Source organism: Sminthopsis crassicaudata, chromosome 2, assembly GCF_048593235.1.
Source record: "Sminthopsis crassicaudata isolate SCR6 chromosome 2, ASM4859323v1, whole genome shotgun sequence".
In the NCBI taxonomy this organism is placed as follows: Eukaryota; Metazoa; Chordata; class Mammalia; order Dasyuromorphia; family Dasyuridae; genus Sminthopsis; species Sminthopsis crassicaudata.
In genome coordinates this window covers 208,664,004-208,907,796 of record NC_133618.1, presented here as the reverse complement: position 1 = coordinate 208,907,796, position 243,793 = coordinate 208,664,004, and the positions used below count along the sequence as shown (strand labels likewise).

The 243,793-nt window shown below is 33.9% G+C and overlaps 2 protein-coding genes across 3 annotated transcripts; both read left to right on the top strand.

Moving 5' to 3' along the window:
• Positions 1-2,346: 2,346 nt before the first annotated feature.
• Positions 2,347-23,581, top strand: DPY30 (dpy-30 histone methyltransferase complex regulatory subunit). 2 transcript variants are annotated; one of them, XM_074288135.1, is made up of 5 exons: positions 2,347-2,465; positions 2,712-2,785; positions 2,868-2,915; positions 16,441-16,583; positions 22,276-23,581. In XM_074288135.1, exons 2-5 carry the CDS (start codon positions 2,750-2,752, stop codon positions 22,346-22,348), a joined length of 300 nt encoding a protein of 99 aa, XP_074144236.1. In that variant the 5' UTR covers positions 2,347-2,465; positions 2,712-2,749; the 3' UTR covers positions 22,349-23,581. The 2 variants fall into 2 exon arrangements, with proteins under 2 accessions (XP_074144236.1, XP_074144235.1); XM_074288134.1 differs by lacking the exon at positions 2,347-2,465 and adding an exon at positions 2,529-2,547.
• A 4,117-nt stretch (positions 23,582-27,698) lies between these two features.
• MEMO1 (mediator of cell motility 1) lies at positions 27,699-145,860 on the top strand. The gene is made up of 9 exons (XM_074288133.1): positions 27,699-28,087; positions 75,245-75,326; positions 100,646-100,714; positions 105,771-105,883; positions 107,911-108,022; positions 120,770-120,912; positions 129,406-129,482; positions 143,071-143,175; positions 145,186-145,860. The coding sequence occupies exons 1-9, from the start codon at positions 28,027-28,029 to the stop codon at positions 145,315-145,317; spliced, it is 894 nt and encodes a 297-aa protein (XP_074144234.1). The 5' UTR covers positions 27,699-28,026; the 3' UTR covers positions 145,318-145,860.
• The last annotated feature ends 97,933 nt before the right edge of the window (positions 145,861-243,793 follow it).

Sequence of the window (243,793 nt, the reverse complement as noted above, 5' to 3'; positions counted from 1 at the left end):
GTGGGGTGCATTGCCCCAGGCTTTAGGAGTTTTGTACAGCTGTTTTCATATATCCTTCTAGGAATCTGACCACAAACAGTTTTTTCTGTCCTGGAAATACTTGTTAGGTATTTCCCCGCCCCATTGTAGGCTTTAAGATCTAGTGTATTGACCAGGGCTGCATTGGGACTACACATCAGACTTTCATCTTGTTGCCACAGACCCTCTTCACTGACCTTCCTCCTTGTCCTCCCTGTTGTCAGAGAGGCCGAGAAGCTTCCAGCACTGCTACTGATTCAGAAGTCCCACCCTGCTGGGTCTGGGTCTGGAGCTAGTCTGGGGCTGCACTGCATGCTAGACTCCCCCTCTGGTCAATGGACTTTTTCTGCTGAGCTTTTAAGTTGCTTTTGGCTGGAAAATATTCTACTCTGTCTTTTTGGGTGTTCTGATGCTCTAAAATTTGTTTAGAGTCATTATTTAAGGGAATTTACAGCAGTTTGGGAGAGGTTGGGCAAATTCCTGCCTTTACTCTGCCATCTTGGTCCTGATCTTTTCTTTTCTTTTTTTTTTCTTTCTTTCTTTCTTTCTTTCTTTCTTTCTTTCTTTCTTTCTTTCTTTCTTTCTTTCTTTCTTTCTTTCTTTCTTTCTTTCTTTCTTTCTTTCTTTCTTTCTTTCTTTCTTTCTTTCTTTCTTTCTTTCTTTCTTTCTTTCTTTCTTTCTTTCTTTCTTTCTTTCTTTCTTTCTTTCAGAAAATTGAGACATTTGCCCTTTTGCAAACTTTCTCCTGCTTTCCATGATTTTTTCAAATACATGAAAAGTGACTGAGGAATTGTATTTCCCAGTTTTTCATGACCCAAGGACATAGTTCATCTGGGTTAGGTTATTTCCACTTATCAGCTAGTTTTGGCTCTGGAGTCAGGAAGACCAGAGTTTAAATCAAACTCAAATATTTACTAGTGACCCTGGAAAACTCTTATTACAGTTTTTGAGCATACATAATCTTTCCTGGACTGGACTGACTTGCTCTCTAGCATAGGATCCTACTAATTTATTTATTTGCATTGGGGTTAAGTGACTTGCCCAGAGTCACACAGCTAGGCAGTGTGAAGTGTCTGAGGTCACATTTGAACTCAGGTCCTCCTGACTTCAGGGCTGGTGCTCTCTCCACTGCGCCACCTAGCTGCTGGGATCCTACTCATTTTTACACTGAAAGTTTAGAAATCTAATTTCCCCAGATTTGGGGAACACATTAGACCATGCTCTAATTTTCTCTCCTGTACCAAACTTTGTGATGTTTCTTCTATGATTTCTAAATTTTTTCTCAATTTCAAATTAATTCAGATAGTTCACTGGAAGGCCAAATACTGAAGATGAGCCTTAAATACTTTGGTCATATTATGAGAAGAAATGACATTGGAAAAGTGCTTGATGTTGGGAAAGGCTGAGGGCAAAAATGGAATGGCAGAAGATGAGACAGATAGACTTCAAGAAGTACTGGAGAACAGCGTGCCTGCTGTAGTCCATGGGGTCCGAAGTTTGACACCACAAACATCAGTTTATTTTGAACATAGCTTACTTGTATATATTTATTTGCATGTCATCCCCACTAACTTATAAGCTCCTTAGAGGGAGGGATTGTCATTTGCCTCTTTTTGTACCATCAGGGCTTAGCACAGTGCCTGGCACATAGGTGGCGATAACACATATTGACTAATTTACTCCACCACTTCCTCTCTTTTACTGAAAACCAGATGCAGAACATCTTTGTTAGTCTCTCCACTTTTTGATTAGTCGAGAACTTATTAGCTGATTTTTTTTTTTTTTTTTTTTTTTTTTTTGGCAAGGAGAGAGTTCCAGAAGAAAACGGAATAATTTTCCTCGGAGAGTATTTTTCTCCATTAGTAACAATTCAGTTTAATTTCAATTGGACAGACATAGTAAGTGGGTACTAGGCACTGGATTACACAAAAGGTAATAAAAAAAAAAATTCCTTCTGGTGCATCCATGCGTGTGCATACGTACAGAGACGTCAATATATATTATACTTATGTATATATAATGTATGTATGTATGTGTTTTGGGGCTCGAGAGAGCACTAACTCTTGAGGTGGGGGTGGCTAATCAAAGCGCAGCGTGAGAGGAAACGAGGAGGCTTAGTACAGAATGATGCCTCCCGGGGAAACGCGGGGCTCCTGGTCCGTTTCTTGGGCGGCTGCATGGACCAGCCCGCCTAGCCTGGGACCCAGGATAACCTCTTCTTCGTCCTGCTCCCTGGGCGACCCCCCGCGGCGGGAAGAGTAACGGGGACCCCGGGACAAGCAGTTTCCTTAACCGCCCTCCTTTCTGCATCCAGCTCTGTGGGAATTGGGATCTGCGCAGGCGCGGCACTCGTGCGACGTCCTTGCTTTACGGCCGGCCCGAGCGGTTTGCCGTAGGGAGACGGAGGTGCGGTGCAAGGCTTTTGGGCGCGGTTCGACTTGAACGCGGTAACGAGCGTCTTTCCCTCCGAGCTCCTTTCTGTAGCCGGGGCCCGGGGCGGTGCGCCGCCTCCCGCGCCGCTCCGGGCAGGTGGGCTGGCGGCCTCGCGTTCCGGTGGCCAGCTCCGCGGGCCGTCCTGGGGCTCCGGCTGGGACCTCTCCCCGGTCCCGTCCCTTCCCTTCCCTTCAGTCCCAGCCCCTTCTTCTCCCCCGTTCTCCGGTGGTAACTGACGCGGGGTCTCCTTGTTTCTCCAGACTCGCGTCCCGTGCCGGCCACTTGCAGGGCCCGCGTCATGGAGTCAGAGCAGCTGCTGGAGGGACAGACGCCGGTACCTGGGGGCCTGCAGGGAAAGGGGGTGCGGGTCGCCGCGGGCCGAGGGGCCGTGCCCTGATCCTTGTCTTGTCTTGTAGGTTTCAGAAAATCCTCACTCCGAGTATGGGCTCACAGAAAACGTCGAGGTAACAAACTTTACTTCTTTTCCCGACTAGGGACTGCTTGTAATCGGGAAAGCTGTTGTTTGTTTTCGTATTGTTCCTGTTAGAGTTGCAGAGAGGGACTCCTGAGTGCTGGCGATGGTCCATACTTGATGGTTAATCTCACTGACACTTTGCTTTGATTGCATTGGGATTCTCTGTTATGTAGTGGATAGTGTAGCTAACTTCTTTTGCATCTCTAAAATACGTTTATTAAAACCGGACTGAAGAAAATATTCCCCAAGTTGTCCAGTTTACTTTGGTCGGCAGTGGCGGTGAGTTTTTACTGTCAGTTCTTGTGCTATTGCCAACATAAAGTCTTTTCTAATCCTTTTAGTTACTCGAGCTCCCTGAAAATTACTTTGTATTTACCTTGCTTATACTTTGTATTTACTTTTATTTATCCCTCTCGTTTCAAACCCTGATGAAACGTAAGCCCTTTAAGGGTACAGAGTGTCTTTTTTTTTTTTTTTTCCCATGTCTACAGCACCAAGCATAATGCTTAGCATTTAGTGTGTAATAAATGCTTGTTGATTGAGTGAACTTTGCATTTCTTTTTAATATAAGTAATCAAAAGGTTGTCTCTGTTGATTCACGTAGTTGCTAGTCAATATTTATTAATTAGATAACAAACACAGAATGGTATAGGAGCTGCTCTTGGGATACATTTAATTCAATTTAACAGACATTCACAAAGCGGCTACTATGTGCCAAGCATTATTCTAGTTGGGGATATGTAACAGAGAAAACAGAAACTGTTCCAGGCATTAGAGAATACAATGTGGGGGATGGGGGGAGGTAAATTCACTATGGAGATATATATGCTTAACTCATAGAAAAGAAAAGGAGGCGTATATGTAATATGTGACAGTAATGCGTATGCCTCCTTTTATTTTCCAGTATATAATATACATATTTTATGTGTTTGCATATATACATATATATGTGCATTATTACATGTTATGTATACATGTCTGTATAAATATGCATTGTGTGTTTACATACAAAATTTATATGTAATAAACAAAGGAACATCCTTTTTGCATTAATATGCAATTTGTGTATGTTATATGTAAATTATTATATACTTTAAAATTTTATTTTTGTTGTGCAAAATTATTATGTATTACAGAAATTTTATGTTAATGATAAGGGGATTTTGGTAGGTGCTTAAATTTTTTTTTAAGTAGAATGACCAGAGGAGGGTAGTTAAAAAAAATTTGTGGAAAATAAGAGATTAATTATTATTTAAAAATTAAATAAGTGAAAGAAGAAAGGGACATTTCTTGGAAATAAGGAGAAATGCATTTCAGGTCTTGTGGATGTAATTCCAGTGGGATTTAAACGAAGATTGAAAAAAGTGCTCTCCAAATTGCCCAACTGTCAGAGTTGGCTTTGATGAGATATCTAGTACATTGTCTAGAGCTATTAGTAGGATAGAAGATTTAGAGCCAGAAGGAATTTTAGAAAATAACCAGTTAACATTCTTCACTACCCAAAGCACTCTTCTTTGACCACCATTCCTCTATATTTATTGCCTTTTCCTTTTAGAATGTTAACCTTTGTGGAAAGACTTGTTTGTTTTTCTTTTATTTCTGTCTCTAGCACTTAACATGTTATTTGGCACTTAGTGTTTGTTCTTTGATTTCAGATGAGGGAACTGAGGCTTGAAAGGTGAAATGACTTACCTAAGTCACACAGGTAGTTAATAACAGAGCTCCTGGATCCTCTGACTCCTTAAATTTTGTGATCAATACTGAAAGTTACTTGGCACAGTGGATAGAATATTGGACTTGGGAATCAAGAAATCCTGAGTTCAAATCTACCTTGAGACACTTAACTAGCATTGTGACTTTGGGCAAGTTACTTAAAAGCTTTCTGCCTCAGTTTATTCATCTACAAAATAGGGAAGATTAGCACTAATGTCCCAGGATTGCCATAAAGATAACAATCAGATATTTGTAAGGTGCTTTGCAAAAAATGAAAAGGCATATAAATACTAGTTATGGTTTTACATAGGTTGTGCTGAATTTTTGGTATTGATTAAGAATTAGATCAACCACTTTTAGCATATAGAATATAGTTTTTAATGCACTATTGGGTTATATCCGGTGTAGAGGCAACATAATTTGCTTATATTTTGTACCATGAGACATTTTCCCAGGTACCAGTACTCAGCTCTTTGACAAATGATTTGAGCTGAAGGCACAACCTCATATCCTTTATTTATTGAGCCCAAATTTGTGAGATATTGAAATAGATGAACTTAAGGTTATAACTAAAATATAGTTAGTGATAAGAATTTCTTAAAATTTAATATATATCTTTTTTTAGGCTACCTGGCAGTTGTTATATTTCCTATTTGAAGTTTTAGTTTCAAAAGTTTTATTAAAATATATAATGCATTATACTTTTGGCATAAATAAATGATATGTTCTTTCTTGGCTTTTTCACTTCTTCAGGGTTTAGATAGTACATAGTGATATAATTAATGTAATGCTTAGAAAGATGATAGTTTTTGTCATAGGGCAGAGAGATCCAACTACAATGACTTAACCATTTTCAGAATATAGATGTATAAAATATAGTCCAGAAATTTTGTGTAGAATTAGAGGTGAATTTATAAAAGAAAGGAGAGGCATTTTCAAAAAATTACAACTTTTTAATGACAGTACATATGCATGGGTAATTTTTTACATTATCCTTTGCACTCACTTCTGTTCCGATTTTTCCTTTCCCTCCCTCTACCCCCTTCCCTAAATAGCAGACAGTCTTATACATGTTAAGTATGTTATAATATATCCTAGATACAATATATGTGTGCAGAACTATAAAGTTCTTTTGTTGCACAGGAAGAATTGGATTCAGAAGGTAAAAATGACGTGGGAAGAAAAACAAAAATGCAAACAGTTTACTCTCATTTCCCAGTGTTCCTTCTCTGTCCATCATTGATCAATTGGAACTGAATTATATCTTCTCTTTGTCAAAGATTTCCACTTCCATCAAAATACATCCTCATACAATATTGTTGTTGAAGTATATAATGATCTTCTGGTGTTGCTCATTTCACTCAGCATCAGTTCATGTAAGTCTTTCCAAGCCTAGGAGAGGTATTTTTTAATAGTTAAATTACATATATAATGATCAGCAGTATCTTTGTTACAAAGTGATCCCAAATACAGTTTTTATGAAATGTAGTTTGTATTTGTTACACTGTTATTAGATATTTTCTCACTAGTGCACACTGCAACCCTTCCATACATGCTCATCTCAAATGGTTCTTTTCTACTTGTTGATATAAATTTTTCATACAGACTACCCTAGATGCCTTTTTTCTACCTCTTATAATATTCCTAGGATACCACTGTAGCAACTAGGTCTTTTGCCTCACATTTTTACTACATGACCAGCACATCTCTTTTTCTGGCCTCTTGTGTCCTAGAGATGTTTTAGGTGATAACCTGTAGGTGATGATTATTGTTGGTAATAAGTATGAATATACTTTTTATTGCCACTTGAGGTTCTTATAATTTTGATTCACATGAGATCAAGTTCTATAATTCATTGTTAAATAGCGGTACTAAGAGGATATTAATATGGCAGAGATGGGACCTTTGTATTAACTTAGTCAATTAAAAGTACTTTGTAATTTCTCATATATGCTTCAGCCATGTATTTCTTACTCAATTCCTGGCTCATTTGATTGTTCATTTGTGTGTATGTGTATATTATATTCACACACATACATACATACCAGTAAGGAGTTTTTTTATTTAGAATATGAAATTATAGTACTTTTATTATTTATCTCCCAGGGTGATTATGAGGAAACCATTTTGCAAATCTTAAAGTACTTACTAAATGTCAGCTATATTATTATTTTCATTGTAATTTCTGCAGGACATCTTTCAGGACACTGGTGTGCACTTTGGTTGGGCACAAATCTTTTATAGTTACCTTGTTATCACTGGATCATTAAACAAGGGTATCTCTGTATTTGTATCTATAGTTTTGTATATTTTTAAGATATCTTTTTTTGAGAAGAGCCTTTGTGACAATTTTTTCTTGTCTCAAATATTTAAATAATAAACAGTCTTGTATTTTTTATTGCAAAATTGATCCATGATAGAAAATATCTATAACAACAATCCTCTTCTATCTAGAATTATCTAGAATATTCTTGATGTGTATATATGTGTGTATATGTATATTATACATACACACATACATATATATACATATATATACACATGTATATATATACATACACATACATATATATTACTATTGTAGTAAATACAGTAAGATTAAAAATCACACATGATGATGACTGGTTGGTTGGTGATGAATTCTTCGTTGTCTTTTTTGGGGGGTGGATTGTCAAAGCATTTAAATAATTTCCATTCCTTTGAGATATTCCCTTTTTTGAGACATCTTAAAAATACCTTTTTGAAATCAAGTTACTTCTAGAGTGGATTTTATTTGTATGCATTTGATCAGATATAACAAATGCTTAGTGAATGAGTAAATTAATTCAGCTGCTTTTTGAATCAAAGGATTATAATAATATAGACTTTAGAACTGGAAGGAACTTTACGGATTACTTAGTATAGCCCTCTGTTTTATTGCATATTGGGAAACAAAGGACCAAGTTTAACCCAGAGACTTCATTTTCTTAGCAGTTATTGATGCTTTCTCATGCAGCTAATTTTGTCCTTAGTTGGATAGGTTCAAATATAATAGGACATGATAAAAACTTAAATGCATCAGTTCCATTTTGTTGGCTTGATAATGTTTTTCATCTACAAATGATGGCATTGATCTGGAACCAAGTTCTCTGTGGACTCATTTTCTCTGTATAGACAGTTCTCAATTTGCATAAATTATCATTCAGCAGACCTTTATGGAAAAGGATTTTTACATAATGCAAATTTACCCATACCTATTGCCTTCACTTACTCTATATAATAAAGGAATGCACAAAATAATACCTTTATGTAAATCATAAAATGTACTAAAATATAGAATTAAATTATATATAATTATGAAGTTATAAGTAAAGTTTATGAAAAAATATGTATAATACTATATAATAAAGTTAACACGTATATAGTATGTGGCCTTTTCCCCATTCACTTTATCTATATTATCTCTAATGGTTGCAAATGCATCTTTTTTTTTTCAATCCCAATTTTTTAAACATTTTTATTTAAAGTTTTGAATTGCACTTTCTATAACTCCCCTCATCTTTCTCTTCCTTCTTCTCTTGCCCCTCCCTGAGATAGCAATCAGATATGTTATACTTGTGCAATTCTTTGTTTTTTAAGTTGATGGTTTTTAATTTTTTGTCCCCCCCCCTTAACAGTATTTAATTTTTTTCTAATTATATGTAAAAATAGTTTTCATCACTTCTATAAGATTTTTATTTCCATTTTTTACTCTTTCCCTTCTCACCCTAAAACAGCAAGCAATTTGATATGGATTCTACATGTACAGTCATATAAAACATTTTACATTAGTCACATTCTGAAAGAAGAATTAGAACAAGAAGGAAAAACCACGAGAAAGAGAAAACAAAAAAAAAAAGTGAAAATAGTATGCTTCAATCTACATTCAGACTCCATAGTTCTTTCTCTGGGTATGGATAGCATTTTCCATCATGAATCTTTTGAAATTGTCTTAATTTATTGTATTACTGAGAAGAGCAAAGTCTTATCAAAATTGGTCATTGCACAATGTTCCTGATACTGTGTACTGATGTTTGCCTGACTCTGCTCACATCACTTGGCATCAATATATGTGCAGTTGTGTAAAACATTTCTATATTAATCATTTTCAGGTCTTTTTGAAATCATCCTGTTTGTCATTTTTTACAGAAAATAATATTGCATTACGTTCATATTACCATAACTTACTCAGTCATTCCTGAACTGCTGGGCATCCATTCAATATTCCATTACAATTATATTCTAGAGTGTTTAGCCATTTCCTTAATTGATAGTCGTCACTTGATTCCAATTATTTTCCACCACAAAAAGAATTGTTATAAATATTTTTATATAAATAGGTGCTTCTCTCTCCCTCTCCCTCCCTCCCTCCCTCCCTCCCTCCCTCTCTCTCTCTCCCTCTCTCCCTCTCTCCCTCTCTCTCTCTCTCTCTCTCTCTCTCTCTCTCTCTCTCTCTCTCTCTCTCTCTCTCTCTCTCTCTCTCTCTCTCCTCTCTCTCTCTCTCTCTCTCCTCTCTCCTCTCTCCTCTCTCTCTCTCCCCCTCCCTCCCTCTCTCCTTTTTTTTTTTTTGGTGTCTTTGGGATATAAACTTAGCAGTGATATCGCTGGATTAAAGATTATGCACAATTTTTAGTTCTTTCTATAGTTCTCCAAGATGATTAGATTAGTTCATAAGTCTACCAAAACAGTAAGTTGTGTCCTAGTTTCCCTTCCAACATTTATCATTATCTTTTCTTGTTATCTTAGCCAATCTAATATGTTTGAGGTGTATTTCTCTGATCAGTAGTGATTTAGAGCATTTTTAAAAATATGACTAGCGATAGCTTTGATTTGTCTGAAAACTTCATTTATATATTTAACTACTTATTAATTGGGGAATGACTTCCATTTTATAAATTCAACTCAGTTCTCTCTCTATATTATATATCTGATAAATGAGTCCTTTATCAGAGATAATTGTTACAATTTTCTATTTTCCTTATAATTTTGGTTGTATTCATTTTGTTTGCACAAAAACTTCAATTTTTCTAATGAAAATTATCTCTTTTACATTTTTTAATGCTCTCTATATCTTCTTTGGTCCTAAATTCTTCTCTTATCTATAAACCTGACAGATAAACTATTCCATGCTTTCTTATTTTGTTTATGGTATCACTTTTTCTGTGTAAATCCTGTACTTGTTTTGATCTTATCTTGGTAAATGGTATAAGATGTTGATCTATTCCTATTTTCTGCCACATTGCTTTTCAGTTTTCCCAGCAGGTTTTATTCCAAAAACTTGGATCTTTGAATTTGGTATATATTGGATTATCGTAATTGTTTAATTTGTAATATAATTTACTTTGTAATTTGTACTTAATCTGTTCCATTAATTCATTATGCTATTTTTTTCCTTCTTTCTTTCCTTCCTTATGTCCATCCTTTTTAATTGGAAGAATTTTTATTGTAGGTGAAATGGGAGAGCTGAACACAGTTTAGATGATTCCAGTTTTGTGCAACATCCAGTACATTGTAGTCTATAGCTCAAGGCCTACATAGACCTTTTTTCTTTCAGTCAGTCTGGGTTTGGGAATTGGCCTTGGCCATGCCGATGTCATACATCTTCTTTACTGCCTGCTTGATCTAATGCTTGTTCGTCTTGACATCCATAATGAAGAAATGAAGACAATCTTCTTCATAGCAGTCTTAGTAGTCAAGAGAAACTTAATGATGGCATAATGATCAAGCTTGTTTCTCCGAGGGGCACTTTTCTGAGGTGTTTGAACTGCTTTTGAAGTCTTGGGTCACTGGAAGGTAGAGGATGTTTGGATTATTTTTTTTTGTGGCTATGGATACCATCTTCAACACTCTTCTCAGTCTTCAAGGCCTTAGCCTTGGCTACTGTCTTGGGTGTGGAGGAGTGAAATGGCTTTGGTGCCTTCTTGGGGGAAAGATCATCATGCTGTTTCTTGACTTCCTGAAAGGTGGCTTTGATTTTCAGGAAATCCAATAATTCTTAGAGTCTCTCCTAGATCTGTTTTCCAGGTCAATTGTTTTTCCAATGAGTATTTTGCATTTTCTTCTATTTTTTATTTTATTTTATTTTATTTGACTGATTTTTGATTTCTCATTGAGTCATTCACTTCCATTTGTTCAATTTGATTTTTGGTGAATTATTTTCTTCAGTTAGCTTATTATTTCCATTTGCATTTTGCCAATTGAACTTTTAAATGAGTTGTTTTTGTTCATTAGCTTTTCCCCCCCATTTCACAAATTTTATTTTTCAGTGAGTTGATTTCTTTTTCCATTTTGTTAAATCTATTATCTAAGGAATTATGTGTTTTTTCCATTTCTCTATATCTATTTTTTCCCCTTGAGGCAGTTGGGGTAAAGTGACCTGCTCAAGGTCACACAGCTAGGAAGTGTTAAGAATCTGTGGCCAGATTTCAACTCAGGTCCTCCTGACTTCAGGGCTAGTGGCTCATCCACTGTGTCACCTAGCTGCCCCCTTTATATCTATTTTTAAAAGAGTTTTCTTTAGATAATTCTGTTTTTCAAAGATATGTTTTCTTTTTCCATTTCACTAAATCTATTTTGTAAGGAGTTTTCTTCAGATAATTTCTGTTTTCTAAACTCTCCTGCAAAGTTATCATTTCCTTTCCTCATTTTTCTTCTAATTCTCTTTTAAGATCCTTTTTGAATTCTTTCAAGAGAGCCTTGTGAGAAGGAGACTAACTCATATCACCCTTTGGGGCTTCACTAGGAGGGAGACATTTTGCCTTTAGTGTCCTCAAAGTTTGATCTCTGTTCTCTGTCTCCATAAAAGCTATCTATGGTCAGAGATCTTTTTGTTATTTTTTTTTTTTTTTTGCTCATTTTTAAAGATTGACGTCTGCTCTTAGGGAAAAGGAGAGATTGTCCCAAGCTTTCTCTCCTGTTAACAAGAGCTTCACAATGCCCTCGAGCGAGTGCTGCTGGCTTCCTTCTTGTGCTTGATGGGCTTGGCCAAGTCTTGAGTTATTTTGGGGTTCAGGGGCTCACTATTTCCCTTTTGTAGTTGCGTTGGATGTCTCTCACCTATTTTGCTGACCCACTGGCTTTTGATTCAGGATAGAGTAGCTAATGCTGGTGTATTTTGGCTAAGACCCTTTCTGTAGATTCCCCAGTGGGCATGCCTGGGTCCCTGCAGGGTGCCTGTGCTCAGCCGCCTCCTCCATGCCCTATTGAAACATACCTTTTCTGAAGTTCTTCCAAAATATCTGCCAAAAATTTTGTTATACTCCAAATATTTGTGGGTTCTTTCACTCAAAACCAATTCAGAGGCTTGATCTAGTTTTGATCTGAGGAAAGCTAGGAAGAGCTCAAAAAGCTATCTACTCTCCACCATCTTGGTTCTGCCCTCCTCTTTACCCCCCCCCCCCCATCATGCTATTTCTTTGGTAATACCATTGTTTTGAGAATTATCACTTTAGAATATAGTTAGACCACCTTCTTAACCATTTTTTCGCCATAGAGTCTTCTTGATATCCTTGAACTTTTGTTCTTCCAGATGAATTTTGTTAATTTTTCAAGTTCTAAAAATAAATTTTTGATATTTCGATTGGCATGGCACTGAATAAATAGGTTAGGTACTATTGTTACTTTTATTATATTGGCTCAGCCTATAAGCACAATTCTTCCAAATGTTTAGATCTGACTTCATTTGTGTGAAAAGTGTTTCATAATTTTGTTCATATAGTTCTTGGCTTTGTCTTGCAAATAGACTCCCAAATATTTTATATTGTATGTGGTTATTTTTTATTATTATTGTGAAAGCTTTTTATTTTCAAAACATATGCATAGGTAATTTTCAACATTCACACTTGCAAAACCTTGTGTCCAAAATTTTTTTCCTGCCTTCACCCCACCCCCCTCTCCTCAATGACAAATAATTCTAAATATGTTAAAAGCAAATGAAAGAGGAAAAAATTGAGAAAGAAAACAAAATGCAAATAACCAACAGCAAAAAAAGTGAAAATGCTATGTTGTAATTCATATTCAGTTTTTCCATTCCTCCTTCTGAATGCAGTTTTTCCATCACAAATCTATTGGAATTGGCCTGAATCACTTCATTGTTGAAAAGAGCCACATCCATCACAGTTGATTATCACATAATCTTATTGTAGCCATATACAATGTTCTCTTGGTTCTACTTGCTTCACTTAGCATCAATGCATATAAGTCTCTCCAGGCCTTTCTGAAATCATCCTGCTAATCATTTCTTATAGAACAATAATATTCCATAACATGCATATGCCATAACTTATTCAGCCTTTCCCCAACTGTTGGGCATCCTCTCAGTTTCCAGTTCCTTGTCACTACAAAAAAGAGTTGCTTTAAACATTTTTGAACATGTGGGTCCTTTTACTTAAGTATTTTGTTTCTACTGTTGATCTGGTAATTTATATTTTTGTAGATATTCATTTCATTTAGATTTTCAAGTTTATTAGCACATAATTGAGCAAAGTAATTCCTAACAATTGGTGTTTCCTCTTCATTGGCGATGAATTCACCTCTTTTATTTTTGATACTAGCAATTTGATTTTCTTCTTTCCTCTTTTAAAGCAAATTAACCAACTTTTAAAAATTGTTCCTCCTCCCACCCCCCATAAAATCAGTTTTTAGTTTTATTTATTAATTCAATGATTTTCTCCTTTTCAACTTTATTAATCTTTCCTTTAATTTTTAGGATTTCCAAGTTGCTTTTTAATTGGGGATTTTTGATTTGTTATTTTTCTAGGTTTTTTTAGTTGCATGTCGGATACGTTAATCTGCTTTTTCTCTATTTTATTGATGTAAGTAATGTAGAGTAATTTCCCCCTAAGTGTGGTTTTGGCTGTGTCCCATAAATTTTGGCATGTCATCTTATTGTCATTTTCTTTAATGAAATTATCTATTGTTTCTTTGATTTATTCTTTGACCCAATTTGTGTGACTTTTTAAAAAAACGAAACTATTGAGAGATATTTTGACAGTGGCTTTCTTTTTCCCCCTCATATCTTACTATAGGAAGGAATATAATCCTCAACTAATGTTTGAAGTATTTGTATTTTCAATACAAGAAAAAAAATAAATTCAAATAATGAAATTATTCTGTCAACTGTTTTACTGTGAATGACTGAAACTCCACTAAAATTGGGAACAAACTTTTTTTTGAACTCCATACATATTTGTGTTATATTGCATGGCAAATATTATAGGACTTCCAGAAATGTATCAGTGTTAAGTCCTTATGTGCATCCAAGACTACAATTGCCAGAGCATGTGTAGTACATAAATAATATTCCTAGCTTGAAGTGTGCAATCACTCCTTAATCCATAAGTTGTAATAGTGCGGTTTTGTTAAGGGGAAGGTAGAGCATGTCCATTTTCCATAAAATCATCCAGATGGGGAGGGAATGAAGTAGTGCATAAACTATTGTTCAAAGTTGATAAGTGTTATCCATGTCTTAGGATTAATGGAAATAATTGTTTTACTTGGGTGATTTATTATTATTATTATTTTTTTTTCTTCAGTATTTTGGGATTTTCTGAGTGGTGTATAAGAACAGGTTTTAATTTGCAAGTCCCAGAAATGTGCCCTCCAAGAAAATGAGCTATTCTAGTTTTTGAAGCTTTATGTCCTGGCATAGCTTTTTCCTTCACAAAGATATAAGTTTAAGATAAAATTCATTAATAAAATAGACTGTTTCATCTAAGGATTGCCTTTGGTTAGCAAGGATTTTCATCTATTACTGTTTTTTGTAGGAATTCTGGAAACTTCTTTGCTGCTTCATTATCTGCACTAGCAATCTCTTCTGATCCTTACTCCTGACATCATGCACAATTTTGAAATCATGAAAACCAACCACTGCTTGCTATATTTTATAAATGCCTGTGTTCCTTCAGGATACTTTGTCTTTATCTTCAAATTATCTTTGACCCTTGGCTTGAATTGTTATCAAGATTAAAGGAATACTCTTCTGAATCTAGTTTTCTGTCTAGATAGTTAATAGTTTCTCTATCAATATAATGGTACCTATTCTTTTTTTCACAGATAAGTCACCTTTATGCAAGCACTGCCTTTTATGTACTACTTTATGTGGATAGCAACCTTTTACTATGATGTTCATATTAATATTGCAAGACTAAGTTCACATATTATTGATGACAGTTTTTATCCTTTTTTGTATTTTCTAATTATTTGACTTAGGCTTATGAGACGTTCACTTTTCCCCTCGAGCATTTTTGCTGCCAGCCATGCTGAATAAATAAGGATCAATATTGAACATAGGAAGTAGACACAGAATTACTCATTGTCTGTGAATATGTGGGAACTAACTTAGAGATACTTTTCTGCTTTCCTACTACTGCCTGAATCATACAGCATCTTATTGTACCTCTACTTTATATAAGGAATTTTTCCACTTGGTTTTGGAATGCAAATTTCTTTCAGCATTCTTTGCATAAAGTCCAATTTATAGTAAGAACTGTGTAACTATTTTTCATTAAGGAGGCAATACTGTTCAGGTTTTTATTACCATCTTTAAGTCTTTTGTCATCTTTTCATAATATTTTATAGATGAACTTTAAACCAGTATTTTCTTTGGCTACCATTTTTCTTGACAAGGATACTGTTAACTGGAATATGATTTCTGCTTTCTTTATTTGAGGACCTGTTTTTCATTGCTTGAACTTCCCTAAGACATGGAGATATAGTCCATGTTTTTACCTTCTCCATTTATCATTTAAAAAAAAAAAGATAACTTTTTAATGGAACACTGGGTTGGAGATGTTATAATCTCAAGTTGTGCCTTCCCTTTATCCTTTTGTAATACTAGTTAGTCAAGGAGCATTTTAATATTTGGTTGAAAGTTCTAAAACCCAAGTGAAAAAAAAAAAGGCTGATAATATACTGTCGGTACCTGATCTTTATAATAAATTCCCTTTTTTTTTTTTTTTTACATATACAATTAGTATAAAATTGTCTCATTTGTCCTTTATATACAGTTTGACTATAACTTGGGAAAAAAGTAATTTAACTAGAAAAGTATTTACATATATTTTGTGTGTGTGTGTGTGTGTGTGTGTGTGTGTGTGTGTATGTGTATATATATATATGTGTGTGTGTGTGTATATATAAAACATAATTTTTAATAGATAGTATATTTCAAACATTGGCTTTTATGACTCTTCCAATTTCTAAATTATTTAGTTACAAATACAACAAATTGAGAATTTCAATAATAATAATTATATTTTTTTATATATACATATATATATATATTTTTTTATATATATATATATATATATATATATATATATATATATATATATATATATGTATATATAAAAACCACATTATCCCAGTGTTTAAAAAGTTGATTAAAAATGTATTTGGGTTTGAGAGATGTTGCAAGGTAGAGAGGTTGAGTAAAAGTTATAAGAATATATTTTAATGGAAAAAAAGAAGGAATATTTGTTTGAGATATAGAGGGAATTAAAATTTTATTTTTAAAGTCTGATAATATTAGGAAGAAAAATGATTAGTTGTTATGGGGCATAAGGGCATAAGTAACCTGAATGAAATTTGGTGAGAGAAATTTGAGCATGTCCTCTGTAAAGAGATATTTGGGGATTGAAGTGTTATAATTGAAAAAGTTTATTTCTTGATTGATACTGCTTTGAAATACTTGTTTCTTAGTGGGTGTTTTTTTTTTTGTTTTTGTTTTTGTAATGCAAGATAATTTAATGTGTCAGATTGATACATTATTTTTTATTTATTAGCGAATAGTGGAAAATGAGAAGATTAATGCAGAAAAGTCATCAAAACAGAAGGTGGACCTTCAATCATTGCCAACTCGTGCCTACTTGGATCAGACTGTTGTACCTATTTTATTACAAGGACTTGCTGTACTTGCAAAAGAAAGGTGAGATAACATGCATTCTGATTTTCAGTCGTTTTGCGAATGATTTTATATTTTTCTTTAAAGTACTTTATATATGCTTACATAAGTTTTTCATATTTCAAAAACATTTTTATACATTGTAAGTAATTTTAAGCCTGAAGTTGAGTCCAGTTAAATGATACATTTTGAGTCTTATTCTTGGAACTGCCCTTTTCTAGGTATTCAAATCAATCTAGAACTAATTTAGATGTGATAGGAATGATTTTCCATGCCTTTTTTTTTTAACCTTTCCTGTTCCTGGATACTTTATAGGTCTGTAAGAAAGAGATTGGAAGGGAAATTGTGAGTTTTGGTATTTAGAGAAGTGCCATTGTTACCATTGGAGTTATCTTTGTCCTGGTTATTCTCTGGGAAAGTGATAGGAAGAGGATTTAAGGAGTAGCACGGATGAAAATCCACTTATGCTATTACTTTTCTCTCAAATCACCTGAGGGCCTAAAGTGACTACTAAATTTACTCTAGTATTTGTTACTTTGACTATGGTTTACATTTCATTTTGTAGTAAATATATATATGTGCATATTACTCTTGCCTGTAAAGAAAGCAGAGTAAATTAGAGTAAAATTGGAAACCATCTTCATTTGCAAAACCATTGGCTTTACACTTATTTCTGCTTTTACTGCCTTTTTATTTTCCTGTAACTTACAACTAATTGATTTATTTTTAGGTAAGTAGATGCATTGGAAAACATATTTTTAATAGTTTTTATTTACTAGATATATGCATGGGTAATTTTACAACATTGACTATTGCCAAATCTTTTGTTCTAATTTTTCCCCTCCTTCCCTCCCCTCCTAGATTGCAGGTTGACCAATACATGTTAAATATGTTAGAGTATAAATTAAATACAATATATGTATACATGTCCAAACAGTTGTTTTGCTGTACAAAAAGAATCGGACTGGAAAACATATTTTTGCTGATAAAGTTAGTTATCACTTTAGTGTCCTTTATGTTTTAGTTTAAAATTTGCCAGAAATAAATTTGAAAGGTTTCCATAGCACAACTTAGGAATTTATTTCAATTTTGAAGAGGTGAGTATTATGTAGTATTTAGTATAGATTTGCAAGTTAATTACTTCTGTCAAGTATACTTCTAATGTAATAAATGCATAGATAGTTTTTTTGATTTTTATATGCATACTTTTAATATAGGTTAAAATTTTGAAGAATGTTTCTGAATGATAAATACCAAAATTTTAAAGTTAAAAATAACTTCAGCAAATTGATGTTAAGTAAAATAAAGTCTGGGTTGTTTACAATGTGAAACTTTTTTCAGTTAGAGCAAATAGCTATTTCAAGTCATAATGTCTTAGGGCCAATGTAGATCAATATCAGTATTATAGGCCGTGTTTTCACATAAATGAAATGTGCCATTATTGGACTTAAGAGCCAGATATTTAGACTTCTGAAATATAATAAATTGTGATACAATAATGATAAAATGATGAGATATTAATAGTAAACTTTTTGTGTCCTAATAGTAAATTTTGGGTTGCAATATTTAAAATTTTCCCAGTATAAAACAATGATATAAGAAATGACTGTAAAGTAATGAGACTAATTTATACATCCAAATGGATATGATCTTCTTTAATGTGGTCACCTTTTTTGAAGCTTTAAACTTATTTCAGAATGTTGTCTTTATTTTATCATCTTCCCTTTCATTTTAACCCTTGCATCACACTTGAATGACATTAATTTACATATTAATAAAGGCTCAAATACCCTGGTTTTCTAGTTCATTAGTCCCCTCTGCTTCTCTGACCAACCTTATCTATACAGAGAAGCTTGACTGTACCCTTGATTAAATTATCATCTGTAATTATTCACTTCCCTGAAGATCTTTGAAATGCATCTCTTCAACCACAGCCTCTTCAGTTTCTCTTGCTTCACCTAAAGCTATTCTGAGCAATATGCCTTTAAGACTTTCAGGTCTTTGCATCTGCCTTGTAATTGAATTATCTCTTATAATTCTTTTATTAGAATTTGAACTTATTGGGAGCAGCAGGCACTTTTTCACTTTTTCTATTTATATCAACAGTGCTTAGTATAAGCAGTACTTAATAGTATTTAATAATAATAGGAGCAGGTAGGTGGCACAGTGGATAGAGTACCAGCCCTGAAGTCAGGAGGACCTGAGTTCAAAGCTTATCTCAGACACTTAACACTTCACAGTTGTGTGACCCTTAGCAAAGTCATTTAATGCTAATTGCTTCAGCAAAAAACAAAAATAATAATAATAGTACTTAAAAAATACTTTTTCCTTGATTCATATTGTTCATTTTACTTTGTCTCAGTTCATTTCTTTAAATCTTATATTTATCATTTCTTAGGGTGCCATAATATTTCATTACATTCATGTATTTGTAGTTTTTTGCTACAACAAAAATGCTGCTCATAAACATTCTTGTACATTGCCTTCATATCTTTGGTATTGTCAACAGAAATGATTGTTTGGAAAAGGATGAATTTAATGGAAAATATATTGAGTTTTGTGTTGCACATGCCAAATATGATGTGCTTGTTTCTGTGATAATGTACTTCACGGCAATATAGTTGGATCAAAGAATATAATTTCTAATTGTTTTCCCAAATGGTTGAACTAATTCAGTTCTTCCACATCTCTTCTAACAATTGTTATTTTTCCTTTCTGGTATTTGCCAGTCTGAGGAGTATGAAGTAGAATCTTCTGAGTCCTGTAATCCACTTTTTTTTTTTTTTTTTAAATAATAGCTTTTTATTTTTATTTTAAAAATATATACAAAAATAGTTTTCAAACCTTGTGTTCCAAATTTCTCTCTCCCTTCCCTCTACATGCTTCCCTCGGCAGCAAGTAATCCAATATATGTTAAATGTGCATTTTTAATATATATTTCCACATCTGTCATGCTGCAGAAGAAAAATTAGATCCAAAAGATTTAAAAAAAAAAAAAGAGGAAAAAAAAAAGCAAGGAAACAACAACAAAAAACAGAAAATACTATGTTGAAATCCACCTTCAATCCCCACAATCCTCTCACTGGTGCAGATGGCTCTCTCCACAAGTCTATTAGAATTGGCCTGTATCACCTCATTGTTGAAAAGAGCCATATCCAAAAACACTTGCTTATCACATCATCTTGTTGCTATGTACAATATTCTCTTGGTTCTACTCACTTCACTGACCATCAGTTCATTTAAGTTTCTCCAGGCCTCTCTGAAATTATCCTGCTGATCATTTCTTATAGAATAATAATATCCATAACATTCATATATCATAACTTATCCAGCCATTTTCCAACTGATGGGATCTACTCAAGTTTCCAGTTCCTTGTCAATAAAGGGGCTGCCACAAACATTTTTGCATGTGTGGGTTCTTTTCCCTTTTTTATGATCTAATAGAGACATTACTGGATCAATGCACAGTTTGATAGCCCTTTTGGACTAATTCCAGTTGCTCTCAAGAATGGTTGAATCAGTTCATAACTCCACCAACAATGTATGAGTGTCCCAGTTTTCCCACATTCCCTCCAACATTTATATTATCTTTTCCTGTCATCTTTGCCAATCTGATAGATGTGAGTTATTTTAATTTGCATTTTTCTAATCAATCTTATAATCTAATCTTCACAATGACTTTTCTAGTTCTTACACATTCTTGATGTGAGTTAAACCTTTCAGCCATTCTCAGTTGCATATCCTTTGTTCTTTGAGCCTGTAGATACTTTGACAGAATCAAAGTCTGGTAAATCCCACCATCCATCTTCTCCTGGTGGAGCACTCTTGGAGAAAATCACAAATTGCTGGCTGGCTTCATTATAAATATGTTATATCAGCTGTACCCTCACTGCTTATGTAGCAGTTTTTTTCTTGAGTAATTTTATCATAGTCTCCCCAGTGACTATTCTAACCTTTTCCCTCTTATCAAACTATTGTCACTACTCTTCACCTAATTATCCCAGCAGAGGACCTACTCTTTTGTTCTACTGTGAAAAAAGAGGCTATCCATCATGAACTTCCACATTTTGTATTTAAAAACTTCAAAACGCCATTTGCTCCTCTCCTCAAGTTCTTGATAAGAAGGTAGGCCACCTCTTTTTCAATCCTAATTCTTCCAATTATGTTCTTGAGTCCATCCCTTCTCTTTTCCTCTGAGAGCTGGCCCCTTTGATCAATTCCTCTCTTTATTGGATTCTAGTCTTTTCCTTCTAATAACTTTCAAATTGTTACTCATAAAACACAGATAAGATTATGTCACACCAACCTTCCCTCTCAAAGATTATTAGTGGTTCTGTATTGCCATAGGATTAAATACAAATTCTAAAGCTTGGTGTTTAAAGCCCTCCACAATCTGGCTTTCCCATCTTAGTTTACAGTTGTACATCATATTACTCCTTGTCACATACTTTCCATTCCATCCACATTAGCTTTCCAGGATTTTCTGAAGATGTTATTGCCTCAATGCCTTCACACAATCCTTCCTCACTTTCATCTTGTGGAATTCCTGGCTTCTTTCGAAGTACAGCTCAGATACTAGCACTTTCAAGAGGTCTTTCTTAAGTCTCCAACAGAAAGTAAGGTTTTTGACCTTACTTTTTGCCTTTTGGATCTCCCCTTAATAAGTATTTTTGAATTCATTTATTTAAATCATTTTTGGATCTTGGCTTTTGCTTTCAGAATTATTTTCCAGCTTAAATACTCATTTACTCATGAGACTTCTATCTGAATAAGTTTTGGCTTGTTTCTTTTTTTCCTGAGGCTGGGGTTAAGTGACTTGCCCAGGGTCACACAGCTAGGAATTATTAAGTGTCTGAGACCAAATTTGAACTCGGGTCCTCCTGAATTCAAGGCTGGTGCTCTATCCACTGCACCACCTAGCTGTCCCCTTGGCTTGTTTCTAAAATCAAAAACACTTTTACAGGGTAAAGACTTGCTTCTACTTAGTATATGTAGAAAAGGCTTTGGAAATTAACTATAAAAGAAGTTTCCAGATATATTTTTGTCAATGGTACTGTCATTGGAATTGTATATAGCCAATCCAATGATTACTTTGAAGGGATTAATGTGCATTAGGATGTATGACTTATGATACATTTATTTGAAAAACCCATCTTACTACTTAATAGTCATGAAGCTTTCCCATGGTATTTGTGGGATAGGGATACTGAATGGACTGGAATTTCTTTCCTTTAAGGAAGTCTCAGTGAAGAAACTCCCTCTAATAATGCATCTTATAGTTTTAGGGGAGTTGTCTAGAAAACTTCAGAGGTTTAAGGATTGCTTAGGTCACAAGTAAACATGTATTAGAGGTGAGATGAAAGCCCAAGTTTTTTGGTTCTTAACAGTTTTTTTAATAGTACACATGATGCCTTCTCATGTGTAAGTTGAAATATAAAATATTATATTTTAATTAGCAGTGAAATTGAAAACCTAAATAGATCAGTTTAAATTTAGAGAAATTGATATTTCCCAAAGAAATGAATGATTTTCTTGTGTTACAATGAAGTAAAATAAAGACATCCTTTTGCTTGAATTTTGGTAAGAAATTATTTCTGAAATGGTGTTAAATTGGTTATTACAAGTCAATAAAACAATGTTGTTTTTATAATAATCTCCTTGAATAGATACATCTAGAATTGATTCTAAATCTTGGATCTCTTTTTTTTCTTTTCAGACCTCCAAATCCCATTGAATTTCTAGCATCGTATCTTTTAAAAAACAAGTCACAATTTGAGGATCGAAACTAATTTCGGGAAAAGAATAAAATAATTTGGTTGTTACTGTAGATATATATATGATTAAGAGGCAATTTATATTGCCATGATTCCTTTTTTTTTTCTTTTGAAAGTATATGAATCTTCAGGACCACAAATCTTGTTTCAGTAACTCCAGAAGGGAACATACTTCCCTTATTCTTTATTTAATGAACATACTTATTTAATGAGCATATTCTTTGTTTTTATTTTTTCACATTGTCTTAAAATCAACCTTCAGAATAAATTGCTAAAAATTTGATTATTGGAAAGCAGTTTTTATTGAGGATATTTGTGGTATTCTTTGGGTTATTACTTCATAGATAGTACTGATCCTATTTTTGATCATTTTTGCATCATAGTTTCCTTTTGGATTCATTTTAGAATGTTGTATTGAAATACAACACAATAAAAATATAGCACAGAGAAAGGATACTATACAAGCCTGAGAATTTTAAGTGGTATGCATTTTGTCATTCCTACCTGTCACTATATTGCCTTAACCTGGCTATCTCCAAATAGTTACTTCATAGCCAGTTCAAAAGTAGCATTATTCTTCAGTTGTTTCCTTAAGTAATTGCATGGCACCCAAGGCTCTGATGTATTAGTTTATTCGGTTTTTGGTGGATATCCTGAACCTACCAACCAGGGAGAGAGAGTTTAATGGATATTCTTTGGAGAAAAAGGTTTTAAGATAGAAAAGGGAAAAAATTATAATAAATTCCTTTTTTAAAGAAAATTCCTGAGTTTCATATCTCTCAACTAAACAATTGAAAAGATTTTGCAAAATTAAAAAAAAAGCAGAAAACGGCTTAACAAAACTAGATCTACCAAAGGATAGTAGTACTGATATACATAATGCCAAATTTGTGTTTATATGAGTAGCAGAAATTTTGAAATACTGGTTTTTGTAATTTCCACAGTTGTATCATGATGTAATAGGAAATACACTGGATTTGGAGTCAGAATACTTGGGTTTTCTGCTTATGAGGTCTAGGCTTTCAATTACTTTATCTCTTAAAATGGAGATAATACTTAGCACCTGACAAGGTTATTAATACAAATGTAAGAATATATGTAACACTTTTGGAGACTGAAAGTGCTTTACTACCTTAAGGTGCTATTATTTTCAAATGGGTAAGATTGTGAATCCTTGATTAACTTTGCATATACAATGCCCTGTGTATAGGTACTTAATAAAATGTTTGAAGGAATCGGATACACCAATTTTTTCATTCTGTCTGGTTTATTCAATTTTCATGAATATGCTTTGGCATTTTTTATTTAAAATCTAATTCTCAAAAATAATTAAACAATCATACAATAACATGCATTTTCAATTACCAATTTATCCTTTTACCAAAGTCAAAACAAGTAAATTAACAGAGAAAAAGGGAAAAATATATTCTGTCCCTATGCTTCCAAGTCTGTCCATTACTTTTTGACTTCAGTATTATTTGAAAAAAGTTAATATGTACATGGAACTGGGTTCCGCCAATTTTATTTTGTAAATCAATTCATTTGGTCTTTCCATATTTTCTTCTATCCTTTAAATTTATAAAATTCTATGGCATTAATATGTGATTCAGTCACTTTCTAATAATTAAAGTATAGGTTGTATCTAATTTATACTATTATAAATAATGCAGTTGTGAATAATTTTGTAAAGATAGCCTTCCTTTCCCCTTTTTTATGATAATTAGCATAAATTACTAGCAGTAGAACTGCTGGTTCAAAAGATATAATGGAATCAGTTTTGTGAATTTTATTGTATATTACCACTGACTCCCAAAATTGTACAGATCTGTAGTAGTTATTAACATTGCATTAGACTGCTATTTTTTCTTGATGTGTTAAAACTGAATTTAATAATTTCTTGTTTTTATTTTAGCATATAAGATGCTATCTTAAAAATGCTTTGATTTTCATCTTTCTGATTATTGGGGAATTGGAGCGACTCTCCCTGTGGTTATTAAAAGGGTCAATTCCCCTGAAAATTGCCTTGTTAAGCTACAATTATTTTGGTTGACAACTAAAATGTTTACCATAGACTTAAAAAAATACAGCTCTGAACTGGGAACTCAGAGGAAAATAATGTAATTGGACATGATCCTTTAAAATCTAAATGAGACTAAATGCATATTTTTATGTTAAATATGTTAAATTGTACAATGAAATTATAAGTGGATTTCTGCTCTCTGAAAATAATTAGCTAGTTCTCTTGTATTTATTATATATGTAAATGCTGTCTCCCTAATGATTTTCTCTGGGTGCTCCTTGTGTAAGTTCTTTGAAGGCAGGGACTATTTGAAAGATAAATATTTTTGTATTCCCAGTACTAAACACAATGTCGAGGATGTAGTAGTCTCTTAAGACTATTTAAAGAAGGAATTGATTTATTTCTTCCCTCAAATTCACTTTTCAAGGAATGTAATCATTTTATTTATTGTTAAGATTTTAGGTATTATTGTTTGGAGAATGAAAGATGTAGATAATCAAACATTTATATTTAATCTGGGTTGCTGCCATTTATTTCAAACCCATCCTTCCTAAGTGATACCTAAAAGAGTTCCTTAAGTAAGCAGGTTGGGGCAAGTCATAGGGGAGCAGCAACCCATATGCCTTGTTTACAAGTCAGCTTTGACTGGAAAAAATTTTTTTAACCTTTTAGGATTTGATACTTAATTTGCTACTGTAATCAAGAAGTTTATATTTCTAAATTCTAGTTGGTATCAGGAATGTAATGCTAATTCTAACACTAATTATGAAGCTATGAGTTGCCTCTTTGCTTGATTTTTCTTACTTCCTATTTAAATTAATTAAATGCTTTGATATTGTTGTATTTTTTTCTTCTCAGAGCCAGATAAAATACACATTCAAAAATTTGAGAGTCACTCTTGTAATCATCAGTGAATAAACTGAACTACAGATTTGTAAACTAAATAGTGCTCTGATATTTTTGGCCTGGATCTCACTACTAAAAACTTCTGTCTATACAAATTAGAAACTTTCTTGTAACTTAGCTATTTGGGACCTACAACTGATATTTATCAGAAGTATGATTTAAACCTAGATCTTCTAAATCCAAGGCTGGCTCCTTATCTACTTTGTCTTGTTGCTTCTCAGTATTACTATATGGAATCTAAAGTAGTATGACTATGTATTGTCATTTTAGGACTTAGTTTCCTTAAATTTTATCTTAACAAAAGTTTTTCCCAAAGTACAAAAGCAGGACCAAAAAAATTTTGGGTGTCCAGAAAGTAGTGATTACTTTCATACAATGTATTGACATTTTATAATGCTTTTCATTTGTAAAGGGCTTTACATAGATTCTCATTTGAGTCTTGGAACAGTGCTGTGAAGTTAGTATTAGAGGCATTATCACTTGAAAGTAGAAGAAACAGCTTCATATAAGTTTGTTATGGAAGCTCACAAAGTAAATATGGGAGACAATATTTGAAATCAATTTTTTCTGATTCTAAGTTGTTCAGTCTTAATCTATTCTACCACACTGCCTCCCCAAATAATACATTTTTTCTTTTTTTTTTTTTTTTCCCCTTAGGAGAATAGAACAAATTATAATATAGAAATCCTTGGAAGCTGAAAAATTAACCTTTATGAAGGAAATATGCACTTTTAGATTGACAATTAGAATAGTCTGTCATTGCTCTAGCTGACATAGTTTGGAGATTGGCAGTGGTGGATCAGACGGCTTAGTTTTTGTTCCCCTCACCAAGTTGCATTACCAGGGGAGACCTGGCTGATCTGTTCATGCTGACTAGTGAGAACTTTTTGAGATTTTGGGCTTTTAAGTTTTTTAAACATAACCCTAAATTATGTATGTTGTTAGATGTTACATTTAGGGTTGTTGCTAGAATAGATACTATGTTTTTCATAATAGAGCCTTTAAGATAGGATGCCATTTTTGCTTTGCTGTAATTCTCCATTTCACCACAGAGACACAATTACTAATCATTTCGAGGTAGAGGTGGCACTATTCATTCTTAGGAATATAGGACTTAAATTTGGTATCATCAGACTTAAATAAACGTCTTAAATAAACGTCTGCTCCTTTCTTGAATTTTTGAGAGGTGCCTAAAAGGATTAATGTAATTTTACTGTGAGCATGTCCGGTTAGGCTGCCACATAAAAAAGTGAGTATTGAGTATGAAGAATTGGGTTTTTTCTTCTTCAGAATTTAGGGGTTGAGAGGGGAAAGACTGAAGAGGAAAAGTGATAAATACTTGATCCATTGAGAATTTCATTCCATCAAAGAGGCAGAAAATCAGACCGATTTGTGTGCTAGACTTTCATCTTGGTGAAATCTCATATAAAAAGAGAAGTAACAACATATATTCAAGAAAACATTAGGCAGAGAGCCGAGAATAGGAATTAATTTGTAATATCTACAGATAAATTTCATGCATTATTTTCTCTGCTAAAGAGGCCTGCCCAGCATGGAAGTGGGTTACTCTGGTATCCTGGTTTAACCTGTGTGAGTGATTTCAAAAGATTAGTTTCTCCACTTGTGAACCCCAGAGCACCTCCACCAAAGCGCAGACTCCACACCTTCGTACTTTGGGCCTGCTTTTGGAAACCTTGCATTGTTATAACTATTTTAAGAAACACCGAAGGGGACATACCTCCAGGACAGGATCAACCACGTTTGTCTCTATAAACTTTCACTTCGTGGTCACAGGCTAAAGTTGCCCATTAAAAAATCTTTGCTATGTTGATCCACTAATTCTCCCTCCCTTTTTGCTAAGTATGCGACTAGTGGGAGGTCGGTCACAGTCGGGGTGAGGGGCCCCAGTAGGTCCGGAGTCTCTGGTCCCTTGCCTTCGGTCCCCCTCCCGCCAAGCGGAGCGCAAAGTCGCACGTTCAGCCGGCCGGCCGCTGAGCATGCTCAGTGGGCAGCTCTCGTTGTGGGGCGGGGGTGGGGTGGGAAGGTTGGCGAGAGAGGAAGTCTAGGCTCTTCACGAGCTCGACCTCTTCATTTGAGGCCCAGTTCCCGGCCCTGGTCTCAGCCATTTTTGTTCGCGCGGCCGCCTCCCAGGTCCAGGCAGGTCTCCGATGCAGCCCTAAGTGGCCGTAGCTCGGCATCTCCCAGGCCCCGGCGCGGGCGGCAGGGCAAGCGCAGGCAGGGGCGGAGCGCGGAGGGGCGGGGCGCGCCGGCCCGGCCCGGGGCGCTCTGGGGGAGGGGAGCCGCGAAGGGGCAGGGGCCGGGGGCGGGAGCGGAGTAAGGGGGGTGGGGTCACCGGCGGCGGCACCCGCCCGAGGGCGGGGGCGTGGGGGCAGAGTGGTGTCGGGGCGGCTCGGCGGCTGGCCCTGCCCCCGAGGGGGAGAAGTGGCGACTCCGGGGGCCGGCGCCTGGGCTCTGCCGCGGTCTGGGAGGCCGCCGCGGGCCCCTTCTTCTGGCGGCCGTCAGCGTGCATGGTGATCCGGGACGGGGCCACTGCCGCCGCCATCTCCTCCTCTTCCTCCTCCTCCGCTACCGCCTCCTCCTCTTCCTCCTCCTCCTCCTCCTCCTGGGTCGGGCCGATCCCCTCCCCGCGGCCGCCTCCTCCTGGGCTGGGCCCTCGGTGCCTCGTCCCCTCCCCGAGCCGTTCTTGCAGCCGCCGCCGCCGCCTCCTCATTCATCCTCGTGCACCATAGGCGGCACAGGTTCCAAGATGTCCAACCGAGTGGTCTGCCGGGAAGCCAGTCACGCCGGGAGCTGGTACACAGCCTCAGGTAGGAGGGTAGGAGGGCCGGGGCCGGGCCGAGTCTAGCTGAGCCTGGCGGCCGCCGCCGCCGCCGCCGCCTCCACTACTCCCCCTGCGGCCCGGGGCGCGGCGCGGCGCGGCGGGGAGGAGCGGAGCGAGCGAGCGGGCCGGGCCGTCCCCGAGCGGAGGCGCTCTCCCGCACGCCGGGCTGTGGCGGGCGGCCCGAGCGGCAGAGGAAGCGGGTCTCGCCCCGTTTCCCCCCCTTTCCCCCAAGTCTTCTGCGGGAGTATTCCTTCTGGCCCCTTTCCGACCTTCGGGTCGAGTTGGCCGCTCCCACCCCGGAAGCCGGGGCCGGAGCCGGAGCTGTCGGTACCCCGAACCTGGCCCTGGCCTCCCAGTCACCCTGCGAGTGGGGCAGGAGAGATGCGGGCAGCCCTCCCCATGCCGGGTGTAGGATATTTCCTGCTCTTATTTTGAGAATAGAAAAGGAACAGATCCTTTCCCACCACCCATGGGTGGTGGTCTTTCATTCCTTTGGAGTCGTGGGTAGGATCCTCCCTCTCTCTTTTCCCTACTCCTGAGGGAGGGGACTCCTCTGGTCGCCTGCTTTCCAGAAGAGACACGCTTCCCTTTATCCTCTCCCTTCTTCCTTGTGTTCCAGAGCTCAACACTCGAGGGAGTTCTCTTCCTCCGGTGGCTCTCCCCTGCCCCCCTTTCAAGCCTTCTGCGGCTCCTCTCAATTACCCCTCGTAGTTGAGAAAGAGAGGCAGCTTCCTTACTCCTTTGCAGTCTCCCCACTCCTCGAAGACTTAGAGTGAAGGGTGTAGATAGAGCAGATGTGTCGAAAGCCGCGTTCTCTCCCATCCTCTTTCCTCTGCTTATTATTAGTGTGCCCTTCTTTGGCGGTGTGGGAATGGATTTGCAGGAGGCCCTTTTTTTTTCTTCTGGAGAGTGTAGCTTTGTGTGTTGGGGGTGGGGCAGAATTATCGTTAAGCCGAGGCCTGGGGTAGCCTGTTGGTTCTTTTGTCAGTGTTTTGTTGTTACTGTCATTTACCCAAGGGGCAGCTAGAGGTGGCATCAGCACTTTTCCACGGCGACCTTACCAATCTCCTCCATAGTCCCTGAGCACCCTGCAGTTGCTAAGGCTGGCTCCATAACAAACTAGTCCAGCTTTAAAGTGAATAAAAGCTGTCTTGGCTTTGAAGCTAATAAGCTGTCTGTGGTCGGTCTCTTTAGCAAATGTGTTCGTGTGCTCTTTATAAGAGGAAAAGGCCATTCCTCCTATGCCATTGTTAAAACTATTATTTCTCGAATGACTTTTTAAAAAGTTATTTGTCTCAGATGCTCTGGTTTTAATTACCTGTAATTTCTTACTGAGTACTAGACTTTTACTCTTCTGTGTAATTGGGTTAGATAGTGACATGCTTTGTGGGAAAACAAAGACATTGAGAAAAGTTAGGGATTTAGGGTTTGCTAAATTGGTTAAAAAATACATTTCAAACGATTCATTTCAGAATTTGATGTTATGAAAAAGAAACCAAGGATTGATGAGATTTGCCAAAAAATGGTTCATTGTTAAACAAAGATGAAATTTTGTAGTTATACCGCCTTTCCTCTGTGAACCTTAAAGTACTTCATAAACACTTAATTGATTTTCATAACCTGAGAATGTCACTTGTGCTATATTCCTGTTCAACAGATGGGGAAACAGAAGTTGTGATACCCCCAGCATCATGCAGTAAGCTAGTGAGTTGCATGGGCAGAACAGAACTTAGAAACTTAAATGTTTCAGACTTCAGAACCCTTGCTCAGACTTTTAGACTAGCAATTCTTATAGTGGGGTCCCCTTCCTAAAATGTTCTGTGAGACTCCTTAGACCTTCCCTGTCAGGGAGTCTCTGCGGTCAAAATTATTTTCAAGGTCATATAAAGATATCTTAATAACTAATATGGTAAATATTGATTAAATATAATCATATAAACAAAAGATCTTTTTCAGTACTTTTTAAAGTATAAATGGAGTCTTAAGGGCAAAAAGTTATAGAATTGATATTCTGGACTGTACTACCACTTTGGAAAAATAAAAGTAGTCACTTGTAATTTTTTTTTGGGGGGGGATAGAGGCAATTTACCCAGGCTTTCTCTGTTTACATTTTTAAAAAGGCCAGCTTCTCATTACTAACTTTATGGATATGATTTTTTTGGCTTTTTTTTTTTTTGTCAAGGTTTACACATTTATATTTTTTTTTGGGATTTGGACCAGACCTGTGATTTTACTGGCATAATGAGGAAATTTCCTTTACCAGTTCAGATAGGCACCTGCTTAGCAATATAGTCTTAAGAGTCTTGGGTTTTTTTTGAGTTTAAATAACTTGCCCTGACTCCAGAGCCATTGCCAAAGGCAAGTCTTGAATCCAGTTTTTCTGATTCTTGAGACCAACTCTCTATTCAGAATTTGATTCTGCCTCTCACAGTTTCCTAAGTGATAAAAAATTTATTTTTGGTAGTTTTACATAAACTGCACATGATTTCCGAATTTTTTTGGGGGGGGGGTAGAATGCAGGAGTGGAGTTTGGGAAATCTGGGTTCATATGCTGGCTTAGTAATTATGTGGCTGTGGACCAATCACAAAAGTTATAGATTATGAATTAGATTATGGATTGTAGATTTAAAGAACTGGAAGGGACTTAAGTAGCCATCTAATTCAAGCCCTTTAGTCCCCCTTGAGATCTGATGCCCTAAGGTCACACAATTTTTAAGTGACCGAACTGGGGTTGGATTTAAGCCCTTTGATTCCAAATGCAGAGCTCTATCTAGAACCCTATTCTGCTGTAAATTGATGAACTCTGAGTCACAGTTTTTTTGTTTGTTTTTTTTTAACCTGCTAATTGGAAATCCTATGTATTACCTGTAGGAGTTGATTTCATTGAGATTTGTGAGGTCCAAATGAGATATAATGTGTTTTAAATACTCTATGTAAAAATTCCATTTAATGTTGTCTTATTATAGATTTCTGAAGAAATCCCTCTGTTGATGACTTCCAACTTATTATGTGTATGTTCTCGTGCGCGCGCGCGCGCACACACACACACACACACACACACACACACACATCTGTATATCTTGTTTGTATATTGTTGTTTGGATGTTTTCCTGCCCATTAAACCAAGAGCTTCAGAGTAGATATATTTTTTGTCTTAACTAGAACAGAGCCTGGCACATAATAGATTCTTCTTTTTTTTTTGCCTTCTTCTCCCCCTGAGGCAATTAGGGTGAAGTGACTTGCCCAGGGTCACACAGCTAGGAAGTGTTAAGTGTCTGAGGCCAGATTTGAACTCAGGTCCTCCTGACTTCAGGGCTGGTGCTATATCCACTGTGCCACCCCACATAACAGATTCTTAATAAATGATCATTGACTTAATGATTGGAGGTTCATTCTTAATAAGTATATAACATCAACTTAAAATTTGGACCTGAAATATCCATTTCTTCAGTCTAAATCTTTAAATATTATAAGAGTTCCTGAAGATCCTCTAACTTAAGAAATCTAGATTTACTAACAATGAACTATTATAATTTAATTAAATGATTTAAGGTAAATATTTGTTTTTCTTGATACCATGAGAAATGGCCCTAGGAATTCTGTAGAGGAAAAAAAGTTGAGCTTTTTTTGTATTTAAAAAAAATAGGTGATTCACATAGACTAGTAGATGATAGATTAGCATGGAATCTATAAAATTAACTTCCCTCTAATAATTTATATTTATTTATCTGAGATCATAGGATCAGTGTTAAGAATTTGTGGTACTTATATTGTTTTAAAATGTTGTTATTTGTTACTGTTTCTATAGAGAATGTGCTTAAAAAACCAAACAAATCAAAAAGAGACAATTGTAATAATTGATTTTCTCTTCAAATTAATAGCTCAATATACTACGTACTAAGAAAAATTATAGCATTTTAATGTCTACAGGGTTGTTTCCTTAGATCAAGCATTTGAGATAAATGGTATAACTATTTTTTTTGATGTTTTATAGATGATAATATGGTCTTAGAAAAGTGATGACTTAGGCTGTGAAATACTGGACTTGAATCCAGGTTTCCTGATTCAATCAGTATTTTATTATATGGGGCTGTAAATTCAAATAACTATCAAATACAAATTCACATTTTTTGTTTAAAAAAAATGCTTCATTTTTTGCTTGAATTTTCAAGGTAGAAAGAAGTAGATTTAGTGTTATTTCAAATTGTATGTTTGTTACCACTGGTGTAAATTTGGGAAATTTATTTAATCTTGATGTTCCTCATTTTCCCAAATATGAAATTAGGGGCTTGATTAGATAATCTTTGTTCTTCTAATTTTAAGCCCTGTGAGTTTATAAGTCAAAGTGATAGAAATAATTGTTATCTATCATAGAAAATTGTAAAATATAAAAACTTTTAAAAGATAAATAGGTGAGGTGGAAGAGTTTGAGATAGAGAGAAAAAGGCTTTATAGAGGAGAATGGGTGTATTTTTTTAGATTTTTTTTTTATTAAAGCTTTTTTCAAAATATATGCATGAATAATTTTTCAATATTAACCTTTGTAAAACTTTGTGTTCCAATTTCCTACAATTATCATTCTGCACAAGAAAAATTAAAAAGGAAAACAAATGAGAAAGAAAATAAAATGCAAGCAAACAATAAAAAGAGTGAAAATGCTGTGTTGTGATCTACTTAGTCAGTTCCCACAGTCCTCTCTCAGGGTATAGATGGCTCTCTTCATCAGATGAATTTTTAAGGACAGAATTTGGATACTCAGAATAGAATATTGTTAATATATTTTATATTATAATATATATGTATTAATTGCTTCCAGAAATAAATATGAGATATTGTGGAGGTCCTTGAATGTCAGGCTTAACTGTCTAGATCTTATTTTGTAATCAGTGGAGAGACATTGAAATTTTTTGAATAGAAGAATAACTTGTTCAAAGTGGTACTTCAAGAAGATTAATCTGGCAACAATGTACAATATGAACTGGAGGAAGTAGAGGCTTGGAAACATGGAGATCATATGGATAAGATGATCATAGCTTGAACTAGATGGCTGTAATGAGAATGGAAAAAGAAAGGAAGAAATTGATAGAAGAAAATACTGTGATGAGGATTTGGTTATTAATAGGATATAAGGCCAAGGTAATGGATGGAGACATTAAAATGACTTGGGAATGAAGAATTATAAGACATTGATTATATTTGTTGAAAAATAATAGCAGTAAAAATTTCTCAAGTACTTAAAAGGAAGAAAATGATTGAAAAGACAACATAGCAAAACATTTGAAAGTGTGGCTTAATGGAAAGTGTTGGAGTTGGAGTCAGAAGACTTGGATTGAAGTAGTTAGCTTTTTTTAAACTCCTAACTTTACTTTGTATAAAATGAGGATAATCATAGTTATACATTCTATCTTATAGGGTAGTTAGTAGCGAGAAAAGTGCTTTGGGAAATTTAATATTATATCAATATTGGCTTTTAAACAATTGTTAATTTTGTTAAAATTTGAAATTTTTGCCTTTTGTGAAATGTTGTCAACAAGCACTTTTTAACTGACTACAGTCACTTTGCTAAGCATTGGGGAATACAAAGAAAGGCAAAATTAGTTATAAACTCAAGGGGCTCATAATTAAAGGGGAGAAAAACTATTTTCAGACAAGGTTTAGGTAGGATAAAAAAGGAAGACGTTGGCATTAAAGTTGATGAGGATTTCAGCTGACACTTGAAGGAAAGCTGGGGGGTAGAGTTGAAGAGAGAACATTTCAATATGAAGGATAGACTGTGAAAATAGTTAGAGTAAGGAAATGAACAATAAGGAGACCACAGTTACTAGATTATAGATTGAGGAGGGTAAACTATGTGAAGACTTGAAAGATAGGAAAAGTCTTATTTATTAAGGTCTTTAAAAGCTAAATAGAGAATCTTTTTTTTTTAATCATGGAGGTGATTGGGTGCTATTGGAATTTATTGAACAGCCTGGTGATGTAGTGAGACCTGCACTTTAAGGAAGAATACTTTGAGAGCTGAGTGGAAGATGGATTGAAATATGGAGAGACTTGAGGTAGGAAGACCAAAAAAGCCTTTTACTTGTCCATGATTTCCTGAAAAATGATGTGTAGCTCTTTTTTTTTTTTTTCTTCATTGTTTTCAGGAAGTCCAAAGATTCTTTGATTGTCTCTTCTAAATTATTTTCCAGGTCAGTTGTTTTTCCAATGAGATATTTTATATTTTCTTCTATTTTTTCATTTTTTTGGTTTTTGTTTGACATTCATGAAGTCTCATTAAGTCATTCACTTTCATCTTTCAATTCTAATTTTTAGTGAATTATTTTCATCAATTGGCTTTTTAAAATCTCCTTTTGCATTTGGCCAATTGAACTTTCTAATGAGATGTTTTGTTCCTTGGATTTTTTTTTTTAATTTCACAAATTTTATTTTTTAATGAATTGGTTTCTTTTTCAAATGTATTATGTAAGGAGTTATATAATTTTTCCATTTCACTACATGTATTTTTAATGGAGTTTTCTTCAGATAATTTCTAGGTTTCCTATTTCAATCTCTCTTCCAAAATTCTTATTTCCTTTCCCCATTTTTCTTCCAACTGCCTTTTAAGATCCTTTTTGAATTTTTCCAAGAGAGCCTTGTGAGATGGGGACCAACTCTTTTCACCCTTTGGGATTTCATCTGGAGGCTATTTGCCTTTGGGATCCTCAGAGTTTGAGATCTGTTCTCTTTCTCCATAAAAGCTATCCATGGTCAGAGTTCTTTTTGCCTTTTTTTTTTTCTTTTTTTTTTTTTTTTTTCCCCCTCAAGGTTGAGGTTTGTTCTTAGGGAAAAGAGGAGATTGCCCCAAGCTTTCTTTACAGAGTGGCTGGTGCTGATGACTTCCAGGGCTGATTGGGCATGGCCAAGTTCCCCATTATTCTGGGGTTCAGAGGCTCACTGTTTGCCTTTTGTATTTGTGTTCAATGTTTTACAGCTAATCTACTGATCCACTTACTTCTAAGCAGGACAGAGTAGCCAATGCTGTTGTATTTTGACTAAGAGCCTCAGGTAGATTGCCTGGTACAGATGCCACACTACTCTAGGTTCCTGCACTTGGCCGATTGCTCTCCGCTCGATTGAAACAGACTTTTCCTGAAGTTCTTCCAAAATATATTATAGAAATTTGTTACATTCCAAATATTTGTGGGTTCTATTACTCTAAAATCAATTCAGCGGTTTGTCTGATGTTAATCCTAGGGATACCAGGAATATCTGTGATAAAGACCTGTCTACTTTTTTGTCATTTTGGTTCTGCTGTCTTGAAATGCCTTAATAGATGGTTGGAAAGACTATACTGGAAGTTCTGAAGGAGTCTTGATTAGGTTAGTTAATTAGATCTGAGAATCATCAACATAGAAATGATTCCATCTATGGGATCTGTTGAGATCACCAAATGAAATAATATAAAGACCAGGAGGATTCAGAGGAGAGCCTTGGGGATGGATACTTATTTATTTATTTATTTATTTTTACTTTTATAATTATAAATTTTTTTTTGACAGTATGTATGCATGAGTAATTTTTTTAAATAACATTATCCCTTGTAATCATTTTTCCAAATTATTCCCTTCCTCCCTCTACTCCCTCCCTTAGATGACAGGCAATCCCATATATTTTACATGTGTTACAGTATAACCTAGATACAGTATATGTGTGTAAATCCAATTTTCTTGTTGCACGTTAAGTATTAGATGGGGATGGATACTTATTGATAGTGGTTGTGACCTGGAAAAAGATCCAGGATAAGGATAAAGATCCTTAAGAGACTGAGTAGTAAATAAGGGTATGTGTATGTGTGATTTAATAAATAGGCAAATTGGGAAGAGTTATTAGTTGGGTCAAATGTTTCTCTTATATGCTCTGTAATTACCATTATACCTATTTCTGCTTATTATGATTCTTTATAGGGACAATATAAGTATGACAATCTTAAAATCATATGAGTTATGTTTACCTTTCTTAGAATGAATATGAATCTCAAGCTAGGGACAGTTACATTAAGCATAACATTTGCACATTTAGGCAAATGGAAGAAGCCATGGAATCAACAAAAATAAGTTATTTGTTTGAAATAGAGTTTGGAGGGATTGCTAATCTTTTTCGTGAGAAAGGAGCTACTTTTTTTGAGAAGGGGGGGCAAGTCTTCTGTTATATTACCATAGTTAAGGGGAAAGTGGGAATTGTTTCTAAATACCTGAGCTTGATTTGAAATGGTGATAACTGCCTTGAAGCTTATGAGCTTATGACTGGGAACCAATATATTGGTTAGAGATCTCTGAAATAAGATATATAATCCAGTCTGATGGTATATGGTGCTTTCAAATTGATAATTCATTTTCAAAAAGCCCCAAACACTAAAAGCCACAATAACATAGCATTCATTTTTCCCCTTAGCTAATTTTTCTTTTCTTTCTTTCTTTTTCTTTTTTTTGGTTATCTTATGAAGCTTTAAAATATAAGTGGGCAGCAAGAATAAAGTACTAACTCTAGTGTCAGGAAGACCTGAATTCAAATTCAATTTCAGATGCTTACTAGCTGTGTGACTCTGGGCTAGTCACATAATTCTTTTTGCCTCAGTTTCCTCAACTGTAAAATGAGCTAGAGAAAGGAAATGTCAAACCACTTCAGTACTTTTGCCAAGAAAACCCACAAAAGCAGACAGGAACAATAGAAAACAACTGAACAATGAACAGAATTTAAATGAATTTGTACTCTGAATTCCTGTGGCTCTTAGCTTTCATGTCTAACCTGTTGGCAGAGATTTTTACTGATTGAGGTAGATTCTGAACTTGTATGATTTTTTTTTTTAATGGCAGTTACTTTGTATTAGTTAAACTTTTTAAAGCCATGTTAGTGATCACAGTTAATATCTTTATTTTTATCCTTTTTCAGATTTTTAAAGATTCATTAGCTTGTTTAAGAGATTAGAGTTGGTATAATTGTCTGTAGTGTTGACTCATCTTTATTAATTTTTTATAATTTGGAATTGGTTTTGGCTTTATGTAGTCATTAGAAGGAAGGTTTTTCCAGACATTCTTTTTTTGTGGATGACTTTGTAGTAGTGATTATGTTAAGCCCTAGAACACTACAAGACTGTATCAGTAAGATCCATAGTCCTTTAGAAGAGTAATACAAACAGGAAAAATCAAGTGGATTGTTAGCTAGAGTAAGACATATAAGAAGAATTAGAGTAATGGAAACATGTCTGGTGGGTAGAAATGGATTGCAAAACATTTTCATTGATGATTGGTAAGTAGAATAAAAGACATCATCAAAGATGTGCATAACTGGAAATGGAGGTGAGTTGATCATGTAGCATAGGGAGTTTATAGCCTTAGTTACTACATTGATATTCATGAAATGCTTTAGGAATCAAAGGAAGATCTCATCTCAGACATTTTCTGGAAGTATACAGGGAAAAAATGCACAGAATGAGAGCACAAGGATAGGTTGTGATCTGTTTTACTTGAGGGGAGATCATGAGTTAATGAAAGCATTGAGCCAGTGTAGCATAGCAAAGATGTTTTTATTTTTTTAATTGTTTTTATTTATTTTACTTTATTAGTTTTTAAAGAGTCATTTAATTGGATGATGCTAAAGTTCTTGAGCTTAAAAACCCCATTAATCTTTTGTATTTTTAGCCATTTGGTCTTGTCTTTTGTTCTAGAGTCAAAAAAATTTCTAAAGAGTTCCTTAGTTTTTAATTAATGGGAACATCAATATCTAGTAAAGTATATTATTGCATTGCTGAACAACTTTGCCAAAACAACAAACACTATTATAGCATTTAGTGACTTAGAAAATTCAGAAGTTTATTTCTAACCAAAACATTTTATAATGTGCTACTCTTTCCTTTTTTATTACATATTTATTTACTTTTTGCCCTGAAGACAAAGTTGTATAGAAGGAAATTCATGGGATCCAAGATTAAGCTTCATCAAACTAGCAATATGTTTTCTAGTACCTTTGTTATTGGTTTTTCAAATTTAGAACCCTAACTTTAAACCCCATTTCTGATGAAGCAGTTTGATTTATAGTATAAAAATTTGTGAGCAGAATCAAAAAATTTAGGTTCTGATTGTACTATTTACCCTTTTAATGAGTCTCGGTTTCTTGTATCTATGAAATGTTTATGCCAATGCCTGCCTTGTTTGCTTCTTAAGGCTGTTTTGAAGATAGTTTGTGTAAAGGTGATTTGAAGACTGCTAAGTTCTGTACAAATAAAAATTAGTAATTGAGAGACAAATATATTGGAAAGCATGCTGGATTTGGATTGAGCAGAGACCCAAGTTTCAGTTTTATTTCTGACACTTAGTTGGGGGACTAAGGACAAATTATTTAAGTCCTGGAAGCAGTATTTTCTTCAAGTTTTAAGATCAAATGAGATAATAGAGGTTAAACAATTTGAAAACCTTAAAGTATTTTGTAAATGGGAACAATTATATCTTCCTTTTTCTCCTCTCTTTTCTTGACTGAAGTTTTAGACATATTCTTTTAAAAGAATAAGATCTTTTACTTTAGGGGGATCTGCAAGTCTCATTGATAAGGGTATTCTCTGTGTTTTCTCTGTCTTTTTGTCTTTCTGTGTCTGTTTCTTTCTCTACCTCTAGTCTCTTTCTGCTCCCAAGAAACTATTTTCTGACCTAGAAAAAATAACAACAAAATTCATCTGGAAGAACAAAAGGTCAAGAATTTCAAAGGAACTAATGAAAAAAAAAAATCAAATGAAGGTGGTCTAGTTGTATCAGATCTAAAACTATATTATAAATCAGTGGTCATTTGGTACTGGCTAAGAAAAAGAATAGTTGATCATGTTCACAGGACAAAATAGTCAATAACTATAGCAGTCTAGAGTTTGACAACTCCAAAGACCCCAGCTTTTGGGATAAGAATTCACTATTTGACAAAAACTGCTGGGAAAATTGGAAACTAGTAGGGCAGAAACTAGGCAATGACCCACACTTAACACTGTATGCCAAGATAAGGTCAAAATGGATTCATGATCTAGACATAAAGAATGATGATATAAATAAATTAGAAGAACATAGGATAGTTCACCTCTCAGACCTGTGGAGGAGGGAGGAATTTGTGACCAAAAAAGAACTAGAGATCATTATTATCATGAAATAGATAATTTTGATTATATTAAGTTTAAAAGTTTTTGTACAAATAAAACTAATGCACATAAGATTAGAAAGGAAATAGACAAAATATTCCCAATATATATTGGGAAAACATGTTTACATTCAAAGGTTCTGATAAAGGCCTCGTTTCTAAAATGTATAGAGAATTGACTTAAATTTATAATAGTTCAAGCCATTCTCCAATTGATAAATGGTCAAAGGATATGAAGACAATTTTCACTATTGATCAGAGAAATTCAAATTAAAAAGCTCTGAAATACCACTACACACTGGTCAGATTGGCTAAGATGACAAGAAAAGATAACAAATGTTGGAGGAGATGTGGGAAAACTGGGTGTGAATAAATCCAACCATTCTGGAGAGCAGTTTGGAACTATGCGCAAAAAGTTATCAAAATGTGCATACCTCTTTGATCCAGCAGTGTTACTGCTCGGCTTATATCCCAACGAGATCTTAAATGAGGGAAAGGGGCTCCAAAGCATGCAAAAATGTTTGTGGTAGCCTTCTTTGTAGTGGTTAGAAACTGAAAACTTGAGTAGATGCTCATCAGTTGGAGAATGGCTGAATAAATTATGGTATATGAATGCTATGGAATATTATTGTTCTGTAAGAAATGATCAGCAGGATGATTTCAAACAGTCCTGGAGAGACCTACATTAATTGATACTGAGTGAAATGAGCAAAACCAGGAGATCATTATACACAGCAATAAGACTATACGACAATCAAATCTGATGGACATGGCTCTCTTCAACAATGAGATGATTTAAACCAATTCCAATTGTTCAGTTTGAAAAGAGTCATCTACACCCAGAGAGAGGACTATGGGAAATGAGTGTGGACCACAACATAGCATTTTCACTCTTTCTGTTATTATTTGCTTGCATTTTCTGTTTTCCTTCTCAGGTTTTTTTTTTTTTTTTTTTCTTTCTAGATCCGGTTTTCCTTGTGCAGCAAGATAACTGTATAAATATGTATACATATATTGGATTTAATATATATTTTAACATATTTAACATGTATTGAACTACCTGTCATCTAGGGGAGGGGAAATTATTTTTTATATATAGCTTTTATTGACAAAACATATGCATGGGTAATTTTTCAACATTGACCCTTGCAATCACTTCTGTTCCAACCTTTCCTTTCCTTCCCTCCATCCCCTTCCCTAGATGTCAGGCAGTCTCATACATGTTAAACTTGTTAAAGCATATCTTAAATACTATATATGTATATATATTTACACAGTTCTCTTGTTGCACAAGAAAAATTGGGTTTAGAAAGGTAAAAATAACCTGTGAAGAAGAAAAAAATGCAAGCAGTCTACGCTCCTTTCCCAGTGTTCAATACATACATTCAATACAATAATATTCTGTTAAGTTCTTACTAAGTGCTAAGTTGGTACTTAACAATTCTCTAGCTCAGAATTCACACCTTTAGTTCAAACCTTTAAAAGGAGTTTACACCTTTAAAGAAGCAAGTTCATTGGTTGCAGGAGTTCCCATAAGCCCCTGGGAGTACCCACAAGTCTATTCTCTAAGAGGATAAAAAGAGGAACATTGAGCCTAGAGAGTCAGTCTAGATTAGGATAAGAACAAGACTTTCCGGGAGAACTCAAGAGTCAAGATTCAGGAAGAAGAGGATTCAAGATTCTACCTTCGCTCTGGCTGGAGGCTCCAGAAGCCTCCCAAGAAACTTGCTGACAGAGAAAAGGATTAAAAGAAAAGAAACCTTCTCCCAGAGAAGGATTATTATTGAGAGACAATCAGAACATTACAATATTCCATAACATTCATATATCATAATTCTTCATTTGATGGGCATCTACTCAGTTTCCAGTTTCTAGCCACTATGAAAAGGACTGCCACATTTTTTTTTTTAAGTTTTCAGTTTTTTAAACTTTCATTTATTTATTTTTTAAAATTAATTTTATATTTATAAATTTTTTTTGACAGTATATATGCATGTGTAATTTTTTACAACATTATTCCTTGCACTCACTTCTGTTCTGAATTTTCCCCTCCTTCCCTCTACCTCCTCCCCTAGATGGCAGGCAGTCCCATACATGTTAAATATGTTATAGTATATCCTAGATACAATATATGTGTGCAGAACTGAATTTCTTGTTGCACAGGAAGAATTGGATTCAGAAAGTAAAGATAATCTGGGAAGAAAAACAAAAATGCAAACAGTTTACACTCATTTCCCAGTGTTCCTTCTCTGGGTGTAGCTGATTCTGTCCATCATTGATCACTTGGAACTGAATTAGATCTTCTCTTTGAAGATATCCACTTCCATCAGAATACATCCTCATATTGTTGAATTGTATAATGATCTCCTGGTTCTGCTCATTTCACTCAGCATCAGTTCACGTCTCTGTATTCATCCTGCTGGTCATTTCTTACAGAACAATAATATTCCATAACATTCATATACCATAATTTACCCAACCATTCTCCAATTGATGGACATCCATTCATTTTCCAGTTTCTAGCCACTACAAAAAGGGCTGCCACAAACATTTTGGCACATACAGGTCCCTTTCCCTTCTTTAGTATTTCCTTGGGATATAAGCCCAGTAGTAGCACTGCTGGGTCAATGGGTATACACATTTTGATAACTTTTTGGGCATAATTCCAGATTGCTCTCCAGAATAGTTGGATTCTTTCACAACTCCACCAACAATGCATCAGTGTCCCAGTTTTCCCATAGCCCCTCCAACATTCATCATTATTTGTTCCTGTCATTTTAGCCAATCTGACAGGTGTGTAGTGGTATCTCAGAGTTGTCTTAATTTGCATTAATCTGATCAGTAGTGATTTGGAACACTTCCATATGAGTGGAAATAGTTTTAATTTCATCATCTGAAAACTGTCTGTTCATATCCTTTGATCATTTATCAATTGGAGAATGGCTTGATTTCTTAAAATTAAAGTCAGTTCTCTATATATTTTGGAGATGAGGCCTTTATCAGAACCTTTAACTGTAAAAATGTTTTCCCAATTTGTTACTTCCCTTCTAATCTTGTTTGCATTACTTTTGTTTGTGCAAAAACTTTTTAATTTGATGTAATCAAAATTTTCTATTTTGTGATCAATAATGATCTCTAGTTCTCCTTTGGACACAAATTCCTTCCTCCTCCACAAGTCTGAGAGGTAAACTATCCTATGTTTCTCTAATTTATTTATGATCTCGTTCTTTATGCCTAAATCTTGGACCCATTTTGATCTTATCTTAGTATGTGGTGTTAAATGTGGGTCCATGCCTAGTTTCTGCCATACTAATTTCCAGTTTTCCCAGCAGTTTTTGTCAAATAATGAATTCTTATCCCAAAAGTTGGGATCTTTGGGTTTGTCAAACACTAGATTGCCATTTTTATTCACTGTCTTGCCCTGTGAACCTAACCTATTCCACTGATCAACTAGTCTAGGAAATAGTTTCAATTTCATCTTTTGAAAATTGTCTGTTCATATCCTTTGATGCCAAAAACATTTTTCCATATACAGCTTCTCTTTAATATCTCTTTGGGATATAATCCCAGTAGTGACACTGCTGGATCAAAGGGTATGCACAGTTTGATAACTTTTTGAGCATAGTTCCAGATGCTCTCCAGAAGGGTTGATTCTATTCACAACTTTATCAACAATGCATCAGTGTGCCAGTTTTCCTGCATTGGAGGGGAGAATTTGTAACAGAAGGTTTTGCAAGGGTCAGTGTTGAAAAATTACCCATGCATATGTTTTGTAAATAAAAAAGCTAGAATGATTTAATTCTCTTTGTCTGTCTGTCTCTCTGTGTCTCTCTGTCTCTGTCTCTGTCTCTCTAGGGGTTCAGTGTCTTGCCCAGGGTCTCACAGCTAATAAGTATCTGAGATATCAAATCTGAGCATCAGATTTGAATTCAGGTCTTCTGATTCCAGGATGATAAGGGTATTCTCTTTATTGGTCATTACTCATTCATGCCTAACCGGTTTGTGAGAACCTATCCATATCTTAACATAAATCTGTTTCAGGGCCCTTTCAACATGCTTGTTTTTACACAAACTAGAAAATACCTTTATCTCACTTCAGGCTTTTCAATTTCTTGAGTTATATGTAAAAAGGAAATCTATTTTTTTTTGTCAGCAAAATGGTAGGTCTTTATAAATATTATTATTTTAAATAACACTTTAGTTTGCAGAACATAATGGAAAGGAAAATAGTAATATTCAGGGAAGCATTATTTTCAACATTTAGTAGATAGAAGTGAAGGGGACCTTAGGAATTTCTATCCTTGTTGCCATCCTTTTGGGGCTTTGAATGTAAAAGTGATCATTGGTAAAACATTGACGGTTTTGCATTAAAAAAGACCTTTAAAATTATCTAATCTCTAATTAGTGGCAAAGTAGGAACAGAACCTGGATCATCTTATTTGTAGCTCAGTATTACCCTCAATTCTTATTCATTTTAACAATTATTTTAACAGTTATTCCATTTACTTTGGGCTTTAGAAATGAGGGTACATTATGGCAACATAGTTTGGTAGCTAACCTGCTATATCTGGAATCAGACCCTGGCTTCTACTGCTTCAGACATTCATTTAGTTGTTAGGTGATTACACAGTTTCTTAATTATTGAAATTGGAATACTACTACCACATTGTTTTGTAAAACCTAGAGCACATTGTAAAAGTAATGCTAATAATTCTAATAACACAGTTGAGTTAGGGCGAAACAATAAAATTAAAGCATATTGTAAAGATTTGTTTTAGAAGTAGAAAAATTTGGACCATTTTGGAGAAACTGATTTTAAAATAGCTTCTAAATTCTATTATAAAGTTTTTTTTGGGGGAGAGGGCATCATTTTTTAAAAACAGTAATTGAACATTATACCAGCTATCTCACAGAAGACACTTTTTAATATATATCAATTATTTTTGTAGTTGTTGATTTGTACTGGTCTTTGAATGAAAAAAGCAAAAACTTTGGTAAAGATATTGATGTTATTTTCATTAATTGTAAAAAGTTTTTCAGAATGTGGTATTTTAAGAATTAGAAATGACAAAAATTTTGTACTAAAAATAAAATCACATATAGGATAAAAGACAGTAACTAAAGAAAGATAAGATAAAGAAATTAACTAAAATGTTTTCTTATCTCTGGGATTATTTATTGCCAATTTAATCATTATTTAGGGACAGATTTAGTTTTGCAAGCATATCCATAAATGCTGATTCTAGATTTTGGCCATATATATGTATACTATATATACACACTATATGTAGTATAGGAAAATTGTTATTAATTGAATTTTCTAAATGCTGAGGAAGAATAGGAATTATTTACTTAAAATATTTGCATTGCTATCTTTTATTTTTTATCATCTGCATTTCCCAGTATAGTTTCTCCCTTCCTTTTTTACTTCCCCAGCGCCTATCCTTTTTAAGAAAGAACAAAAAAGAATCAGCAAATTCACCAATTCAGCAAAACTAATCCACTGAATCAGACGTTGCATATATTGTTCCATATGTATTCTCAAAAAGGAAAGAGGAATTGATAATTTCCCCACTTGTGTAAAGGAGGGGATGGCAGTGCCTTCTTATATCTCTCAATTTGGGTCATTATGGTTCTTTTTTTGTTGTTATTCTTTCCAGTTACATTGTTAAAGTCGTGTGTGTTTTCCTGATTCTGCTATACTTCATTTTGCAGAATGGTTTTCTATGTTTCTCTATGCCTTGTGTCTGGAATACTCTGTTTTCTCATCTCCACTTCCTGACTTTGTTTAGTAGAGCTCACTTCATAATTTTTTTCCAAGCAGTCTTTTTCTCAGGTCCTTCACTTGTTTCTTTCCCTCTAAGATTGTCTCCAATTTAACTTGGTATGTATCTTGCAGATATTGAAGGCGGTTACTGAACTGGAAGATACTGTTTTTTGTATCCCCAGAACAATGATTGCACATAGAAAGCGCTTAATGAATTGTTTTGACCTTTTGTCTTGGTTAAACTTCATTGTTTCATATGGTGTATATTCCTGTTATACAGTTTAACAATTTCTCATTCTTTGGACATTTGCTTTGTTTAATTCTTTGTGATTACAAAAAATATTGATAAAAATATTTTAAAAACTTTTTATTTTTTTTGCTGAGGCATTTGGGGTTAAGTGACTTGCCCAGGGTCACACAGATAGGTAGTGTCTGAGACCAGATTTGAACTCAGGTTCACTTGACTTCAAGGCTGGTGCTCTATTCACTGTGCCACCTAGTTGCCCCAACTTTTTTTATTTTATTCTTATTTATTTTATTTTTTATCTTTAACTTCCTTAATATGCCTAGTAGTGAGATCTCTGGGTGAAAGGATATGGACATTTTAGCTATTTAACATAGTTCCAGATTACTTTCCTGAATGGTTGGATAAAGTATAACTTATTTTTAACTTTCCAGATGAATCATGGTCTTGTTAACAGAAAAAAAAATTCATCTTTTCATCATTCTTGTCATGTTCTTTAGTGTTTATAGTTATACATAAAAATTACTAGTGTAAGTCATAGGATTTTAGAACTGGTAGGGATTGATTTGCTTTCCTTAGACCCCTCTTCACTCCTATATGAAGCATATTTTGTCATTTTGCTCATTATTTGTACATTTTGACTGTTCCTGTTTCTTCAAAACCCACCTCTTTTCCTAATATTCCTGAGAATAACACTGTCTTTTTGGTCATCTAAGTTCAAAACCTTGGAATCATTTACATTCCCTATTCTCTTTATTTTTGGTTCTCTTCATCTCCATCTAAACCCTTGCTAAGTCTTGTCAGTTGTATCCCTGCAAGCATCTCTCTCATGCATCCACCCCCACTTATTTCCATTCTCACCAAAACCAGGCCAGTCACTTCTTGTATGAACCTCTTAATTGGTTTCTCCTATTTCTCCCTCTCCCAGTACAACTTGTCTTCCATATAGCTGCCATTTAAAAAACAAAACAAAATGAAACTTGTTAAATATGGAATGTAAAATTGTAGGTTTTCTTCTTTTTCTTTACTTGAGATTGTTTTTAGAAAAATAGTATTTCTTCTTATGAAATAACTATTTTCTTATTCTCTACCTTTTAGGCAGATATACATTATTTATTCTTGTTCTTACCTTTTTACTTCCTGAATTTTACTTTATCTTTATTATACTGTTCTTTTGTGTGAAGGGCAGAACTCTGGAGAAGTATACTTGAAACAAGGTGTTAACACACCCAGAGGAGTTGATAAGGCAATGGTTATCTAGTGTAGCCTGTGAGTTCTCTAGTTCGGTATGATTGAGGTGTTAATTCAGTGGAATAATGATTCTCTAGTTTACATGTATTTAGTACTTAATATAGTTCTACAAGATTGACACCTTCGATGATGTAATTATAATAGAGTATATAAGAGCCAACAAGAACTGGAAGGGGGACATTCCATCTTTGATCAGGCTCCTGGTTGCTCTCTTTCATTTCTCAACTAAAACCAAGTCCCATCTGAAGGCCCTCCAGAAAGCTAGCCAGGCCCCAAATGAAAGAGACAGACTGTGAAGGAGATAATAAAGAATTTGGACTTTATCTTTAGCTATTCTCGTGGTGATTACTCTGCTGAAATGAAGGCTGGTCCCAAGACCTACAGAAAGCTAACCAGAACATTACACTTTTGTTTAATTTTCCCCTCTTAGTTTAATGTAATAATAGGACTAAATTCTGATCTTTTTTTCTGGGGAATTCACAGCTCATGGCATTTTTTTGTGTTTACTCTGTAAGATCTTTGTTGTTATTACTGCTTTATACCATTCTGTTTTGACTTTTTTTTTCTCTACTTGGAGTAGGGAGAAAGTTGAGAGAATGTTATCATTGCCACACAGAAAAGTGGGTGAAAGAGAGCTGTCTCTATTAGACATCCATTGCTGGGAGTCTTCAGTTCACTTGAACCTTTTTTTTTTTTTTTTTTAATTTTTAATTTTGAGGGAAGGAAGAATGTATAAATATATGTTTTAAATTAAAAATCATTTCTATTGAACACTGTTGAGATATTGGGGATTCTTGAAAGCGATGTCAGCAGAGTAACAGTTGAGGCAGTTCTTACCAAAATTGGGAGATAGAGCTTTCACTGGACTCTGACTCATGAGTTATAGAGAACTTAGTTTAGCTAAATTCATAGAGGCTTATGAGCTAATCATACAAATGATTTAACATGAGGAATTTTTTGTAGTTATGGCATCTCTAAATCACATCAGCTTACTTACAGGGAGAGGCAGTTTGGGAGAGTGGAAACTTGGGAGTCAGAGGACCTATGTTCTAATTGTGCTTCCTTTTAAAGAGATTTCTTTTCAGGTTCATTTTAAATTTCAGTCCTTATTATATGTTTTCTATTTCTTAGTGATTTTTATGGATATATTTTCCTTCTTAAAAACAAATGTCTCTGTTGATCAGTGATTATTTTTCCTAAATAAAGTATCATTTGTCTGCAAGAACTTTTCTACCCAAGAACATATTGAAAAAAGTTTTCTGTATGTAATGGATGCATAGAAAAAAGTTTTCTGTATGTAATGGCTGCATAGCAACAAATTGGAAATTGAAATTTCAGTTGCCTTATTATGGTCAACTAATTAAATTACAAATTCTTTTTGTTTTTAATATTTAAAGTTTTAGATTTATTAGATTTTTTTAATCTAATAAAAATTATTAGTTGTATCCCTGAAGCATCTCTCAATTAATACATATTATTGATTTGAAACTCTGGGAAGATAAAGAATCTAATCTTTAATTTTTTTGTTTGCATGTGTGAAAAAGCTCTATAAAATAAGGTATGCTTGTAATAATGATGAATTTAATATCCTATAGGACAGTTCAAAGTTATACAACTAAACAGAATCTTATTTTAGATCTTTAAGATAACTTTTTTTCTAAGTGAATCATAGTTAAGTTGACAGAAAACATGAGGAATCTTCCAGATACTATTGATTTTTTAAGAACCTAAATTTAGGTATAATAATCTGATGTAGGTATCTTAGATGATCTCTGTCATCTAATCCTATCCTTTCATTTTACAGATGAAGAAATTAAGGCCCAGAGTTTAATTATTTACTTAAAGTAGGTATAAGTGGCAGAATTGTCATCTAGACAAAACACATCCAGATTGTGTTTTCCAGTGTACTATGAATTGTGTGCAGGTTTTAATAAAGACATACACTTACCACTGCTTTATGTATTACACAGTATTTTCCAAGCAGCTGTCTTTTAAAAATGTTTTCTCCATTTTGAATGATGAAGAAACTGAAGTTCAGAGAGGTTAGGTGTTTTTCTGACTCCCACCCCCAGCAGAGTTATCTTTTCTATTACATTTGCTTTTCATTAAGTTAAATTTAAGTCAATAAGTTATCTGCCAGTTACTCAAATGGCAGGCCATGTGCTTTACTTTTATCCCTGAAATGTGAGAAGGTGAGGATGACTTTCAGTGATGGATTCCTTGTGGCAAACTTAGGGAAGAAATGAAAAAGTTATTATAGGATGGTAGGATCACTTGTAATCTCATCATTGGAATATCATTGGAAGAAATATCTATGAACAGGATCACAGAACCAATTCTGCCACTTATGCTTGTAGTTAATTTTTTGGCCAACATTTATTTGGAAAGAAAAAAAAATAAAAGCATTCCTAAGATATATTTGGCATTCTGGCCCAATCTGTATATGTTTTTGTTTGTAACTTAAAGACTTTAACTATAGAGTTAATGTGCAGAATTATAGTTCTTTGTACAACTGCTATATTTGCTATTTTCAAGTACTAGCTATGATACAATTTAAAAATTAGATTAGAAAAAAATTTTCATTCAAGTATCAATTAATGATTATAATTATTAAATATCTGTGGTGTGCCAGCCATTGTGCTTAATTGCTGGGGATATAATCTTCATTCTAGTAACATTAACACCTTTGCTCAAGGTACTTTGTTAGTAGATCTTGAGGTTATAAGAGGTAAAATGATGTCTTGAAGCACTTTACATTCAGTTTATTAGCAAGAGTTTATTAATTTCTTTCTATGTGCCAAATTCTATTGTTAGTGGTATAAAGCCAAGAATGAAATAGTCTTTGTCTTCAAGAAGTTTATTTTTATTTATTTATTTTTTTATTATAGCTTTTTATTTACCAGATATATATGCATGGGTAATTTTATAGCATTGACAATTGCCAAACCTTTTATTCCAATTTTTCCCCTCCTCCCCATCTCCTCCCTCAGATGGCAGGTTGACCAATACATGTTAAATATGTTAAAGTATAAATTAAATACAATATATGTATACATGTCCAAACAGTTATTTTGCTGTACAAAAAGAATTGGACTTTGAAATAGTGTACAATTAGCCTGGGAAGGAAATCAAAAATGCAGGCGGACAAAAATATTCTGTGTAGTGGTTCATAGTCATCTCACAGAGTTAAGTTTATTTTCTTGAGGAAAAGGATGGTGGTGGCACAAATAGAATGAGAGTAATTTTAGAGTGATGTAGTCTAACTGCTAAGAGAAAATTTTAGGAGAAGGATTGCTTTGTGATGGGTGTGATGTTATGATAGACTTAATGGAGTAATTGCATCTCATTTGAACCTTGAAGAAATCAGACTTTAAACAGAAGAGAGACATGGAAGACATTTGGCATTGTGGACCAATGAAAAGTGTGTTGGATTTGGATTCACTAACAGAATCACACCTGTCTCTGTTTTGGTGATTACTTAATGGATTAAAAGTTGTTCATCTGAAAAATGAGGGGAATTGGACTCTAAAGTTCCTTCTGGCTTTAAATGTGTAACCCTGATCTTTGTGATTTAGCAGAAAGAAACCAGCACAGCTGTCATCCTTTTTCCGGAGAGAGCACTTGACAAGATGACAAAGACTTTTGTTCATATAGCCTCCTCCCAGATTTAACTCTTCCCTTCCCTTCCCTTCCTAGTCAGACATCAACAAACTTGAATGTTTGCATATATAAAGAAGAATGATGAAGATTTTACTTGACAAAAATGAATCTTTTTTTTACATACAGTTTTGTGGTGGAGTTGGGAGGTAAATTTAATACCTTTGTATTATCACTCCTTTTCTAGTCTTTCTTCTTTTTTCAGCTTCCTTCTGTTCTTTTCTATATATTAAAAAATGTGTTATTGATATTTTTTCCTTTCTTTTATCCTGCCATCTTTATCACCATCCTCCTTATAAAGTCCCTCCCAAAACAACTTTATTTATAAGTATAGTCAAATAAAACAAATTCAGACATTGACTTATGTCTGAAAATTCCTCAGTGTTCACCTGTAAGGGACAGTTTTTAAATGACTACTCAATTATTTGTTAGGGTGTAGGGAGGATATGCTAATATTGTAATATACTCTCAAATATTTGTTTGTAAATTATGATAAAAATGTGTAACCTTTGGTACATAAGGGAAGAGGCAGGTAGAAAGAGGCTCGTCAAGTCAAATGACTTTGACCCCAAGGTCAGACATTAAAACACTTAAGTTTCTGATCCTGAGAAAATGATTAACCTCTTTAATCCTCAGTTTTCTCATCTGTAAAATGGAGAAATTAGTAGCACCTTTCTCACTGATCATTGTGAGGATCAAGTAAGATAAAATGTAAAGCTCTTTGCATTGGGGATGTTCTGAGACCACTCTAAATCCCCATTTATACAGGTAGGCAGAGCCCAAGATTGTGGATAACTATTTCTCCTTTTAGGGTTCTAAGGATAATCTTGAGGGTTTTTGTTTGTTTGTTTGTTTGTTTGTTTTGTTTTTGTTTTTGTTAGTATTACAAGCCCTTACTACTCTCTAATTGAATAGTAGTTGATATCAATTAGCTAGCTAGACTGATTTAGCTTTTAGAAATAGATGTTTACTAATGCAGTATAGTAAGAAGAGTCGGTACAAAAAACTCTACATGAGAGGACACATTCTCTCCCACAAGTGTGTGTATGTGTATATATATATAAAATCCCAGGGAAAATGTAACAAAGAGGTAATTCACAGCTCTTGGTTGTGAAACATCTTTCCAGTTCATGGGATCCTTCTTTTTAGGCATGGTATAACTTTCTGTGAGGTTCCTTTTAAAATTCTAAAGCTACATTTTTTTTCATTTGTGTATAGTTCTTCTGTTTCCAATGCAGATGCTGCTACCAGTCATTAATGTGCTATGGGAATGTCTGTGGGAAGTCTAAAATGTTCTGACATTTTAAAGCTCACATGGTCATCCTCAGATCAGGTGGGATCTGGTAGACAGAGGCTTCCCCACTGGGATTCCCTCTCAGTTTCTTGGCTGTGAAGCTGTTTTCATCACTGTCCTGACCTGACACTGGGATTCTGGGTTCCAAATTGACTTGTTATTTTATCCAAAGCCTCAGGACATTACGGAGTCTTCAGTCAATTTTAATGTACTTCTCTATAGCATGATTTCATTTCATTCAGTAGCTGGAAGCATCTTTGCTCCTTCCAAATTAAGAACTTTTTGTGTCTAAAGTAAAAAGTGAGGATAGCTAATGCCTCTGACTAGATTAAGCAGAAATAGTCCGATCTGATAAATATGGCAGTCAGTAAACTTTCTCCTTAATTACATTTTTTTGGATTGAGGTAGTTAACAGCTTCACTTTTCCACCCCCTCTTCTAATTTAATATTTGCTTTTCTCTACCTATTTCCTAAAGTGTGATTAGCAAAAACTATTAGTTCCAAATCTTATATAGCTTTTTGGTGACTTCATACTTTATACTAAAAATCTTTGGAAAAAATCTTTGTGGTTCAGTTCCTAATCAAATTTGATAATTAACATTCTTCCATATAAATAAATACAAAATGATTCAGTTGAACAAGTAATCATTTTGCAGTCTTTGTAGGTTATCTGCGTTGGTGCTTGCAAAACAGTCTTTGTCAATCCAAAAGCAGTAAAGATCAGAGGAAAAAAGGATAAAACCCCTTCTCAAAAGGAAAGCCTGGCCCTCATAGAACTCAAAAAACAAGTTTTTCCTCCAGGAAAGAACTAACCCTTTGCGTTAGAAACTAATTTAGCTTGGTTCTTGTACAGTAGTACTGATCTATTGACTATAGAGAAACTGGAATTTGGGCCCTTTCCTTGTCCCTTAAGGGGCCCTTCTCACTCTGTACCTGGACATATACACTATTCTTCGTTATAATTGTAATTGTAAGCTTATTTAAAAGGAACAGAAAAGAAGCACAGCAATTAGCACACTAGCCCCTGAGTCAGGAGGGCTCGAGTTCTAATAGGATCTTAGACATTAATAGCTGTTTAACCCTAGGCAAATCACTTAATTTTGCCTATGCCTCCAAAAAAAGAAAAAAGGAAAATAAAATAAAACCTTTTGGGAGGAAAGCCATGTTTCTTTAGTGATCCCAGAGCTTTTGGGGTTTATCCAGTAGGGAGTTGACTGGAAGTCCCTCTCATCATTTTTTTTTTTAATAGTTTTTATTTACCAGATATTTGCTTGGGTAATTTTACAACATTGACAATTGCCAAACCATTTGTTCCAATTTTCCCCCTCCTTCCCTCCACCCCTTCCCCCAGATGGCAGGTTGACCAATACATGTTAAATATGTTAGAGTATAAATTAAATACAATATATGTATACATGCCCAAAAAGTTATTTTGCTTTACAAAAAGAATTGGACTTTGAAATATCGTACATTTAGCCTGTGAAGGAAATCCAAAATGCAGGCAGACAAAATTAGAAGGATTGGAAATTCTATGTAGTGGTTCATAGTCATCTCCCAGAGTTCTTTCACTGAGTGTAGCTGGTTCAGTTCATTACTATTCTATTGGAACTGATTTGGTTCATCTCATAGTTGGTGATGGCCACGTCCATCAGAATCGATCATTATACAGTATTGTTGTTGAAGTGTATAATGATCTCCTGGTCCTGCTCGTTTCACTCAGCATCAGTTCATGTAAGTCTCTCCAGGCCTTTCTGAAATCATGCTGTTGGTCATTTCTTACAGAACAATAATATTCCATAATATTCATATACCACAATTTATTCAGCCAATCTCCAATTGATGGGCATCCATGTAGTTTCCAGTTTTTGGCCACCACAAAGAGGGCTGCCACAAACATTCTTGCACAGGTCCCTTTCCCTTCTTTAAGATCTCTTTGGGATACAAACCCAATAGCAACGCTGCTAGGTCAAAGGGTATGCACAGTTTGATAACTTTTTGAGCATAGTTTCAAACTGCTCTCCAGAACGGTTAGATCCGTTCACAGTTCCACCAGCAATGTGTCAATGTCCCTATTTTCCCACATCCCCTCCAACATTCTGCATTACCTTTCCCTGCCGTTCTAGCCAATCTGACAGGTGTGTAGTGGTATCTCCCTCTCATCATTTTTAGTTGATAAACCAAATACTCCTATGGGTTAAAACTCTACCAAGATTCCCTCATTGAATAAGATCATCTTTCTGAGCTCTGGGCTTAAAACTCTTTAGATGCTCCTTTCCAAGCAAGGAGTACCAAAATTTCTCATAAATAATGCAGTTTCTTTGGAGGTTTGGGTAAATTTCTTCTGAATCCCTTAATAATTTCCCACCTCCTTGGTCTGGGTGTTCTTAGAGTTCTGGCCTGAGTTCTTTCTCTACATGCTGTCTTGATTTCATCAGTTACTGTGGGATAAAATATTTTTACTTAAGTGACTGATAGATCTGGCCTCTTCTCTCACTTCCTCACAGAAAATATTTTGTTTTCCCTTTTGTTGCTTTTCCATCAGCTGTTGTCCCACATTCATAGAATGTGATGCACCCAGTTTACCATTCTCTCCCTTGATTCTCTGTCTTTTAACATGAATCTCCTGTATCATCTTCCACATGAAGCATTTTCTGATTTCTCTATCTGCTGCTGCCCTCCTTCACAAGTCATCTTGTATTTAATTTCGTCCATATTTCTACTTCTTAATTTCATATTTATTCTGTATGTATTTTCAAATATACTCATTATCTTCCCTCATTAGAATATAAGCTCCTTGCAAGTAGGAATTGTTTACTTCTATATACTTGTATTATAGTGCTTTGCCTAGTACTTGGAACATAATAAATGGCTATAATTTACATAGCTCATTAAGATTTGGAAGTATTTGAAATACTTTACAGATATTATTGTATCCTCATAACTGGTGAGTGTAGGTGATATTTCCCTGTTTTAATGAGAAAACTGAGGCACACTTTTCCTAAGTGTGAGAGCAGAATTTGAACTCAGGTCTTCTTAACTCCACATACTACCCATATTGTTCTTTAGTTACTTCCCTAGTAGTCATTTAATTTTCATTTGCTTAATCGATTCTATTCATGTGGATCTAATTTTTCTCTTGGCTTCTCTTGAATTCCCATCCTGCATTGTCACCGTCCTGCTGGATAGTTTCCCCTAGGATAGACATGGGCCTTTCAAACTCATTCAGTTTAAAATAGAATTTATTATCTTCTCTAAATCTGTCTCTCTTCAAAATCCCCCCCCCCCTTTTTTTTTTCTGTTGAGGGCATCACCATCTGTCCAATTACTCAAATTTTCAGCTCTTTTTTTTTTTTTTCCCCTATCCTCTCCCCCATGTCCATTCACTTGCCAAGTCTTGTCAATTCCATTTCCACGACATTTCCAGAATCCATCTCATTTTATCCATTCATGTAGTCAGAACGCTAGTACAAGCTCTCATCTACTCTCAACTTGGATTACTGTAATAGCCTCCTAATTGGTCTCTTTGACTGTAGTTTTTCCTTGGTCAAATCTTTGCTCTACATAGCTGCCAGAATAGTCTTCCTTAAGGTGTAAATGAGCATTTCACTTCCCTTCTCAATTTTCTATTCCTTTTAAGATAAAATACAAGCTCTTAAGCTCTTCACAACCAGTATCTAGCCTATATTTCCAGTTTTATTATATATAATTTACCTTCATATATTTTTTAGGTCCCTCAAACTGGCTGCCTTACTGTTTCTCACATACTGCATTCCAGTTTCCTTCTCCATACTTTTGTAAAGGCTGTCCCTCATATGTGGAATGTCTCATTTCTTGCTGTTTGAATCCCTGGCTTTCTTTTCAGATGCCTGAGATGATCTCATACTTTTTTTATCAGGCCTTTCTTGATTATCTTAGTCATTGATGTCTCCTTCCCTAAATTACCTTTTATTTATTTTGTATATAGTTTTATTTACACTGACATGTGTACTTGTTTCTCCTCCAGAATATAAGTTCTTTGAGGGTAGGGGTTCTTTTTTTTTCCCCTTTGTATTTTTAGTGCTTTAGGTGTGGTAAATGGTTGATAAATAAATATACTTTCATTAAACTTTCAATTGTCTTATATTATATGTAGGCTAAAATATCTGATTGCTGCTTTTATTTCAGTGTACTAATCAAAAACTAGGTTACTAGTTCTTCCTTGAATCTTTTACCTCTTTGTATTTGAATGACCTGTTCCTCATGCCTAATATGTTCCCCTTCTCTGCAGGTCAAAAGCCTTCTTTTTAATGTTCATCTTTGATGTTCCTTCTGTGGGGCCTTTCCTGATTCCTGAAGTTTTTCCTATTTTTACCTTCTTTCATTTTCCTTTAATATATTTAATTGTGTACATAGTATATTCTCTCAGAGTATTAAGTTCCATGATGTTATGTATTCTTTTTATTTTGTCCCCAGAGATTGTTGCCATGCTTTGCATATAGCAAGTAGATGATTAATAAATGGTGAAAGAAATTGTGGACTGTCCAAACTAAATCAGAAATCTATACATATGTATCTTCATATGCATGTGTGTGTATGATATACATATCATACACATATGTATGCATGCATTACATGTAATACATAAACACATGGTAATATAAAATGTGTTAAAATCATACACATATACATATATTATCCATGTGATTGAAAATCACCAAATAAGAGAACTTGATTTCAGACTTAAAAGGCTCTGAATAAAAAAGAAAAAGAAAGTAATGTAAGGTGAAGTAAATCAAAAGGATTTTTGAAAAAAGAAATTAATAACTATTCTTGCTCATATAACTCAGTGGAAATATAATCTGGCTTTTTTATTGAATATTAATGTATTTTTCAGATCACTTTTAAAAATAGCTTTTTATTTTTAAAAACATATTAAGAGTTTTCAACACTCACCATTACAAAATCTTGTATTCTATATTTTTCTCCTTCCTTTCCCAACTATCCCCTTCCCTAGACAACAAGTAATCCAATATATCTTTAAACATGTGTAATTCTTCTAAACATATTTCCACATTTATCATGATACACAAGAAAAATCAGATCAAAAGGAAAAAAAAAACAAGTAAGCAAACAACAACAAAAAGTGAAAATACCATGTTGTGGTCCACATTCAGTCTCTGCAGTCCTCTGTCAGGAGGCAGATCGTTTTCTTCATCACAAATCTATTGGACTTTCAGATAATTTTTTTAAAAGTTCAGTAATATTTAAGTGAAAAAGGTTTTATTAAATTACCAAATCTATCTCTTCTTAGAACTTGGTTAAATCCCATTAGTTCATTTGCAAATGCAATGGATATTTACAAGTATGCTGGGTTCTGTATTACAATCAATTATTTATTAATTCAATCAAAAAGTATATATGTATATATGTGTGTATGCACCAGTACTGTGCTAAGCATTGCAAAAATAAACAAAAGCAAAACGTTTGCTGCTCCGAGGAGCATTATAATTGATCAAGACCTACCACTACCAGTTAATTAATAACCACTATCACCTAGTACTTTCCTTATCCCTGTATTACTTAGTCTCCTAAACAACAGTGCATTCCTGTCCATCCTGCCACTGACAGACACTTCTTGACTTAATGGTCTTGAGGGGAAATCAGAATACTTCTTGGTTATTACTGTCATTTTCAAATTCAGTTTTTGCCTTTATCACTTTTCTTCTTTAAAACATATCACACTTATCAAAAATTTCCACTTTATTTAAATCATAATGGATGTTTTGTACTGGCACCCATGGAAGGTCAAGAAGCATTTATTAAGTGCTTACAATATGTCAAATAGAGTGCTAAGCACTGGGAATGCAAAGAAATGCGAAAAGCCCAGTCCCTGCTCTCAAGGGGCTCACTGTCTAATGGGGAAGACAATATGCAAACAACTATTTCAAAACAAGTTCAGACAGGGTAAATTGGAATTAATCCACAAAGGAAGGCACTAAGCATTAAAAAGGGAATGAAGAAAGGCTTCATGTAAGAATGAGATTTTAGCTATGATTTTTATAGACAAAAAACAAACCAGAAGTCAGGAGAATTCCAGGATAGGAGAATAGCCAATAAAATTGCCCTAGATTTGGAGATAAGAGTATCCTGAACAAAGAACAGTAAGAACAACAGTGTCACCTGGACTGCAGATTAAGTAGAGGGAGAGAAAGGTGCAAAAAAGACTTGAGAGTTGGGAACCAGATTACTACAGTCTTTGAATGCTAAAAAAAAGATTTTATATTTGATCCTGGAAGTAATGCCACCTATGGTGGCAGAGTATTGAAGGCGGCTATGCTAATATATACAAAGATAGAATTATCAGAATTTTTATAGTCATTTTTCCTTTTTCAAGGAATTCAGAACCATGTTAACTCTTCTCCCCAAATCATGCCCTTCTGTGGGGAACTTTAGTATACATGTTGATACTCCTTCAAACTTCCTAGCTTCCTAATACTTCTTTTTCCTTAAATCATAAGACTTATTCTGTCTACCTTAGTTACACACAAAAATGGCTACACCCATCCTGAATCCCATCATTACCTGTAAGTATTTTATTGCCTTAGTCAAAAACATTGACAGTCTGATACCTGAACCATAATCTTATTCCCCATCAATCTCTTATGCCTCAGATCTCCTGATGTCATTCTTTTCATTTTCTTCAACCCATTACCCCTGATATGACTTCAATTTTTTTTTTTTTAACTTTCTTTAGTTTGGTCCTGTAGTTTACCAGTTCAGTTCCACAATATTCTATATCTTCCTTTGCTTCTACATTTTATTGCCACACCCCAGCTCTTAATTATTGTGCTCCCAAATGTTATAGAAATGGGGCTGAAGGAAGTCATACGTTCTGATTACATTATAAATTCTTGTTATCCAATTTTAACTGTGCTTTGACAGCAGCAAAGCAAATCTTTTCTTCTTTCATAATTGATTTCTTATTTTACTCCTTATATCTTTTCCAGACCTGCTCTAAATCATATTCATTCCCTCATACTTTTTTCTTTCTTAGCTAACCTCATTCTCTCTTATTTCTCTGCCAAATTCTTAGGAAAAATTACTTTTCTTTTTGGTCTTTCCCCATTTTGTTTTCTTATTATCCTCAACTTAAACAACAAATAAAATGAGAATTGTATATACAATGTGAAATAGAAAATTATATGTGAAATGGAATTTCTTAACATATAGTTTTTTGTTTTTTTGCTGAGGCAATTGGGATAAAGTGACTTGCCCAGGGTCACACATCTAGGAAGTGTTAAATATCTGAGGCCAGATTTGGAGTCAGGTCCTCCTGACTTTGGGGCTGGTGCTCTATCTACTGTGCCACCTAGCTGTGCCCATATAGTTTATTTTTCAAAAATATAGTAAGTTTTTCATGTGATTTTGAGTTGTTCAGCTTGTCTTTTTTTTTTTTTTCTGACTTGCTGTTATTTTATCTTATTTTTTGGGAGTGTGTGTAGAAATCCTATTTCTGGCCCTACACTTTCCCTTCTTTTTGTGCCCACTAGAAAATAAAAGAAAAAGAAATGTTTTTGTAACATATGCATAGTCAAATGGAATAAATTTCTGTGTACACTATGTCCAATAAAAATATTTCTTATTTTGCCTTCTGACAGGTCTGGCACCTGTCAGGAGGTGGATAGCATATTTCCTTGGTGGTACTCTGAAATTGTGATTAGCCATTTCATTGATAAGAGTTCTTAAATCTTTCAAGGTTATTTGCCTTTACGGGACTGTTGTTATTGTATCGTTTTTTCACATTCTGCTTACCTCATTATAACTTGACAATTTCAAGTGCTATATAAATGCTAGTTACTATTATTAGTCTTTCCAGGTTTCTTTGAAATTTTCCTTACTTTTTCATGGTATGGTAATTGTCACATGCAATAATTTGAACAGCCATTTCCTAATTGATGGGTACTTCCTTAATTTCTACTTCTTTATTACTTCAAAAGAGCTGTTATAAATATTTTTATACATATGAGTCCTTTCCTTCTTTGCTATTTTTGAAATATGGACATCAAAATGATCTTAACTCTTCAGCCATTTGCATTATGGCTTTTTGGCATATTATTCATAATTCAAGTGAATTGCTCTCTTTAAAGTTATGATGATTTCTTTATTGACAAATTTAATAATCTTTTCTTAGATTATATTCTTCTTAACTTTTTTGCTTTCCTGGATACTTTCTTTTCTCTGGGTTTTCATGACACTGCTCTCTTGGGGGAAGGCAAAAAGGAATAAGCACTTATATAGGAAACTGTGCATTAACTAGATAGTCACTGTGCTCTAAGTCCTTTATAAACATTATTTTGTTTGATCCTCACAACCACCTTAAGAAGGTAGGTACTATTGTCCCTATTTTACAGTTGAAAAAACTGAAGCAAGCAGAAGTAAGGTGATTTGCTCAAGGTCATGTAGCTTATTAAATATCTGAAGGATCATCCACAGTCAAGTCCCTTAACTGAGGTTTTTCCCAGCATTCTTTCCTTGAGGCCTCTTCACTCTCTTAACATTCTTTCGCTTGAAGATATCTTCATCTCCCATAGATTTAATTATTTTCATGCAGATGAAGTAGAGATCTATTCTTTCAGCTCCACTCCATTCCAGAGCTTTAGTGCCTTACCTGTAGGTCTTTTCAGAGTGAATGCTCTGGAGACATTCTAAACTTCCCATGTCTGAAACAATTCATTATCTTTCCTCCCCCACCACTGCTATGCATTTTCCTATTTCTAAATTAAGATAAAATTTAGAGGATTAAAATATAAATGGTAAGGTATTTATAGTGATATGTCAATAAATATTGCTTAAAGTAGAATGCATGGGTATATGTATATACATTTATATGTGTATACATGTAATATTTTTTGATCAAATGGTGACACTTTTTTACATAATAGCATTCAGTTTTTTAAAAAAAATTGAGTTTCATATTCTCTCCTTGAGAAGTCAAGCAACTGGATATAGATTATACATATGCAGTTGTATGAAACATTTCCATATTAGTTATGTTGTACAAGAAAATGCAGGAAAACAAACAAAATACAAGAATAATTAAGAAAGTAAAAAACTACATTGCATTCATACTACATCAATTTATTCTCTGAAGCTAGATAGCATTTTTCATGATAAGCCCTTTGGAATTGCCTTCACTCACTGTAAAACTGTAAAACTTTCAATGGATCCTAATTGTCTATAGAGTATTCTGAGCCCTGGTATAAATTCTTAAACAGTCTGATTTGTACTTGTCTTCTACCATTTCTCTTCTTGAATTCTGTGCTTTATTTTCAGTTGGTCTATTTGATGACCAATTGTCAGGATTAGAATATTCTTACTTCGACATATCCTGAGAGGAAATAGCTTATAAAAAAGATACAGCTTTCACTCACTGTTATTCATCACTGTAAAGCCATAGGAATTGTAGATTTGGGGGCTGGAAAGAACCTAAGAGGATCATTTTGTTGATTCCCTCGTGTTGTATTTGAGAGAAATTATTCCCCCTGGAGATAAGATGACTTTCACAAGGTCAAATGTGGGTAGGTGCCTGAGCTGTAATGTTAACCTTGTACTTTACTTATACTTTATATAAAGCATTACCAAATACATTATTGTATTTAGTATCTTAGACTGCTAGCAGCCTGACATAACACCTAGCACTTTCCCAGAGACATATTATATTAGGCAACATAGATATTTAGGAAAGCTACCCAGGAAAATCAAAGTCTATGAATCCTTCCCCCTTCCTGCTCTCCCCTCCCCCATTGTCTTTTTCCTTTAAAGATAATTCTTTACTAACAATGTAATTTGGTCTACATTTGAACATCTGAAGGGAATCTAACTGTCTCCCTTCTTTTATGTGCTTCCTGCTCATAATAATCATTGGATTAAAGCAGTAGATTTGGAAGAATGTTTAGAGACCCTCTAGTTTGACTTCCTCACTTTACAGAAAAGGAAATTGAGGCCCAGAGCAGTTATGTGATTTTCCCACGTGTACAGCAGTAAGTGGCAGAGTCAGGATTTGAACTTCATGTATAAAGGAAAATAATCAGTAACTCCCAAGTATAACATTTTGCAGATTTCAGTAAATAAACATTTTTTTCTTTTCCCACTTTTTTTTTATAATTATTATAGCTTTTTATTTACAAAACATGCATGGGTAATTTTTCAACAATGACCCTTGCAAAATCTTTTGTTCCAACTTTTCCCCTCCTTCCCCCCACTCCCTCCCCTAGATGGCAGGTAGTCCAATAAATGTTAGATATGTTAAAGTTTATGTTAAAACCAATATATGTATACATATTTATATTGCTGCACAAGAAAAATAGGATATAGAAAGAAAGTAAAAAACCTGAGAAGGAAAACAAAAATGAAAGCAAACAATAACAGAGTGGAAATGCTTTGTTGTGGTCCATACTAATTTACCATAGTTCTCTCTTTGGGTGTAGTCAATTCTCTTCTTTACTGAACAATTGGAACTGATTTGAATTATTTCCTTGTTGAAGAGAGCCTTCCTTGTCCATCAGAATTGATCGTCTGTATAGTCTTATTATTGCTATGTACAATGATCTCCTGGTTCTGCTTAAGTACATAAGCATTTTAACAAAGATTACTTGGCTCTGCTTGTTAGGGCGCTGCCCCGACTTCCCCCGGCTTTCCTCGAGGAGCAAACGCCTTTAACTTTGGCGGCTGCTGTCTCTGTGGGGGGGGATCCGCCATCCCAAGGAAGTCACTGCTGACAGGGCCTCCGGGCTTCCCCCCCCCTTTACTTGTTACTACTTCCTTACTTTGGTATGTAAGTGGCCACAAACAGAAAAAAATTGTGTTTGTCTCAGATAGAAATCTGGTCCACACTGCGCTTTCCAAACCATGTGGAGCTTTCCCCACAAGTACTTAGGACCTGAGGTCAACTTGGTATCATTCTCTTTCTCAAATGAAAAAATTGTCCTGAGTGAAAACTCTTCTATGATTCCCTCAGTGCATAAGATCATTTTTATTCAAGTGTCCCCTTTCTAACAAGGCACACTAAAATTCTCTTTACCCCATACATAGACTTTTTCCTTAGAGGTTCAGAAATCCTTATTCTACTGGGCACTTGAAATTTTGCCCAGTGCCTCCCTCATACTGCAAAGAATAATCCATATGGAATTGAAGATTCATTCAGAAGAACAGGAAAATAAATATTTTCAGAGAACTGTAAAGAGTCAACTTGTGGATCTAGGGATAGGTAGTCCTTACCCTAAAATATAAAGTTTATTGCAAGTAATTTCGGTCTCTTTAAATGCAAAAAGAATATTATGAACAGTCTATGAGACAACAGCATATTAGTGATGTAGTCTTTGTATTTCTCATGTTAGACTTAATGGCAATATTTACAAGATTCAGTAATACAAAAAATTAATATTTAATGTTTTGCATGACTACACACGTATAAAAATTATTTGCCTTCTCTGAGAGAGGGAGGGAAAAAATAATTGAGAATTTGGAACTCAAAGTTTAGAAAAATTTAATATTAAATATTTTTTTTCATGTAATTGAAAACAATTTGAAAAAATTTAAAAACAAGACATTGATATTTAAAAACTCAAGGAATCAACAAAGACAGAATTTACAAAATTACACTAGTAGAACTTATTGGTGAAAGTAACATATACCAGAAAAAAATAATCATCTCTCTACCATTTCTTCCCCCTAGATTCTCTATTTAGAGTTTCTCATACTAGAATATACAAAATTTAAAGGCCTGGGCAAGCAATCTCCCCACTGAAGCCAAGGGTCCAATTTTATTCAAAGAAGGATCACAATGCAAGTCATTCTCTGCCCTCTCCATTCCCTTACCTTTTTATTTCTCTCCCAGGGTACAACAATGCAGAGGTGTCTGATAAACCACTCAAAGGCCATACATACATACATACATAGGGCTAATAACATTCCCGAGAATGGATAAACCAGGATTAAAAATGTAATTGGGAAATATTTAACAAAGTAAATAAGAACACAACAAAAAGCAGATAATATTATTAATATATGGTTGTCTGAGTCAGCATATGTGGCCTATAGGGATCCATACCTTATGTGTGGTTTAGTGATTCCCATTTTATTTTGAATTAATACCACATTGCTCTAGTACCTTTATAAGGGATGGGAGTAGAGAGTGTCTTCTCTACCATTGACTACAGTCTCTGATGATTTAATTCCCTCAGTTTTAGTTATTCTAGTATTCTAGTTCCATTTAACTACTTAACAAATTAGCTTTTACAAAGAACAATTTCTTCAAAGATGTAGCAATGAATTTAAAACATTTTCCCTCAACCCTGGAATTGGAGGTTGGAGTGGGAGAGATGATTTCCCCTTCGAGATCAACCATCTTGGTTTTACCATTTAGCCCAATTCCTGCATAGTATTAGCTCCATCAGATTTTAAGTCCACAGTTCCTCAGGATTAAGTTTCAGGGACTCTCACTAATTACAGGTTCCCTGCTGGGCTGGTGGCAGCATTTGACCATGGACCCTGGACTCCATGACCCTTATGGTTTGGGAATCTGAAAAAAAAGGTCTTCACTTTTTGCCACCTACACCTGAAAAGGATAAAAACTAAACAGGCCAAAACCCCAGATTTGTTTGTGGTGTCACCTCTTAAAGTGAAGCCCTTTATCTTTGGTTAGGTTTGGAAAAGGCCAAGATTATCTCAGTTCTGTCTTTTTAATGTTTGGCTATTAGCCAATAGGAAAAGGCTTCTGCTAACCATGAGACATTTGGTGCTGACATATGTCTATTTAAAGATCCTGATGTTGGTAAAGATTGAGAGCAAAAGGAAATGGGGATGGCAGAGGATGAAATGGGTAGGTGATATCTCAGAACAACAAACATGAACTTGGATAGACTTTGAGAGACTGTGGAGCTGGTAATCCTTGGGGGTTTCAAAGAGTTGGACATAATTGAATAACAATAAATACCCAATGTATACCTTCTACCCATCAGGTCCTCAATGAATTAAAGATTGTTGATAAAATCCACATATAGAGTCGGGTTTACTGTTGCTACAGAAATCTTTAATTTTTATTTCCTGAGCAACAGGCCTACTTAATAATCTAAGCATTTGTATTTTTGTAGGAAAATGTGAGCATTTGTATCTCTGTAGGAAATTTTGATATATAATTAAACAATGTGGCCAGCTCAACAGAGTTGTGCTCTCTGCAGTAGAATTGTAATGCTTGGCAGTTGAGTTCAAGAAAAGATCTCAGAGTCTGGTATTTTATCCTGCCAGGTAATCTTCAGAATTTTCCCAAGACAGTCAAATGGAAAGATTCAGTTTGCTGGCATGATATACTGCCCAGGTTTCACAGGCATACAACAATGAGGTCAGCACAATGACTTGGTAGATTTTAAGTTTGGTGGTCAGTGTAATATCACTCTTCTCCCACACCTTTCTTTGGAGCCTCCTAAACATTATGCTAGTTCTGGCAACACATATGTCAATCTCATTATCAATGTGGGCATCCCTGGAAAGTATACCATCAAGGTAAGAAAAAAAAAAAACCTCACTATTTACTGTAACTGATGGTTCCACATGGTGGTGCTGCCTGATGGAGAGACCTCTGTTTTCTTGGTGTTAATTGATAGGCCAAAATTAGCACAAGCAACAGAGAATCAATCTGTATTTTGTATCTCAGCTTCAGAGGCTGTACTGAGTGCACAATTATCTGCAAACAAAAAATCATGCATCAACACTCCCACCGCTTTAGTTTTGGCTTGTAGTCTTTTCAAGTTGAAGAATTAATCATCAATGTAGTAGCTGACTTTGATTCCATGTTGGTCTTCATTGAAAGTGTTGTTGACATAATGGCTGAAAACATCATGCTAAAAAGCATAGGAGCAAGCACACAGCCTTAATTCACTTTATTGGTGACTGGGAAAGCTTGAGAGCAGTGTCTATAGTCCAAAATCTGGGCAAAGGATGTCATCACAAAATTGCCATACTATATTGACTTTCTCTGGGCAACTGAATTTTGACATAATTTTCCATAACCTCTCACAAGTGACAGTATCAAAGGCCTTGGTCAGATCTACAAATGTAGATTCTTGACAGCAATGTCTGAGAAAAAGACACACTTCTCTCCCCCATTATCCCACTCCCTGTGATTGTCACAGACCGATCTGTTTCCTTTACCTTTATAACGATGGATAATGGAGGTATCACATCTTCGAATTCCTGGCTCATAACTTCTTGCCATATAATCTGGAAAATGTCAGTCAGTCAGTCGTATAAAGAATGGAAAAAATAGAACAGAATGTGAAACTTCTTATAAGAAAAACAACAGATCTGGAAAAGGGATCAAGAAGAGAAAATATGAAAATAGTTATGCTACCTGAAATGTGACCAAAAAAACCCCCAACCTTGACATAATGTGAAAAATTTTAAAAATTGTCTTGGAGTGATAGAACACTGGGGGAAAATAAAAATAGAAAAAAAATCTACTGATTAGTACCTCAAAGAGATCACACATGGAATACACTTAGGAATATTATTGCTGAATTTTGTATCCCCAGATCTAAGAGAAAATCAATATGTTGGAGCTACAATTTTAGAATTGTATAGAATTTATCATTAGTTATAATAAGAGACCACAGGTCCTGTAATAATATATATATAGACAATCAAAAGAACTAGCCTGTGGCCAAAAACATTATATTCAGCAAAACTAATCATGATATTGAATGACAAACAATGGACACATTCAATAAACTTACAGATTTTCAGGACTAGTATCTTCACCATTGGGAATGGGATAAAGAAGGAGGGAAAAAGTAGGGGGAGGAGAGAAGATAAAAGAGAGATCCATGGATGAGAAGAGGTTAAATAGTAGCAAGGAAAGTTAAGAAGTAGAATTAAAGTAGAAGAATTAGGAGGAATAGGAAATAAGAGATATACAGAACACTATAACAAAGGTCAGAAGTAGAATTTATTAGGAAAAAAAAGTTGTCCTAGAAATCATTGCTCTAATTTGGAACTATGCTCACAAAGAGTTATCAAAATGTGTATACCCTTTGATCCAGTAGCATTACTACTGGGCTTATATTCCAAAGAGATTTTAAAGAAGGGAAAGAGACCTGTATGTGCAAGAATGTTTGTGGCAGCCCTCTTTGTAATGGCCAGAAACTGGAAACTGAATGAATGCCCATCAATTGGAGAATAGCTGAATAAATTGTAGCATATGAATATGATGGAATATTATTGTTCTGTAAAAAATGACCAACAGGATGATTTCAGAAAGACCTGGAGAGACTTACATGAACTGATGCTAAGTGAAATGAGCAGGATCAGGAGATCATTATATACTTCAACAGCAATACTTATATGATGATCAATTCTGATGGACGAGACCCTCTCCAACAATGAGGTGAACCAAATCATGTATATTCCTTTTAAACATTTCCATATTTGCCATGTTGAAGACATGAAAAATAGGACCAAAAGGGGAAAAGAAAAAGCAAGCATACAAAAAAGTGAAAATACTATGCTTCTACCTATATTTAGTCTCCACACTTCTTTCTCTGGATGTGGGTAGCATTTTCCATCTCAAATCTATTGGAATTGTCTTGAATCAACACTTTGCTGAGGAAAGCCAAGTGCATCCCTGTTGAACATCACATAGTATCAATGTTACTCTATACAATGATTCTTTGATTCTCACTTTACTCAAGATCAGTTCATCTACGTTTTTCCAGGCTCTTCTGAAATCAGCCTGTTCTTCATTTTTATAGAACAATAATGTTTCATTATATTCATAGACCATCCCTTTTCCACTCATTCCCCAACTGAGAGCCATGTACTCAATTTCAAATTTCTTGCCACTGCAGAAAGGGCTGCTACAGACATTTTTGCACATGTAGCCTTTTCTCTTCTTTTATGATCTCTTTGAGATCACAGAGTTAGTTGTGAGACTGCTGGATCAAAGGGTATGCATAGTTTTATAACCCTTTATAGAATTAGCATAATTCTAATTTGCTCTCCAGAATGGTTGGATCATTTACTTTATTATTATTATTATTATTATTTTAGCTTTTTATTTTCAAAATATATACTTAGTTTTCATTATTCACCTTGTAAAACCTTGTATTCCAATTTTTTTTTCCCTGTCCTTCCTCTACCCCCCTCCCTTAGATAGCAAGTAAATATGTTAAACATGTGCAGATAATATTTGGATCATTTGCAACTCTAACAGCAATACATTAATGTCCCAGTTTTTCCACATCCCTTCTCAACATTTATCTTTATTTTTTCCTGTCAACTTAGGCAACCTGAGAGGTGTGAAGTGGTGGCTCAGAGTTGTCTTAATTTGTGTTTCTCTATTCAATAGTGATTAATATTATTTTAGATGCTTGTCTACATATGTGTAAATGCATAGGTGTGTGTGTGTATATATATATATATATATATATGTATGTGTTTGTATATAGATATGTGTGGATATATATACATATGTATGTTTTTATATATAGACATGTGTATATATGTATGTAAGTATGTATGTATAAATATACTTGTGCTTAATTTAAGCCTTCTTGGAGAAGGTGAGGAGAGCAATAAAAGGAGGAAAATGCATAAATCAGAAAGTGCACTGCAAAGAACAAAAGAATAACCATCACAGAAGCAAAGAAAAGATGGCTAGTCATGGATATAAATATATATATCTGCTTTCTTGAGATGGAAATTTATTGTTACATGTTTTGAATCCTTCCTGATGTTTTTTCCTGGGCACATGGCAATTTAAAAAAATTACTTTTGTGTCTTTCTATTTTGGTTTTTTCCTAATTTTATATCTACTATTAAATAAATAAAAAAAGAAAGAAAGAAAGAAAGAAAGAAAAAATAAGGGACAGTTAAGTCACTTTACTCAGGATCTTTTTTATATCCTGTATGTGGTAGGAGTTATGTGTCTCTTACATGTTGAATCAAAGACATCTTTATTGTTAGCTTGGTTGTCTGTTCATTAATACATTCTTTGTTAATAATAACACCACAGTCACTGACAACCACCAAAACAATTATTTTGGACTAGACTTATGATTTCATTGGTGTAGGGAATTCTTGATTAGGAAATTCATCCTCCTAATACAGATTGACCCTAACTGTATTATGTTTAGTATTGTTTGTGTTATTGAAAGGTTAAATGATTTCCCTAGATCACACAGCCTAAATGAGATTTAGGACCTTTTGTCTTGAGTGGGCTCTCTATAGACACAAAGCCTTGCTGGCTTCTCTCTGACATTTATTATGTATATAATTGTAAAACCACGGACAATTGTCATCCTTTTGTAGTGGCAGAGGCCTGCCTATAAGATGGTACAGTGAGAAGAGCTTTGAATTTGGAATTCAGGGTCCTCAGTTCAAAACCTTATTCTGTCAGTATTCTTATAACATTGAAAATTATTGTGAACTTCCTTATCTGTCACATCTCTAAAATGAGAGGATTTCTGGACTCTGAGTTCCTTTTATTTTTACATCTAAGATGATGTAGCCTATTTTAATAAAAGTGAATTATTTGTAATTAGTACATTAAGATGTTATTAAAATATATTTTTATTTATATCATTAAATAGGGAATTATAAAGAGTCTTAGGTAACCATTTACTTCAGCCTCTTTTTAACTTGGATAAACTGAAGACCTTCTTAGGATTAAATGACTTGTTTAAAGACATATAACTAGTAAGTTTTGAATGAGCTTCTTTAGGTTTCTTGGTTTACGTTCTAGGTTTTCTCCATTATAACCTGGAGTAAACTTTCTTATATATAGCTTCTGAAATAATTGAAAAGTTTGTTATTTTATTCAGGGAAATCTCATTTTAGTCTTAATGTTTATAATATTTGAATAATATACTTCTTACTCATAAATAATGAATAATTCACAATAATGAAGATTTAACTTGATGCATTTCTCAGTTGTTACAAACTTTTATTTCTCATTTCTTTAATGCTTTTAGTCATTCTCAGTTTTCCTTTTATGTTCCAAGCCCTGATGGTAAAATAAATAACATTTATTTATAAAACAGCAATTTTCAGTTGCCTCACTGTGAAGTTGAGGTTATGTCTGTGCTTGTTCTTCGCCACAATGAAACATATTCTTTAGAATGTTTCTAGTTAATAGGTGTTTAATGTTGCTTTGATGTTCACAGCTGACAGCTAGGTAGTCTATAAAGTTCACATGTAATTAATTTTTACATACATTAGTGGCTTCTTAAGACAAAGTTACAAAATTATCTGGATTTAATTTACTGATATATGACAAAAATCTTAAAGCATACATAACATTTAAAGTAGAGGTTATTAATTTTTTATTAATTATATTAGTTTTAAAAATGATTTTATCAATGTCCTATAAGCATGTTATTAAAAGTCTAAAAATAGTCTTTGCCATGACTTAACTTGCTTGCCTTTGTCACTTGCTTCCCCTCCCCCCAAAATTGATGGTTTCCATTTAAGATTATATTTTAAGAAGAATTTGATGAAATAATATGAGATTTTGGCAACTTAAAACTCTGAGAATTGTAGATTATGAAGTAGGAAATGCCCCTGATCATTAGTGATTTCATAATCACCAGATTTAGTGGCTTTTTCCTCAATCAGTATTCTTTGATCTTTGTGTCTTTGAACATTGCTGATCACTCTTGAATTTTTAGCAAGTTAAATTGGAGATTGAACATTGGCAATGTACAAGAGGTAGGCGGTATGGTGGTTCCTTGTAGATATTTTTGATGTTCTTTTTGGTTGTGGAAAGAGGAAATGGAATAGAACTTTGGTGGTATAATGGATGAGAATGGTGTTGCTGTGCATTTGCTGTGAAGTAAATTAAATCAGAAAACAGCCACATGTAGTTCAATAAGGAAGAATAATTGAAGCAATAGAAAAACAGGAATAAGATTCAAAAGCCAGATGTACTAGACTATACTGTACTATATGTACCTTCTTTATAACTGTTTCTATACCTTGACTCATATTTTTTCTTTCCTTTTACACTCATATGCTATATTTTCCTCCCATGTACCTTTTCTCCTAAAAGTAAATGAGTAGAAAAAGCTTATTACTCTTTTAAGGGGCCCCTGGTAGTAACAGATTTTCTCTCTCAAGTGACTTCTTCTAGTGGAGAATAAAGGAAAATGCAAGTAAGTGGGAAAGGGTACCTTATAGAGTAATTGGTCCACTGATCTTCCTGGGTCATCCTGGAAAGTATAGATGATTAGAAGACTAAAGTGATTGTGAAGAAATTTCTGTATAAGTTGAGTTAATTAACCCCCTCAAGTCCCTTCTAACTCTATAGAGTTGGGACCTTAATTTTATGGTTCTTATATGTTGTTTACTTCTAGCTAGTTAACTTACTCTACAGAAGTAGCTGATTATGAAATGATTGCTCCATCTGGTACTGTTTTTTTCCTTCCTTTTAAAATGTCATTTATTTAATTTAAAAATTGGTTGTATCGAAAACCAAACCAAGGTAACACAATAATATAACACATGGAAAAGTTAAGTATGGTGAAGGAAGAATTTTAGCAATGTTTTGAAGGGATACATACTTTAAAAAGGTGGTCCCAATTTAAAAACTGGCCCCAATCATGGTAGTATTGCCTTAGAAGCTACCTTTTGAGATGTATACATTCTCTCTTACATGGGAATGGAAATTTGTTTAGAGAAGTAATAATTTTGAGAGAGCAAAGAGACAAAAGAAAGAGCAAAGAGAGAGCAGGAGACTTCTGAAGATTAAGAAACCCTAATGAGTGTCTTGCTAGATTGACATTTATTCAATTAATTTGATATTTAAACTGAATTTAACTACTCATAAAGAATTTTTAAAAAATCCTTGAAAGAGGCAATGTAGGCTTATGATTTTAAGATATATCATGAAGTAAGGTTTACTACAATATGTGCTTTCCATGCATTATTTCATTTTGTTTTGATAATTGCATAATAGATGGAATAGATATTATCTCAGAGGAAACTGAACCTCAGAGAAGTTTACTTATTCAGAATCACACATGAAGAGGTAAATCAGGGACTTGAGCCTAGTTCTTTGACCCTCACATCCAGGGCTTTATTACATTTGGATCATGTTGGCTCACTTTTAGGATGATGATCACTCTTGTTATTTTCTTATTAATAATAGTAGGAAGCTCCAGCTGTTTTGAATATGTTCCAAATAGACTTTTGTATCTTTCTGTGTATTTGTTTCTCATAAATAACTTAAGGGTAGATATGCACACAAAATTTAGGAAAATGGAAAATAAGATAGCTTGCTTTATCTTTTTTTTTAATAGCTTTTATTTTTCAAAATACATGCAAAGATGGTTTTCAGCATTCACCCTTGCAAAACCTTGTGTTCCAAATTTTTCTCCTCTCTCCTTCTAGACATCAAGTAATCCCATATAGGCATTTATAGTTCTTCTGTACATATTTCCACATTTGTCATGCTGCACAAGTTGCTTTATTTTTTACTGTTATAAATTGTGTTAATAGTAAAGAATTGAAATAGAATATTTAGAGTTAACCTATTGAGTTTGACCCTATAGGATAAAGATATTATTGCTGATGGTTGAAAATAAATTAACATGTGAACAGAAACATAAGAAGTTAGTATATAGTGGATTATTTTGGAAAGGTTGTAGAACTACCATTTTGTTTGCACTTTAGTCTACTCATATATTTGACTGGACTGATAGAAGATTATGAAATTTTTAGTAATAAATCTGTGTAGTTTTTAGTTAATTCTACTTTAACACACTTAGAACATAGTCTTTAGTGGGTTTCTACACATTTCAGTTCTTTTTCCAGAATTACAGAATGTTATCTTGTGAAATGCATATTATAGTTTGCAGAGAAGACTAAATAAATGTACGAACAGAATACTAAAATTTCATTAGTATGACTGACAAAAACTATGTTTATAGTAAAATGAACCAGTATGTATAGTAAGTACCTTGATAAAAATATTTTTATTTCTTCAGTTTATAAATATTGTAACTTAGTTTAAATAATATGTGTATCATATATGTATGCATATATATATTCACTGATATGTGAAATATTAAATTGACAAATATTTTTATTTGTTTATAATTTTTCAATCATGTTTAACTTTTTGTGACCCATTTAGGTTTATCTTGGCAAAGGTACTGGTATGGTTTGCCAATTTCCTTCTCCACCTCATTTTACATATAAAGAAGTTGAGGCAAATAAGATTAAGTGATTTGCTCAGGCTCAAATACCTAGTAAGTATCTGAACTCAGATTTGAACTCAGAAAGAGTCTTTCTGGTTCTAGGCCCAGCAAGTTGCATCTAGCCACTCAACAATATTTATAGTCTTATTTAAAAATAACTGAGCCTTCAGTCACTGTCATAACATAGTGATCACTTTTCACTACTGTGATATTTTCAGATTGGCAGAAAGAATACACACATGTATAGAATAGGGCTTTAAAAAAAGGTTTATTATTATTGTATCACCAATTAAACTGGGCTAAGTTCCATGAGAGGAAGATATAGAACAAGTAAATTTATAGGGATTTGAGAATTACAAAACAAAGAACAGAGATAAATGACATTATGGAGGTGGAGTTCACATGATTGGTGTGAAATTTGGTAATGGGGGCTAACAACAATTCCCTTTCTCAAACTAAAAAGTGCTCATTGTTTGGGTCCAAGTGCAAGATAGCAGCCCAGATTTTTGGATGACAAACCAGATATGCATGAAGGATTAAAGAAATAAAGATATCAGGCCTAACTCCCTTTCTTTTACATGCAATCCTCAAGATTATGCCATATTATTTCTAAAAGCTATATTATTAAGGTGATTATATCTGGGGTTTCTTGAAAAGTATTGGGGTCTCTACTACTTTTAGCGTTTCTACTTACTATATTATTTCCAAGGCTAGATACCTGGGGATTATTAATACATCACTCTTAATGCAGCATCTTATCAGTAGCACAATATTTTAGATTAAGTGCATGAAGAAATTTAAAGCCATATCTGAGAAGTCCTGTGAAAAATACTACTGATAATATAATTTAAAACTGTTACTGAACTGTTAGTTGAGTGGCATGCTGTCAAATGGCAAACTGTTCTAAATTAAAAATGAAATTTTATTTCATAATTCAAAATTACTTAGTATTCCAGGTTTTTAAAAATTCAATTTTGAGTTGACTTTTAGCTATCTTATTGTAACTGATAATTTCTTTTTCAACAAGACTTTATATTTCCCTCAAGCATCTTGTTTTATAGAGAGCATTTAAAGTAAAATTAAAATGTTTTGAATAGAAATGGAAACATGTTAGAATAGGAGTTTTTAAGTTTGGGTCCCTATTCTTTATTAATACATGTGTATTTTGAGACCTACATTTCCATAAAATTGGTTTCTTTTGTACTTTGTAATCCCATGTATTTCATTTTATGCTTTTAAAACATTTTGAGAAGGGTCTTAATGGGCTTTTCCAGACTCCATGACCCAAACCCTTGAGGTAGAAAGATTTAATTGGTCTTTTTGATATATAATTGAATGGAATTTTTTTTGTTGTTGTTTTGATCAAGCAAGGTAGGTTTCTGTTTTCTAGAAATTTGGATTATCTTTCCCCGATGTTTCATTTCTTCTTCTTGCTTTGCCTAGAATCTTTGGATTGCCTTTTTTTTTTTTTTTATTTATTATTATTATTTTTTTTTTTTTGCTTAAGTATAAATATCTTATTCACTAATTTTTTTCAGAGCTTTTCAGAAACTTTGTAAGTTCTAAGTCATTAGCAATGCAATATGTGATTGAGTTGTCTACTATTATATGTTTATTAAATATTTGTAAGGGGGCAGCTAGGTGGTGCAGTGGATAGAGCACCAGCCTTGAATTCAGGAGGACCCGAGTTCAAATATGATCTCAGACATTTCCAAGCTGTGTGACCCTGAGCAAGTCACTTAACCCCAGCCTCAGGGGGTGCGGGGGGGGGAAATATTTGTATGAGGTATATGATTAATTAGCTTAAAGTATGACATAGTTATTCATATAATTTTTCTCTTACTTTCATCATGATAACAATTATTAATGTTAAAATAGGATTTTTGTTGTCAACAATTCATATTAAGAGAGAACTATCATTACTGTCTTTGCATTTTTGACTTGTTTGTGGCACAATCATAGTAATAGATGGAACATTGTTTCTGATTGTTAAGAGTTTTTGAATACTTAATTCCTCAAATATTTCTCAAAGTCATTATTCTATTGTAGATTTCTGTATTTTCACACAGACCTCTCTTCCATACTTGAAATGTATTTCTTCATCAATCTCACATCTTTCTTTAAGGTTTTACTCAGATACCTTCTCTTTTTTTAAGTTTTCCTTTTCTAGTCCTACTTGTTAGCAATTATAGAATCATATTAATCACAGGATGAGGTCATAGATTTAGAGCTGTAAGTGATCAGAGGCCAAATCCCTTATTTTATAGATGTTTGAATTGAGACTCAGAGGATATAGTGATGGTTTGCCCAGGGTTGGACAGATAATAAACGACAAAGACAGAACTTGAACTTAGTTCTTCTGATTCTAAATCCAATTAAAAAAAAAATATGCCTCTTCTCTGTTTCATTACTTTGTATTTACTTGTCTTGTTTCCTTCATGTAAATAACTTGAGAGCAGGGATTTTTTGGGGGGCAAGTCTTTGTAAATATAACTTACAGCATAATATACAGAGTTAGCATTTTTATCTTTTTTTTTTTTTTTTTTTTTCAGGTCCTCAACTGAATGCACAATTAGAAGGTTGGCTTTCACAAGTACAGTCCACAAAAAGACCTGCTAGAGCCATTATTGCCCCGTAAGTTTTAATTGCACTGTAAATTTGAAATATGTGTATATGGTCCCTTTAACATATCTCTTTCTGATAAAGTAAAACTATTTAGAAGAATTATTTTTTTAAAGAACTTACTATGGAAAATATGCCAAAGGAAAGCACAATCTATAATTTCCATGCTATCACATAGTTTTGTGTGGGATGGGTACTAGACCCCCTTTTCCAAATTAACTAATTGGAGACATCTTCAGGTACAAAGAGAAAGCATTTATTTAGTCCCTGCAGGGAGAGGCCCAGATGCAGCCATCCCAACTCCTGCCATGTGTTTATGGAACCTGACCAGCAGGAAGTAGAACACCTGGTTAAATAGCAAAATACTCAAGACTTTTCATTGGATAGAGTAAAAGGAAGTAACCATCATTGACCAATGGTCACCATTGTTGTCTGCTTCCTGTTGGTCCCATCACTTCCGGTGACTTCCTGTCACTGACTTGCTTCTGACTTTTAGAGACCCAGGCCTAGAGATCATGGGACTTCCTGCAACCTGAGGCCCAAGACCTCATCTTCTAGCTCTGGGAATAGGGATCATGTGACTTAAGCCTAGTCTCATAAACTGAGAAATCTTCACCCAATTAGTCCCATTCAGTTTGAAAGACACTAGTTTGTTTCATTAGTTGTTTGTAATGTTTTAAAAACTTAAATGATTTCCATTTAAAAAAATAATAAAGAATTAGGGGAAGCTAAGTGGTGCAGCAGATAGACTGCTGGGGTTGGAGTCAAAAAGACTCCTTTTGCTGAGTTTAAATTTGAGCTCAGATACTTTCTAACTTTCTAACCCTAGGCTTGTCACTTAACTTTGTTTGCCTCAGTTTTCTCATTTGTAAAATGAATTAGAGAAGGAAGTGGCAAACCACTCTAGCATCTTTGCCAAGAAAACCTCAAATGGGATCACAAAGAATTGGGCTTGACTGAAAAAATTGAATAACAATAATAAAGTTTTAAGTTAAGTTTTACTAAATGGATGGTATCTGAATTAAAAGGGAATAAATACTATTACATTTTTAAATATCCTTTTGCCTTAAGAAAATAAACTTTAATATGATACTGAGAAGATAAGACATGTTTTACATTCTGCAAATGTGGAAATTGAGCCAAGTCAACATGAAATTATACTATGGTTAACTTAACACTCCATTTTTTGAGAAGTGTAATTTTGAGTACATTATACATACATATCCCTTTATCTATATATACATGTAAACATAAATAAAGCACATCTATGTATCATTATGTTTAGGAATCTTTAACTTTACCTTGTTTTTTTAAATATAATGGTATTGTGCTAGGATTTTAATTTTTTATTTATTTTTAAATTTAATTTTATTAATTTTTATAAAAATTTTATGCATAGGTAGTTTTCCAGCATTGACAATTACAAAACCTTTTGTTTCAACTTTTTCCCTCCTTCCCTCAACCCCTTCCCCCAGATGGTAGGCATACATGTTAAATATGTTAAAGTATAAGTTAAATACAATATATGTATACATATACAAACAGTTATTTTGCTGTACAAAAAGAATCAGACTTTGAAACGGTGTACAATTAGCTTGTGAAGGAAATAAAAAAATGTAGGCAGACAAAAATATGGGGATTGGGAATTCTATGTAGTGGTTCATAGTCATCTCCCAGAGTTCTTTTGCTGGGTGTAGCTAGTTCAGTTCATTACTGCTCTATTTGAACTGATTTAGTTCATCTCATTGTTGAAGAGGGTCACGTTCATCAGAATTGATTATCACGTAGTATTGTTATTGAAGTATGCAACAATTTCCTGGTCCTGCTCATTTCACTCAGCATCAGTTCATGTAAGTCTCTCCAAGCCTCTCTGAAATCATCCTGTTGGTCATTTCTTACAAAACAATAATATTCCATAATATTCATATACCACAATTTATTCAGCCAGTCTCCAATTGATAGGCATCCATTTAGTTTCTAGTTTCTGGCCACTACAAAGAGGACTGCCACAAACATTCTTGCACATGTGGGCCCCTTTCCCTTCTTTAAAATCTCTTTGAGATATAAGCCCAGTAGTAACACTGCTGGATCAAAGGATATGCACAGTTTGATAACTCTTTGGGCATAGTTAGGATTTCAGTTCTTTTGAGGACAGTGACTATTTTATCTGACTCACGTATCTTCCCCAGTGTACCTGTCATAGTGCCTTGAACATAGTAAGCAACAGGGAACAGATTCTTGTGAGAGGTAGGATTTTTTTCCTAAGACTTGAAGGATACCAGGAAAGCTGAGAGGAAGAGGAAGAGAATATTAGGTGCGGTAGCCTACCATTTTGAAATCATTAGATAGAATAAGTAGTATTGTGTTTGACGAATATCAAAGAGGCATGTGTCACATGATTTTGGAGTACATGTAGTAAATAAGATGTAAAGGGACTGGAAAAATAGGATGGATCAGGTTATAAAAGTCTTTGAAAATGTCAAACAGAGTCTTAATATTTGATCCACTAGAGTTGCTGAATAAGGCTCTGAGAGAGAAGGCTCACTCATCCAAACCCAGTTTATTTATTTATTCTTTAAGGAAAACTTCATCCATCCTCTTTTAATTATTTATTTTAAGCATTCTTTTCTTAAAAAATTTTCAGTTCCAAATTCTCGACCTCCTTACCATCTCCTCCACATCCATGAGAAGGCAAGCAGTATGGTATCAGTTACATATGTGAAATCATGTAAAATGTATTTTCCTAACAGCCTTATCTCCAAAAAAAAATCAAGAAAAATAAAGAAAAGTGAGAAAATTATTCTTCATTTTGCTCTCAGAATTCATCACTTCTCTCGCTGGAAGTGGATAGCATTTTTTCATCATGATTCCTTTGGAATTATCTTGCATCCTACTATTGATCAGGGCAGCCAAATCTTTCACAGTTAATCATCATTACAACCATGTTATTACTATGCATAAAGACTTCCCAGTTCTTCTCACTTTATTTTGCATGAGTTCATATAGGTTTTGTCATGTTTTTCAGAAACTTGTCCCCATTGTCATTTCTTACAGCACAATAGTACTCCATCACAACCACACTCTTTAGCTATTCCCCAATTGTTGAGCATCCTCTTGATTTCCAATTTTTTGCTACCACAAGGACCTTTTCCCTTTGATTTCTTTGGGATACAATCCTAATAGTGCAGTTGGTGGGTCAAAGGGCATACACAGCTTTATAGCCCTTTGGGTATAGTTTGAAATTGTTCTGCAGAATGATTGGACTAGCATATCTATTCCATCAGTAGTTCATTGTTATACTTTTTTTCCCCTCAATCTCTCCAGTATTTGTCATTTCTGATAAGTGTGAAGTGGCACTTCAGTATTGTTTTAATTTGCATTTATTTATCCAATCAGTAGTGATTTAGAACTTTTTTTTTTTTTCATTTAACTGTAGATAGCTTTGATTTCTTCTGAAAACTGCCTATTTATATATCTTTTCAATACTTATCAATTGGGGTGCTCAGTTTATTTTATCGCTGAGTGGAAGATGGACTGAAAGAGGGGAGAGACTTAGGGGCCTGCATCAGAGTGGTAGATTTCTGACTGGAAAGAGCAGGAATGATTGTGTAAGAGATCATATTTGAATTAAATCTTAAAGGATTGGACAATTTGAGAGACAATTTAATGTAACAGACAGAGTGAAGGACATTATCAAATAAAGGAATAGATAACCATGGGTTATTCCATTTAATAAATCAAAGTTAGGACATTATGACTGGAGCATAGAATGTGCAAAAGGCATTTACAGTAAAATTTTGGAGGACTTTGAATATCAGGTAAAAAAATTAGTGGAAAACAAGGTGACATTGAAAATTTTCAGTAAAGGGGTAATAAGTATGATACTGAATGGAGATATACTTTAGAAAAATTAATCCAACTACTAAAATATTTTGTAAGGATAAAACAGATTCTTTCATAGGTTAAAACAGGAAATGGTGTAAAGGAAGTCATCAGAGATATGTATAACAGGAGAAGAAGGTGACCTAGTTACTTGTATTATGAAAGTATTAATAACCTTTGTGCCTCATTGGTTTCCATGAAGTGTGAGGTTCCTTGAGGAAAGGAACTATTTTATTTTTGGCTTGGTATCTTTAGTGCTTTATGTTAACAGTAGGTGCTTAATAATGATTGTTGAAGGAATTAATAAAAACACCCTAGAAGCACATTTGTTGGACTCTATATAGAAGAGTCCTTAGAGCATATGGGATCTCACAGGATGAGGTCTAGATTACTATCTGTACCTTTGGAGAGAAAACTCCTTAATTGAAGGTTGTTGGGCAAAATGCCTAGCTTTAATTCTTGAAGTCTTGAGATCACAAGCTTGTAATGATGGAGCTACTTTGGATGGAGATCAGAGGGTGGTTGTTAGGAGTTGTGGGAAGTAATTATGACAGAATTGATGTGTATATAGTACTTTAAGGTTTATCCAATAATTGATATGAATTATCTCATTTGAGCCTCTGGTAACCCTGTAAAATGAGTAATCTACATTTTACATTTGAATAATTTGAGACTTAGAAAGCTTAAGTGGACCTTCTAGTTTTGGAGCTGATATTTAAACACATTGTCTTTGGTAGAGATTGTAAATAGAGACCAAAAAAAGTAATTTTTTAAAAATTAAATTTAAAAAACTAATTTTTTATTTTGAACTAGTTACCTAAATAATTCAAGATACAATTCTAAATTCTAAAAATACAAACCTGTTCTTGGTGCATGTCTGCATAAAAATACATTTATCTTTCTATTGGCTTTAAGAATGGTACTTCTCCTTTATGCCATCTTTTTACTATAATTATTGACCATACATCTATAGATGAGTGTTATTATGAATCTAAATTGTATTATACCAAATCTTCAAATGTATCTTTTTTCTGTTTATATTAAAACATGATAAATTTTAGGATGTTCTTCTTGAGAATGGGAAAAAAACTAAAAGCCAAAGGAAGTGACTTTTTTTGTGTGTAGTATGTTTCTAATAAGAGGTTTTTAGATTGCTGATCTTGAAGGTTAAATTTAAATACATCATTTCATGAGCTTTTTATTGTGTTATATGGATAGGTCACATAACTTCTCTTGTTCTCAGTTTTCTTATCTTTAAAATAAGGATACTGCTGATATCTCTGGGATATTGTATAGGAAAGGACTTTGTAAACATTAAATCACCTTAAAAGTATTATATTTTTTGGAATTTCTGTTAATTAGTTACTTTTTTTTTTTAGGTCATTTAAAATAAGATTTGATTCACAGAAAATTTTATATATATTTTTCTGTAACAGCTCTTATTTAATGGGAATGTCCATTTAAATTATTCCTTTACTGTCAGATTACACAGAAACACATACACCCACCCCACACACAAACACCCCTTCTAACTTCTGTATCTCTCTCTAGAATAATGATTAAATATTTATTAGACATAGTGTATATGTACACACATATACACACAGACACCCCAAGTCTTTGGGAAGGAGAGGAAAACTATATGAAAGTTGGATGTCTTTGTTCATTTTTCTGAAATTAGCTATTTTTTACAATTACAATTTTACAATTAGTTTTTTACAATGCTATATAAACTTTAATATTAATAATACTTTGATTTACTTTGATTGATTTTCCAGTTCTAAAAGAGCATATCTATACAGGATACCCGCTTGGAACATAATTATCTGATAGGGAGAAAATTGGAAGATGCCCGAGTGCCCAGATAGAGTACACACAAAAAGAATTCCCGCTAAAATCTGCTTGACAAGTAGGTAGTAGGTTTTGTTCAAAGACTTACTAAAGGGGGAGCACCCATCTCTCAGAACAGCAAAGCAGCTCATTCACTTTTAGACAGCTTTGATTGTTAGGAATTTCCCTTTGATATCAAGCTTAAATTTGCCTCTTTGCAACTTCCCTTGGTTCCAGTGCTCTTGGTTCTTGAGGGCCAAACAGAGGAAGTCTTATCTCCTCAATGACCTAGTTTTTCAAATACTTGAAGGAGCACTAGTATATATTTCTTTTGGGTCTTCTTTTTTCCAGGCTAAGTATATCTAGTGAGTGCCTTCCATTAGTTATATAGATCCTTTAATGGACCTATGATCTCATTGATGTGATCTCTGTGCACATCAAACCTATCCATAAGTTTTCATCCTGTACAACCCTTGTGTGTGTTTTCTCTTACTTCACTCACAGGAAGTCCTTTCAGTACACTGAAAAGCATATAGAGGGACCTTCTTCTGTATCCTTTATTTTTGTATGGCTAACAGTGAAGCGTGTAACTTGTTTGTGGATTTTATCTAATTCTCAGAACATAATATTTGTTAATGCTTTTTCTTCAGTTCAGGTCTTTGTATCAAGTTTCAGCCTGCTTTTGAACACCATATACTTTTCCATTGCATTTTGGATACCTGTAACTTGGAATAAATCATAATCACTGAAGAATTGATGACATACCTAGACAATATGTCAGAAGGAATATTGTCGCATTGTATTCTTTTTTTTTTTTTAACCCCCCCTCCTTTTTTTTTTTTTTTTTTTTTTTTTTAATAAAAATCTTGGAATTATTAAATACTCCCTACAATTTCTGAAATGTAGTCCAGTCTTCTGTTATTTAGGTTTGGACTTAGGCACTATCACCCTCTTCATTCTTTCCCTTAGAATCCAGGGTAGATTTGAGTGAGTTTTGATCTGTTCTTTCTTCAGTGTTGGAACCTTCCTTTGTGGATAGGTGTCAATATAGATCCCATAACTCGAAAGTAAGTTATTATCTTAAAGAGTTGCTCAGCTTATTTTTTCATTGGCAGATTATTGAAGATATATTATTGATGTATAATTTCAATATATTATGTGCCCATCTAAATATCATAGTTACCTTAAAGACATTTAAAGATGAAGGTGGTAGGTTGATAGTTTTTTATTTGTTTTTTTCTCTTTTGGATAGTTAGGCTGAATAATTGTAGATCTCAGACTTTGTAATGTTATGGGGGTTTTGATGCAATTGGCACAATGTCATGTTAACATGAGCCTTTGGAGACTCTCAACAATTATAGGGAAATTTTTTTTGTTTGAACTCTTCATTTTACATCTGCCACAATGGTACCGAGCACATGTTTTATGTTTTATGCTTCACGATATTAAAAATCAGATAATTATTTTAAAAGAGTTATCTCATATCTTTCAAGGAATTTTGTATATTTTTGACATATAGTTGGATGACACATTATTGAAGAGCCTTTAGCATTTTGTTACAGTGAATCAAGTTTAAGTAAAAAAAAAGCATAGTGGAGTCTTGTATTTTAATTTCCTTTTATTCTGTTGCGTGATTATAAGAATGTGGTTTACTGCAGAATATTGTTTTAAAGGACTTGCCTATTCCTGGCTTATACTTTTATCAAGAAAATATGTGATAATTTGTGTAAATTATTCTTATAAAGATGGGAAAATAGGCATATAGACACTAGATGTTTTCTGTCACCTTTTTTCTTTTCCTTTTTTCTTATATTTTCCCCTGATTTCTTTTCTCTTTCAGATACATTAAGAATCACTTCTTCATTACCTTTAAAATGGTGTCATCTCCAGCAATGACTTCTTTCATGTATACTCAGTCTAATTTATTTGCCTTTCTCATCTTTGCTTTCTTTAACTGCTATTTCGGTTTTTTCACATGTCATTGAGGACTGTGAGTTTATAGTAGACACTCCATTGTGGCTCTGCTGTCATTGATAGAAAAAAGAAATTTTATAGAAATTCTCTTTTTCTTCTGTTTTTCATCTATCTACCTTCCGGTTTCAACTTGAAGTGCCTTTGAAATGATTCATCTTAATTGTGGCTCATCACAGTTTCCATAAACTTGGTTCTCCCTTCATTCCTTTTTGCTGTGTTTTATGAGGTGAAACTTTTCATAATTTTATATAATTCTTCTCTGTAAGATTTTATAGACTAGTTTATCCACTCCCTTGTTGCCTTTGATTGTCTTCTGTTTGGTAAAGAGATCAAAGCTTCATTGGCTAAGGTTATTAACTTTTTTTTGGAGGGAGGTCCCTTTTTATATTTATTTTTATAAATTACTATGTGACTGAAATTACAATAATAAGGGCAAAACTATGTGTATTAGATATAAATTGCAAAGTAGAAAATTTAAGCTTTTAGTCAGGATTTCTAACAATTAAATCTATTCAAAAGAGTCCCGGACTGGCTTTGGAGGTGGTGAATTTTCTCTTAGTAGAGGTCTTCATAGCAAGGCTGGATTAGACTTAAACAGACATTTTATAGTGGAGATTTTTTTTTTTTTGGAGTGTATGGCAGAACTACGTGATCATTGAGATCTTATTTCATTCTTCAACTTTCTTTGATACTGGGAAATTCTATTTAGTTATCAGCCCAGGAATCACCTCTGTAGGGGTGACGAGGGGGATGTCATCAATACAAGATATTTTTTATTCAGCTGTTTATTGTAAAACTGCTTTTTTTTTTTTATATATTTTGGGGCTAAGGGAGTGTAAATTATATGAGATTTTATGTGTGTATGGATGCATAGAAAGAAAAATAAGCCAGGTGGTCAGTGAATAGAGTGCCAGACCTGGAGTCTGAAAACTAATTCCTGAATTCAAATCTGGCCCTAGATACTTAATAGTTCTATAACCCTGGATAAGTCACTTAACCCTTTTTGCCTCATTTTTCATCTATAAAATGAACAAGAGAAGAAAATGGCAACCTATTTTAGTATCTTTGCTAAGAAAATCCCAGATGGGGTCATGAAGCTTTGGACAGTGTATAAAACATATTATAATTAATTCTATGAGTCCCAAGTCAGGTAATTTTATAGATATATAACTTATTTTCTTTAACTTGAAATTTGGTTTAATACACAAGTTCCCCTATAATTGAACATAGCAATTCCATCCTGTTTGCCCTTGAGACTTCAGACTATCTCTTAATTCTGGTTCTTAGAGGAATTCAGTTTTAGACAAGTGGTATAATTTTATATCTTCTATACACATATATTACCACAGATACTATACAACTATTTGCTTCCTTCTCTATTAAGAAGAATATGGAAAGGCTAGAATATTTTTTAAAATTAGATTTTTTTTTTCCCCAAGTGTTAAGCATTTTTTCTTCTCCTATTCAAGTCGGGGAGGAGGAAGGAAGAGAAGGAAAAGCAAAACTTATGTAACATATATTTGTAGTTAAGCAAAAATAAAAAATGGCCATGTTAGCCATGTTCCAAATTGTCTCATTCTTTATATTATCCATCAGGAGGTAAGTAACACTCTTCAATTTTTCATGGATATTTGAGAATCCATGGTTAATCACTGAACTGATTAGACTCAGAATAAATATTGTTAAGAGGGAATTGATACAGTAGGTAGATGAGGAGGTAGTAACAGAGAATTTGATTTTCTGAGTTCAAATTCCTTGCATCATGAATTCTATCTAACTCAGAATAATATAAGAACTTAAAAATTGGTATTCCTGAAACACTATTGAAGATATAGAAAAAGGGGAAAGTTCCTGAAGACTAGAGATAAATTAATCTTTTCTTTTCACTCTACAAGTTATAGATCAGTGGGTTTCATCTTGATTCCTGGAAAAAAATTTAGAATGAGTTATCAACTTGGGTGGTTGGTGAGTACTTAGTAAAGAATTAAGAGATTATTGAAAGTTGCCTGCTGCTGCTTTAAAAAAAATTTTTTTAAATATGAACTTAGTAAATATTATCATTTGAATTTATGAAAAATAGATGATGATTTATATAAAAGTTTGACTCTCTATTATATACAGGTTTTTAAAAAAGCATAGATTAAATTTGATATAATACCAACACCATGTTTCCTCTGAATTTTCTTCTGTGCTTTTTATAATGTTACATTGTTCTTTTCTTCCTTTTTTATTTTTTGCATCACTGTTACTTTTTCTAATTTTGTAACAAGTAGGCATAGTAAACAAAACAGGTGGCTGTATTAGACATATTTAAAAATCTGGGTCTGATATGGCACTATTAGTATATCATTTTTCTACCAAGAGGGGGGAGACATGCTTCATTATCATTTCTGATTGGTTATTACATTTTTCAGAGTTCTCAAGTCTTTTCAAATTGTTTTCCTTTACATTGTTGTAGTCATGATTCTTTCCCCACCCCTCTTCTTTTCACTTTACTATGCATCAAGCCATATAAGTTTTCTCAGGTATCTCTGATCCCTTTGATCATTTTTTATGGCACAACATTATTCAGGTTATTTTCATATACCATAATTGTTCAGTCATTCCCCAGTTTTTGGGCAACCACTTTATTCCAGTTATTTTCTGCAACAAAAAAATGCTGCTATGAATATTTTGTACATGTGGCTTCTTCCCTTTGACTTCTTTGGGTTATAAGCTTAATAGTAACATCTCTAGGTAAGTAGAGTTAGTGACTTTTGGGCTATACTTTGCAACTGATTTTTAGAATGATTAGGCCAGTTTACAGTCTCACCAAGTTAACAGTTCTTTATTAAATGCTTACTGTGTTGTAGCTACTCTATAGTAATATACCTGTTTTCTGACATCCCCTCCAGAAATTGTTATTTTTCAAAAAGAAAAAATTCTTTTTTTTTTCTCCTTTGTTTATCTTTGCCAATCTGATGGTATGTTTGAGGTGGAACATCAGAATTACTTTACTCTGCCTTTCTTTAATTATTAGTGATTTGGAACATTCTTTTTCCCCTAGGGTTGTTGTTAGTTTTTATTTAGTTTGTGAAAAGTCTATATCTTTTGAAATAACTCTTCTCTTACAGGTGTCTTGGAGACTCTTACCTCCTCTGTGAGAATATAAATGTATCTAAAAAAGTTGGCAGTGGCCCTTCTGAAACTCCTTTAGGGGAAGATAGGGTTGATCTTACTGCAACCAAGTCTATACTTCTGCATCAATTTTGAACATAGTCTTTTCCCTCTATTATTTTTTTTTACTTGGTTTAATTAATTTTTTTTATCTACTTGTTGACTAAACTTAATTTTTTTTTTTTTGGGAGGCATTTAGGGTTAAGTGACTTCCCCAGGGTTGCATAGTTAGTTAAGTATCTGAGACTGAATTTAAACTTAGGTATTCTTGGCTTCAGGGCTGGTGCTCTGTTTACTGCACCACCTTAGCTGCCTTTTGGCACATATGGCACATGTGGGTCAGCTTCCTGTTACTGACCTCTTAGCTGTATATATAGTCTCCAAAACCTGACTTTTTTTTCTCCATAATTAGCCTTAAACTTACCATTTCTCTTTGAGCCACTTCTAGCTATGACTTGAACTGACTTTTTTTTTTTTTTTTTTTTTTTTTTTGAAGGAAGTACTAAGCTGCAGTATTGGAGACACTCCTAAGTCATAGTGAGTCTTATTGGGAATAAAAGAGCCAGCATTGATTTACTAGGTACAAGTCAGGGTAAATTAATATTTCCCATCTCTTTTTTTGAGCCAATTGGTTGTAGAGCAGTGCATTTGAAAAGCCTCTCAAAAATCTTCCGTTTTTTCTTATCTAGCCATAGTCATTGAATGGGTGGTTGCTTCAGTCAAACTGAGTCCTTTTAAAGACCTTAGCGGACTACATTGGACCTAGATGGTTCTGGAGCAGAGAGTGAAGCTGGTAACCTTATGCAGTCCTTCCTCCCTCAGATCCAGCTTATTTGCATGTCATGGCATCACCTCCGTGATATGGTTGTCTTCAAGAACAAATGGCAAACAACAATGATATCTTCATGATTAAGACAGATATCAGTTAGGTGATTATTATCTGTTTTCAAAGAATAGGTGCGTTTGTGTAAGTAAAAGTTGTTTTCTAGTGTTCTGCTTTCCTTTATTTTTTCCCCATATTTTTATCAATAACCTGAATGAAAATATAAGTAGCAAATATATTTTGAGTATTATAATGCTGTGAGGATAGCTAGTGCATTGGATGATGAAGCTGGTGTCCAAAATAAACTTGACTTGCTGGCCAAATCTTAGAGGCTGTTGTAGTCTCCTCAGTCATTAATTTTCTTTCCTTTCAGGAATTATTCTGTATATACTTTGTATTTAGTTTATATACATGGTGTTTTCCCTCAGTGGGCTATATATTGCTTCAAGATGATCTGTTTTACTTGTATCTTTGTATTTTAGGTCTGCCACAATGCCTCATATTTATTAGGTACTAAATAAGTGATTTTTCAACTAAAGATTATGTTTAATAGCAATAGATATTGGTAATATCCACACTTAACTTAAAAAATCAACTGCCATAATATTGAATGGGGGAAGATATATTTCATAATTAATTTAAAGACTTAAATAAGTCGACTATGTGAAATTGCTGGCAAAATAATGAAATTTTAGGTTAATCTACTAGAAGTTTGTTGTCCAGAAAAATGGAGTTATTACTTCCACTGTACCTGTTGTACTTCCATCAGTCCATGTTGTATTCATTTCTGAGCAACATATTTACATAGAGATGTTGATAAATGCATTGTTGGATGGTAACCAAGATAAAAAATAGACTCCATATAATATCAATAATAATTTGAAAGAAAGTTATGTTTAGGTTAGAAAAGACTAGGTGGAGAAGGAGATTCTATTACTATTTTCAAATATTTGAAGAGTGTCATGGGGAAGAGGAATATGATATAATCTTTGTTGTAACAGTGGCTAGAGCATAGACCCAATGGGTTGAGCTTAAGTAAGAGTTGATTTTGAGTTAATATAAGCAAGAATGAATAATTAATACCATTAACAAATGAATTGGTTTCTTTTCTGTGAGGAAATTTGGGTGTACACACTACATGCATGGGAGCAAGTCATTTACTATATGCGTGTTTATTATAGAATAAAATTAAGGTGTTTAACAGTCTTTACCAGGTTTTCCATCTTGTCATCTTTTTTTTTTTTCCTTTTTAAACTCTTACGCCCTTTCTCAGAGAACATGACTCTTGAAAATAATTTTTCTTCCTGCCCCTCTATGTTCCTCCTAAGTTTAAGCTATTATAATTTTCTACTTTTCTACTTGGTTCTTAGAAGCAAGAATCTTTCCAATTTGGTTCACTGCTTCAAACCTACTTTTCCATTGTCATTGAAATTGCCTTTCTTGTGGTCATCTATTTCACTTAGTCTGATGGCCCTCTGAACTTTGTCCCTGGCATATGTATTTTCTCTTTTTTGCAAGCTCTTGTTTTCTTGCACTTAAACTTTTCATTACTTTTTCATTCTCTCATCTGTGATTTTGGCAGTTGCATGTTGTAATGAATACAAATACTAAGATTGCTGACTGGGATTAGTAGGTCTCCAATATTAGTACTGCTAAAAGACTATCTTTGAATTATCTGTGAAATTTATTTGTGACTCTGGATGAGTTTTCTATCTGCTTTAGTTTTCTATTGGTAAAATGAGCTGGAGAAGGAAATGGCAGACTACTCTAATATCTTTATCAAGAAATCTTCGATGGTGTCACAAAAAGGTCCAACATGACTGAAACTTTTAAACATCCACAGCAGTAAATCATATTAAACCTGCTTACAAACCCCAATATTTCATAGAATAAAGTCGTATTCTTCTGTAGAACATTCCTTTTTTTTTTTAGTGTTTTTTAGCACATTGGATTTTTGGCATCTTATATTTTGCATTTGTATAAGGCAGCATAATAGAAGATTTTCCATTATAAAAGCTTAAGATTGACATTAGTGCCTCAGGTGGACTAAATCACAAATTAAGTGAAGTTTGAGTTTTTTTCTTCCCTTATATCTTTTTGTGAGAGGTATCTTAATATACTGAATAGAGAACACAGGGGCCCATAGACAGCATGTCTTGTCAGTTCACAGGGCCTTTGTACAAGTCAATAAGTCTTTGCCTCAAACACTCCTCCAAAACTCTGTTTCAAAATAATTAACAGTCTACATTGATGTTAAGAATTTCCTACACTAATGGAATCATCAATATTGGTGAAACTATATGATTTTTTCCTTGACTTCCCTTTCTCTTGTTAGGAATTTACTGCTTTTATGTTTTCTTTTTGTTAAGGATGCTAATATCTTTCTAACTAATCCAGGTTGGAAAGTTTTGATCCATCCTTGACTTTTCTCTTTCCCTTACCCCCTCTTGGCTAGTCAACTCCTAAGTCTTATTTATTCTAATTTAATAGCAATTCTCAGATCCTCACTACCTCTCCTGTAGTTACTGTAGTAATCTAATTGATTTTCCTGCTTTTAGTCCACTCTGTTCCCCACACAGCTATATATTCACATGGATCTAACTTTATCACTTTTGGTTTTAGTCAAAAAAATCAGCAATTTATCGCCCACCTTTTTGTAATGTAGTTTCCATCTACTATTATTTCATATATTTTACATTCCAGCCAAACTGTCCATAATGTCATTATCTATAGACTTTATATTCCTATCTCTCATCATGATGCTTTTTCTGTATAGTGTCCCTCATTTCAAGAATGTCCGTCCTTTTCTATTTCTCCTCTTAGAAAATTTAAACTCAGAATGTTAACTTCCCTTCCTAAGAGAGATTCTTTGCTGATTTCTTCTTAGTTTTATGTCTATCCACTTTGTACTTGTCTTTGTCTTTGTTGTATGTTCCTAGAAGACAGTAAACTCTGTGAGGGCAGTGAATTTTTTTTTTTTTTTTTTTTTTTTTTTGACTTTTGTATCTCTAACAAGCGTTTAAAAATGTTAGATTGAATAGAACTGTGATTATTACTTAGGCTCACCTCCTTAAAATACTCTTTGGTTAAAAGTACTAGCCTGACACCCTTCCTCCCCTACCTCAACAGCTTCTCAATGTCCAATATAGAACAACCATTATAATAAGGTTAATTCTATCAAAGGTATTCAGCAATTCAACAACTGATACTTTCTTAGGTATGGTTGTATTTAAAAATAATAATTTTATATAATCCAGATGGATTTCTTAATATATGAAATAAAATTTTTTTTCTTGTCAGAAATCTACAACTTAGATTTAGAATTTTATTTATGAAAAGTTGCTGACCCCAATTTTATATATTCATTCTCAAGTTTGGTGAAGTCTTATCTTTTTTTGTTTGTTTGTTTTGGTTTTTTAATGATATATTTTATTGTTATCATCTAAATTTCCCTGTGTGCCTCCCTCACCTTCCTATAACCTTTATATTTTTCATTGAAACTTTTAATAATTTGATTTGTTTTCCTCAGTGATTAAGCAATTTAGCCTAACATTTGTTGTATTAAGTTAGCTCTTTGTATGACTTCTTGACAAACACTATAAGCTTGGTGAAATGGGGGAAATTTTAAAATCTCCAACTCTCCACTAATAAGAATTTATTCCGGTAAATCTTTTATTTTTTAAATAACTCTTTTTTTAAAGGAGATCATTCTAGGATGAGAATGAGGAGTAACACTTTGACTAGTTAACTGCTTTCCACAGTAGACTTCATGCTTCTGAAAATTTGGGCTTCTGCCTTCTGTTTCCCTTTGTAATTCCTGACAATGCAAGTATAATGTGATACTCACTAAATGCTTTTGACACAATAAAAGTTGAGCAATGTTATCCACCTCCTTCATTTTGAGTTAGCAGTATGAGAGTAGAAGCAAAAGAATTAATTTTTAGGCAGAAAGAATTTTTTTTAAGTAACAAAGCTGCTATATTCTTTAAGTTTTTAAGTACCTGCATTTTTCTGAATATATGTTTAAGGTAAAGAGAGAACACAGAAAAATCATTTCCATAAATGGATTGTTGAGTTATATGTTCTTGCTCCTCTTGAGGTTTAGATTTCTTCACAGTTTTGTAAACTTAAAACATTAATTTTGGTGTTATAGAGAAGATACTGTTTTATACTTCAAAAAAGAAATCTATAACTATAGATATTTAAATGAACCTGTGATCCCATTGATTAGGGAATTAACACCAATGATCCAGATTGCAACCCAGCTATGCCTGCCTATTTTGCTTGACTTGTGTTCACGTCCCCCTAAAAGTTCATCACCAAAGAGCCAATTAATATGATGGAGGCTTTTCTCAGTTTTTCCTGATATTTCAAGAATTCTAACAAAGCATTCTGTCTACCTATTATTACTTGTATTAAGTTACATGATTCTCTTTCTGTCATTCCTTGAAGATATTCTTTATACCTTTTCTCCAGTTTCTTAGTTACATGTTATAGCCCACTTCACATAGATTGTTTCCTACTCCATTAAGGCTGTGATGTTCCATATGTTGCTGTTTTGTAAATATGCTGGTAAACTACTAGTTTTGAAACACAGCAGAAGAAGAGGTTGCCAGTTTCCTAAAAGGAATCAGTCTACTTTTTCTGTTTTACCTAGGGCTAAACTCTTTATCAATTGGTATTATCTGATCCAGATATCTGTTACCCATGTGCTCCATAGGGTCCATCCAAATGCATATTGAAATCTGGGCAATGAATACTTCATCTACTTGGTGGTGGGAGATGTGTGTATGTATGGATATATCAAATTACTTAGAATAAAAACAAATTGTTTTCCAGGAGGTTTTAGTGTCATACTTCTTGATGTACTCAGTGTAATGTAATCTATAAACAGGACCACTTTGAAGACCTCATCACCTCACCAATGCCTCTTTGACTTCTATGCTGTGTTAGTTCTCTGCCATCATAGGGAGAATCAAATATATTGTGTAGCAGGTGAGCTTATCCTTGAATGAAGAGGAGACTTTGTCACTGAAATTAATTATTTATTTGTAAATGATTACCAAGTAAATTTTGGTAGTTGTATCTGGTATTTAGACTAGTTTTTATAGGGATTGGAAATGAACTAATGAATTTTGTTAGCACAGGGAATTCCCAGATAAAGAAATTTCCTCTATCACTGCAGGTTGATACAGTAGATAAATGGGCCTGGAGTCAGGAACACTTGAATTCAAATCCATCTTTATACACTTACTAGATGTGTGATCCTGGCATGTCATATCCCTCTTCTTGTCTCAATTTCCCCTAACTATAAAATGAAGATAGCATCTATCTCCTCTAGGGTTTGTGAGTTTCAAACCAAATATTTGTAAAGTATTTAGCAGAGTGCCTGGCATATAGTGTGGGTATTTGTTCCCTCACTGCTTCTCTTTATTAATGCAGATTAGCACCTTTTCTGCAATTTTGATGTAGATAGCTTCTTGGAATCTTGAGACTTACATGCCTTTCCAAGGGATAGTTATTATGTATTAGGAATGTGACTTGAATACAGATCTTTCTAGCTGTGAAATTATCCAGATCATGCCAGCATGGTTTTTTTTTTAAAATGCCTTTTTAAAAAATTTTTTATTTTTTATTAATTTTATGATTATAAATTTTTTGACACTATATATGCATGAGTAATTTTTTTTATAACATTATCCCTTGTATTCATTTTTCCAAATTTTCCCCTCCCTCCCTCTACTCCCTCTCCTAGATGACAGGCAATCCCATACATTTTATGTGTGTTACAGTATAACCTAGATACAATATATGTGTGTAAATCCCATTTTCTTGTTGCATGTTAAGTATTGGATTCCGAAGGTATAAGTAACTTGGGTAGATAGACAGTAGTGCTAATATTTTACATTCATTTTCCAGTGTTCCTTCTCTGGGTGTAGCTGTTTCTGTCCATCATTGATCAGCTGGAAGTGAGTTGGATCTTCTTTATGTTGAAGATAGCCACTTCCATCAGAATACATCTTCATACAGTATTGTTGTTGAAGTGTATAGTGATCTTCTGCTTCTGCTCATTTCACTCAGCATCAGTTCATCAAGTCTCTTCAAGCCTTTCTGAATTTATCCTGCTGATCATTTCTTACAGAGCAATAATATTCCATAACCTTCGTATACCACAATTTATCCAACCATTCTCCAATTGATGGACATCCATTCATCTTCCAGTTTCTAGCCACTATGAAAAGAGCTGCTACAAACATTTTGGCACATACAGGTCCCTTTCCCCTCTTTAGTATTTTTTTGGGATATAAGCCCAGTAGTAGCACTGCTGGATCAAAAGGTATGCACAGTTTGATAACTTTTTGGGCATTGTTCCAGATTGCTCTCCAGAATGGTTGAATTCTTTCACAACTCCACCAACAATGCATCAGTGTCCCACATCCCCTCCAACATTCATCATAATTTGTTCCTGTCATCTTAGCCAATCTGACAGGAGTATAGTGGTATCTCAGAGTCTTAATTTGCATTTCTCTGATCAGTAGTGATTTGGAACACTCTTTCATATGAGTGGAAATAGTTTCAATTTCATCATCTGAAAATTGTCTGTTTATATCATTTGACCATGTATCAATTGGAGAATGGTTTGATTTCTTATAAATTAGGATCAATTCTCTATATATTTTGGAAATGAGACCTAAAATAATCAAAATCTTCTATTTTGTGATCAATAATGATCTCTAGTTCTTTTCTAGTCATAAATTCTTTCCTCCTTCACAGGTGTGAGAGGTAGACTATCCTTTGTTCCTCTAATCTATTTATGATCTCATTCTTTATGCCTAAATCATGGACCCATTTTGATCTTATCTTGGTATATGGTGTTAAGTGTGGATCCATATCTAATTTCATGCCAGCATGTTTTAACAGAATGGATAGAAAACTGACCTCAGATACAAGAGGATTTAAGGTTTTTGAACAAGGTAGTTACATATTTAGACCTCTGTGTTAGGATCCTTTTAGTAAGTTTAGATGATGGATTGGAAAAGGTAGAACTAGGAGTGAATAGTTAGGTAATTAAAATAATTTAGGCTAGAGGGCCTCAACTAGGGTAGTGACATATGTATTTGAAGTGACAAATGTGTTTGGAGGTAGAGTTTATTTTGGCAGTAAGTAGATGGGGCCTGATATAAGAGAGGCAGGAGTGTTAGAGCTAATTTAATTTTTTTTTTTTTTTTTTTTTTCTTGAGGCTGGGGTTAAGTGACTTGCCCAGGTTCACACAGCTAGGAAGTGTTAAGTGTCTGAGACCAGATTTGAATTCTGGTCCTCTTGAATTCAGGGCTGGTGCTCTATCCACTGCGCCATCTAGCTGCCCCTAATTTAACTTTTTGAGTCTGGGTCTTTTGGTTTCTCACTTCACAATTTTTGTTTATTATTATTGAAGCAGATGTTATTTAACCATTTTATGCATGTATATGTGAGGGAGGAGTGTGAGAATGTGTGTGTGTGTGTGTGTGTGTGTGTGTGTGTGTGTGTGTGTTTCTCCCTACTAGAAAGAAAAATGGAGATAGTGATAAGTACACTGCTTGCTATCATTATTGGGTTTATTTTTCTTTCCCTGTGGAGGAAAACTAGAGCCATTTTTTCCCCCTTTTGTAGCCTCTAAGCCAAATTTTTTTCTTTTGAAATTAAAGCAGGGTTTTCATAGGTCACAGAAAATTGGAGATCATATAATCCAACCTTCCTAACGTTACTCAAGGACATTGACAAACTCAATTGCATACAGAAAATTAGGATAAAAGGGGACTTTATGCTCTGTCATGGTTGTTGTGGAAAAGAATAGGTTTAGAGGACATTCTTAAACTATCTTCTTGATTTTGGTCCCTTTAAAGAGGGAATAGACCTCCCCCCCTTGACCACACAAGATAGAATTGGGAGTGGAAGGTAGAAGTTGGAGAGAGGTAGAGTTAAGCTTTATATAAGGAAAACTTCTTAGCTATTATAACTTCCTAAAAGTAGAATATAGATAAATTATTTACATCATTATCGTTCTTCAGGCAGAAGCTAAGTAATTTATATACATATGTGAGTTGGACTAGATGAGTTTTTCAATTTCAGTCTAAATGATTGTGAACATGAGGCTTAGAAAGAATTTAAGAAAAGTTACATAGTGAAGTAGAAACAGAACTTGACTAGATCCTACAATTTTTGCCTCCAGGCCAGTGCTATTTCTGCAATTAATTTGTTTTTTCTTTTGAAGTTGTTGTAGCAATCTTTTTCTATATTTTTAATTGAAATTTACATATTCTTTTTAAATTTTCACATAGATTGTCCTTATATTTCTTGTTTTGATCTTATGGCATTTTGTTTGTTCTTAAATTACTGGAAATGAATATCATGATATAATCAGTAAAAACATTTCTGGTGATATTATTTTTTCATTAGATTTTCTGTGGTTGGTCTGAAGTACTTCTCAATGCTAAGAGACATTGTGGGTCCACCTTCTTTAACATGTACATTTCATTAGTTTTTCTTCTTTCAAATTTGTCCCTGAAAATCCTTCAATAGGATGTAAAAGCTTATTTTAGTGATTCAATAATAGATTAGAATCTAGGAAGTCCTATGAGTTTTTAATTTTAGTTCTCCTTGTGTTTTTTAAGGAGTTGTAATTTTGTCATAATAATGTTATTAGCTTGATTTTTAAAAATTAAATGCTAGTAAAAGTGTTTTGCACATTTGTATTATAATTTTAACTTTAAAAAAATTGGATGTAGATATGAGGTTACCATCCTTTCCTCAACACTCTGATTCTGTGCTTTCATGGTATAGTTGTCAGATAACAAAACTGATATAAATAAACATCCCAGTTACACAAAGTACACAAAAGTAACACAAAAAGAGCGACACTTTGGACATGCTTGAATTTGACTTAGGCATGTTTCCTCATCAGGCCACCGAAGTCATAATATGATAGATTTACAGGGTTATTGTTTTTTTTTTAAATAACCAACTCCCCTAAGGTCATATGGGTAAGAGGTGTCAGAGATCAGAGATTTGGAAAGGGAAAACAGAAAGATGAAATCATTATGATTTCCCCCATGGGGCCATCATAGGAGAGAGAATGGCAATGAAACAAAGACTTTAACTCCACAGTTAACAAGTAGAAAAGTAATTTTGATTTTTGATTGATAGTTAAATATTTTGACAATTAAAATATGTTGATATAGTTAGACATCAGTTGATAAATAGCATACAGAAACTAATACAGATAGGATTACAGAAGTAAAGGGGAGAAGGAACAAAAAAGTGAATATTTGATCATAAAGTTTGTAGTTATTGAAGAAATACTTTTAGTCATGATTGGTCACTGCACTGTTCTGGGGATGCTGAATTCTTTTGTTTTTGTTTATGTTTGGTTATTGTATACATTTTTTTTTTCTGTGTCAGTTCATAAGGATCTCTCCAAGTTATTTTTTTTTAAATAAAAATTTATAAAAACATGACTCAGTAATGTTCCTTTATAGCAATGTGTCACAATTTTGTTTAGCCATTTTCCATTTGATGGGCCTTAATTTTCAACTCCTTCCTACCACAAAGTGTTGCTAAAATGTGTTAATATATATGAGTCCTTTCCCTCTGTCTTTGATCTCTTTGTGGTATTGTTGGCTAAAAAGTTACACACAATTACATTTCTTGTCTACAGTTTCAAATTATTTTTTAGTAGATTTTCCTCATGTAACATTTTTATTTCTTGTTACCTAGATTTTCCAGTTATGAACAAAACAAACAAAAATTCATAATGGAAATTTAGAACTTCTTTTTTTGAAAGGATTTTCCTGTTAAATATTGTATTGTAGTTCATTATTTTTTGATATATATTTTAAATGTCACTTTATCAGTGTGTATGTAATTTATTGTAAAAGTATTTGTAGAAGTGTCTTAGAAATTTAGGAATTTTAGGAATCATAATATTTTGACACAGAGCTTCCAGGGAGAGTAGGTATACTATTATACAGACTAGTGTAACCTTTGTTTCTGTTATGAAATATTTTAGAAAATGTGCTAGGTACTGAGTACTAGGTACAAAGACAAAAGTAAAGCAGATTCTATTTTTAAAACGATTTATGTTCTTTTGGGGAAATGGTATTTTTATTCCTTCCCTTCAGATTCATCTCTTGGTGCTTTGTAATCTGACTACTAGTCTTCTTCATCAACTGAAACCTCTCTTCAAAGTTAATATATCTTTTAATGGATAAATCTTGGCATTTTCTCAGGCATGAACTTTCTTAATCATTTTGATGTATTTGGCGTCACTATTGACAACTTTTTTCTGGAAAATCTATTCTTCTATGGCTTATTGTGACACTGTTCTCATTTCTTTTCTAATTATCTGACTACTACTTCTTTGCTGGATCATCATCCATTTCATACTGCTTAATTGTGAGTGTATCCAAATGCTCTGTCCTGAGCCATCTTTTCTAGTCTCACTCCTTTGGTGGCCTTATTGGATTTATTGTCTTTTTGAAGATGACTTACAGATACCTGCATGCATATATAATGTATATTCATATTCAGTTTCTCTCTTGAGTTTCAGTTCTATGTCACCATTTGTCTACTGAACATTTAAAACTAGATGTCACAGACATACCTCAAAATTCATCATGTTCTAAACTGAGTTCATTATTTTTATTGCATTTAGACCATTTTTGTCTAAAGATACTATATTTCTAGTCTTCTAGTTTAGTAACCTCTTTTTTATTCCAAGTTTCTCACTCACAAATCTCTCTAATTGTTGCTAAATCTTGCCATTTTAAAACTCTACAAACATCTTGTAATCAACTTTTTCTTTTTGTCCCTCTGCTCATATAGCCACCATCTTAATTTATATTAGGGAGTCTTAATCTGAGACATGTGGACCCCAAGAAAGGTTTATTGCTCATTTGTGAAATTGAGCGAGGGGGGAAACATATATGGATTTCAATATAAGATGGACTTTGTATTAGCATATATTTTATTTTGTGCAGTCTATAAACAGTTTGAGGAGTCTGTAGATCTCAGCAGAATAATGGAGGACTCTATAGATTTCACTAGACTTCCAAAAGGTTTATATTCATACTTTAGACATTGCTCATCATCTCTTGCTGGGGTTATTGCTGTGATCTCAAATCTCACTTCCAAACTCTACACAGTTGCCAAATTTTGTATTGTATTTTGTACGAATTTTCGATAAATACAGATCTCACCATGTCATCTTCCAACTTCAGGGACTATTTTCTGTAGGATAAAACGTAAACTCTTCTGTTTGCTTTTTTTTTTTTTTCCTGAGGCTGGGGTTAAGTGACTTGCCCAGGGTCACACAGCTAGGAAGTATTAAGTGTCTGAGACTAGATTTGAACTTGGGTCCTCCTGAATTCAGGGCTGGTGCTCTATCCACTGCACCACCTAACTGCCCTCTCTGTTTGCTTTTAAAATCCTTTACAATGTCATTAAGCTTTCTTAAATTTTTTTTTTTTTCATTTTAACTGTTAAATTTTTTTTTTAATTGGGTTTTTTTTTTTTCCTGAGGCAATTGGGGTTTAAGTGACTTGTCCAGGCTTACACAACTTGGAGGTATTAAGTGTCTGAGGCTGGATTTGAACAAAGGTCTTCCTGATTTCAGAGCTGGCTCTCTATCCACTGCACCATCTAGCTGCCCCGGTTTTCTGTTTTTAAAAAAAGGTTTATTGATATATTTGTTTTTACATTACAAACATTTAGATTACCTCTACTTTATGATAGAGATCATAACAAAGTAAAACAAGTAAACTAACAATAGAGAGATCTCATCTGAAACTGCATGCAGCATTTTGTATCTGTAGTATCTGTCAATCTATATTTAAAAAAAGAAATTAACAAATTTGCTTTTCCACCACTGGGGAAAAAAGGAAAAGAATTCATTGTAACAAATATGCATAATGAAACAAAATATTCTCTCAGTGACTGTTTAAAAATATCTATGTATCATTCTTCACTGCTTCCATTATCTCTCTCTTATGGATAATGTTTCATCATTAGTTCTCTAGAATCATAAATGGTCATTGTATTGAGCATAATCCTTACAACTTTGAAAGTTATTTGTTTTGGGGGGGCAGCTAGGTGGCGCAGTGGATAGAGCACCAGCCCTGAATTCAGGAGGACCTGAATTCAAATCTGGTCTCAGACACTTACCACTTCCTAGCTGTGTGAGCCTGGGCAAGTCACTTAACCCCAGCCTCAGGGAAAAAAAATTTAAAAAAAAAGTTATTTGTTTTTAACGTCTTGCTATATTCCTCTTCTCATTTCATTCACCAGTTTGTAAGTCTTCAAAATGGTTCATTTTATGAAATTGATATTATAGTACATGTTGTTTTAATTTTGCATACTTTAATCTTTATCAGTTCATGTCTTTGAAATCCATTTCCCCCACCTTTTTATGGTACTCTAAAATTCCATTTGATTAGTACAGTACAACTTATTCAGCCATTTCTCAATTGAATGGCATCCCCTTAATTTCCAGGTATGGGTGGTTTTTTTTTTTTTTTTTTTTTTTTTGCCACACAAAAAAGAGTTGTTATGACTATGTTTGTGCATAGAGGACATTTTAATTTTTCTTGATGCTTTTGGGTATAGATCTAGCAGTTGTATAATTTGGTCAAAGAGTAAACATATGTGGATAAGAGAAGAGACCAAATTAAGGATGGGAAAGTTTTTCAAAGATAAACTGGATTACTTTGATTACATAAAATTAAAAGGTTTTTCCACAAACAAATCTAGGGGTAATACTTGGGGGGGGGTGAAGCCTGACAATAAATTTCTCTGATAAAGATCTCACTTTCAATATATATATAAAGACCTGATTCAGTTCATTTTCTAATTGATAAATAGATATGGCCAGGCAGTTTTCAAGGGATGAAACCAAGACATTTATAGCCATATAAAAATGTCTTTTAAATCACTACTTATAGAAATACAAATTAAAGCAATTCTAAGATTTCATCCTCACAGCCAACAGAATTGCAAAGATGACAGAAGAGGAAAATGATAAATATTGGAGAGACTGTGGGAAAACAAACACACTGAGGACCTATTGGTAAACTTGTGAATGGGTGCAGTCATTCTGGAAAATAGTTTGTAATTATACACAAAAAGTTAATAGTGAATGCTCTTTGACTCATACTTATTATCTAGACATTATACATTATTATCTGTTCTGTATTCCCTACTTGTCTTCTCCATATCAAGGTAGCTTGTGACATAGTAGCTAGAGATCTGGGGCCTGGAGTAAGAAAAACTTGAGTTTATATCTGATTTCGGGCGCATACTAGGTTAACTGTATGTGCCTGGGAAAGCCACTTAAACTCTGACTCAGTTTCCTCTGTAAAAGGGGATAATAATAGTATCTTGTTTGCAAGATTGCTGTAAGGATCAAATGGTGTGTGTGTTAGTTTATCATGTAGTACTTTTATCTTCTTTTACAATGTCTATATATTGGTCATCTACCATGCCTGGTTCTACTGTTGCTGCATTGTTTCTTGATACTTATTTCAGAACTTGTTATGTTTATCATTCATTTATTTATTGCTTTTCCTTTAATATATTATTATTGTACCTTGATTTTGTTTCAGATGATTAAGGTTATGAAATTTTGTTTTGCAGCCATGCAGGATATACTTACTGTGGGTCTTGTGCTGCTCATGCTTACAAACAAGTGGATCCAACCATTACGTAAGTAATATGATGAAGTTTTTTTCCTTTTTTAATTGGGAGAAGTTTAGGAAATGAAAAATAATTGTTTTATCACAGAAACCAAATTATTTTTGAAAATTTTGATTATTCGACTTTTTTTTCCTCTGGGGAGGCAATTGGAATTAAATGATTTGCCAAAGATCACATAGCTAATAAGTGTTAAGTGTCTGAGGCCAGATTTTAATTCAGGTCCTCCTGACTCCAGAGCTGGTGCTCTATCGACTGCGCCATCTAGCTGCCCCATTGATTATTTGACTTTAAGAATAGATAACATCCTTAATTATATTTTTATAAATATTTTTCCAAAATTCCCCATACCTCCCTTTTATTTGATTTAGAATTTTAAGTAAATTCTTAAATCTATGTCATGGGGTTGCCAGGGGATAAGACATTTTATCTTTGTTTTTCTAATAAACTTAGAAATAGAAAACAATATGCTGAGTGTTGGTTATGCAAAGGCAAAAACTAAACAGAGATTTCCTTCACGAAACTTTTGTGGTATAGAGAGAACATAGTATGTATGCAATTACATTTTATTGTTCTACTCCTTAAATATAATTTTAAAGATGGGATAAGCTCTAACAAGTGGATGACTCATCAAAAGCCTCACACAGGAGACGAAATCTGAACCAAACTTTGAAGGAATCTAAGGAGTCTAAGAGGAGTTAAGGGTCAGGTAAATGGCTTGTTATAGATGGGTGACAATTTAAAAATCCAGTAAATGAGAGCTTATAGAACAGCTAGATCATAGAGTGGAAAGAGGGCTGGACATGGAATCAGAAAGACTTGAATTCAGAGATGATCTTACCTGTTTACTGTGTCATTTTAGGTAAGTCACCCTCTGCCTATCTCAATTTCCTTACTTGTAAAAATGAACTGAATAATAGCATCTATGTCCCAAGTTTGTCATGAGGATCAAATATGGTAATATTTGTAAAGTCCCTTGCAAGCTTTAAAGTACTATATAAATGTGATTGTATTGCTGCTGATATTGTTATTGATTATTATTGATGTAGTGGGAGAGGGATCAGTAAGATCTTGGGTTCAAATTAATCCTTTTCATATATACTGTACAAACTTGTAATTAAGATATTGGTTACAACATAATAATTTCCCAAACGTTTACATTATGTTAACATAACTGTGAGTGTTTAAATTTTAGTATGCCATAGCATGGCTTTTTGGGAATGTAGAGAACAAAATTTGATGTAAGGATGGAGTAGGGACAGCATTAATTGGGAGTAAAAGAGGAAGACCTTAACTAAGGTAACAAAGAGGGAGAAAGGTAAAAAAGTATCACATAAAAAAAGAAAAAGATAAAAGAAATCAAAGAGAATCTAAAGGGTAGGCAAAGAAGGCAGAAAAATTTTTTTTTAAAGAACTTGTTTGATACAGTTTTAGAAAAAAATTTCTTATTCATTGTCACTTAGCAATGAAGTATTGGTAGTAGTGACATATAAAAAGAAAAAATAAAGAAGAAACTGAAGATGTGGGAAATTATTATAGAGATGAGGCAGATTTAAGATGCTATATTTTTTACTTAAAGCACAGCTCTCCTTTTTTGATGTCATGTTCATTTATATTATTAGCCTCTTGAAGAATAAACTGTCTTATTCATGTTTGTGTCCTCTGTTGTTTACCTAGCTTGTAAATATTAAGGGCTCAGTGAATATTTATTAAATTAAATGTAATCCAATCCTGGCTGACTTTAATTTATTATTTTACCCTATTGGACTTCATGTCTTTAGGGTATGTGGGTAAATGGGTAACTCTTAGGAATATTGCAAATAAAAATTGACAGGATGAGAATAGAGATAAAGATGAAACCTTAAGATAAAAGGAAAAATTGGAAATGAAGGTTATGAAACAGGAAAAGAGATGAACAAAGATGTTAAATAGCATTAGTTGATAAAAACATAAAGAGCTGGAGGAAGGTAAGAGATGATTTGATAAATGCTAAATATATTAGAAATATTGTATTTAGTAATAGAGGACTATGTTAAAAGAAAGTAACCACAATAAGAATGTTATGGGAGCCATCTGCTAGTGGCTGCTGGGAATCTAATTCTGATCAGCAGAAATAGATCCCTTTATGTGAGAAGATGACAATAACATAAGGAGACTGAGAGGCAATTGCATTATCTGACCTCTCTCCTCTTCCCTCTTGCCTCCAATTTATTTCATTCCTAATCCACCAGCAACATCTGCATCAGTAAAGGCTGATTTGCAGTTTCTTCAAGGATGTTATGATTTACAGCTGTGGGGGCTTTTTGGAGAATTGATCTGCCCCATCACACTGAGGAATGAGAAGTTTGAAAATAAGGCTCGGAACAATGGGACATAATTGCCACAATTTAACAACAGTAACAAATACTATTCAAAAATGTTTGGTTTTTAATGAATATCTTAATACTCTAATATTCTTAACTAAAGAGATAGTAAAAATGGATTTGCTTGGAATATACTAAATGCTTGATCAAATTTATATTTAGGGAAGCTTGAAGACATAGACATTAAATAAAGTTATAAATTTTGGTAAGTTTCAGGAATTAAATTACCCAAGTGTGATTGCTTTTTTATTTTCTTGGCAGGAGCAATAATTCTTCCCATCATTTTTCTCTTCTCTAATCCTTCCCATTTCCCATTTAAGCACTTAGGAATCTTTAGAAATGCAATAATCACTTTTTTCTAGGAAGGAAAAGATAAAGGGAGAAAATAGAAGAGTTACCAAGTTTCCTGGTCCGTATCAGTCTTTGTCTTAGATTTAAGCTGACTTTTGATTATGCCTATTTAGCTCATTAGTTTTACCCCTTAGTTACCTTAATGACCATATCTGGGAAAGGAAGTAACAGTTAGAACCAAACATAGGAAGCTGATTGGTTTATTTAACTTACATGCAGAGTACATCATGTGAAATGCCAGGCTAGATGAATCAAAAGCTGGACGTAAGGATGCCAAGAGATATAATCAGCCATCTCAAGAGAAATAATCAGCCATCTCAGATATATAGATAATGCCACTCTAAAGGCAGAAAAGTGAAAAATTAACGAACTTCTTGATGAAGATGACAAAGAAGAGTGTAAAAACTGGCTTGATGGCTTAAAAAAAAAAACCTAAACCCTTGCCAACTGGTCTCATCACTTCATGGCAAATAGAGGGAAGAGAAATGGAAGCACCATCAGATTTTATATTTTTGATCCCAAAGATCACTGCAAACACAATTACAGTGATGGAATTAGGTGACACTTCCTTCTTGGAATAAAATGTGATGGCATATCTGGACAGCACACTAAAAAGTAGAGCTATCACAATCCTGACAAAGGTCTACATAGTGAAAGCTGGAGAAATGTATAGCTGTAAGACTTTGCACTAGAAGAAAAATTTAGTGCTGCAGAATCAATACTTGAATTGTGCTGTTAAAGAATATTTTTGAGAGTCTTGAATAACAAGTAGATTAAATTAGTCAATACATGATGCAGCTAAAATTTAATTACTTTGTCCATGTAATAAGAAGATGGGATTAATTGGAAAAGACGAAAAAGAAGGTAGAGTGTGAGATGGATAGATACTATTATGGAAGTGATGAATATGAACTTGGACAGATTACAGGATAGTGGATGATAGAAGGCCTGGCATACTGTGGCCCATGGAGTCACGAAGAGGTAGACAAGACTGAACAATAACAAGAAAACCCCTAACATTATAGCAATTGTTTTAATCCTTCAAATTGTTTAGTTGCATTCCATTTTTTTTTTTTTATTATTATTTTGAAATGATTATGTTGCTGTGGAGAGAAGATGGTGTTAGTCAACAAATTCTAGTGATGAAATATAACTAGACAAATTTTCATCCATTAAAAAAGTAGTACATATATTTAAAGAATTGAGAAAGATAATATTCTATACTGTTCTGTATTTTCTTTTTCATAGTCCTGCGTCTATTTGTGTTGTGGGTTGTCTATGCTTGATTTTTAACAAATCATTGGCAATCTAGTTGTGTGTGTGTGTGTGTGTGTGTTTTCCTGCTGAAGGAATTTTCAGCCATTGAGAGGCAAAATCAATTGTGTCTTACATTGTACCAAATTTTTTAAATACATAGTCAAGTTTTTTGTTTATGAGAGTACTTTTTACAGAAAAAGGACGGTATTTAGTATTGCTTTTACATAATTCAAAAATACTATGTTTATACACCATGAAAAGACAACAAAAATATTGTTGTCTTACTGAATCCTCTTTACTCATATTTTATGTAAAAGAGATGATGTTTATTACTTTAGAGATGCTATTTTCTTTTTTTTTTTTTTTTTTTTGACTAGGATGCTATTACACGGACTTTTATTCAGATAGCACACACGATATGCTATTTTCTTATAAAATTTTAGCTAAAGTGATATATATATATATATATATATACACACACCCATACATGTATATATGTATATGGTCACTATCTTTACCAGTTTTACTTCTTGGGAATAGGAATTCTTTCATTTATTTTTTGTATATCCATAGTGCTTAGGACAGAAGCTCTTATTGATTGATATAAAAATTAGGTAGTGGGTTTAGATTTCCTTTGACAATATACATTTACTACACATTTCAAAATGTCAAGTTCCTTTAAATTTTGTAAGAAATACAAAATAATTTCCTCCCATGTTGATTTCAGAGCCTTTCACTTCTTTTATTATATGGTGATCATCACTACTTTAGACTAGAAACTTCTGTAGACTTTTAGTTATCTTTTCCCCCATTTTCCCACCAAGCTTAGCTGGGTTGAATATTTTATTTTGGGGGGTGGGGAAGATGAGGGGTACCGGTAGTTTTCCTTTTTTGTACCCCATTCTAAATAAGGGAGAAACTTGTAATTGTACCTGTATGGCAGGAGAGATTTTCACTAGATAATGAAACCAGATAAACACAGGGGAGAGAAAGCAATACTTCCCTATCACTGTGCTTTCAGATTGCTTTTTTTTATTGGAACATGTTTTTGTAGAAGTTCAGTTTTCCTCTTTTTGTTTATGTTTAAATTATTCTAGCCGAAGAATATTCATCCTTGGGCCTTCTCATCATGTGCCCCTGTCTCGATGTGCACTTTCCAGTGTGGATATATATAGAACACCTCTGTATGATCTTCGTATTGATCAAAAGAGTAAGTATGTAGTAAAATTTTCAGTTTGTTAAATAGCTTTGTTTTTAGTTTAGGTAGGTATTTTAACATCTTAAATGAAAGGATCTGAATTTTAAATAATTTTTAAATTATTATTTTTTAATTGAAATTCATAATAACAAAGAAAAGTTTTTTGTCAAAGAAATCTATCAGACAAATAGGCCTGTCAGTTGTCTCCCTGAGTGGTATTTTCCTTTTTTTTTTTTTTTTAAAGCAAAAACAGCACTGTGGCCAAGAATAGGACATTTGTATCACTGTTTATGATTCAGGACAACATAATGAACATTTCTAAGCTTCAGTTTCTTTCTTTTCTTTTTTTCCATATATGTTATTTATTATGTGAATTAATGGTGGAACTTTTTTGAAGTTCTTAGGAGCTGTTAGGAGAAAGATTCTATGAGATAGACTGTGCCATATAATGAAATTTGTCCTGAAAAGGATTCAGCAAAAATCCTCATCAAAAGCACATCTCTTATAGGAGAAATTTGAGGATTTCTCAGGGGAGAAAGGTAAATAAAGATGGGAACAAGGATGTGTATTGGACTGTTGAGAATTCCTTGAAGGTACTAACAAAGACAGTCTGGGAAAACTAGGGTTTCCATGATAGGTAGCTTAAGTCTGGGCACATTGTGGTTTAAGCCTCAATTTCTTAGTTACAAAATGATATCAAAGGTGTTAAGCATTGTGATTAGCACCCCTTAAAGAAAAACTATCACATAAATTTATTATGTATATTATTTTTTCTCTACTTAGGATTTTTAAAAATTAAAACAAGAAGAAAAATAATTTTCTGTATAGATATACCTGATGTTATACATTCTATACATTAAACATAATTTTGAAATCAAATGATATTTCAAATGAAATCAGAAAGTCTAACATTTACTGATTTGGTTTTTTTGGTGAATCATTTTGTAAAGCGAAGACTCTTTAATGTTTCCTTATTTTTTGTTAGGGCAAGGCTTAATAGTCAATTGCTTACAATGAAGATAAAATTACATTTTGTGGTAGTAACATTTTGTTTTTAGAATAGAGCTTTATTATTACTATATTCTATGTATGTTTTATAGAGAATACATTATTTTGAAAATATAGCATTAAAATATTCTTGGTTTTAGATAGTTTACCTGTAGGAAGAACTTATTAGACTACCAGTTTTGAGAAAAGTGATCACCCTACTAATTGTCTTTTATAATATTCAAAAAAATTTTTAGTAGAGTATCTCTTAACAATAATGTTGTGTTTTTTATGGTAGAATAAAAATAATAAATTCAAAGGCTTTAAGATTTAAATGCCATTTCTTCTTTTGGTTAAAAACAAACAAGCTACAAACAAAATCCCTTATACTTTTAACTCATTTGCACAGTATTATTACTTAATATTGTATGACATGCCTTTGATTATGAGACGTTTTAAGCTGGTGTGATGCCTCATTAAATTAATGTCCTGATCTTCCATGAACTTCATTTTGAAGTTCTGAGAGAATATTCTGCTTATATATTGGGGAGTTTCCATCTTTTGGTGGGGTTCCTTCTATACTGGAGGGAGTGAGATTGAAAGGCATGTAAATTCCCTGTCTGTCATTAGCCTGGTGAGGAGGTAGATCAGTGTTTTTCCATATTTCAACAGTCGCTCATTTTATCAGTTATGTTTTGCCAGGCCGTGATAAGTAAATTTAAAAGCCCCAGACCTAAAGGTGACTTTTTATGGAATGTGAATATAGCTGTTTTACAATTGAAGGTTTTGGTGTTTTTTGTTTGTTTGTTTGTTTGTTTTTTAATTGTTATCCAAGCCTTATTATAAGGAACATAAACTACATTCTAGTCTATATATTTTTGCCTTGTAAAATGTTGCCTAATTTACATAAGATTAAAGAGAGTGCTGTTAGATTAAAGTCATTCCACACATTTGCACTCATCCCATGCAATTATTTTTGTGGTTTGTTCCTTATTTCCAATGCTGGTATTTGCTAATGTGTTTGTTTTTAATATATTTTGAAATTTTTTCAGTTTATGGAGAGCTATGGAAGACAGGAATGTTTGAGCGCATGTCTTTGCAAACAGATGAAGATGAACACAGTATTGAAATGCATTTGCCTTATACTGCTAAAGCCATGGAAAGGTATATTGTTTAAAAAATGTCAGTCCAAAAGAAAATACATATATAATTATGTATGACTTGTTAATCTGAATGAATTACAATCCTTCTTTGATTTATTTAAAATTAAGTGAAATAAACATTTGAGATTGCACTTCCTTGATAGGAATAGATCAGTTTATTTGTAAAATATGAGTACTTTGGATCAACTGATTATTTTGTTAGACAGTGTGACAAAGCTGACTTAGCTAATCTTCTATCAAATGAGGATTTCTCTAAACTAGTATTTTTCTTCTGTACATTGGAAAAGATCTTAAAGCCATAAAAGTTCCAAAAGCTTCAGCAATACTGAAAAATAAGATGACAACCATACCTTAAAATTCTTATTTATTAATAAAAGATTTTAATTTTTAGAATATTTTCCTTTCAGAAGAATAATTGCATTTTAGGTGATTAATTTTCCCCTTCCTAAATCTCTTTAAGATTAAATATAGAAGCCATCTAGCTTACTAGAAAAATATAATTAACTGTGAAAGTTGATCACATCAAATCATAGCTTTTCTTTTGTTCTATTAAATGAGGTTTTTTTTTATTCCATACTTTTTTTCTTTCAGACTTTCAGAGCTATTGGATTTTTTTTTTAAATAACTTTGAAAATGTAAGAGTCAGAGCATATTAAAATTGTTTTATATAAACTGCAAAAATATTATTACTGTAGCCATATAACACATTCTGGTATTGCCAAACATTTGGCATGCAGACATCTTAAACACATTGCAGTGTATTTGTCTGTTTTATCTTATTCCTTAGACAATCTTATAAATTCAGCAGGACTAGAAGATGATTATTCTTTTGGAGATATCTGAAGAATACCTCTCAGAAGTTCATTCTGTTTTCTTGTCAGAGTTACCTTGGTTTAATCTGAATTATATAATTCCCCTGATAAACTATTAAAAACATTGTACTAAACTCCATATTTGGGTCTGTTGGACCATGGCAGAGCCTGTAGGTGAGTGGGAAGGAAAAAAACAGGACATTAATTTTGGTATCCTATTCAAATTCTTATCTGTATCTTACTAGCTTGCTATTTATGAAGTTTTATCTTTATATTGTATTTCTTCTTTTTTACCTTGTTTTAACTTAAGTTAAGGACAAAATCAGAGATAAAAACCTCAAATTAAAATATTGACTGTGTGTTAGCTGAACTTTCATTTAAGTTAATCATTGAAACGAAATGTTTTTCGAGACATTTTAGAAACTATCAATTTTATTTTAAGAATATAAATTATAATATAAAATGTTGTAGTTTCTTGTCCATTTCCCCCAAAGCTGTCCCTTTAAAAATACTCTTTTGGTTCTTCTTCTGGAAGACCTTCAGTTAGATATAGTATACTTTTTGTACTTGCTAAACTTCCTTTTAACCAATTAGGTGTGCTTGAGACTATAGGCATTCTAATGTCTAATGGTAATAGCCATGGCATCCTATTACAGGGAGATTTTGTTGGAAATGACACAACTTAACAGAAATTATTTGAAAATTAAAAATCTGAATTGTGAGAGCTCTCCAATGTTTGGTTAAAAAATATTATATTCTTAAAGCAATATTGATTACTATTTAAATACACCCACTATGTTCTACTTTCATGTCAGTGAACATGTGGATTATTTGTGCCATACTATAATATCACTTTTTAAAAGTTTACAAGACAGGAATATATATAGTGGATGGCAACCACTATGAAAAAGTCTAAAAATTCACATTATATAAAGCTCTGATGAAGAAACTGGAGTTGTAAAAATAACAAGTACTAGAAGGAACATGGGAAAACAGATTCATTAATGTACTTGTCAACTTGAACAGGTCCTGTTCTTGAAAGCTATTTAGAACTATTCTTTGAAAACTATTAAACAGCAATATTATTGCTAAATCTATTCACTACAGAGATGATTTAAAAAAAAAAAAAAAGGAAAAGACCAATATGTGCAAAAAAAAAAAATTATAGCAATTCTTGTGTAGAATTGGAAATCAAACAAGTGTCTGTTATTTGGGGAATGGCTAAATAAATTATGGTACATTATAATGGATAACTATTGTACTGTAAGAAATAATCAAGGAGTGATTGAGAAGATTTGCTTAAACTGATATAGAATGAAGTAAATAGGATAAATTATACAATGTAATATTAGAACAACACAGTGACCAATTATGATTCTAAAGGATTAATGAGTGATGAAACAAGTTACACACATTCTGATAGATTGTTGATGGACCCAGTCACAAGTGATTAGATTTAGGTAGTTCCAGAGGGCACAAATAAGATGAAATTATTTTTGGGGGGAGTTACCTCATTGGGTAAAAAGATCCCAGTTATTAGATTTATTCAGATAGGATGTGGATAACCTCTTTTCAGGAATGTTCAAGAAAGGGTTTCCTAGACAGATTAAGGAAATTAGATTAGATCTCTAAAAGTTCCTTCCTGAAGTGAGCTAATGCAGTAAGTGCCTGGCCTGAAGTCGAGAAGAAGTGAGTTCAGATCTGTGTTTAGGCACTAGTTATGTGCTTTGGCAAGTCACTTAACCGTAGTAGTCTTAGTCTCCTCATCTAAAATGACTTGGGGAAAGAAATGGCAAGCCATTCCAGTATTTTTCCCAAGAAAACCCAAATGAGGTCATGAAGAGTCAGACATGACTAAACTACAACACTAAAGGTTCCTTGTGAATTAATTCAGTTCTTTCAAATAATGAATATATAATTTGTTGATTTTAATTAATAACCTTTAATTTGTTATTATTCAGAGAACTCTAATTTGGGTAGCTTGAGTATATTTTCCATTAACTTGATTTCCTCCTCTTTGAATGTAAAAATAAGATTCTGTCTTGTTGATTTCTTTTTAGAAATAAATTTTAAAATCATCATTGAGAAATTGGGGCCAGTTAGGTGGAATAGTATTTTAATAACTTGTTTTAGCTTATGTGCATCTCCCTAAGGTAATTATTCTTATAATTATAATTAAAACTGTGGAAAATGTTTTCAAAATGGGAGGAAACACTGGAATTTAGCTTTAACTTTGTTGTTAGCCTAGGTGTCCTGTTAGAATTTCAGTAAGGGTAATTAGATTCAGTAGGACGCAGTTAATTTTTTAAAATTAGGATTTAGGGCAATCTTTTACTTTTTTCAAAGACTACTTTCTGCACAAAGCCTTTCTTGTTCTCTATTCTTTCCCTTCTCACCCCCCAGAGAGCTTGCATTCTATAAATTAATAAGTGACTTTTTTTTTTTCCCCCTGAAGCAATTGGAGTTGTGGTTTGCCCAGGATCACACAGCTAGGAAGTGTCTGAGATCATATTTGAACTCAGGTCCTCTTGACTTCAGGACTAATGCTCTATTCGCTACACCACTTAGTTGCTCTGAATAAATGACTTTTTATTTAGCATATATATATATGCTGGACATTATAATCACAAGGATGCAACTAGAAGACTAAGGCAGTCCCTACTTTTTAAAGGAGATGATGGTTTCTTTAGGGAGAGACCAGTATATGGTTAGGTTCAACCTCAAGGCACATGGAAATTCATGGTGGTATTTAAGGTTCTGTGCCAAGGCATATAGTAATGCATCTTCATTTTTGTCTCTTCCATTAATAAAAACATATCCATTTCTGATGTTGAACCATTCATGAAACTAAGGACTCTGGTTTTGAGAACTTTGTTTTCTGAATCTTTAGCAATTCTGGCTGCTGAACTGCTGGTAAGGGAGTTACAATTCCTGCAGAAACCTTAAAAAGGGCTATTGACTTGGGATCCTCTGCCCTTTTAGATACAGGGTCTTTCAACTGCCATATGAAGGGAGATAATGACTATGAATTTGCCCCTTCTTTTCATGTTGCTGCTATATCTAAGAAACTAACTTGCCTATCCAGTTGATGACAAGATATCCTAAGATGTCTGAGATGATGTATGTGAAGCATGATCTAGGATCTGCTAATTAGTCAAGAGTAAGGAGAGTTTACACTCGCATGGTGGTTCCAGTTCTAAAGCAAAATGGACTCACTCACCCAAAGAGAAAATTGTGGTTAGATTTCTCGAAAGCAGGTGTTCTTACCTAGAATTTCCCAGTCCCTGTATTTTTGTCTGCCTACATTTTTTACTTCCTTCACAGGCTAATTGTACACTGTTTCAAAGTCCGATTCTTTTTGTACAGCAAAATAACTGGATATGTATACATATATTGTATTTAACTTAAACTTTAACATATTTAACATGTATTGATCAACCTGCCATCTGGGGGAAGGGGTGGGGGGAAGAAAGGGAAAAGTTGAAACAAAAGGTTTTGCAATTGTCAATGCTGGAAAATTACCTATGCATAAAATTTTTGTAAAAATTTTAAAAAAAAGGAAAGAAAGAAAGTAGGTGTTTTTCCAGATTTGGCCTGCTTGCAGATATCAGAATGGCTGATGGCAAGGTGTCCCAAGGTATTTGTGGTGGATAGATATGAAGAATATAACCAGTTGGTAGTTATAATCTATTTTCATTTACACACAAAATTTTTGTGCAACAAAAATAAAAACTATTATTTAGGTTATTTTAAAAAAATTACTAAGTATTTAAAATCCTGTTCTCAAATATCTATTGTGGTTATTTGTGTTTTTTTGGCAAGGTAGTAGGGGGTTAAGTGACTTGCCTAGGGTCATACAGCTAATAAGCATTAAGTGTCTTAGTCTGCATCCTCCTGACTCTAGGGCTGGTGCTCTATTCATTTTGCTATCTTGCAGCTCCCCATATCTGTTGGTTTTTACTGAAGATGAGAATTTGAAAGTCCTCCAGAAAGAACATAAGACAGATACATTACAAGACTGCACTAAAGATCTACCACCAATTATATTATCATTACAGAAATTTATAATCAGCAATTTTTCCTTTTTGATAGTGCTTTCTCCATTTAGTTCCTTGAGAAGAATGATTTCATTTTTTGTCTTTGTGTCCCCATAGTGGCATCAAAAAAGATAGCTAATAAGTGATTAATTGAATGATAATGTTCCATATGAATGGTTGTTCCAGATTCTAATATTTTGTTTAATTTATAAATTTTCTAATAATATTGTAATATTTACAACTGAAGACTAGAAGAAATGACATTTGGAAATTAAGTCTGGAAGCTCTTTTCAAGTATGAGATAAAATGCTGGTTTTGATGGGTAGTAGAAGTAGGTTGGGGTTTTCAGAACAGAAAAGGGAGTAAAAGATATTTTGAACTTTTTTCCAGTTGGTAACTGATCAGTTTAAATTCTAGATTTAGAATTACTGCTATTTATAGTACTGTCCTTTTTGTTTTACTTTTCTTTTTATAATTGTTTGAATAGATCTGAATAAATTATATATCAAGCATAACAATTATTTTAGATATTTAGAGCAAGTTATTTCTAAATTTTTTTCATCTATTTACTTTTACTTCTAGTTTTTCTCTGGTCCACATTTTATTCCTTTTAAATATTCCCCTGTCGTTGATGGGGAACAATTTTTCAAATTTTGCAGAAAAATGATGTTGTTCAAGGTGGAAATCTCTTTAGTTGGTAAAGCTAAAATCCATTCATTGTAATACTTGTGCTGAAAAGCAAGAACAATAGATGCCAAGAGCCTTTAAAGATGCCAGTGGAAAAAAAGTATAATTGACTTATAAGTACAGTAAATTTATATTTTCATGCATAAGTTCATTAGCTTTTCACAGCTGTTTTCTAGCTCAAAAGAGGATGAAAAATTTTACATTGTTCATATTACAATTATATATAACAGGCTATCATAAGTAATTTCCTTTCTAATGTACCTATAGCATTTTCCTATATTAAAACTCTTCATAAATTCTTTCTTAATCTTCATAATTTTAGGGTGCCTAATATTTATACCTGATGTGTTAAGGACTTTAGGTCTCGGGGAAGGTATTTGTTCACATGCTTATTTGTAATTTGCCAGTATGCTAATTTAGATGGTGACCCTAGGAAAAATTATTTTATTTCTCCTTCAAGAATTGAAGTAAAAGAGTAAAGTATGGTCTTAAAAGAAAAGAACATGCCAATAATATGCTATATGTTGAAATAATAATTAGCATTTAAATAAGAGACCAAGTTTAATTCCTGTAAGTCAATTTTGAATCTTTGACACTTTTACATCAATGTGAAGAAGTTTTCATGACATGTTTCCTAATGTTTTTCATTCTTTGATATGTCTAGATACAATTAGGTAAAAAGGAACTAAAGAGTAAAATATAGAGAGAGGCATAGAGAATTGTAGAAAAACAAGAGGAAGAAAAAAGGAGAAAATAGTAAATCTGTATCTTGCTTTTAAACATAATGTATGAATTTCTCTGTGTAACTGGATTTAATGGCTCCAAGTTGGAGCTAATTGACAAGTGTAGCTGGTTTTCCTGGAGACTGGTCTTACTGTTGACAAAGAGCTTTTTCTTTGGAGTAGTTCAGAATGGGTTACAGTGAGGTAATAACTTTTCACACTATTAACCTTTCAACTACCTTTGTAGAGGAATGAGATAGTAGAGTATTACTAACTGCTATATTCTAGGTCCTCTAACTTCCCTCTCCCTTCAAAAAACAACAACAAAAACAAAACAACCCCAAACAAAACCAAAAAAAGGGCTCTTGCTCAGTTACCTTCTGTATCATAAGGACCTCCTTAATTATTACTGGTTAGGAAATAATATCTCATTCATTACAAATACTTTGTAGAATAGGACTAAAGTAAGAGTGAGTTTTGTTCTTGAAACTTAGAGATCTTTGGTGACTGTGAAGTTACTGTATGTATATCAAGAGTATTTATGGAGATAATGAAATGTAATAATCTTCCCCACTTGCTTTTTTTTTTTTTTTTTTTTTTTTTTTTTTTAGTTCAGAACTCTTTGTGATTAATTTTTTACCTAAAGAAGCTGTGAAGTGTTAAGAAAGCACCCCAGACAATTCTGTCAGTTGTTTTACTGTTTTTTATGCTCCATAGAAAGAGGTATTTTTGAAAGAGCATTACATATAAGGGTACATTAACTTTTTATTTATAATTAACGGAGTCACGGGATTTGGATCTTGTATGGACCATAGAAATCTACTCTAGTTCTGCTCACCACTTTGACATAAGAAAAAAGTGAAGACCCAGAGAGTTTAAGTGACTTTCCTAAAGTCATATAAATAGTAGCAGAGTTCAGATTTAAACCCATGTTTTCTCATGCTATTATTCAATGTTCTTTCAACTATGTTCATTACAGATTTCTTTTTAGGATGGTAGTGATATTCTCCTCTAGAATGCAATCCGATTCTCTGGAATTAACATTTATTTATTTATTTATTTTGTCAGAAATTCTGCCTAAGTGGCTTTATTCCTTTATAATTTTTTAAAATAATAGCTTTTTATTTTCAGAATATATGCAAAAATAGTTATCAACATTCACCCTTGTGTAAATATTTCTCCCTCCCCCTTATCCCTTCCTACTTTCTAAGTAATTCAATATATGTTAAAAATGCACAATTCTTTTATTCATGTTTCCACATTTATCATGCCACGCCAAAAAAAAAAAAAAAAAAAAAAATCAGATCAAAAAGGAAAAAAAAAAGCAAGCAAACAATAACAAAAAAGATGAATATACTATATCGTGATCCACATTCAGTTCCCATAGTCCTTTTTTTGGATGCACATGCCTCTTTCCATCACAAATCTATTGGTCTGAATCACCTCATTATTGAAAAGAGCCATGTCCATCAGACTTTTATTGTTACATAATCTTTGTCATTGCGATTTATGTACAATCTTCTCTTTGTTGTACTCAATTTACTTAGCATCAATTAATGTAAGTTTCTCCAGATCTTTCTGAAGTCATCCTATCGATCATTTCTTTTTGAACAATGATATTCTTTCTATAAATTTGTGTACCATAATTTATTCAGCCATTCCACAACTAATGGGCATCCACCCAGTTTCCAGTTGTTTGCCACCACAAAAAGGGCTACTACAATCACATGTGGCTCCCTTTCCCTTTTTTATGCTCTCTTTGGGATACAGATCCAGTAGGGACATGAATTAACAATTTTTTAAGGCCATATTTTTCAATCTGGTTTGGCCAATGGACCATTCTAAGACTTGAGCTATATAGCAGGAACATAAAAATGCTAGTGTTAAGGAGTGGAAAACTATACTTTAAGAGAAAAATATTTTGGTTAAAAATAGAGAACATTTTTTATTTTTATACAGAAAATTTATCACACAAAATATTCTGAATTCATACACATTTTGTATTTACTATTTTCTCACTTTTTCCTCACTGAGCCCCTATTTTATATCATAGAACAGTACAAAATGCTAATTTAAGGAATATTTAATATTAGGTATTTTAAAAATACTCTTTAATTGCTTCTTTGCTGCATATCAGTCAAATGTCCTGACTCCTTGTAGAAAATTTATCCTTAATGATATCAGTTCTAACATCAAAAAAATTTATTAATTTTTTTTTTATTGGTTCTTGCTATCAGATTGGGTCTTGTATGGAGAAAATTGGACAGGTATTTCTGGTATCTAAACTTTTATAACTTGGCCCCAGCAATATTTTTCCATCTTGCTAAGTGTAATACTGTTAAAGTGGTAAACATTGAGTAGCTAAATAGGTAAGCAAATTTATTATAACTAGAGCCATACAAAGAAAGGTTCTAGTTAGCTAATGTATTTTGGTCCATTTTAATTATTCTTTATCTGGTCACACTAGAATAATGAAAGATCCCATTAAGTGCTTTCTCTCTTCTTTAAGAATTTAACATTCATTCTCTATGATAAAAGGCCAACATGGAAGAATCATTGAAGGATAATGTTGTGTTAGTCTTAATTCTAACTCCAGTCAGGAGTTGGTGAAGTGGAAGTTACAGGAAATTTGGAAGCAAGTGACTGTGCTAGACAAGAAATGGCTCAATATACTCAGATGTGTTTGTTAAACTTGAGAAAATAATATTCAAAAAGCATAGAAGTATAAAAAGCAAGTTACTGTGGCTTTAGATTATAAAATAAATTATGGCATATAAGTAAAAAGAAGCTCTTAAAAGCATTCTAAATATATAATTGTGGAAGACTTTGAAGATAAAGAAAAGGGAAAATACTATAGAAGATTGGTATGCCTGCCAAAAGAGCTTTCTAAAATATTTTTTGAAAAGACTGTATGCAATATAGCATGATGATTGCTTAACTAGGAACAAATATAGAAAGAGTATTAGACTAAATTGCTAAATAAGCTGAAGTTATACAAATTTCACATTTATTTATTGTTACGTGTGTGTGTCTGTGTGTGTGTGTGTGTGTCTGTGTGTGTGTGTGTGTCTGTGTGTGTATCCTGGCAAAGGAATATCCTTTTACTTGGGATAGGTTACATAAAGTTAAGTGATAATAACAATTCATATTTATGTAGCCCTTGGTACATAATGCTTTCCTTATGACATAGGTATTGCAAGTATCATTTTATTCATTTTACACGTGAGGTAATTGAGGCTTAGAGTAAGTTACATAGCTGAGTGGTGGAAGAGTCAAGGCTTGGATCCAGGTCTTTTGACTCCCATGTCCAGCCCTGTTTTTTTCCATACTAATTTGCTTTTCTCTAAGAGTAAGAATAACTTACTGAAATAACTATGGAATTCTGTTGATTACAAAGTTCCTTCTCATGTCATCTCATTTAATTTTTATAACTTTGTGATAGTTAAATTAGATATTGATCTCCATTTTACAAATGAAGGAACCAGGGATTCTACAAGTTGAGTAGATGGAAAGATTACTTAAATCCAATTTTTCTGATGTCAAGCCCTTTTTTCTTTCCTTCTATGCCACATTTCCATTCACATGATAGAAAGCAGAATTACTCAACTTATATATTGGTTCTCTTTTCTCTCTAAAGAAGAATGATCATCATTCACATGGCTCAGGAGTAATTAAAACCTAGAAAGTGATGAAATAAAACTTAGCCTGCTTTAAATGAGTTGAAATATCTTGGGTCAAACTATTGTGCCAAAAAGAGAAATGCTAAGGCGTAAGAAAATGAGAGCTATGGAACTGTTTGTGCCTTGAGGATTTACAGGGGCCAGTGTATTCTGGACAAACCCTAGCAGCAGTTGGTCCCAATGAAGAGGATTCCCTAAAGTTGGGTCCCACTGGGTATGGTGAAAATCAAACAGGTGCCTACATGTACTAAGGCCAAGGAGCAGTGTAAATGTCATCTTGACTTCCAGAGAGGACAAGCAAGAATTACTGTTTCAATATTGTGGAAGTTGGCTGATAACCTGAGCCAAATGAGAATGGCCAGAAACATAGAAAAGCCCAGAGGTCTAAGTGAGAACCTAATGTGAACTCTGAAGGTAGGTGAGGTGAAGGTGACATTCATAGTGGACAAAATATGTTCTTAAAAGGGATTCTACATATATTAAGCCTTTTTGAGCCAACAGAATGTTATTGGTAGCCTCCTTTCTGTAACTTTAAAGTGGTCCCTTAAATATCCTTGGCATCTGACTGATAAACTTATAGAGTAGTGTGCTGAAAGAACTTGAAAATATGATTACTGAAGTATTAATGATAAACTCAGATTTTCAATATGTCTTAGGAAACTAGAGAAGGGCATATAATGTTTTAATTTTCAAAATAGCTATCTGAAACTATTGGAGTCTAATGATGATTCTTGACAAAATTCTAGACCAGAATAGGAAAACTCATGATTTGTATACATTTAGAAAGAAGAATGAAGATTACTAGCAGTCAGTAGAGGTTCATTAAGATTAAGCAATGTTAAATTAACCTAATTAAGTACATGTTAAGAGCAAGTAATTACATACTTAATATGTAATAAAGTACATATTAAGAGTTCACAGTTAAATGCTGTGAACCCAGTATATTTATGAGTTTTTAAGAAAAGAAATTTGGCAATTTGTCTTAATATCTTTTTGACCAAGATGTTACATAGGCTCCATATAGTTACTTATATTCAAATTTGGTTGTATGATTATACCCAGATTTTATCCAGTAGGTTCATGTCAACCTGTAAGAATAGTCTCTAGGAATTTGCTGTAGGATTTTTTTTTTAAGACAATCTTTTCAAATTTATGAATGTCACAAAATTTGGAGGAATAGTTAATATGTTAGATTATAGAATTAAATTCAAAATGATCTTGACAGATTGCAATGTTAGGTTCAATTTAGCATGTGAACTACATATAGGGATAAATAGAAAGACCTATAATTAAATTCCCCAAAAGCAACTGTATAAGTATAGGATGGGTAAGTAGGGAGTGGGTATGAGAAAATGTGGCTTATAACAATTCATATAAGAATAAGATGGGAATTTTTTTTTATTCTAACTATAATATGAATCAGAATTTTGGATTGCCTGGTAAAGTAACTAATGCATTCTTGACTTTCACTAATAGAAATATATTGTCTAGAAAGTATAAATAGTTTCATTGTGCTCTGCATTGGTCAGACCAAATTTAGAGTTTTTATACATTTCTTGTTGCCTATGAGAGACATGGAAAAACTGTAGTGTTTCTGGAAGAAGAAAAATGTGAGGGTTAAAGAGATCTCAAGCATATGAACAGTGATTAAAAGAAACTGGGGGTGTTTAGCCTGAGGAAAATAACAAAAATAGATGATATATGTTAGCAATCTTCAAATATTTGATAACATTTCATGTAGAAGAAAAGATCAGATTTACTCGGTGTTGTTCTAGAGGGCATGATGTTACAAGGTCCAGGAATGCAGACTTGGGCTTATAGTAAGGAAGAATGTTCTCTCAATTATTGATTTCCAGAAATTAAATGGAGTTAATTACTTACATGTCATGGAAATTGTGAAAGTGTTAAGGATGTTGTAAAGGTGATTTCTCCACAGGTTGACAGATAAGATGAATTACATGACTGAAAAAGTCCCATCCAACTATAAGATTCTTTAATTCCTGGATTTTTGATTATGAATTTAGTTGATTTAGGGAGTAGATGAGATATAGTTGAGTTTTTTGCATTTCTTTTGTCCTATCACCATAAATTGACATTCACCTCCCTAAATTCCATATTTATCCAAGACTGTCAGTGAAACTCATGTAACTTGCTCATACTCCTGTACCTTTATTCACTGGAGCAGGTGCAGAATTGGAGATAGTGAATTTTTAGGGTCATCCATGATTATTTATTTGTTTATTTTTAAGCTAATTTCACTTTTTGGTTTCAAAGGACTACGTCAGATCATATGTTCATGGATGATATTGATAGTGGAGTCTAGTATATAGATATAGATGGCAGGGGCGGAGAAGACCTAAAGATCCAATAAGATGGTTGAGAGGTTGTAGCTTAAGTGAATGATGGTAAGGGACTCAAGTCCCTGAAGGTCTAAACAAATGTGTATTATATATTTTTGTCTTTGATTATATTCATCTGTACTTTAGAATTACTAAAGATGTAGTATTTAATGTATAACATTATAAGCATCAGTATATATCTGTACATATTTACATGCACACATTTTATAAGTTTTGTTCAGTGGTTACATAATCTGTCCATGATTTCTCATCTTTTTTTTTTTCCTTTGTTTTTTTTTTAAATATTCAATTTATAGCTTTTGTAAATTCAGGGTATTAATATTATATTAACTGTTAATACCAATTCATTACTTGAATAAATGGTCTCTTTATTTAACATGAACATATTTGAAAAGTTATTATTGTTGAATACATTAAATGTGACCATCTGCCTCCCCTGTTTCCTTTAAGCCATAAGGATGAGTTTACCATTATTCCTGTATTGGTTGGAGCTCTGAGTGAGTCAAAAGAACAGGAATTCGGAAAACTCTTCAGTAAATATCTAGCGGATCCTAGTAATCTCTTTGTGGTTTCTTCTGATTTCTGCCATTGGGGTAAGTTGTAGACTTTATATTATCATATCATGTTAGATAGTATGCATTTGTAAGAAAAGCTATTCTGTCATGTTAAGCTTCTATTTTCAGTTCTTTATAATTGTCCCTTGAAAGTCTTAGCATTATCTAATGGTGATATTTTTAAAAAGTTACTTTGTTATCTTTGAATGATTAGTAGTAGTGGATTGATGAGCACATTTCCAAAGGCGACTGGTCTAAATGGATTCACACTGTGAGGGTCTCTGCCTTTATGGATATATCAACAAGACTACTCAGGATTTAGATCTGCCAGGCCTCTCCAAGAGGAAGGTCCTTCGTAGGGTCTCTGAAGGGAGAAGTTCTTGGTGATTCTACTACCAAGAGCCATAGGAGATCCTTTTGTGCTTCACTAGTGGGTTGTTTTTTAATTTTTTTTCCCCCATTTTATCCTTTTCTAATGCTTGATTTTTGCCTAGAGTTACCTTTACTTTAGATATCCACAGCACAGATTAGAATTTTGTGGATATTGAAACTCTCTTCTATTTAAATGTTTAAAGTCTTAACTCTGATTAATGTGCCCTGAAAGATGAAGATTCTTGAAGGAGGTGGATCACAGAGACAAGGAAACATCTCTCAGAACTTTCCATTTGATTATATCTCTTTAAGAATAGTTTTTACTGTGTTAGGTGATAATCTTATAATTTCTTACCACATTTTTTGGTACCTTTTAAAACATTTCTATAAGACATAATAAATCCCTAAATATTGAGTTCTTCTATTTGTTGTCCATTTTTCTTTTGATGTTAGGAAAACAAAGTAGAAGTTTTCTACCATTTTCAAGATGTATTGCTATTGTTAGTCAACATACATTGTCATTCGAAACCAAATTATATTTGCTTCTTGGTCTAATATTAGAAGAAATCATTCTTTATGTATTTGAAGATGTCATTTGGAACTCATATCTTAGGTTGAAACTTCGAGGAACTTCTTTTTTGTTTTTTGATGAGATCCAAGATTCTCTTACAGTTCATCCTCGAATTTGTAGAGCATTGTAGCTGAAGAAAAAAATGCTATATTTTGAATTTTATTGGTACCGAGGCTTACTTTTGTACTTTAATAAGCTTATCTTTGTCTTTTTGCTTTTTTCTCCCTGAGTTCCTTTGTTTTTTTAGAGATTAGAAGTCATTGGGTTTTCAGTTCCTCACGATGAAGATTTATCATTCTTAAATTTGTAGGAATCTAAACTATATCCATAAACTACTTTATCTCTTCTCTTGATCCATCCCTGTGGATCCTTAAAGCAAGTGATTGTGACATATATGATCCTAATGGATACCTTTTTTATTTCCCACTTCTGTGGAATCTTGGCTTCCTCAATGAAAAAAAAAATTCTAGTACTTCACGAGTTTTAAAAGAATCACAGGTCTTTAATCTTCTATCATTTATGTTATATTAAGAGCAAGGATTCTTTTATTAAGGTCATTAAGGATTTTGCTCTGAGAAAAACCTTCAGGTTGCCTTCAAAATTTTGGGGTGGAGAGGGGTTTAGAGAGCATAAGGTAAACTCTTGGAAATCCATATATTCTAAATCCACTTCAATATTGTTCATAAAAAATGAATTTTGTTAGTTATAGTTCTGAATTTTCTGTCTTTATTAGAAACTTTAATATTTACATAACACAGTAAAATTTTCATATAAAATTTATAGGATTTATTCATTCAGCAAATAATTATTGAATGCTTGTCATGAGAAAAGCATTTAGAAATCCCTTAATTCGTTCCTTCAATGGACTGATTGCCTAATAGGAGAAATAGGACTTGTAAATGATTAACTGTAATAAGAACTAGACTGTTCCAAATTAAGGAACATCAAAGGAAGAATAAATCTTTATTTCTTATTGAGATGGGTGACAATCATTTTCTAGAGATGGAGTTAGATGTCTTATGACTGAAAAGAAGCTCAAGTTTTCCTTACCCATATTTAGTATCATCATCATAATCTATAAACATTTATTGAATATATATATTTTGTATAGTTTATTCATTATATTATTCTTCCCAGTAAATTATTAAATCAGATTTCTAATTGGATTCTTAAATAATTAAACCTTATTTCTGCCACAATCATACTTTTACATAAGAGTAAGATTATTGGGTGAATCTTACTGTCTGATTTTTTTTTTCAAAAGTCGTAGTAATCACTAGCCATGGGAACCTTATCATAATCTTCATTTATGCTTGGATATCTGAGTTCCTCAAGTTCATTGTTCATAACAACAGTGCAACTATCTGTATAGAAAAGCCTTGCTATTGTTAAGCTATATACTTTTGAAAATTTTGTCTCTTTTTCAGGTATGATCCTGTTTTAGTTGGTCAATCAGATCACTGAATTCTTCTAGTCAGGAAAATCTATTTTTAAAAGATTATTTTATATCATCTTGAAACTTCAAATAAGTCTTCTTATTCTGCTAAAAGTAATAGAACATGGGATCATAGATTTTAGGTCTAATGCAGACCTTAGAGAACATCTTATCAATTTCTCTCATTTTACAAATCAGGCTACTGAGGCACAGTGAGTTAAATTACTTGACCAAACATACACCAATCCTAAGTAGTGGATCTGAAATTTGAACCTGAGTCCTTTGACTTAAAATTGAGAGATCTTGTGACTGTGCCATAGCTACCTGTTTGGTAACTTTATAGTGAATTGTTGATAAATTAATCAGAAGAAATAATCTGTGTAAAGAACTTTGCAAGAATTTAAAATCTTATATAGATATGTTATAATAATTTTCATATATATTTTTGTTCATAGAATCTTTAGCTTCTGAATGAAACAAGTTAAAAACACTTGATAGAATGAGGCTCTTGAACTTTAGCCAGAAGAATTCCATACTGTGGATTCATCATTTAATGTGCATGAAATTTCTGTTCTAATCTGAATTTCATAAGGATGGCACATTTGATTTTTTTTTTTGTTCATTTCACTTTAATTAACAGTAGAATTCTCCCTCCATATTAATATATGTTCTTTTTAAGCCTTTTCATTACTAGAAGAAATAGATTTTTTAAAAGTTTGGCATCATATTTTCTTCTAGGATAATGATATAAGGAAGACAGGAAGATGTGCTTAAATATTTCTATCGTACATTCCGCTTCCTGATCTCTTATTTTTGTTCTCCACATTTTGGCTTCTTTATCTTTTCCTTTATTATACTCAACAGATTGCTGAAATAGCCAGAATGATGGAATACTTGTTCAGGTAGGAGTCAGGACACTGTCTTGTGTCTCTCACTTGACTCTCTACCAGCAGCAGGAAATGGAACAAAGACTAAGACAAACGAATTCCAATACTTGACTTTTGCTGTGGGAAAGGCTCTACTTTTTAAGCATTTATCAAATATATCCTCTATGATTATTCTCCATGATTTAAAATTTAATAAAGTATATAATTTTATTTGGTTTGATTTTAATGGTAAAATAGAAGTTTACTTTTATTCCATCATATTCTATTGGCACCCTCATTTTTCATGAAATATGTTATTGAAATCTACTTTCCCTAAAAAATATCACTTGTTCACAGGACTCATGTTCTTCCATTCATGTATTTACTACTTGTATTTCTTTGTCTTCCTTATATTAGCTTTTTATTTTCCTTAAAGACAGTTAAAATGAGAAAAAAATAGTTATTTTGGCTATATGAAATGCTTTATTTCAACTTACATCACTCAATAAGGAAAAAATAAAGATGACCACTAATGAAAGTATATATGTCTCTGATTTATTTTTACCTTCAAAGCTCTATCTTTTCCCTACAAAGGTGTCAGGATAAATGAGGCTACCATTTATTTACCCAGTCACTCGGGCTTAGAACTTTCTTTGACATCTCCCTGGTTCCACGTGTCCAATCTTCTATTCTTCCTTTCTTAGTGGTATCCCATTACTATATTCCTATTACTTCCATCTAAGTTCAGTCCATTATTTCCTCTCCCAGGCTATGGCAATAGCCTCCAAATAGTTCTTTCCATTTTTCTTTTCTCCTTCTTCCACTCTAGTGTGATATAGCTGAAGGATCCCCGGTTTTGGAGTCAGAGGACTTGGGATCAGATCCTGGCTCTACCACTTACTAGATGTGTGAATTTGAGCAGTCATTTCCCTTTTACTGTGCTTCAGTTTTTTTTTATCTGTGGAATGAAGGGATTGGATTGAAAAATCTTTTAGGGGAGGGCATTTTCAGCTAAACTCAGTTACTTTATGGATTTATAACATTTCCAATTTGGACTCGCTGGCAACTTATTTAGTTCCTTGGAAACTTTATTAAATAAAACTGGTTTGACCGAGTCCTGTAAATTTTCTTTTATTTATCACTTAGTTATTATCACTATTTACTGTCAATTGTAATTTAAACTCCAGAGCATTTATGATAATTTTCTTAAGTATTCAATGCATCATATCATGTTTTTGTTTAAATGTAAATAAAATCTTGCTCATTCTCTTCACCTAATGATTTTGTATTTTTATCTACTAAATTGTTGAGTTTAGGCTTTTGTGAAATTTTTTTTTTTTTTTACACAAATATATTTCTTATGTATCATTGCACTCTGGTTTATTTGTGAAATTTGCATCAAGATTTAACAGCTTCAGAGAAACTGGAGAATCAGTTTCCATCTACATTCATTTTCCTTTTTTAGAAAATTGATAACTTGCTAGACTTCTTATGTGTTTTCCATTTTGCTTTACAAATATATTTAAGTAGTTTCATAGATGTTAGATAATACCTTAAGTATTTGGCACCAGTGTTTACAGGTTTGTAGTTTTCTCAGAAATTTTAATATATTGAATTAACATATCAAATATTGGAAAGAAGCCTTGTATTTTTATTTCATTATGTAGTTTCTAGAATCAAGGAATGATAATGTATTGCTAAGAAACATGATTTCTTCAGGTAATGCTAGTTTATTAGTACCTTCCTTCCTTAAGTAAAATTCTTTTAATAATAAAAATTTCTTTTAATAATGAGTCCCTGTTTTTACACCAGACTAGGTACTTATGTTTTAGGTAGAATGTGCTAACAACCTACCTCACAGGGTTGTTGTGGGGATTTTATTAATTTTAAAAGGTAATAATTGTATTTTGTAGATGCAAAAGTATAGTGATTTTGAAAAAATGCAAATGTGTAATTCTGAGGGTGAGTTTAATAAGAGAACGATGAATGAACATTTCACTAAAATTTTCTTACTGTCTGGGCTTTTGAGGGTCCAGCTTGTCGAATTCATTGTTTTTTCCTTTTTTGTTTATGTTGAGATAATTGTTTTTAGTTGTTTTGAGATTCTTAAAAATAGTGTTAATACTTGTGCCATTCATTGTTTTGTTTGTCCTCATTAGTTGATTGTTGTGTGTTAAGTAGACATCCCTGGAGCTTATTCTCCACACTCTGTGAATCCACTCATTAATCACCAGTCACCTTTGGAGATGGGAAAATTACTTACCTGTATTTCTTTTTCTCAGAAAGCGTGCTCTGGAATGGATTCACAAATGAGCTACCCTCCTTTCCTCAAAGAGTAAGGTTTCTGCTTTACAGGATTTTTTCTTGGGTTATTTTTCCTCTCATCTTTTGAATTTGAAAAGAACTGAGGGAAGGCACCTGAAGAAACTACTGACTTACACTTACTAGGGGAGTTCCAAAGCTTGTACTGCCTCTAGGGGCAGTATCAGTGGCTCTTAAAGCTAGAAAACTCATACTTGGAGTTGAAACAGGGGCTCAAAGAATCCATTTTCCCAGTGTACCTTCTGAAAGGATAAGTTTCAGGTAAGTAATTTTCTCTTACTATGTGATGTTTAGTATGCTTTTTTTCATACTTAAAAAAAGTGTACAAGTCCACTTGTCCAGGAATATGGGCAGCTGCAGAAACTGATTTTAATGTTGAAAATGTTAGATATTGTGATCCAAAATATATTGATAGTCAAGATATTTGAAGTCCCAGGTTCTCAAAATCAACAACAAAAATATTTGAGGATTTATTTATATACAATACTGTGCTAGATGCGAGAACTTCCAAATGTTCTCATTAATCCGACTACTAATTCCTTTTTACTTTTTTAAAGAAATAATTTTTTAAATTATCCCTTTTAATATTCCATAGACTCTTTTGAGATTTTAACACACATGTGAAGATAATAACAGTGATAGATCAGTTAATATTACTTTGAGAATGAAAGCCAAGAACAGATGTGAATTATGTAAAGTAATTTAACATAATTTCTGTATTTAACAAATATTTAGATGCTTATTACTTAAAATAGGAGTGCAAGCTTTTTAAGATAAGATCTCTCTTTTTTTTTTTTTCTCCCTATCACTGGTGTTTCTTATAATGCCTTCACAGAAAGCACCTAATAAATTGTTTAATTGAACTAAGTTAGGTACACTCTCCTTAGTTCTTTAATAGCTTCTGTATATGAGAATACTGATAATGGCTCAGAGGGTGTCATATCAACTATTTGCTTAAATTTGTCCTATATATTTTATTATTATTTAGTTAGCTTGTTACATTGTATTCTAATTTGTCAAACTTTCTCTTAATATTATATTTGTGGGTATTTTTCTTGCAAACAGAGTTCTTAAAATTATTTTAAATGTTCCCCATCAGAAGACAGCTATTTTGAAGTAAAATAAGAGTTCACTGATTTTGGGATTAGACTTTTAACGATTACAAATATCTGGAACATAACTACAGTCCTGGAAATAAGCAGAATTTTCTTAGTGTCAGAGAATCAAGCAGGAACTAAATTCAAACCAGAAATTTGTCTTTAAGGCAGTAGATTAGAAGTTCACACTAGCCACAAATAGGAAGAATAGTTAACAACAGATATGAGACAGCACAGCAATATAGATTCTTTTAGTAAAAGTAGCTTTACAAAACCTCAGTTCCTCTGGATTTGGCAGTTGTATTATCTGGCAGTAAACAGTTGATTAGTTATCAAGATATCTTAGATAATGTTTAATATATTCTAAGCAAGTAGAAAAGTGAGTCGTGCACTTTAAATTTCTTGTCAAAGATGGTTAAAATGAAAAAAACTTTGGCATTTTGGAAATTTTTATACATGTACAACTTCTCTCTGCCATGGGACAAATGGGCTGGTACCTATCCATATATAGTTTTTCCTTTAAGAGACAAACATGAAAACAAGCTTTTATTCCACATATATATTTATTTAATTAATTTTTTAGCTGTTCCTTGTTTACAAGTGAATCATTCCAGTAGGTGAGAAGATTTGGAAGAAAGACAGTTTTATTTTGATAATAGTTATAAAGATCTGCCATCTTTCATGAGAGGCACATATATAAAACATTGCATAGGATAGAGCTTAGATTCTTCAGGGTGATGTGCATAACTTTGTTGTAGATTAATCTTTATCAAGAATCATTTAACCTTATTGCTTGTCTTTTTTTCCCCACTTGTAAAATGAAAGGATTTGTCTTTTTTCAATTCTAAATCTATTACCTAGTTTTAAAAATTGAGCAATATGTCAAATATAATGCATCTTTGAAGATTAAACCACCCTTTAATCATTAATTCACTTCAGATTTCCAGGCTGGAAAGATGGGTACAAGTTCCTTTGTAATGTGTACTAGTCTTAAGAACACGATGCACAGTTAGTTGTGATTATCCCTGTAGTAAAGAATTGTGGAGACAAAATTATATCTTGGAGACAATATTATATTGATGTGTCCTTTGTTGCCCAGTTCTTTTAAGCAGATTTCTTTTTGTTTTGACTTTGTCTTTTATTTTTTTTGGGGGGGGGATGTGATTATATAGAAGTACTACCTCTATTTGGGTACTATCATTGAAATATAAGTCAAGAGGAGTGTACTATTTATTACAATTACTTTCCCATGCAACTCATTTATTCTTCAATTAAGGAACCTATATTGACCTTTCTCAGAAAAGAAAAAAATTTTGACCAAAGACTAGACACATGTATTTTTAGGTTGGGGAAAACCACGGGCATAAACCCCTTGTATATCCCATATCCCTGACCTCCATACATTTCTTGTAATGGAGATTGATCTTTGCTCCAAAATTTAAGCTTTCTATAGTTTGTCATATTCAGGTTGTTTGCTTACCTTAAATTACTCTGAAGAATATTTTGTGTATCTACTTTTCATTATTGCAAAAATTGTAAATGTCTTCTTCACTGACCAACTATACTTAACTTTGCTTCTAACTTTTTAAGCTGTTTTATGTTTCTTTTTTAATCTTTTATTTTGCTGATGACTTTACTATTTTACAATTTGGAATACCTTTTAACATAAAAAATGCTGTGATGATTATAATTTCTTTATTACAATTCCAAATTCACTTTTTTTGGCTTATTAAGGGCTCATGGGAATGACTTTCAGAGGCTTAAGCTATGCTTTGCCTTCCATGAGGACTGAACTTATTTTGGTAAACATTTGCTTTTTTTAGCTTCTAATTTTCCCTATTTTATTTTGTACATAATATTTGTTTCAAGGTCAAAGGTTCCGTTACAGTTACTATGATGAATCCCAGGGGGAGATTTATAGATCCATTGAACATCTAGATAAAATGGTAAGTCTTCCAGGTGTTGGGGTGTTAATAATAATTTTTCTTCTGCAGTCTCAAACAAGAACTTCAAGAACTTGATATGTTAACGAATACAATAGAATAATATATCTTATTTAACATTGTACAGAAACGTATATTGTAATCATGTAAACATTGATTACAGAATAACCCCCTGCACAATTACTACAAATATATTTTATCTTAATTTTTATTTATCAAGATTTTGTAGTCATAGTGAGAATAATCAACAAACCTTATGACTTTGAAATATATTTTTGGCAACTCAGTTTTTTGTGTATTGAGGATACTAACATCACTTTGGTTCTGATTTATATTTTTGATGAATATTTAGAGATTTAAAAATATGCTTTGATTCATTTTCCTAAGCTCAGTTATTGTTTTGATAGCTGGTTGTAATATATTTAGTTTTTGATGGATAGGTTAAATAATAGCAAATTTAAAATTATGTTAGGTGCCACAGAAAGTAGGTGTAACAGCTACAGGCTTAATGAATTTTTACTTTAAAAATATTCATTTTGAAAATCTGTTGGGTTTTTTAGTCATCTTTATATGAGGCTAATCTTTTATGAATATGGTTCATAGTCTTCTAAAAAAGACGTAAAGTGTAGGGAATTTGTATATGTATATTTTAGAGTGGTGTAGATTTTACAGTAAAGGGGAAGATTGCTAAATGAAGGAAAAGATGTGATATGCATAGAAAAATGGAACTATAGAGATAGATCATCTAATTTATTTCCTTAATTTATAAATAAGTTGTTTTAATATAGTTATGTCTCATTTTAAATTTTAGACATTAGTTTCTTTCTTCCTTTTAACTTATCTGTAAATAACATTTCACTTCACTTTGAAATGAGTTGAAATGAGCTAACATTTAGGGAAAGTTAAAATTTTTCCATAGAAAATTTTAAGATACATTTTTAGATTTATTACATATTATCCTTCTTGGCCCTGTATTATAAAAATAAACAAACAAAAAAGATAAACCCATACCTTTGAGAAAATCAGTTCCAAGATGAGATTAAAATAAATAAAACTAATATTCTAAGGATATGATTAATGATAAAGTATGGGTTAAATACAGAAAGAAAAAAGTGGTTTTTCTTTTAAAAGAAATGGGGGAATAGCATTTGCATTGTGACCATGATGCAGCTGTTTGATACTCATTTCATTGTAACAAATTATCATGTATACATTTATCTGAGTTTGCAAGACCAACTTTTCATAAACAATTAAACATAAGCATTAATTTTTAAGTTTAAAGAAAAGTAATCACTTAAATATGGTTTCTTCCTAATATCAAATTATTGTATTAGAGGCAACATGGCATAGTAGTTAGGAAGCTGGGATTGGATTCAAGAAAAACCGAACTTAATGTGACTATTTCTATTGTTGAGTTAAATAGAACTAATTCGCTGGGAGCATTTTTTGGAGTTTTATCTTCTTATAGTTCAAGCTTCTTTACCAGATTTCAGTATATTGAACGTCTTTTTGGCTATTGCTGCAATGGTAGAATGCCAGGCCTGCTTTCAGGAAGGTCAGAGTTCAAATGTAGCCTTCTAGATGTACTAGGAATGTGAGCCTAGGCAGGCCACTTAGCCCTTATTTGCTTCTATTTCTTTATCTTTAAACAATAATAATAGCAACTGCCAGAGTTGTTATGAGGAAGAAATGAGACAATATTTGTAAAGGGATTAGCAAAGTACCTGAAATGTAGTAGGTGCGCTACATATATGGTTGAGGAAAGGGCAGAAGAAGGGCCTAGAATACTTCCTATCATTACTGACAAAAATAAATTTCTTATTCCCTATAATTCTCATGATTCTAGTTCATAGAAGCATGTGAATCTTTACCCTAAATATCTAGTTTATTTACCATCCAGCCTTAAAAACTTTTGGAATTATATTATTAATTTTAACACACTGTTGCTATTTGTACATTTAATTCTTTCTTTCTTTCTTTCTTTCTTTCTTTCTTTCTTTCTTTCTTTCTTTCTTTCTTTCTTTCTTTCTTTCTTTCTTTCTTTCTTTCTTTCTTTCTTTCTTTCTTTCTTTCTTTCTTTCTTTCTTTCTTTCTTTCTTTCTTTCTTTCTTTCTTTCTTTCTTTCTTGTCTGTCTTGTCTGTCTTGTCTGTCTTTCTTTCTTGTCTTTCTTGTCTGTCTTTTCTGTCTTTCTTGTCTTTCTTGTCTTTCTTGTCTTTCTTTTCTGTCTTTCTTGTCTTTCTTCTCTTCTGCTTTCTTCCGATTTCTTTATCAGTGACTTTAGTAACTCTTGACTAGAGTAAACTTGACAGGATGGGATTGATAATTGGACCTAGGTCAGGAAGATCCTGAGTTGAGATCCTGGCTTTGATAATAGCTATTTGACTCTGGGCAAGTTAATCTCTGTGTACCTCATTTCCTTACAAATAATATGGATAATAGTAGCATTTGCCTTCCAGGATGTGCTGTGTTTTGGGAATACAAAGGGATGTGAAAGATGGTCCTTACTCTCAAGGAGCTCACAATCTAATGGGAAAGACCATATGTAAATATCTATGTTCAAATAAACAATATATAGGATAAAGAGGAAATAATCCACAGGCCAAAGACAATAAAATTAAGAGGGATTAGAAAAGACTTCTTATAGAAAGTGAGATTTTAGTTGAAACTTGAAGGAAGCCAGAGAAGCGATGAGGTAGATATGAAGAAGGAGAGCATTCCAAACGTGGGCTTAGTCAGTGAAAATGTATATGGTGTTTAAGGAATAATTATTTTGTTCCTGGAACAGCAAGGAAACCAGTGTCACTGATTAGAGAGTTTGTGAGGGAAAGATAAGATATAGGAATGGAAAATAGGAAGAAGCTAAATTATAAAAAGTTTTGAACCCAAGAGGCTTTTGTATTTCATCTTAAAGTAATGGAGATCTACTGGAGTTTATTGAGTAGGTTGGGTTTTGCATTTTTTTAAAATTACTTTAGTATCTGACAGGAATGGAGTAGAGTGGCAGTGACTGAATCAGCATATTGGACTATGTATGGCAGTAGTGCAGGTATGAAATGATGAAAACCTGCACGAGAGTGGTGGCAGTGTCAGAAGAGAGAGGGGGGCATAATTTAAGGATGTAGTAAAGGTAAAATCAGTTGTGCTTGTTAACAGATTGGATATGGGAAGTGAGAGATATTGAGGAGTCCAAGATGATTTTACATTGTGAGCTTAGAGGATTGCTATGTAAATGCTAATTATTGTTGTTATTATTAATTAATTGTAGATGATTTAGAGATCTAATTTCTAGTTTATCATTAATTTCTTAGTACATTGCAACTTTAACATTGAACTAATATAAAATAGGATAGTTAAAAAAGAGAGAGAACAAAAATCAGTAAAAGGGAGCAGAGAAATAGAATAAAAACTTGGGATGAACACTTACCTCAGTTGAACATTGAATTTAGTTCTGAGCTTTTTAGAAGTTAAGATTAAAAAAGCTATAGTAAATGTTTATAGAATCTGAGATATGGGAGAAACTCTAGAAGCCTCCTAATTCAGCCTATATCAAAATAAGCTTCTTTATAATTGATGTAAAAAAAAGTCAGATCATCTTCATCTTTTTGTGATACTGTAATGAGGGAGAAACCGCTGCCTTTCGAGGGAACCCCTTCCATCTGTAAATAGTCCTTGTTATTAGCTAGTTTTTCCTTAAAATTAATCCAGGCATAATAAAGATAATACTATTTAATTCTTTGTGGACAGTTTCTTGAATCCTTTCATCTGATGTAATAGTCATGGATTGTAATTTTGTCTCATCAGCAAATTTAATGTTTGCCATCTGTACCTTTGTCTGGATTATGGGTAAAATTTTTAAAAAATAGTGTGGTGTAGTGGCAAGAGTACTGCATTTAGAAATACAAACTTTGAATTTGAATCCCATCTCTCCCCCATATTTATGGTAACTGATCTTCAACAAGTTATTAATTCTCTAATGGGAGAATTATATGAGATTATATCCTTTTGGCAATACATTTATCATTCAGTGTTGAGCAACACAGAGAATGCGGAAGATTGCTAGGATACTCTACTAGAAATCTTCCAAGTTGATATCAGACTATTTAATGACAATTTTTTGAGTCTAGTCATTGAAGTCACTTTAAATCTATTTAACTGTACTATTGTTTATCTCACATTTCTAGTCATTTTATTTAAAAAAAAAAAGCATAGAGAGATGAACTCATTTGTCTTGGGTTCAAAAAAGAATTTAATAGCTCAGATTTTCATATAAAGGACATTGTGTATTATTTAACATTAGCAGTGTCATTGTTTAACATTTCCTTCCTAGTACCTACCTCCTATGAAAGAAGAAAGAATAACATCAATTCTTAGCATAGCAAAAATTTTATACTAAGCTATAGAAGTGACCTTGAGTTTGGCCAGTATTTATTTATTTTTAATAGCTTTTTATTTACAAGATATATGCATGGTAATTTTTCAGCATTGACAATTGCAAAATGTTTTGTTCCAGTTTTTTCCCTCCTTCCCCCCATGCCCTCCCCCAGATGGCAGGTTGACCAATACATGTTAAATATGTTAAAGTATAAGTTAAATACAATATATGTATACATGTCCATACAGTTATTTTGCTGTACAAAAAGAATCGAACTTTGAAATAGTGTACAATTAACCTGTGAAGGAAATAAAAAATTTGGCCAGTATTTTAATCACATTTGTAAATCTTCAAAAGATGATATAAATGTATGAGCCATTAATAAAGGAATATTTAATCTTCTTAACCATTTTGGGCTATTTGAGAGCCTGAACTTCTATACCAGATAAATTTGGAAGAAATTAATTTGTCCTGAAAAAAATTTAGGACAGCTGTTACCAGTCATCCTTATCCACTTTAAAATAACCATAGTTTGCTTTCTGTAGAATCTGTGATTTTGAGTAGAAATATATTCTCAAATAGTGGAGTGAATTAATCTGTTGCAGGGGATTATTTAGTATATATGCTTCAGTACTTGAAGTGTCTGTAATTTTGTCCATATGAACATTTTCACTAATTAGTTTATAGTGTTCAGGAAAAGTTTATTATTCTCTCCTGTAGATCACCATGGTGAAAAGTATCTTTCTGAATTTAGCTAGGTTAATTCCTTGGACATTAGATAGTGGGGTAAACTGAACCTGAAGCCTCTTCAGCCTGGATAGGCACTGTCAGAACATGCTCTTGACTTGTTTAGGCTAAGAATCCTGAATTGCATCCACACAGTGCTGAGCTTTCATTACTGTTTGATAGAGAGGCATTTATTCATTTATTTGTTCATTCATTCATTTATCCATATATTTATTGTTGAAATTCATTGACTGAAATTTTGGAAATAGTCTAGCCAAATAGAATAATTTTTGTTTTAGTGTAATTTATGCTTAGGTGCTCTGTCTCTGAAAGTAGTTGACCAAAAGGCTTAGATTTTTATGTTTCTTTCTAGTCAAGGTAATCATACCTTGTCATTTGTATAGAGGAGGATAATTCTTTGTTATTGTTGTTTGTTTATTTGTTTGATATAACTGAAAGAAAAGCATACCTAATTAATTCATTCTGTAATTGAACCAAAGTGTTTATGTAAAAGTCTGTGACACAGCCCTGCTTTTATGCCATTTGGAAATGCAAATTCACTTGCATAAAATAATTTTTTCATAGTAAAATTTTATTAGTATGATATAGGCTTTGAAAAAAAAATTAATCTATCCTAAAATTTAGACCAGTATTTTATAGTTGAAGTCACAGGTAATTTCTTACTATGGAGTTAGAGATGAGTGAAAAATCATATATTATACCTTCACATTCATTTAACAAATATTGATTTGGTGTCTGCTATGTTAATATTCTCCAACAAAATTTGAACTCCTTGGGTGCAGAGATTTTTTCATGTTTGTCTTTGTTATCCCCAGTTTGTAGTAAGTGCTTAATAAATGCTTATTGGTTGATTATAAAATCATGTTGGAGAACAGAGAGAAAATTATAGTATAATCTCTTTTGCAGTCTGATCAGAGATAAGTAACTATATAGTGTATTTGGTGAAACAGCAATAAAGAAAATACAAAATGCTCCCCATAGGAGAGGAGGGAGAGATTACTTTTTAATTTATATTTAAGTAATGTGATACAGAAACCAGAGAGGAAATCTAGTATAGTACAAAGTACAATATTTGGCATCTGAGAATGTGGGTTAGGATCCTCAAACTTATTGGGTCATCTTGGAACTTAATTATTTTTTGTAAAAGTAGGGAATTCAACTAGAAAATCCTGTAGTGTAGCAGTGACCATTTGTAGAGTAGTTCTGCTTTAAACTTGCTTGCTTTCCATGCAGAATAATAGATGGATGAGATCTCTCCATCTAATTTTAACAAATTTCTATGTTTCATAGCTAAAACATTTAAGAAGAGGAAATATTTGATAAGGGATCAGCCAGTCTGGAGAGAGTGGAGTTTAAGTATAGGGTGGTTCAGTTTTAAGGTTGGAGTCATGAATTGAGATTTGAAAGAAAAAAAAATACCCAGGAACAACATGGTTTGTTATTATCTTTAATTCACCTTTCACAGAGGAGATAACATTTCTAGCATGAGTTCTCAGAGAGGAAACTGAGCAGAGGGAGACAGATTGATTGAAAATGATATTAGGTGCAACTCTATGTGATGATAGAAAGAGTTAGGCATTTTCATTGAAGTGTCTGAAACTTGCCCAGATATCTTACTGTTTATTCTTAAGGAAAAATGTAAAAAGGTTTAGTTTGCTTTCAATTCTCAAGAGACTAAAAAGCTCACAGAAATGAAAAGCTGAAATCTAGTATATATTGTAGCTTTCCCCATGTTTGAAGGATTCTGAATAAAGACAATTATTAAAGGATGTTGAAGTCTCTGCCATTTGAAAAATGGAATGAGTTAACAGAATTGTGGATTCTTCAACATAAAAGATCCTACTTCATGTGAAGCCAACAAGTCACCATCTCCTCAGTTTTCACAAAAGTAGAAAGTTATGAAGTACTCTTTTTTTTTTTTTTTTTAAATTACAATTCTCTTAAAACTATTCTTTAATGGGAAGATAGTTCCGTATGTCAGCCAATTAAAAATGAATTCTAATAAGCTTAGTTTATGATCTTTTCTTCTACCTGTGATCAGAAAAGCCTTATTTGGGTCTTCCTATTTATCTTCTAAAATTGAATTTGTTAAAAACTTGTAATGGTTGGTTCCCTCTGGTGATGAATCCCTGCTTGCCTCATTCTTAGCCTATTGCTGATAGAGAGGGCTGGCCCAATGCTAGATAGTTTTCTAGGTTGGAGAACATGATGGTTTTGTTTTTCTTAATTTTTTACTTTGTTTTGTTTTTAGTTAATAGAGTTTTCATATAAGATTGTTAAGACTGATTAGCTGTATATATTTAAGAAACAAACCAAAAAAACCTTTGTGTATTTTTACTTCAGAATTTTCCTTAATAAGTGAACGTTTATTTCTTTCTGGAAGAGAAATTTTTGTTTTCAACCATATTTTGTTGCCTAGCATTAACATTTTTTAGGTGTAGGGCAGATCTAAAAATATCCTGTCTTTTGGATCAAGGGGCCTGGAGAGAATGCTTTTTGGAACTACTAAAGTGGTTTCCGTCACACTCTTAAAATATACTATCCAATTACTAATTTAATGAACAAGTGAAGTCAATAATTGACTAGATAGATCATAATAAAATGCAAATCCATATGTAATCAGGAAAACATATAATGTATACTTTTATGTTACTTATGATGCAGTTAAATTTACAGTTCAATTGTTTAGATCAAGGATACCCTTTTTTGGAAGGTTCTATTTCCTAAGATGACATTGTGTTTAATTTTGTATTTCAGTGAAAATACATCTAATGCCAAGATAGTTACAATTCCCAGAACTCTTTTTTGTTGATCACTACTACTTGGTCAGCAGTAGATGGTGGTGATTGTGTGGAGGGTTAGACCATTTTCCATAGCTAAATCAGAACTATTGTAAATATTTTCATTCTATGGAAGCACAAAAGAAGAATATTTTTAAATTATAAAATTATGGACATTATCATGTCCTTTAAGCCTTGTTCCAAATATTGATTGTCTTAACTGTACTACTAGAAAGTTTTATTTAATATTATCAGGCACCTTAGTATGTAAATCAGCAAAATGATGATATAAGTTCAGCTTTTTCTCATCTTTTTTAAACAAACCTATCTCTTGAGTATAAAATGTTCTTATTCCAAGGGGATTATTAATTTTATAATTGGGGAAATATTATAGTTAGCCAAATTTTAAAAAGCATGTAGTATTAACCAAGTCATGACTCCACAAGACTTGGGTAGTAACTTGATTTATTAAAGGAGAAAGGCACATGCAATAGGAACTTCTATCAAAGAGGCATTGGATATTTAGGAGGTACAACAAAAAGGGGAGGTCTCATGGGAAGACAATTTCCTCCCAAATGGGAGTGTCATGGGAGAAGAAAAAGGGGAAGGAAAGTGAGAAGGAAGCAGGGGGGGTTTGAGAATGCAGAACCAGAGGTTTTGCTTATTTCGAGGGTCCTGCTACACAGGTTATCAGTCTGGGCAGACTGACCAGAACCAGGTTTGTAGCTGATTTGACTTCAAAGGTACTGAAAGTTTAATATAGTTAAGTTGCAAGAGGTCACTGTTATGTTAGGATTGGGTTTTTTTGGGTTGGGGGAGGGAGGATTTCATCTCTGGAAAATAGAGCAAGTGTTTAAGTTCAAGGGGTCCCTCCATAGTAGATAAAGAAAGGCTTCTTGTGATATAACTGATCATAATTTCTTTTTAAAAATTGATTACAATTTTTTTGAGAATATGTAGTTTGAGTACCTGTTGTAACCAGATCAGAAGGTATAGTATAACATTGATTTTGAGAACGATAGGTAATTCATTTGTAAATATTAATGTTGTTTTAAAATAGTTTACAAATAGACAAGTTGTATATGATTTTTTTTTTTTTTTTTGTTACTTTTAGAAGTCTGGCCATTATTTCATTGCAGCATATTTTGATTTTTTTCTCTGCTATATTTATTAGTAGAGCTTTTAACAAAATAGCTACTTCATAAATTTAAGTTTCAATTTATGGTCCTTTCTTCTGTTTATTTTGTGCAGAAGGTACAAATTTGCAGTGACATTTGGTGCTTCTTTTCACCCAATACAGGTAGTACTGCAATGCATGTTCTCTTGATAATAACTTTTTATTGTATTTATGGCACAAAAATTTCAAGGAGCATTCTTTTTTAGGTGATTTTTCTTTAACTCACCACTACCTTATGAATTTCAATTAGAACTTTTAGACATTTATTGAGAATCTCAAGAATTAGAAGAGACTTGGTAGGTTATTTAGTTCAGCTTGTACTTGAACATGAATGATTATTTCAAGATGATTATTCAGCATCTACTTTAACACTTTCAACGAATGACAACCCATTACTTCTCAGAGTAGCTGGTTCTGTTTTTGACTGTCTCTCATTGTTGGGAAGTTTTTCTTTCTATCAAATCATATCTACCTCTTTGCATTTCTACCTGTTGACTCTCTCTCTGAGCACAGGGGCTTATTAAACAAATTAAATTCTTATTCTTCCGTATGACGGCTCTTAGACAGCTTTCATGACTTTGCTAAGACTTTTCTTCTTTGGACTAAACATACCATTTCTTTTTGCTAATTCATATTGGCCTGGTTTCCAGTTTTCTTGATATCGTGGTTGCTTTGGTTGCTTTCTAGATAAGCAATTTCTTTGCTATGATGTGGCTCCCAAAACTTAACACACTGTTCTCAATGTTGTCTCATTAGGACAAAGTTTAACTGGCCAGTCATTTTCCTTGCTTTATTAATATAGCCTAATCTAAGATCATGTTAGCTTTTGTGGCTACAGTTTATTGTTGCTTCATTGAGTTTGTAGTGTACCTGAATTTTTTTTTTCACATAAGGAGTGAAACTATTTCCAAAGGGGATGATTATATCTTCCCATTCTAGATACAGCCCATTAAAAACAATAGTAACAATAATCACCACCAAAAAACTCAAGTATACATTTCTCTCATGAAATTTCATCTTAAAAAATTTGGCCCTTTGTTCTAAACTTGGAGTTAGTAAACTGTGGCCAACAGCTTGGCCCAGTTATTCTCCCCTCTCCCCTACAAGATTTTAAGATGAATATCTTCTTTCTTTCCCCCCCCCATTTAGACAGCAGTTTTTATAATTTTGGGTCTTACATCTGAACACTCTTGAAGATGTTCTGCTTCTAATTGTGGTTGTTATATTTGGGACACTAATTTTTCCCTTGGGTAGTTATTTCTTATTTAATTGGCTAGTCTTGACTTGTTTTACATGTATGTAGGAACAGTGTTCATTCATCCTTGTTGTCATATCACAGTCTGAATTTTCAGGTTTTAATGAAAATCTTTGGATTCATCATATAATATATTTGACTAAGAATATCACATGAATATTGGCAATTCAAGGTTCTCTCTACCACAGTGTGAGTTTAAAAAATTTACCTTTTGGGTTAGAGTTTGCAAAGATATAAAGTACTTAGTTTTTATTTCAAGCTAAAGTTAGGCTGTCTTGACAATGCTGCCACCTCAGTTCAGAGTATTTTTTGGTATGTGAAGCTTTTGTTGTGTATGAAGGAAACTTTATTTCTTAGAAATGTATGGATATAGATATTTTTCAACTGGTTTGGATTTAGAGGGATCAAATTCCAAATATTCCAGATCTCTGGAAAGTTATATATTTGCCAAGAATTGCCACTCGTTGATTATATATTCCTTTGTATATATAATATTTTTTCCCAGTTATTGTAAAGCTAATTTTTAACACTCATTTAAAAAAAATTTGAATTATAAATTTTCTCCCCCCTTTCATTTCCCCTTCCCTAAGATGGTAAGCAGTTGGATATATGATATATATGTGCAATCATGTAAAAACATTTTCATATTATTCTTGAAAAAATATTTTAAGAGTAAGAAAATTTTGTCAAAATTTTTGGGTTTTATTTTCTTTAGTTTAAACTAATATTGATAATTGTTTTGAATTATTTGTTGAGGAGCATATGATTCCATAGCTATTTTTTGGCAAATGTATTAAGTTTGCTGATATTTTGTGATCTCATTTTGTTGTTTTATGAGATTTCTAAAAATGTTTTTTACATGATCTACAAAACTGACAAACTGGTACTTTACTTTGAGATGCTGGCCATATTTATTTTTATCAAAACATTGGAACAAACAAACAAAAAAACATAGCAGTAGACTAAAAATATATTTGCCAAAGAATTTATGAATATGATGGAAGAAATGAACAGGTAAATGGCACATCCAATTCACTACAATATTATCTTGGATTCAGTCTATCTTTATATCATTCCAGATAATTTTTTCTCAATGCTGTTGTTTAATGAGTGTTCAGTCATTATATATCTTCCTGTTTAATCATTTTCTTCTCTTACTCTTTAGCTTTACATTTTTCTTTCTAAAAGTGTGATTGGTTGTTCTATTTCTTAGGTTGCTTTTTATAGAACAAAATTTTTGCTTTTCTTTTGTAAAATGAAGAAACAAAATAATGTTAAAGTGCTTTGAGCTATTAAGATTGAAAATTGCACTAACCTTATTATAACCCTCTTTGTTATAGAATATAATTCATTTTAAGGCAGAAAACTACAACTGCATCCAAAAAGGGGATTAATTACGGAAATGCAAAAAACCCTTTCAGATGTTCCTCATAGAATATAATGTTGATGCCAACATTTTAGTAAAAGTTTCCAGTGCACAAAAAAATTCTTAGTATGGTTATGAGGTAGAATAGTCAATTAGAAGATACAAAAGATCTGTTAGATCCAAGACAAGGTATTTTATACCTTTTTACCTTAGTTGCTTTATTTTTAAAATAAAATTTCTCTTACATAAAGTCATCTCCTGATTTTTGTTTTTAGAATGCATCATATAAATTTTTGATGTTTTAATTTTATGTATAAGTTATGATTTTGTTTGTGTTGGGTTTAAATTAGTTTATATTCTCTGAACTCATCCAGAGTTCTTAAAGAGGGGTGACCTAGAATGAAAAATGTTCTGTAAATAAACCACAAAGTAGCAATTTAACATACTGATAATTGAGAGTTAGTCATATACGTTCCTACTTATTTTCAGGTAGTAATATAAAAATATCATGTATTAGAAAAACTTTAACTACCTTGAAATAAAATTGTTTTACAAAAACAAATGCACAATTTGCATGCCATATCTATTGAATACTCTGCTGATTTTCCCTCCTTGATTTATATTATTATTATAAATTATATTTTGTTATACTTGTTAAATTATTCCATGAAATAAAAGCAAGCACACAGTAAATGCCAATGAAATTTTAGTTCTTTATTAGCATAATTTCTTAATCTAATTTTTAAGTTTTTCTTGGCATGTGCTGATCTAGTTTGCTGAACAGTTATTTGACATATAAAATAAGAGAGGATGATAAACCAACCTGTGGATTACTCTGAATCTCATTTTAATTACCTTATTGAGATTAGGAGCAGCATAAGTTGTTAGGTCTATATATAAGTAGATGACTTAACGAAGACACATATTTATAGTAGAAATAGCAGTAGGTTTAAAGTCAGGAGAATTAGGACCATTGGGCCTCAGTTTTTTTCATCTTTGAAGCCCTTGAACTAGGTGACTTCCATAATATATATAGCCCCTTCCAACTCCAAAATTTTATTATTGTCTATAATTTATATTAAAGATTAATGTGATTAAACATCTTGATTTTCCTTCCTAGTAGTCAACCTAGTTTGGATCAGTAATCCAACAAACATTTGTTAACCATCTATCTGTGCAAAATGCTGAATTAAATGTTTAAACAGTTGCTCTTTCAAAGAGAAGTGGAAATGTTCAAAATTTCTTTTACCTTTTGTTTGTGAAAGTTAATTTTATTTTTATTTATTCATTTGTTGTCATCAGTTTCTTAGGAATTTAATTTCATTAAAAATAATTCTTACCCACTAACTTAATTTGTAATTACTCCCTTTTCTGGTTTCCCTTCATTTTATAACAAATCCTTTGACCAGTGGTCCAGTCTATTTAATTCCTTAGGGATTTTTGTTGCTGTTTATAATGCCTTGCACATTTTGGGTATTCAGGAAAATGTTATGTAAATAATAAAAGCGTGTAGTTAAATATATTCAACTCAGTTATTCCTGCAAAAGGAGAATGGTGATATAGACATTGAAAAATAGCAAATAATTTTAAAAATTATATTTGACTTTATAATATATTGTAGCATTTGCTTAATAAGCAAAATAAAAAAAACTGATGTGTGCTTAGGGAACATGAGTAGCACAGAGTCAGAAATATGCCATTAACTTAGAATAAAGGATTAAAATATTCTTTAGATTACTGCATAAATAATTGATAGTTATGAGAAATATTACTGTAATTTGATATTTTGCTGAATTTATTTGGTATGTTTTCTTTACCCTAATTAATTATGATGCTTAGCTATTTAAAGGTACCTTTCCTACATCTAATTAAAACTAAAATTTTTTTTTTCAGGGCATGAGTATTATAGAACAGCTAGATCCTGTATCTTTTAGCAATTACTTGAAGAAATACCATAATACAATATGTGGAAGACATCCTATTGGGGTGTTACTAAATGTAAGTACTACCATGAAACCTTGATTTTAGAGTTTGTTCCTATCCAAAATGAAATGATTGGCTTTAAACTCATTTTCACTGGTTGGACATACTCAAAATATTTTCTTTTTTCTAATTTGCCTTTAAAATTATAGTACTATAATTATTATTAAATTAATTATTAAAACTATCCAAATGGAGTATAATGCTATCCTATACTTATTAGTCATCTCATTGAGAGAATGTACGTAGCATTGTGGAAGTAATACTCATTGCACTATTCCTGGCTGTGTCACATAATAGCTATGTGACTTTTAGCAACCCAGTCATACTCTTTAGCGTAATTTTGAATTCCTGACCTTATAAAATGGAAAGAATTGGACTAGATAACTATGGTTCTTTCCAGTTCAAACATTTGCATCAAATCCTACTTCTATATGTAAACTCTTACCAAGCTGTTCTTTCAAAGATCTATTTTGATTAGAAATTGCATTTTTGTAAGTTACATATAGAGTAAACAAAAGATTAGTTCCTGTTGTATAGGAACTGTCTTAAACAATGTATATGACATTGAACTTTCCCATATTGTGATTTAATCTGAAGAGGAAAGGATCAAGAATTTTGGTGAGCTACATTTTAGAGAGGCAGCATAATAATAAGAGAGATGGGTAGATATCCTAAAAGGAAGAATGGTAAGCTATTTAGAAAGGCAGAAAAGATGTAGAATAACAGAAGTAGATAACTAATAGGGATGAGAGACAGGACACAGAATCACATTGAGTGCCAGGAAGTTTCACTATGTGACCTTTTAGCAGCTTTTATCTAGTATTTTTCTTTACAGAAATGAGAAACTTACACTGAATGATTGAGGAGATCTCTTCCAACCCTTAAAATTCTGCTAAAATGTTAAATATGTTCAAATTTAACATGAACGAGAGAATATAGTGGAGGAGAAATTAACACAGAACATTGAGACCCAATATGGTTTGAAGGGCAATAATAAATTAGTTGAAGATTTTTAAGGAGGTGGTGGCAGGTAATATGGTCACAGTGAGTTGGCCCAGAAGGAACATTTTGGTTTAAGTATTTTGTATTGCCTATAGGAATGTATATTGGCAGTTTATAAGATACTGTCGAATTCTAATTTTCACCTCTCTTAACTAAATCTATAAGTGAATTCTTGATTTCCCTAGTTGCTACAGTTTCCCTCAAAATTGTTTTCCACTTAATATATTTTATCTTTAATTATATTTACTTACACGTGTTATTTTCTTTATTAGAACATTAGTCCCTTGAGGAACTGGTTTCTTTGTTTTTTTTTTTTTATTGTTCTCCCTGTATCCACAGCACTTATCATCTCACAGGCACTTAGTATTTTTTTAATGAATGAATTACATCTGAGTAAACCAGTTAGTACTGGAACTAAATTACATATATATATATATATATATATATATAAAATTAACAGCAACTGAGTTTGCAAAACTTAAGCAACTTAAGGTTTGCAGAAAACTTTACATATATTATCTCATTTCAAATTTGGACCTCAGGACAGCAAAAAATATAGATGAACCTGAACTGAACCAGTATTTCAATGAATTCAGTTTTGGTAAGGAAAAGTCATAATTCAAGGATCTTTCATAGTCAGAAATTATTTTTGAGGCAAAAATTAATAAGGGTCTACAGGTATATTATGGTAGCCTCATTAAATGTAGGAAGAAAGGGGAGCTAAAAACTGAAGGTTACTGAGATTTATTGTTTGGACAAATGACAAGATGATAATGTTTTCCACAGTAAAAATAGTTGTGAACTTGGGGAAAGACCTTTGAGGAAAAAACCCTCATAATATTATATACTAATCTATTTAATATAAAAGCAGCTCCAAACTTAAAAACAAAAAAAGAAGGATGAAAGTTAAAGAAGCTTAGAAATTGTCAATGAAGTTGAGATTAAATCACTAATTACTTAACAATCTTCATTTCATGTATGATTTATAGCCTAACTATGTTTTTTTCCCTCCTTTCTTTTTAGGCTATCACAGAGCTACAGAAGAATGGAATGAATATGAGCTTTTCATTTTTGAATTATGCCCAGTCAAGCCAGTGTAGAAACTGGCAAGACAGTTCAGTGAGTTATGCAGCTGGAGCACTTACAGTCCACTGAAGCTCTGAATACTCAGGGATACCACCTGCACATACTCATTCTCTAAATGAGGTCCCAGCCTAACCCTTACAAAGATACAGTTCGTGGTCTTTAGGGATACTGAAACCTCAAAATTAATAGAACTTTCTTCTCTTCTTTTCTAGTAGGTGTAGTCCTTCTTTAATTTCAACTCATTTTAAAATGCTTTCTTGTTTAGGACAATGGAAGGAAGGAAGACTGGTATCAAAAAATTTTATGATTTAAAAAAGTGATGATGGATGTAAAGTCATGGTGGCAGATGGTCCTTCAAATAAAACCTGTAAAGCATTTACCATATTCTAAATTTGCACTCTTTGCAGACCTGTGCACATATATTCAGCTTTCAGAATAGTTTTGCAAATTGTAAACAAACAAAAAAGGGTGGAAGCTTTTTAATAATGAAAATTGCATTTATAAACAATCTGTATTAGAATATAATAAATCTCCAGTATAGTCAACTACTACCCGTGTTGTACAACAAATACCTTCTATTTTAGTTGCTAATAAAGGGCTACACAACTCAAATTAGTCTGATTTAAACTTATTGCTCTGTGGTATATGTGTAGATTGCTTTTCATGGACTTCATCTTAGAATTTTTCTGTTCAATTTGGAAAACAGGTCTTTTGTAAGATAGTTTAGGATGTGTTTTATATTTATATAAGACTTTCAGCTACAGAGATTAGTATAATGTTATAATTTACAAGTTGGTTTTTCAAAGCTACATACAGTATGCCAAAATTGCTTTTAGGTATATGAAATCAATTTTTTGTCACTAGTTGCCATGTTATAGTAGACTTTCCATTCAATTTGGCAAAATAAGGTTGATTTAGCCCTTCAGCTGCAAAGATTGTTTCCAGGATGCTAGTTTGCAAAGTTTGTGGAACATATCTTGTTTTTTATGGTTATCACCAAATAGTTGCCACTGTGTTCCACAGTGCTTTTAAAAATCTCACCTTGTCTTGTACTCATCTTTCTCAATAAGAAATCATTTTTCAAAAATCCATCGCTGTTGCTACAATTCCACCATTTAAGTGGTAATTATATTCCTTTCTTGCTTAATTTAGACTTAAATTATGCTTAATTTGACTGAAAAATGTCATGATAGTGATTGTTATTATTTGTCCATCCTTTCTGTGCTAGAATGCATTAGTGAAATCTTAATACTTGGTTTCCCAGCTATTGGATTCAATTTAAAAATCTTCAATATGATGTCTAATGAGCACAATACTTAGGTGCCTTGCACCAAATGTTTTGAAATATTTGATTTTGTTATTTTATCAAGAATTAATTTTTTTTTTACCCAAGGATTGATTTAAATGATATCATCTTTCTAAATGGAGTAAAAGTGTCCTATGCATCTCTGTGGGAAAGTATGCCATTAGATAAGATATCAATGATTTAAATTCTGGCATATTCATAGGGATTTTGGGGGGATGAGAGGGATATTACAATATTTTGCTTTATGGATTTAAGTGAATTATGTTAAAATTGATAGTGATGTATGAATTTTTTTTTTTTTAATTCAGCCATTGCCTCTTCCAATAATGTTGTTAGAAAATTTTCAATATATTTTCTGGGGAAAGTTTTCCAGTTTGGTGAGTTGTAATTTCATTTTTAAAGAATGAGGATAAGATGGTGGTCAGGCCTATTAAATGCTGGCATTGTAGTACAGAGACTGCCTTTATAATATTTTTTTTAGGTGTAGGTTCCTCCCTAATCATCTCTATCCTTTTCCAAGAACATAGGAACATCTGCCATGCCTGGGAATCCCCTGGCTCCACACTTATACCTCCTAGAATTTAACGCAACTATTTCTCTTTCTCTTTTTTGGGGGGGAGGGGTGGTGTATATTTACAGTGACTCAGAGAGTTGGGCTTCTGTAGCACACTTCAGTAATGAGTGCCACTGTAACCCAGCCTGAAATTTCTTAGTGCCCTACTTTGTCAAGTCTGGAAATTCGGTATTCTGTTAAAAATAAATTTTCTTTAAATGGAGAATATCTGTATTGATAACTTGATCAACATTATTTTATGCTATATAAACATCATGTAATTGAGAAAGAGCATTGGGTGAGATAGAAGGCCTTATTTCTAGTCTTGTCTTTTCACCTCTCTATCCTTGAGCAAATTAACCACTTTGAGCCTCAATTCCTTCAGAAGAAATGAACTAGATAATATGGACTAGATAAAATCTGAGGTTCCTTCTAGCTCTAAACTTTTATGGTTCTATGAACTTAATCCATGGCAGTTCTGGTGTCACTTGTATAAAACAAGTTAAAACTGCTAAGTGATTGAAGTATAAGGTGCTATCTTTTTTCTTCATAGAATAAGGATTTTTTTTTGTGTTATTAAAATATAAAGAGAGCAGTTAATTTGTATTAGCTAAATGGAATTAGTTCTGAAATGTTGAATCTAGGCTTATAGAGTTTATGTGCCTTTAAAAAGTCTATAGCTTTTGGACAGATTTAAGCATTTTTAAATTGTATATAACATGGTTAAATCAACCTTTTATTATCTACTTTATACTTCATTTGTGATGCATCACATATTGATTTTTTTGTGTTGCCCAGTATGCCTATGAGTATTCATATCTCTCTGTTACCCATGTTGTGATGTATTACTTAGAGAATATAATTTGATTTTCATATTAGCTTAAGAAAAATGTCATTGAGAAGACTTGTCATGGTTAAATAACAAAGTCTTGCTGCAGGAATAGAAAATAAACCCATCTAGCTCATCATAAACAGTGTGTGACACAAGATTGGTCAAGTAAGCTGGGATTGGTGTGGAATTGGGTAGATCTGATATAATTGCTTTATCTAGACTATTTAGGAAAGGATCTGGATCTGACGTGTTAAGACATAACTTGTTCTATGAGCTAATTTGGTATTATAGGTTGAAATACTGGTTCAGCTGATTGTGATGGAATCTGGAGACTTATCTATAAAGATGTCTCTAATGCAGTGCTCAAGATGTGTGTTGACCCTCTGCTATTTAACCTTTTAATCAGTTTGAGTGAAGACAAAGAAGGCATACTTGTCAGTTTTGCAGATGACACAAAATAGGGAGATATAATTATTATTGTTTTTTAACGGGATCCAGAAAGATTTCAGTCGGTATGGTTGGACCAGTTCTAATAAGATGAATTTGATAGGGATAAATGACCTATATTTCACGTCTGAAAATCCACTTCATAAGTACAAAATGGAGTAACTGACTAGATAACTCATTTTAAAAGGTTGGGAATAGGGCTAGTTAACTACAATTTCAAAGGGTGTGAAAGGTGTGGCATAGTTAACCAAAGAAATTAATTTGATCTGAAAATATATTAAGAAAGGAAAAGCATTCAAGAATAAGATGACAGTTCTGCATTTCTGCCCTTTCCAAAAGATTCCTCAAGTATTGTGCTCCATTTTAGATGCCACATTTTAAGAAGGATAATTATAAACTAGAGAGAACTGCAAGAGGGTAACTAGAATGACTTGATACCCTGCTGTATGAGGATTAGTTGAAAGAACTGGGGAGAGGGGGGGTAGTGCTTGTTCTGAAGAAAATCGTCCCTCTCCAAATTCGATCTGAACTTGTAACAAAAACAGTTAAACAAAATTGACCAACAGAGAAACCTCATCCAAAAGTAACTGCAACATTCTGTCCCCAGTTCAATTATTTTCAGAGGAAGACAGTTTATTATATATTGTTCTTGGGGAGTGGACTAGATATCTCTCAGTCTTTGAAATTGAGATTGTTTTTGCAGCTAATCTGAATTCAACTCCCTTGTGCTCAGGTGAGGCCTGTGTGATGACTTGTTGAGAAATTATAGAAGGGATCCTTAATTCATTTGTTAGTTGTACGAGATGGCCTCTTAGACCTTTTCCAACCTTTTAAGATTTTGTGATGACAGTTTGAACAGAGCAGAAAAATTCAGTGAACAGCCAGATTCAATTTGGCTTCTAGACATCTGCTACTTGGTGTGGGCTTTGTAGAAAGCCATAGCTTTTGCAAGAATGTTTAGAGGTCAGCTCAGAGATTGTTCAAGTTTTTGTAGAGCAACAGGGTATTAGACGTAGCATGAAGAATTTGGAAAGAAGCAAAAGTGAAAGCCACAATGTAGGAAAGAGCTGTTTCAAATGAAAAGAAAAAAGCAACTCATTTATAAGAGAAATTAATCAGAATGATCCATTTATTTTAGTAGGAGGTCAGTACTACTCCACATTTAGATTACTTAATTTGGTCTGCCTGTTCATCTTGGAATGATGAGCTAACATCAAATGAAATTGTTTTTATTTTTTTTTATTCTGAACTTAATATTTATTTATACAAATAGAACAGAAAAAAAGATTATATGTGAAACCCCAATTCTATTATGTGCTGCTTGCTTTTAAAAAATAAAATTATAATAAATTCAACATGTTACTTTCAAAGCTGGCCTGCTTGTCTCTCTTTCCTTTTGAACTAATGTGCATTTAAAAAGTGCTTCAGTTCCCTTCCTTCCCCTGTTATAAGCTCCCTTTTTTCTTCTCCTAATAATCCCCCAATAATCTCAGTGGAAAAAAAAAAAAAAAGGAAATGCAATGCTTGTAACAAATAATTGTAGTCTAGCAGAACAAACTTAGAAATTGGTCATGTTCACAAATGCTTGTCTTACTAGGCAGCTTGAATCCTTCACCTCTCAGGAGGAGATGGTTAGTTTGTTTTATCATTGGTCTCCTGGAGGTGAGGTTTCTTGTTGCATTAATTAGTCACAGTTCTTAAATCTTTGAAGTTGTTTTTCTTTAAAATGTTGTTTTTAAGATCATATGAATCTTAACTTGGAAGACAAAAGAGGATATGACAGAAACAGAATTGATGCTTCCTGTCAAACGTGAACTTCTTCAGGATTCCACAGAGGCTGAAAATCTTGTGTAAGATTAAATAAATAGTCACGAGCTATATTTATGGCTTCCACCTTTTGGTAGGAGCAGAATTCACATGTGAATATGAGCATGCCACTGGACTTTGTAGGTGGCAAGGTGAAAGCTTTTGCTTATCCACAATGCCCAAATGGTAGCATCTTTCTTACTTTGTACATAGAATTAACATGGAATAATTTGTTCTTGTTTTTCTCCCAACTCTTCAACTTTCCAGAGAGTGGCTTGACTATTACTTATAGATCATTAGTCTTTTAAGGTTCAGTTGGGGCTGGATTGTTGTTTAGAGTTATTTCTTTTGCATTACAGATTCCTTAAAACTATCGGCTTATTTAACCTGAAACTATATGATGGATTGGAAAGTTAAATAGGGTTTAAAAAAAAAAGAGAGAGAGAGCTAGTGAGATCTTTCAATGATCTGCAATTTGTGAATGTCAGTACAGATAATATGATTAGGATATTAAGGCCCTTCAAAGAGTTGCCAGAATTTAATTATGTTTGGTAGCACACAGTTCTTCTCCTAGTTAAGTTCTGTAACTGATAATGTACAGATAAGATCAGGACCTTTTTGCAGCATTCTGGTAGATTTAACAAAACATTTGGTACTTCAGATTTTGACCATAAGATGTAGCTGAGCCTTTACTACCCCAAAATGAGAGCTAACCAGTGTCTTAGTGTCTCAAAGATATTCCAGGGTCTATTATCCTGATTTTCTTCACAGTAAAGTGATTAAGAAGTCAGGAACTATCTAAAGTCCTTAGCTACCTCTAGGCTGTTAAGTCTAGGAAATATTTTGCAATTCCATTTTGGATGGGAGAAGGAAATAAGATAATGTCCCCAAATCTGGGGAATTTGGTTAGTTTTTCTAAGGTCGGGATGAATCAACTGTCTAATGAAGCTGATAAAAAAAAAAGTCCCAGTTAAAGAAAGTGATCATTCTATTGTACTCAGAAGTGATTAGCTCACATCTGTTACTATTGTTATTCAATATTGTGTGCCATTTTTAAAAAGTGTTATTAACCAAGGATGATCAGGAAATCGTGAAAAGAACAATTGAACATACTTGGGGGAGAAGAGGGATGGTAACCTTCAATATTTAAAAGAACTTTTATGTGGGAAGAAATACTTTGCAATGTGTTGCTTCAGACACTAGGACCAATGGATGGAATTTTTGTTAGGATCCTTATGTCTAATGAGTAAATGGACTGCTTTAAGAACTTCATTATGGAATAAATATTTTATCATTGAAAGTATTTAAACAGAGACTATAATATTCAATAATCCTGCATTGGAGCCATAATTCTTAGGGATTTAAAGCTTTAAAAAGAATTTTAGTTTTTATCCCAAAGGCAGTGGGGGATAATTGGAGAAGGGGAATTGTGGCTGTATCTGTACTTTAATAAGATCACTTGACAACTATGTGACTGTGATATATTGGAGAGAGGAGAAATAAGGCAGGAAGACTAAGGAAAAAGTCTAGGCAAGTGATAATAATGCACCTGATATAGGGTAGTATACTTGTGAGTGGAGAAAAGGGGTCAAATGCAAATAAATATATATTGTGAGTGAAGTATTGTCAAGACTTAGTAACAGATGAAATGTGGGTGGAAGGAGGGAAAGGAAGGGTTAAAAGTGATTTTTCAGCTTGAAATCTGAAGTGACCAGATGGAAGATAGTGTCTTCAACAAAAAAAGAGAAATTAGGAAGAAGAGAGAGTTGGGGGTGGGGGGAAGTGGTAAATTCTCTTCATTGAATCTCTGATTCCTATGGGATATAGTCTTCAAAGAAAACGATATTAATGAAGTACAATATGACTCATTGGGTAGAAGATTTGATTTTTTATTACTTCTCCCTAAAAAGCAGAATTGAGAAAGATATGTATAATTCTTAGGCAGATTTGCAGCTCCATAAAAAAGGACATGAATTCACTACTCAAGGCTGTGTCAAAACAAAGTCTTTATTGATAGTAAAGGGATAGACAGGCATTTGGCCTCTATAAAGGCCAAACTGCCTGGGAAGAGGACGCCTGTTGGGGGGTACAAGGCAAAGATAAACCGAGTGCGAGGAATACATTTTTAGAAATTCATTTTATACATAACCAAGGCCATAAAACAAAGTTTGTATAGAGATGTTATCCGAGAGGTTCTGGAGAGATTTGTAAATAAGACAGGAATTTCTCTTAATCATTTGTGTCTCAGGTTATCTCCTTTAACTTCTCCTCAGACAAGAATTTCCTGTTAATTATTTTTATCTTGGGCTATCTCTTTTTGACGTAATCACTAAAGACCAAGGACTTTTGCTCATCCTGAGATCAACAGGGAGATAACTCGGACTTCACAGGTTATATATTTGCAATCATATAAAACATTTCCTTATATAATGCTATTTCTTAAAAATAAAAAGATCCAACCATTAGAAATTGATGGGGTGGGATGGGGTTGGTGATGGAATGACTGCCCTCTTCTGCCTCTTGAACTTAAAATGAGCCAGATATAGTAGAAAAGAGAGTGACAAATACTGAAAGGCCTGAAAAGTGATTCAGGGACAATTATAGTTTAAATCATTTGCCTATTTTTGTCAAGGGTACCATGATACGCTTTGTACATTTGAGTTGAATACTATTGGGGTAACGAAAGGCACACTTAACACCTACCTGCCATTTGCTAATAGGTTCATTAGTGGCCCAAAGTGCTTTGTGGGGTATTGAGGTTTTACTAAACCTGAGAAAAATAGGCTATGGATTTTGCATGTGAGTGATGGTAATTCCACACAAAAGCTTTATGTAGTTATTACTTTTAATAATGGACATGCTTTATAAAACTGTATGGCATAGTGTTTTGAAAAATAATTTAATTGAATTATGTTCTAACATGCATTTTAGACATTTGGGAATACTTAGGTTTTTTTTTTCCCTATATTTGAAGTAATCACCTCATATTCAAACAAGCTAATAAACCAAAAAGATCAACACACAACCAAGTAAAGAATAATGGCCTAGGGCATTTGCTCATAATTGCATTCTAAAGGGAAAGATGTAAATACTTGGTAATTGAAAAAAGTTATTTAAAAAACAATTAAATCTTGAGTTCTGATTTTAGACTTGCTATGTAATAAGTGATCAATGCATCTTTTTAAAAATCAGGATATTTTGAAGAATCATGAGTACAGCATGCTTGGTTACAAAGATGGTAATTAGTAAGAGTTTAAGCAAGCTGAAGAGTAATTTGAAATGGAAACAGGGTCAGTATATTGAGAAAAATGTTTCAGTCAATGTAATTTGTAGGCTACTGAATTAAATGTGAACAGGGAACTTAAAAAAAAAAACTTTTCTTGGGTTAAATGGAAGTACTCTTAAGACGTGTCTCTTAAAATTTATTTTGAGAGGAATGAAAGCAGAGGATGCTTTTTTCCCATGTAATTTGCTTACTGTCAACATCACATTATTTTTCTTTTTAACAAAGTAATTTTTAATTTACAAACCTGACAAATCTTTTTGAACTTCAATTTCCTGCCCTAGAATATGAGTTAGTTGGAAAAAGTAACCTCTCAAATCCCTTTCTAACAATTTTTATTTCCTTTGAGACTTAGTAACCATTATCTTCTGTCTTCCCTTTTCTCTATTAAGAAATTTATGCTAGTAGCTTTTTTTTTCTTACATTAAGACATTGACAAATATGGTGTGATATTATGAAATATTGGTTGTGCAAATTGAGTATCAGTATAGAATATTGGATTTTGAATCAAGAAGAGCCAAGTTCAAAATAACATCTCATATACTTAAATGAACCAGAGCAAATCTTTTAATTTCTCTTTGCCTCAGATTTTTCAATTGTAAATCAGGAGGTTGGAGTAGATGGTCCCTTTCAGCCTTAAATCTCTGATTCTCTGATTCATTTTTTCCCATTCTTTTCTGTCCTACTTTCTAGTCCCAATTCCTTGCTCTTTTCAGTCTTTATTTTCTCCTATTGTGATCCTTGTCCTTGCCAAAAATAGGAAATGCACAAGCAAATGCTTTAATGGATGCATTGTAGATTGTCCATTTGTGCACACAGATTGTCTTCATTCCTGTCAATTGTCTTAAGAGTGTGTGAGATCATAGACATGGAGTGTATGCTGCTACCTCATTTTGAATCACTTGGTGTTCATGTTGAACTGATAGGGGAGGTAGGTCAAGATATTTGCCAGTATCACTGCACTAATTTAGGAAGAGAGTAAAGAGTTAGAATTCTTAGGTCAGTGTACAAAATCAAGCAAATGGGCATTCACATAAATGATATGGTGAATTCAGTCAACCAACCTTGCAAAATTTGCAGTTTCTCATTATTTTTGGTTGTCTCAATATTATATAATTCTCAAAATGAAATTAATTTAGGTGTAATTTAAAATATCTTGTAGTTGTATGGTGTGTTTAACTTTTCAACATTTTTGCATATTTTGCCCTATTTAATCCTCACCATATCAGTCTCTAGTAGTTTGAATCTTATTTATCATATGTAGAAATTGAGAAATTAAAGAGATTTTTAAAATTTGTATGGCTTGTGAGTATAAAGGCTACGAGTAGAAATAAATCTTCCTAGGTTTTCCATCTTAAGTTATTTCTAGCACATTATAGTGACCAATATTTTTGTGATATTTTCTTTGGGGAAGTTGGGTTTGGAAGAAGAGTTGAATTGTCCCTCTTTCCTGAGTAGGGAAACTGCCTACACAGGGCTGCCTTATAATAAACAGTAATTGAGTATCAGAGCTTCAAGTATGTTGAGATTCATACCAAATTACTTGGCTATTATTATACAAGTTTACAAAAAAAAATCTTTCCATAGACTAAAATTCTCCATTAGCTATTTTATTTTGACTATGAGGTCTAATGGTAGAGTCTTAACATTATGTGATCCTTTCTAACCACTTTGTCTTCCAGTGCAATAGAAATAATAAACAAATAGAAGTTTATAGTTAAGGACCATTGGATTTGAATTCAAAGAGCTACTTTCAAATCCCTTGCTACTTCTTAGCTAAATAACTTTGTGCAAAGCTAGTTTACCTCTGTGCCCTCAGTTTCCTTATTTTAAAATAAATGGTTGAATTAGAATATCTTCTAGGACAGTCACTTCCAGCTCTGAATTCTAGAGGGCTTTTTTTTCCCCCCCAAAATTGCTGACTTGTTTTTGTCATTCATTTCTGAATATGTATCCCTCCCTATTCCCATTTTCCCTTACAAACTTTGTAACAAATTTTAAAAAATAAAGATAATAATTTATCAAAACTGACATGTAAGACTTCTAGTTTTAAATCTATGATCCCAGAATCCAAGCCATCTGATAGCCTTTAGTATTCGAATATGATATTCTCCACCTTTGCAGTGAAAGGAGGGAGAAACATTTTCATTTCGAGATAAAGTTCAGTTATAATTATAGATTATTTCATTTTATTTTTTTTCAGCATACATCATTGTGGACATTAAAAGTGTTAAGTGTGAATAGTCACAATTTAATATGTACAAAATCAGAACCAATATCACAAATGACAATTCGTGATCTTTTCTAAGATGGACAATGTAGTTTATCCTTTGAAAAACTCAGTTCATAGAACTTTCATTAGGTTGGTTATCTAAATTTCTGTAAGACACAAGTATATAAAAGGCTTCATAGAGAAAAGAATTCAAGTAAGGCTTGAGGTTGTTTTTCTGTCTAGACTCCTTTGCTGGTAATTATTTCTTAATGGACCTGATTATAAGCAGAATTCAGAAAAGATCTGATCTGGTGGGAACATTTTTGAGGTCATTCCTACACCTTGGAGTTTATTTTCTGATCCTTACTTAGACTCAAAACTTACAAGTTTTCAAGTTGAATAAGGCTTAAATAATAATGGAATTGAACAAAATGTGATGTTAAAAAAATTAGTCTGTTTGGAATTTTAATTAGATTGTATTTGGGGGAGATGAAATAAAAACCATTTTGCACTAATTTTTTTTTTCTGAATTCCTTTTGGAATTAGCTACAATATTTTTATAACTCCATGTGCTAGAGGTTTTTATTATTGCTTGTATAAAAATGAGTATTGGAAGATTCGGTTTATGTTCATTTCAGACAAATATTAAATTAATCCTCCCTGCTCTTATATAGTATGATGTATTGAAGTTTGTTGAATTTAAGTTTATACTCTATTAATGTGATATATAGGACTTCTAAAATGGATTAAAAATCTGGAGGATTCAATCTTTCATGCATAGTTTTCTTCATGGAGTTACATTAAAACTGGTATGTATCCAAAATTTCCTGTGTATATATGACAATCCTTATTTAGGAGTATACTTTGAAAGCTTTATTGAAACTAAAGGAATTCACATAACATAAGGTGGAATTATAAAATGATGTGACTGATTTTTTAAACTATCACTAATTTTACACAGAAAAAAAGTATTCTTTTTTATGATAACCTTTATAATGCCTTCAGACCAAGCAGTCTTTCAGATATCTTCTGAGGGCAAATTCAGTTTTAAAAATAGTCAAAATGAATAAATAAATAAAGTATTTATAAGGTATCTTATCTATTAAGTGTCAGGCACTGTGGGAGGCAAGGGGATGTAAATATAGAAAATAAAATGGTCCCTGACTTCAATGAGGTTTTTTTTTTTTTTTTTTTTTTTTTTTTTTTTTGATGGAATTCATTATGACCCAAGTCTAGTAATCAAAGCTGGAAAATCCAACCAAGGATTAACATTTTTACTCCAAAATAAGACACAACTGTCAAGTAACAAAGCTGATTTTCTTGTGTGGTGTATGAACTATCTAGTTTTGATTAATAATAACATTGTTGAAAAAAAATTATCTATTGTTACCCAAGTAACAAACAACTTCAAAAAGACAGCCTTCATGGGGATAGATAGCTATAATTTTTGCAAAATCAGATTTGTTGCTTTATGATCATGTAATATACAAGGGCAAGGAGAAATCTGTCAGACCCATTTTATGCTTAAGTCCTTTTAAAAGCAGACTGTCTGTTTCCCTGTCTGTGATGATGGTTGAACTCCAACTATGGAACAACAACAACAACAAAAAATCAAAAAGGAGGAAATAAAAAAAGTGAGTCTTGGCTGTTGTAGACATTTTGAACATAATTTCTTGTGAGTACTTTTAAAAAAATAAAGTGGTATTTGGAGAACATTGGAATAAGGTTAAACCCCTACAAGCAATTGAGTATTGAAATTTTGTCCTGAACTTTAGACAATCTGTTTTAGAACTTGAAGAATGGCGGAGTCTGAGAAACAGCATTTATAACCAAACATTTACATTTTTTAAAAAGGGTTGTTCTTTATTTTTTGGAGCAATCCAATACCTCAGTACTAAAGAGTGAAGTACAATTTGGCCTTTACTAGGTCTAGGAAAAGGCTTTAAAAATAACTTTTTTTTTTTTAAATGAAAAGTTTGGTATTAATAGCTTATGCCACTATGATTAGCAAAATAGTTGTGAATTCATAATGGTGGTATTTGGGGATTATTTTATAGGTTAGTACGTACATTAGGATTTGCCTCATTTCAAAGATGATGTCAGTACAGTTGAAAAGAGAATGGATGATTTGGAAAAAAGAATTGTCATCTTTTAAAATATAGTTAAAACATTAAAAAAATTTTTTTCTGTAAGCAAGTACTATTAGTAATGGTATCATTAGTAGTTATCAATATCATTTGTATCATTTGTAGCTATCAAAATAGCCTGTATGTTAGGAAAATGATGTGCCTTGACATTGTAGTCTCTGAGTAATGTCACTTGTATGTAATTTTCAGCAGCTCCTTAAGAACTTGTTGAATAAAAAATAGCTGTCTTAAGATAGTTAAGTGTTTACAGTATTGAATGGTAATTATTTTACTGAAATAGTTACTCCAAAAGTGATCTCAGGCTTAGGTCTACTTTCTTATATTGAGTTAGTGTATGGACCATTGTTCAAGAGATATTTTTTGCCTAAATACAAGCTTGTGTCCATATTTCAGCTGTTTTTTTTTTTTTAAACAATTTTACTGGATAATGCAATTTTAAATTTGTATTTTAACAAGTGCTTTCTTTTTTACTTCACATATCTTGAATGAAGAATTCTTTTGAAAAGGTTTTCAATCAGGTGGCTATTTTAAATGATAAACTAAGATCAGGTAGATGATCTTTTTAAAAGTCAACCTTAGTTAATTATTGGGAGGGCCTCATTGTTACCTATTTTCAGTCAGCTTAAATATAGTGCGGATAAGAGTTCTTGTGTATTCTTTTGAAAATTGACCTCAACTGGAAAAACAGCTATTACTTGGGTTCATATGTATACTGCTAACGCAATTTTGAAAGTATCTGAGAAAATTAAAAAAAAAAATTCTTTATCAAATTTTAAAAGTATGCCAGTACTGTATTGTGTAATAATATTTTAACCATTTTTTTTTTTTTTCCAAATTAAGAATCACCAATTCTCCCTTCAGTTTATACTTTTCCTTCAACAAGTCAGCACTGAGGCAGCCTTTTCTCCATTTGGAGAAAAATAACATTACTCCTCAGATTTGAGGAGAATTTCATTATATTTTCCTATAAGTTGGAAGGGCTTAAGATCTCAGCGTAACAAGCATTGCTTCCTATTTTTTACTAGCCATTTTTCTCATCTGAAGATGAAGTTTTTCACACACTTAGGCTATGGTCCCTATGAAAGTAGGAATGACTTCCAAAACACGGTAAAGGCTCTATGCAGCAAAATATACTGGATTTTGAGAGACTTTTGAGAATAGGATATGCTCTTTCTCATTTTTTATACATGAAGCCTATTCAGTAGAGTAGAGAAAAGCATTGTTCTTTTAATGTGAAAAAATAAAAGAATTTGAAACGTTGATACGTGGAAACATGTAACAACAAGCATTTTTAAAATTGTTAAAATGTTAGAATAATTTTGGGAGAAAAGTATTAGACAAATTTTTTCCTTTAAATTTCTTGTACTTATTTTTGCAGTCTGGAGCTGTATCTGTTAATGTCAAATTTGATTCTTTGCTTCTCTTTTAATTAGGAAAGTTTTTTTTTGCTATTGTATGACTTATACAGATGTACTTGGTAGCTCAAAGTTTTGATAAGACCATATCCTTTTACGCTGTTTTCTTAGAAATGGTAGATGTAGTTCAGTATTCCCTTTTCCCCTTCTTCCTGGTATTTACTTCTTTAAGCAAGACTTATAAAGACTGCTGTGGTTGGAAAAGCCCATAGATCACCTTAAAGTGAGCTTAGGGAGTCCCTTTCACCAAATTAGGTAGTTTCTGTTCAGAGAATTATTCTAATTCTACTATAATAAAACCTTCTCTCGTCTCCTTTTCAGACTCTGGGACTCAGTGTATAAAGGATGCTTTCATAGAGCAGCACTAGTGTAGAGTGATGTTAAGGTCTTCCCCATATTTGGAGTGGTGATATAAGAGCAAATACCTCATGTCCTTTAATGGTTGCAGATTCTCTTTCTTGTAGTATGTCAGTATATATATTAGTACTTAGTGTATATTTAAATACCAGCTTTTTCTACATTTTGAAATTACAGTTCAGTAACTAGCTTCATCTCATAAGTAAGAACACTTTTGAAATCAGGTTAATGTTAACTGGTTTCTTTATGATAAACATCACCGTCAAAGGACAAAATATGTTATATCCAAAAGATAAGGTGAAGGAAAGCATTGGTGCCAGTTTTCATATGCTTGTGATAAAATTATGGTCTGTTTTTTTTTTTTCTTTGTTTGTTTGCCAAATGGAAATACACTTTTTAAAAGGAAAGGAAAAAAAAATCATTTTATGGAAATGTTTGTAAGTATTAACTTGTATGTAAAAATAATGTTTTCCTCCCAAAAATATCAATAAAAATGTATGGTTTCTTAGTGTATCCTTGAATGGAATTCCTTTGTACAAGAAGAACAAATTCAGAAGACCCATAACTGTCATTTTAATTTGTATATTTTTATGTCATTTGACTTGAATGAAACATAACTTTTCCTATTCTTTGATGCCAGGATATCACTTTTCATTTCACAGTAAGTATGCTTTTTTTTTTGTTGTTGTTGTTGTGGTGGTGGTGTTTCTTTCTTTTATTTGATTATTTAAACTAGATCTGGGATTTCATTGATATAGGCTATTTCAGGCAATAAACAGTCTACTAATGCAGCTTGACATCTACAATACAACTCATTATCATCTTGTATAATTTTTTTGGCCCCTAAGAGGTTAAACTACTTGCCAAAAGTCTAACAATTAGAACAATGACAACGATGATAATGGTGAGAGCATTTATATAGCCCTTTAAGATTTTCAAAGTGAGATAATATTTTCTCATTTTATCTTCAATACAGTCCTTGGAGTTAGGTGCTATTATTATCCCTATTTTGCAGTTGAGGAAACAGGTAGTGACAATCTAAGTGACTTCTATCTCAACTAATGTCTGAATGTGAATTTAAATGTCCAAACCTGAATTTAAACTTGGATCTTCCTGACTCCGGATCCAGCATTCTATTATTAACTATACCACATAGTTTCCTCTAAGACACAATTTGTGTAAGAGGCAGAACTTCAACCCAGATCTTTCCTACTTGGAGTCTGGCTCTTTATCTACTATTCTACTGTTGCCTCTAACTAGCTAGCCTTATTAATAGTAGATAAATGCCTGTAGCATTCAAAATCCAAAAGCTCAAGGCTAATTAAAGGAATGCTTTTGGGATTGTGAATGTTACATTTTGCTTATAATGTTTTACTGTAGACTAACTTTTGTTTTACTGTCCATATAGAAAATGTGGAAATGTTACAAATTGCAAAATATACAGAAAAAAATGAGAAGATGATTAATTTCTATATTTGTAGTCATGCCATTTTATTGCTATACAGAAGAGAAATATTCTCAAAGAGAAATTAAGAGTAAAATTGGGATTTGAGGGATTAAGTTTACTTAATTCCAGGGAGAATTTGGACCAAGGGGGTAATAGGGAGACAATTTAATTTAAATTATCTGAAATTGTAATAATTCTCATCTAAAAATTTTCTACAATTTGTAATATCTGATGCACATCCAAATAATGAGTTCCTTCTTATTTAAGGGGTTTAAGCAGAATTGAGATAACTATATTATTAGTGACTAAGTAAATTCTTTCACATCAAGTAAGGGTTGAATTATGAAATTAAGAGATTGCAAAGTAGGAAGGGGAAGCTTGATAGCTACCTGACCAAATCATACCTACTTAGGTAGTGTCTGAGGCCTTTACAAGGAGAAAATTGCTCCTGAATATAACCACACTTTAAAGCTGATTTTACGTATATAAACTTAGCAGTAACATTGACAGAAAAGCATTTATTCTTACAATCATTACAAGTCCTTTTCTCTCCATTTTATGTGGTAGACATAGTTGCACGGTGAAATGTAGTAAGTTAAAAATGAGTAGATCTAAGATTGCTTATCTATAAGCTTAAGGTCTTTATAAACTAGATTCAGAAGTAATTAGTGGCAATGAATAGCTGTTTTCTCATTCTAGGGAAGTTTATGCAATGCCTAGGTTGAAACATGTATTAGGAAGAACTTCTAGATTAGGGGTTTGGGAGACTTAAGGAATATGTTTGCCCTGGAAAGTTGTTAAGACAAGAGGAGACACTTGTTCTGGGATGGGAAATTACATGACTTCTAAAGACTATTGAAGATTTATTTAGATTATTAAGATTGTGATCCTAAACCAGCTACACCCAGTGAAAGAACTATGGGAATGAGTGTGGACCACAACATAGCATTTATACTCTTTCTGTTATTGTCTGCTTACATTCTTGTTTTCCTTCTTGGATTATTTTTACCTTCTTTCTAAATCCTATTTTTCTTGTGCAGCAAGATAACTGTATAAATATGTATACATATATTGTACTTAACATATACTTGAACAGATTTAACATGCATTAGACTACCTGCCATCTAGAGGAGGGAGTGGGGGGAAGGAGGAGAAAAGTTGGAACAGAAGGTTTTGCAAGAGTCAATGTTGAAAAATTACCCATGCATATATTTTGTAAATAAAAAGCTAAAATTAAAACAAAACAAAAAGAAGATTGTCATCCTAAATCAGTAGTTAAAAACTACAAAAAAAATTCTGTGTTAAATGCCCAAATGTTTCAGCAAATTTTTATTTTTTTGGTCAGGAAGAATGCAATCTAAAAATGCAGAGGGATATCTTTTAGTTCCCCTGTGATCCTTGTTGGCCAAAGTTGGTTCTGGGGAAACCTTAATTAGTTATTTTGATATGGGAGTAGGAAAAGGGAGCACAGTTGGCTTCATTAAAATCTGAAAGAGCTGTTTCCATCCAGACTCTTTCATGGTTGTAGCTGTGATGAGCCTTATTTGCAGAGAGAAGAAGACATCTGTGGCTATGATTCTTAAGTAATTTCTTTTTGAAAAGTATCAGCTGTATTTTTTAATAGCTATGTACCCTACAAGTTTTCTTCTTTGGCAAAGCCTTTGAAGTTCTTTTTAAAATGTCATTTTACATTTTAAAAATAGCATGTGGATAAACATAAGATATATATTATAACTTGTAGTTATAGTAGCTAACATTTTATCAATCCATTATTGATCTGTAAAATATAGTATTTCAAAACATTTAAATCCCAGTTAAAATGTCTACTAATTTCAAGCAATAGCCTTTGTGCCCCAATTCTAATACAAAAAGTTTAGACAAAAACATTCAGGGAACCTATGAAAACCTCCCATCATAAGAGGAAGATAATATGATGTAGAAGAAAGAGTATTGCATTTGAAGTTATGAGATCTAGATTTAAATTCTGGTTCTGTTGTTAGTTATATTAGATTATGCATGTTCCTTAGTCTTTATCCATGTTTCCTTAGTCTTTCTGAATTTTAGTTTCCTCTATAACGCAACTGATTATACTTATGCTGGCTTTCTTCCAAGACTGTTGTGATGAAAAGTACTTTGTAAACTTTCAAGTGTTGGATACACACACACACACACACACACACACACACGTAATATGTTGTAATAGGATGGTAGGATGAGACCAGAAAGTCATGGAACTATTTTTTCTTTAACAGGCACAACAGGTTTATATTCAAATGAATATTGTCTGTCAAAGTCATCTGTGGAGGTGATATAGCACTCTTTATGACAAATATGCTGTCATTGCTCAGGGAATTGGAGCTCCTCTTTGGAAAATATCTTCAAAGCTAGATTGAGAACCAGACTAGGAAATGAAGTTAACCTGCCTCATCTATCTTATTTAATCAATGTCCATCCACAAGGGATAAAGCTTTACTGCTATTGCACATATTCAAAAGAATGAGGTATAAACTCCAAAGACAATTCCAACCAAGGAATTTCTAAGATTTTCTATATATGTAGACAGTATTCTGCCTCTCATGGTATTTACTTTAAGGTGACAAACAAATACAATGATATGAGTTCTGATATGATTGTAATCAGTCAAGTTGCTGTAATGTAAATCTATTTTAAAAACTAGTCTATTTTCACTGAACATATCCTTTCTGGAATATATGAAGCATATTCTTATCCAGAGGAATAATTTGGAGAAAACCTTTTTCACAGCTTGCATATATATTTGCTCAATTTCATGAAAAGTTAAGGAACTATGTATGTAAACCCTTTTGCCTAAGGTGAAGTGATGAGTTAAAATAAAGTGAAAGATCAGTTGCCCCTATGTTTTCTTCTTTGCCCACTAAGCCATCCTCTTCTCTTATTTCTGATGTAAATTTGTAGTTAGGAGACATGGTTTCAGGTTGTTTTTGCTCCTTAAACCTTATATAATTTTGGGTAAGCCACTTTATTTCTTAGAGTGGATCTTATTTTACTCCTTTTTAAAATAAAGAATTTGGTCTAGACCTTGGCTAAAGTTCCTTCCAGCTCTAAATTCTGTGATCTGTTACTCTAGAATGAAAATGAATTTCTGCAGTATTTAAACTGAACCCTGTCTAGTACAATTGGTCACAGTCTTTGATATAATTTTCCTGCTCTAAAAGAAAAAGGATTCTGTTATTCCATGTAGTCATTTCTGCAGTATGATATGCAAGTGCATATCATTTTCATTTATCATTTCATTGATTAAAAATAGTTTTTAAAACTAAAAATAGAATAAATGCAAGGAACATTTCCTTTATTCTGGGAATGTGCAGGATTTCCCATATAACTAGTTAGTAGTTCCTTTTGAGAGGCGATGTGATATAGAATGCTGGCTATAGGCTTACGAAGTCCTAGGTTCAAATATAACCCCTGACATTTGCTAATTGTATCATCACAAGTAACCAAGTAATTTAGCCTCCCTGAACCTCATTTTTTTCATCTATAAAATGGAAATCATACTTGCAGGATGCCCCTCACAGTATTGTGAGATTCAAATGAGGTAATGAATGAAAAATGCTCTGCAAACACTGATTAATCAACATTTATTGAATGGTTACTATTTGCCCTTCCCCCCTCCCAAGAAAGAGAGAAGCTCTCAAGGAGCACTGAATTCTTTTCTGGAGAAAACAACATGGATATATATTAGAATATTCAAAATATATACAGAATAAATATAAGATATTTTGATTGATAGAATAGTAGGGACTAGGTAGATTGGAAAAGACCTAGAAAGTGATATGTTTAAGTGAACTGAGCTTTGAAGAAAACTTTGAAATTAGGGATGAGGAAACAGTTCATTCTAGGCATGTGCAAAGTCCATGGAAATAGAAAGTTGTATAAATATTTGTTCTTACTCTCTTCTGTGGATAGATCAATACAGTTTTTAGAATCAGAAGAAAAAAGACTCATCAAGACTTCTTTATAACCTTACAACCCACCCACATATTGACTTCCCCAGAAACACTGAAGAAACTTTTTTTTTTCCTTGGATAGTACCTCATAGTTACATACTTGATGCCTAATTTTGGCATTTGTAATCAGAATGAAGGGAAGAATGGATAGCTTGCTTGGTACCTTCTCAATTCAATTCTCAACAATCATTAGGAATGAGGCTGGGATCTTTAGGCTAAAGGAAAATTGAGTTAGAAAAAAGGTTTTCCTTTTATTCAATCTAGATGTAGGGAACTAAAAAGGAAACTGCCAGCATTATTATATATGAGCAATTATTCTACAGCTTAAAGTCTTACTTTCTTGTGGCAATGTAGAGGATATAATTTGCTGAGGATCACACAGACAATGTATTTCAGATAGGACTTGGGCTCAGGTGTTTCTGACTGGCCACCCTTTTGATATATCTCTTGGAAAAACTTATCTGTCAATAAACTAATACAAGTATTAGGGTTAGCAGGATCTTTCTGGAGGGGTTTTTGCCATTTACTTTGGATCCTTCTGGCCTTTTCAGCTAATATGTCACAGACAGAGCCCTTGATTTTTGTTGAAGTGAGTTGGTGTACTCTTCCTATTGTTTCCCTAGCTTTACTTTGGTGAGTAAAATGACACTGAGGCAAGTTGTCTGGGCAAGATAACAGTTTATTACACAGTGGCAAGAACAGCCAGCTGTCAATAAAGTGAATTACTGACCATCTTAACAAAGACCATTTTTATTGAGATCTAAAAAGGATGTAGGGGTCCTGGGATTGGGGGAAGTGGTTGGATTAATTACACCCTTCTCTGACAATAAAAAAATACTGAATCACTTTATGGACCTCGGTTGTCTAGTGATGTTGGATAGAAAAATAGAAATATCCCAATTGGAATCATCCCAATTAACTGTCCCCTTGGGGAGACCAAATCACCCTAATTTTGATGAGAGATAAGGACAGGGGGAGAGGCCCAGCTCTGTTGACAGATAAACAAACCAGGGATTCTAGGTTTTACTGGCCAGCAAGTAAATGTCCTGTGAGCTAGTTGAAAGTTATAGCACCACTATCTTTTAATTATGCCTTTAAGTCCATTTAAACTGAGAAGACTTAAAATTTTTTTCTTAATATTTAATTTTTTAAAATATGTGCAAAGATAGTTTTTAACATTTACCTTTGCAAAACCTTTTGTTCCAATTTTTTCTCCCTTTTTATCTGCTTTTCCCTTCCCAAGACACCAAGCATTTCCCCATAGGTTAAACGTAAAATTGAGAAAGCATTTTTAAGACAATGTAGCATAAATATAAATTATAAAGTCAGTAAGTAGAAATCAGAGGTAATATTTTTTTCTCTAACACTACTTCTCTTGTGGTAGTACTTCCAAACTGGAAAAGTTACCCTTATAACTACAATATAATGTCATGTTTTGAAACCACATGTAGTTTCTGGAAGTACAGAAGTTGACAGTTTATTATAGGATTACAGGAATTTTTAAAGAATATTCCAGCCAAATCCTAACATATAAGGAAAAACATTTGAAATACTGAAGCAGCTTCCACAGTCTTGATTTTTTCTCCCAACTTTGCCTTGCACAGATGTTGGTCAGGCTGTCTTTGAAGTGTTTTATTTAACATCTAATTTTTAGTCCTAAGAAATGCCTGAAACTGCTAATATGCAGGAATCTCCTGTTCAACTCAATGTGAAGTGTAAAGTAAGACCATCTTCATTAGCTGTTTCCCATACCTAGAAACTGTTTCCCTCCTCATTTTCACCCATTTAGATTCAATGAATTTCTTCAAATCCCAAATACAGTCCTTTCTTCTACAAAAAGAATCATCTGAGAATAATTTGTCTTGTATGTACACACACACACACACACACACACACACACACATATATGTAAGAAGTTAGTGTGTTGATAGGAGTAGGAGCCCCATATGTCTAGTGAGATCTGTGGCAAAGAGGGAAGCAGAGAAGACTTCTCTAGCCTCTTTTCAGCTCTTCACCGAAGGAGACTCATTCCTGCCAAAAAAGGAAGCAGGATACTGGGGCCACAGATCACCATTCTGGTCTCCTCAGAGAGAGGTGCTAAATGAGAATTATATTTATCTGCTCCCTTAAATATTATTTGTCTAGGGGATATGATTTGGGTTCTATCTAACTTTGGATTGCTTTCTCATGTTGTGGGAAAGGGAAGCCCCAAACCATTAAATGGCTAATGTAAGTTATAGTGCCACCCTGAGGTTGAGGGCTTCTACTCCCTCTTTGACCCAGTTCTTAACAGGAAAGAACTTAAGTTCTTAGGAAACTAAATCTTCCTTGGTGAGACTCATTTTTCCTAAGGATTTACACAGTTACTCCAGATGGATTATGGAATTGCCATTCCATAATATAAAACATAATCTTAGACCTAGGATAGGAATTGCCTTAGATCAAGGCTTGACCCCTTCCCCAACTGTAACGTGCTGTCGTCTCCAGAAGCTGCCGGATCGCTCTCTGGGAAGAGATCTGCTGTGTCTACTCAAATCTTTAAGACAGATTCTTCTTCCTGTAGTGAACCGTTGTCTCCAGGCAGTTGCTGTTAACTCTTGTCCTTAGAAGTGACTTCCCTTGCAGAGAGCCCCGTCAGGCCTGATGTAATACAGAGAGTCTTCTTCTTTCTCTGAGAGTCCTCTCTTTTATTCTCCCAGAGAATGGGCGTGGGATAATGCAAGGGCTTCTGGGAAGAACCACCCCAGCCAATGAGCTTGCCCCCTCTATCAAGTCAACCTGAGTTCTCACCTTGTCACTATCCAGACAACCTCAGTTCTCACTTAGTAATCCTAACACCCAACAAATACCAATTTCACAATGAATATATATATATATAGCAAATAGCAAAGATACTTGTTAAACTATTTATTTATTCTCTTAAAAAAGGTGCCTATTAATTTGGATCCACAAAGTTGAACTCAAAAGGGAATTCTCATTTGGAGAGTCCTAAAAAGGACTCAAAGGTGACTCTCAATTAGAGAGTCCCTGGATTGGTAAGAAGAACATTCCATACCAATGGACTTTGGGACAGAAATTGCATTTGTAAATAATTATTTGCATGCTGTTTTTTTTCCCCCATTAGACTATTAAAAAGCAGGGACTGTTTTTGCCTTTCTTTTTATTCCCAGAGTTTAACACAGTGCCTTGCACATAGTAAATGCTTAATAGATACTTGCTGACTGATTTTTGAAAGTGCAAATTTGCTTATGCCATGCCAAAAAATATTTGTTTTCCTTTAAATTTTCAAAAGGAATCAAATTATATCCAAAAATCTGTGCATTCTAGGTTATTGCCCCACGGAGAAGAAATTTTTCCTGTTATCTTATCAAAAGCTTTTCTTTGGCAATATAAATCAGAACTTTTTTGTCCTATTTTTTTTTTAACGTGGGCTGTGTAATCCTCACTGTAATGTATATTCCCTTCATGTTCTTGAAATTTCATTTGACTGAATTATTTTGCTGAGTTTATTAAAATCCAATTTCTTTAGTTTTCAGTGAGCCTATTTCATTTTAATCATTTTCATTGTATTCTAGGAATTCATCTATATACCATACTTTGGTTATGGGAACTGAAACTGAAAGGATACTCTTTAATTGATTTGGCTCTTGATAGCATGGAACTTTATTTACTTTAGAAAGATCTCTGATCCATTCCTTTGGCTTGTGCTTTCATCCAGGTTTTCTTTTGAGAGCATCAGAATTTTGATGCAGCCTCAATCAAACTGAACCTTGATGAAGACTTTAGTTTAAAAAGGCCAAGATCTCCCACTTCATCCAGGGCCATCTCCAGTCATCTTGATCTGTATCTGGCCACTGGACGCAAATGACTCTGGAGGGGAGAGTGAGGCAGGTGACATTGCCCAGCCCTCACTTAAATCCAATTTACTTGTATGTCATAGTATCATTTTCTTGATGTCATGGTCCTCTTTGTGAACGAAGGACAAAAATGACAACAATTAGAATTTGACTCATATCTTTGTCTGAAGGGTTTTTCAGTTTCCAAGCCAGTACTTAGGCTAACAAGACATTCTTTCCCTCTCTCTCCCTTTTGTGCCCCCACATAAAAACCAGGGAGGATTTGTACTTAATCTCTTCCATAGTAAAGACATCTTTTTCCCTTTCCCTGCCTCTTTCCCATAGCCCTTCCTCTCCATGACCCATTATATGACTTAACACGAGTTATAGTGCCACCCTTAGGTTGAGGGAACCAGACCCCCTTTTTCCTTAGTGAAATTCACATTTCCCATGGATTTACACACTTAATCCAGATGGATTATGGAAATTGTGATTCTAGTGTTGCCCTAAATTCCCAAACAGGAAAGCTCTTAGAGTTGCTAGAGAGAGCCAATCAAACCTTTTCCTCTGCTGGATCCTTATCCTAGTGAAGGGGTAGTTCTGAGTTGCTCTTCATGTAGTGTTTCCTTGCTATTCCAGTTCTTCTAGGTAAATGGTGTGATAGTTTCTTATCTCACTTTCTCTCTTTCTTGATGTCTGGTGAATAAATGAATGAGAATGAATTTACTAATCACTAAATATTTACCAAGAATACTGCTAAGAGTGGCAGATTGAAACTGGAAAAGTGAGATTGTCCCTTTTCTCAAAGAGCTCACACTAATTGGGGCAGATGACATAAAAATTTCCGAGGCAGGACAAATATGAAGTCAACTTCCTGGCGGTCTCAGGGCTGCATGGATACATTACTTTGGGTTCTATTTAGAAAATTGGGTGTCTGACACTCAATCTTTCTCTGCAGTTTTTGGTTCCACCTCTCTGTGAATCTGATCCTTTTAAAGATTATGCCAAAGTGCATGGCTCAGGTATGTGACCTTGAGTCAGAGTCAGAACAAAGGCTCATTAGTGGTACAGTGAAGACTTAGTACAAGGATTTTTTTTTTTTCCCCTAAGGAATAACTTCCTTGTCCAGGAAACAAAAAAAGAAGAAAAACTACTGAACTCCAACTGTGGTATCCTGGGCATCTATGCTACAGTTAGTATGAAGTTTTGACCTAAACTGACTAGGAAGCTTCTGAATATGATACTCCTGGGTTAGGTTGCTGTGGCGGTGCAGCATGGTTTTCTTAAGCCAATGCTGCAGTGTCCTGAAATATAGTTAGTCTAATAAATGTGCTACTTGTGTCAATTGATGTCCAAAACTTGAATGTCACCTAGGCGGATTTGAGGGGTAATGGTTTAAACTTTATGAACAAGGACAATCTAATTTGCAGCATGAACTAACCTTGAAGGCTCCCCAAGACAGAGTAGGACCGTGGGATGGGAAAGACAAGGGTTTGTCTAGAAGTCAAAGTCGTCTGTGGATAGTTTCTAGAATCTGCCCTTGAAAAAAGAGGGAGGCTATAATTTATCTCTAGATTACTTGTGATTCTACTATTATTCATGCTTTTTTTTTTTTTTAATAGATTGCATGCAGACAATATGAAATAACATCCATAAAGCTCTGGAGAATTGGATTTTGTTAAAATAATGACACATTTCATTTTAATAGTTTCACAGATTTCAAAGTTTTTTTCTAGAATAATTTAATTTAATTCTTTATAACAGCTCTGATAAATATCATTATTAGCATTTCACAGATGAGGAAATGGAAATTCAGAAAAGGTTGCTTGTCCAGTGATGTGACTAATAAGATGAAGTCCCAAAATTAGAACTTAATTACATCATGCTGCCTCCCACTTAAAAGTTAAATATTCTTTTGCTTACTCTTCAGATGACATGGACATTTTCTCCAAAGCATATCCCTTTCTGTTATACTTTGATCAGAATTCAGTCCAGAATAGCTCTTCCCTTCATCACTTTCTATACTTTCTTCTGGTTGCTTTCCAGATTTCTATAGTACTTATATAATATCCCAGTTATTTTTTTAATCTGCATTGCTTATTGACGGTTCACGTTACAGAATTATGGACCTCTATAGATGTCTCTACCTCTATATAGTGAGTTAAAACAAGACCTGGAACTGACTGTGGCTTAGATAATGAAATTCTTATTGTAAGACAAAGTGCAGAGAAGATCGAGTGTCAGATACCCAATTTTCTGAAGAGAACCCAAAGTAATATATCCATGCAGCTCTGAGACTGCTAGGAAGTTAGTGACTTCACATTTGTCCTGCCTCGGAAATTTTTGTGTCATCTGCCCCAATTAGAATGTGAGCTCTTTGAGAAAAGGGACAACCCATTTAGGGTTAGGGTTAGGGTTAGAGTTAGACTTAAATAACATCTCATGAATATGAAGTAGAAATGATGAATAGATTTAAAGGATTAGATCTGGTAGAGTACCTGAAGAATTATGGACAGAAGTTAATAATATTGTAAAGGATGCAGCAACAGAAAACATTCCGAAGAAAAAAGAAGAGCAAGAAATAGTTGAGGCAAGAAGGAAAGTAAAAGGTCAAGGAGATAGGGAAAGATATCTAAAACTGAAAGCAGAATCCCAGAGAATAGCAAGGAGACAAGGTTTTCTTTATAGAAAAAACAAAAAGAAAATGGGAAAGATAATTCTTCAAGAAATGAGATGTCAAAGGAAATTTTCATGCAAAAATGGGTGTGATAAGAGACAAAAATAGTATTCACCAAAAGTAGCAGATATTTAGAAGTAACAAGAATATGTAGAAGAACTATACAAGAAAGATCTCAACATCACTGATAACCATGATGATATGGTTATTAATCTAGAGCCAGATGTTCTGGAGAATGAAGTCAGGTGGGCCTTAGGAAACATTGTTGGCAATGGTAGTGGAAGTGATAGAATTTTAGCTGAGTTATTTAAAATCCCAAGTGATAATGCTGTCATAGTGCTGCACTTAATATGAGAGAAAATTTGGAAAATAGTGGTCACAGGATTGGGGAAAGATCAGTTTCCAACCCAGCATTAAAGAGGAGCCAATATCAAAAAATGACATTCTGGCAAAGATGGCTGAAAAGAACTATTGGAGAGCAAGGACCAGGATAGATCAGTGACTTTCTCCAAAATAATTTTAATCTGTTAAAAAAAACTAAGCTTCTGTTAATATCTTTTGATCTTGCATCACATTTTACCAATCACCCCTGATGTAATTGAGCCTTGTCATAGTTGAAGAAAACTTGCTGTTACAGGAACTATACACTTGACATTCTTTCCAAGAGACAGATTATGGTATAGTTTCTCATTTCTTATCTAGGGTTAAGATTGATCATTATAATTACAAATTACTCAATTTTAAAATTCTTTTCATTTACATTTTAACCTAAGATTCAGCATCACCTAAGACTTTGTACTCAAAAGGACTGAATTTAGTTCTGAGATTAACCCCCAAGGGAGTCTTTTTTTTTTTTTTTTTTTTTTTTTTTGTTCATTGTCCCAACCTGGAATCTACTCCATAAAAAACCTCCAAACATAGCTTATAACTCAGGTCTCCCCATATGTTTATAACAGTCTCTATCTCCTCCTCCTCCTCCTCCTCCTAACAAAGATGAATATGAGGTAGGGATAGTTTTTGTTTTATCTCATAGAAAATAGGATTCACAAATCTCACAGTGGCCCAAAACTAAAACTGTCCATTCCTTCCTCAGCCTCTCATAGGATTCTATTTCTGGATCTGTCTTTCGTCCTTATAATGTTCTTAACCTTTTAATTGAAAATACAGCATTCTGATTGCTCACAAATTTGGTCTAGAAGACATTCATACTTAGGGGTTGAATAAGAAACACTTTTCTTCATTGGACTTACATGTTTGAATCACTTATGTAACTTAAGTCTCTTGCTTCTGGTCACTTTCACTATTTCTCCAGTCTTCTTTCTCCAAGAGGAATCTCAGGACAGAAACAGAAGTGAGGTTCTCAAATTCTAGTTGTACCAATTGATACCAATACATCACTGTCATGATGCTTTCTTAAGGGGGTGCAACTGGCTGTGTCCTAGAATATTGCAGTTTTATCTATGGCATTGTCAAAGCAGTACAATTCAATGGCAACATGCTCATACTTCCCATGGGGTAGAAAATGGAGGGAGATGAGAATTAAGTTAAATTTAACATAACACTCTTCATTTGGTTCTAGTATTCATTACCCAATATGATATAGAGATTGTGATTTAGACTTTAAGGAATGCAATGAAAATGATAAAAGAGAATTGGACTTATAGAAGAAAGACTAAGAAAAATTTTATTATTGGGATTAATTATGAGAAGCTTTAACTAAGATTATTAAGGGAGGAGCATTGGAAGAAAAAAAATCATAGACATAAAGATAGTTTGTATATGATGTCCGGTGAGGTTGAGGTCACAGCTGTTGAGTTGTTTGATTCATTAGGTGATTATTGTGTGGGTCAGGATTGAAGTGGGGTATTTTCATTGTATGGCTGTGGAGGGATCACTGATCTAGATTATAGAACCCCAGAGGTAATCAGTTTTTTAAACTGTGGTTCACAACCCCATTTTGAGGTCTCATAATTAAATGTGGGGATTGCAAAATTGTGATTTATTATCTGTAAATGTTTGATTTATATAGCTACATAATACAGGGTCATGTAAAAATTTCTCAGGTAAAAAGGGGTTGTGAATGGAAAAAGTTTAAGAAGCCCTTATCTAACCTGACCTCTTCTTTTTACAAATGAGGAAGCTGAAGTCTAGAAAAGTGAAATGATTTGCCCAAGCTAACATGCTGGTAGGAAATATTGTCTCTGAGCTCTTGTCTCCAAATCTATCTCTTTTCACTAAATGAGATTGCCTTCCTGATTAGCTCTTGTAGGTCTACATGAAGAAACAAGGTGACTCAAAGGACAGGAATTTCAGTCAGTTATTAGTTTTTATATAGTATTAGAACAGATATTTGTGTCATTCTGTATATTTATATATATTGTTCTTTATCCTTAAAACAACCTTGTAAGGTAGTTAATACAAGTATTATTGTTCCAAATTTGCAGATTATTAATTTAATAGACTTGCTTATGGTTTTAAGGCAACTAAATGTTGGAAGCTTGTCATTTGAACTTGGGTGTCTCTTGGATTTCCCAGTAGATCACAGTGACTCCTAAAAGCAGCCAAAGTAAAAGTAAAAATTCAGACTGCTGACTTCTCTGCTTTTCAGGGATAAGCTTAAAAGTTCTTCTGCTAAAATGTTCAGTGGCCCAAGACCAAAATGTGAGCAAAGATCTGTCAATTTTAATTAATCACAAGCTTAATAAGCCAATAGTATAAGACAGTTGCTGTATGTAAGTAAACTAAATTAGTCAGACAATATATAGAATTGTGTTCATTTTAGAGACCTGCATTCTTACGAGAAACATTGACAAATTAAAGGGAGATGATGAGAATGGTGAAGAGTTTAAAAACCATGTTGTGGACTAAGGATGTTTAGCCTGGAAAAAACAGTATACAAAGAAGGCTTGAAAATAATCTTACTTGAAGGGTTTCCAAGTGGAGGAGGAACTAGATTAGTAACTATTTTCAGAGAAGGAAAAAAAAAAGGATCAGTGAGTTGAAGATAAAAAGAATTTTTTTTTCAGTTCAATACATCTAATATTTATATCCTTACTTGAGCCAAACATTATACTCAGTGCTATAGGTGTTACAAAAGTAAGGCATAATACTTGTTCTCATAAAGTCTGTAACCTAACAGGAAGAATGACATAGTACCATATACATTGTAATTATTATCAATGCAAAACAGGAAGAATGGCATAGGTAACAAAATTACTAAAGCAGAAAGTAGAGGGAAAAGTGTGTCATAAAATATCAATATATTTTTAAGATTTCTCTCACACCACTCAACACTATCCCTTCTGCACAGGAGATATTCTTTAAATGTTTGTGGAATAAGTCATTTTATTTATGGATATGAATGGTAAAGGAAGATGCTTATGTAAAGCCAGAGGGACTGCTGGGTATATCTTCCACTTTTCCCATTTGTCCTCTTTATCAACTCTACTCTTTAGTCCCACATTTCTGAGCTATTTCCTACTCTCTCCCCTACAACATAAGATAGATAGAAGTTGGCATTGGCTATCTCAAATAAATATCAATAGTTAATAAATATTTATTAAACTCCTATACAAGACCAGGCATTGTGTTAAGCACTGGGAATACAAATTCAAATAAAAAGAAATTTCTTGCCCTCAAGGAACTTACTATTAAATTGGGGTGGGAGGATGGGGGAGAGACAATACCCAAAAGGAAGCTTAAAAAGGAGGGAAGGAACATACTAACATCTAGGGCATAATGGAAAACTACCAAAAAAATCCAAAAGCAATGCAGCTAGTAGAAAATGGAAAGAATGTGTTGGACCCTCTCTTTAAACTCCAAGAAAAAACCTTTGAAGCTCCTTGCTCTGTCCTCCAATCAGAAAATAGAATCTGAGGCACAGAGGGAGCTGCTGAAATATGAGTATCAAGGCTAATTCAATCTTGTAGCATAATGAGGTTTTCTAGTGCTGAGTTTCCTGGGACATTGTTGAAGGCATGATAGAGAACTCCAAGCAGTACAGATGATGGAGAAAGCATTTATTAAATTTATTTATTTATTTATTTTGTTTTGGTTTTTGGTTTTTTTTCCCCTGAGGCTGGGGTTAAGTGACTTGCCCAGAGTCACACAGCTAGGAAGTGTTAAGTGTCTGAGACCAGATTTGAACTCGGATCCTCCGGAATTCAACGCTGGTGCTCTATCCACTGTGCCACCTAGCTGCCCCGACTTCACATTTTAAAGAGCTAGAGAAAGGATATTAATATATAAAGACGTATAAAATAAACAGAGAGAGAAGAAATGCAAAGTATTTAAATAATAGGTAACCTAAGAACAAGTGGCTGATACAACCCTAAATGATATTGTTTAGGCATTAGATGATAGTAGGCACCAAATGTTGGAGTTCAGCCACGTGAAGAATTCACAATAGTCATTCTCTTTGGCAAAAGGTAGATTTATTTAGTAGAAGAGGTTATAGCCAAAATGAAAAGATAAAATAGACACTAGAAATGGTAAATATAAAATAGAATTGGAAGAGCATAAAAAGAGGTTTTAATAATTAATGATGGACTCAATAGATGCAGAAAAAGCATTTGATAAAATCCAACATCCATTCCTATTAAAAACACTTGAGAGTATAGGAATAAATTGACTTTTCCTTAAAATAGTAAGTAGCATCTATTTAAAACCATCAGTAAGCATCATATGTAATGGGGATAAACTGGAACCATTCCCAATAAGATCAGGAGTGAAACAAGGTTGCCCACTATCACCATTACTATTCAATATTAGAAATGCTAGCTTCGGCAATAAGAGTTGAAAAAGAGATTAAAGGAATTAGAGTAGGTAATGAGGAAACCAAATCATCACTCTTTACAGATGATATGAGGACATACTTAGAGAACCCCAGAGATTCTACTAAAAAGCTATTAGAAATAATCCACAACTTTAGCCAAGTTTCAGGATACAAAATAAACCCACATAAGTCATCAGCATTCCTATACATTATTAACAAAATCCAATAGAGATACAAAGAGAAATTCCATTTAAAGTAATTGATGATAGTATAAAAATTTTGGGAATCTGTCTCCAAGGGAAAGTCAGGAAGTATATGAGCAAAACTACAAAACACTTTGTACAAATAAAGTCATATTTAAGCAATTGAAAAAATATTAAGTGCTCTTGGATAGGCCGAGGAAATATAATAAAGATGACAATACTGCCTAAACTAATCTATTTATTTAGTGCTATGTCAATCAGACTCCCAAAAAACTATTTTAATGACCTAGAAAAAATAACAAAATTCATCTGGAAGAACAAAAGGTCAAGAGTTTCAAGGGAACTAATGAAAAAAAAAAAATCAAATGAAGGTGGCCTAGCTGTACCAGATCTAAAACTATATTATAAAGCAGTGGTCACCAAAACCATTTGGTATTAGCTAAGAAATAGACTAGTTGATCTGTGGAATAGGTTAAGTTCACAAGACAAAATAGTCAATAATTTTAATAATCTAGTGTTTGACAAACCCAAAGACCCCAGCTTTTGGGATAAGAAATCACTGTAACAAAAACTGCTGGGGAAAATTCGAAATTAGAATACTAGGCATTGTCCCACAGTTAACACCATACACCAAGATAAGGTCAAAATGGGTTCATGATCTAGGCATAAAGAATGAGATTATATATACTTTAACATATTTAATATGTATTGGTCAACCTGCCATCTGGGGGAGGGGGTTGAGGGAAAGGAGGGGAAAAATTGGAACAAAAGGTTTTGCAGTTGTCAATGTTGAAAAATTATCCATGCATATATCTTGTAAATAAAAAGCTATAATAAAAAAAATGAAATTATAAATAAATTAGAAGAACATAGGATTGTTTACCTCTCAGACCTGTGGAGGAGGAAGGAATTTGTGATCAAAGAAGAACTAGAGATCATTATTGATCACAAAATAGGAAATTTTGATTATATCAAATTAAAAAGCTTTTGTACAAACAAAACTAATGCAGACAAGATTAGTAGGGAAACAATAAACTGGGAAAACTTTTACAGTCAAAGGTTCTGATAAAGGCCTCATTTCCAAAATATATAGAGAATTGACTCTAATTTATAAGAAATCAAGCCATTCTCCAGTTGATAAATGGTCAAAGGATATGAACAGACAATTCTCAGACAAAGAAATTGCCACATAAAAAGATGCTCCAAGTCATTATTAATCAGAGAAATGCAAATTAAGACAACTCTGAGATACCACTACACACCTCTCAGATTGGCTACGGTGACAGGAAAAGAAAATGCTGAATGTTGCAGGGGATGTAGGAAAACTGGGACACTGACACATTGTTGGTGGAGCTGTGAATACATCCAGCCATTCTGGAGAGCAATTTGGAACTAAGCTCAAGAAGTTATCAAACTGTGCATACATACCCTTTGATCCTTCAGTGTTACTACTGGGCTTATATCCCAAAGAGATCTTAAAGAAGGGAAAGGGACCTGTACATGCAAAAATGTTTGTGGCAGCCCTTTTTGTAATGGCTAGAAATTGAATGGATGCCCATCAATTGGAGAATGGCTGAATAAATTGTGTTATATAAATGTTATGGAATATTATTGTTTTGTAACAAATGACCAGCAGGAAGATTTCAGAAAGGTGTGGAGAGACTTAAATGAACTGATGCTGAGTGAAATGAGCAGGACCAGGAGATGATTGTATACTTCAACAACAATACTGTATGATGATCAATTCTGATGGATGTGGCCCTCTTCAACAATGAGATGAACCAAATCAGTTCCAGTAGAGCAGTAATGAACTGAACCAGCTACACCCAGCGAAAGAACTCTGGGAGATAGCATTGCTGTTATTGGGATTATATAGCATTGCTGTTATTGGGATTATATCTCAAAGAAATACTAAAGAGTGGAAAGGGACCTGTATGTGCCAAAATGTTTGTGGCAGCTCTTTTTGTTGTAGCTAGAAACTGGAAGTTAAATGGATGTCCATCAATTGGAGAATGGTTGGGTAAATTGTGGTATATGAAGGTTATGGAATATTATTGCTCTGTAAGAAATGACCAGCAGGAGGAATACAAAGAGGCTTTGAGAGACTTAAATCAACTGTTGCTGAGTGAAATGAGCAGAACCAGAAGATCACTATACACTTGAACAACAATACTGTATGAGGATGTATTCTGATGGAAGTGGAAATCTTCAACATAAAGAAGATCCAACTCACTTCCAGTTGATCAATGATGGATAGAAATAACTACACCCAGAGAAGGAACACTGGGAAGCGAATGTAAATTGTTAGCACTACTGTCTATCTACCCAGGTTACTTATACCTTCGGAAGCTAATAATTAATGTGCAACAAGAAAATGGTATTTACACACATATATTGTATCTAGGTTATATTGTAACACATGTAAAATGTATGGGATTACCTGCCATCGGGGGGAGGGAGTGGAGGGAGGGAGGGGATAATTTGGAAAAATGAATAAAAAAAAAGAACTCTGGGAGATGACTATGAACCACTACATAGAATTCCCAATCCCTCTATTTTTGTCTGCCTGCAATTTTGATTTCTTTCACAGGCTAATTATACACTATTTCAAAGTCCAATTCTTTTTGTACATCAAAATAACTGTTTGGACATGTAAACATATATTGTATTTAACTTATACTTTAACATATTTGACATGTATTAATCAACTTGCTATCTAGAGGAAGGGGTTGGGGGAAGGAGCGGAAAAGTTGGAACAAAAAGTTTTGCAATTGTCAATGCTGAAAAATTGCCTATGCATATATCTTGTAAATAAAAAGCTATAATAATAATTTTTAAAAAGAAACAAAAAAAAAAAAGAGAAAGGGACCTGTATTGCAAAAATGTTTGTGGCAACCATTTTTGTAATGGCTAGAAATTCAATTGGAGAATGGCTGAATAAATTGTAGGGTATGAATGTTATGGAATATTATTGTTTTATAACAAATGACCAGCAGGAAGATTTCAGAAAGGCCTGGAGAAACTAACATGAACTGATGCTGAGTGAAATGAGCAGGACCAGGAGATCCTTATAGACTTCAACAACAATACTATGTGATGATCAATTCTGATGGACATAGCTCTCTTCAACAATATGATGAACCAAATCAGTTCCATTTGTTCAGTAATGAATAGAACCAGCTACACTCAGCGAAAGAACTATGGGAAATGAGTGTGAACCACTACATAGCATTTCCAATCCCTTTGTTTTTGTCAGCTTGCATTTTTGATTTCCTTCTCAAGTCAATTTTACCTTATTTCAAAGTCAGATTCTTCTTGTGCAGCAAAATAACTGTATGGATATGTATACATATATTTACCATATACTTTAATATATTTAACATGTATTGGACATATTTTTACCTGCCATCTGGGGGAGTGGGTGGGGGGAAGTAAGGGAAAAGTTGGAACAGAAGGTTTTGCAAGGGTCAATGCTGAAAAATTACCCATGCATATATCTTGTAAATAAAAAGCTATAATAATTTTTAAAAAAATTAATGATGTAAAGGGAATGTTCCCTAGTGAAGCTCATAACTACAGTAGAAAGGGAATACCTTATGAGGTTGGGGCATATCCTTAGCTGATAGGCTAAATCTCAAAAGGCATTTAGCACCCCAAAAAGACAACTATAATGAGGAGAAGTGGGGTCTAAGAGGAGAGATATCATAAGGCATAGTGGCATTAGGAGAGAAATCATGTGGCATGGAGGAAAGGTGAGGGGAAAGACACCACAAAATAAAGTATTATGGATAATTGACCCAAAGTTCCATAGAGATGGTGTGTGCCATAAACAGATTTATAGGAGAATTTTAATTTCGGGGACATGACTGGGATTTATGACAGGACATAGCAAGGTGAAGCTTCCCATGTCCCTAACAGAAAGTGGGCCTTAGGATTTGACGTAACTTGTACTGGTTTATCTGGTTTTTAGTGCAAGAAAGGGAAAATATGCAATGAAGCTTAAATATATATGTTGGGGAAAAGTTTCAAAAAATTTCTGCTTTCCTTCTAATCTTAAACTGATTTTGTTTGCAAAATCTTTTAAATTTAATAGAGTCAAAATTATCCATTAAGTAATTGTCTTTTGTTTGGTCATAAATTCTTCCCTTCTCCATATATATGACAGGTAAATTATTTCTTCTAATTTGCTTATGGTATCACCTTTTATGTCTAAATCATGTATCCATTTTGCCCTTATTTTGGTATACATTGTGTTGTATAATAATAAAGGCTTATGCTTAGTTTTTGCCATACATTTTCCAATAGTCAAATAGTGAATTCTTGTCCCAGAAGCTGGGGTTTTTGAGTTTATCAAATAGTAAATTACTATGGTGATTTATTACTATGTTTTGGTATTAAAGAGCCAGGGAGAGAATGGAGCCAAACACATAGATTGGGCAGGGGTATCATTGATTATAGAAATAATTATTAAATCCATGGGAACTGACAATGTCACTAAGAGAATATATATAGAAAAAAAGGACATATAGAAAGAAGAGTAAGGGAACTTAGAATACAGCTTTGGGAATCACTTCAGGTAGAGGATTATGAACCAATAAAGGAAATTGAGAAAGAATGATCAGACAAGAGAATTGGGAGAGGACAGAATATCCAGACACAGAGAGTGGTCAGTAGTATGCAACAGATTGTTTGAGAAGGAGGATAGAAAAAAGACCATGAGGTTTTAGAAACTGAGAGATCAGTGTTAACTTTAGAGAAAGCAGTGTTAGTCTAATAATGAAGTAGTTGGAGGCTAAATTAAGGATTGCAGTATCAATGTTAATGCAGCATAATTTTTTCTTTTAAAAGATATATTATTCATTTACTTCTAACATTCTTTTTAAAAATTTTAGTTCCAAATTCTCTTCCTTCTTTTATTCCTCCTCCACTTAATGAGAAAGAAAGCAATATATCACTTATAAATGTGAAACCGTGCCAAACATATTTCCATATTAACTATATTGCAAAAAAAAAAAAAAAAAAAAAAGTAATTAAAGTGGGAAAAAAATATTTCAATTTGCTCTCAGAGTTCAGCAGTTCACTCTCTGGGAGTGGATCACATTTTTTTTTTTCATCATTAGACCTTGCAATTGTATAGACAGCTTTTTCAAGGAATTTGACTGAGAAAGACAAGATGATAGGTTGGAGTGTGTGTGTTCTGGGTTCTAGTAAATGTTTTTTAAGGATGGAGAATATTTGGACATGTTTAAGGGCAGTGGGGAAAGAATCAGTAGAAAGGGAGATATATTCAAAAATTTGGAAAAGAGAGGATATGACTGAAGTGGCAACATGCTTAAAAAAAAAAAAGATGGAAGAGGGTGGAATCAAGGTTATATGCAAAAGAATTGGCCTAGGAGATAAGAAGAGCTATCTTATTGTCAGACACTTAGAGAAAGGAGAGGGTACAGGATGATGTAAGAGATTTTGAGGTGAGACAAGGAGAGAGAAAAAGAAGCTCACTTTGGAATAGCTTTAGTTTTCTCAGGAAAGTAGCAGAGGAGGTACTCAGCTGATAGAGGGTGAAGTAAGATTCAGAAGTTTGAGAAAAAAGGAGTTTTTGGAAAACTTTTGATGGGAGGGGTAGTGACACAGGGAATCAATTAGGGAGAAATAAAAAGATCACATTACTGCAGTGAGAAGCTAATTGAATTTGGATAACATAAATTTAGAATATAAAAAGTCCAAATTATTATTTTGATAAATTTAGAATATAAAACAGGTGAGGTTCCTTATCTAATTCTTACTTTTTTTTTTTTTTCTGAAACAATTGGGGTTAAGTGACTTGCCCAGAGTCACACAGTTAGGAAGTGTTAAGGTCATATTTGAACTCAGGTCCTCCTGATTTCAGGGGTGGTGCTCTATCCACTGCATCACCTAGCTGCCCCTTATTCTTACTACTTCTTTTATTTCTCAACAAAAAACTAAGTCTGCCTCAGATTCCCATTCCAAAATCCAACTTTTCATTTCTGTTTATATTTTGACTCCTTTCTCTCCCAGTTTCCTTCCCCGATCCAAAATACATCAATCAAATAAAATATTTGCAAAGCATTTAGCACAGTTCTTGGCACATAGCAGGTGCCCAATAAATGATTATTTTCTTCTCCCTCCCTATTTATTAAGCTTCTATTACTTGCTAGGAATTGCACAAAGGCAAAAATGAAAGGTTTTGCCTTTAAAGAGTTGCATTCTATAGGAAGAAATTATATATATATATATTTATACACCTCGGTATATACCGATTACATAGAGATTGCACCATTGACTTTATGAATATGGGGTACTCCCTAATAAGAAAACTTTACCATTGCAAAAAAGGCTTCATATAAGAGATGGTATCCCAACCTTATTTCTGTCCCCTAGATTCTCTGCTTCCAATGCTTCCCCAGTTATGTAATGAATCTGCCTAGATTTCACATGGGGCTCTTCCAGCTATGTCCCTTACAACATCATTGCAGTGTTATTAATTGTGGTTAACTGAGGGCAAAAGAGAAAAAAAAAAAAAGAAATGATGGATGATTTATCCTGAAAATATTAGATTGTAAATCAATGGCAGGGCTGGCACAAACTACAGGACTTCTCAGTCTAAGCATTATCCACTGAACCCAAATGTTTCTTATGATATGATTTATAGCTAGGCCAACACTTTTCTCTAAACCCTGAAGCTTAGTTCTTGGGATGATTTTCAATTATCCTTCTCTTGCCTTTAAAAAAATTCAGCATTTGACTCATTTTTGTAATGCATGGAGCCAGTGACATTTTTTATTTTTTAAATGTCTCCCCAGATCTATTTTGTGGGACTTTTGCTCTTATATTTTCATTACTTATGTTATGTAATTTTTTCCTACTAAATCTCAGGAGCTTATAAACCATTGGATCTTTAGATGGGCCAGATCACAGATGAACTTTTAAAGAAAGCCAAGCAAAGTGAAAACCAGATCTCCCAAAAGGCAATGACATTTCCTAGAGGACTTCTTTCACCATCTACATGATTATCAGATTTTTCAATATATTTTACTTATACTTTTTTAGTTGGTTTTTTATGGTTGGACACATGAATGTAGTTAGGTTTGTGATGATATGATATCCTTTCTTGAAATACTAACCAACTAATTATCTTTGATAAGTAAAAGTATAAGCAATTTGTAAACTAACAATGGATTGACTACCTTCCTGGAAAGCCTTCTAACAGAAATTAAACAAATAGAATTTATTTCAAAGAATTTAATATCTGCTTTTAAAAAGCAGAAGTTACGGTTGCACTCTCTTCCTCAGTTTTCTTATCTATAAAATGGAGATGTTAGCAAACTTCCCAGACAGAAAAAAAAAAAAAAAAAAAAAACCAATGAAGACAGACAAAATGTGAAGCCCCATAAAGCATTTTACTAGCTAAATCACAAAAGATTTCAGTCAGTCAATGCTGACTGAAGGAAGTTTTTGGAGAAATTGAAGGAAAAAAGGGGAAATTTTAAAAAGGAATAGGTAATACCAAAGTAAAGTACCTGTTTTTAATTAAGAGAAATCAAATATAGTGTTGAATTGAATAATAGAGGTGAGAAACTGGACATTTCCAATGAAGCATCTTACATTTAACACATGGGAAACAATTTATTACTTTTCCTCATAAATTCTACTACTGTCTATGTCCTCTTTCTCTTTTGAGGTAACCATCAATATTCTACTCAGGAAGGTTCACAATTTCAGAAATATCTTCCTCATCCCTCATATCTAACCAGTTTCCAAGTCTTATTGATTGAACCTTTAAACTCACATCTGTCTCCATCTTTCCAATCATAGAGTGACTTCCCTTAAACAGTGCCTAATCACTTCTATCACTATTGCAATGGCCTTCTATGTGTTCTCCTTGCTTTCAGTTCATCCCCTCTTCAATGCATTCTTCACATAACTGATAAGGTCTTACTCCTGAAGCAGCAGATATGACTGTGTCACTCTTTTGCTCAGGAAGCTCTTTATTGCTCTAAGATAACTCATCCATTTGTCTTTTTAAAGTTCATCATAATCTGGTCTAGCGAGATTTATTGCACATTTCCAAGCTTTATTGTCATGTATGATTTTTTGATGAATTTTATGGTGCAGCTAATCTGGCCTACTATACTGCCAGTACATGACATTCTCCTATTTTTGTAATGCCTTTATCCTTATCTTCACTTTTGGGATATTTAGATATCAAAATAACAATATTGCAAGCACAAGATGTGTGAGATATAATTAGATAGACGTTATTCTGAAAAAGATCTGGGGATTTAGTGGACTGCAAGGTGGTTTGCAAAAGTTCTGAAGGAGTTGATGAAGTTTTGGCCTGCATTAAGAGAGGCAGAGCTTCCAAAAATAGAGAGGCAGTAGTCCCACTGTTTTCTACCCTGGTCAGATTTTATATGAAGTGTTGTGTTCAGTTCTGGGTGCCATAGTTTTGTGTCCAGAGTAAGATAACTAGGATTGTGAAGGTCCTTGAATCCATGGCATAGGTGAACAGAGAACTGGGGTTTCAGTCAGGAAGATCAGAGTTAAAATCTGACCTCAGACACTGGGCAAGTCATTTAACCCTATTTGTCTCAGTTTCCTCATCTTTGAAATAAGCTGGGGAAGGAAAAGACAAATTACTTTAGTATCACTGCCAAGAAAACCCCAAACCAGGTCAGAAAGAGTTGAATCAGGCTTAAACTACTGAATAATAAAAATTATTATTATTATTAAAGCAGGGGATACCTGACTAATTGTTGGGTATATTATAATGGGTATTTCTTTGTACATTGATTGGACTATATGGCCACTTTGTGGCCTTTCTAATCCAATAAACATTTATTAGGATTTATTATTTATTAATTATTAATTATTATTATTAAACATTTATTATTATCATATATCAGGCACTGTGCTAACCTTCCTAGAGCAAAGGTGTGAAATTTTTAGTCTGCAATATACTGAATGAGGCCTAAAACAGATTAAAATATAATTGGAAAATATCTAACACAGCAAACAAAAATACCACGACACATTGACTGTATCAGTTTGCTGTCCATAGGCATCCCTATATATGCATTGGTGGCTCTTATTTCTATTTCAAATAGAAATGCTTATATGATGCTTATATAGGCCGTGCAGACCAAGGAAACACATAGTGCTTTTTCAAGAGGCCTTTCTTTAGCTTTTTTTTCCCTTTCTAGATACCAAGCACTAACACTGTTATCCCTTGCTCTTGCCAACCTCTTTCTCTAACCTCATATTCTTGGAGGATAATACTTCTTGCATATGTCATCAACATTGGGCCATGCTACTTGTCAGTTGTGTGTAACAGTTGAGATTGGTCTTGGAGGGGGGGGGGTGGATGGGGTGGGGGGGTGGGGGTGGGAGGGTGGAGGGGTGTTCAGCAGCAGGAGTTAGTATTAGAGCTTCTCAATAATCACATGAGGTGAGGACTTCCGGCCAAGATGGCGGCGTGGAGGCAGACAACTGCTTGAGCTCCTCGTTTTCTCTCAGAACTTACTTCATGACAAGTCTCAGACTTAATGCTTGACCCAGAAAGAAATCCACAAAGAATCACCAAGAGAAGACATCCTTGAAAGTCGCCAGAAAAGGTCTGTGTTTGCTCGGGGGAGGGTCAATCAGACTGGGCGCAGACTGAGGGCAGGCAGCCAAAGCAAGACAGGCAGCTCACACAGCTCAGACCGGAGGGGGAGGGGTGTGATCTCTGCCATTTCTGTGAAAGGGCTTTTGCCCCAGTGTGGATGCTCCATCTTGGCAGCAAGCCAGGAGCAGCAGAGAGGGTGTAAACACCGGAGGTGAAGATTAAAAGCCCAGAAAGCCAGTGTCTCTCAGAGCCCGGCCACCCCCAACCCCCACCTGGACTGACTCGGTGCGTTCTCGGAGCCTCAGAGCACAGACTCAGTACAGTCATTGCTGTTCTGTTAGTGGCTCTCTGCTGCCCTACCCCAAGTCTGTAGAGGAAGCCCATTAATACCATCCAGCCCCATCCCCCGCAAAACAGACCAATTGTTTCTCTTGTCAGTTTGTTTTCTTTGATTCCTACTCTGACAAAATGAACAAAAAATTCAAAAGGGCTCTAATCATTGACAGCTTCTGTGTGGAGAGGGAGCAGTCTTCAAATGCTGAGGAGACTAGGAACAGACTGTCCCCAGATGTATCCCCTGGGAGGGATATAAGCTGCTCCTCAATACAAAAGAACCTCATAGAGGAAATCAAAAAGGCTCTCACAAGAGAGCTGGAAGAGAAATGGGAAAAGGAAAGGGAAGCTTGGCAAGAGAGCCTGGAGAAGTCGTCCCATGCATTCAAAGGCAGAGTGGATAAAGAAATCAAATCATTGAGAAACAAGATTAGTGAGCTGGAAAAAATAAACAACTCAAGGAAAACAGGATTAGTGAGCTGGAAAAGGTAAACAACTCCAAGGAAAACAGGATTAGTGAGCTGGAAAAAGAAATCAGCTCTCTAAAAAATAAAATGGATAAAATGGAAAAAAATTCCTTAGAAGATAAAAACTCAATTGGACAATTACAAAGAGATATAAAAAAAGTGAGGGAAGAAAATACATCATTGAAAATTAGACTGGAACAAGTAGAAATGAATGACTCAAGGAGAAACCAAGAGGTAGTCAAGCAAAACCAGAGAAATGAAACAATTGAAAAGAATGTCAAGTACCTTACCAGAAAGACAACAGACCTGGAAAACAGATCCAGGAGAGACAATTTGAGAATAATTGGACTCCCTGAAAAATGGGAGGAAAAAAAGAGCTTGGACACCATTTTCGAGGAAATTATCAAAGAGAACTGCCCAGACATTCTGGAAACAGAGGGTAAAATAGACATTGAAAAAATTCATTGATCACCTACTGAAAGGGACCCTAAAATCAAAACACCAAGAAATATAGTGGCCAAGTTCAAGAACCATCAGACAAAGGAAAAGATATTGGAAGCTGCTAGAAAAAAGCAATTCAGATATGGAGGATCCATAATAAGGATAACCCAGGATCTAGCAGCGTCCACATTAAAAGAACACAGGGCCTGGAACATGATATTCCGAAAGGCTAAGGAACTTGGTATGCAGCCAAGAATAACTTACCCAGCAAGAATGAGCATCGTTTTCCAGGGAAGAAGATGGACATTTAACGAAATAAATGAATTCCATCTATTTTTGATGAAAAAACCAGACCTACATAAAAGGTTTGATCTTCAAATACAGAACTCAAGAGATTTCTAAAAGGGTAAAAAGAAATCTTGAGAACTATACTTCTGTCAAAAAAAAAATATGTAAAGAACATATGTACAATTTGTCTTAGAAACTAGAGGTGGAAAGGAGATTATATCATAAATAAGTGTAAAGTGGTGGTACTACATCTCATGAAGAGGCAAAGGTAACCTATTATATCTGAGAGAAAGAAAGGAGGGAGATGAACATAGCGTGTATCAATAGACATATTCGATTTATGGTGAAACTTCTTCCACTTCATTGAAAAGTGAAAGGGAAGGAGTAAGCTAAGGGGAAGGGAATACAGTAATTTCGAGGAAAAGGGGTAAAATAAGGGGAGGATCTTTAAGGTGGGGGAGGGATCCTAAAAAGGGAGGGCTGTGAAAAGCAAGTGGTGTTCACCAGTTTAATACTGGATAGGAGGGTAAAAGGGAAGGAAAGGGGAAAAGCATAAGCAGGGGTTAATAGGATGGCAAGCAATATAGAATTAGTCCTTCTAACCATAAATGTGAAGGGGGCAAACTGCCTCATAAAGAGGAAGCAGTTAGCAGACTGGATTAAAAGTCAGAATCCTACTATATGTTGTTTACAGGAAACACACCTGAAACAGGGTGAGACATTCAAACTAAAAGTAAAAGGGTGGAGCAGAATCTATTATGCTTCAGGCAAAAGCAAAAAAGCAGGAGTAGCCATCCTCATCTCAGATCAAGCAAAAACAAAAATTGATCTAATTAAAAGAGATAAGGAAGGGCATTATATCCTGCTAAAGGGCAGCATCAATAATGAAGCAGTATCAATATTATAAACATATATGCACCAAGTGGTGCAGCATCTAAATTCTTAAAAGAGAAATTAAGAGAGCTGCAAGAGGAATTAGATAGCAAAACTATAATAGCGGGAGATCTCAACCTTGCACTCTCAGAATTAGATAAATCAAACCACAAAATAAATAAGAAAGAAGTCAAAGAGGTAAATAGAATACTAGAAAAGTTTGATATGATAGATCTTTGGCAAAAGCTAAATGGAGACAGAAAGGAATATACTTTCTTCTCAGCAGTTCATGGAACCTATACAAAAATTGATCATATACTAGGGCATAAAAACCTCAAAATCAAATGCAGTAAGGCAGAAATAGTAAATGCATCCTTTTCAGACCATAATGCAATCAAAATAACATTTAATAAAAAGCCAGGGGAAAATAGACCAAAAAATAATTGGAAACTAAATAATCTTATACTAAAGAATGATTGGGTAAAACAGCAAATCATAGACATAATAACTTCACCCAAGATAATGACAATGATGAGACATCATACCAAAATGTGTGGGATACAGCCAAAGCAGTAATAAGGGGAAGTTTTATATCTCTTCAGGCCTACTTGCATAAAATAGAGAAAGAGAGGGCCAACGAATTGGGCTTACAACTAAAATTGCTAGAAAAGGAACAAATTAAAAACCCCCAGACAAACACAAAACTTGAAATTCAAAAAATAAAAGGAGAGATTAATAAAATTGAAAGTAAAAACACTATTGAATTAATTAATAAAACTAAGAGTTGGTTTTATGAAAAAACCAACAAAATAGACAAACCCTTAGTAAACCTGATTAAAAAAAGGAAAGAGAAAAAGCAAATTGATAGTCTTGAAAATGAAAAGGGTGAACTCACCACTAATGAAGAGGAAATTAGAACAATAGTTAGGAGCTACTTTGCTCAACTTTATGCCGATAAATTCGATAACTTAAATGAAATGGAAGAATACCTTCAAAAATATAGCTTGCCCAGATTAACAGAGGAAGAAGTAAGTAGTCTAAATAGTCCCATCTCAGAAAAAGAAATAGACCAAGCTATTAACCAACTTCCTAAGAAAAAGTCCCCAGGACCAGATGGATTTACAGGTGAATTCTACCAAACATTTAAAGAACAACTAACTCCAATGCTATGTAAACTATTTGAAAAAATAGGGTTTGAAGGAGTCCTACCAAATTCCTTCTATGACACAGACATGGTAGTGATACCTAAACCAGGTAGATCGAAAACTGAGAAAGAAAACTATAGACCAATTTCCTTAATGAATATTGATGTTAAAATCTTAAATAAGATATTAGCAAATAGACTTCAGAAAATCATCGCCAGGATAATACACTATGACCAAGTAGGATTTATACCAGGAATGCAGGGCTGGTTTAATATTAGGAAAATTATTAGTATAATTGACCATATTAATAATCAAATTAATAAAAACCATATGATCATCTCAATAGATGCAGAAAAGGCATTTGATAAAATCCAACATCCATTCCTACTAAAAACGCTTGAGAATATAGGAATAAATGGACTATTCCTTAAAATAATAAGGAGCATATATTTAAAACCTTCAGTAAACATCATATGTAATGGTGATAAACTAGAACCTTTCCCTGTAAGATCAGGAGTGAAACAAGGTTGCCCACTATCACCATTACTATTCAATATAGTACTAGAAACTCTAGCCTCGGCAATAAGAGCTGAGAAAGAGATTCAAGGAATTAGAGTAGGAAATGAAGAAATCAAATTGTCACTTTTCGCAAATGACATGATGGTATACTTAGAGAACCCCAAAGACTCTGCTAAAAAGCTATTAGAAATAATTCAGAATTTTAGCAAAGTCGCAGGATACAAAATAAATCCACATAAATCCTCAGGATTTTTATACATTACCAACACAATCCAACAGCAAGAGATACAAAGAGAAATTCCATTCAAAATAACAGTTGATAGTATAAAATATTTGGGAATATATCTACCAAAGGAGAGTCAGGAATTATATGAGCAAAATTACAAAACACTTGCCACAAAAACAAAGTCAGATTTAAATAATTGGAAAGACATTCAGTGTTCTTGGATAGGCCGAGCGAATATAATAAAGATGACAATCCTCCCCAAACTAATCTATTTATTTAGTGCTATACCAATCAGACTCCCAAGAAACTATTTTAGTGACCTAGAAAAAATAACAACAAAATTCATATGGAAGAATAAAAGGTCGAGAATTGCAAGGGAACTAATGAAAAAAAAGTCAGAGGAAGGTGGTCTAAGTGTACCTGATTTAAAGCTATATTATAAAGCAACAGTCACCAAAACCATTTGGTACTGGCTAAGAAATAGACTAGTTGATCAGTGGCATAGGTTAGGTTCACAGGGCAAGATAGTGAATTAAAATAGCAATCTAATCTTTGACAAACCCAAAGATCCCAAATTTTGGGATAAGAATTCATTATTTGACAAAAACTGCTGGGAAAACTGGAAATTAGTATGGCAGAAACTAGGCATGGACCCACATTTAACACCACATACTAAGATTAGATCAAAATGGGTCCAAGATTTAGGCATAAAGAACGAAATCATAAATAAATTGGAGGAACATGGGATGGTTTACCTCTCAGACTTGTGGAGGAGGAAGGAGTTTGTGTCCAAGGGAGAACTAGAGACCATTATTGATCACAAAATAGAACATTTTGATTACACCAAATTAAAAAGTTTCTGCACAAACAAAACTAATGCAAACAAGATTAGAAGGGAAGTAACAAATTGGGAAAAAATTTTTACAGTTAAAAGTTCTGATAAAGGCCTCATCTCCAAAATATACAGAGAATTGACTTTAATTTATAAGAAATCAAGCCATTCTCCAATTGATAAATGGTCAAAGGATATGAACAGACAATTTTCAGATGATGAAATTAAAACTATTTCCACTCATATGAAAGAGTGTTCCAAATCACTATTAATCAGAGAAATGCAAATTAAGACAACTCTGAGGTATCATTACACACCTGTCAGATTGGCTAAGATGACAGGAACAAATAATGATGAATGTTGGAGGGGCTGTGGGAAAACTGGGACACTGATGCATTGTTGGTGGAGTTGTGAAAGAATCCAACCATTCTGGAGAGCAATCTGGAATTATGCCCAAAAAGTTATCAAAATGTGCATACCCTTTGATCCAGCCATACTACTACTGGGCTTATACCCCAAGGAACTACTAAAGAAGGGAAAGGGACCTGTATGTGCCAAAATGTTTGTGGCAGCCCTTTTCATAGTGGCTAGAAGCTGGAAGATGAATGGATGTCCATCAATTGGAGAATGGTTGGGTAAACTATGGTATATGAATGTTATGGAATATTATTGTTCTATAAGAAATGACCAACAGGAGAAATACAGAGAGGCTTGGAGAGACTTACATCAACTGATGCTGAGTGAAACGAGCAGAACCAGAAGATCATTATACACTTCAACAATGATACTGTACGAGGATGTATGCTGATGGAAGTGGATTTCTTCAACACAGAGAAGAGCTAATCCAATTCCAATTGATTAATGATGGACAGAACCAGCTACATCCAGAAAAGGAACACTGGGAAATGAATGTAAACTGTTATTTTTACCTTCTGAATCCAATTCTTCCTGTGTAACAAAAAATTCGGTTCTACACACATATATTGTATCTAGAATATACTGTAATATATTTAACATATATAAGACTGCTTGCCATCTGAGGGAGGGGGTTGGGGGAGGAAGGGAAAAAATCTGAATAGAAGTAAGTGCAAGGGATAATGTTGTAAAAAATTACCCATGCATATGTACTGTCAAAAAAATGTTATAATTATAAAATAAAATAAAAATTAAAAAAAAAAATAAAACCCTAAGATATTAAAAAAAAATAATCACATGAGGTACTTAATAGAATGAAGAAACTAAGGATCAGAACAAGTTCAGTCTTAGTGCCTGCTTATAATTTAATTTGAAGAAAGTGAGGATATAAATAGGAAACTTTGGAAAGGCTTATCATAGGAGGCAGCTCCCAAAATGAGTTTTGATAAGATCAAGGACCTAAGAACTGGAGATAAAGAAGTGCATTTGAGTCCTGGGGCCAGTTTAGGGAAAATTCATACTTAGGAGAAGTATATCAAGGAAAATTTTTTTGCCATTTAGATAACAGTACTAAGCCTGGAGTCTGGAGGACTTGAGTTAAAATTCAACCTTAAATTCTGCCTGTGTGACCCCAGGCAAGTCACTTAACCCTGTCAGTCTCAGTTTCCTCATCTGTAAAATGAGCTGGATAAACTACTCTGGTATCTCTACCAACAAAATCCCACTAGGAGTCAGTAAGAGTCCAACATGATTGAAGTGACTCAAAAACAACAAAAATGAATTTGCTTCGTGGGAGAGTTTAAGGAAAAGAGTGAGCCACTAGTTGCCTTTCCTTTCTAATGAATACCACACTCTGTGTCTACTACTATGATGCTTATATAGGCCGTGCAGACCAAGGAAACATAGTGCTTTTTATGACATATCAAAATACCAGGTCCTTCTACACTGAGCCACCCATGTCCCTGAAAATTGCCTGGGAAACTCAAACTCTCTTCATGTAGGGGACCATCCCGTGCATGTTCTAGGGGAATCAACCCCTGCTGTAGAGCTAATGTATATATAAAAAAAATACTTTGTAACTTTTAAAGTGTTGTTATAAATGCTAGTAATTACTATTATGGTAAATTCCCCAGTGGGTGAGTCAGCTAGAAGACTCTGGATAAAATGCTGGGTTTGGAGTCAGGAAAACCTGAATTCAAATTCAGCCTCAGATATTTCCTAGCTGTGTGATCTTGAGCAAGCCACTTTATCTCTCCCTAGGAGGTAGCTAACTGGCACAGTGGTAAAGTGCTGAGACTGGAGGCAGGAAGCCCTGAATTTAAATCAGGCCTTAAACACCTATTAGTTGTGTGATCCTGCGAACATTACTCCATTGAGTAAGGAAATGGCAAACCACTTATCTTTGCCAAGAAAACCCCACAGAAAATATGATCCATGAAGTCACAAAGAAGTGGACCTGATTGAACAACAATAACAAAAAATTCTGCAGTAGAATGGAAGTATCTTGAGGTAGCATGTGCCTTTTGTCTTTTTATCCCCAGTGTCTAGAATAATTTTTTTTTATTTTCAAAATATGCATAGATAATTTTTAACATTTACCCTTGCAAAATTTTGTGTTCCAAATGTTTTTCTCCCTTCCTTTCCCTCACCCTCTCCCCTAGACACAAGTAAAACAATATGTTAAACTTTACAATAGAATAATTATTTATTTTTATAATAATTTTATAATTTATTATTATATTTTAAAATCAGATCTATTTTTCATTGATGGAGGAAATTTCTGTGACAGAGACTAGGCAGTTCAGATCTTCACCCACTTGCTAGTCTTGCCTCAGGGCACTGTAAATTTTAGTGACTTGTCTGGCCAGTTGTATCTCTGAGGCTGGACCTGAATCTTGGTCATCCTGACTACAAGATCAGGTCTATCTGCTTATGCCTCACGCCTCTTGCTTTGAACAAACATGTGCATAATCGATTAAATAGAATTGAATAGACAGTAAGCTCAGTCTAGTTAATACTTGTTGAATCAATTTTTAAGCAGCCAAAAAGGACAGAAGATTCAATTTGAAGCCAAGAGAATGGACGAAGATTCTAAATGTTAAAATCCCTTGATTTTCTAGTAATCAACAAATATAGTCACAAAGAAGGATATTTACTCAAAGACTTGGTTAATAGGAATAACTAAATGAGTCACAGGAGGCCTGGAAAGGACCAACTCACACTTAAAATTTTTAAGCTGAGTCGAGTAAATTGAGTAACCTGAGCCTGTGTGTGTGTGTGTGTGTGTGTGTGTGTGTAGATCACTTAATTTATATATAGCTTTCTGTTCATATTCAGTACCTTCCTATCTCTCCCCCCTTTGCCCCCCCCCATTCCTGGAATGAATTCATTTATGACCTCTGCTTCAATCTTCTTTCTTCAAGGCAGCTTAAACTGATCTCTTAAATACCAGCACCCTCCCTCCCAAAATACTTTTTATTTATTTTGTATTTATCTACATAGATGTTGTCTCTCCTGATAGATTGTAAGCACCTAGAGGATGGGACTGTTTCATTTTTGTCTTTGTACTGTATTTCCAGTATTTAGTATTATTTAGTATGCTTGGCACTTAGCAGGTATTTAATAATAAATTGATTGGTTGACATTGATTTTTCCTCACACTCTAGAAGACCGGTCATGTACACGTGGCAATCCTGCAGTGCCCCCTCTGGGGAAGGGGTATTGTAGCAGAAGAGAAAAAGAAAATACTATGAATCCCTGAGATATGGGTCTTTGGAAAAGAAATTTCTATTAAGAGTCCCAACCCTGGAAGAAATTTGCTTAGGCAATGCCAGCAGAAATCCATCCAGCCAGAAGCTTTTAGTTAGGAATAGCTCCAACGGCTATGTTTGCTTTTTTTCTGAAGTGGGGGGGTAAATTAAAGTTAACCAGAAGGGGAAGTGAGTCCACTACATCAGCCTCTTTACAAAATTCCAAGTTCTAACCAACAGTCCTTTCTAACAAAACAAGAGTCAGTGCCCCACCCATTGTAATAGACTCCTATGCGTGACAGACTTTCAATAGTCTTCTCTAGTTCTGACTTGTCTCTTGTTATTCCCAGGTTATAAGATTACTCATCCCTCATGACTGCCCCCATTTCCTGAAAGCATCACCTGTTTGGATCCAGCCATTGTTAATTCACTTAGGCTTCTGATCATGCATGCAGTCTAATTGGATTAAGGGAAAAGTGTGGCACAAACACCAAGCATTGGAATGAGAATTAACCTTAACTCACCAACATTTTCATAGTAACAATGCCTGATCACTCCCTTCTCCCATTCCTGTTTTGGATAAAACTCAATTTCTTTCTCCCTCTCCTCTCTCTTAGGTCATTTTCAAGGTGCAGGGAGGGGGAGGGGGGGAAACAAAACAAAATAAAACCAGATCATAATCTCCTTTCTATGCAAGCAGTAATTAACCAGGCAACCAGCAAATTTTGATTAAGTGTGCTAGTTGCTGGGGACATAAGACCAAAAATAAGTCTTTGCCTTTAAGAACTTTATACTCCTGGGAGGGGTGGGATGGGGTGTGTTTACAATACATAACAAAAATCATAAAAACAAAATAAAAAAATCAAAAACTCACAAAATCAATTCAAGATAATTTCAGGGAGGAAGTACTGAGTAGCTGGTACATAAATTAAACATTTGAAGGAAATGCGGGATTTTAAGAGGTAAAAGTGATTATTCCAATAAAAAATGAGAGAATGTGGAAAAGTTCAGAGATAGGAATTCTATATTAATGAGTGAGGGGTAGCAAGAAGGTCAGTATGGCTGAATTACAGAGCATGTGAAGTGTAGAATAATAAGCAAGAGCTATATAAAGCATTGTTGTTGTTTGTCCTTTGTTCTCAGAGAGCACCAATGACATCAGGAAGTGGTTTTTTGACTAAGTGAGGCAGAGCTGCTTAAATTTATCAGAGGCCTTTAATGCCAAACAGAAGACACTCAGTTTTTCCCTTCTCATCTATAGAATGAGAATAATAATATTTATATCACACAATTTATAAGGCTGTTGTGAGAAAAGCACGTTTTAAATTGTAAAGTGAAGTTATTACAATTCAAATATCTGTAGTTTGTATCTCTGTACCTGATTAGGGAGATCATTTTCCTTATGTTAGAGTCTCAGAAGCAACCACAACTATCTTAACTTGTATGGGAGGCTGTCAATTAAGGGTACCCTCACTTGGACACATGGCTACCATTCCAAGAAAGGTTCAAGTAATTCTGGACTTTCATCCCTTGAAAAACCACAATACACAAGCCCTTACTAGTGCATTTGCTTTTGCTATCCAGACAAAGGATGCAATTAATTAAAAACATTTTCAGGAGGAATAGAATATCTGTCCCTTCCTCTTCTCTTTCTCCCTCTTCCTCCTCCAATCTGGAAGATACTCTTTGACTAATATATGTAATCTCAGTGGAAAGAGTTGACAAGAATAAGGATCACACATGAGGGGCACAGACATAGAGAATATATGTGAGTAGCTACACATAAAAATAATAAATATGGCCAGTATACACATATGGAAGGGTATACACATAGGGAACACATGTCAGAGAGCTTGGAGAGAGGGTCAACTCAGATCTCTTCAGGGCCACCAATGTCTTCTGGTGCTATTTATACTGCTTTTTCTAGGCACTTGCATTCTGTTGGTTTTGCTCTGTGCCAGACTTATAGGATATGACATTTGTGCTGTTCACCTGATTTCTTAGTTGTTGAGTTTCTTTCTGCCTCTAGCTACTTGGTTTCATTTTTTAAAAATCATTTCAGTTCTTCTCTATTAAGAGCTTTGTCTATTAGCAGTGTTAACTAAAAGTGTTTCAGCATGGCTAATATGTCAAAAAAAGGAAAATGATAATATTGGAGGAGATATGGAAAAACTGGGACAATAATGTACTGTTGGTAGAGTTGTGAAGTGAACCAGTCATTTTAGAGAGCATTTTGGAATATGCCCAAAGTATTATAAAACTGCGTATACCCTTTGATTCAGCAATACCACTACTAGTTCTATATGTCATAGACATTAAAAAAAGGGGGGGGAGGGAAGGATGTATTGGTACAAAAATATTTAGAGCAGGGGCAGCTAGGTGGCGCAGTGGATAGATCACCAGCCTTGAATTCAGGAGGACCCGAGTTCAAATCTGGTCTCAGACACTTAACACTTCCTAGCTGTGTGACCCTGGGTAAGTCACCTAACCCCAGCCTGGGGGGGGGAGGTGTTTGGTGTGTGTGTGTGTGTGATGACTCAGAATTGGAAATCAAAATGATGTACATCAATTGGAGAATAGCTAAACAAGATTATATGTCTATGATTGTAATGGAATATTATTGTGCTGTAAAAAATGATAAGCAGGATGATTTTGGAAAAACCTGGGAAGACTTAAAAGAACTGATGCAAAATGAAGTGAACAGAACCAGGAAAACATTATTTATAGTTACAGCAACATTGTGTGATGAAGAACTGTGAATGACTCAGCTATTCTTGGCAATACAATGATCCAAGAAAATCTCAAAGCACTTAATGATGAAGTACACTATTTTCCTTCAGAGAAAAACCTGATACTTTCTGTATACAGACTGGAGCAAACTTTTTCACTTTCTTTCATTCATTCTTTTTTTATTTGTGGTGTGTGGGATAGGTGCCAGACCCCCTTTCCCAAATTAATTAATCAGAGACATCTTCAGGTACAAAGAGAAAGCATTTATTTAATGCCTGCAGGGAGAGGCCCAGACACACACCTGGGAGCCATCCTAACTTCCACCATGTGCTTGTGGAACCTGACCAGCTTCTGGCTTGTTGGGGATTTAAAAAGCAAAAGACCTGAGCTTTTTTCATTGGATAGACTGAAAGGACATAACCATCCTTGACCAATGTTATCTGCTTCCTATGGGTCATGTCACTTCTTATAACTTCCCTAACTTCCTGAGAGTCTAACCTGGCTCTGGTAATAGGGATCATGTGACTTAGGCCTAATCTCATAAACTGAGAAAACTTTTCCCAGTCAGTCCCATTTAGTCCCCCCTTTTTTTCATCGTTTGAAGATTTCTCACCCCAATCCTGATATATACATCTTCCACTAGGGCATCTTTGTAACTCGGACCTTCAGGCTGGTCCTTCTCTTCAGCATTAACTGTAATCTTCCCTCTACCATTTAGAAACAACACCCACAGAGCAGTGGAAGCATTCAGGAACCACTTTAGTTACCTCTGAATTCGGCTAAATCTTGAACTACTCTAATGATTAAGTATAAAAGCAAGCTGGTGAGTGGATATTGTTATTTAAAACTGTGAGCAGCAAAGACTCCATTTCCACCAACTCCCACTACTTGTCTTGAAAACCCAGTGATCACAGAGCAGTTTGGCATCTGGCAGCTATAGAGCTTCAGCACTGTGGAGGCTCAGCGCCTCAGGTCCATTGTCCCATCCTTCCCACCTCAAGCAGTCCAGACCCAGACTCATTTGGGACAAAATGACAAATGCCTCCTCTTCTGGAGCTGCTTCAGGCTCACAAGGGGCATAGAGCCGGCCCTACCCAATGGGGTCCGGTGTGGCCTCAGAGTTTGGTGCTGAATGTCAGAATCAGGTCTCAGATGATTCCCAAGTAGTTGGAATTTCATGACTTAGAGTCTGAAAGAAGCAATTCTCACAAGTAAATTAAATATACAAGGACTAAATATGAGCAAAAGAGAAAGAAGAAACCAAAGTGTAGTTAATATGGAGGTTACTAGGGACAGTAACAGTAACCAAAAACCCCATCCAGAGGAAGGCTGGGATGGGGTGGGGGGGGAATGAGGCTATCATATATGCTTCTCTTCCAAACAGCTTTTCCTAGGATAAATACAAAGAATGTTTTCCCAAAATTCTTGCTTTTATTTCCTCAAAGGAATAGGTGCAATGGGTAGAACATTGTACTCTTCAGTGAGTATTATCTCTTCCACCAAAATTCTTGGAGCCTTACAAGAAAAGGTTTTTACCCAATTAGTATAGATGTTAACAAAACTGAAAGCAATTTGAAGCCCCTGCAAGGGGCACATGTGCAGGCCCTTTTAACAATCCTTTCAGAATTTACTTGCCTGGGAACTATATGAAAGAATGCAGGAGTCAGGAGTTGGGGAATTTAAGGTGCCATGGTCAGAGGCAAACAGGCAGCTGATCTGTAAGCCTGTTTCCCTTTACCTGAAGTGAATTCTCCTTCATTTTTCCCTGAATACTTAATGGAGAATACTTAATGGCTGTCAAAAACCCCCTTTCTTTACATATAGCCCCCATGATCATACAAAATATGAAAAATGCATTTGAAGTCAGTATAGATCTTTGAGAAGTAAGCAGGTATCTAGGATAGGGTTCTCTGGAACCCTAGGACCTAGCCCCACCTTCCATCAACATACAGTGTAAAAAGGCTGGCAGATTAGTTGAGCTTTTAGGGTCCTAAAAAACAAAAACAAAAACAAAAACCCAAAACCTTAGCCTGATCAGGGCCTGCTAAGATTGCTTCCTCTAAATGAACAAAAGGGAAAGTGGCCACTTGCTTTGATTATAGAAATTTGCTATAAGAGGAAAAAGCCGGAACATAATTTAAATAGTATCAAAACTGGTCCTTCAGGTCTTGACCTGAGAACACATACAGGATAAAGCATCCTTAACACAGTTTTACTTCAAATAACTGTCCTAATTTTAATAATTCTACCTTAGGCCAGACTCAGGAATAATCAGATGGGCTCTCATTCAAAAGAATACCACTGTGCAGAAAAAGCATTTGATAAAATCCAACATCCATTCCTACTAAAAACGCTTGAGAATATAGGAATAAATGGACTATTCCTTAAAATAATAAGGAGCATATATTTAAAACCTTCAGTAAACATCATATGTAATGGTGATAAACTAGAACCTTTCCCTGTAAGATCAGGAGTGAAACAAGGTTGCCCACTATCACCATTACTATTCAATATAGTACTAGAAACTCTAGCCTCGGCAATAAGAGCTGAGAAAGAGATTCAAGGAATTAGAGTAGGAAATGAAGAAATCAAATTGTCACTTTTCGCAAATGACATGATGGTATACTTAGAGAACCCCAAAGACTCTGCTAAAAAGCTATTAGAAATAATTCAGAATTTTAGCAAAGTCGCAGGATACAAAATAAATCCACATAAATCCTCAGGATTTTTATACATTACCAACATAATCCAACAGCAAGAGATACAAAGAGAAATTCCATTCAAAATAACAGTCGATAGTATAAAATATTTGGGAATATATCTACCAAAGGAGAGTCAGGAATTATATGAGCAAAATTACAAAACACTTGCCACAAAAACAAAGTCAGATTTAAATAATTGGAAAGACATTCAGTGTTCTTGGATAGGCCGAGCGAATATAATAAAGATGACAATACTCCCCAAACTAATCTATTTATTTAGTGCTATACCAATCAGACTCCCAAGAAACTATTTTAGTGACCTAGAAAAAATAACAACAAAATTCATATGGAAGAATAAAAGGTCGAGAATTGCAAGGGAACTAATGAAAAAAAAGTCAGAGGAAGGTGGTCTAAGTGTACCTGACCTAAAGCTATATTATATAGCAGCAGTCACCAAAACCATTTGGTATTGGCTAAGAAATAGACTAGTTGATCAGTGGCATAGGTTAGGATCACAGGACAAGATAGTGAATAAAAATAGCAATCTAATCTTTGACAAACCCAAAGATCCCAAATTTTGGGATAAGAATTCATTATTTGACAAAAACTGCTGGGAAAACTGGAAATTAGTATGGCAGAAACTAGGCATGGACCCACATTTAACACCACATACTAAGATTAGATCAAAATGGGTCCAAGATTTAGGCATAAAGAACAAAATCATAAATAAATTGGAGGAACATGGGATGGTTTACCTCTCAGACTTGTGGAGGAGGAAGGAGTTTGTGTCCAAGGGAGAACTAGAGACCATTATTGATCACAAAATAGAACATTTTGATTACACCAAATTAAAAAGTTTCTGCACAAGCAAAACTAATGCAAACAAGATTAGAAGGGAAGTAACAAATTGGGAAAAAAATTTTACAGTTAAAAGTTCTGATAAAGGCCTCATCTCCAAAATATACAGAGAATTGACTTTAATTTATAAGAAATCAAGCCATTCTCCAATTGATAAATGGTCAAAGGATATGAACAGACAATTTTCAGATGATGAAATTAAAACTATTTCCACTCATATGAAAGAGTGTTCCAAATCACTACTGATCAGAGAAATGCAAATTAAGACAACTCTGAGGTATCATTACACACCTGTCAGATTGGCTAAGATGACAGGAACAAATAACGATGAATTTTGGAGGGGCTGTGGGAAAACTGGGACACTGATGCATTGTTGGTGGAGTTGTGAAAGAATCCAACCATTCTGGAGAGCAATCTGGAATTATGCCCAAAAAGTTATCAAAATGTGCATACCCTTTGATCCAGCCATACTACTACTGGGCTTATACCCCAAGGAACTACTAAAGAAGGGAAAGGGACCTGTATGTGCCAAAATGTTTGTGGCAGCCCTTTTCATAGTGGCTAGAAGCTGGAAGATGAATGGTTGTCCATCAATTGGAGAATGGTTGGGTAAACTATGGTATATGAATGTTATGGAATATTATTGTTCTATAAGAAATGACCAGCAGGAGGAATACAGAGAGGCTTGGAGAGACTTACATCAACTGATGCTGAGTGAAACGAGCAGAACCAGAAGATCATTATACACTTCAACAATGATACTGTACGAGGATGTATGCTGATGGAAGTGGATTTCTTCAACACAGAGAAGAGCTAATCCAATTCCAATTGATTAATGATGGACAGAACCAGCTACATCCAGAAAAGGAACACTGGGAAATGAATGTAAACTGTTATTTTTACCTTCTGAATCCAATTCTTCCTGTGCAACAAAAAAATTCGGTTCTACACACATATATTGTATCTAGAATATACTGTAAAATATTTAACATATATAAGACTGCTTGCCATCTGGGGGAGGGGGTTGGGGGAGGAAGGGAAAAAATCTGAATAGAAGTAAGTGCAAGGGATAATGTTGTAAGAAATTACCCATGCATATGTACTGTCAAAAAAATGTTATAATTATAAAATAAAATTAAAAAAAAAAAAAAAAAAAGAATACCACTGGAAAATTGAGTCAGAAGGATCATATCTTCAGCAGAGGCCAAGACTGTGCTCCTAATTTGTTCCCAGATACTAACTTCCATCTGTAACAATTTCTTCTGAGTAGCTTTTGGCATACTCCTTTCAGGTGATGTATCACTGGCTTGACAACCAGACAGTTATACCTGAATTTAAAACTCCAAATAATTATCAGCTATAGTCCCAAGAGATTTTATCTTTAGTAGCAATTCTCATTAGTCAAAGCTTCAGATCAATCTAGCTTTCAAGGATCACAGTAATAGATTCATAGCTTATTTTTCCTATCTAAGTAGATGGTGAAGTTCAACATTACACTGATCATTTGCTTTTAAAATACCCAATACATAAAAAAAATTCTAAATTGCATATTGTCCATACCAGAAACATGTTCAAAGGGACAAAGGCAAAAGCTATTATTCTCAGTCTCTCTAAATAATGGGTATAACTTTAAGATGATTCAATACAATCAATTAAAATTCATACAGAATATAGACTATCTTAATTTGACATAAAAGAACCTTATCAGAATTAACAATTTCTTCATTCTTAAAAAAAAAATGTTAAGTCAACTTTCTCCAATTGAGGAGTCCCTATAAACTATTTTGGAAGTATCCCTATCAACTTATCAAGTCAGGATAAAATTCTGCTCTAGATAGTTCAAGAAAGCTATAAATCACATTTGTTATCATATTCTTTAAACAAAGAGACCATTATGCACTTAGATAATCATTAAATAATTTGCCGAAGACATATGGGATACCTTAGTAGAAATAAATTACTTTCAGAAAACTTACATTTCCAACAAATGTCTTAGAGCAGCTACAGACTTGAAAAATAAAAATAAAACAGTTATTAACACCATGTAAATGTAGGCTGTTCCTTTAAACAATATAAGAAATTAATGTTTTAACCAGCAAGGGGGAGGGGAGGTCCAAAGAGCTGCAGTTTGTTAAAAAGCAGCTGTACTTAGTAGGGGAGGGAGAAGTCAGGTTGTCACCTGACAATCTAACTTGACAAGATCCTCTTACCCCTTTCTTTACTCCATGTGGCAGCCCTTCCCCCACTCCACATGGCATTTCTTCCAACTCCATCATGCTTCCCGACCCCTATTTCTCATAACTAACCTTTTTAGGGTGCAAAGTTCCCTAGAATCCAGTCTCCCAATCAAAGGCATGCCCCAACCTCGTGGGGTATCTCTTTTCCCCTGGCAAATGGCAAATTCCACTAGGAACTTTTGTCTTTCTGTCCCCTAATTCCAACAAGCCATTTTCCTCTCTCTTTCTTTCTTCTTCTCTCTCACACCATTTCTTCCCTTGTCCCTTTCTTTCTCTTTCCTCCCGATTCCAATGTATTCTCTCCTTCTCCAATATGCTCCCAAACCAATAAACCTTCTAACTACATGCTCCATTCAAAATATTAATTGCTTTCACAAATCAATTTTTCTTGTTCCTTGTTTTTAAATCACTTAAAAAATTTTTTTTAAACTTTTGAGATTCACAATTAAATACCTTTGGACCAAATTTCATAAAACTTGTATATACATCCAGCAGAGCTGACAAAATTTTAAGGCATACATAACTCATAATTTTACAAATTACCCAATACTTCTGGAAAGAAACATACCACCTAATTATGGGGATAAAATGTGACCTCCCCTAAGGTAAGCTACCAGAACTTTGTTTTAATAACCTATATTTTCACTTAAAATCAAATCAAATACAGTTTTAAATTCTAATAATACAAAACTGCTTTTACTATCATATCTCAAATAATAAATTTCACTAAACTGATTGGGCATAGATTCTTTCTCTGCCTCTGGCCCCATGTGTCCCTGCTGCAAATCAGGAAATGAAGAAAGGGAAGAAAGAGACTTTCTTCACTCTTTGCACTATCCTCCTCCAAGAGGATTTAATTGAATGGCTTAGGAATTTTGAAATGACCAGTTGCCAAATGCCCCAATCATTACTCTCAATGGACTTTCCAGCCAGAGTTGGAGCCTATAGAAAAGTCAGGCTTCTCTCTCTCTCTCTCTCTCCCTCTCTCTCTCTCTCTCTCTCTCTCTCTCTCTCTCTCTCTCTCTCTCTCTCTCTCTCTCTCTCTCTCTCTCTCTTTCCCTAACAAATTCTAGCTCACAGAACAAACATGACAAAGACATTTTGTACAAAGACACAAACACAAACAAAAATTACATGGAAGAGAACCATCTCTTCCCCTCACACAATAGAAATACCCAAATGTACTTTTTTTCCCTTTCTTTTTGCTCTGAAGATTTGAATTGGACTGCCCCCCTTTCAGAGCATTCAATCTCACAACTTGATCTCCTGTAATAGACAGAATCGACCCTTCCTTTGTAACTTGGCAGATCAAGCTTGGAAGGAGTCACCTTCTTGGACAACCAGAGTGCCCCTGCCCCGTGTCTTTCACAGGACTTCCTTCCTTGCTCACCAAGCTGGATCATCAGTCTTGATGATGCCAGGGCCCACGGGGCCTAAGGACAGTCCAAGGACACATTCACAGACACTGCCCCTGTAGATTACGCATGCATATATTACTTGGCTCTTTTACCCAGGCTTCCTCTTTGGAGGCCGGTGCTTTTGTTTGTATTTGAGTTTCTCTCCTAGGCTCATTCTTCACAGAGAGGGAGGATGAGAGTCTGATCTCAAGGATGGTCAGAGAAATCCCAACCTGGCACCTGCCTTGAATCAGGATCCCAGCCATCTTTCTGGGAAGCCACAGATATCCAACGAGTGTAGGATGGGTGCAAGACCCCCCTATCCCAAATTAATTAATCAGAGACATCTTCAGGTACAAAGAGAAAGCATTTATTTAGTCCTTGCAGGGAGAGGCTCAGACACACATTTGGGAGCCATTCTAATTCCTGCTGTGCTCCTGACTCTGATCAGCTTCCAGTTTGTTGGGGATCTATCTTTCTATCTATCTATCTATCTATCTATCTATCTATCTATCTATCTATCTGTCTGTCTACCTTTCTTTCTTTCTTTCTTTCTTTCTTTCTTTCTTTCTTTCTTTCTTTCTTTCTTTCTTTCTTTCTTTCTTTCTTTCTTTCTTTCTTTCTTTCTTTCTTTCTTTCTTTCTTTCTTTCTTTCTATTTATTTATTTATTTTATTTAGAATTTTTTCCACAGTATATATGCATGAGTAATTTTTTAAAAATAATATTATCCCTTGTATTCATTTTTCCAAATTATCCCCTCCCTCCCTCCACTCCCTCCCCCCATGACAGGCAATCCCATACATTTTACATGTGTTACAATATAACCTAGATACAATATATGTGTGTAAATACCATTTTCTTGTTGCACATTAAGTATTAGATTCCGAAGGTATAAGTAACCTGGGTAGATAGACAGTAGTGCTAACAATTTACATTCACTTCCCAGGGTTCCTTCTCTGGGTGTAGTTATTTCTATCCATCATTGATCAACTGGAAGTGAGTTGGATCTTCTTTATGTTGAAGATATTCACTTCCATCAGAATACATCTTCATACAGTATTGAAGTGTACAGCAATCTTCTGGTTCTATTCATTTCACTCAGCATCAGTTGATGTAAGTCTCTCCAAGCCTCTTTGTATTCCTCCTGATGGTCATTTCTTACAGAGCAATAATATTCCATAGCCTTCATATACCATAATTTACCCAACCATTCTCCAATTGATGGAAATCCATTCATCTTCCAGTTTCTAGCTACAACAAAAAGAGCTGCCACAAACATTTTGGCACATACAGGTCCCTTTCCCCTCCTCAGTATTTCTTTGGGATATAAGCCCAATAGCAGCAATGCTGGGTCAAAGGGTATGCACAGTTTGATAACTTTTTGGGCATAGCTCCAAATTGCTCTCCAGAATGGCTGGATTCTTTCACAACTCCACCAACAATGTATCAGTGTCCCAGTTTTCCCACATCCCCTCCAAAATTCATCATTATTTGTTCCTGTCATCTTAGCCAATCTGACAGGTGTGTAGTGGTATCTCAGAGTTGTCTTAATTTGCATTTCTCTGATCAGTAGTGATTTGGAACATTCTTTCATATGGAACATTTTTTCTAGGTCACTAAAATAGTGGATATAGTTTCAATTTCATCATCTGAGAATTGTCTGTTCATATCCTTTGATCATTTATCAATTGGAGAATGGTTTGATTTCTTATAAATTAGGGTCAGCACATTTAACACCACATACTAAGATTAGATCAAAATGGGTCCAAGATTTAGGCATAAAGAACGAAATCATAAATAAATTGGAGGAACATGGGATGGTTTACCTCTCAGACTTGTGGAGGAGGAAGGAGTTTGTGTCCAAGGGAGAACTAGAGACCATTATTGATCACAAAATAGAACATTTTGATTACACCAAATTAAAAAGTTTCTGCACAAACAAAACTAATGCAAACAAGATTAGAAGGGAAGTAACAAATTGGGAAAAAATTTTTACAGTTAAAGGTTCTGATAAAGGCCTCATCTCCAAAATATACAGAGAATTGACTTTAATTTATAAGAAATCAAGCCATTCTCCAATTGATAAATGGTCAAAGGATATGAACAGACAATTTTCAGATGATGAAATTAAAACTATTTCCACTCATATGAAAGAATGTTCCAAATCACTACTGATCAGAGAAATGCAAATTAAGACAACTCTGAGGTATCATTACACACCTGTCAGATTGGCTAAAATGACAGGAACAAATAACGATGAATGTTGGAGGGGTTGTGGGAAAACTGGGACACTGATGCATTGTTGGTGGAGTTGTGAAAGAATCCAACCATTCTGGAGAGCAATCTGGAATTATGCCCAAAAAGTTATCAAAATGTGCATACCCTTTGACCCAGCCATACTACTACTGGGCTTATACCCCAAGGAACTACTAGAGAAGGGAAAGGGTCCTGTATGTGCCAAAATGTTTGTGGCAGCCCTTTTCATAGTGGCTAGAAGCTGGAAGATGAATGGATGTCCATCAATTGGAGAATGGTTGGGTAAACTATGGTATATGAATGTTATGGAATATTATTGTTCTATAAGAAATGACCAACAGGAGAAATACAGAGAGGCTTGGAGAGACTTACATCAACTGATGCTGAGTGAAACGAGCAGAACCAGAAGATCATTATACACTTCAACAATGATACTGTACGAGGATGTATGCTGATGGAAGTGGATTTCTTCAACATAGAGAAGAGCTAATCCAATTCCAATTGATTAATGATGGACAGAACCAGCTACATCCAGAAAAGGACTGGGAAATGAATGTAAACTGTTATTTTTACCTTCTGAATCCAATTCTTCCTGTGCAACAAAAAATTCGGTTCTACACACATATATTGTATCTAAATTATACTGTAATATATTTAACATATATAAGACTGCTTGCCATCTGGGGGAGAGGGTTGGGGGAGGAAGGGAAAAAATCTGAATAGAAGTAAGTGCAAGGGATAATGTTGTAAAAAATTACCCATGCATATGTACTGTCAAAAAATGTTATAATTATAAAATAAAATAAAAAAATTTAAAATTAAAAAAAAAAAAAAAAAGGAAAAAAAAAATAAATTAGGGTCAGTTCTCTATATATTTTGGAAATGAGACCTTTATCAGAACCTTTAACTCTAAAAATATTTTCCCAATTTGTTACTTCCCTTCTAATCTTGTTTGCATGAGTATTGTTTGTACAGAAACTTTTTAGTTTGATGTAATAAAAATCTTCTATTTTGTGATCAATAATGATCTCTAGTTCTCCTCTGGTCATAAATTCCTTCCTCCTCCACAGGTCTGAGAGGTAGACTATCCTCTGTTCCTCTAATCTATTTATGATCTCATTCTTTATGCCTAAATCATGGACCCATTTTGATCTTATCTTGGTATATGGTGTTAAGTGTGGATCCATATCTAATTTCTGCCATACTAATTTCCAGTTTTCCCAACAGTTTTTTTCAAATAATGCATTTTTATCCTTATTGTTAGTATCTTTGGGTTTATCAAACACTAGATTGCTATAGTTGTACCCTTTTTTGTCCTTTGTACCTAATCTGTTCCACTGATCGACTATTTCTTAGACAATACCAAATGGTTTTGGTGACTGCTGCTATATAATATAGCTTTAGGTCAGGTACACTTAGACCACCTTCCTCTGACTTTTTTTTCATTAGTTCCCTTGCAATTCTCGACCTTTTATTCTTCCATATGAATTTTGTTGTTATTTTTTCTAGGTCACTAAAATAGTTTCTTGGGAGTCTGATTGGTATAGCACTAAATAAATAGATTAGTTTGGGGAGGATTGTCATCTTTATTATATTCGCTCGGCCTATCCAAGAGCACTGAATATCTTTCCAATTATTTAAATCTGACTTTATTTTTGTGGCAAGTGTTTTGTAATTTTTCTCATATAGTTCCTGACTATTCTTTGGTAGATGGATTCCCAAATATTTTATACTCTTAACATTTGTTTGGAATGGAATTTCTCTTTGTATCTCTTGCTGTTGCATTTTGTTGGTGATATATAAAAATGCTGAGGATTTATGTGGATTTATTTTGTATCCTGCGACTTTGCTAAAATTCTGAATTATTTCTAATAGCTTTTTAGCAAAGTCTTTGGGGTTCTCTAAGTATACCATAATGTCATCTGCAAAGAGTGATAGTTTGATTTCCTCATTTCCTACTCTAATTCCTTGAATCTCTTTCTCGGCTCTTATTGCCGAGACTAGCGTTTCTAGTACTATATTGAATAGTAGTGGTGATAGAGGGCAACCTTGTTTCACTCCTGATCTTACTGGAAAAGGTTGCAGTTTATTTCTATTGCATATTATGCTGACTGACGGTCATAAATATATGCTCCTGATTATTCTAAGGAATAGTCCATTTATTCCTATACTCTCAAGAGTTTTTAGTAGAAATGGATGTTGGATTTTGTCAAATGCTTTTTCTGCATCTATTGAGATAATCATATGGTTTTTATTAATTTTATTATTAATATGGTCAATTATACTAATAGTTTTCCTAATATTAAACCAGCCCTGCATTCCTGGTATAAATCCTACTTGATCATAGTGTATTATCCTGGGGATGATTTTCTGAAGTCTTTTTGCTAATATCCTATTTAAGATTTTAGCATCAATATTCATTAAGGAAATTGGTCTATAATTTTCTTTCTCAGTTTTCAATCTACCTGGTTTAGGTATCACTACCATGTCTGTGTCATAAAAGGAGTTTGGTAGGACTCCTTCATCCCCTATTTTTTCAAATAGTTTATATAGCATTGGGGCTAATTGTTCTTTAAATGTTTGGTAGAATTCACATGTAAATCCAGCTGCTGCTGGGGATTTTTTCCTGGAAAGTTGATTAATAGCTTGTTCTATTTCTTTTTCTGAAATGGGACTATTTAAGCAATTTATCTCCTCCTCTGTTAATCTAGGAAGCCTATATTTTTGGAGGTAGTCATCCATTTCACTTAAGTTATCAAATTTATTGGCATAAAGTTGGGCAAAGTAACTCCTTATTATTTCTCTAATTTCCTCTTCATTGGTGGAAAGATCTCCCTTTTCATTTGTAAGACTAACAATTTGATTTTCCTCTTTCTTTTTTCTGATCAGATTTACCAAAGGTTTATCTATTTTATTGGCTTTTTCATAAAACCAACTCTTGGTTTTATTTATTAATTCAATAGTTTTTTTACTTTCAATATTATTGATTTTTCCTTTTAATTTTTGTATTTCAAGTTTAATTTTTGGTTGGGGTTTTTAATTTGGTCTTTTTCTAGCTTTTTAAGTTGCAGGCCCAATTCATTAATCTTCTCTTTCTCTATTTTCTTCAAATAAGCCTCTAAAGATATAAAATTTCCCCTTATTACCGCTTTAGCTGTATCCCACAGATTTTGGTATGATGTCTCATCATTGTCATTATCTTGGGTGAAATTATTAATTGTTTCTATAATTTGCTGTTTCACCCAGTCATTCTTTAAGATGAGATTATTCAGTTTCCGATCACTTTTTCGTCTATTTACCCCTAACTTCTTACTGAATGTAGCTTTTATTGCATTGTGATCTGAGAAGAAGGCATTTATTATTTCTGCCTTCCTACATTTAATTTTGAGATCTTTATGTACTAATATATGGTCAATTTTTGTATAGGATCCATGAACTGCTGAGAAGAAAGTATATTCCTTTCTATTGCCATTCAGTTTTCTCCAAAGGTCTATCATACCTAGTTTTTCAAATGTTCTATTTACTTTTTAAATTTCTTTCTTGTTTGTTTTGTAGTTTGATTTGTCTAAATCTGAGAGTGCAAGGTTGAGATCTCCCACTATTATAGTTTTACTGTCTATTTCTTCTTGCAATTTTCTTAACTTTTCCTTTAGAAAGTTAGATGCTATACCACTTGGTGCATATATGTTTAGTATTGATATGGCTTCATTATTTATGCTACCTTTCAGCAGGATATAGTTTCCTTCCTTATCTCTTTTAACTAGATCAACTTCTGCTTTTGCTTGATCTGAGATAAGGATAGCTACCCCTGCTTTTTTGGTTTTACCTGAAGCATAATAGATTCTGCTCCAACCTTTTACCTTTACTTTGTATGTATTTCCCTGCTTTAAGTGTGTTTCCTGTAAACAATATATTGTAGGGTTCTGATTTGTGATCCAGTCTGCTATCCGTCTCCTTTTGATGGGAGCGTTCATCCCATTCACATTTACAGTTAAAATTACTAATTCTGTATTTCCTGCCATCATATGATCCCCAGATTATGCTTTTTCCCTTGACCCCCTGAACCCCTTCCCCGATATTTAATTTATAGACCCCACTTGTGACGCGCAGCCCTCCCTTTTTTTAGTATCCCTCCCCCCTCCCTCCAAGTCCCGTCCCTTATTCTCCTTTTCCTTTTCCCTTTTCCTCTCCCCCCTTTTAATGAGGTGAGAGAGAATTCTCTGAAAAACAAATATGTCAATTATTTACTCTTTGAGCCTTTTCTGATGAGAGTAAGATTCACACAATGTTTCTCCCTCTCTCTAAATTCCCTCAAATATGGTGTATTTTCTATGCCTCTTCCTGGGATGTAGTTTCCCTCTTTTTATCACACCCTCCCCTTTTTCTGATACTACCCCCTTCCCTTTACTACACCCCCCTTTTTTTATATCAGTACAATCAAATTATCCATGTGTACTTTCTATATACCCACAACAGAGATACAGTTCTCAAGGGTTCTGTGTATCTTTTTCTGTTTCTCTTCAGTCTTGTGGATGTAGATCAAATTTTTTTGTTTAAGTCTGGTTTTTTTCTTAGAAACAAATGGAATTCCTCTATTTCATTGAATGACCATCTTCTTCCATGGAAAAAGATGCTAAACTTAGCTGGGTAGTTTATTCTTGGTTGCAATCCTTGATCTTTTGCCTTATGGAATATCAGGTTCCAGGCCCTTCTATCTTTTAATGTGGAGGCAGCCAGATCTTGTGTGACCCTTATTGTGGCACCTTGGTATTTAAATTGTTTTTTTCGAGCTGCTTGCAAGATTTTCTCCTTTGAGTGGTAATTCTGCAGCTTAGCCACAATATTCCATGGTGTTCTTTTTTTAGGATCTATTTCAGAAGGAGTTCGATGAATTCTTTCGACGTCTATTTTCCCTTCTGTTTCTATTATCTCTGGACAGTTCTCTTTGATGATTTCCTGTAAAATAGAATCTAGGCTCTTTTTTTGGTCATAGTTTTTGGGAAGTCCAATGATCCGCAGATCATCTCTCCTAGATCTATTTTCCAGGTCTATAGATTTTCCCAGTAAGTATTTGACGTTATTCTCCAGCTTTTTTTTTTTTTTTTTTTGTTTTGTTTGACTGATTCTTGGGTTCTCAATGAATCATTCATTTCTATTTGTTCCATCCTGAATTTTAAGGAGTTATTTTCTTCATTCACAGTTTTTAGTTCTTTTTGTATATGCCCAATTTCATTTTAAAATGAATTATTTTACTCTATTGAATTTTTTTCCATTTCCCTAATTTTTTTTTAGAGAATTATTTTCTTTTTCCAATTCAGAAATCCTATTTTCTTGAGACTTTTTTATCTTTTCCAATTCAGAAATCCTAATTTCCTGTGATTTTTTAACCTTTTCTAATTCACAAATTTTGTTTCCCTGAATCTTCTGTGAATTCTTTATTTTTTCCAACTCCAATTTCATATCTTCTTTTTCCTTTCCCCATTTTTCTTCAAACTCTCTTAACTTTTTAATAGTCTCTTCTAGGAGAGAGTTATGTGATGGGGGGCAGGAATCGTTCCCCTTTAGGCTGTTATCTGCTGACTCTCTGCTGTTAACTTCCTCGGGGTTGGATACCCGCTCTTTCTCTGTGTAAAAGGAACCAATTGTTTTTCTTGGTTTTTTACTCATATTTAAAACATCTTTTGGGGTCTGTCCCTGGGGTAGGAAATTATTTATTTATTTCTTTACCAGCTTCCTCCCAGACTGGATGGATGCAGAGGTTCCTGGGCCTGAACTAAGAGAGAGCTCTGGGAGAGAGTTCCCCATCCCCTCCCTGGAAGTACCTCAGAGGTGATTAAAAGGACTGCGCTGTGAGGGCGCTGTGTGTCCTCGCGACTGTCCTGAAGTTTAAGACTGAACAGCAAAGGCGACACAAAGCCCAGCCTATGTGTCCCGGTGGGGCGTGGATGTCAGCAGCTGACGTGAAAAGCCCCTGCGCTCAAACTGGAAGTGTCTGCCCTGAAACCGTGGTCCCTATTTCAAAGGTTCCGCTTCTCTGGGACTTCCGGGGCTGAGTTCCACAGCCTCCAGCCAAGCCAGGCACTGTGTGTTACCTTGGGCCGTGTCCGCCCGCTTTTTAGTCTCTTAACTACCCCCAGGTGAAAGCCCGGACAGCCTAAGTCGGCCACACCCACAGTGCTGAGATTTGTTGAGTCACTTTCAGATTGGGGTGGTTCTAGTATCTGGCTTTATATTTTAAAGTGGCTTGATTTCTCTTCTGAACTGCTGTTTTATAAGCAGAGAAGAGCTAACAGCCTGTGCCAGATTCTTCTATCTCAGTGGCTTCTCTGATCCCAGAGCCCTCCCCAGTGCGATCGGCACAGTGTGCCACCACCCAACCGTCTGTGCTGGCCTCTCTTCTTCCTCCCCTGGGAACTGACCTTTTCTGTTGAAACTCCAGTTTCTCTTCAGTTGGTAAGTCGTGCTTCCAGTCCTTGTGGTTTCTATCAGTCCAGTGCTATTTTTTGAGACTGATTTAACTAATTGGTAATGAGGGAAGAAGGGAGCTCACAGAATCGTGTGCATCTTCTCCGCCATCTTGGCTCTGCCCCCTTGTTGGGGATTTAAAAAGCAAAAGTCCCAAGCTTTTTCATTGAATAGACTGAAGGACAAAACCATCCTTGACCAGTGTTGTCTGCTTCCTGTGGGTCACATGACTTCCTGTAACTTCACTAATTTCCTGAGGATCTGACCTGGCTCTGAGAATAGGGATTGTGTGATTTTAGGCCTAGTCTCATAAACTGAGAAAACTTCACCCAATCAGTCCCATTCAGAGACTTGTATAAAATTTCTAACATGGAATATTTTACATAATTGCATATGTACAATCCTCATCTGATTGTTTATCTCTCAAGGAGAGAAGACAAAAGAGAGGAAAGGATAGAATTTGGAACTCAAAGCTTAAAATGTATTAAAAAAAAAAAAGAAAATAAAAAGTGTATCAGTAAGTTTCTGTCAAATAATCACACCCTGACAGCTCCTGTTACAACTCTTTAAGCTTGAGGCTATGACATAATGTATCCAAATAAAGATTCTAACAAAAGCCAGAATCTCCAAGTTAAAATTGTAAATCTTTTGAAGCACTTCCTCCTGTTAGAAATTTAAATATTATTGTCTCATACTGAAGCAGGTTGTGGTCCCTTTAAGAAACTGTATTTCTCTTGATCTATGATCCCTTTCAGATTCTCAGCCCATTCCTGGGGAAGGCATATTCTCCCTAGATAAGCTCTTTCCAGGATGCCAGGATCTTTGATTTAATTATAAATTCTGGTCAAAATGCAACCCTTTGAATTCCAATAGGAGATGCAGGCTGTTCTAGCCCCCACTGGGTCTGACCTGCTTGGCTGTCCCAACTAAGCCACTCAATATGATAGTGTTGCATCAACGAAAGTCTTTTGCAGATGGACCTTGGCAGCTCCCTTTACTGCCAGGACTTTCTGTCCACTGAGAACTACATTCTCAGTGCAAAACTCCATTTTCCATAGATCTACCACTAGTGAAGTCAATCTCTTGATAAACTGATTTCTATCTAACAATAAACTTCCATTTTGCAACTAATAATTCAGGAATAAGTGAATTCTTTCACTCCTAAAACCTGTGGCTGATTTAAAGGGGATTCTTAACAACTCTCTTATAGCCTCTAACGTCTAGACCACCAGGAATCTAGACCACTCAAACAGCATCAATACTACTAGAGGATTAAAGAGCTTAAGAGCTCTTTAAGGTCTGTGACTTGTTGATTGGCATTTCCCAAAACAATTTCAGGAGCTGACTTTGCAACAATTCCTACTGGACTGTGTGTGTGTGTGTGTGTGTGTATTTGGGGAGCAGAGAATACCATGCATGCATCTATGGAATGGAGGTAAGAGAAAGGCAAGAAAAAGTAATATTAAATCTGCTTATCATCCCATATCTCAAATATTTTTTCATAAAATCCTGCCTTTCAAGTCTATGATGTGATGAACATGCAAACATCCTAGGCTTTGAATTCTAAGTACTTTTAGTTCTTTTGAATATATATGTCATTTGCTGAGCCCTACTCAGGGCAGGAACTTGGGAGTTCTAGGGGCCCACATGGTCCTTGTTCTGAGAAGAGAGGTTTCAGCAAGAAGATTCCTTTACATATGAGCCCTCAGGTTTGTCATATTTTCTGCTCAGGTATTTACAAGTTCCAAAAGGAAGTTCTATGTAGAAATATTCTTCACCAAAGTGTGAAAAATATTTTGATATGGGATATTTAACAAAAAGCTTACACTATAGTAGAAATAATATAAATGCATGTCAGTTACTCAAGAAAGTAATCAAAATGAGGCAGTGTGATATTGAGCAAAATTCTGGCACTGGAATCACAAGACCTAACTTCAAATTCCACCTTTAATTTTACTTTTGTGATATTAGGCAAGTTACTTAACTTTATTGGGCTTCATTTTCTTTTTTCTATAAATGAGGATTTGCTGGTTGTTGAGGTTTCTTTTAGGTTTAGATCTAGGATCCTATGGTGTGACAGCAATAGAGGCTGGGGTATTTTCTTTTCATTACTTTTCCTTTTAAAAAAAAGAAAAAAGAAAAAAAAATCATTAGGTCCACTAGGTGTCAGCCATGTACTTCAAATAATCTACAAAGACCTGACTGGCCTTTCTCAACCTTTAAGCCCAAGAGAAGAAAAGTAGCTAGACTAGAAGGGAAGAAGTTAGTAGATGTTGAGCAGTCAGAATTTGAAAATGAATAAGGAAACAAAAGATAAAACATATGACTTTATATTACATGAATCTGAAAAGTTTTCTACACAAAATTAATACACTTGGGATAAGAAGAGTGGTGATAAAATGGGCAAAAATCTTTGAATCATATTTTTCTGATAAAAGTTTGTTATCCATATTTGTAAATAATTAACTTATTTATAATATAGTTATGTAAAATCAAAAACCATTCTCCAATAGATGTGTTCAAAGGATATAAACAAATCATTCTCAAAATAAAAATTGTAAGTTGTTGACAATTGTAAGAAAGAATACTCCAAATCACTATTAATAAGAGAAATATAAATCAAAACAACCCTCAAACTCTGCAAATTAGCAGAGATGACAAAATATTGGATTAGTCAAGATTGGAGACATTATAGAATGATAGATTAGTACATTTTTGGTGGAATTGTAAATTAGTAGATAAAATACCTTTGACTCAGAGATTCCAATAATAGGCTATAAAATAGACTATTGATAAGAAGAAAATCCTCATATACACCAAAATATTTATAGCAACTCTTTTGTTTTTGCTAATAGCAATTAAATAGAAATAAAACATTCCCATCAAATAGGATAAGTATGGATAAAGTAATTGTGGTACATAAATATGATGGAATATTACTGTGTTGTTAGTGATGAGGTATAACCAAATGTTGAGGTCTAGCTAAGGGATACCTAAATAAAATTAGGATTAATTGAGGTCTAATGGCAGGTTTGGGGTACAAATGGAGCTCCCCTGCAACCCCTTTGGATTTGGTGCAAGGATACAGAATTAAATGAGTTCTAGTGGCAGCGAGAGTCCCCTGTAAATGAATTTACAGGCCTGAAAACCTAGATTGATTAAAAGAGGTTTAATGTAGGGTTTGGAAGTAAAATTAAAGTCTGGTTAGTAAAAGGTATTAGATAGAGGAAGAAATACACTAGAAGTGGTGAACAGAAAGTCTGTGATGCAAAGCATGTTGCAACTCTCTGCCCAGAGATGATTCCAGCTTGGCTCTTTTATTTGCTTGAAGGGGCCTAGGGCAGTGCCAAATTTTTGGCGGGCTTTTCAGATAAGGAAAAAACTGTTTTGAGGAAACCTGAGCAGATAGTGGGGGCTGAAAAACCCAAGCCAGCTCAGATCTGGTGGGGGCTGGGCCCGATATTCAAAAGGGTGCTTTTTGACCAGGATTTGTGAATCAAAGATCAGCCATGGGGGTTGGGAAATCAGAAAGGAAATCTTAAAGGGGCTACTGCCCCCATTATTAGGATTTTTGTTTGTTTGTTTCTTTGCAGTTTAAGTTACTTGCTCAGAGTCACACAGGAAGTGTTAAGAATCTGAGGTCGAATTTGAACTCAGGACTTCCTAACTCTAAGACTAGTGCTTTATTCACTATGCCATCTAGCTGCTCCTGGAATACTACTGTAACAAAGAAAATATGAATATGATAAATACAGAGAACATAGAAAGATCTATATGAACTGATGCAGAGTGAAGTAAGTAGAGCCATGAAAATAATATGCACAATGAATACAACACTACAAACAAAAAAGGACACCCATACACACACAAAAAATCAAAAGGGAATATTGCAAAATTATAAAGAATGATTGTGATTTGAAAGGAGAAAGATGATAATCTAAGGATATAGTACTTTGCACATGTTTTTATATTTCTGTGATGTATTGATCAGTTTTTCTGATTTTTTTTCTCTTCTATTTCTTCATTGTTCTTCAACATTATTTATTATATAGATTACCTCTTTGAAAAGGGTAGGAGGAAGAATATTGAAGAAAATTTTGGTGATATAGAAAAAAATACATCAATAAAACTTTTTCTTTTTAAATGGAAAACAAAATCCCATCTAAATTCCATGATTGGATCTAAAATCCCATCTCCTATTAGAAGCTTTCTCTAACTTCTCTTAATTTTAGTGCTTTCTCACTTTTCTTTTTTCTATTTATCCTGCATGTACTTGCTCTGTATATATTTGTTTGCATGTTGTCTCCCCCTTAGAAAGTAAGTTGCTTGAGGCCAGGGACTATATTTTGCTTCTTTTTGTATCCCCAGTGCTTATCATAGTATCTGGCATATAGTAGGTGCTTGATAAATGATTATTGAATTGAATCTCAAACTAATTTAGAATAAGGAAGTTGAATATTACATATTTAGCAGAGTTAATAATATCAAATGTAGATTATATATTTAATGTTCTGAATATATTATAGTTGAGAAAGGATTGATATTTTATGCCAAAATGCATAAAGTAACAATGTATAAAGAATAAATTGCAATGAACAATTGTAACATTGAATGCAAATGGATTTAAGTCCCCTATTATAAAGGGAAAAGAGAAAAGGTTATTGAAGGAATCATAACTTAACAGAAAACGAAATTCAATGCAAGAAGATACATATAAAGATTTAATATGAGAGGATGTTAAGATTTATTAGGCTTTATTTGGCTTCACTTATTATGCCTTACTTGGCTTCAAGTAATTCTAAGTCATGGAAATAGTATTACATAAACCTTTATTTTCAATATGCTGGTGGGAAAGGTCTTTAACAGATTTCAGTTTGACTTCCCTTCTTTCCTTCCTTCCTTCCTTCCTTCCTTCCTTCCTTCCTTCCTTCCTTCCTTCCTTCCTTCCTTCCTTCCTTCCTTCCTTCCTTCCTTCCTTCCTTCCTTCCTTCCTTCCTTCCTTCCTTCCTTCCTTCCTTCCTTCCTTCCTTTTCTTACTTGAGGTGCTTAACAAATGCTTATTCACTTCCCCTATCATCCAATGTATTTGATTTTCCTCTTAGTTTTGTGTTACTTTCAAATATGATAAGAGCATTGTCTATCTAAAGTCATTGCTAAAAATATTGCAGCAAACAGGGACAAACACAAGTGCCTGGGGCACCATATATCAAGTCTCCATCCAAGTTGATTTAAAGCCAGTAATGATTACTCTTTTGTGTGAAGTCAGTTTTGAATCCATTTAATTGTATTATGATCTAGCCTGAACTTTGCCTTTTTTTTTTTTTTTCATTATCATCATTCCCTTTTCTTTATTCTCAAAGATATCCTTGGTCTAGCTTCTTAATACTTTTTAACCTGAGCTATTGTAATAGTCTCTCAATTGCTCTCAAAACTTCTTGTCTTTTCTCTCTCCAATCTGTACTTACTTACTCTCTGTACTTACCAGATTGTTAGTCCTAGCACCTTAGTTTGACCATATCATTCCCCTACTCAAGTATATATTTTTGAAGATATTAAAATTTAAAAAAATTAGTTTTTGTAATTATAACTTATTGATCTTTCTCTTCTTGTTAATATATTATTGTAATGTTTATGGAAATATAAACTTTCAAGCAAATACATTTTATTTTAAAACTGCTTCAGTTGAATCTAATATCCATTTTTTTTTTCAATTAGTATATGGTATGTTTTCTAATAATTGGCCCTTTTAAGAAACATTACAAAGAAGTAAAGAGTCCTTTGGTTATTGCAGCCCATAAAATTAAGTAAAATACAAAATGACTTGGCCCTATACAGCCTTTCCATAGTTCCAGTAGAAAAGGAGTAGAGTTTTCTAAGAATCAGTTTTTAGGTGGTCTATATAGCATGCTCTCTAGGGGCCACTCTTTGAACCAAGCCCTGGAACTCTCATGCTTGGATTTCTAGAAGAAATACAATGCATCCTGTATATCTTTTGATTATGTATTCCTGTAATCCCTCTGAAATAGGGTTAATCCAGTATGCTGTGGAGCTTTCTTTTATGCTCTTAACATTGTGTGACAAATTATACATCTACTTTCCCTTAGTGTTACTACAAAATAAAAATAAATTTAAATTGATACTTTATGTTAACTTTATCACCATGGTATTTCATGTATTCCTTCCTCTGTCCTTCCAGAAAAACCAGTCCATAAGACAAATAGTATATTTTCCAGAAAGAAAAAAAGAATCATTACAACTGATGGGTACATTGAAAAAGTCCAAAAACATGCACAGTGATTAACACTTGTAGATCTTCCACCTCTATGAAGGAGCATGTTGGGGGTATCTTCACATATTTCTTCATTATGAAACCTGTTTGATCTTTACTATATTATGTTTTTTAAAATTTTTGAGTTGTCATTGTTCTTTCCCTTTACATTATTGTAGTTACTGTATATTGTGGCTTTGCTCCCTTCATTCTGCTACATTCATAAATATCTTCCCATGCTTCTCTGCATTTTTCATGTACATAATTTCTTACTGCATAGTCATATTCCATTACACTCATGTACCACAATTTTCTTAGCCATTTCCTAATTGATGGTCATTTACTTTGTTTCCAATTCTTAGCTATCCCAAAAAGTGTTGCTATAAATATTTTGGAGTATATGGGGCTTTTTTCTTTGAACAAAAATTATGGACATTGGACATTTTGGTCACTTTATTTGAATAATTCCAATTGTGTCCCCAAAATGGTTGTACCATGTTGTAGTTTCATCAACTATGTATTAATATACCTATTGACTGCTGCCATTTTTTGTTGATTTGCAGGTTGTGAGGTAAAACCTTAGGATTGTTTTGATAAGCATTTTTTAAATTAATGATTTATTAAAAATATGGTTTTGAATTCTTTGCAATTATTGAGAACTACTTGTTGATAAACTTTGATTTTTAAAAAAAAATTTGGGAATGACTATTAGTTTCACATATATTTATTAACTGTTTATATGTTTTACATACTAAGCTTTTATTAGAGAAATCTAATACAAAGATTTTTTTTCCCATATTCAACCACTTCCCTTCTTATCCTAGGTACATTAATGTCTGTATAGAACCTCTTCAATTTTCAGGTAATTAAATTATTGATTTATTTTTTGTGATTGCCTTTATCTTTTGTTTGATTAAGAATAATAAACTAGATTATTAAATTGAATTAAGAGGAATTGTTTGATACCAAATTTTGTTTTTTAGCACCCAAGAATGTAGTATAAGAAAAAATATTTTGGGAAATTCCTTTTAAAGTAAATGACTATCTTTGTTCAAATACCATCCAAGCTTGTAGAATCTTAAGCTCAAGTTTGTACCACTTCCAAATTGAAGCTTTTCATGATCTGCAAATTGTTATTGTCCTCCATGTAATTCCTTTGCATTTACTTATCTATACACATGTAAAATCTCTAGGCTTAGGTATTATAATACGTTTAATTTTTGCTTTTGTATTTGTATCTTCATTCCTTGGCACATAATGATTAATAATAAATATATGTTGATTTGAATCTTTTGAAGATGTTCTTGATGTCCATATAAATTTTTATCATACATTTGCCATGAAATAAAAGATATATATGTTGGTAATTACTACTGTCCATTAAGGCTCTATGTTGAATTTTTTCTTGGTTTGATCCAGTTGTCTTTTGGTGTAATGTCTACTTTTTCATATAGCATATAGGTGATTGTAATGTTAAATAGATTAATTTTATAAGGTTTTTTTTGTTATTAATGGAGAAAGTGGTTTAATATAGAAATTTTGACATCTTTTCCCTGTGTATGAGATCATAGTTTTATTCTTAAATGCTCTTAGGAGATCCAACAAACTTACTAATAAATTCTTTTATCTCTGCATTTATTCTCATTTTATGAGGTGAAATTGATAATGATCTCTCCCCTCTTCTGTAAAATTTTACAAATGACTTTATATTATAAACTGTTTTTGTCCTTAAATGTCATGTTTCAATTTGGCAAGGACAGCTATTTTATTTTATTAGTATATGTGTGTGGCTGAAGTAATTTCCAGGTTCTTTTGGCCTCCTTGTTGCTTTAATTTAGCTAAAATTCCTTATGAAATGGTTGAAATCTGTGTTAACATATGTTACTTTGTTCATCTTCTCTTTTCTTCTTCAAACACTTGTTTTAGTAAGTCAAATTGGAGCTGTTTTGATTGTATGCCATTATATTCAGCTAATATTATCCTTTCTCCTAATTTCTGTCTGATTTTGATCTTTGATCCAATAAATTGATTCACAAATGACTTCCACTTTGGTAACAGATAGTTTCTAATCTGCTATGATAGTCAAGTTAATTTTGTGTGATGTTAATTTATATTTAGGCTTTTTCAGTTTTCTTCTTGAAAAGCATTTCTTTTGTGTGGATGCTAGACATAAGCGAAATCTAAACTTTATGCAATTTTTATAGGGCTCCAAGAAGAGAATATAAAAAAAACCAGACAGTTACGGCCAGATTTCTTAGGATTGAATGTACTTCACTTGTATGGGTCTAGACCTAATAGGAATCTGTAATAGAGAGAGGAAGGGCAAGTGCCCCAATCTTCCTGTGCCCATCAGCAAGTACTTGTGTTATTACACTTACATGAGGCATTATACTTATTTGTATTCTGAAGTTACTGGGTTTATGTTGATTCACTTTGAAGGATTTTACTGAATTTTTCTACCTTCTATGATTTATAAGCTATGATTACCTTTGTGGAGGTCTTTTTGCTTATCTCCATCACAAATACTGAAATTTGAATGAGCTGTTGATATGGCTGATATAGCAAATGTGGTGACACCAGATGTTCTGCTCTAGGAGAAGCACTAAATGTTGGGGTTCGGTCATGTGAAGAATTCACCATAATGGCCATTTTCTTTGGCAAAAGATAGGCTTATTTAGGAGAAGAGGTTGCAGCCAAAATGAAGATATACAATAGACATCAGGAATGGTAAATATGAAATAGAGTGGGAGAGCATGTAATAGACAAATTCCTTAGTGGAATTCAAAATTACCCAGTAGAAGGGAGCATCCCAAGAGATTGGGGTATGCTCTTAACTGGCAGGCTAAATCCTGAAAGGGTTTTAGTGCTCTAAAAAAATTAGTTATAAGATGGAGAAGTGGGGTTGAAAAGCTTAATAGGATTAGGAGAGGGGTAAGGGAAAAGACACCAGAAGACAGTCATGGCAGACTAACCCAAAGGAGGGCAGCATTGAAGTGATGGTCCATAAGCTGATTTATAGGGAAAATTTAGCCTGAAGGACTTGACATAACTTGGATTTCTGACTGGATTACCTCTACAGAAATCTGTGGAACTAAATTGATTTCCATTTTCTGAGCTTTCTTTCTACCTACCCCAGGGAATCATTTTATCAAATTTCAGTTTCTTTCTGCCCACCACACCCATCATTCAGGACCACATCACTATGAGTCATCCTTCCATTTGGCTACAATTTCCTTTTAGATTCTGCTTTCATTTTAGGGGAGAATGTCAATATTGACCTGATTCAATTTCTTTGACAATATGTCATCTCATTGGCCATTGGTTAGGGATCTTATATTTAGAATACTTAATGTTTTTGAAAACTGATCCTTTTCCTCTACTTGCTTGTCTTACTGCAGAAGCAGAAAAGAGATTCCTAAGAATAAAAGCTATTTTATATTCTCCCCCTTTCATAGATTAAATTCATGACTAACTCTCCAGCCCCTGGGGATTCTATCTTTACTAATACTACAATATTGCTCTAAAAGTAGATGTGGTCTGCTACTAGGACTGCTAGCTGAGCTTTTGTAGTTTATTCTCAATTGCTTTAGTCAAGTTATAGATGTCACCTCCAAACTGTGAATAAGAACTAGAGTAACAATTTTGTATTGTTATTCTTAGCATTTGAAAAAGTTGTTTCTATAACTTGGTCTTTGTCCCAAAATTAAATTATTTAAAAAACTTTTTAAAGTAATTTTTTAATTTTTAAATTAAATTATTTTAGTTTCTATTTAGGTCCACATCCTTTTTAAATTCATAATTCTTTCTCAATTAGTATCAACTGTTTATGGTTTGTGAAGAAATGTTCATAAGATTCTTTTCTGTATTTTGTATATTTCTGTATAAGGTTTTTCTGTATTTTTAGAAGTTCTTTATGTCCTTGAACAGGAGTATATGGGACAAGACTACCAGCTCAAATAAATTAAGGAGATTTCTCAAGGCAAAAGCAGAAAGGAATTTTATTATGATCTCTCAAGAAAGGGTGTCTTCCTCCTCACAAGCAGTTAGGCAAGAAGAGGTAAGGCCCAGTTAGCTCACAAGATTTATATAGGGGCCTGGACTAATACTCCCTATACAGGGGTTCTCAAACTACAGCCCTCGGGCCAAATGCAGCCCGCTGAGGACATTTATGTGGCCCATTGGGTTACAGCCAATGGGCTGAGGGGCGGAGACAGTGTGAGTTTTTTTTTTTTTACTATAGTCCGGCCTCCAACAGTCTGAGGGACAATGAACTGGCCCTATTTAAAAAGTTTGAGGACCATTGCCCTATAGGCTGGATTTTTGCCCTGATTAGCGAGGACAAATTGATGAGAGTTAGGAAAGGGGGAACCCCTTTTGGTTCGGGGACAAGGATAGTCTAGTGGCAGCACAGAGTCCCCTGTAAAGGAACTTACAGGCCCCAAAACCTAGATTGATTAAAAAAGGTTTATTGTAGGGGTTTGGAAGTAAGGGTAAAGGGAGAAAGAAGCCAGGGCCAGAGTTGGTCGCTGGGTGGACAGGAACCCTTACATGGCTGGAAGAATACCGTGGTTTAGGGCTTCTGCCACGAGTGGACTCCAGAGTTTCCTTTTTATGATCTTGAAGGTGGGTACAGTCCCAGGCTACTGGCTGCTTTCAGCCAGAGTTAGCATTGAATAGAATTCAATGGGTTTTTAGATAAGGAAGAAGCTGTTTGTGGGGGTTGGGGAAACCTGAGCAGATAGTGGGGGCTGGGAAAGCCCAAGTTAGTTCAGATCTGGTGGGGGCTAGGAAAGCCCCATATCATTGGAATTCAAAAAGGTGCCTTTTGACCAGGATTTGGGAATCAAAGATCCTAGCTTCTTCAGCCATGGAGGGGTTGGGAATCAGAAAGGAATCTTAAAGGTACCTCAACCCCCATCAAAATGACCTCACATATTAAGTCATTAATGAGGAAAAACTTTCAACCCAACCACATTTTTAGGATTACTGAATTACCTTATATGGGGGTTTCAATGCCAAGATGGCCCCAACTTAGTCTCACAAAGAAAAGGGCTATATGGTCTTACTCCTTGTAAATCATGTGGTTTCTGGAGAAAGAAACCTATCCGTGGGGCACAGCCTACCTTTACTCAATTTTTAGAACACTGTCTCTCCATCTTGTGAGACAGCTTTCACAGTTCACTTCATTCAAGAGTTCCTAACCTTTTTTGTATAATGGATTCCTATGGCATCTGATGAAGTCTATAGACCTCTGCTCATAATAATGTTTTAAAATACCTAAAATAAAATACAAAAGATACAAGGAAGCCAAAGTTAGTGAGTTATCAAAATATTAAAACACACACACACACACACACACACACACACACACACACACACACACACACACACACAGTTCCCAGATCCCAATTTAAGAAGCTCTGTAGTGTAGTATGACCAATTTTTGTTAACATATCGTGAAAACCTAGTCAGTTCTCTCCATATATCTAATTTTTTTCTAGAATTCTGTTCACTGTTATAACTGTCTTCTTAATTTTTTTTCTATTTACACTATACTCTGATAAATGGTCAAAGGATATAAACAGACAATTTTTAGATGAAGGAATTAAAACCATTTCTAATCATATGAAAGGTGCTCTAAATCACTATTGATCAGAGAAATGCAAATTAAGACAACTCTAAGATGCCACTGCATACCTCTCAGATTGGCTAAGATGACAGGAAAAAATAATGACAAATGTTGGAGGCGTTGTGGGAAAACTGGGACTAATACATTGTTGGTGGAATACATTCTGGAGAACAATTTGGAAATAAATATGCTCAAAAAGTTATGCATACTTTTTTGTGCATACCCTTTGATCCAGAAGTGTTTCTACTGGGCTTATATCCCAGAGAGATCTTAAAGGAGGAAAAGAGACCCACATGTGCAAAAAATGCTTGTGACATCTTTTTTGAAGTGGCAAGAAACTGGAAACTGAGTGGATTCCCATCAATAAGTTATGGTATATGAATGTTATGGAATATTATTGTTCTATAAGAAAAGATCAGCAGGATGATTTTAGAGATGCCTAGGGACATTTACATGAACTTATGTTAAGTGAAATGAACAGAACCAGGAGATCATTATACATGGCAACAGCAAGATGATGATCAATTCTGATGAATATAGCTCTTTCAAACAATGAGATCTTCAGATTAATTCCAATAATCTTGTGATGAAGAGAGACAGAGAGGACTGTGGGAACTGAGTGTGGATCACATTGTAGCATTTTCACTCTCTCTGTCATTTTTTGCTTGCATTATGTTTTCTTTCTCAGTTTTTTCCCTTTATCTGATTTTTCTTGTGCAGCACGATAATTATATAAATATGTATACTTATATTGGATTTTACATATATTTAACATATTTAACATATATTGGATTATCTGCCATCTAAGGGAGGGCGTGGGGGGAAGGAGAGGAAAAGTTGGAACAGAAAGTTTTGCAAGGGTCGAAGTTGAAAAATTACCCATGCATTTGTTTTGTTAATAAAAAACTTAAAAAAAATACCACTGTAATCTGAATGTGATGTGTTAAAATCTACCACTCTTAATGATTTTTCCTCTAGATTCTCTTGAAATTCAGTTATATTTTCTTTTGAGGTTTGGTCAAGGGGAGTTTGCTTGGTACTTGGGTAGAACTGCAACTTTGATATTCTTCCATTTACAATGCTTCCAATTCTCTTGAGAAAAGCTGTTTTCAATTGGGGACTGAATACCTCCACAGTAGTCAAAATAAAAATACTGGTTTATTTTCTCTCCACTACTGTATACTGATCTCTAAAACAATGTTACATTCTTTTCCAGCTCTGAATCTATGTTCTATGATGCTATTGTGGCAGCTGATGATCCTGGATAAGACACTTAATTTTAGCTGATCTATTTCATCAGTTGCAAAAATGGGAAAGATGATAACCCTTACATTTTTAGGATTGTTGTGAGGATATATGAGATATTTATAAAATGCTTAAGGCAATGTCTCATACTTACTAGGTGCTTAATAAATATTTTCCTTCCTTCCTTCCTTCCTTCCTTCCTTCCTTCCTTCCTTCCTTCCTTCCTTCCTTCCTTCCTTCCTTCCTTCCTTCCTTCCTTCCTTCCTTCCTTCCTTCCTTCCTTCCTTCCTTCCTCTTCCCTTTTGACAATTGTTTATCTCTTCAGTCTTCTATGTTATGCATACCATTTACATGAACTCTTTCTTCCTAGTCCATCTCCCCACCACTTGACACTATTGTCCAGCATAATACCACTAATGGAATTTTACTTACTTTGAATGTCATTTATAATAAATCGCCCATGCAGTTTGTTTCTCTACTATTTGAAACAACTCCTCAAATTTAGTTTTGCTAATAACATAGATCATTTAATGGATAATGCTGTTTCTTTGGGACACAAACAGAAATAGTATTCTAGATAGTATGAAACAATAGAACTAGAACCGAATTTAGAACTGAGGTTTAAATCCCAGCTCTGTCATTCACTACCTTTATGATTTTGAAACAATTCACTTTTTTTCTCAGGGCCTTATTTTGCACATCTGTAAAATGAAGGGTGTGAGTTAGATGACTTCTAATGTTTCTTTCAACTTTAAATTTATGTTCCTATGTTTCCATTGTTTGGTGGTACTCAGAGAGGATTAAAGTGACATCTTATTTAAGAGTCAAGTGTGTCCTATGTGGCTGATCAGACCAATACGAACTCAGAATGCTCTGCCACAGGTCAGAGACAAAAATAGTCCTTATGACATTTGGGATGGACTTTGCACATCTTGTATTTTTTCTGAGTTAATTTAGTTTTGCTTTGTTCATAGAGCATAGTGCCTTCTCTGATGAGGACATGCCATGCTGGACAGTAGTGTTGTCAGTGTCTTCCATACAATAAATTCTAAAGTCCTTAAAAGAGACCTTGAGATCTAAATTTACAATCCTATGTACCCATGATTCTATCCCTATAATTATAAAGGTGATCTTGGGAATAGCTGTTTAGGATTTAACCTCTATGTTAACCATTAGATGGTGCTCTGAGATCAAATTGCTTTAGTTCCCAAGTCTCCTTCCAAAGGTACTTGGTTGATATCTTTGATGTAGGTAGAACCTGAGAGCCTTTTTGGGAGGATGGAGGTGGGGCACATGGGTGGGTAGGCATGGCTTCTCCGTCAGGTGTCTTGGCTTTCAATCTTTAATGTCATCAGCAGAACTTGGTTTAATCTTGTTTAAAGTATGAAATATAAACATTCCCAATAATGATTGGTGGTAATAATGAACTATAAACATTTCCAATAATGATGAACCCACTTGGTTCATTTTACTTTCATCTCATTGACATCCCAGCCTCTTCCTGAACATGGAGTGACTTTAAGAGTCATTTTCTGACAATTTATTTTTAAAACCTTTTAAACCATAAATACATAGGTTTATAGATCTAGAGCTGAAAGGGAACTCAGAAGCTATTTAGTCCCACCCATTCATTTTGCAGGTGAAGAAAGTAAGATTTAAGGATGCTATGTGAGTTGTCCAAATTGACTCAGGTAATATTACAGATTGGCTTTGAGTCTAGATCTCTGACTCCATATATAATATTCTTTCCACTACACATTCACATTACAATTTAGACTACAGTTAATAAATGGAAAACAAACAAACAAACTACAGCATTAAAAACTCATCTGCTACTAATAAGACAACTCTCAACTCAGTTTATTCTGAATCAGTCTTTGGTATCTGTGATCAAATGTACCTGAGGGAAGCCTTTCTTAAGCCCTTTTCCTTTCCTCTCCTCTCTTCTTTTATCTTCACTCTTTTTTCTCCTCTTTTCTTTTCTTTTTCTCAAATATATACAACAGGGACTGGCAAATGAACAGAATGTCATTGAATTAATTCCTCAAGTGGTGCTATTAGAGAGCCTGCATCTGGGAGAGTCATTATGATATATGATGGAAATAAACTAGAGAGATTTTGGAGCATTTTGTATCTGGATGGAGTTGCCTAACTTAATGGTGAATAGGAGACTCTCTGACTGGCTACAGAGGCATTTCAAAGGGATTATTTGGCCTCTACTTCTCTCTCTCTTGGTGAATCTGTCCTTGGTTTGATTCTTTTGCTGATGGTATTTGATAAGAGACAATTATTGTGCCTTGGGCTCTTTCAATCTGAAGCTGATCTGTGACCCTTGTGAAAAGTGGTCTTAGTTTTTTGTCTTGGCACTTGTCTTTTGTTTTTAGATGAAGAAATTGGAGAACACTATTTGTGCGTTTCAGAAGTCAAGAGAGTAATTTTCCAGGTTTTCAAGAATCGAGGTGTCTGGAAGCAGAGTCCTTGCTGAGTTTTGTAGTCAACCTAGCATCAGTGCCTCCAGTGACCTTCTAGATTCAACAGGATACTCTCATACTCTTTCCCTTTCATCGACAGTGATAGGTGAAAGATGATCTATGAACTTAGTGGGATCAATTTTATATAGAAATTGTGTAACATCTGAGCCTATTCTCCCTAGAGAGCAAGGAAATATAAGAAGGGAATATGTCTTGAAAGCATGGGGAGGAAATGTTTGCATTTTTCTTCTTGCTATATATTTGAAGTAAATAACCTTTTTCTAAAAGTTAATTGATATGATAAATAGTCAAAGAATATGAACAGACAATTTTTGGATTTAGAAATTGAAACTATTTCTAATCATATGAAAAGGGTCTCCAAATAATTATTGATCAGAGAAATGCAAATTAAGACAACTCTGTGATACCATGATATACCTCTCAGATTGGCTAAGATGACAGGAAAAGATAATGACGAATGTTGGAGGGGATGTGGGGAAACTGGCACACTGATACATTGTTGGTGGAACTGTGTTACTACTGGGTTTATATCCCAAAAGGATCTTAAAGGAGGGAAAGGGACCCACATGTGCAAAAATGTTTGTGGCGGCCCTTTTTGTAGTGGCAAGAAACTGGAAACTGAGTGGATGCCCATCAATTGGAGAATGGCTGAATAAATTGTGGCATATGAATGTTATGGAATATTATTGTTCTGTAAGAAACCACCTGTAGGATGATTTCGGAAAGGCCTGGAGAGACTTACATGAACTGATGTTTTGCTATGCCATATAAATATCTATACATGTATTGAATTAAACATATAATTTAACATATTTAACATGTATTGGACTACCTGCCATCTTGGGGAGGGGGTGGAGGGAAGGAGGAGAAAATTTGGAACAGAAGATTTTGCAAGGGTCAATGTTGAAAAAATTATCCATGCATATGTTTTGTAAATAAAAAGATATAATAAAATATCTTTTAGAAAAGAAAATTATCTACACATGTATTTTGAGAATAAAAAGTTTTAAAAATAAAAAAATAAAAGTTAATTGATATTAAGTGGGTATATGAAACTAGGACTCTGGTCAGTTACTGGTATTAGTAGAACACACTGGTGGATACTCAAGTCAATGGCATTAGAGAAGAGACATCCCAACCCATCAGGGTGTCTTCTGGAATTTTGAAAGAACCATATAACTGCTGTGGCTCTGGGAGAGACCAGAATGTACTCACTACAAATAACTTTTGTTTTAGAACTACATTTTCTAATGTATCTTCCTCTTCTCTGAGGCTTATTCTTTTCTAATAAAGAATGAAAAAAAAGTAAAAATTCAGCAAAACACACACACACATATATATATATATCTATCTCATATAATGCATACATACATATATATATATATATATATATATATATATATATATATAACACTCATATGGAGTATTCCATACCAATTGTCTTCTTCATCTTCAAAATGCCAGAGAGATGCATTCTCATAATCTCTTCTTTGCTTCATGCACTTTATTTTCAAGTAATATAGTGTTAACAATAGCTAGTATTTATATGGCACTTAACTGTGTGCTGGACACTATGCTAAGCACTTTACAAATATAATTTTATTTGATCTTCACAACATTTCTGGAAGGTAGTGCTATTATGATCCCCATTTCACAGTTGAGGAAACTGAAATAGTGGTTAAGTAACTTGTTCAAGATCATAGAGCGAGCAAGTATCTGGGGCTGGATTTAAACTCAATTCTTCCTAATTTTAGGCCAGATGCTGCCCTTCAAGATCTCAAAAGTAAGATTCTTATCTCACCAAAATCTAGTTTTGGTGGGTCAGCTGGATAAAAACTCTCCTCCAGCTTTGGTTCAGTATTACTTGTACTTAATCATAGATTTTTAGCCAATACCTAAGTGAATCTGTTACTTCAGGCTGCAGACAAGGTATATAGTCTGGTACCATCTTCTCCTGTGGTCGCTAGCATGTTTCTTCAGCATGTTGTCCTTAATTAAACAGAACAAGAAACCCATGTAGTGAGTTTACATTTCAGGCTCATTTGGTCGTTTTGTGTTTCTTTTTGCTGTGTTTCTTGTAAAGCAGTTGACTTTTCTTAAATGCCCTGTTGTAGTCTGCCATTAAATGAGCCTCAATAATCCTGGTGATCCAACCCGTGGTCCCAAATTTTCTGCCTCTGTGTGGTTAATGAAAATTCAAGAAATTGTAGGGGATCAAAACCATGCTCTTTTAAAAAATAGCTTTTTATATTTTAAAATACATGCAAAGATAGTTTTTAGCATGCATCCTTGCAAAACCTTGTATTCCAAATTTCTCTCTCCCACTCCTCTCACCAACCCTAGATAGCAAGTAATCCAATATAGGTTAAAAACATACAATTCTCTTAACCATATTTCTACATTTATCACACTGCACAAGAAAAATCAGATCAAAAGGGAAAGATTGAGAAAGAAAAACACAAACAAACAAACAACAACAATAAAATCAAAGGTGAAAATACTATGTTGTGATCCACATTCAGTTCCCATAGTCCACTCTCTAGATGCAGATGGCTTTCTCCATCACAAGTCTATTAGAATTGGCCTGAATGACCTCACTGTTGAAAAGGGTTAAGTCCAACTAATACATTGTTGGTGGAGTTGTGAACTGATCCAGTGATGCTGTAGAGCTATTTGTTATTATGCCCAAAGGGTTGTCAAACTGTGCATACCCTTTCATTCAGCAGTGTCTCTATTGGGTCTGTATCCCAAAGAGATCTTGAAAAAGGAAAAAGGACCTATGTGTGCAAAAGTGTTTGTAGTAGCAAGGAACTGGAAACTGAATGAATGCTCATTAGTAGGGGAATGACTGAATAAATTATGCTATATGAATGTAATGGAATATTATTGTTCTATAAGAAACAATCAGCAGAATGGTTTCAGAAAGGCTTGGAAAGACATATAAACTGATGTGAAGTAAAGGGAATAAAATCAAGAGAACATTGTACACAGAAACAACAGGATTATGTGATAATCAATTGTGATGGACATGGCTCTTTTTTTCTCCTTTTTTTAAATAATAGCTTTTTATTTTCAAAGTATATGCAAAGATAGTTTTTAATATTTGCAAAACTTTGTGTTCCAAATTTTTCTCCCTCCCTTCCCCCACCCCATTCTCTAGACAGCAAGTAATCCAATATATGTTAAATATTGCAATTCTTCTACACGTATTTCCACATTTATCACATTGCACAAGAAAAATCAAATAAAAAAGAAAAAAAGGAGAAAGAAAAACTAGCAAACAACAACAACAAAAGGTAAAAATACTATGTTGTGATCCACATTCAGTCTCTGTAGTTCTCTCTCTCCCTGGGTGCAGATGGCTCTTTCCATCACAAGTTTATTGGAATTAGCCTGAATCACCTCATTGTTAAAAAGAGCTGCATCCATCTCAGTTGATCATCATATAATCTTGTTGTTATGTATAATGTTTTCTTATCATTTCTTATAGAATAATAATATTCTAACACATGCATATATCATAACTTATTCAGGTATTCCCCAAATGATGGGCATCCACTCAGTTTCCAGTTCCTTGCCACTACAAAAATATAATAATTTTTGCACATATGGGTCATTTTCCATTTTCATGATTTCTTTGAGATATAGATCCAGTCGAGAGAGATGAAAGGGTATGTACAGTTTGATAACTCTTTGGGCGTAATTCCAAATAACTCTCCAGATGGTTGGATCAGTTCACAACTCCATCAACAATGTATTAATGTCCCAATTTTTTCACATCTTCTCTAACATTTATCATTATCTTTTTCTGTCATCTTAGTCAATCTGAGAGGTGTGAATTGGTATCTCCATGTTGTCTTAATTTGAATTTCTCTAATTGATAGTGATTTAAAGATTTTTTTTTTCATATAACCAGAAATAACTTTAATTTCTTCCTCTGAAGATTTTCTGTTCATATCCTTTGGCCATTTATCAATTGGAGAATGGCTTGTATTGTTATAAATTTGAGTCAGTTTTCCGTGTATTTTAGAAATGAGCCCTTTTATCAGAAACCTTGAATATAAATATTTTTTTCCAGGTTCCTCCTTCCCTTCTAATCTTGGCTGCATTGGTTGTTTGTATGTAACCTTTTAAATTTAATACAATCAAAATTATCCATTTTGCATTTCATAATGTTCTCTAGTTCTTTTTTGGACATAGATTCCTTCATTCTCCACAGATCTGAGAGGTAGAATATCCCTTTTTCTCCTAATTTACTCATAGTATCACCCTTCATTTCTAAATCATGAACCCATTTTGAGCTTATCTTGGTACAGGGTATTAGGTGTTGGTCAATGCCTAGTTTCTGCCATACTGTTTTCCAATATTTCCTATCAATTTTTGTCAAATAGTGAGTTCTTATTCCAGAGGCTAGAATCTTTGAGTTTATCAAACACTAGATTAATATGGTCATTGGCTATTGTGTCTTGCAAACCTAACCTATTTCACTGATCCACAACTTTATTTCTTAGCCAGTATCAAATGAATATCACACTCTTTAAAATACAGGTAGCACGTCAAATTTCCTTTAAACGATTTAGTGATTCAAACTTGGTTTTGCTTGAAATTCATTTTTGGCTTGCATACTAAACATCCACTGGTGATATGTACTCTAGGAAATACTTGGAGATTTGCTTCTGGACTGATTTGTGTGTCAAAGGCTTCAGCAATTTTTTTTTCTTGAAAATATTGAAAATACAAAATGTATTTTTTAAAATCTTCAAATATTATTCCAAATTTAGCATAGTAGAAAATTTTGGCAGGATGTGTAATTTTCTTGGCTCTGGGTAATTTATATTCTAGCCTTTTTTTCTCATTAACATCTTTGTATGGCTCAAATCAGTGGTTCTTGATGAGTAGTATTTTTCTTCTTAGCCACTTCTAAAATTTATCTCTTCATCAGTGAAGATTTGGATTTTGATAGCAATATATGTTGTTGAGTTGAATCTGATATTTCTCTCTGCAGGCATCTGATGAATTTAATTAATTTGGAGTTCATCCCATGAGTTTCCTAATTCTGGGAAATTTTCTTACATTATGTCCTGAAAAAATGATGACTAGACTTTCTTCATGTTTTTGAACAGTCCAATGGCTTCTAAATTATCTCTACAAACTCTTTTATTCCCTCATTTTGACTCATAAAGCTCTTAAGCCTTTCATATTTTTTGTTGTTGTTGCATATTGTCACTTTAGTTGATTTACTTTTAGCCTGATGATGTTATTTCTTATTAGTTAAGTGCCTTTATTTCCATTTTCTACTGCCTTCTCTAGGTTGTAAATATTTATCTATTTGTTTTGTTCTATTTTTATTGATGAGGGCTCTCAAATTATAAATGTTGGGTTATCTTTATAAGTGCCAGATTCTGATTCTTTCTTTTGAGAATGTATTCAATCAATTTGATGTGGCTTGAGCTAAATTGAATTTCATTTCTGGGGACGTGAATTTTATGTGTTATTTCTTTCTTTTGGTGCCTTCTTTTGGGGATCCTTTAATCACAAATATTTAATTCATGTTGAAGTTTTCTTCTTGCTAGTTCATTTACTTATCTTTTCATTCTCCTTATCTATATCTTTTTCTAGGGTTTAAATCTTACTTTTAACATGTACTAGCTGGATGCTGGACAAGTCAAATAAATCTCTTAGCTTCCTATGTAGCTCTTTAGGACCAGAAGAGCAAGAAAAATACTAAACTACCTTGCCAGAAAAAGTTTCTTACTCAGAGCTTTTTAACCCCATAAAATGACAATTCTGATCCTATTTTCCAATTTCTGAGATCTCCAAATAAAATTTCCAAAAAAATAAAATGATCGGGGAGAAAATCATTCTTTTCTCTTCCTTCTCTTTTTATTTTTGTACGCTTTTTAAAATTGAGGGAGAATTCTAATTCTATTTGTGTAGTGATAATGAGTGGGATTTTTTTAGTTTACTTAAATTTTTATTGAATTTTTACTTCCTCATTTTGTTGGAACTCCCTAGCTGCCAATTGGTGATGCAATTTTAAAGGTAATCAGGGATCAATTCTTACCATATTTTGAAGTGGAAAAGATTTTTGGAGAATAGTTTTCCACAGATGTGATGCTCTTATAAAAAGAGAGTGACAATAACAGAGAGATGGATAGACAGAGAGACAGACACACACAGCTAGCTTCTGAGGCTTGATTTGAACTCAGGTTCAAGTAGATAGCGTTTTATTGCTCTCTGTGGGTAGCCACTCCATCCTTGCATTCTAAAGACATAGTTAGTGTAGATTTAACCAATCCAATTAGCTTTGAAGTCCCAGTCCTATACATAGAAATTCATAGACTATGCCAAATTAAGGTTTTAGGGAAAATACAAGGTTTTTGTTTGTTGTTTTGATTTTAGTTTTCCCATAGCTTCTCTTCTAGTGGAAATCAAAGAATGAATAATGAAAAAAAATTGTTAAGTGCTTACATCAAACATTGGAGATAACAAATACAAAAACAAAGACAGACCTTGAGTTCCAGGGGCTCATGTTCTAAGTGGGAAGAAAGCATACAAAGGGGAATAGTGGCTAGGGAAGGGTATTTGGTCTTGGGCTGGTGGTACATAGGGAAATAGATGATATATCTCTAATAAGAACTGTTGCAGAATTTATTTGATCTTGGTTCTAGAATTAGAGAATGGGATAGTGTAGTGGAAAGGGTAGGTCTATGACAAAAAGACTGCTAGTGAGTCTATCAAGAATGTGTTTGGAATGTAGAGAATGAAGTAAAGCATGGCTTTGGTTTGCCTAAAATCAAATGAGGCAGTCATTTACCATTATAGGGAGATCCAGGACTGATAGAAATTCTAGAAGAGAAAGGATTGAAGCTTTGAGAGCATGATATCTGGTCCATGCAGAAAGGCCAGTGAAGAAGATGGCAAGAAGAGTAGAGTGCAAAATGAAGCATTTCTGCCTGAAATAGTACACCAGGACAGTCACCACTCAGGACAGTGAATATAGAAAACCCAAAGGAGTTCCTAACCAAGGTTCGGTTCATGTTACAATAGGGTCAGTTTTTGGATGAAAACTCAGAAACTTGGAATCCATGATTCCAACTCCTCCTCCTGACCTAGGACATGGATTTGGGATCTGCTATTCTGTCATGCATGGGAATTTCCATATGCTTCTTGTTGTGGCTAGGTTTTTTTTTTTTTTTTTTTTTTTTTTTTTTTTTTTTTTTTTTTTTTTTGTGGAGTAAAGATAGAAAATATTCAGGATAGATATGGAGATGTTTGGTCATTATATTGACCTCTGTCCTCCCTTAATGTCTGACTCTGAATCCTTCATCTCAAACTTCTAGTGACCAAAAATTTCTTCACATTCCCTCTAACCCTAACCTCTCCTTTTTCTTATATTGTTAAGAGATGGGGGAATGGAGTACTTATATTACACAAATGAGTTTGTATTAGAATCAGTGCTATGCTTGAACTGGCTTGAACATTATGTTTAAAAAAAGCTGATTGTTAAATATTCAGTGTGAACATTTGCAACTTGGAAGTCACCAGATGCTATAAATCTGGGCTTACTTTATTGCTTTTTGATTGTTTAGAGAAAAAGAAATTGCAGGAATCCTTCCCTAGTCCCTTTTAATTCTATTAATTGTTCTTTTGGGCTTGATATATCTATCTATCTATCATATGTGTGTATGTGTATGTATTTATATATACATATACATATTTATTTCCATGTTGTAAATTGCTCGAGGACGAGGAATATCTTTTGCCTCTTTTTGTATCCCCAACACTTAGCACACAGTGCCTGGCTCATTGTGCTTAATAAATATTTATTGATTGAATAAGCTTTAAAGTATGTTTTACATATATATATATATACATATATATATATGTGTGTATATATATATGTATATATATATATATATATATATATATATATGTGTGTGTGTGTGTGTGTGTGTATATATATATTTCCCTATCCCTTGGAGAGCTGGTTGTTAAATATTTATCAGTATAGCCTGGTTAGAACTCTTTGTTTTTGTAAAATGGCTCAAGTTCAAACATTGAGGGTCTCCTCAGTAAAAGCACTAAAAGATAGTAAGCCAGTGCTTGTAGCTGATTTTCTTAAAAAAGAAAGCTTTTGACTTGATAGAAAAATCACAACCTTTAAGGCTCTCTTCAAATACAATATTTCTTATGTATAAATTAACAATGGGACTTATAGGATTTCAGATAAATTGTTCAATTACCTGCTAACTGTCATGGTCTAAATTAGAGCACTGGATTTGGAGTCAGGAAAACCTGGATTCAAATCCCTCTTCAGATTTTAGTGTCTCCCATCAATTATATAGCTTGCTTTCCATAGATTTGTTTGCATGTTATCTTTCCTTTTAGACTATAAGATCTTTAAGAGCAGGATCTGTTTTTTGCCTCTTTTCATAAATCTCAAGCTTAACACATTTGACATATTTGATAGATATTTAATAAAGGTTTATTGATTGATGGGTTGTTTGATAGGTGTATGATCTTGCTCAAGTCATTAATTATCTATGCCTGCCTTTCCTTATTTTCAAAATGATAACTGGGGAAAAAAAATGGGCTGAACTCAATCTTCTCTCAGATCCCCTCCAGCTCTAAATCTATATTGCTGCTAAAGGATATACATATATACATAAATATGTTTACTTAATATGTTCATCATTGTCATAATATAGGAAAGCATCCCATACAGAGTCCAAAGATGCTTTTTTCATGGTAAACTTCTCCAAATGTTCCTTGTGTGTGTGTGTGTGTGTGTGTGTGTGTGTGTGTGTGTGTGTGTGTGTGTAATAAAATTGGAAATGGAGGTTGGGGCCAAGTTGTGAGGAACTTTAAATGTCAAAGATCTGAAGAGATAGATGATCAGTATAGATAGCTTGGACAGGCATAGTACATGGAAGATAAAAGATAAAAATAAAGTCAGAAGTGAATAATAGTAGAAGACAGGGCTGGGTTAATTCAAACTGCTCACTATATTTCCCTATCCCTTGGAGAGCTGGTTGTTAAATATTTATCAGTATAGCCTGGTTAGAACTCTTTGTTTTTGTAAAATGGCTCAAGTTCAAACATTGAGGGTCTCCTCAGTAAAAGCACTAAAAGATAGTAAGCCAGTGCTTGTAGCTGATTTTCTTAAAAAAGAAAGCTTTTAATAGGACAATTGAGATGGCACAATTGATAAAGTACCAAATTAGGAAAACTTGAGTTCAAATCTACCCTCACATATTTTCTAGCTGTGTAACCATGGGTAAGTCCCTTAATCACAATCTTCCTCAGGTTCCTCATCTGTGAAATAGCATCTGCCTCATAAGGTTGTTATAGCAAATGAGATACTTATATAAAACTTAGCACAGTGCCTGGAACACAGTAGGTGCTATATGAATGCTAGCAGTTATTAATACCTATGGCCTCAAAATAGGTAATGATCCATATATATAGGTATTGATCCATATATCTACTACAATAGGAGTCTTAAGAAGTTCCTATTGTAGTAGATATATGGATTCTTCCAAAAATTTGATCATCCAGGCTCAGAGGACATTACGACAGTGATGAGGATGGGATAGGTAGAAACTTAGAGATTGGGGGAGTAAGGAGAGGAGTCAGGTATGAGGAAATCTGTCACATTTATGCCATTTGCATTTAGAGGAAACACTTTCCTAGGAAACCCAGAAATCTCTGCACCAGTATTGAATGAGCAGAGGAACAAATCAATGTATGTTCCAGATACTTAATTAGGGAGATGACCAATGTAAGTCAGAGTGATGAGGTTAGTGGCAAGTTCAGGGTTCAGGGAGTCAAATGAAGAGGTTTAGGATTTCTGGTGATCAGGGAGTCAAATGAAGAGGTTCGGGCTTGTGTCCTCAATGATGAGGTTTGGTGCAGGGTCCCTTCAATTCTCTTAGGATTTGGCACAGAGTAGGAAATTGTGGGAATCCCTTCTGGTGGTACAGAGGTCCTTTGTAAAGAATTTATGAACCCGAAAAGCTAGACTGGCAAAAAGAAGTTTATTATTGGCATTGGGAAGTCAGCCTTTGCTATGCATGAATAGAAGGACTGAATTCCTTGGTAATAAGATCCTAACAGAGAAATAAAGTTTATAGCAGAGAAATCCCAACAGAGAGGTATAAAGTCTTGTTAGGAAAATAGATGAGAAAGAGATAAAGAAGAGGTAACACTGAAAGAGAATATCATTTCAGTGAGCAGAGAGCTGCAGCTTATGCCAAGGAGAGAGAGATTCCTTGGCATAGCTGGCATGGCATGGCATGTTAGGTCCTCTGCAAGGACTGAGCCCCAAATTGGCTCATTTTATGCCTAGAAGCTGGGAGTTGCTCTTGATGGGGGCTGGGTGCACTTTGAGCTGGAATCAGAATAGAGAACCTTGGAATTGAATGAGTGTGTCTCTAGGCTAATCTTCACCTCAGTAGGGAGCTTAATCAGTAGTGAGTGTTATCAATGGGGGTGGTGCCTGTCTCTCAGGATAACAGAATGAAGCTGTTTATCCTGTTTCCCTCAGATGGATCTTTTACGGAGGTCAGGATTCAAGGAGACTTTCTCCTTAAAGGAGTTTCAGAGAGAGTTTCGGGGTCCCTCCTTCAGTTTCAGACTCCCCTCATCATGAGGAGTCAGATTGCTGATGGTGTTAAGGTAAGTGAAATAGACTCTTATTTTCTACTCCCTCATACTATATACTATACACGTTGTATAAAATCATACATTATATATTTATGTCATTATACAAGACATAAAAAGAAGCTGAAAAAGGTGGGGGGGGAAAGTCTGGGGTCAGGAAGGGAGTTGGGAGAGGAATGAAAGAGTGAGTATGATTGGTACTTATACTTCCTCAAAAATAAATCTCTGGAAAATTAAAAAATCTTCTGGCAAGAATTCATAAAACAGAACAAGGACACATATGGGCTAAGGTTCCTTCTATGGTGAGAGAACCATAGGGGTAGAGGGATCTTCTAGGGGACGAGAAAACTGCAGGAGAATATTATTATTTTTTTATTTTTTAAAATTAATTTTATAATTATACATTTTTTGACAGTATATATGCATGAGTAATTTTTTTTATAATATTATCCCTTGTATTCATTTTTTTCAGATTTTCCCCTCTCTCCCTCTACTCCCTCCCCTAGATGACAGGCAACCTCATACATTTTACATGTGTTACAGTATAACCTAGATATAATATATGTGTGTAAATCCAATTTTCTTGTTGCACATTAAGAATTGGATTCCAAAGGTATAAGTAACCTGGATAGATAGACAGTAGTGCTAATATTTTACATTCAATTCCCAGTGTTCCTTCTCTGGGTGTAGCTGTTTCTGTCCATCATTGATCAGCTGGAAGTGAGTTGGATCTTCTTTACGTTGAAGATTTCCACTACCATCAGAATACATCTTCATACAGTATTGTTGTTGAAGTATATAGTGATCTTCTGGTTCTATTCATTTCACTCAGCATCAGTTCATGTAAGTCTCTCCAAACCTTTCTGAATTCATCCTGCTGGTCATTTCTTACAGAGCAATAATATTCCATAGCCTTCATATACCATAATTTACCCAACCATTCTCCAACTGATGGACATCCATTCATCTTCCAGTTTCTAGCCACTACAAAAAGAGCTGCTACAAACATTTTGGCACACACAGGTCTCTTTCCCCTCTTTAGTATTTCTTTGGGATATAAACCCAGTAGCAGCACTGCTGGATCAAAGAATATGCACAGTTTGATAACTTTTTGGGCATAATTACAAATTGCTCTCCAGAATGGCCGGATTCTTTCACAACTCCACCAACAACGCATCAGTGTCCCAGTTTTCCCACATCCCCTCCAACATTCATCATTATTTGTTCCTGTCATCTTAGCCAATCTGACAAGTGTGTAGTGATATCTCAGAGTTGTCTTAATTTGCATTTCTATGATCAGTAGTGATTTGGAACATTCTTTCATATGAGTGGATATAGTTTCAATTTCATCATCTGAGAATTGTCTGTTCATATCCTTTGACCATTTATCAATTGGAGAATGGTTTGATTTCTTATAAATTAGAATCAATTCTCTATATATTTTGGAAATGAGACCTTTATCAGAACCTTTAACTATAAAAATATTTTCCCAATTTGTTACTTCTCTTCTAATCTTCTTTGCATGAGTATTGTTTGTACAGAAACTTTTTAGTTTGATGTAATCAAAATCTTCTATTTTGTGATGAATAATGATCTCTAGTTCTTCCCTAGTCATAAATTCCTTCCTCCTCCACAGGTCTGAGAGGTGACTATCCTCTGTTCCTCTAATGTATTTATGATCTCATTCTTTATGCCTAAATCATGGACCCATTTTGATCTTATCTTGGTATATGGTGTTAAGTGTGGGTCCATATCTAATTTCTGGCATACTAATTTCCAGTTTTCCCAACAGTTTTTTTCAAATAATGCATTTTTATCCCTAATGTTGGTATCTTTGGGTTTATCAAACACTAGATTGCTACAGTTATACCCTTTTTTGTCCTTTGTACCTAATCTGTTCCACTGATCGACTGGTCTATTTCTTAGCCAATACCAAATGGTTTTGGTGACTGCTGCTATATAATATAGTTTTAGATCAGGTATACCTAGACCACCTTCATCTGACTTTTTTTTTTCATTAATTCCCTTGAAATTCTCGACTTTTTATTTTTCTATATGAACTTTGTTGTTATTTTTTCTAGGTCACTAAAATAGTTTCTTGGGAGTCTGATTGGTATAGCACTAAATAAATAGATTGGTTTGGGGAGTATTGTCATCTTTATTATATTTGCTTTATTATATCCACGAGCACTGGAGGTTTTTCCAATTATTTAAATCTGACTTTATTTTTGTGGCTAGTGTTTCATAATTTTGCTCATATAATTCTTGACTTTTCTTTGGTAGATGGATTCCCAAATATTTTATACTCTCAACATTTGTTTGGAATGGAATTTCTCTTTGTTTCTCTTGCTGTTGCATTTTGTTGGTGATGTATAAAAATCCTGAGAATTTATGTGGATTTATTTTGTATCCAGCAACTTTGCTAAAGTTGTGAATTATTTCTAATAATTTTTTATTAGAATCTCTGGGGTTTTCTAATTATACCATCATATCATCTGCAAAGAGTGACAGTTTGATTTCCTCATTACCTACTCTTATTCCTTTAATCTCTTTCTCGACTCTTATTGCCGAGGCTAACATTTCTAATACAATATTGAACAGTAATGGTGATAGTGGGCAACCTTGTTTCACTCCTGATCTTACTGGGAAAGGTTCCAGTTTATCTGCATTGCATATTCTGCTTACTGACGGTCGTAAATATATGCTCCTGATTATTCTAAGGAATAGTCCATTTATTCCTATACTCTCAAGCATTTTTAGTAGGAATGGATGTTGGATTTTATCAAATGCTTATTCTGCATCTAATGAGATGATCACATGGTTTTTATTAATTTAATTATTAATATGGTCAATTATACTAATAGTTTTCCTAATATTAAACCAGCCCTGCATTCCTGATATAAATCCTACTTGATCCTGGGGATGATTTTCTTTTTTTTTTTTTTTTTTTTTTTTTTTTTTTTTTTTAAATTTTTTTTTATTATATATATATATATATATATATATATATATATATATATTTTATAATATTATCCCTTGTATTCATTTTTCCAAATTACCCCCCCTCCCTTATTCCCTCCCCCCGACGACAGGCAATACCATACATTTTACATGTGTTACAATATAGTCTAAGTACAATACATGTGTGTGAATATCATTTTCTTGTTGCACAATAAACATTAGAATCCGAAGGTACATGCAACCTGGGCAGACAGATATTAGTGCTAACAATTTACATTCCCCTCCCAGTGTTTCTTCTCTGGGTGTAGCTACCTCTGTCCATCATTGATCAACTGGAAGTGAGTTGGATCTTCTTTATGTTGAAGATTTCCACTTCCATCAGAATACATCCTCATACAGTATTGTTGTTGAAGTGTACAGTGATCTTCTGGTTCTGCTCATTTCACTCAGCATCAGTTGATTTAAGTCTCTCCAACCCTCTCTGTATTCCTCCTGCTGGTCATTTCTTACTGAGCAATAATATTCCATAACTTTCATATACCACAATTTACCCAACCATTCTCCAACTGATGGACATCCATTCATCTTCCAGTTTCTAGCTACAACAAAAAGAGCTGCCACAAACATTTTGGCACATATATGTCTCTTTCCGCTCTTTAGTATTTCTTTGGGATATAATCCCAGTAGTAGCGCTGCTGGGTCAAAGGGTATGCACAGTTTGATAACTTTTTGGGCATAATTCCAGATTGCTCTCCAGAATGGCTGGATTCTTTCACAACTCCACCAGCAATGTATTAGTGTCCCAATTTCCCCACATCCCCTCCAACATTTGTCATTATTTGTTCCTGTCATCTTAGCCAATCTGACAGGTGTGTAGTGGTATCTCAGAGTGGTCTTAATTTGCATTTCTCTGATCAGTAGTGATTTGGAACACTCTTTCATG

Bases quoted from the DNA above. Each gene is read 5' to 3' on its own strand.
- DPY30 (XM_074288135.1), top strand. From the start codon at position 2,750: ATGGAGTCAGAGCAGCTGCTGGAGGGACAGACGCCG. The intron at 2,916-16,440 runs GTAACAAACTTT...TTTATTTATTAG, and splicing joins GGCTCACAGAAAACGTCGAG to CGAATAGTGGAAAATGAGAA. The intron at 16,584-22,275 runs GTGAGATAACAT...TTTTCTTTTCAG, and splicing joins GCTGTACTTGCAAAAGAAAG to ACCTCCAAATCCCATTGAAT.
- MEMO1 (XM_074288133.1), top strand. From the start codon at position 28,027: ATGTCCAACCGAGTGGTCTGCCGGGAAGCCAGTCACGCCGGGAGCTGG. The intron at 100,715-105,770 runs GTAAGTAATATG...AAATTATTCTAG, and splicing joins CAAGTGGATCCAACCATTAC to CCGAAGAATATTCATCCTTG. The intron at 108,023-120,769 runs GTATATTGTTTA...GTTTCCTTTAAG, and splicing joins ACTGCTAAAGCCATGGAAAG to CCATAAGGATGAGTTTACCA.